Below are 288358 nucleotides of genomic sequence, written 5' to 3' on the forward strand. Positions count from 1 at the left end.
CTCGTTCGGCCTCAGCCCGGACTTTGAATACTACCCTAAAAGCATCCTGCGATATCTGGAGAATCTCCCAGATGTTAAAAACATTCTGTATCACAACAAGCAGCTTCAGCACGAGTTATCGGACGTATGTGGACAACACTGCGTGTATTATCTGTATAACAGAGCCACTGGGAAGTCGTACCAGGGACGTGGTGTCTTTATACTCCGAAAATACTATCGCGAATGATGATTTGGTTTCTGATTTTGTGAAAAGATATCGTTATTGCCTTAAGAAAAGCTGCAATACCTCCTGTAACCAGCTAGCAGGGCCTCTGCATGAGTTTAAATATTGTCACGGCTTGTGTTAACCGGCGTTCCTATTTTTTTATGTTTTTCCACGTGAAAATGTAACCCCCGTCTTAGAACGCTCTCCCGAGCATACCTTTAAAGTTTTATCGCGTTTGGAAAATTTAAACCCCCGTTTTTTAAACGTAGAAAGAAGCTTTGACCTTTGACCTTTAATTTTTGTATGTGTTTTTTTCGCCTGAAAACGGGGTGGATGTGTGAGAGCGGCCTTCCGATCATAACTTTAAAGTTTTGATCGCGTTTGCATGATGTAAACCCCCGTTTTTAAACGTAGAAAGAAGCTTTGACCTTTGACCTTTGATTTTTTTTATGTGTTTTTTTTCGCCTGAAAACGGGGTGGATGTGTGAGAGCGGCCTTCCGATCATACCTTTAAAGTTTTAACGCGTTTGCATAATGTAAACCTCAGTTTTTAAACGTAGAAAGAAGCTTTGACCTTTGATTTTTTTTATGTGTTTTTTTTCGCCTGAAAACGGGGTGGATGTGTGAGAGCGGCCTTCCGATCATAACTTTAAAGTTTTATCGCGTTTGCATGATGTAAACCCCCGTTTTTAAACGTAGAAAGAAGCTTTGACCTTTGACCTTTGATTTTTTTTTATGTGTTTTTTTCGCCTGAAAACGGGGTGGATGTGTGAGAGCGGCCTTCCGATCATACCTTTAAAGTTTTAACGCGTTTGCATAATGTAAACCTCCGTTTTTAAACGTAGAAAGAAGCTTTGACCTTTGACCTTTGATTTTTTTTATGTGTTTTTTTTCGCCTGAAAACGGGGTGGATGTGTGAGAGCGGCCTTCCGATCATAACTTTAAAGTTTTATCGCGTTTGCACGCTTTAAAACATTGTTATTAAGTACAGAAAGAAGTGTTAATCTTTGATCCTAAATTTTTTTAATGTGTTTTTTTTCGCCTGAAAATGGGGTGGATGTGTGAGAGCGGCCTTCCGATCATACCTTTAAAGTTTTATCGCGTTTGCATGATGTAAACCCCCGTTTTTAAACGTAGAAAGAAGCTTTGACCTTGACCTTTGATTTTTTTTATGTGTTTTTTGTGAAAAATGTTCCGAATGTGTAGAAAATGCACCCCCGATCATACCTTTAATGTTTTTGCATCGTTGTTATTAAGTAGAGAAGTGTTGAAAGTTGTTTTTTAAACCGTATACCGAATAAAAGTGATGGCCGGAGATGAGTTTCAGTCGGTGTTTTATTAGTAACAATATACAAAAACGTGACTGACTGCGATGTATTTTAAAGAATCTTGATCATAATATCCAGTCAGTTTTTAATTCGATACCCTCCTTTTATGGTGAGAAACCTTCCCAGCGTTGGAAGTCTTTTTTTTTCTTAAGTTTCTTCCTGGCCGGCGAATCGGTTAAAAGAAGGGATTCATCCGGCGAGCTGCTCCGGCCTTTTTTAAGCTTCTGAAGCTGCTCGCGGGCTTGCGGGTTTGATACGCACGCCACCGGGATGTTCCGCTCCTGTAAAATATTGAGGAACTTCACCCAGCCTGTAGGGGGGCTCGATTTCTTGAACGAGGATCCGAGATGTTTCATAAGATCTATGGCGTGAGACCCCCTCACGACTTTCCCCTTGTAAATAAATTCCCCCGACGGACTCCAGCGCGTATCACCCTTCGATAATTTCCTCATAATATATTCAGCGTTTCTACGCTCTCTGGAGGGGATATTCTTCAGGACCTCTGTGACAGTCTCATCCTCCTCCTCCTCCTCCTCCTCCTCCTCCTCCACCCCCTCCTCCTCAGGTTGCTTAGCGACGCGAGTCTCTTGCGGGGGTGAAACGCGTGATTCGAGTTCCCCCTGCTTGATCAGGGTTAAATAGCGCTGCAGCAGAGCCTCATACTTTTTAATTTTTTCATAAGGAGAGTGAGTACGTTCTTCCAGTATACCTCGCATTCGCGAGTCTAAATCATTTTCCGCCGTTTGTCTGATGTTATTTACGCTCGGCGGAACGGAATGTCCAAGTTGAAGCATCTGCTGTGGAGTGAGTAAAAACATCTTTTGCGCCGCTTTGAACGCCATTATCCTCTGGGTACTATTAGACTCGTTATAACGGGCAGGGCCGCGGCGAGCAGAGGCAGGAGAAAGCCGCCCGTCTGAATCAGCGCTCCCCGTTTCTTTTTATAACTGGTTTTTCTGTCGGCCAGAAGACGTAAAACTCTTTTTCGTTTTTTCAAGGCCCGGAATTGAGAGTCGCTCAAGGCGATATTCCCCTTTAATATATTCAAAGCGATCTCGGATAAAGTTTTCAGAAGCTCCGCCCTGCAGGTCTTCAGGCTGTGGTGACGCTCCCTCGCCCCGGCTCTGATTAGCGCTTTAAGAGCGGGGGCGTTCCTTTTTAAAAGAGAGCTCATATCCGTTTATCTTTCTGTAAATAAACTGTGGGCCACTCGTGCGGGAGTAATCCCGATCTCAGTCTGAACTGATCTGGACACTCCTGCGTGCAATCCAGTAATAAATACCCGTAAGGTACGCTCGTAGCATCATCAAGTGCCTCCAAAAAAATTGTTTTCTGCCGGGAAACATTTGCTGAGCCAGAATGTTCATCTGTAACTTGTCTCTGGGATTTTTAAACAGCACCATATAATTACAATTCAAACTGATGGTTCGACTGTATTTCCCTTTATGAAACACGTTCTGTGTGATCATGATGACGCTCATATTCCGGTGATGTCTGTACTGGGTGAAAATTCTTACAACTTCAGGATGATCCGTTGCTTGAAAGATGAGATTGTCCAAAATAACCAGATGGCTCTGACCTTCAGGGAAAAGGCTGTCGTCCAGAAATGAGTCAGGGAGTCCTCTTACAAATTTAATATTTTTATTCTTCAGTTCAGAATACAGAGGTTGTTCAGACGTATACAGCCATACAATGTTGTCAGGCACATATCTCATAGCGTGGCTACAATTTTCCAGCAATGTTTTCACAAACACAGTCTTTCCCGAACCACTCGGTCCAACGATGAGACAGGAGAATGGGAGCTGAAGTCTGGGGTCAATCTCCACCGTATTTCCAGAGTGAGACATGTTTCAAAATCCGAACGGTTCGGTTTCCCCGTCCTTTAAAAGACGCCGCTTGTCATACACCACCCTGAAGGATTTTTGAAATGACACGTTTGTCAAACTGAAACTGCTTTTATGACGTTTAGTTCCCTGCTGCGGCGCTATGATAGATGCCGCGAGGGCGGGATCTTTTATATAACCCTCGACCAGATCTTTGACGCTGTCAAAGTTTATTTTCTGACAGCTTTCGTGGGTTTGAGTGATCCCCTTCACACGCATGACCGTTTTACCTCGTGCGGTTTTATATGCGTAACTTTTAGGTCCCGCCGCTGCAAACTCTGTGATGACGTCGCCGTTCAACTCGTCGGTGAGCTGCCCCAGATAATTACCGGTAGGCAGCGGGGTTTCACCCCGCCTACAAATGTAAATCAGGCTATCGGTATCATAATACAGAATCCTGTCAGGATTTGCCACAGCCTCCATAAAACCGTACAAGGTCAAACGCGCGTATGCCGTTGTAAACGCCGCGATGAAAATATTGACGGTTTTACCCGGTCGGCTGACGTGCCGCGGGCCGTACCTCCATTGAACCATAGCCGCCTGACTGCTGAGGAATGTTAGATATGTGACCTCGTACTCTTCAGAAAACAGATACCTGAACAGATCGTCAGCATTTTTAACGAGCGCGGTCTGCATCAGATTTGCCCTCTGGGCGAATTTCCCCCAGAAGGAGTTGAGGCAGATCTTAGCCATCTGTCGTTTTGCCGGATTGTGACTGATTTTTTCTGGGTCTAAACGAATCTTCTGATTCAGCCAGTAGTCCGTGATGTATTTTTCTCTGCTCTCGGAGTCTTTATCAAATTCGGGAGGGAAACCAGAGGCTTCCTGCTTGTGTTTGAAGAAGGTGTTTATGTACCCCTCAAAGATTTTATCACTTTTTTCCTCAAAATGCCAGACTTAAAAAATCTTAGCTACAGCATAGCCTGTATCCAGAGCTTTGTGGAATTCCGGGGTCGTCCAAGTCCCAGACAGAGCTCTCTGCTGCTGACTGTGTGTGCACGCTGCAGCTTGATTATTTTCATCAGCGCAGGTGCGACACAGAGTAAACACCAGTTTACCGTGAGGAGTTCTGTGTGGGAGGACGGGGAATTTTAGCCCCTGGGGCGGGTACACGATGGCTTTGATGAGCCCGAAATAAGTCCTGGGGTCTCGGAAATTTCTCTCGATAATTTCCGGATGCCCCGTGGGATATGTGAAATTTACGTTAACGTAAGGATACAGCGAGGTCACGTCGACGTAATAGACCGTCTCATCTTGCTCAGCCGTGTACCTCAGACGGGCCCGCGCAAGTCCGACCGCCGTATAAAGCGTCGCGAGGTTCGAGGGGGGCCGGTAACCCCCTGCGGGCGAGGAAACACCGAACGCTCTCATCCCTCAGCCTCATTTCAAGCCATTGATGCTCCCAAATTACGCTGAGGGTGATGCCCGGCATAGCCCGCAGAAAGGCTATTTTTTTCTGACACGCTGCGTGGAGCTCTCCAAATGAGGTGTTTGTGAGAGGGTTTATTTCGTGCTGTGTAAAACACCTTGCACACCCGCGGTAAAAACATCCGAGAAACTCCCACACTTTTATCCGGCCGTCAATCTGAGCATACCCATCAACATAATAACCTCCTATTTTTTTCTCGCCCCTGTTTAGAGCATGATCGATGATAATGTTTTGCGTCTCAGCAACCCATTCTAACCATTGCACGGCCACGTCCGAATATTTTTTATGCCTCGTTCTATAATTGTCGGCGGAGGGGATCGCCAGCGTTTTTGGAGCAAGAAAGTTAGTTTGGAAGACTTTCATACACGCCGAGGCGATTGTAACGCAGGTAAAAGGATCCACGAGTGTTTCAGCGATGAATTCAGACATAAATTTGGAGCAGGCTGCAGCCAGGATTTTTGTATCGTTATCACAATACATAACGGCCTCGGCTTTAAAATCGAAAATTGCGTTTTTTTTTCCGCACGTACCACGCGTTAAATTCCTCTCTTTCTCCCTCTGACATATTTGCGACCCCGTAAGCCACTGAGTCCGGGTACGGACCGACATAGTTCAGATTTTTTTCTGAACTGAACAGGTGCGGAAAGTAACCTTTGCGGATGATTTCGTCTTTCAGCCGGATCCCCAGGGCTTTAGGCATCTGAGATAAGCGCATTGTAAGGAAAGATAACGAATCTATATATTTCTGTTTAAAGGCGGCGTCTGTCATGAGTAATAGTTTACTCCCGGTCATAATCACAGCGGGGGTTACGCCCTGCTGGACTAAATACTTTAGAAGCAAATAGCCGTCAAAACCTTTTGAGTTGTGAGCGATGAACACGTATTCTTTGAATTTTCTCGTTCTAAAATGTTTAAAGAAGCGGGCTACGCAGTCTGTCCCCCATGCGCTCCAAAAATCACCCGTCTTTGTTACAGCGCTGACGTAAAACGGTACGTGTTCCCCGTTATTATCGACATACGTTTCAAAATCATAAAAAACATATTTCTCTGAATGCGTCTCTTCAGCTTTGACCGGCGTCATATAGCAGAGGTGACCCTCGCTCGGCTCCTGGAGAGCCTCGCCGCATATATGACACCTCTTCTGCTTACACACGTGCAGAGCGCTGTTTTTAGAAAACGCTATGTAATACTCACGTTTACATCGAGAGCATTTTTTTCTGTTATCACACACATTAACGAACTTACCGGCGGAAGGACGATACTTCGGCTGTTTATGCAGGCTGTAACAGGTGGGAGAGCGACACTTCTTGTTACATTCGCTGCAGAATACAGGGTTATTTTTCTCATAACACTGCGTGGATTCACAAATTTACAATATGACGGACAATTATGGGAGGCGTGGTTATTGTACCCCTCAAAGCAAAACTTACATACATATTTCACTCCCAAAAATCTCTTTAAATCGATGATTCCGTAAAATGATTATTAAACAGAAAAACGAAAAGAGTTTTCTGCTGCGCCGGTATTCCTGTCTGGAATTTTGTCAGCTTTCTCTCCCCTTCGGCTCTGAAAAACACCACAATTTTACAACCCAGAGCGTTTTCAAATTTTCCCACCTGCTCTAAAGATACCGGCGTAGCTTCCGTTAATCCGACGCTATTTTGTAACGCCAGCCCGCGCTGCTCCGCCTCGTGCGTACTCAGATGAGGATTCAATAACTGAACGAGGTTTATCGCGAAACATAAACTGTTGTCAGGATTATACACGATATTAAGGCATTTGGATTTTTTCCTCAGAACCTCGTGATGGAGGAGGTCATCTATTCTGCGCTTCCCCGCGCCGTTCTGGTTGCGGATGACTTGAACCACTAATTCCAGAGACTCGTCGGCTAAAACGTTGGAATTCGATTGTATCAATCGTTCTAACAGATTTTGGAAGCCCGTCACATCGCCAGCGTCGTTATATGAGCTGATCAAAGCGGCCTCGTTGTAGACTGAGTCCCCACGAATCTCCATTTGGATAAAGTCCCCGGCCCTGGCGTGTGTTAAAGCCTTTTCGACCGAGTTATGAAGAGCCCCTACGACGTTACGGTAAAATTCCGCGTAGTCGGGAATTTCGTTGGCGCGCTGGAAATTGAGAGGCAGCCTGATTTCGATATTGTTAAAAGCAGGTCTCCTGATGACGTTAGCAGCCCCACCGCCCGTCATGGGAGAGTGTCGGCTGGGTCCCGGTCGTGCATCATCCCCGTCTTCCATCAAAACAGAGATCGCCGCGTTTATCGGGGTTAAACGAGCTCTGTTTAAAATCTCTTCTCCGTGCGCATTGCGCGGGGAGGGACTTCTTAAAGGTGAAAAAGCGCGAGCGTCGTTAGGCGTTTGATTTAATTCATCCACCGCGGATTGGACGTGAGGATTAACTTCACACGCGAGGAGGTTTACGGCATTATTTAATGGAGTCAGGCGTACCTGGTTCAACGCCGCGGGACCGGACTCGTCTGGAGGTGAGGTGTGCGGGGGGTCAGGGGGCTCTTCAGTATCAGACTGGACCGTCGAATTTATAGCGTTAATCGCAGAAATGATGTAGGGGTTAATTTCTTCCGATTCTCGTTCAGCCGCTAAATTGTTAAGAGCCTCATTTAACGGTGTTAAACGAACACGTCTGAAAAGTCTCTCTCCGGACTCGATGTTATTTCGAGGCGGCGAATTTAACGCCTTGGGTAATGGGCCATCTGTTCCAGGAGCGCTCCCCGCTGAGTCGATTATTGAAGCGTTTAAATCCAATACACGTCCGAAGTTATTTTCCCGATGTGAATTCTCTCCTTCCATCTTTTAAAATCTGTAGCAGGAAGAATCTACCTCAAGAAATTCAGTTAATATACCTCTTCAAATGAATTCTCCCGTTCCATCGGAATAAGAGAAAAAATAAAAAAATAAAAACAGACTACACATTTTCAAGAAAGTTGCGTGATGAGGTTAATCCCAGCTCAGAATATCTTCGAGCCTTGCGTCTCGGTGGAAAATAGACGGTCTCCCTCCACCGCGTGCTGAAAAAAAGAGGAAATCGTTAGTTATTAAATATTTAAAATAAATAAATACGTAAACTCCGACTCCTTACCGTGTACATCCGCGGATCGTTTTATGGGTCTCTCCCGCTGACCCGCTTCTCCATGGGCTGTGACAGAAAAAATCGGGTTATTCCAGAGTTTTAATCGTGATTTAATCTCGATCGCTGTACTTACATCTGCGTGGTGAAGTCGGGGGTTCCAGCCTTCGAACTTCTTCAGGGGGCTCTGACTTGATTTCTAGAATTAACATAAATAAATGAATACAAAGCATCACCCTCGCAAGCGGATATTCTGTACTATTTCAAATGTATTACCGAGGACGGGTCCGAACGCGCTCTGGACCGTCTGCGTGGTTTTGTCTAAAAAAAAAAAAAAAAAGACAGTTTCAGACGGCGTGCATCATTTAAAAACACTCATTTCTATCAAAACAGATTACTTAAATCACTTACCCTGAAAGCTGATGCGGTTTTCGCACTCTGCTCGAAGACAAGAAAACTTAATTAAACAACATGGTTTTCCAGGATTTTTTCCGCAAATTTATTCTATTTTATACCCATAGCTGGGGGTCCAGGCATCTTCACTCTTCACCGGTCGTAGTGGAAATGCTCGCTGACTCGTTCCCAGGGACGTAAGTGATAAGGAGCATTGTTTATTGTTCGGGCTCGGGGCGGCATCTCCGCTCAGCGGGTGTCCCGCGCACCATGATCGATCGGCTAATATCTTAAAAGAAAACATCATCTGGCGTGAGTGATAAGGAGCATTGTTTATTGTTCTTCGGGTTCATCACCTCGGGGCAGCATCTCCGCTCAGCGGGTGTCCCGCCACACACACACACACACGCACACACACACACACACACACACACACACACACACACACACACACACACACACACACACACACACACACACACACACACACACACACACACACACACACACACACACACAGCGTCTGCAACAGGTTTTACAGCCGTGGGGTCATGTTTCCGCGAGCGGCTCTATGCGTGGGTATTTGACCGTCTTGCTGCAAAGACTTACAGCCGAGAGAGACGGCTATTTGTACCCCTTCTTTAATTTACGAATTAAAAAACAGAAAAGGAAACGTAATAATTTAAGAATTAAAAATATTAAAGGGGCATTAAATAATAGACAGTGATTTATGTTTAATTATTTCAGAATTAGTTAATTCTTTAATACATTAAAAAGATCTAGGTATTTTTAATCATTCTTTAATTCATGAAATAAAGTGGTATGGCTTGGAGGCGGTGCTTGGCCGGGGTTAGGGGAGGAGGTTGGGGGTGGGGCTAGGGGAGGAGCCAGGGGCGGAACTAGGGGAGGAGCCATGGGCGGGGCTTAGGGGCGGGACATACTGACGTCATCGACTCTGATTGGATGTGACGTCATAAGGGGCGGGGGCTCGGAGGCGGGACTAGGGGCGCTGTTGTTGGAGTTGTGTGGTTATAGGAATCACCTTTTGAATGCTTGAAGAACGATGTCAGTCATACAAAGAAATCAAATAGTGAAAACATGTTCAGTGCAGTGTCATAACACAATCATTACGTTGATGCGGCTCTATGACGTCATATTAAAATGTTTTCAATCAATCCTCTGTGGGGGCTGCTCACATTTGACCTTTGCATCGTATTAAAAAAAAATCCATTTACCAAAAACAAATTCATGGTATTAATGTGGAACCTGTAGTTTCACTCTAAATCAACTCAAACATGTTTCTCCAAAGCTTAAAGTTTCATTGTGTAGTTATTAAAGGATTCTTACATTTTCTGATTATTTACAACAAACGGTGGTGATATTTAATTTTTTACTGGGGTTATTTCCAAATCAACAGAGTAAAGAAATAGACTGGAGATTAGTTCTTGGACTGGTGTCGTGTTGAGCGAATGTTCTCAGAGCTTCTTACCTCTTAGCAAATTAACAAATCACAAATATGACAGTTTGTTCAGTTCACACCAGCAGCCACAGCATGTTGGTCTTTCAGTCGACTCCAGTTGTTCAGGGTCATCACAGCGGATCAAGTTCAGAGCTGCATTGGGATTTGGCAGAAATTTTACTCCAGATGCCCAAACAGCAGCCGGAAAAAACAAAGTTCAATTTGACCTTTGAGGTGAAGCTTCCTTCATTTGAAGTTATGTTTTTTCTGGAGCGTAAGTTGCATTTTTTGTTTGGTTTTACTAGTTACTCACCCCCCAGAGGTCAAACTGAGAACGTCTACACATCTTAAATTAAAGCTTCTGTCAACAAGAACAAACCCTGAAAGTTTCATGTTTTCATTCTGTGCACAATTGTCCCGATTAACAGCCCCACTAACACACTTTTTGACTGAAGAGCGTCATGTAGTAGAATGAAGCTCTTTTGACCTTTATTGTGACACAAACAGAAACGAGACGAATGACACTTGATCCATGATACATTTCAAGTTTGTTACATTTTACGAATTCATTCATGAACATCAAGGAAATTATTTAAACTTGGATGATCTGTAAATTGTGTTGCCAGAGTCACATTTCAGTTTGTAGGAAAAGAGAAGTAGTAAAATTAAGAACCATTTTCTCTGAGACACAAACAGCAGTGGAACAACAGAGACAATTGGACTCAACATTAATGTTTGGGTTTTTAATTTGCCCTGTAGATCTAATTAATTTGTACTGATTCAGATACAAATTGTTTTATCACTTACCAAATATCAACAAAGTTTTAAGTTAAATTTTTGAAAAAGGTTGTCACATATTACCATGGCAACCCTTTACAGAGACAAATGTCCAGTTTTTGTTCTCCATATTACAGTTCTCAGGTCAAAGTGGTTTTTATTACACAGCTGATGCACTTTTAATAGAAGAAGATTCTGATAAATCTGAAGCTGTGTGTGAGGAAGAATTCAGTCCAGCAAACTGTCTGTCTCCGTATCTCAGGCGTCCCCGTTTGCCATTTGGTCCATAAATGTACCGGAACATAACTGCATTTATATCAAATATCCTGTTGTATGGCTGGGGGGGCCTGGCTGCTGGTTTGTTTGCCTTTTGTTTCCTCCCAGGTGGCATGCATTTGGGACTGAGTGGCTGTGTTGCTGAGGCTGTTAGGACTTCACCCTGATCACCTGCGACTCGTCAGGACTCACAGCTGAGGTGCATCTGGAGGGATTGGAGTATGTTGGCATTTAAGACTGAAGTGCACAGTGTGCATTTGCCAGAGACTCGACCTTGTGACCAGACGGGTGAGATCGTCGTCTTGGGAGCCATCTCATCAGCAGCGGACGCTGAGAAACGTCCAGGTTTGATGCACGGTCTGTGAAAGAGGAGAGGGTGAGGTCTCACGCTCGTCAGCACACTTCCTGAGGTACGTTGGATTTTGTGACTAACAGTTATACAGTCAGTAAATGTGGTGTCCCTCACACCTTATTGTATTGAGCTGTATGTTAGTCATGTATCAGCTTCCACTGCAGTGGTGATTTGTGAACGAGATGTTCCATACCTGCAGGTTGGAAGCTGATCAGTAATCAAGCCAGGAAGTGTTTGCTGTTTGTACACCTTTAAGTGTTCTGTGTGTAGAGTGTGGACTCACATAATGGTTCCTTCTTTCACAGACTCGGTTGTTGCGGCCACCTGGGGGGTGTCGGCGGGGTCCTTGGGTCCGAAACAGCTTCTGGCTCCGGACCATTAGCGCTGCTGGGAGCGCACCACGCCAGACCGCACCTTTTTGTTATATTATCGTTTGTTATGATCACTGTTATGTATTAAATTCAGTTAGCCTTTGTACCGTGCTCTGCTTATTTCATACCGGGTCCTTCAAACGCTGGTCGGTTCTCCGAGCTGCGTCCGACACATAACAGTAGTCTCTGGCCAAACACCACGGACCCAGCGGTAGCAGAGACGGTTACGCGCCGGGAAGGCGGCAGCAGACGTTCAGTGGTTATCCGGATCAGTTGCGGGGCTCTCCGCCCGGAAGGTGCGTGTTTGAGAACCCATTACTGGTTACTAATTTGTGCTCTCTTGCAGCCGTGTCCTGTGTTTGTGCCTTATCCGTGGGTCGTGGTGGAGTGTGACTGGCGACAGCTTCGCGTCACACTCCGACCGGATAAGAGGCTTAAACGGGAGCTGCAAGAGTGCGTTTGTAATGGGTTCACGCGCACGGCGGAGCTCTGTTAGCACGGGTCGCTGGGCTTCCTGTGCTACAGTCGTAGCCCCGTTTCCCCGGATAAAAGGTAACTACTGCGTCTGTTGTTTCAGCTCCGGCGTTCTTTAGTTGAGCACTTTTTGGTTGTTGCACACAGCTGCGCACGAAGATGCAGCTCGTTTGTTTTTTGTCACCAAAGGGGGTTTTTCATTTTTTAGCACTCTGGTTCCCCCTTGTGGTGACTGAATCACGGTACCGTCAAGCTCTTGAGTAGGAACAGGTGTGTTCCATTTGGTTGAGCTTGACGGTATACCTCACTGATTTGTTTTGTGTTGGTTCATTTTGTGTGGGTGTTTTTTGAGTGGGTTTTTGTGTGGGCTTTTGTTTTTTTTTGTTGTCCACTGTTTGTCTGGGGGTGCGATCCTGCAGCCTTTGCTACACAAAAAAAAAAAAAAAAAAAAAAAAAAAGGAAAGACGGGGACCCAAATAACTGTGTGTTGGTCTGTTTTTTCTTTTTTTTTTTCTTGTTTCTTTTTGTTTCACATCCCCAGGATTAGGTGGAACGGTCCCCTGGGGGGGTGATGGGGTGGTATTTGGGGTTGTTTTTTTCTCTTTGTTTTTTGTTATGCCCTCTCTTCTCCTCTGACTCCAGCCGGGGGTGCCGTAGTGTCGGCATTGCTGGAGGGGTGCAGTTGGGTTGTGCTGGGCGTTTCCCAGGTGGCCTCTGCACCCGGGAGGGGAGGGGGGGGGTTTTAGGGGTTTTTGTTTTGTTTTCCCTCCCCCAGTTTCCGCCCTCAGGGTTTGACTATGGTGTCCTCTGGGGGGGAACGGGCGTTGGGTCCATCTAGCCGTGGGCGGCCGGGGCTGGGTCCATTGGTCGTGTGGGGAGGCGTCTCCTGGGGTTGACGAGTGGTCCTCTGGGGGGCGCTGGTGGTCCCCGTGGGTGACGGTGGATCCCAGAGGGACCTCGGCCGTGGTTATTACTCCTGGAGTTGGCGAGTGGCCCTCTGGGGGGTGTTGGTCCCGGCGTGTCGTTTGGGGGGGGGGGGGGGGGGGGGGGGTGTTTTAGCGTTTTGTTTGTTGGGTTGTTTTTCCTTTCTCCCCTTCCCTGGGGTTTGATGGGACGGTCCCCTGGGGAGGGGGGGGGATGTTTTGGTTGTTTTGTTTTTGACTAATCACACATGTTTTGGTGAAAGGCTGACCGCACAGGTGTAGGAACTCCTGGCCACACCTGTGCTAAGACTGTTAGAACCAAGGGCAAATATGCAGCCAGTTCGGGCAGTCTGTTGGAGGACGAGCGCGGACGTGGTTTCCAGCCATGGTCCCTGGAGGGGGGTGTTTCTCCTGGGCCAGGTGTGTGTGGTCGCCGGGAGGCTTCCCGTGAGGGTGGGGTACTGTTGTATGGCTGGGGGGGCCTGGCTGCTGGTTTGTTTGCCTTTTGTTTCCTCCCAGGTGGCGTGCATTTGGGACTGAGTGGCTGTGTTGCTGAGGCTGTTAGGACTTCACCCTGATCACCTGCGACTCGTCAGGACTCACAGCTGAGGTGCATCTGGAGGGATTGGAGTATGTTGGCATTTAAGACTGAAGTGCACAGTGTGCATTTGCCAGAGACTCGACCTTGTGACCAGACGGGTGAGATCGTCGTCTTGGGAGCCATCTCATCAGCAGCGGACGCTGAGAAACGTCCAGGTTTGATGCACGGTCTGTGAAAGAGGAGAGGGTGAGGTCTCACGCTCGTCAGCACACTTCCTGAGGTACGTTGGATTTTGTGACTAACAGTTATACAGTCAGTAAATGTGGTGTCCCTCACACCTTATTGTATTGAGCTGTATGTTAGTCATGTATCAGCTTCCACTGCGGTGGTGATTTGTGAACGAGATGTTCCATACCTGCAGGTTGGAAGCTGATCAGTAATCAAGCCAGGAAGTGTTTGCTGTTTGTACACCTTTAAGTGTTCTGTGTGTAGAGTGTGGACTCACATAATGGTTCCTTCTTTCACAGACTCGGTTGTTGCGGCCACCTGGGGGGTGTCGGCGGGGTCCTTGGGTCCGAAACAGCTTCTGGCTCCGGACCATTAGCGCTGCTGGGAGCGCACCACGCCAGACCGCACCTTTTTGTTATATTATCGTTTGTTATGATCACTGTTATGTATTAAATTCAGTTAGCCTTTGTACCGTGCTCTGCTTATTTCATACCGGGTCCTTCAAACGCTGGTCGGTTCTCCGAGCTGCGTCCGACACATAACATATCCCCCAGATTAACAACAGCTTCTCAACAGGAACAGTTGTTACTATTAAGATTAAATAATTTCAGTTGTCAGTATGTTTGTTTCTTCAGGAAATATAACATCAAAGTTGAGTTTAACCAATCAGAACCTTCACTTTGTGGACCCGCCTTTTCACACCAAAATCTATTAATTTGACATAATCGAGGGGAGGCTGTGAACACATGAAAACAAAACCTTTAAAATGGGTTAAAATAATTTCAGGAAACTTTTAATTACATGGTGCCGTCTTTATTATTAAAATAAAAATCAGCACAAAGCAGAAAAAACTCAGAAAAATGTTTAATATAGCACTAAGGAAATGACCTAAAATCTGTGAAAATGACAAAGGAAACATTAAAAAAAAAAAAAAAAAAAAAAAACACGAAAATGACAAAAAACAGCAAAAAAACACTCAATATTTCAAAATCATTAAAATAATTTTAATTCAAAATTGATTAAAATCAGAAAAAGTAATAAAACACAAATATGTTTAAAAAGGTGATGGGATCAAAATCAGAAATTTGTTTAAAAACATTCAGTATCAATGCTCCAAATACAAAACTTCTCACTCATAAAAATGATGGCAAAATTATTAAATGCAATATTAGTTCATGAATCTTAATAAAATTATGTGTCTGACTGTCAAAACCCAAAACTAAATGCACCTGATTCAAAACACAATGGACAAGAACAGAACCGGGTATTTAATGTCCAACTTGTTACAATGATTCTAACTCCTGTTAAAATATGTAGATTTCAAGCTGGAAGTCAGAAATCCTGAGTTCCAGCTTTCCATTGAATGCAGCATGAACTTTGAACCTCGTGTACACGCGTCCACCTTCATGTTGTCCCCAAGATCTCACAGAACAAACCCACTATAATTTCCCTGCAATCCTGCTTTCAGCCTTAAGTCACTTTTTGTGTTAAACTGAAAGTGGCGAAACCTTTAAGTGTGAAGATGAGACGAGAACAATTTTAATGACAAACTACACACATTGGTGCTTCTCATCCAGTATTTACCAAAGTCTGACACTTTTTCACTTCACGATCTATGCAAATTTAATATCCAGGATGCATTTCTTTATATTGTGGATAAATGTTTTTTGTTTTGGTGAGTTTATTAGATCACAGAATCCAGCAGGAACTTGAATCCCCCTCCCATCCCGTTCCCCACAGGCACATTTTTATGCACCTTCTGTAGGACATCCTCATTGATGTTGTAGAGTTCTAAGCACCTCATGATCCAGGAGTGTGGAAGGCTGTCAAATGCCTTTTTGTAATCAATCCAAGCCATGCTGAGGTTTCTCCTCCTTTTTTTGCAGTCCTCCAGGATAGCTTTGTCTATCAGTAACTGGTCTTTAGCTCTTAATCTTTTTCTGGAGCAACCTTTCTGTTCATTTTCCAGGTAGCCACCAGTGTCCAGATGTTCATAAATGGCATCAGCTATGATTCCTGTCAGCCATCTGTATGTTGTTGTTAGGCAGCAGATGGGTCTGTACTTGTTGGGAAGCAGTGTTTCTTTGGTCTTTGGATGTAGGCTTGTGTTCCCAGTCATTAGCCAGTCTGGTGTGTCCTCTTCTCCATTCAATATTTTTGTGAAAGCCACAGTAGAATGGTGGTGCAACGCTGCCAGTCTTTTCAGCCTGTTTGTCCTTGTTTTTCTGTTTTATTATTTCAATCCACTCTGTCTCCTGGGTGTTGTTTTGAGTCTTCAAAGAGTGGTCTCCAGAATTTTTCAACTTCTGCTCTCTCTGGTGGCTGTTGTACTTCTATTGTGTACTCTGCCAACTTCCTGTACACTAGTCTGGGGTTTTTCGCAAATTGCTTGTTTATCGGTTTTGTTTGTATATTCTTGTCTTTGTTCCTAATCTGTGCTGCAAAAGCTTTCACCAAGGCTTGATGTTCGGTCAGCCTCCCACTCAGCTGTTTATCTTCAACACTGTATTTTCTTTTAATCCAACTGACTTTTTAAGGAGGTTCCTGTTGTGCTTTTGGCCTCCCAAAAATGTCATTTGGGAGATCTCTGCTCTTAGGCGTCTGATTTTTTTTTTTTTTTGTAATGCCTTTTTCCCCATTGTGTCACAATATTCTTTTCCTAAATTGTGGTTTGTTTTCTCTCCAAATAATGTGGGGATAATTTACTTTGTATGTACCATGCCGCTCCATAATTCACACAATTTAAATCCATAAATGTGGTTCCTACTTGGACCACTCTAGACAATCCCAGGTTAACTTTCTGTAGGAATGTTTTGAACTTTTTAATCCTCCTTCAATTTGATCAGTTTTGGATGCTCTCTCATGTCCATTCTCCTTGTTTCCTTAATCTTATTTGCCAATTTGTCTTCTAATTCTTATTCTAATTTTTTTTTTTTTTTTTTTGCCAGCTTGCACTCGACCCTCCTCTCCCTCCCTCCTTATCTTTCCTGCTTCTGTGGCGTGTTGTCTGTGAGGCTGCAGCTTTGCTCTTCTGGAAACGACAAAAATGGATCTGTTAAAGTGGTCTCTGAATGCAATTGACACTATTTTTTCTACAAGACATTCGGGAGCGGAGGACCCGACCTGTCCTGCTGGGACGCATGTGATGGGTTACGTGATGGACTCGTGGAGGAGATGGCAGGTCATGTGCCTTTACATGCTTTCTGTGGAGGACGTCGAAGATGTGTACATATTCGGCTTGGTGGTGACCGGCTTTCTGATGTGTGGTGCAGGCACTCTGCTGGTTTACCGGAAAATCAAGAAAGTGGAAGCAGCTTTGATTGGTCGTTCCAGGCTGCCCTATATGATTGATTCGATTGGGAAGGCAGTGGCTGCGCAGTCGGCGGGGGTTAACCGAGCGTTGGAAGACATCTCGAGCAAGATCGCAGCCCTGGAAACCCGCTATGACCATCTGTGAAGACCACATTCTACATTCAGATGCATTGAGAGCCACTCTGTTCTCAGAACTGTGGAATCTTTCAGGCGTCTGTTAATCTGGCTATTCATTTGGCTTCCCCAAACACAGCTGCACTTCAAGGTCGCTGTGATAAAAATCCTCCTCAGAAGATCAACACTTAAGCCTCGCTCCCTGGTCTTCCCCCCTCCCCTCAGCTTCTCCAGCTCTGACGTGAACTGTGTTAGAACTGTCCAGGACTTCTCAGACCGCGCAGGGCTGTTCCCTCCCCCCTCCAGACTGTCGGACAAGGCCGTTGACGGCGCCGAACTGGCTGCCTTCCGGAGTGTTCTGATAAACTGGTCCTTTCAAATCTCAGTTGTCGTCCTGTGTCCTTGTTTTGTCTCTGTGATTATTGTTTTTTGTGCTGATGGGATTTTTTTTTTTTTCCCTCATTGCCGCTGTGTAATGCAGCGGCTATGAGGTTTTTTTTTTTTTTCTTCTCCTTTTCCCTCGTGTTTTGCTTTCATATATATGTTTTATGTACCGGGCCAGCCTATGTGTTGTGTGTGTGTTTGTTATGGGTCGGTGTTGGTTTGCTCAGCCCTGCTGTTGACCAAGGCAGGGATGTACATCTGGAGCTGGTCCCCGGGCGCCTAATGGCGACTTCTGCTCCTACTGGCAAATAGGATGGGTTAAATGCAGTAGCCACATTTCATTGTGCAGGGAAGATGCTCTTCTGTTCTGTGCATATGACAATAAAATTTCTTTGAATCTTTGAATCTTTTGAAATCTTTAATTCCCACTGCTCCTGGTCTGGGTGCATCTGTATACTGTTTTGTGGTCTTGTTGGCGAGTGACTTCTAATTTTTTGGGGCGGTGGATGATACTCCTTTTTGGGGGGGCAGTGCCTAACTCCTAATTTGTTGGGGTGGTGTTTGACTCCTACTTCTCCTTTTGTGTGAGAGGCTGGCTTGCTTTGGTGTTCTTTGCTGGATGCATGAATTCTCATGTGTGTGTTCAGGCTGCTCTTGTGGCCAAATCTTTGACCACACTCAGAACACACAAATGGTTTTTGCCTTGTATGAATTCTCATGTGTTTGTTCAGGTTTCTCTTTTGTCCAAATCTTTTACCACACTCAGAACAGACAAATGGTTTTTGCCCTGTATGTATTCTCTTGTGTTCGTTCAGGTGGCTCTTGTGTCTAAATCTTTTACTACACTCAGAACAGACAAATGGTTTTTGCCTTGTATGAATTCTCATGTGTTCATTCAGGTGGTTCTTGTGTCTAAATCTTTTACTACACTCAGAACAGACAAATGGCTTTTGCCCTGTATGAATTATCATGTGTTCGTTCAGGTGGCTCTTGCGTCTAAATCTTTTACCACACTCAGAACAGACAAATGGTTTCTGTCCCGTATGAATCATCTTGTGAGTGTCCAAACTGCTCTTTTGCCCAAATCTTTGACCACATTCAGAACAGCAAAATGGTTTTTGTCCTGTATGAATTATCATGTGTCTGTTCAGGTGGCTCTTTAGTCCAAATCTTTTACCACACTCAGAACAGACAAATGGTTTTTCTCCTGTATGAATTATCATGTGTCTTTTCAGAGTGCCCTTTTCTCCAAATCTTCGACCACATTGAGAACAGCCAAATTTTTTGTGTCCTGTATGAATTATCATGTGCTTGTTCAGAGTGCTCTTCTGTTTCTGTGTTTTACTCCGGTCAGAGCAACTAAATGGTTTCCTGCTTGCTCGCCTCTCCTTTTGTTGCTCTGAGTTGTTCATGTGACCAGATGTTTTTCCATATTTAGAGCATTTACATTGTTTCTCATCAGTGTTGCCTGAATGAACAATATTGGTATTTTTTTGACAGTTAAAATGTGACTGAAGTTCTCTGGTCTGTTTCCAGTCATCACTGTCATCAGTCTCAGTTCCAGAACTGTCTGAACTCCTGCCACTGGTATTTGGTTGTAAATGACTGTTCAGATGTGAGTTGCTGGCTGGTTGTGGTCCTCCATCGTCCTCTCCATCAGCTTCTGCGGTCAGTGTTCTGTGTACAGATGAGCTGCTGGCGACAGGCTCAGCCTCTCTGTTCTCATCATTTCGGCTTTGATGAAGCTGTGATGACACTGGTTTTTCATCATCATTTTCACTCTTCACAGGGACGGCAGTGAAAACAACCTTGGTGAGATCTGCCTCCTCCAGCTGCTGAAGCTGCTCTCCCTGCTGACTTATCCACAGTTTCTCTTCTTCTTTAATGTCCTCCTGGTCAACACTCAGATTCCATTCCTGGTCTTCATAGAGAGTTTCTTCTTTAATCACTAACAACGGCTGCATGTCTGTAAATAAACAAATTAACAATAAATGTTAGAACAACACATTAAAATAAAGTATCAGAGTGGTGAGTTTGACCTGACAACAGTAAGTTATTGCACTGATGGAGTGAAAATGTACATCAGGAGGGTTTGTTTTACATTTAACACATACTTTAACTGGACTCCAACATAATGACAAAACTACATGAACACATCAACAGTGACATTACAACTCATTAAAAATATGAGGTAACTACTTTATTTAGTATTTTATGATGTTGGTGATGTCAAACACAATGTTAAAGGCCTTAATTTCTGCAGCACTTTTTACTATCTGATAAATACACTCAACAAAAATATAAACGCAACACTTTTGGTTTTGCTCCCATTTTGTATGAGATGAACTCAAAGATCTAAAACTTTTTCCACATACACAATATAACCATTTCCCTCAAATATTGTTCACAAACCAGTCTGAATCTGTGATAGTGAGCACTTCTCCTTTGCTGAGATAATCCATCCCACCTCACAGGTGTGCCATATCAAGATGCTGATTAGACACCATGATTAGTGCACAGGTGTGCCTTAGACTGTCCACAATAAAAGGCCACTCTGAAAGGTGCAGTTTTGTTTTATTGGGGGGGATACCAGTCAGTATCTGGTGTGACCACCATTTGCCTCATGCAGTGCAACACATCTCCTTCGCATAGAGTTGATCAGGTTGTCAATTGTGGCCTGTGGAATGTCGGTCCACTCCTCTTCAATGGCTGTGCAAAGTTGCTGGATATTGGCAGGAACTGGTACACGCTGTCGTATACGCCGGTCCAGAGCATCCCAAACATGCTCAATTGGTGACATGTCCGGTGAGTATGCCGGCCATGCAAGAACTGGGACATTTTCACCTTCCAAGAATTGTGTCCAGATCCTTGCAACATGGGGCCGTGCATTATCCTGCTGCAACATGAGGTGATGTTCTTGGATGTATGGCACAAAAATGAGCCTCAGGATCTCATCACGGTATCTCTGTGCATTCAAAATGCCATCAATAAAATGCACCTGTGTTCTTCGTCCATAGCACACGCCTGCCCATACCATAACCCCACCGCCACCATGGGCCACTCGATCCACAACATTGACATCAGAAAACCGCTCACCCACACGACGCCACACACGCTGTCTGCCATCTGCCCTGAACAGTGTGAACCGGGATTCATCCGTGAAGAGAACACCTCTCCAATGTGCCAAACGCCAGTGAATGTGAGCATTTGCCCACTCAAGTCGGTTACGACGACGAACTGGAGTCAGGTCGAGACCCCGATGAGGACGACGAGCATGCAGATGAGCTTCCCTGAGACGGTTTCTGACAGTTTGTGCAGAAATTCTTTGCTTATGCAAACTGATTGTTGGATGTGGAGGTCCTGGGCTGGTGTGGTTACACGTGGTCTGCGGTTGTGAGGCTGGTTGGATGTACTGCCAAATTCTCTGAAATGCCTTTGGAGACAGCTTATGGTAGAGAAATGAACATTCAATACACGAGCAACAGCTCTGGTTGACATTCCTGCTGTCAGCATGCCAATTGCACGCTCCCTCAAATCTTGCGACATCTGTGGCAGTGTGCTGTGTGATAAAACTGCACCTTTCAGAGTGGCCTTTATTGTGGGCAGTCTAAGGCACACCTGTGCACTAATCATGGTGTCTAATCAGCATCTTGATATGGCACACCTGTGAGGTGGGATGGATTATCTCAGCAAAGGAGAAGTGCTCACTATCACAGATTTAGACTGGTTTGTGAACAATATTTGAGGGAAAAGGTGATATTGTGTATGTGGAAAAAGTTTTAGATCTTTGAGTTCATCTCATACAAAATGGGAGCAAAACCAAAAGTGTTGCGTTTATATTTTTGTTGAGTGTATGTTCAAAGAGCTTTACAGTGATGTCTCACATGCACCTCTTCCAGTGGTGGGCACAATTCCGATAATCCCATAACCGATAATTATTGAAGATAATGTTTTCATTATCGGATTATCTTTTCAGATAACTTTGAAAACCATTATCGGACTAATTATCGTCCGATAATTTTTAGACCGTTAACGTAGTAAACAAAGCTAAACAGTTGACCACCTACCTGTTAAATGTTTTGTAGCAGATGTGTAGTTCTAACCTCTGCAAACAGAGAAGAGCTGTTTCTAGAAGAAACCGCTCTATCCTCTGCAGGCAAAGGAGAACTGGTCACAAAAAAAAAAAAAAACTAATTTCTTTTAACCCTATACTGATATGACGGCAATATCCCCCAAGTCATCCAGAGGCATACATTTTTAACTTATGGTTCAAATTTTAACCAAACTAATTTCAGACAAGTTATTTAAATTAACATCACGTCTGAAGTTTTATAAAGTGAAAATATCAGATATATGTTTTAGTTTTAAAGTAATGCGCTAATTTTTAAGGTTTTAGTGTGGACATGCTGTGTCCAGGTGCATTATGGGTATAGGATAATCTCATTACGTTCACGACATGAAAAATGCATTTGAGACACTCTGATCAGGCTCCACGGATAACAGCATTAAACTCTAGTGCCTAAAACTCTTGTAAATATATTCTCTGGGTTTACAGACATTATTGTGTTTGCGTTTATTAAATTCCGCGCATCTTAAAAGTAGCAGAGTAGCAGCAGACACAAGATAATCTGGAATTTTGTTTTGGCAAGTCTCTACTGCCATCTACTGGCCAGTAATGTTCATGGCAGTATTCAAACTGAAGTTGGGCTGATATCAATTTCATGTACTCGGTTCCAGCTCAAACTGTACCACAGAACCGCACGGTGTAAAAGTTCAGAGCGCACGATTTATGTATTGCACACATTGTACATTCAAAACCACACGTCGGACTCGTGTTTCCAGAAGCAAAACGTAAACAGAAGCTTTTTTTTCAAACTTAATTTACAAAAACTCTCGATGGGAGACATCAAAGTTTAAAAAACAAAACAAACAAAAAAAAATTACAAGACAGGTCTGTGGTGTTTGCACAGGCACAGTGCGAGAGGTGGTTGTGAGATGTTAAATGCAGCTCGTTACTCCATGTATACTAAATGAAGCAGGACGCGCGATTAACCTGAAACTCGGTGTGATCCCAAAAATTCAAGCAAAAATGAAAAATCAACTGAAAAAGGGCCAAAACTCGCACTGGCACCAGTAGATCATGGCAGTGTTCTATTTATTTTATCTACAGTCTACATATATTTATCTACAGTCGGATATGGGAAATTATCTGACCACTAATCAATCAGTCGATCCAGCCAACCATCCAATCAGAGCGTGCGTAGCGTCGCAGCCATATAATAGAGATTCATTACATCACAACGACATAAGGCGGCTCAGTCGGCGGTCTGCACTGTAACAAATTTTCTCTCTCACAGGGGAATGTCACATTTTTTGGCACTCAAGGGACAAATGAAATAAGAAATAAATTTGACACCCAGACACAACAAAGTGTCTGAATGTGCTGAACTTTAGCTTGTACGGTAAAGAAGCCGTGGTGAGCAGCTATATGCACACAGCAAGATGTTTGGAAAGAAGCTGCAACTTTTTCAAAGACACTTGTCACAGATGGAGTCCAGCACCACACGTTTTCCATCTTTGCATGAGGTCATGGACAGTTTTCCACAGACAGAATCAGAACACAAACCAAGAGGTTTGTAACAGCTGCGGCATCTCTAACAGCCGAGTTTAACAAACACTTTCACAATGTTGCAGCTGCAGAAAAGAACATATTTCTGCATACCTAATCTCTTTTCTCTTAACTCTGATGTTGCTCCACTTCCACTGCAGCTCATTGAACTGTAGCTTGACAAAGGGTGGAACAGCCAACACCAGCAGGTTTCTCTGGTCAGCTTTTACCGGCAGCTGGATAAATGCTGATTCCCAGAAATAAGAAAAGTTGCAAAGAAAATGCAGAATATTTATGGATCCACATATGATGGTGATTGAAAAGTTTTGATCCTGTCATAGAAAAAGTAGGGCGTGGTTCTCCATCTTTTGCATTCTGAGAAACCAACATTTCTCTTGAGAATATGTGAAATTTTGACTCACTGGTTGCAGCGTTTGCAGACACAATATTTCAGTGAAGTGAGTAGGGGTGTGTCAGAAAATGGACAAAGCTGGTGGACGTGCTGTGATTCAGTATCTCAAGAAAACCAGAATGTCTCAGAAGGAGATCCATGAGGACATGGTAATGATATTAGGGGAGGACATCCTGTCTTCTGCTGCCGTTAAACGCTGGTCAGCTGAATTCAAGAGGAGCAGAACAAATGTTGAAGATGGAGCAGGAAAAGGAAACCAAAACTGCCACCTTGACCAAGATGAGCCAGAGGATCCATTATATGGTCCTCACTGACAGAAGAGCGAGTGAGCGTCACATAGTCAGTTGTTGTTGCCGCTGCCTCCTGACTGCAGCGTCACATATTCAGTACTGTAGACATTCCCATGAGTGAGTTCATTCGCTTTTGACGGAAGAACTGGGAACAATGAAACTTTCAGCCATTGGGTCAAAAATCTTCTCACAACCGATCAGAAACCCACAAGGTTTCAGAAGGCCAGGGAGAATCTTCAGCTTTTTGAGGGAGATCCAGATAACTTCATGTGACGATTTGTGACCAGGGATGAGACCTGAGTCCACCACTTCAAACCGGACCCAAACAACAGTTGAAGCAATGGAAACATTTGGGTTTTTCCTCACCGAAGAAAGCCAAAGCTGTCTCATCTGCTGGAAAGCTCATGGCCTCAGTCTTCAAGGATGCTGACAGCATCATAATGGTGGACGATCTCCAGAAGGGACAGACCATCAATGGGTTCTATTATGCTGTACTTTTGTGACAACTGCAGGACAAAATAAAGCAGAAGTGGTGTGGAATGCTCTGATGAAGTGTCCTGTTTTACTAGAACAATGCTCTGGTCCACACGTCAGTCATCACAATGGCTGCCATTCATGAATGTGGCTTCAAACTTCTTCAGCAACCACATTATTCCCCTGATTTTGCTCCTTCAGTCTTCCATCTGTTTCCAAACGTGAAAAGGCATCTTGCTAGAATTCATTATAATCCTGATAATGATGTCATGTTAGCAGTGGATGACTTCCTTGAGCTCCAGGATAAGACCTATGGGAACGATATTACAACCCCAATTCCAATGAAGTTGGGACATTGTGCAAAATGTAAATAAAAACAGAATACAATGATTTGCAAATCCTCTTCAACCTATATTCAATTGAATACACCACAAAGACAAGATATTTAATGTTCAACTGATAAATTAACCCTAACCCCGAGATGTCTAACAATATCTTGAATACTCATCCTCGAGTCAGTGAGGGAAGCCAGAATGTCTGTGATCAAACCTCCCCGGTTTCATCAAAACTCGAGCAACAGTAATTCTGTACCATCTGTAGACATCCTACACTATTTTGTAGCAATTCAGAAAATAAAACACTGCAATAGTCAGTTGTGGAAGACAAGGACGTGAATTACAATTTGCGAAATGTAAAACGAATCCTGATGTACAACCCCACTTCCAATGACGTTGGGACGTTGTGTAAAATGTAAATAAAACAGAATACAATGATTTGCAAATCCTCTTAAACCTATATTCAACTGAATATGCCACAAAGACAAGATATTAATGTTCACACTGATAAACTTCACTGTTTTGTGCAAATATTTGCTCATTTGAAATGGATGTTGCAACACATTTCAAAAAAAGCTGGGACAGTGGTATGTTTACCACTGCGTACATCACCTTTCCTTCTAACAACACTTAATAGTGTTTGGGAACTGAGGGACACTAATTGTTGAAGCTTTGTAGGTGGAATTCTTTCCCATTCTTGCTTGATGTACGACTTCAGTTGTTCAACAGTCCGGGGTCTCCATTGAATTTGCGCTTCATAATGCGCCACACATTTTCAATGGGTGACAGGTCTGGACTGCAGGCAGGCCAGTCTAGTACCCGCACTCTTTCACTATGAAGCCACGCTGTTGTAACACGTGCAGAATGTGGCTTGGCATTGTCTTGCTGAAATAAGCAAGGACGTCCCTGAAAAAGACGTTGCTTGGATGGCAGCATGTGTTGCTCCAAAACTTAGATGTACTTTTCAGCATTGATGGTGTCATCACAGATGTGTAAGTTGCCCGTGCCATGGACACTAACACACCCCATACCATCACAGATGCTGGCTTTTGAACTTTGCGCTGGTAACAATCTGGATGTTTTTTTTCCTGTTTTGTCCGGAGGACAGAAAGTCCATGAATTCCAAAAACAATTTGAAATGTGGACTCATCAGACTACAGCACACTTTTCCACTTTGCATCTGTCCATTTCAAATGAGCTCAGGCCCAGAGAAGGCGGCGGCCTTCCGGATGTTGTTGATGTATGGCTTTCGCTTTGCATGGTAGAGTTTTAACTTGCACTTGTAGATGTAGTGACGAACCGTGTTAATTTACAATGGTTTGCTGAAGTGCTCCTGAGCCCACGTGGTAAGATCCTTTACACAACTATGTCGGGTTTTAATGCAGTGCCACCTGAGGGATCAAAGGTAACGGGCATTCAATGTCGGTTTTTGGCCTTGCCGCTTACATGTAGAAAGTTCTCCAGATTCTCTGAATCTTCTGATTATATTATGGACTGTAGATGATGGAATCCCTAAATTCCTTGCAATTGAACGCTGAGAAACATTGTTCATAAACTGTAGGACTATTTTTTCAGGACGTTGTTCACAAAGTGGTGATCCTCGCCCCATCTTTGCTTGTGAATGGCTGAGACTTTTGGGGATGCTCCTTTTATACCCAATCATGACACTCAATTTTAGTGTCCTCAGTTCCCAAACACTTAGTGTTGTTAGAAGGAAAGGTGATGTAACACAGTGGTAAGCATACTGCTGTCCCAGCTTTTTTGAAACGTGTTGCAGGCATCCATTTCAAAATGAGCAAATATTTGCACAAAAACAATAAAGTTTATTGGTTTGAACATTAAATATCTTGTCTTTGTGGTATACGAGTATTTAATTGAATATACTGTAGGCTGAAGAGGATTCACAAATCATTGTATTCTGTTTTTATTTACATTTTACACAACACCCCAACTTCATTGGAATTGGGGTTGTAAAACATTACATTAATTCAGTTGTGGTTTCTTCAGTTCAAGACTCAGTGACTCCCACCTGTGTGATATTTTACACGTCTCAAACCAGGCCTGGACACTGAAATCCAGACCTCAGGATCACCATACTTTTAAAATGGAAACTGGACTATATTTACAGGAGCATCTCAGAAAATTAGATCCTCATGGAAAAAAGTTGAATATTTTTTGTCAGGTATTTCAGAGAATGAAAATTTACATGTTCTAGTTTCAGTGCATAGAAACTAGAATGTTTCAGTCTTATTTATTTAATTTTGATAATTACAACCTTCAATTCCATAAAATAGAAAATGTAAACCCTGTTAAAAAAAAATGATGGCGGTGACAACCAATGTGTGGGCCACGAAGGTACTGCAGATAGTCCATGAGAAATCACAAAATAAAGTAAAAATGTCTCATTTTCAATCTTGTAAACTTTTAAAATTACCCAAAAATAGATTTTTTGGAAAAATATATCAGAAAATAAAACAAAGCCATAGGCTTTAATTAAGCATTATTCTTCATTCATGTCTCACATTTTAAGAAAAAATATGTGAAAATATTTCTTCTTAGTTTCGTGTTGTTCTATCCACCTTGGATTTGCTGTGGCAACCCCGAGTGCAAACAAGGGAGCAGCCGAAGGGACTTACTTACTAGTATTGTGTTGTTCTAAATTGTGATGAAGGTTTGGGTGGGCTCCAGAAGGTTTTCAGATCCACAGCCTCAGCTCTTTGCTGCCCCCTTGTGTCCTGCTTTAATTTGTAAGAATTCAACATATTTCTGTCAGCACTGAGCTCTGGGTCTCTGGACCTCTCTCCTGTGAGACAGTTACTGTACTCGTCATGTCATTGTTGTTCATGTGTTCTAGTCTTCGTCTCAGTCCCTCGAGCTATTCACAGACACTGTTCCAGGTTCTGAAGGTTCCTTTCAGGACCTGTACATTGTGAGCTGCCGTGAGAATTAATTGGAATGTTTTTTTCTTTTTTTAAAAATCACTTTGTCTGCACGACCAGTGAATTATCTGCAGTGTAGGTGGACATCGGTGCATCTCTCCTAGGTTTGTCAGTTATATGCACCAAATAGAGAGTTAAGGTACTTTAACACTTGCACAAATTTGACTGCCACCACAAAACTAAAGATAGTTCTGCTAACAAAGTCTGTTTCTGGGAACAGACTTCCATTACAACCTCTCTTTCCCTCTCTCTCTCTTTTGCAAACCCACATTTCTGCACACTTACACCTTTACACGATTCAGGTTGACAGGTCATGCCTGGTAGCAAAGCCGACTATTAATGCTACAAGTTACCAAGGAAATGGAAGAATACCCGATGAGGAAAGTAACTGACCATTACAACAACATGTTATAAAGTATAAGTAACACAAACAAAGCTGAGTGAACAAACCTGTTCTGTATAAGAGATTATCTTATCTTATCTTATTTGGAAAATTAAAAACAGCATCCAGCCCTTTACCTCTTTTGTTCTCTTCTTTTAAATGACTCATTTCTTCTTCCTGGTCTATGATCATTCCTTCATCAGCAGGTGTTAGCTGTAGTTTCAATATGTCCCTCAGCTGCTGGACTTCAGACATGTTTGTAGAAAGACTTTAAAACACAGAAAAGAAAGAGAGAGTCAACAACCAAGTGGAGGAAAGACTAAAAACAGGCCAATTTAATTATCTGCTGCTGCTCTGCTGCCCAGGCTGACAATCACAAGTGAGAGACAACACAGGAATGTCCCTGTGCTGGGAAAGACGTCCTAAAGCAGGAGACACCAACCCTGATCCCAGAGACATGACCATTTTCCTTACATATTGATTGAAGCAAGAGAGAAAGAGATGATATTAATGTCCATAACATGTTTGGGAAATCAAACTAAGTAAGTAAGTCCCTTTGGCTGTTCCCTTGTTTGCACTCGGGGTCGCCACAGCAAATCCAAGGTGGATCTGCATGTTGAATTGGCACAAGTTTTACGCCGGATGCCCTTCCTGACGCAACTCCACATTACGTGGAGAAATGTGGCAGGGGTGGGATTTGAACCTGGAACCTTCTAAAATGAAACAAGCGCATTAACCGCTTGGCCACCACCCCTTGGTAAATCAAACTAAGATGATGTTAAAATAAAATTAAGTGTTAACAAAGAGAAACTGCTGTCCTTCTGTCCATCCTTAAAGCAAAACTTCCCATGTCACCAACCCTGATCCCAGAGATCCCCCGACGTGCACATTTTCTTGGCATACCTGCTGGTTTGAGAGAGAGAGAGTTGACAAAAATGTCCATAAGATGTTTGTATAAATGAAACTAAGATGATGTTAAAATAAAATCAAGTGTTATGAACTTACACGGTCAGTGGTCAGGAAAGGAAAAAAAGAAAATGAGACTATGTCCACATTTTGTGGAAAAGTAATGGGACAATTTAATTGACAATGGGATATTTGCTCATTTTTGTGGCAACAAATTTATAAGATTAATTTCAACATAAACTTTGTGTTTAATTTTCATTTAGATATATTTTATATGTTTAGTTCCCTCAATACTCAATCTTGCAGCCTTGTTGAGTGAATTTAATTGTCCAGGTTTTTTGAAAAATAACCGAAAACCTCTGTTCGGGCTGGGACATATGAAAAAATTATATAATCACTATATTTTTTCCATATTGATCAATTTTGATCTTTGCTTTGACACATAATTTGACTGAAGCCTGTCAGATTAAAAAAATCAATGTCAGATTAAAATAATTTGTCATATTGCAGTAAATACACTTTTAAAGCATTTAGTAATTTAACAATGATTTGGTCCCAGTGTCAGAGATGAGGAAAAACACTCTGAAGATCTAATCTTGTGCCAAACATCAGAGGGGACTACCGCTGACATAGATCTAGGAGAGACAGATGTACACACAGTACAGTAACATTCAGGAGCAGAAAAACAGCTGAAGCTCACAGAAAAATCCTTCAGCAATAAAATGCAGCAAACAATCACATCTACTGCTCACACGAGCAACGACAAAGACAACTGATGATGTGTAGCCTAGTGGTGGGTGAAGAAGCCCCAAACCTATCCATTAGACTCTATAACTCCTCCCTCTAACACTCATTAACATAACAGCTGTCCCCTCTCTGTCTCACTGTGTCTCATCAGTCCTCCTTTTTATGATCCTCAAATGTCCAATAATAACATATCTGCAGCTGCTCACATGTCCAAGAACTCTTCCACTCTCAGAATGTGACAATCATTTGTATGTGGGTTATCAACACTACCAGTAACCATAATTCACCCTTAGTGTTAAAGTGGTTTTTAAAGTAAATTTATCCTGATAGATCTTCAATTTCTTCTAATATGGTTATTTTGGGCAGCGTGGGGGTGAGTGCGCTCAAAGTTCAACAGTTTGGAGTCATGTTGTTGATTCATGAGCTTCAGATGTTATGAATTGTGTGCATAGTTCCCTTTTTGTGTATATAAAATGAAGAAAAACTGTAACCAATAATCAACGAATCGGCTTCATCAGTCCATCAACCAAGGTGAACTGTCCTTCATTTATCATCATAAAGCACAGCTTGTCTTATTTATTTTTGCTGATATTTGGTGTTCAGTCTATAATAAGAACTCCAACAAACTAACAGCTATCATCTGGATGTGGTGGAGTTGGTCTGAATTAAAGTTTAGTGGACAAACCTGCTCTGGATCAGCGAACTTCAGGCTTGAAAGCAGCATCCAGCACGTTGACTAGTTTCTTCTCTTCTTTAAATCCACTTGTTGCTCTGATTCGTTTGTTTCTACCAACTCATGTATCTCAGCATTAGCAGCAGTTAGCCGCTGTTTCAACAACCTTCTCAGCTGTTCCAGTTTCGCGCTAACTTGTCTTTTCTTCTGGTTTACCGTCGACCTTTGTGCTTCTGGTGCTCTTCAAAAAAACATATTCTCGGATCACAGAGTGAAGTTTAATCTGTTCAGATAAGAGTTTACAGCACTGAACTCTACAGCGAGTTCAGCTAACTAGCTTTAGCCTCGGACGACAACAGGAAACAACTCTTCTTCGTTGAAGTCTAATGACGGTGACGAACTTATCGTTGCATTACCGCTACCTACTGGACTGGAGTATGGACAAGTGACTCGCAAAGACGAAAGAAATAATGAAAAAAGCTATACTTTCTCCATCAGTCCAGCTCTTCACACTGATATCATTGTCAGAGTGCAGCAGATAATCAATAAATGACTGACTTTACTCCTGTGAGCAAGATGAGAAAAACTATGACTTACGGGAAAGTTTCTCACACATAGCTTTATTTCAAAAATGAATGTTGATTAAAAAAATGTCTAAATTTCCATATAAGTAAAATCAACTCTTCAAAGACAAAAAGAAACAAAAACAAAAAACAAACAAACTAGAAAACCACCATCAAATTATACAATCACGACAGAGGTTAGGTCCAGATAATTCATGAGACGCCAAAATTTCTGTCTACAAAACAGGTAGCAAAGAACAAGAATAAAACTCTTCAGTGTCAGTACATGGATCCATATATCAAATATGTCCTCTGCATTTAACCATCTTAATTACAGTGAGACACAATCCAACCAGGAGGAGACGTGTGCTGCCACAGTCCAGAGCACAGGGACCAACTCCAGATGTGGAGATGTTGGAGTGCCCAGAGTAAACCCAGACACCAGGAGAACGGTGGGAATTCTGGAGTCTGTAGGGGCCCTTAACAAAAGTTCACAGGGGGGCCCTCCAGCAAGGGTTCATCACCATGATGTTGTAGGTGTAGCCCTGGACTACTTCTCACCATCACTGTGAGGCCTTTGCCAGAGTTCTGTACTACTTTACCACCTGAATCATTTTAATAATCTTCTATTTATTTTAAGGGACTGGAGACCAAAAACATTCCAAATGATCTTTTTATCTGAAGTCAGGAATATTCACAATACAGTGATCAAGGAAAGTAATTCAATTAGGGAATAACCTGCTTGTGTCTGATGATGTGTCGGACGTTCATGCTGGAATACACGGTCAAAAACATCAGTTTAAAAATGGGTATTTTCGACCGTATAACAGCATGAACGACATCAGACACAAGGGGGTCATTCTCATTCTAATCCAATTCTATTGTTTGCATAGTTTATTTTTCTGTAGGTAATTCGGTCAGCGAGGCTCGGCTTACCATAAAGCAGCAAAGTGTCTCTCTAACAGCGGTCAGAGCGTGAGTAATTCAAATGTGAAACAGTAACTCTGTTATCAGAATCCACATCAATACATTTGTACTGTAGTGTTAAGATTTGGACTACCAGTCAAAAGAGTAGAGCCCCGGAATGCAGGTCAGTAAGGATTCAAAGATAGTTTCAAAACTACAAGAGTTTATTTTTCCACAAATACAAAAACAGGTCCAACAAAAATACACTGTAACCCACTCAGGGTGAGGTAACCAGGAACTGAAGGAGTGGGAAGGCACAAACCAAAATACATTCTACAACCCAAACTCTGGGTGAGGAGAAAATCAAAAAAGCCAAGACAAAAAGCGCAATTAACAAAAACTGGAATACTCACAACAAACCATGAACTGAAGCAGTAACAAACAAAAATGGAACCCCAACATGAACCAAACAAAGTGACTTAAATTAAGGATATGACAATCGTACCGATGCACTGAAGCTTGTATCACTCCTTTCAAAGCAATATAGTCCGACACTGTTGGAGCTTGTGTCCACCACGTGACTAAGGACGTGAGGAGCATCGTACATCACTGGTACGCTGGGAGAGGTCCGAAACATGCCGCTGTCCCAGTGGATAAAAAGACACAAAAATGTCCCAGGTTGGGTTTCTCGCCACATTGTCTCATAGCTAAGCTTTTGCAATTAATATGGATAACGCTGCAATCAGGAAAAGATCATGAGTGTGGGAACATTTCGATGTAATTACCCCCAGTAAGGTAAAGTTTTTTTTAGGCTACTGCTGTCATGTTACCATGTAGTGGACGTTATATACTAAACATCCGATACGCAGCTTGTAGCCTAGGTTGGCTCACATATTTTAAAAGCATATATAGCCTAGGATTTCACTTTTAATAAGGTTTCATATAGGCTATAAATGATCACAATAGCCTATCCCATTATTTTAAGGTTCGGTGTTTGCAGTGCCCACAAGAATTATGTTATAGCGGCAACACTCCGTCAATGCTGAGGCATCTCCGTGCCAAACATGGGGATGGTGCTTCTGCTTCAACATCAACCTCCAGTGCTCCTGAACTACGTCGACTCAATGTCAATGCTGATCAAGGTTCATCTATGTTTTGTTTTCTTTTTAATTATTATAATCATAGTAGCCTACTATTGTCTACTAATTGTGTTCCACTCCACCAGGAACAAGCACCAAACTTTGGGCAAAAGGATTTCTCACTAGCAGCACTCACTCCAGCAATCACCTTGAAAAATATCACTTATCCTTTCAAATGTCACCTGTTCACAGAAACAGTGTCATTGTCACTTCACTTGTGGTCACATCATGGACACATTAAATTTTTACAATGACAGTTTATATATTTTCCCACAATGTTTCTTATGTTACAGTATCCAGGAAACAACAACTGGATGAAGCCTTGCTGGACATGATTGTCCTTGATGCCCAGCCACTTTCCATTGTAGAAAATTCAGGCTGTCGGGCTTTTGTTCAGCTTCTTGACCCAGAGTACACCATCCCTGGAAAGAAGACATTGAAGTCAATGCTTGATAGAAAGTATCAGGAGACCAAGGAGAAGGCGGTTTCTGAGTTGCAGACTGTGTCAGCTGTCAGTCTGACTTCGGATATGTGGACCTCACTGAACACTGATGCATACTTAGCAGTGATGTGCCATTTCATTTCAGAGGAAATGAAGCTCTCCACTCTTCTTCTAGGTGTAAGAAAATTTCGAGGCACACACTGCTGCAAACATTGCCTTGGCCAAAACAGCCTTAATGGCACAGTGGGGAATCACCGGAAAGCTCACCAGTCTGGTGACTGACAGTGCTGCGAACATGACTGCCTGTTCCAATGTTTTAGACCTTCGCCATGTCCCCTGTTTTGCGCACATCCTCAATCTGGTGGTAAAAAGATCTATGCATGAAACCCCAGAGCTTGAGGGAATCCATTCCCGGGCACGCAAAATGGTACTCCCCCATTTCAAGTGCAGCACCAGGGCCAAAGAAAAACTCTGAGGTTCAGGCACAAATGGGCAGGCCTCACATGGAATTGATTCAGGAGGTTGATATGCACTGGAACAGCACTTTTGATATGCTCCAAAGACTGTTTGAGCAGCAAGAGCCACTGAGTGCTGCTTTTGCATCTTTTAGATCTGAGATGAGATATAGTTTATTGATCTCACAGTGGAGAAATTACATTTACACCCCAGTTACCACAGACAGCAATTAGTCCACAATTATTACTTGTTTTCCGTAATAATGGCACAAATCAGAATTAAGGACAGCACATACACATTTGACATTGTTTATGTGCACTAAATTTGAAGAAGTCCATTATCTGAATTGAGGCAAGTGGGTGAAGGTCGCGCGGCAACCCTGAGTTGGGCCACCGTCAGCTTTGTTTTTTTTTGGGGGGGGGGGGACAGCTGCAGCTAAAACCATGCCACCCCCGCAGAAGGGAAAGGGTGTGACGTGAGCAGAAGCCGGAGTGGGGGGTGTGTGATGGGGGGGTAGGAGGGGGTGGGGAGAGGAGCATGCTTCAGTCCTATGAAAAACAGTTTGTCGTTGTGGGTTGAGATAAGGAGCCAAATAATCGCCAAAGCCTGAAGACATTCCTCTGGAGGAAAACAGTAGGGCAATTTGTCCTTCAGGCTTGATAAGCCTGCCGTGTAAAACACTTTTTACAGTTACACTTGAACAAACCAAATCCCAATTATGAATTAAGAATATTCCCTGGCCTCCGAAATCTTCAACTTAATTTGCAAGGCACGCATCTGCTTCAAGATGTCATCCAACTTGCGTCTAGGTTCAAGAGTCATCGCAGTCTGAGAATGCAATGCCTTGCCCACCTTGTTAATCATGACGGACAAACAAGGGGCTGTGGTTCTTGATGCCGCCGTCTTGCCAATTTTCCGACAGATCAGGGCAGCACATAAGCCAGAGAGTACCAGCCCTGCTACCATAAGACCAAATACGAATAAATTCTCGACGTCCTCAACGGAGAAAGGCGCCAAGCATGCAATATGCCAAGACCCCCAGGAATCGAGAACATAGCCCGCAGGATGCATTCCTTCTGGGCAGGTAGGATCCCCGGTCCTGACCTTCTTGTAGAAACGATGGTGTCAATAGCATTCAGAGACCAGCTGATCAATTCCATAGTAGTCCAATAGATCCAGTATCCAATATAATTTGAGGAATTCACAGTCTGGTGAAGTAGGGACTTGAAGGTTAAAGCAGCGAGCAGAGATAAGGGAGAGTGGAGGAGATGCGACCGCTCTCGTCAGAGTCCCAAAAGACCCCAAAAAAAGTCCCAATCTGAGACTGTTCCCTTCACAGCTGAGGAGTACATTACTATTGAACAGTGTCTTGTAATCTTGAAGCCATTTAAAAACAGCAACTGTTGAGCTGTCCGAGGAGAAAAGGGCATCAGGCTCAAAGGTGATCCCTCTGGTGAAGATGCTGAAACATCTTAACACAAGACACTGCACCACCACCAGACATACCACAGCACTGCAACTGGCTACCAACATCCAGAAAAATCTCTATAATTTGTCTCTTGTCGGGTGGAATTAACTCTGTTCAGTTGTTTGAAGAAGTCCAAGTTCAGCAAGCTGGGTTTTGGCAGTGTGGGCTCTGCTGACGTCCAGATGTTGGTCTGGACTGTGTGGTAACACTGCACAGGCTAGTTGTACATTTTAAAAGGCACAATGTCACTGAGACCAAAAACATGCCGGTGTCTGGATCATACGTCAGCCAGAAGGGGATGCCAAATATCATGTTAGTTTATAACCACTGAGACATCAAAGTCAAACCAGCTGGACATTTACTGTCCAAACACTTATGATCAAGTGTTTGTGTCCACAGGAGGAGACTCTCTGTCCTATAGTCCACACAGAGACACAGAGGAACCAAACCAGAACCCAGCACACAGAGGTTCAGGGAACATGCAGCAGAAGGTGTGGATGTGGATCACAGAGTCAGAGGAGACTTCATAGAAGGACAGAGTGCCAGCAGGACAGTCCACAAACACTGAGACTGAGTGGACAAAGGGTAGCGAGGAAGGTTTGTTAATCTGTTATTGTGACAAAGAGTAACGACGACCATCGGAGCAGATCAGAGTCCAGGACTGATCATTACGTCCAAACTCACAGTCCTCACCGTCTCCTTTCTTTCTGATTCTTCTGTAAGTCACTGATATATCAACGCCTCCTCTCCACTCGGCCTCCCAGTAACAGCGACCAGTCAGACCAGTTGAAGACAGGACCTGAGGGCAAAGGTAAAATCTGGATGATCAGGATATGATTGATCCTCGTCCACATGTTCCACCTTTGTGTTGTTATGGACAGTTTGAGTTTTCTTTTCGCTGAGTTTGGATCCAGAGAGAGTTCACAGAAATCTGTCACAACAGAACATGACACACTTATCAATCGATCAGTTCATCGATGAACACGACAGTTACCAATTGATTGGTTCACCAATCAACACGAAGACAGAGCCGGAGCTATCAATCGATCGAGTCATCGATCAACACGACACAGTTGTCAATTGATCAGTTCACAGAAATCTAACAGAACAGAACAAGACACAGTTATCAATCGATCAGTTCACCGAAGGACATGACAACACAGCCGGAGTTATCAATCGATGGGTTCATCGATCAACACAATGACAGTCGGAGTTATCAATCGATCAGTTCACTGATCGACATGACAACACAGCCGGAGTTATCAATGACATGGATGACCTCTAATTTCCTGCTTTTAAACTCAGATAAAACTGAAGTGACCCTGAACCATCCCTTAGTTATGCTGCTATAGACTTAGACTGCTGGGGGGTTCCCATGATGCACTGAGTGTTTCTTTCTCTTTTTGCTCTGTATGCACCACTTTGCATTTAATCATTAGTGATTGATCTCTGCTCTCCTCCACAGCATGTCTTTTTCCTGATTCTCTCCCCTCAGCCCCAACCAGTCCCAGCAGAAGACTGCCCCTCCCTGAGCCTGGTTCTGCTGGAGGTTTCTTCCTGTTAAAGGGAGTTTTTCCTTCCCACTGTCGCCAAGTGCTTGCTCACAGGGGGTCGTTTTGACCGTTAGGGTTTTTCCGTAATTATTGTATGGCTTTGCCTTACAATATAAAGCGCCTTGGGGCATCTGTTTGTTGTGATTTGGCGCTATATAAATAAAATTGATTTGATCAATCAATCGTCTGTAGCAGCCTTCATGTTGAACTCTGCTTCAGTGTCAGTAGGACTTGAATGAGTGATGTCACAGAGGGTGGTTTCTATGGAAATAGATGGATCAAAGTACAAAGACACTTACACTTCCTCAGACCTGGTCTCAGCCATCGGACTCCACCAGGATCCACCCTGAAAGGAGGAGGGGGCAGAGCAACACATGATCTTTAATCATGGAAACATCATGACATTGATCTCATCCACACACTTCTCTTCTATCACACTCATCACTTCAAATGGATCATTGATTACTGATCACCTCTAACTGTGCTGATCAGCAACAAATAACTTTTGGCTTTTTCAGGTTTGATGATTCTGGTGAAAATCTGTTGAAGTGGATTTAACCAATCAGGGCTCACCAACCCTGCTGCTGGAGGTCACCTGATTCTCCAGGCTCCGCCCACCGCTCATTAAGTGAGGTGTGTTCAGCCAATCAGCTGCAGGCGTTACATGTCCCCTAATATTGTTGCAGATCCTCCAGAACTAAAACTACATGTTTCAAAGAAACAAAATTTAAGTTTTATATTTGCAAAATTTATTTCCTGCAGTTTTTATTTTAAAAATCCTGTTTTAAATTTGGTGCTTTTGTTGTGTGGGCCGCCAGAAGAGGAGGTACTGCTGGCCCACCACCAGAGGGCGCCCTGCCTGAAGTGCGGGCTTCAGGCACGAGAGGGCGCTGCCGCCACGGACACAGCCGGGAGTGACAGCTCTTACTCATTACTTCCTGACAGCTGTCACTCATTCTTCATCACCTCACTCCATAAAACCCAGACGTCATCTCCACCTCATCGCCGAGATATCGTACTTCATTGAAGGTAATATCCTCAGCCGTTTGTGATTGCAACATTTGTATATTGTGAGTGTTTGCAGGAGTACCAGTACCTCTGTCGGTGAAAGCTGTGAGAGCGCTGAAGGCACTCTTTTCCCCTGAGGAATCTACAGTACTCTGCAATTTTTGAGTGAGAGGTGGAGGTGGCATTCCCACCGTTGTTGTTACTGGGTGTACACACACCCACACTTGACTGTCTTTGTTCTCGCCAGCAGTACCAGATCCGACAGTCGGAGACGGTGATCACCTGGGAATTCGGGACTTGGTGGCTCTAGTATTCACCAGGTTCGGTGGTGGCAGAAATCGTGTGGTTCTGACCCTTCTCAGGACAGACGTCTTCTATCCTTGAGCCTGCCCACACGTCACCTTTGTAATTTGACTGTACTCATATTCTGAGATTGTCTGTATATTTGTTGTGCACATTTCACAACATTAAATTGTTACTTTTTGGCTCATCTATTGACCGTTCATTTGCGCCCCCTGTTGTGGGTCCGTGTCACTACACTTTCACAACAGCTTTTCCGTTCCAGTTGGTGCAGAATGATGTCCACATTGATTTGGACCAATCAGCATGTAGTATTAGTGAGTGATCCCTTCGTAAGATGGCGTGTCCACGAGTCCACAGACAGACCAGATCAGATTTTCTGTCTCAGAAAAATTTTTCACTCTGCACAGTTTCTCCAATCACAGCCACAGAAGCCTGTAAGTCCTTCAGAGCTGTCTGGGTGTCTTGGTGGCTTCCCTCACTCTCAGTCGCTCAGTTTTTGAGAGCTGCCTGCTGCACACAGATTTACTCCACAGTAACAAACTATTTCTGAAGGATTGATGGAAATGAATTCCATGAAAATGTTCATCTCCACAGAAAACTGGCTGTGAAACTAATGATTTACTGCAGAACCACTGATGGTACTTTAAAATTTTCTATCATCCAGAACAAGTGAACCTTTAATAGTCCAGAAGCTGAAAAACTGCAGGAATTTGGAGACACAAACCTCAAACTCTGAATTCTTCACCCTAAAAAGTTTTGTTGGAGCTCAGAGATGTTCCATGAAGAATCTTTTCTGAACTCATCAGCTGTGGCTGCAGGAGCAGGTTGGTGACTCCTGCTTCAGAGAAATGAATGAAGCTTTTTGTCTCTGTTCCTCTTTGAAACATGTGACTCTGAACAGTCTGACAGTGAAAATGATCGACGACTGTTTTTGTTTGTCTTTGCACGAGAATGTATGAATGACTAACAAATGATTTCCTCAAACACGTGAGCAGAACACACACACACACACACACACACACACACAATGTTTGAGGTCAGCTGACCTTCAGCTGGAGAATGTCTGAATGACTAACAAATGATTTACTCAAACACGTAAGCAGAACATACACACACATTATGTTTGAGGTCAGCTGACCTTCAGCTGGATCTCTGTCACATGTTCATGTCAAACGGTAACAATAAGTCGGCACAGAAAGTTTGCTGAGTCGCTGTTTGTCAGTGTGAGGTGTTTGAGGTCAGCTCGGTCTTTCAGGTCCACAGGGATCACACGGAGCTCCTCCACCAGACCCAGTCCATACCTGAGAGAGTCCAGAGTCCGGTGTGGATCCAGCAGCTTGACTGAGTCTCCTGGATGGTTGTAGCTCAGGTCCAGCTCTCTCAGATGGGAGGTGTTGGAGGTCAGAGCTGAGGCCAGAGAAGCACAGCCTTCATGTGTGATCAGACAGCCTGACAGCCTGCAGACAACAAACCAGCAGACACAACGTGAGGACAGTGTCAGGACGTCCCCACTTTGCAGAAGCACGGACACACTGATGTCTGCTGCAGGATGAGCTCATGACTGTGGTTCCAAACATTGAGATCCATCAACACTCAAACATGACAGGGAGCAAAGCTGCAGTTTCACTCTGATTTATGGAGCTGCTGCACACATGGATGAGTCCTGACCTGAGAGTCTCCAGGTGACAGTGTGGACTCTCCAGTCCAGCAGACAGCAGCTTCACTCCTGAATCCTGCAGATCGTTGTTACTCACGTCCAGTTCACAGACGTGAGGACAGAGCCGAAAACTTCACAGCTTCTCTGACAGATCACACAAACTCAGCCTGAAGACAAAATCAACAAGAAACAGATTTGTGTCATCATACAAAAGTTCAGAGTGTTCTGCACCTCAGACAGGATCCAGAAACCAGCTTTAGACACAAAGTGTTTTATTCAGTCCAATATGATTCTTCAGTGGATTTAGATGTTTACAGTCATGTGCTGGAAAATCAAGTCTCAAAAGTCAATCTGTTTAATAAATGTTGGTTGTGGGGTTGGAATTCTGCTGCTGGCCACCGTAAAACTTTTCACCTTCCTGATGGAAACCTGTTTCTACTTTTACTCAGGTCCTTCTTAAAGCTGTAATATACTTTTGATTTCAGAACATTTGCCATCAGCCTTCACTTCACCCGGTCTGCTCCAAAACCTGGGAGGAGACGGCACACAGCTTGATGACCAAACAAGACTGTGATAAATGTGACACACCACTGGACAAGAAGCACCAAGCAGCAAGTTCTGACTGCATGTGGACAGTTTGGAGTTCAGAATCTAAAAACACACACAGACGAACTGTGTGACTGTGTGTCTGCACAGCTCAGTAAAATCTCTGCCTTTATCTTCACAGTGCGTCAGCACGTAAAAGACTCCACTGAAAGCAGACTCATCCTGTTGTTTCATAAAGTGCCAAGAATCATCCACATCAGTGATTCCTGTGGATCATGGCAGATCACTTAAAAATCTCACCACTATTCCCATTTGAACGCATGCTGTGCAGCAGTGTGTTGGAGCGCACAAGCTCTCAGTTTGTCCCACTGAATCCAAAGTGCAATGAAGAGGAAACATGAGAACAGAGGCCTGGTGTCACCATTTCTGCAGCAAATCAGCCATGCAACAAAGTCTGGTCATTTTATTCTGACAAGTCCAAAGTGCATGAGCACAGCACAGCCAGCATGCATGCATGTGCATCACAAAAGGTGCACATAAAGACAGGAAGAAGCTGCAGATGTGAGTGTGAGCTTTTGTTGCTGGAGTAGCAGCAATCCAACCACGAGTCAGTCTGAAGCCACACAGGCAATTTTCAAAGGGGGGATAAAACCGAGGACATCCTGGGTTTTAGGATTTAGAACTTCTGAATGATAAAACAGGGGTCAGTATTCCTGATCTGTTACTGGAGATCAATTCATTGTGGATCCAGGCAGGAGGCCCTCAGCAGCCGTTACCTTCGCTGTCCTGACCTCTGGTCACTGTGTGTGATAGGGAGAGGGGGATGTCTATTTCATTTTATCTCATTCGTGTACTTTCATTAATTCCTTGTTTACTTCGATGGGCATTTAAACAATACATTCATTGTTCTTATAATGTTCTATGGTCATTATTTTGCCTTCACACATTTTCTTCCATTTGTGAAGATTTGCACAACATTTAATTGCTTCCGTTGCTATGACAGCACAATGTGGTATCACACCTCTCACTGTGCTCAAACTGTGTTTGTCGCTGCAGGATCGTACTGCATCCATACACGGCTGTCCGACCGTCTGTCCCTCCGGACTGTGGCTAGAATTTTTCGTGTTTCACCCATTCGGCCTGTTTCGACCTGATTCGCCCAACTTGTGTGTTAAGGGGCCTTGATTGATGTGAATATTTTGTCAAATGTTTGCAGATGATACAACCCTGATTCTTTCTCGTTCAGATTCCAGGGTCCTGATGAAAAAGCTAATGTTAGCTTAGCATCCTGGACCACATGGTTAAAATGAAATAGATTATCGCTGAAAGTTTAAAAAACAAACAAAAAAACATTTATGATGTCTGGAGGTAAAACGTCAAATTCAAACTGAGTGGACTGAGCTGTCTGGAGTGACGTGGACTCAATTCCTGGGAATGTTTGCTCATGTAAAGTGAAGTTTGAGAGAAGCATCAGAACGGGTTAGTTGAACAGTCAATCAATCAATCAATGTGGATAATAATGAGGGTCAATCACCTGGTTTCCAAAAGAGGAAAAACTACTTGCTTACTTCTAGTTACTACTGCAGTAGTGGTTGAGTCGTATTCTACTAACTGACTCAGTATTCAGGCTCAGGGCAGGTTTACACACACTACCTTGCTCAAGGGCAGTGAGAGAAGCATGAAGATAACCAACCTGTTTTCATTGTCAAGAATAAACTCACAGACACGGAGACAACATGGAAACTCCACACAGACTGGACCTGGACTTTGGTGGGAATTGAACCATGTTATGATTCACAGGTAGGCAGGGCACAGCAGCTGGTAGGGTGCAAAATGCAGACACACAGGCAGGTGGTGGAATAAGAAAAAAGGCTTTATCGATAATTCAGGCAGGATCTGGTACACAGCATGGCAGTCAGCGTTGCAGAGGTACAGGCAGGTGATAAGCAGAGGCGTCATCAAAAATGGGCGGGGTTCGATAACGGCAAAACAACGTAACACGGGCAAAGACAAAATCCAGATCCAGAACACAAGCGAGGTTGAGCAAAATGTGGGAGCCAAGAAACTGACGTGAAGATCCAGAACGAAGATAACAATATCAACGAGCAAGCAGTGGAAAAGAAAACTTGCAGAGCTTAAATACACTGTGGGTTAATTAGGATGTGAAGTGAAGCAGGTGTGGAGAGCAGGCAGGAGGAGGGCGTGGTCTAACAGAGAGGAGAGGCAACTATGTGAGACAAGAGAGTGCTCTGACAGGTGGACGAGGAGGTGACAAACAAAACTGGGCGTGCCAACAGAGCTGAGAAGGTGATGGGCAAGAGAGTGGAGTGATCTGAGGATGTAACTGTGATCCAAATGAAACTGGATGTGAAAGCATGAAAACTGAGACAGAGGAGTGCAGTGACAACATGGACATGACTGACAATACTAAAATTTTTCCAGTCATTTTATGAAAAAAAAAGGGGGGCAACCCGGAACAAATTGCAACAGAAATGATTTTGGTGGCATTTGAACCCTGAAACTGTTTTATAAAACATACTAAAAGTCTAGAAAGATTAAAAAAAAAAAAAAAATCGGGAACACTCCCAAAATCCAAGATGGCCGTCCGAAAACGTGCAAAAAATTAGTTTTTCCAAAATAACTCAAAAAAAATATCAATATTTAAGCACGTAAATGTATTGATGTTAAATATAAACTTGGGTATTGTGGACATTTTGACACCCAAATTAGGTCTCTATCTGCAACAGTTCTTGAGATACAGCCTATATGTAGTTTACACTCAAGGATGGCAATTTGGTTTGTGTCCTATTACGTTAAAAATATTGCAGTTAAGGCCCATAAATATATTGAAGTTGAATATAAACTTGTGCATTGTGGACATTGTGGCACCAAAAAAATAGCTGTAACTATTACAGTTTTTGAGATATGGTATAAAAATACATCTACACTTGACAAAAATTGATGAAATTGAGCATTGTTATGTTGAAAACTAAGTACCATTTCTGAAATGTTCATCTAAAGAAGGTAATAATAATCTTTTTGAGTCAATATTTCACTGGAATATGAATAGAGAAGTTACTCATATATTATGTATAATAGAGTGGATGTCAATGCACAACCAGGGCACACTGGTGACACCACTGCTGTGTGGACAACCTGAAGAAAGCCTCAATTCTCTCAGATACAGGCGCTTTTGTGATAAGGTTGCAACAAAGACAACTCATGTGCAGCCACAGTGTTTGCCACCCACTTCGGCAGCTGCCAACTTTCATAGTCTGAGAGTTTACTTGCAAGTTCAGGAATGGAAAGGTGAAGATGAAGGTGACAACATGCCATTGCAAGAATAGGGATGGAAAGTTTCTGATAGTCAGGTTGTCCGAATCATGACTGACTTGCAAGCAGCACCAGATTCTCTTCTGCATGCTGTGAGATGTAACTGCAGTAATGACTGTAGTACACTGTGATGTACATGTCGCAAACTTAACTTAGATTGCTCAGCAGCGTGTAGCAACTGCAGAGGTACAGGGTGTACAAATGCAGGCCAACTCAATGATAACCAGGATGATGAGACTGAAATTTGAACAAGTAAAATTTCAAGTGTCATGATGTACACAATACTGATTTCACCTGAACTTTTATTATCATGCTTCATTGGTTTTACTGTAAAATGAGTGTGTGATTACATCTCTCATTAAAAAAAAGTTAGTGCAGCTGACAAGCACTAAGAATATTATTATTACATTCTTTAAATGAACATTTCAGAACAGTTACTTGGTTTCAACATAATTTCTCAATTTTTAGCCAAGTGTAGATGGCTTATGTGCTGTATCTCTAAAACTGTAAGCGCTACAGCCATTCTTTTGGTGCTAAAATGTCCACAATACACAAGTTTATATTCAACTTCAATACATTTCTGGGCCTTAACTGCAATATTTTTAACGTAATAGGACACAAACCAAATTGCCGTCCTTGAGTGTATATAAAACTACAAATAGACTGTATCTCAAGAACCGTTACAGATAGAGACTTAATTTTGGTGTCAAAATGTCCACAATACCCAAGTTTATATTTAACATCAATACATTTATGTGCTTAAATATTGATATTTTTTTAGTTGTTTTGGAAAAACCAAATTTTTGCATGTTTTCGGGTGGCCATCTTGGATTTTGGGAGTGTTCCCGATTTTTTAATCTTTCTAGACTTTTAGTATGTTTTATAAAACAGTTTCATAGTTCAAATGCCACCAAAATCATTTCTGTTGCAATTTGTTCTGGGTCAAACCATAAAATGACTGGACTAAATATCCAAAGACTACATAGAAACTAAACCTGAACAGAATTGGATTAGACAATCAAAAGCTGAAACTAGAAGGGAACTGACATGAATAATATAACTGAAGACTAATGGGGGAAACCTGACAAACTAGGTGACACAAGCAATCAAAAACAGTGGATCAAAACTAAACTAAAGAAGAACGGAACTCAAGATGTAGCTGAAGAATGATGAACAGAAAATAAGCTGTGACAAAAGCAATGATGAACAAAAATCAAAGACGGTAGATCAAAGACTAAACTAAACCAGAATGGAACTCAAGATGTGGCTGAAGTGTGATGAACAGAAAACAAGCAGCTGTGACAAAAGCAAAATAAACAGAAGATCAAAAAGGCAGACAAAAAGAAATCAATAAAGAGACTGACAGCAAAACATAACGGACGAGGACCGAGCAGGGGCAAAACCTGACAAACCTAAGTTCTTCTTGCTGTGAGACAAGTGATACCCACTGCCCCACCCTGCCGTGTTTCCAGCAGAGACTGAAATCCTTTAGTTCTGGTTCAGACGACAAATCTGACTATTGATGTGAAACTGAATCTGATGAAACAGTTTCGAATTCAGAAACGTTTTGAACCGTTTCAAGCAGAAACTAAATCCTGACCTGAGAGTCTCCAGGTGACAGTGTGGACTCTCCAGTCCAGCAGACAGCAACTTTACTCCTGAATCCTGCAGCCGGTTCTGACTCAGGTCCAGTTCTGTCAGACTGGAGAACTGAGAGCTGAAGACAGAACTTCACAGCTTCTCTCTGACAGATCACAGTCAGATAGCCTGCAGAGACGATTCAAAACAAGAAAGATTTTCACTTTAAAATCAGAGAACTTAAGTCTCCGTTCAAATTAGTGATGTTCCTGACTGTTGCCGAGTGGTGTCTCTCTGTGTCATCAGGCCTCGTAGGAGAGTCTGACTGGTCTGCAGGGAAAGACCCAGAAGGAAGCGCAGGAACAACTCCAGGTGTCCATTTGGACTCTGTAAGGCCTCGTCCAGAGCAGTCTGATGGAGACAGGTTAGTTCAGGTTCACCTTCAGACGTCTCAGACATTCTGGGTGATGTTTGTTCTTTGGACAGCAGGTTGACTCCAGACTGGATGAAGGTCAGATGGACATAAAGAGCAGCCAGAAACTCCTGAAGACTCAAATGGACAAAGCAGAAGACCTTGTCCTGGTAGAGTCCTCTCTCCTCTTTAAAGATCTGTGTGAAGACTCCCGAGTACACTGAGGCTGCTCTGATATTGATGCCACACTCTGTCAGGTTCTCTTCACAGAAGATCAGGTTCCCTTTCTGCAGCTGCTCAAAAGCCAGTTTTCCCAGAGACACAATCATCTCCCTGTTCTCTGGATTCCACAGTGGATCTGTCTCAGCTCCTCCATCATACTTGACCTTCTTCACTCTGGACTGAACCACCAGAAAGTAGATGTACATCTCAGTCAGGGTCTTTGGCAGCTCTGGGTTGTCTCTGGTGTCCAACATGTCCTCCAGCACTGTAGCAGTGATCCAGCAGAAGACTGGGATGTGACACATGATGTGGAGGCTTCGTGATTTCTTCACGTGGGAGATGATTCTTCTGGACTGCTCCTCATCTCTGAATCTCTTCCTGAAGTACTCCTCCTTCTGAGGGTCAGTGAAGGCTCTGACCTCTGTCACCATGTCCACACACTCAGGAGGGATCTGATTGGCTGCTGCAGGTCGTGTGGTGATCCAGAGGCGAGCAGAGGGAAACAGGTTCCTCCTGATGAGGTTTGTCAGCAGAACATCCACTGAGCTCGACTCTGTGGCATCAGTCAGGATGTCATTGCTGTGGAAGTCCAGAGGGAGGTGACACTCATCCAGACCATCCAAGATGATCAAGACCTGGAAGTGCTGGAAACTGCAGATTCCTGCTTCTTTGGTTTCAGGAAAGAAGCGATGAATAAGTTCCACCAGGCTGAACTTCTTTCTTTCAGCACATTCAGCTCTCTGAAAGTGAATGGAAATATGAAGTGGAAGTCCTGGTTGGTTTGTCCTTCAGCCCAGTCCAGATTCCACTTCTGTGTTAAGACTGTTTTCCCAATGCTGGCCACGCCCTTTGTCAGCACTGTTCTGATTGGTGGCTGTGTGTCAGCTGAGGCTTTAAAGATGTCTTCACATGTGATGGTTCTTTGTGGTGTGTCTGTTTTCCTGAATGCTGCTTCAATCCGTCTGACCTCATGTTCCTGGTTGACCTCTGTGATGTAGAGCTCTGTGTAGATCTCCTTCAGAAGAGTCATCTTTCCCGCTTTAGAGATCCCCTCAAACACACGCTCAAACTTCTGTTTCATATTAGATTTGAATTTACGACGACAAACTTCAGCATGAGTTCCTGAAAGAACAAACACCACAGATCAGTTACTGAATCATGATCTCACTTCCTGTTTCCCTGACAGAATTCACACATGAATATATTTCAAATGGACAAACATCACGTGTCATTTAGCTTCTGTGATAAATGTGGACAGAAGTCCTCTTACTGCTCTGCAGACAGTCAGCCAGCTCATCATAATTCATTCTCCTCATGAAGGCCACTGTGAGGTCCAGGAAAACCAGTCAGATGTTCCTCTGCTCCTCATCCTCACTCTGACTCTCCAAGTATTCTGCATCATTTGTCAGGAGAACCTTCTGGATCATCTTCAGCTCATTTTTCATAAACATCCCCATGTTCTCCTCGATGTTCTGCAGCAGAACATTAACATGGACGAAGACACTCATCACTTTGTTACAAGTGTGGATTTTGTCTCCACACTATATTTTTCACTGTGTGAGATTCTCTGGATTTTGTTCAGAAAATCTGAACTGAAAAGTTAAACCCTTGAGATCATCATTTTTTTCCGAATTTATATATATATATATATAATCTCACTTTAAAATACCAATAATAATAATGATAATAATAACAGTCTGCCAGTGTTGATGAATCCATGAATGATGCACTGATGAACATAAATATGAGAATAAACAACAAAGTGTTTGTTGCTGCAGCATGGAGACATTATGAACAAACTGTCAATTGAGGACATCAGATGGACGTCAACAGACCGTAAACATTTGGTTCAGGCCTCTTTGATGCTGCTGAGCAGATGGAACCCTGAGAACCTCTGAGCTCTGCTGCTTCACTCTGTGGACCAATCAGAAATAGTTTACTCACATGATGTCTGAACACAAACAGCTTCAAGTTCACATCAACCTGCATCGTTGGTCTGAACACTCAAACTGGTTTTCACGGTCTTCTTCTTGGTCCCCGACAGTCCCACAGTGGGCTTGACTGTCCGTCTACACAAGACCTCACACTGACCTTGTTGGTCGTGTTTCCCTTTCACAGTCCTGGCAGGACGGCCCGCCGTGCCAGAAACAGTGACGGCTCCTCCATCAGCACCACTAAAGGAAGAGCTTTGATCCTGACTGAAGATATTAAATGTTCCTGTCTGTGTTTCTGGTGTCTGCAGTGAGGATCAAACTGAATGATCAGGAACTCAGGATCCATTCATGCAGCTGCTGTTATTTGACAGATGTCCAAGTCCTGTTCTGTCTCCTCACAGCTCGCTGGTACCAATGAATCTCCTCCCTCCACGGGATTCTAAATCGCTCTCACTGATTCCGTTCTCCAACAGGTCGGGAAATCTCTGCATACCGTAAACGAAAACATGATTTCCTCAAAGTCATCTCTTTCTCTGTCCGCGCACACGGACAGAAACTCACATAAACTTAACTTTAATTCTGATGTGTGCCATTATTACGTTCAACTAATAATAATTGTGGATTAATTGCTGTATTTTGTCTGAGGTAATTGGAGTGTAAATGGAATTTTGGTGTTGTTTCATTCGTGTAATGACAATGAATCTCTCTCTTTCTGTCCAGATTGTCCTGAAAGCAGCAAACCAGCTGTGGACTTTGACAACCGGGTCCAAGGATCCAATGAAGTTCAACACCCTGAACTGAGGCTGGAAAGTTTCCTCACAGCTTCCAGATGTAAATTCTGTCCTTTCGGTAGAAACTGATATAAGCTTTTCGCAAAATGTCAGTAAGTCAAATAGTTTGTCTTCTGCCCATTTAAACAAGTTAAATTATAAAATATCCTGAGAAGACATGTGACCGTCACAAGGTTTAACAAGTTCTGTCCCTAATTCACCATCTAATGTCAAACAAAACCTGAGAATCTGCTCCTGTAGTTACGAGAAGACGACTGAGGGAGAAACACCACCAAATGTCCTCAGTCTGGTTCAAATCTGGCTGTCGTCTTCTGGACATCTAACTTTTATGGATCAGACCACAAAATAACAGATAACAGTCATGAATTACTGTGCAGGGCTGTGAAATGAAAATTGTAAAATCCAAGGAAAATTTGCAGGGGGTCTGGGGGGCACAGGCCCCCAGGAGCTAGGATCTCGGGCCCCATGGGATCCCAGAAACCAAATCAATTTTTTATCTAATGATACATTTTCAGTATCTCCTGGAACAAAAAAAATCTCTAAATATGTGCACATTTAAATGACCCTCTAATTCAACCTTTCATTTGAACCATCAATGATCATGCTGAAATAACAGAATATGACATGGAAGTCAGACCTGGAATGATTTTCCTTTTAATTGTAAACCAAATTATGGATTAACTCAGAACAATTCAACAACATGAAATTCATGAAGACTGTTAAAGCATTTCAAAAACCACAGCTAAAGCTTGTGGAATATTTTGAAAATCGTGGTAAATATCAGTAACATACCTTATAGTAAAAAAAGCAACATCTTCTTGTGTAAATTCCTGTAAATCCACTCAAAGCCACAAAAACTCATGCGCAGTGGGGGCAGGGCGGACCGTGCGGTCTGCGACACCAGGTCTGCCGTGATGTTACCAGAAAAGTTATGCCCAAACAATATCATAGAAGACCCGTACTGTATGAATAAATTATGAAAGAAGGGATTGATCAGTCAGTCATGACCAGATTGTTATGGAGCCAGCAGATGGCGATTCACCAAATCACAGATCCAGATTTTTTTTTTTTTAAAGGGTCACCCTGATACAGCCTGGAATTTTAATCAGACCATACACTAAGACATTCAGAGGATCCACACATATCAAAAACCTCCTCCTGTGGACTCTGGTGACTCCAGATCAACCCCCATAAACTCCCAGGGTCTGGTAACCAGCTGTGTCCATGTCTGCAAGTCCTCCAGCCAAACAATCTCATCTTCAAAGTGGATTCAATTTACTAATTAATTAATCAATGAAAACTCCTGTTTATGATGAAATTCAGGGGATAATTTATCATGACATCATAAAGACATGTTAGTGTTAGTCAGAGCTCACGTCTGTCCAGTAGAGGGTTGCTGTCCTTTAAAAAGAGGAGGATTATCCATGGACCAGTCACTGTTCAGGGACACATAGCTGGGTTCAGGTCCAGGACTCTGATGGATCCTGACAGAAAAACAGCACAAACACAATTAAAGATCAGAAAACATGATCATCAATGTTTGAAAGCAGTGGCAGCCGGTCACTAGAGGGCGCTATGGCACCGCCCCCTCAAAATACTGAGTTAAACAAAATGTACAACATATTTATTTTACAACACATTTATTCAGAGTCTGAGTCTGTCAGTGTGAATGTAAATGTGCTCCAACAACATTTCAGTTTTTTCATTTCAGTGAGAGTAAAGTCCACGTCCTGTTTGTGTCGCCGCTCATTAAAATGTTTCCGCTCTTCCAAAATCATTTGAATTGAGGCCGAGTTCAGATTTGACCTTCAGTCTTCATGGGGAATTTTCAAGATATTTATTAATGTCTTTGTTTCTGTCATATATATATATATATATATACACACACGTGTGATCTCATTTAATATTACTTTCTAAGTTAATCACTGAACTGCTAGAATAATCATTAAATTGCTCACACGGGAAGATGAACTTTTGCTCACATGGAAAGTGTGAGCAGTAGCCTTGTTTTTCACTAAGCACAGATGTACATTTTAATTAACAGTCCAGCCTTGAGCAGAGAGTGGGGTGACCTGCACACCAGCTCAGGGTTGACGCCGTTTTCTTCATGTTATGAGAAGACTTGTATCTGTCTGAGGACAGACCGTGAGATTGGAGGTGTAAAGCCATAACAATTTTCATATCGATGTGAGAACAGACTTTGAGTCGCCGCTGTGTTTTTGTATATTGTCTCTTCCATATGTCTGTTTGCAACTTTGTTTCAATAAATACAGGAGGTAAGTGGGAGGGACCCTTCAGAGCTGACGGGACGGTTAGTGACAAGGGTCATGTCCGTTTGCTCTCTCCTGATCGGGAAAGAAACTCTGTTTCCTGCGTGATCATTGTCTGTGTTAATTGAGTTGTTCTCTTTCTGCAGGCTCAACTCTGATAAGTCTGTCCCTCAGGGACGCAGCTCTGATGGAAAGATTTTCATCTTTGTTTTTAATCTAAATTTTATTGGACAAACCACTCACACATAGTGCACGAGTTTCACTCACCCGACGTCACTCTCACTCTTGACGGAAAAATTATTGGTACTCCGATGATTATCATGGCCTTTGTGTTCCAAGTCAAACTTCAAGCTACTTTTGTCTTACTTTGTCTTTGTGATCATCACACGACATCATTCGAAGCAAAGATCAGCACAAAGCAGTCTTTGGAATCCTCAAAGTGCACTTCAAAGCTTTGAACTGAAGCTTTTTGTAGGTAGAATTGACAACAAGAAACAGACTGCAGACTAACTAAGCCACTGATAATGCAAGATATCAAGTACCCTCACACTGACATCATAATGTAAAACAATGATTGTAGCGCGATGCCCTCTGGAATATTTGAAGCTTTAAATCAAAGCTTTGAATCAAAGTCTTACAGGCTGAATTTAAAACAAGCAGTTGGTCAGCAAGATGCACATGGACAACTTCAAACTTGCTTTATCAAAGTGACTTTTAAAAAGATTTCAATGTTTCAACTCTATCAGACATGATCCAATAGAGCAGGGGTAGGCAACCTGTTCCAGAAAGAGCCATGAGGGTGCAGGTTTTCTTTGCAGCCACTGACTCCACCAGGTGATTTCACTGATTAACTGATTCCATCTGCTCAAAGTGATATTAATCAGTAAAATCACCTGGTGGAGTCAGTGGCTGCAAAGAAAACCTGCACCCTCATGGCTCTTTCTGGAACAGGTTGCCTACCCCTGCAATAGAGACCAACAGAGTGATAATAACACACTCTGAAGGGCTGCCTGAACAGTGTACAGCAGTTACACACAGTCATCATTAAATACACCATTTGTCTGAAACAGATGACTGTATGTATATATTATTATATATATATTGAGAGAGAGATGGAGCAGAGCACTGAGTGAGATTAGTAAGTGAGCACTGAGGGCAGATAATGACGGCATAGCAATGAACAGTTTTCATAAAAATACCGTTCTCCCTTCTTCTTGTATAAACTGTGCAGTAATAACAACACCACAAATACTGCCATGAAAAAAAAAAAATATATTTTTAACTAGAAGCACTCAGAGTGCAAACCTCCGCCAAGGCCATGGGGTCACTGACGCCATAACATCTACACGCCGTGGAATCATTGAACCTAAAAAAGTCTAACAATGATGTTTGCTCAGTAGTAAAAAAAGTTTCATCTGCTGTGACTGGATAGCATGTATCCTTAGCGCTTGGCATCACAGTTTATTGCAACTTGCACCTTTCCCAGAAGCTACTGTCATCTGAGCTCTGATATTGATATTGCATGTGCTTATAGAGAAAAACAAATAAGACACAAAATTCAATTTATTATTCAACTAAACTGCAAATATATGAATTTTTTTAACACTTATGAAACACTTCCCTAAACAAGGCCATAGTGTTGTGTGGGCCGCTGAAGAGGAGGTACTGCTGGCCCACCACCACCAGAGGGCACCCTGCCTGGAGTGCGGGCTCCAGGCACCAGAGGGCGCTGCCGCCTCACAGGAGCAGCCGGGGTGACAGCTGACACTCATCACCCATGACAGCTGTCACCACTCATCGGATCAGCATCGGTATATCAGCAAGACGTCATCTCCACCTCTTTGCCGAGATATTGTTCTACCTGGAAGGTAACGTACCTCAGCTGACTGTTTGACAGTATTCTTTTGTGACTTTGTGCGTTGTATTGTGGACTACTTTTCCAACGAGAGGTGGAGGTAGCTTTCCTGCCGTACGGATTCCTGGGTGCAAACGCGCCCTCATTTAATTGCTTTTTGTTCTTCGCCAGCATTACCAGGTCCGACATGCGGAGGCAGTGGCCACCTGGGAGTTTGGGACTTGGCGGCTCCAGTATTCCTGGGGTCTGGTGGCGGAGGAAATCGTGTGGTTCCGGTTTTGCTTTGGACAGGCGCCTCCTATCTTCGAGCCTGCCCACACGACACCTTTGTGAATTCACAACAGTAAAGTGTTGTTATTTGACCTACTCCATTGTCCGTTCATTTGCGCCCCCTGTTGTGGGTCCGTGTACCTACACTTTCCCAACAGGATATCTCGGCCACCGTCATGGATCCCGAGGGGCGTCAACCGGCTGTTGAACGGCCAATGGAAGAACAGGGCACACAGGCTTCCGCAGGAGGAATGATCGGTGAGTTGCAGCGGATCCTCACCGCTTTCATGGCTTGGTTGGATTTAATGACCGAGCAGAACGTCCTCCTTAACCGCAGGGTGGAGCCTCTTGCCGCGCAGGTGGAAGCGCGCCCTCAGGGCGCTGCTGCGGCTCTCCCTCCTGTCGACCCTGTGCGTAACAGTGACGTTCCACAGGTCGTTCAACGACCCCTCCCACCTTCCCCGGAAGCATACATAAGCCCTCCAGAGCCGTACGGAGGTTGTGTGGAGATGTGCGCGGACTTCCTTATGCAGTGTTCGCTCATCTTCACACAACGTCCTGTCATGTACGCGACTGATGCCAGCAAGATAGCTTATGTAATAAACCTGCTTCGCGGTGAGGCACGCGCTTGGGCTACAGCGCTCTGGGAGCAGAATTCACGGCTCCTTCAGACATATGATGGGTTTGTGAGGGAGTTCAGAACAGTGTTCGATCACCCAAATAGAGGAGAGACCGCTTCAGCCATGCTGCTGTCAATGAGACAGGGGCGCCGGAGCGCAGCTGCCTATGCAGTCGACTTCCGCATCGCGGCTGCAAGGTCCGGCTGGAATAGCACTGCCCTCCGCGCCGCCTTTGTAAACGGACTGTCGTTGGTCCTAAAGGAGCACCTGGTGGCTAAGGATGAACCGCGGGATTTAGATGGGCTTATTGAGCTCGTTATACGATTAGACAATCGGTTAGAAGAACGCCGTCGGGAACGAGACGAAGGGCGTGGCCGGGCATGCGCCGTCCCTCTCCCTTCCGGTTCCGACCGCGTTCCGCCCTCCCCACGCTCCACGGCCCCTACGCTCCGTGTGGTTACAGCTCCCCCTGCTGACGAAGCTATGGACACGAGCAGGGCCACATTTAGGGCACCAGATAGACAGAGGAGGCTGGGCCGCGGAGCGTGTTTTGTTTGTGGCTCGATAGAGCATCAGGTAAGAGACTGCCCCGAGCGGTTAAACACCAACGCCCGCCCCTAGAAACTGGGCTAGGGGTGGGCCGAGACATTCACGTGGGACACACCCACATTGCCACACGACTCCCAGTTACAATCCTTTATGAGGATTTAACCCTGAAGGCCCCAGCACTGGTAGACACGGGCTCTGAAGGGAATCTGTTAGACAGCAGATGGGCCAGGGAGATAGGGCTCCCTCTGGTGGCGCTTACCTCGCCTGTGCAGGTGCGGGCACTAGATGGCTCCCTACTCCCTCCAATCACACATAAGACACCACCAGTAACTCTGGTGGTGTCAGGAAATCACCGGGAGGAGATCGAGTTTTTTGTGACTCCTGCTACCTCCCGTGTGATTTTAGGGTTCCCCTGGATGTTAAAACACAATCCCCGGATCGATTGGCCGTCCGGGGTAGTGGTTCAGTGGAGCGAGACCTGCCATCGGGTATGTTTAGGTTCCTCGGTTCCTCCCGGTTCCCAGGCTAAGGAGGAGGTCAGAGTCCCGCCCAATCTAGGGACGGTGCCGGTGGAGTACCATGACCTTGTGGATGTGTTCAGTAAGGATCTGGCGCTCACCCTTCCCCCCCACCGTCCGAACGATTGTGCCATTGATTTGGTTCCAGGCGTTGAGTTCCCGTCCAGCAGGTTGTACAACCTCTCACGACCTGAGCGCGAATCAATGGAGACCTACATCCGGGACTCTTTAGCTGCCGGGTTGATCCGGAATTCCACTTCCCCGATGGGTGCAGGTTTCTTTTTTGTGGGAAAAAAGGATGGCGGACTACGTCCATGCATTGATTACAGGGGGCTGAACGAAATCACGGTTCGTAACCGATACCCATTGCCCTTGTTGGATTCAGTGTTCACGCCCCTGCATGGAGCCCAAATGTTCACCAAGCTCGATCTTAGGAATGCGTATCACCTGGTTCGGATCCGGAAGGGAGACGAGTGGAAGACGGCATTTAGGTCACTTTGAGTACCTGGTCATGCCGTTCGGTCTTACAAACGCCCCTGCGACGTTCCAAGCATTGGTTAATGATGTCTTGCGGGATTTCCTGCACCGATTCGTCTTCGTATATCTGGATGACATACTCATCTTTTCTCCGGATCCTGAGACCCATGTCCGGCATGTACGTCAGGTCCTGCAGCGGTTATTAGAGAACCGGCTGTTTGTGAAGGGCGAGAAGTGCGAGTTTCACCGCACTTCTTTGTCCTTCCTGGGGTTTATCATCTCCCCTAACTCCGTCGCTCCTGATCCGGCCAAGGTCACGGCGGTGAGAGACTGGCCCCAACCCACCAGCCGTAGGAAGCTGCAACAGTTCCTCGGCTTTGCTAATTTTTACAGGAGGTTCATTAAGGGCTACAGTCAGGTAGTTAGCCCCCTGACAGCCCTGACCTCACCAAAAGTCCCCTTCACCTGGTCGGATCGTTGCGATGCCGCGTTCAAGGAGTTGAAACGGCGCTTCTCGTCTGCACCCGTTCTGGTGCAGCCCGATCCTAGTCGCCAGTTAGTGGTTGAAGTGGACGCCTCGGACTCAGGGATAGGAGCTGTGCTTTCCCAGAGCGGGAAGACCGATAAGGTCCTTCACCCGTGTGCCTATTTTTCCCGCAGGTTGACCCCTGCCGAACGGAACTATGACGTCGGCAATCGAGAACTCCTTGCGGTGAAAGAGGCTCTTGAAGAGTGGAGACATCTGTTGGAGGGAACGTCCGTGCCATTCACGGTTTTCACTGACCACCGGAACCTGGAGTATATCAGGACCGCCAAGGCTGAACCCCAGGCAAGCCCGCTGGTCACTGTTCTTCAGCCGTTTTGACTTCCGGATCACCTACCGTCCCGGGACCAAAAACCAGAGATCGGATGCCTTGTCCCGGGTACATGAAGATGAAGTCAAAACGGAGTTGTCGGATCCACCGGAACCCATCATCCTGGAGTCCACTATCGTGGCCACCCTTACCTGGGACGTAGAGAGAACCGTCCAGGAGGCCCTGGCACGAAGCCCGGACCCCGGAACTGGGCCGAAGAACAGACTCTACGTCCCACCAGAAGCTAGGGCTGCAGTCCTGGACTTCTGTCACGGCTCTAAGCTCTCCTGTCATCCAGGGGTGCGAAGAACCATGGCAGTTGTCCGGCAGCGCTTCTGGTGGGCGTCCCTAGAGGCCGACGTCCGGGATTATATCCAGGCCTGCACCACCTGCGCCAGGGGCAAGGCTGACCATCGCAGGGCTTCGGGACTGCTCCAGCCGCTGCCCATGCCCCATCGCCCCTGGTCCCACATCGGCCTGGATTTTGTCACGGGCCTCCCGCCGTCCCAGGGCAACACCACCATCCTCGCGATAGTGGACCGATTCTCCAAGGCGGCCCACTTCGTGGCCCTCCCGAAGCTCCCGATGGCCCAGGAGACAGCGGACCTCCTGGTCCACCACGTCGTCCGGCTGCATGGGATCCCAACAGACATCGTCTCCGATCACGGTCCCCAGTTCTCCTCGCAAGTCTGGAGGAGCTTCTGCCGGGAACTGGGGGCCACGGTGAGTCTCTCATCCGGGTATCATCCACAGACCAACGGGCAAGCAGAACGGGCCAATCAGGAGGTGGAGCAGGCCCTGCGTTGCGTGACAGCCGCGCACCCTGCAGCCTGGAGTACCCATCTGGCCTGGATCGAGTATGCCCATAACAGCCAGGTGTCGTCAGCCACCGGCCTCTCCCCTTTCGAGGTGTGTCTGGGGTACCAACCTCCTTTGTTTCCGGTGGTTGAGGGAGAGGTCGGTGTGCCCTCGGTCCAGGCCCACCTACGGAAGTGCCGTCGGGTGTGGCGTGCCGCCCGTTCTGCCTTGCTGAGGGCCCGGATGAGGACGAAGGCCCATACAGACCGTCGGCGGACCCCGGCCACTACGTACCGGCCAGGGCAGGCAGTGTGGTTGTCTACTAAGGACATTCCCCTTCAACTGGACTCCCCTAAACTGCAGGACCGTTTAAGATCATCAAGGTACTCAGTCCAGCCGCAGTGAGGCTTCAGCTTCTGGCCTCACTGCGGATCCATCCCGTTTTCCACGTGTCCCGGATCAAGCCCCATCACACCTCACCCCTCTGTACTCCGGGTCCGGCACCACCTCCTGCCCGGATCATCGATGGCGAGCCGGCTTGGACTGTGCGCCGGCTCTTAGATGTCCGTAGGATGGGCCGGGGCTTCCAGTATTTGGTGGACTGGGAGGGGTACGGACCTGAAGAACGCTCCTGGGTGAAGAGGAGCTTCATCCTGGACCCAGCCCTCCTGGCCGATTTCTACCGCCGCCACCCGGACAAGCCTGGTCGGGCACCAGGAGGTGCCCGTTGAGGGGGGGGGGTCCTGTTGTGTGGGCCGCTGAAGAGGAGGTACTGCTGGCCCACCACCACCAGAGGGCACCCTGCCTGGAGTGCGGGCTCCAGGCACCAGAGGGCGCTGCCGCCTCACAGGAGCAGCCGGGGTGACAGCTGACACTCATCACCCATGACAGCTGTCACCACTCATCGGATCAGCATCGGTATATCAGCAAGACGTCATCTCCACCTCTTTGCCGAGATATCGTTCTACCTGGAAGGTAACGTACCTCAGCTGACTGTTTGACAGTATTCTTTTGTGACTTTGTGCGTTGTATTGTGGACTACTTTTCCAACGAGAGGTGGAGGTAGCTTTCCTGCCGTACGGATTCCTGGGTGCAAATGCACCCTCATTTAATTGCTTTTTGTTCCTCGCCAGCAGTACCAGGTCCGACACGCGGAGGCAGTGGCCACCTGGGAGTTCGGGACTTGGCGGCTCCAGTATTCCTGGGGTCTGGTGGCGGAGGAAATCGTGTGGTTCCGGTTCTGCTTTGGACAGGCGCCTCCTATCTTCGAGCCTGCCCACACGACACCTTTGTGAATTGACTCTTGTCTATTGTTGTAATCTGTTGTATTTGTTGTGCACATTCACAACAGTAAAGTGTTGTTATTTGACCTACTCCATTGTCCGTTCATTTGCGCCCCCTGTTGTGGGTCCGTGTACCTACACTTTCCCAACACATAGGGTCACTGACCCTAAAGAGATTCCTTCCTTGGCACAGTGATCTATTGAACAATTCAGTGTTACAACCAAAACTATGATACATACACTTTTCTTTCCTTTATATTTGACATCCTTGACCATGAAAACATACCACTAGAACTTGGAATCACTTTTATGTCTTTATTAGTTCAAAAGTTATTGTATAAAAACGATTTTTCGGTAATGGCGGTTTTCTTCTGGATTGAGCTCCATAACATTTGAAGCTACATCAAATCTGATGACACCTTACTGAATCAGTACAGACTCAGCTACAATTTGGTGTTAGTTGTGCATCTCTAGCTTCATTTGTCACCTCACACTGACCTATTTTCTATTTTCCCTATATTTTTGCATATTCTGGATTACCAGATCCGGAATCTGGATCTGATCATCACCAAACTTTGTTGTTTGATAGAACATTTGACTATGTTACACCCTAATTTTTTTCAAGCCTTTCTGCCTTGTTTTTGTGGAGTTAGAAACTAGAACGTCAAAATTCCCCCTATCCCACAATGGTGAAGAATCCTTTAAAAACTTCCTGGATCCAGATCGTGATTCGGATCACCACTAAAATTTAATCAGTTGTTCCTCTTGTCATTTCCAACCACTCCACAAAATTTCATCAAAGTCCGTTCAAAACCTTTTGCGTTATCCTGCTGACAAACAAACAAACAAACGTGACCGAAAACATAACCTCCTTGGCAGAGGTAACAACTAAAACGTTTCATCAGAATCACTCTGTGCCTTAGTTTTACTAAAATTCTGCACTAAGTGGAACTGATGAGTTACATAAAAATATGTTTACTTAATTGAACTTTTCTGCAGAACTCAAGTGAGATTAATTCATTCATTTTCTGCCACTGATCCAGGTCCAGATCACGGTGACAGTTGACCAAGCAGCTCAAACCACACTTTCCTATCCTCAGCCAAATCCTCCAACTCTTTCTGTGGGAAACCAAGATGTTCCAGAGCCAGCTGCAAAATATCACCCCTCCAGGTGTCCTTGGTCTTCCCAAGGGGTCTTCTCCCAGTTGGACATGCCTGGAAGACCTCTTGATGGACATGACTGGGGTCTCCTCACCAGATGCCTGAACCACCTCTGTTGGCTCCGTTCGATGTGAAGAAACAATGGCTCTACTCAGAGCCCCTCCCAGATTATTCAGCTTTTCACACTTTCCCAGAATGTAGGCCCACATACCCAAGAGAGGAAAGTTCATGAGTGTAAGTGAGGATAGGAGTGTAAATTGAGAGTCTGGCCCTGGCTCACCTCTGTAGTCCGGTACAAAGTTGGTAAAACATCAGACACAGCCCAAAACAATCTACTGATTTCACACTCCAATGAACAGTACCTCCACTTGCAAACAAGATCTTGGGGCAGTACCTCTCCCTTGAGTCAGCGGGGACAATCCACCCTTTTCAAATAGAGGGCCATGGTCTCAGATTTAGAGATGCTAATTCTCATGACAGTTGCTTCACACTCTGCCTTAAACCTGCGCAGTTCAAATCTGAGGTCAGAGTCTGATGAAGCCAACAGAACCACATCAGCTGCAAAATATCAGAGATACAATTCTGAGGTCACAGAGATAGAAAACCTCCAGTCCCTGACTGTTGTGTGGGCCGCTGAAGAGGAGGTACTGCTGGCCCACCACCACCAGAGGGCGCCCTGCCTGGAGTGCGGGCTCCAGGCACCAGAGGGCACTGCCGCCTTATGGGAGCAGCCGGGGTGACAGCTGTCACCCATCACTGGACACAGCTGTTCCACTCAGCACAGAGGTATATCAGGAGGACGGCGTCTCCACCTCAGTGCCGAGATATTGCCTAAGACTGAGGTAACATTCTCTGCATTCATATTCTGAACAACCAGCTAAAACTTGTTAAACCTTTTCAGGACTGTTGACTACTGGTAGCTACATTGCTTGGATAGTACTCACCTTCCTGCTATACATTGACAAGAGGTGGAGGCGGCTTCTCCCCTCTCCGTTACTGGGTGCTGTCGCATCCACACCTGTGTGTTGTTGCTCTCTCCCGCCAGCAGTACCGGATCCGACGAGCGGAGGCAGTGGCCACCTGGGAATTCGGGACTTGGCGGTTCCAGTATTACCAGGGTTCGGTGGCAGAGGAGATCTGGGTGGTTCCGGTTCGACTGAGACGGACGTCTCCTACCTTCGAGCCTGCCCACACGACACCAGCGGATTCGACCCCAAATTGTGATTGCTGTATTCATTGTGCTCGTTTCACAATAGTAAATCTTGTTATTCACCTTCCTCCATTGTCCGTTCATTGCGCCCCCTGTTGTGGGTCCGTGTTCCTACACTTTCACAACAGGATATCTCGGCCAGCGTCATGGACCCCGAGGGGCGTCAACCGGCTGTTGAACGGCCAATGGAAGACCAAGGCGCGTCGGCGGCTTCGGGAGGCGTAATCGGTGAGTTGCAGCGGATCCTCACCGCTTTCACCTCTCGGATCGATTTAATGACCGAGCAGCACGTTCTCCTAAACCGCAGGGTGGAGGCTCTTGCCGCACAAGTGGAGGCGCGCCCTCCGGGCGCCGCTGCGGCTCTCCCTCCTGAGGACCCTGCGCGTGAAAGTGACGTTCCACTGGTCGTTCAACGGTCCCTTCCTCCGTCCCCAGAAGCATACATAAGCCCTCCAGAGCCGTACGGAGGCTGTGTGGAGACGTGCGCAGATTTTCTGATGCAGTGTTCGCTCGTCTTCGCACAGCGTCCCGTGATGTACGCAACTGATGCTAGCAAAGTAGCTTATGTGATAAATCTGCTTCGCGGGGAGGCACGCGCTTGGGCTACAGCGCTCTGGGAGCAGAACTCACGGCTCCTTCACACGTACGATGGGTTTGTACGGGAGCTCAGAACGGTGTTCGACCATCCCAACAGAGGAGAGTCCGCTTCAACCGCACTACTGTCAATAAGACAGGGGCGTCGGAGCGCAGCTGCCTATGCAGTCGCCTTCCGCATCGCGGCGGCGAGATCCGGCTGGAATAGCACTGCCCTCCGCGCTGCCTTTGTAAACGGACTGTCACTGGTCCTAAAAGAGCACCTGGTGGCTAAGGACGAACCGTGGGATTTGGATGGGCTCATCGATCTAGTCATTCGACTCGACAACCGGTTAGAAGAGCGCCGTCGGGAACGAGGCGAAGGGCGTGGCCAGGCACGCGTCGTCCCTCTCCCTTCCGGGTCCGATCGAGCTCCGCCCTCCCCACGCTCCTCTGTTCCTGCGCTCCGTGCGCCTATGGCTCCCCCTGCTGACGAAGCTATGGACATGAGCAGGGCAACATTTAGGGCACCTGGAGCACAAAGGAGGCGGGCCCACGGAGCTTGTTATGTTTGTGGCTCGAGTGAGCATCTCGCAAACGACTGCCCCGAGCGGTTAAACTCCAACGCCCCGCCCCTAGAGACTGGGCCAGGGGTGGGCCAAAACATTCACGTGGGACACACCCACATTGCTACACGACTCCCAGTCACGATCCTGTTTGAGGATTCAACCCTGAAGGCCCCAGCACTGGTGGACACGGGCTCTGAGGGGAATCTGCTTGACAGTAGATGGGCCAGGGAGATAGGGCTCCCTCTGGTGGCTCTTACCTCGCCTGTGCAGGTTCGGGCGCTAGATGGCTCCCTACTCCCACCAATCACGCATAAGACACCTCCAGTAACTCTGGTGGTGTCAGGTAACCACCGGGAGGTGATCGAGTTCTTTGTGACTCAGGCCACCTCCCGTGTGGTTTTGGGATTTCCCTGGATGCTAAAGCACAATCCCCGGATCGATTGGCCGTCCGGGGTAGTGGTTCAGTGGAGCGAAACCTGCCATCGGGAGTGTCTCGGTTCCTCGGTTCCTCCCGGCTCCCAAGCTAAGGAGGAGGTCCGAGTCCCGCCCAATCTGAAGGCGGTGCCGGCGGAGTACCATGACCTCGCTGACATGTTCAGCAAGGATCTGGCTCTCACGCTTCCTCCCCACCGCCCGTATGATTGTGCCATTGATTTGGTTCCAGGCAGTGAGTTCCCGTCCAGTAGGCTGTACAACCTCTCACGGCCGGAGCGTGAATCAATGGAGACCTACATCCGGGACTCATTAGCTGCTGGGTTGATCCGGAATTCCACCTCCCCGATGGGTGCTGGTTTCTTTTTTGTGGGTAAAAAAGATGGCGGGCTTCGTCCATGCATTGATTACAGGGGGTTGAACGAAATCACGGTTCGCAACCGATACCCGTTGCCCTTGTTGGATTCAGTGTTCACCCCCTTGCATGGAGCCAAAATCTTCACCAAGCTGGATCTTAGGAATGCGTATCATTTGGTTCGGATCCGGAAGGGAGACGAATGGAAGACGGCATTTAACACCCCCTTAGGTCATTTTGAGTACCTGGTCATGCCGTTCGGTCTCACTAATGCTCCCGCGACTTTCCAAGCGTTGGTAAACGATGTCTTGCGGGACTTCCTGCACCGGTTCGTCTTCGTGTATCTAGACGATATACTCATCTTTTCCCCGGATCCTGAGACACATGTCCGGCATGTCCGTCAGGTCCTGCAGCGGTTGTTGGAGAACCGCCTGTTTGTGAAGGGCGAGAAGTGTGACTTCCACCGCACTTCTTTGTCCTTCCTGGGGTTCATCATCTCCTCCAACTCCGTCGCCCCTGATCCGGCCAAGGTTGCGGCGGTGAGAGACTGGCCCCAACCAACAAGCCGTAGGAAGCTGCAACAGTTCCTCGGCTTTGCTAATTTCTACAGGAGGTTTATTAAGGGCTACAGTCAGGTAGTTAGCCCCCTGACAGCCCTGACTTCCCCAAAAGTCCCCTTCACCTGGTCGGATCGGTGCGAAGCCGCGTTCAAGGAGTTGAAACGGCGCTTCTCGTCTGCACCAGTTCTGGTGCAGCCCGATCCTAGCCGCCAGTTAGTGGTTGAAGTGGATGCCTCGGACTCAGGGATAGGAGCGGTGCTCTCCCAGAGCGGGAAGACCGATAAGGTCCTTCACCCGTGTGCCTATTTTTCCCGCAGGTTGACCCCCGCTGAACGGAACTATGACGTCGGCAATCGGGAACTCCTTGCTGTGAAAGAGGCCCTCGAAGAGTGGAGACATCTGTTGGAGGGAACAGCCGTGCCATTCACGGTTTTCACTGACCATCGGAACCTGGAGTACATCAGGACCGCCAAGCGGCTGAACCCCAGGCAAGCCCGCTGGTCACTGTTCTTTGGCCGTTTTGACTTCCGGATCACCTACCGTCCCGGGACCAAGAATCAAAGATCGGATGCATTGTCCCGGGTGCACGAAGACGAAGTCAAAACGGAACCGTCGGATCCCCCGGATCCCATCATCCCGGAGTCCGCTATCGTGGCCGCCCTCACCTGGGACGTAGAGAAGACCGTCCGGGAGGCCCTGACCCGTGACCCGGACCCCGGAAACGGACCAAAGGACAGACTATATGTCCCACCAGAGGCTAGGGCTGCAGTCCTGGACTTCTGTCACGGTTCTAAACTCTCCTGTCACCCTGGGGTGCGAAGGACCGTGACAGTCGTCCGGCAACGCTTCTGGTGGGCATCCCTGGAGGCTGACGTCCGGGACTACGTCCAGGCCTGTACCACCTGCGCCAGGGGCAAGGCCGACCATAGAAAGACCTCTGGGCAGCTACAGCCACTGCCCGTGCCTCATCGCCCCTGGTCCCACATCGGCCTGGACTTTGTCACGGGTCTCCCGCCGTCCCAGGGACACACCGTCGTCTTCACGATAGTGGACCGTTTCTCCAAGGCGGCCCACTTCGTGGCCCTCCCGAAGCTCCCAACGGCCCAGGAGACAGCGGACCTCCTGGTCCACCACGTCGTCCGTCTGCATGGTATACCATCAGACATCGTCTCCGATCGCGGTCCCCAGTTCACCTCGCACGTCTGGAGGAGCTTCTGCCGGGAACTGGGGGCCACGGTCAGCCTCTCGTCTGGGTACCACCCCCAGACCAACGGGCAGGCAGAGCGGGCGAATCAGGAACTGGAGCAGACGCTACGCTGTGTGACAGCCGCGCACCCGATGGCCTGGAGTACCCACCTGGCCTGGATCGAGTACGCCCACAACAGCCAAGTGTCATCTGCCACCGGCCTCTCCCCGTTTGAGGTGTGCTTGGGGTATCAGCCCCCCTTGTTTCCGGTGGTTGAGGGAGAGGTCGGTGTGCCCTCGGTCCAGGCCCACCTACGGAAGTGCCGTCGGGTGTGGCGTGCCGCCCGCTCTGCTTTGTTGAAGGCCCGGACGAGGGCGAAGAAACATGCAGACCGGCGGCGGGCCCCGGCCCCCAAGTATCATCCTGGGCAGGAGGTCTGGTTGTCCACCAAGGACATTCCTCTGCAGGCAGACTCGCCGAAACTCCAAGAACGGTACATCGGACCTTATAAAATCCTCAAGGTCATCAACCCCGCCGCAGTGAGGCTCCAGCTTCCGGCCTCACTGCGGATCCATCCAGTTTTTCATGTTTCCCGGATCAAGCCCCTTCACACCTCACCCCTCTGCACCCCGGGTCCGGCGCCACCTCCTGCCCGGATCATCGACGGGGAACCGGCTTGGACTGTACGCCGGCTCCTTGATGTCCGTCGGATGGGCCGGGGTTTTCAATATCTGGTGGACTGGGAGGGGTACGGTCCCGAGGAACGCTCCTGGGTGAAGAAGGGCTTCATCCTGGACCCGGCCCTCCTGGCCGACTTCTACCGTCGCCATCCGGACAAGCCCGGCCGTGCGCCAGGAGGCGCCCATTGAGGGGGGGGTCCTGTTGTGTGGGCCGCTGAAGAGGAGGTACTGCTGGCCCACCACCACCAGAGGGCGCCCTGCCTGGAGTGCGGGCTCCAGGCACCAGAGGGCGCTGCCGCCTTATGGGAGCAGCCGGGGTGACAGCTGTCACCCATCACTGGACACAGCTGTTCCACTCAGCACAGAGGTATATCAGGAGGACGGCGTCTCCACCTCAGTGCCGAGATATCGCCTAAGACTGAGGTAACATTCTCTGCATTCATATTCTGAACAACCAGCTAAAACTTGTTAAACCTTTTCAGGACTGTTGACTACTGGTAGCTACATTGCTTGGATAGTACTCACCTTCCTGCTATACATTGACAAGAGGTGGAGGCGGCTTCTCCCCTCTCCGTTACTGGGTGCTGTCGCATCCACACCTGTGTGTTGTTGCTCTCTCCCGCCAGCAGTACCGGATCCGACGAGCGGAGGCAGTGGCCACCTGGGAATTCGGGACTTGGCGGTTCCAGTATTTCCAGGGTTCGGTGGCAGAGGAGATCTGGGTGGTTCCGGTTCGACTGAGACGGACGTCTCCTACCTTCGAGCCTGCCCACACAACACCAGCGGATTCGACCCCAAATTGTGATTGCTGTATTCATTGTGCTCGTTTCACAATAGTAAATCTTGTTATTCACCTTCCTCCATTGTCCGTTCATTGCGCCCCCTGTTGTGGGTCCGTGTTCCTACACTTTCACAACACTGACTATGGCTTGAAATCCTGTCCATGAACATCACAAACAGGACTGGGGACAAGGGGCAGCCCTGGATGAGTTCAGCACCCACCGGAAACAGGTCTGATTTGATGCAGAGAATGTGGACACAGCTCCTACTTTGGTTGTACTGAGACCGGATCATGTGGGGCAGCGGTTCTGCTACCCTATGCTCCTGCAGCATCGTCGACAGCACACAGAGGGATCAGCTTTTCTTCTCCTTTTTTATTTCATTTTATTTTATTTTTTTCTTCTAAGCATCCCTTCACACATAGTGCATGGCTTAAAGCGATAAAGTTTCATCCAACTGAATTTTTTTCCTGGTAAAAATCAATACCAGCAGTTTCCTAAAATGTGGCGTAGTGGGGGGCACACGCTCTTTTTTTCCTCAATAAACACATTATACAGTATCCAAATCTATTGTAAATAGTGTCTAAGGAGAGAGAGACAAAGCATAAAAAGAATGCAAAACCTGAACATAAAGGTACATAAAAGGGTGGTGGTGGTGGGGGGGGGGGGGGGGGGTAGTCTTGATTCTGGGAGGGTCTGGGGTTGCTTCCCCACAACATTTTTAATAGAGAAAGTCAAATGTTGTGTATTGTGGTGAATTTTAATGGGTATGAAGCCCTCTGAAACAAGAAAAACTCACTTCAAACTGAAGTAAAAACAATATTGATTTTGGGGGTCTGGGGGATCTCCCCCAGAAATTTTTTAAAAGAGCAAGTCAAATTTTGTATACTCTGGTGAATTTTAATGGGTACGAAGCCCTCTAAAACAAAGAAAACTTACTTCAAACTGTCAAGTAAAAATTGCTGCTGCTTTGATTAGCGCAGAATAGGATGTTGCTTTGACAGTGAGAGTATCATATTTCGGCCCCAAAACACACATGACACCACGTGCGCGTGTATATGTGGTTAAATTTTCCAAATGAGGGAAATCCGTCATGGTGACAGAGAACTTTAACCCATGACATAGTGCGAAGTTTGGTCAATGTCTGGTCAATTACGGCAAAACAGTTAGAAATTAGCGCACCATGAAACATTGCGGTGACGGGCAGGCGTGCATGAACCCAGTACGAGAGTTTGTGCACATGCTGGTATCTTTCGATCAGGAACAGTCCAAGGTGCAGCACATGGCGCCGCTTATGTGGTATAAAACCAGCCCGTACCTGTGGAACCACAGGTTGCACATTACAACACACATTTAGCAGTATAACTGAAGTATTAAAAATAAATAAATAAACGTGAAGTCGCACCACAGACTGAGATTAACCAGATTACAGAGACATCATAAAGACAGAAACATGTTAGTGTCAGTCAGAGCTCACGTCTGTCCAGCAGAGGGATGCTGTCCTTTAAAAAAAGGTGGATTATCCATGGACCAGTCACTGTTCAGGGACACACAGCTGGGTTCAGGTACAGATGAGTCTGGACTCTGATCCACACTGAAAGACAAACAGCACCTACAATTTATTAAACATCAGAAAACATCATCATCAATAATGTTTGAAAGGACAAATAACTGTAAATATCTTTACAACAGGTTACAGTTTACTTGACTGTTCATCATATAAATACCTCCGTTTAAAATCAAGGATAATGTTTTTTGAGTTGTCACTCTTCAGGGACACACAGCTGGGTTTCAGTTTACACTGGAATCAAATTTGATGAAAAATCTTAACAAGATTAACAAGAGTCATTGAGATATTGTGCTAATAAGGGTGGCAATGATAACACTTACGAGGTCTATTAGAAAAGTATCCAACCTTATTATTTTTTTCAAAAACCATATGGATTTGAATCACGTGTGATTGCGTCAGACAAGCTTGAACCCTCGTGCGCATGCGTGTTTTTCCACGCTTGTCGGTTGCGTCATTCGCTTGTGAGCAGGCTTTGAGTGAGGAGTGGTCCAGCCCCCTCGTCGGATTTTCATTGTCAGGAAATGGCGGAATGATTTGGGCTTTTTTTCCATCAGAATTTTTTTAGAAACTGTTAGAGACTGGCAGCTGGAAACCATTAGAAAAATTTATCTGGCTTTCGGTGAAAATGTTACGGGCTTGGTAGAGAATAAGGAGTGTTTCTGTCACTTTAAGGATGGCCCCCAGCGGCTGTGGGGTGCGCCGCGCTCTGAAACTGCCATCGACAGGCTGAACGACCATTTCATTTCTAAACGGATGACTGTCTGGATCCGTGACCATCGTGTGCCATTTCTCTGGTTATCACAAGAGCTGGACATCAACCATTTCCGACAGATTTCACTTTTAACAAGAGATTTTGTCATGGAAAGCCGAGCGGAGGCTTCGTGCATCATGATGGATTCACTACTGGAGCGAGACAAAACCACCTCCGTTTTGGTCTCACAGGACGGCTTTGAGACGGCGTTCAGACAGCTGTCTGTGGTTTTTCCATCGAGTGATTATCCGAGAAATTGTGGATGTGCCTGGACATGCCAGAACATGTCCCGTGAGGCTTCATCACGGCGTTGCTGTGCGCCACGCGGCACCGCCGTGACGCGCGAAGCCTCCACTCCTCTTTCCATAACAAAAACTCCTGTAACAGTGGAATGTGCCGTTCATTTCCAAACTGGACGCTGTGTTTTATCCAGGATGTCGTCTGACTAGCACAGGAATTGTGAAAAGATGTGGACATCAGCACTTTTTCAGCACATTGAGACAGACGTGCGGAGAGACAGAACTATTTATGTCATTATAAAACATGTTAATAACCTTAATGAATTTTGAGCCAAAGTATTCTAAAACTTTCAAAATAAATGGATACTCAACTGAGTCAAATCAAATCAAATCAATTTTATTTATATAGTGCCAAATCACAACAACAGTTGCCCCAAGGCGCGAGTCAAAGGCTTTATAGAAGTCTAGAAAAAGAATGAAGCCTTTATCTTCAATCAGATGATTCCAATCTAATAGTAGGTCCAAAACCAATATAATGTTATTATGTATAGATCTTTCTTTAATAAATCCAGATTGAGTTTCACTAATTATCTGTCCTATACCCACTTTTAAATGATTTGCAATGATATGTGTAAGTAATTTATAATCAACATTTAATAAGGTTATTGGTCTAAGGTGTTCAATATACCTTTTATCCTTGCCAGGCTTGGGTAACAAAGTGATTATGCCTTGTTTCATTGTAGACATTATGTCGTTATGATTTGCAATACATTTGTTTATGGCATTAAATAACAATTCCTTAATCTTCTCCCAGAAGAATTTGTAAAAGTTTGAAGTCAGGCCATTTTGACCAGGAGCTTTATCTGCTGACATTTGTTTAATAGCTGTATCTAACTCCTTCATTGTTAAATCTGAGTCACATAGCTCTTTAAATCCAGAATCAATTTGAGGAACATGTTGTTTAATACTCTCTAGAAATGATAATGATGCCTCATGTGAAAAGGATGAAGAATACAGTTTAGGGTAAAACTGACTATCAGAACCATCAAGGCATTTATTTAATTTTTTTTCTTGCCTTCTTTTTTCCAAGCTAAAGAAATAAGAAGGATTCTTTTCTCCTTGTTCGATCCATTTTGCTGTGGATCTAATATAAGCTCCTTGTGCCCTTTGAATAAATACAGTAGTATTCAGAATAATAGTAGTGCTATGTGACTAAAAAGATTAATGCAGGTTTTGAGTATACGAGGGCTGTCAATAAAGTATAGGTCCTTTTTATTTTTTTCAAAAACTATATGGATTTCATTCATATGTTTTACGTCAGACATGCTTGAACCCTCGTGCGCATGCGTGAGTTTTTCCACGCCTGTCGGTGACGTCATTCGCCTGTGAGCACTCCTTGTGGGAGGAGTCGTCCAGCCCCTCGTCGGAATTCCTTTGTCTGAGAAGTTGCTGAGAGACTGGCGCTTTGTTTGATCAAAAGTTTTTCTAAACCTGTGAGACACATCGAAGTGGACACGGTTCGAAAAATTAAGCTGGTTTTCAGTGAAAATTTTAACGGCTGATGAGAGATTTTGAGGTGATACTGTCGCTTTAAGGACTTCCCACGGTGCGAGACGTCGTGCAGCGCTCCGAGGCACCGTCGTCAGCCTGTTTCAAGCTGAAAACCTACACATTTCAGGCTCTATTGATCCAGGACGTCGTGAGAGAACAGAGAAGTTTCAGAAGAAGTCGGTTTCAGCATTTTATCCGGATATTCCACTGTTAAAGGAGATTTTTTTAGTGAAAGACGTGCGGACGGGTCCGCGCGCGGCGACGCAGCCGCCGCGACGCAGCCACCGCGACGCAGCCGCCGCGACGCAGCCGCCGCGACGCAGCCGCCGCGACGCAGCCGCCGCGACGCAGCCGCCACAGGAAAAACACCTCCGTGTTGATAACCATTTTGATGGCTTTCAGTGGAGTGAGTATATGAGAAATTGTTTAACAGCTGGACATGTTCCAAGTTGTCCTTAAGGCTTCCAACAGAGGTGTTTTTCCTGTGGCGGAGCGTCGCGGCGGCTGCGAGCCGACGCTGCAATCCTTGCTGCAACATGAGGTGATGTTCTTGGATGTATGGCACAACAATGGGCCTCAGGATCTCGTCACGGTATCTCTGTGCATTCAAAATGCCATCAATAAAATGCACCTGTGTTCTTCGTCCATAACAGACGCCTGCCCATACCATAACCCCACCGCCACCATGGGCCACTCGATCCACAACATTGACATCAGAAAACCGCTCACCCACACGACGCCACACATGCTGTCTGCCATCTGCCCTGGACAGTGTGAACCGGGATTCATCTGTGAAGAGAACACCTCTCCAACGTGCCAAACGCCAGCGAATGTGAGCATTTGCTCACTCAAGTCGGTTACGACGACGAATTGGAGTCAGGTCGAGACCCTGATGAGGATGACGAGTATGCAGATGAGCTTCCCTGAGACGGTTTCTGACAGTTTGTGCAGAAATTCTTTGTTTATGCAATCCGATTGTTTCAGCAGCTGTCCGAGTGGCTGGTCTCAGACGATCTTGGAGGTGAACATGCTGGATGTGGAGGTCCTGGGCTGGTGTGGTTACACGTGGTCTGCGGTTGTGAGGCTGGTTGGATGTACTGCCAAATTCTGTGAAACGCCTTTGGAGACGGCTTATGGTAGAGAAATGAACATTCAATACATGAGCAACAGCTCTGGTTGACATTCCTGCTGTCAGCATGCCAATTGCACGCTCCCTCAAATCTTGCGACATCTGTGGCATTGTGCTGTGTGATAAAACTGCACCTTTCAAAGTGGCCTTTTATTGTGGGCAGTCTAAGGCACACCTGTGCATTAATCATGGTGTCTAATCAGCATCTTGATATGGCACACCTGTGAGGTGGGATGGATTATCTCAGCAAAGGAGAAGTGCTCACTATCACAGATTTAGACTGGTTTGTGAACAATATTTGAGGGAAATGGTGATATTGTGTATGTGGAAAACGTTTTAGATCTTTGAGTTCATCTCATACAAAATGGGAGCAAAACCAAAAGTGTTGCGTTTATATTTTGTTGAGTGTATTATTATTGTCTACAGTACTGATTAATTTCTTGGACCAGTTTAAATTCAATTTCCTTCAGTTGTTTGCATCTGGCTTTACTAAATTTAACAGCTAGATTCCTGACCTTATACTTGAAATATTCCCACTTTCTGCAATGAGCATCAATATCCTTATCATTCTTAATTAACGTTAGCAAGCTTTTAACTTCCTCAACAAAATCATCTGAGATTAACAAAGCCGCATTGAATTTCCAATCATTTTTCCGGAATTTAGGATAAGTTTGTGGGTCAATCTGTCTGTGGCCCTTAGACCCAAAAAGAACCATTTTACTCTCATCAGTCCACAAAATATTCCTCCATTTCTCTTTAGGCCAGTTGATGTGTTCTTTGGCAAATTGTAACCTCTTCTGCACATGTCTTTTATTTAACAGACTGACTTTGTGGGGGATTCTAGCAAATAAATTAGTTTCACACAGGCATCTTCTAACTGTCACAGCACTTACAGGTAACTCCAGACTGTCTTTGATCATCCTGGAGCTGATCAATGGGTGAGCCTTTGCCATTCTGGTTATTCTTCTATCCATTTTGATGGTTGTTTTCCATTTTCTTTCATGTGTCTCTGTTTTTTTGTCCATTTTAAAGCATTGGAGATCATTGAAGGTGAACAGCCTATAATTTTTTGCACCTGCGTATAAGTTTTCCCCTCTCCAATCAACTTCTTAATCAAACTACGCTGTTCTTCTGAACAATGTCTTGAACGTTCCATTTTCCTCAGGCTTTCAAAGAGAAAAGCATGTTCAACAGGTGCTGGCTTCATCCTTAAATAGGGGACACCTGATTCACACCTGTTTGTTCCACAAAATTGACGAACTCACTGACTGAATGCCACACTACTATTATTGTGAACACCCCCTTTTCTACTTTTTTTTTTTACTAATAGCCCAATTTCATAGCCTTAAGAGTGTGCATATCATGAATGTTTGGTCTTGTTGGATTTGTGAGAATCTACTGAATCTACTGGTACCTTGTGTTGTGTGGGCCGCTGAAGAGGAGGTACTGCTGGCCCACCACCACCAGAGGGCGCCCTGCCTGGAGTGCGGGCTCCAGGCACCAGAGGGCGCCGCCGCCTCACGTGAGCAGCTACGGTGACAGCTGTCACCCATCACCTGAGACAGCTGACGGCAATCATCTGTGGGGTATATCAGCAGGACGGCACCTCCACCTCATTGCCGAGATATCGTTTCTACCTATGAGGTAACGTATCAAAGCTGACGGAGTGTATCCTTTTGGATTAGTGCATAGCTTGTGGATTACTGTTCCAACGAGAGGTGGAGGTAACTTCCCTGCTGTTCGGAGTCTTGGGTGCAAACGCGCCCCCATCTAACTGTTCTTTGTTCCTCGCCAGCAGTACCAGGTCCGACACGCGGAGGCAGTGGCCACCTGGGAGTTCGGGACTTGGCGGCTCCAGTATTTCCGGGGTCCTGTGGCGGAGGAAGCCGTGTGGTTCGGTTCTTACCTTGGAGAGGCGTCTCCTATCTTCGAGCCTGCCCACACGACACTTTTGTGAATTGACTGTTGTCCATTTCGTGATTGGTTGTATTCGTTGTGCACGTTCACAACAGTAAAGCCTTGTTATTTGACTTACTCCATTGTCCGTTCATTTGCGCCCCCTGTTGTGGGTCCGTGTACTGACACTTTCCCAACAGGATATCTCGGCCAACGTCATGGATCCCGAGGGGCGTCAACCGGCTGTTGAACGGCCAATGGAAGAACAGGACGCGCAGGCGTCCGCGGGAGGGGTAATCGGTGAGTTGCAGCGGATCCTCACCGCTTTCACGACTCGGTTGGATTTCATGACCGAGCAGAACGTCCTCCTGAACCGCAGGGTGGAGGTTCTCGCCGCGCAGGTGGAAGCGTGCCCTCCGGGCGCCGCTGCGGCTCCCCCTCCCGTAGATCCTGTGCGTAACGTTGACGTTCCACTGGTTGTTCAACGACCTCTCTCTCCTTCCCCAGAAGCATACATAAGCCCTCCTGAGCCGTACGGAGGCTGTGTGGAGACGTGCGCGGATTTTCTGATGCAGTGTTCGCTCGTCTTCGCACAGCGTCCCGTTATGTATGCGACCGATGCTAGTAAAGTAGGTTATGTCATAAACCTGCTTCGCAGTGAGGCACGCGCTTGGGCTACAGCGCTCTGGGAGCAGAATTCACGGCTCCTTCTGACATACGATGGGTTTGTGAGGGGGCTCAGAACCGTGTTCGATCACCCTAATAGAGGAGAAACCGCTTCAACCGTGCTACTGTCAATGAGACAGGGGCGCCGGAGCGCAGCTGTTTATGCAGTCGACTTCCGCATCGCGGCTGCGAGATCTGGCTGGAATAACGCTGCCCTCCGCGCCGCCTTTGTAAACGGACTGTCTTTGGTTCTCAAGGAGCACCTGGTGGCTAAGGACGAACCGCGGGATTTAGACGGGCTTATCGATCTTGTCATACGGTTGGACAACCGGTTAGAAGAACGTCGGCGGGAACGAGACGAAGGGCGTGGCCGGGCACGCGCCGTCCCTCTCCCTTCCGGTTCCGACCGCGCTCCGCCTTCCCCACGCTCCACGGCCCCTGCGCTCCGTGGGGCCACAGCTCCCCCTACTGACGAAGCTATGGACACGAGTAGGGCAACATTTAGGGCACCAGCTGCACCGAGGAGACGGGCCCATGGAGCTTGTTTTGTTTGTGGTGCACTAGAGCACCATGTGAGAGACTGCCCCGAGCGGTTACAACACCAACGCCCGCCCCTAGAGACTGGGCTAGGGGTGGGTCGAGACATTCACGTGGGACACACCCACATTGCTACACGACTCCCAGTCACGATCCTGTATGAGGATTTAACCCTGAAGGCCCCAGCACTGGTGGACACGGGCTCTGAGGGGAATCTGTTGGACTGCAGATGGGCCAGGGAGATAGGGCTCCCTCTGGTGGCGCTTACCTCGCCTGTGCAGGTACGAGCGCTAGATGGCTCCCTGCTCCCTCCAATCACACATAAGACACCACCTGTAACGCTGGTGGTGTCAGGAAACCACCGGGAGGTGATCGAGTTTTTTGTGACTCAGGCCACTTCCCGTGTGGTTTTAGGCTTTCCCTGGATGTTGAAGCACAATCCCCGGATTGATTGGCCGTCCGGGGTAGTGGTTCAGTGGAGCGAGACCTGCCATCGGGTGTGTCTAGGTTCCTCGGTTCCTCCCGGCTCCCAAGCTAAGGAGGAGGTCAGAGTCCCGCCCAATCTGGGGACGGTGCCGGTGGAGTACCACGACCTTGTCGACGTGTTCAGCAAGGATCTGGCGCTCACACTTCCCCCCCACTGTCCGTACGATTGTGCCATCGATTTGGTTCCAGGCAGTGGGTTCCCGTCCAGTAGACTGTACAACCTCTCACGGCCTGAGCGCGAATCAATGGAGACCTACATCCGGGACTCGTTAGCTGCCGGGTTGATCCGAAATTCCACCTCCCCGATGGGCGCAGGTTTCTTTTTCGTGGGCAAAAAAGATGGCGGACTTCGTCCATGCATCGACTATAGGGGGCTGAACGAAATCACGGTTCGCAACCGATACCCGTTACCCCTGTTGGATTCGGTGTTCACGCCCCTGCATGGAGCCAAGATTTTTACCAAGCTTGATCTTAGAAACGCGTATCATCTGGTTCGGATCCGGAAGGGAGACGAGTGGAAGACGGCATTCAACACCCCCTTAGGTCACTTTGAGTACCTGGTCATGCCGTTCGGCCTCACAAACGCCCCCGCGACGTTCCAAGCCTTGGTTAACGACGTATTGCGGGACTTCCTGCACCGGTTCGTCTTCGTATATCTAGACGATATACTCATCTTTTCTCCGGATCCTGAGACTCATGTCCGGCATGTACGTCAGGTCCTGCAGCGGTTATTGGAGAACCGGCTGTTTGTTAAGGGCGAGAAGTGTGAGTTTCACCGCACCTCTTTGTCCTTCCTGGGGTTCATCATCTCCCCCAACTCCGTCGCACCTGATCCGGCCAAGGTTGCTGCGGTGAGAGACTGGCCCCAACCCACAAGCCGTAGGAAGCTGCAACAGTTCCTCCGCTTTGCGAATTTCTACAGGAGGTTCATTAAAGGCTACAGTCAGGTTGTTAGCCCCCTGACAGCCCTGACCTCACCAAAAGTCCCCTTCACCTGGTCGGATCGTTGCGAGGCCGCGTTCAAGGAGTTGAAACGGCGCTTCTCGTCTGCACCCGTTCTGGTGCAGCCCGATCCTAGTCGCCAGTTAGTGGTTGAAGTGGACGCCTCGGACTCAGGGATAGGAGCTGTGCTGTCCCAGAGTGGGAAGACCGATAAGGTCCTTCATCCGTGTGCCTATTTTTCCCGCAGGTTGACCCCGGCTGAACGGAACTATGACGTCGGCAACCGAGAACTCCTTGCGGTGAAAGAGGCTCTTGAAGAGTGGAGACACCTGTTGGAGGGGACGTCCGTGCCATTCACGGTTTTCACTGACCACCGGAACCTGGAGTATATCAGGACCGCCAAGCGGCTGAACCCCAGGCAAGCCCGCTGGTCACTGTTCTTCGGCCGTTTTGACTTCTGCATCACCTACCGGCCCGGGACCAAGAACCAGAAATCGGATGCCTTGTCCCGGGTACACGAAGACGAGGTCAAAGCGGAGTTGTCGGATCCACCGGAACCCATCATCCTGGAGTCCACTATCGTGGCCACCCTCACCTGGGACGTAGAGAGAACCGTCCGGGAGGCCCTGGCACGAAGCCCGGACCCCGGGACTGGACCAAAGAACAGACTTTACGACCCACCAGAGGCAAGGGCTGCAGTCCTGGACTTCTGTCACGGCTCTAAGCTCTCCTGTCATCCAGGGGTGCGAAGAACCGTGGCAGTTGTCCGGCAGCGCTTCTGGTGGGCGTCCCTGGAGGCCGACGTCCGGGACTATATCCAGGCCTGTACCACCTGCGCCAGGGGCAAGGCCGACCATCGCAAAGCTCCGGGACTGCTACAGCTGCTGCCCGTGCCCCATCGCCCCTGGTCCCACATCGGCCTGGATTTTGTCACGGGCCTCCCGCCGTCCCAGGGAAACACCGTGATCCTCACGATAGTGGACCGATTCTCCAAGGCGGCCCACTTCGTGGCCCTCCCGAAGCTCCCAACGGCCCAGGAGACAGCGGACCTCCTGGTCCACCATGTCGTCCGCCTGCATGGGATACCATCAGACATCGTCTCCGATCGCGGTCCCCAGTTCTCCTCGCATGTCTGGAGGAGCTTTTGCCGGGAACTGGGGGCCACGGCCAGTCTCTCGTCCGGGTATCACCCCCAGACCAACGGGCAAGCAGAGCGGGCCAATCAAGAAATGGAGCAAACACTGCGTTGTGTGACAGCCGCGCACCCGCGGCCTGGAGTACTCATCTGGCCTGGATCGAGTACGCCCACAACAGTCAAGTGTCATCAACCACCGGCCTCTCCCTCTTTGAGGTGTGTTTGGGGTATCAGCCCCCATTGTTCCCGGTGGTTGAGGGAGAGGTCGGTGTGCCCTCGGTCCAGGCCCACCTGCGGAAGTGCCGTCGGGTGTGGCGTGCCGCCCGTTCTGCTTTGTTGAAGGCCCGGATGAGGGCGAAGACTCATGCAGACCGGCGGCGGACCCCGGCCCCTACGTATCGCCCCGGGCAGGAAGTGTGGTTGTCCATGAAGGACATCCCGCTAAAGGTGGCCTCCCCAAAACTGCAGGACAGGTACATAGGACCGTTTAAAATTCTCAAGGTCATCAATCCCGCCGCAGTGAGGCTTCGACTTCCAGCCTCACTGCGGATCCATCCAGTATTTCATGTGTCAAAGCTCAAGCCCCACCACACCTCGCCGCTCTGTACACCCGGTCCGGCACCACCTCCTGCCCAGATCATCGATGGCGAGCCGGCTTGGACAGTGCGCCGGTTGTTGGACGTCCGACGGATGGGCCGGGGCTTTCAATATCTGGTGGACTGGGAGGGGTACGGTCCCGAAGAACGCTCCTGGGTGAAGAAGAGCTTCATCCTGGACCCGGCCCTCCTGGCCGACTTCTACCGTCGCCACCCGGACAAGCCCGGTCGGGCGCCAGGAGGCGCCCGTTGAGGGGGGGGTCCTGTTGTGTGGGCCGCTGAAGAGGAGGTACTGCTGGCCCACCACCACTATAGGGCGCCCTGCCTGGAGTGCGGGCTCCAGGCACCAGAGGGCGCCGCCGCCTCACGTGAGCAGCTACAGTGACAGCTGTCACCCATCACCTGAGACAGCTGACGGCAATCATCTGTGGGGTATATCAGCAGGACGGCACCTCCACCTCATTGCCGAGATATCGTTTCTACCTATGAGGTAACGTATCAAAGCTGACGGAGTGTATCCTTTTGGATTAGTGCATAGCTTGTGGATTACTGTTCCAACGAGAGGTGGAGGTAACTTCCCTGCTGTTCGGAGTCTTGGGTGCAAACGCGCCCCCATCTAACTGTTCTTTGTTCCTCGCCAGCAGTACCAGGTCCGACACGCGGAGGCAGTGGCCACCTGGGAGTTCGGGACTTGGCGGCTCCAGTATTTCCGGGGTCCTGTGGCGGAGGAAGCCGTGTGGTTCGGGTCTTACCTTGGAGAGGCGTCTCCTATCTTCGAGCCTGCCCACACGACACTTTTGTGAATTGACTGTTGTCCATTTCGTGATTGGTTGTATTCGTTGTGCACGTTCACAACAGTAAAGCCTTGTTATTTGACTTACTCCATTGTCCGTTCATTTGCGCCCCCTGTTGTGGGTCCGTGTACTGACACTTTCCCAACACCTTGTTTCCCATGTAATAATAAGAAATATACTCAAAACCTGGATTAATCTTTTTAGTCACAGAAGGAAGTTGAATTTAAACTGGTCCTAGAAACTAATTAGTACTGTAGACAAATTAAATTATCAGAGAAAGACAATTTAAATTAATCAAGTGTACAATCCAAATTAGATCAATTAAAGTAGTGTTCAGAATAATAGTAGTGCTATGATAGCACTACTATTATTATTATTGTCTACAGTACTGATTAATTTCTTGGACCAGTTTAAATTCAATTTCCTTCTGTTGTTTGCATCTGGCTTTACTAAATTTAACAGCTAGATTCCTGACCTTATACTTGAAATATTCCCACTTTCTGCAATGAGCATCAATATCCTTATCATTCTTAATTAACGTTAGCAAGCTTTTAACTTCCTCAACAAAATCATCTGAGATTAACAAAGCTGCATTGAATTTCCAATCATTTTTCCGGAATTTAGGATAACTATCTGATTTCACTGTAAATTCAATCACACAGTGGTCTGTTAGGGGCGCAGCAGACATTGAAACATTAGCAACATAATTTAATACATCTGGAGATATCAACCATAGATCTATTCTCGATCTTGATCTTCCATTAGGTTTCAACCAAGAAAATTGCCTCCTATTCGTGTTATTTTTCCCTCCAAATATCACAAAGAGAGTTAACATTCATGAATTCCTGTAACGTTGTATTGTAGTGGTTATCATTATAAATAGATGGACATCTATCGAGCCACTCATCTGGAACCATGTTAAAATCTCCACCTACTAGAGTGAATCTTATAGAATAACTTTACTTATAATCCTCAATAATATCTGTATGGGTACTTAATAATGTTTTGTTTTGACCAATGTTATGGCATCCATAGATGTTAATTAAAATTGCAAAAGACCCTTCAAAATTAATAACTACTGCAATCCAATGACCATCCTTATGAATTTTGGAGGTTACAACCTCCCCCGGAAATTTTGAAAAACATATGGCCACACCTGCAAACGATTGCTTCCATGAGAAAAAAATAATCTTGTTTCCCCACTGGTTTTTCCAAAAAAGAGTGTCCTCTTCACATGAGTGAGTCTCTTGCAAAAAAAAAAAAAAATGCAATGTGCATTAAGTCCTTTACAAAATAGGAAGGTAGCCTGATGCTTAATATTGTCCTTAAGACCTCTTGCATTTAATGATAAAAAAGAGCTCTGACTTCAAAAAGACACATAGAAATGAAAGTGTGTTGTGTAACTGTAAACGCTCTGATATGGACGCAGATAATAACCAACCTCTTTAACTGAGCTCTAAACTCTGAAAGTTCCTCTGAACAGCAACCAGTTTATGTCCCCACCATTACAGGTTCACATTCTTATCCCTCAGGGTTACATTAAGATGTACACACATCCTACTGGATTCGTTGCCCATTAATGAATCCGAAAAGCCCTCGAAATACACCTTCTTCCCCTCCTTTCTCACTTCTTGTATTCTGGGCCAAAGCCTTTCTCTCGCCTGTTTATCTGTCATGGTTAACAGGTGAGTCATCAAGTTCGGGTGCATTTGTTTTCAAATTGTAATATTTTCTTAAATTTATTTTTGTTTATATATTAATAATCTAATGATTATTATATACAATTTTAGAGAAACAAACAAAAAGAAATAGATCACTGTGCCAAGGAGGGAATCTCTTTAGGGTCAGTGACCCTATGGCCTTGTTTAGAGAAGTGTTTCATAAATGTTAAAAAATTCATATATTTGCAGTTTAGTTGAATAATAAATTGAATTTTGTCTCTTATTTGTTTTTGTCTATAAGCACATGCAATATCAATATCAGTGCTCAGATGACAGTAGCTTCTGGGAAAGGTGCAAGTTGCAAAAAACTGTGATGCCAAGCGCTAAGGATACATGCTGTCCAGTCACAGCAGATGAAACTTTTTTTTACTACTGAGCAAACATCGTTACACTTTTTTAGGTTCAATGATTCCACGGCGTGTAGATGTTATGGCGTCAGTGACCCCATGGCCTTGGCGGAGGTTTGCACTCTCTGAGTGCTTCTAGTTTATGTATACTTTGGGTTTTGACCAAATCAGTGTTATATACTTCTATGTTGGCAGTAAAACACAAAAATCCAAGAGAACCTGGATCCAGACAAAATGAGTAGAATTTTTTTTCCCCCTGTTGATTTGATTCTTGTGTTTTCATAAAATCTGTAAACAGTCCATTATGTGCACTCGGGCACAGACCTCAGAGTCTGGCAGCATCCTGAGGAGCCTCTAACAGAGCCTGAAGAAAAACCACACACACACACACACACACACACACACACACACACACACACACACACACACACACACACACACACACACACACACACACACACACACACACACACACACACACACACACACACACACACACACACACACAGTCAGTCTATTTCCACAAACGCACTCACACATGGAAACAGATTGTTCAGACTGATGTTGTGTAGGAAACTGCACACTTTGACAGTGAAGCTAAGAAGGAATTTGCACATTGTGTTCTGATCATGTCCTGGCATGTGAAGGCGTTTGAGATTAAGAACTTGTTGCACTGGTCTTGCAACATCTCTTGTCCCAGACAAACACAGAACGCGTCTTTTCAGTAGGACTGTGCTGCTCTACTGCTGTTCTCATGCGGGTGCCAGATGTGGGCCTTTTAGTGCAGGAGCTAGGTGACATTTATTCAGCATGAAAGGTGCGGAAGGTCTGTAGTATCAGAAATGCTTATGAGGCTAAATTGTGCCAGGAAATGCGATTTCTTAAGTTTCGCATGTGGTGGGTGTGGCTAGGGGCCACACCCAAAGTACCCCCCAAAATGGGTTTATTTAACATGGGAGGTGCAGACTTCGTTTTCTGACTACTGAGATTTGGCACTATGTAACATAGTTGGTTTCAACTGCGCACCTTTTATGTTAAATAAAACTGTAATTAACTATGTTCTTAATTAATGCTTCCACCAAAATCAATGTTCTTAAGTTGTTTTTTTCCATTCAGTGAACAGTCCCACATCAATTGGCACTGAAATAAAGTCTGCACTTCCAATGTTGAATAAATCCATTTTTGGGGGGTGTGGCCCTTCTTAAGTGGTCTTTCGACCATCATTTTTCTTCTTAAGTTTATTTTTCTAACTACTGAGATGTGACACTATGTAATGAAGTTTGTTTCAACTGTGCACCTTTTATGTTAAATGAAACTCTAATTAGCACTAATGAACTGTGTTCTTAATTAGTGCTTCCACCAAAAAAAAAAAAAAAAATCTTCTTAAGTTGGATTTTTTCATTCAGTAAATACACCTGCATCAACTGGCATTGGAACAAAGTCTGCACCTCCCATGTTAAAAAAACCCATTTTGGGGGTTACTTTGGCTGTGGCCCCTAGCCACACCCACCACTTACGAAACTTAAGAATCGCATTTCCTGGCACAGTTTAGCCTAATAAGCATTTTTGATACTACAGACCTTCTGCATGTTTCATGTTGAATAAAAGTCACCTAGTTCCTGAGCTATTTATCTCTGGTTTGACAGGTTTGTCCTCTTACTGGAAATCTCTCTGTCTTTCACTTTGGTTCCTGGGTTTGAGGTGGAGGTTTACCTGAGAGCCTATTTTGTTTTTAAATTCACTTTTGGAGTGTTGTCTTTTTTGTGTCTTCTCTTGACCACTGATAATCAGGTAAATATTTTCTTATACTTCTTCTATGATGTCATAAAGTGTTTGTAGTTTGTTTCCTACACCTGACTGTGGTGGTATTTTGGATTGTTCCTGTGGATACAAAATTTTTCAGGTCGTGTGGCTGACAAAGGTCCTCATAAAGGATCAAACAGACAGCAGAGATTTGAGTTTCTCATGTCCACCAGAGAAATGCTGGGAAATCCTGTGTGACAGCATGTTGTGTTTTTGTTAAGGTGTGAACTCTGATATGGCTCAGTGTGAGGACACAGAGGAGGGACCCCCGAAAACGGCAATGTGTGGGGACCATGAGATCCACCTCAAAGATCAGAGGTGAGACCAGGATCTGAAACTGTGACTGTTGACCAGGTCAGAGGTCATCTCACTACACCGTCATTATTCACGCCGAGAGCTCAAGCTTTTTCTTTCAGGAAAATGCTGATGTTTGAAATGCTTTATGTTTGCAGTGTATTAAATAATGTTATTTTAACATTACATATTTGGCCAACTTAAGCACATTAATGTGTCTGAAAAACAAAGGAAATAATTTCATATTTTGTAATGAAAACTCACATACCCAACTACGAGGTCTGTCCAAAAAGTAACGGACCTTTTTATTTTTTTCAAAAACCATATGGATTTGAATCACGTGTGATTACATCAGCCAAGCTTGAACCTTCGTGCGCATGTGTGAGTTTTTTCACGCCTGTCGGTTGCGTCATTCGCCTGTGGGCAGGCTTTGAGTGAGCACTGGTCCACCCCCCTCGTTGGATTTTCATTGTCAGGGAAATGTCTGAATGATTTGGAGCTTTGCTGCATCAAATTTTTCCAGAAACTGTGAGAGACAGCCAGGTGGACACCATTCACTAAATTCAGATGGCTTTCAGGGACGATTTTATGGGGATCACACAGATTGAGGAGTGTTACAGCCGGTTTAAAGACCGCCCACAGCGGCTGAGAGCGCGCCGCGTTCCGACCGGCGATCGACAGGCTCAAACGACCAGATCATTTCCAAACTGAACGCTGTGTTGATCCGGGACGTCATCTGACTACCACAGAAATGGCAGAAGACGTGGACATCAAGACTTTTTCAGCACATTCCACTGTTACAGGAGTTTTTGTCATGGAAAGAGGAGCGGAGGAATGCGCCACCGTGCCGCGAATGGCGCGGCACAAAACCACCTCTGTGTTGGTCTCACAGGACGGCTTTCAGATGGCTTTCGGTAGCTTTTCAGTCGTGTGACTATCCGAGAAATTGTGGATTAGCTGGACATGCCAGAACATGTCCTGTGAGGCTTCATCACAGCGTTGCTTTGCGCCATGCGGCTCCACCGCGATGCGCGAATTCCTGTGGTTTTGTCCCTGCCAGGCGAACGCAACCGACAGGCGTGAAAAAACTCACGCATGCGCACGAAGGTTCAAGCTTGGCTGATGCAATCACACGTGATTCAAATCCATATAGTTTTTGAAAAAAATAAAAAGGTCCGTTACTTTTTGGACAGACCTCGTATATTATTTGTTCCCCTGTACAAATGACAATCAAGAAGTCCTTCACTGCTTCCCAGCCACCAAGAAGCAATTTATCATTGACAAAATACAGTAATCACAGCTCTGCCTGCATCAGCTGCATGTCAGTGACTTTTTAACTGATAGTTTTTGTTTCACATCCAAATGAAGCTGGATCGACTCGGAACACAGAAAATCAGCTTCTGCTGAAACTGAAGAGAAGATTTAGAAAGTGAACAGTCCAAAACATGTCAGCATGTCCCAGACTTCAATTCCAGCTGTTTGGTGTACACTGCGACAAAAAAGACATCCTGTTTATACAGTTTCAAATATATTTTTAGCATTCTTAAAGACAGACAAAATTTCTGTTTTACATATTTCTTTGTTTAAAGCCCTGCTGCACAGGGTGGGGGCATTTGTGAGTTCTTTGTGCATTCTAAAACTTTGCCAAGAAGGGACAGTAATGGATGCAGAAGGGATGGGAAAACACAGTTGTAGGGTCATGTTATGCAGTCAACAGCTTCCCCTGGCGGCACACATGTTGATGCACTGTTCTGTGTAAACCCATGTCATGTCTGTTATGTGCACAGCCACTGAATACATGTTGCTGGGAAACACAGGCTGACTGGTTGTTATCTATGCACCTGCACTTGTAAAATTGTTGGATTGGAACCCAGAGGGAGTTCTAAGTTGCTTGTCGCTAGAAATGTGTGCCTTTTTTTTTTTTGCATGGAAATAGAGACCTGGAATGAACGTCACGTGACTAGCGGCATGCCGCACAGCGGCCTTTACTAATGGTGGAGAGAGCGCATTGAGCTAGTTAAACAGAAGCGAAATGAGAGGAAAAAAGGCAGCCAGTGCTTCACCATCAACTGCACCAACTACAAAAACAAATTCTCCAATACTAAAATGAACTGTACAATAGCCTTAATGTAATTATGTAAAACAAATTTCTATTTTAAAGTCGTTATGTCGCAATTTAATATCAATATACTGAGACTATAACTCAACGCCATAAGTTCTTATCATTAAGCTGCGTTCACATGCATACAGATATGGAAACAAAAATGTTTAAATATATTTATGTCTATATATATACTTGCAGTTGTTGTTTAATATGATATGTACATGGTGGTCACAGGCGGCATTTAAATTTTAACAGTGTGGTTGGAGGGGATGGAGGAGGTACTTTTTACACTGACAGGGTCAAAAGTCATAAATTCTGAATGGCTTTATATCTACTTATAATAAGATGTTAGTAAAAATCATATATATGTTGTTGTCTTTAAAAGAATAGCAATAATATTACAGTGGAAAAAGCAGCAAGGTAAATGACCATAATGGCAAGGCACACTTCAGATTTATATTTTAATACATAAGGATTTTTTATCCAGGCATGTATGGGTTCATTAGAGCTTTTAATCAGCTTGAATACAACTTACAAGGTCTCATGTATAAAAATCCATTGAGAATTATGATAAAAGGAAAAAAAAAAATCAGAGTAAATGAACAGAATTACATATTTTCCCCAAATTTCCACACTTTAAAGCATTTTTTTCCTACCCAGACATGTATGGGTTCATTAGAAAGAGCAATTAAAGGGCTTTAAAACAAGCCTACTTTTATTAAAATCTGTTAACAAATAGCGACAATAGAGAGAGAAAAGCAGCACAGTTTGTCATAATTTCCCCAAATTTTTTTTTCACCCACAACATGCATAGTTTCATTGGAAAGAGCTTTCAAATGGCTTTAAAACAAGCCTGAATTTATTAAAACCCGTTAAGAAATAGCGACGCTAGTGCAAAAAAAAAGCGGTCCGTTTATTATTGATGATCTGCACATCTCCACCCTTAGTAACGGCGCCTTTCTGTCCTGATCGACGCTAATAGATTGAGGTGCGCACATTCATTCCAGGTCTTTATTTCCAAGTTTATTTGTTTTGCTAGGCTTACTTAGGAGTTTCAGTTAGGCTACTAGTGGTAGCACCGTGTCAAGATCATGGCTTCCAACATTCCACCACCGGAGCCTCTGAAGATGGCTGGGGATCTTCACAGCAACTGGGCTAGCTTTCGAGTTTGAGGATTATTAGCTTTCAACCGGGATCAAACAGTACTCTTCATCAATCTGGCTCCAACTTTCTCTGATTGCTGTTGCCAGATCAGCTTTGCAGGTTGGAGCCTTGTCATGGACCATTTTCTTCAACTTCCACCAAAGATTTTCAATTGGATTAAGATCCGGACTATTTTTGACCCTATGTGTCTTTTTGCAAGGAATGTTTTCACAGTTTTGCTCTATGGCAAGATGCATTATCATCTTGAAAAATGAGGAAATTTACATGTTCTCTTCAGGCAGTCATCTTTATAAATCTCATTGGAAAGGCACCAAACAAAAGTTCCAGCATCATCACCTTGCCCAATGCAGATTCGAGATTCATCACTGAATATGACTTTCATCCAGTCATCCACAGTCCACGATTGCTTTTCCTTAGCCCATTGTAACCTTGTTTTTTCTGTTTAGGTGTTAATGATGGCTTTCGTTTAGCTTTTCTGTATGTAAATCCCATTTCCTTTAGGCGGTTTCTTACAGTTCGGTCACAGACGTTGACTCCAGTTTCCTCCCATTTGTTCCTCATTTGTTTTGTTGGGCATTATCGATTTTTGAGACATATTGCTTTAAGTTTTCTTCTTGATGCTTTGATGTCTTCCTTGGTCTACCAGTATGTTTGCCTTTAACAACCTTCCCATGTTGTTTGTATTTGGTCAAGAGTTTAGACACAGCTGACTGTGAACAACCAACATCTTTTGCAACATTGCGTGATGATTTACCCTCTTTTAAGAGTTTGATAATCCTCTCCCTTGTTTCAATTGACATCTCTCGTGTTGGAGCCATGATTCATGTCAGTCCACTTGGTGCAACAGCTCTCCGAGGTGTGATCACTGCTTTTTAGATGCAGACTAACAAGCAGATCTGATTTGATGCAGGTGTTAGTTTTGGGGATGAAAATTTACAGGGTGATTCCATAATTTTTTCCTCAGAATTGAGTGATTCCATATTTTTTTCTTCTGCTTGGTCTAAAAAAGTAACCGTTACTGACTGCCATTATTTTTTTTCCTGATTTCTTATAGTGTTTCTTAAAGCCAGAAAGTTGCCATTTGAAATTACTTTAGTTTTGTGTCATGTCTATGATCTGCTTTTTTTCTACAAATTAAACAACTGAATGAACATCCTCTGAGGCCGGTGATTCCATAATTATTGCCAGGGGTTGTACTTCACACCCACCAAAAATGTCATCTTTGAGAGGTGTGTTTTTGGCAGCCTTTCAAGCACATTTTTAGCACTTGAACCTTAACTTGTTAATGAGTATTGTTTCAGCAGTCTAACAGTACTTGTACTTAAGTACATATTTCCAGTGCTCTTTCCACCACTGCTCAGTTTTCTGTGTTCCAGATCACAGCAGGACACAGCGCCCTCTGCTGGATCTGACACATATTGTCATGACGATCAATATTGTAACAATTTGGAGCCAGGACTAGGCGGCGTAGAATATGCAAGGACAGTCAAACCCAAGATGTAAGCTCCAAAACAACCAAAATTTAAGAATTAGATAGTATAAAAACAATGAATGTTTGAGTTCAATGGTATGAATATTTCATGAGGTGAAAGCTGGAACATATCATTCAACGAGGCGAAGCGTCACACGTGTATGCGTGACCACGTGTGCGCATGCACGAGAATGCACGTGTGTGCGTTGAGAGTGCAATGGTACCAAACATATGGAACCAAATTTGCACTCTAAATGGAACCAAGCCGCACTCTAAATGCAATGCAACACAAATGGGATGAATTAATCCATGTCATGTGACATACAAAGCACCAATCAAATGACAAGGATCCACTCAGCCATTATATAATGTCTAATATACACAAAAAAACAGGTGAGGGGAAGGATATAACAAAAATACAATCTTAACCCCACAGGGGTGTGGAATTCAAAATGCAACAGAGGTGGGGAATGTTAAACCAAAAATACTGTTGTGAAAGTGTAGGAACACGGACCCACAACAGGGGGCGCAATGAACGGACAATGGAGAGAGTAAATAACAAGATTTACTACAGAAACCAGCACGAGTAATACAACAAACACAATTTGGGGTCGAATCCGCTGGTGTCGTGTGGGCAGGCTCGAAGGTAGGAGACGTCTGTCTCAGTCGAACCGGAACCACCCAGATCTCCTCTGCCACCGAACCCTGGAAATACTGGAACCGCCAAGTCCCGAATTCCCAGGTGGCCACTGCCTCCGCTCGTCGGATCCGGTACTGCTGGCAGGAGAGAGCAACAACACACAGGAGTGGATGAACGCACCCCGTAACAGAGAGGGGAGAAGCCACCTCCACCTCTTGGCAAGAATAGCAGGAAGGTGAGTACTTATCCCAAAATGAGGTGTTTAGTAGTCACCAGTCCTGAAAACAAGGTTTTAGCTGATAATGCAATGTGTACCTGCAGAGAATACTACCTTGGTCTTAGGCGATATCTCGGCACTGAGGTGGAGACGCCGTCCTCCTGATATACCTCGGTGCTGAGTAGAACAGCTGTGTCTGGTGATGGGTGACAGCTGTCACCCAGGCTACTCCCATGATGCGGCAGCGCCCTCTGGTGCCTGGAGCCCGCACTCCAGGCAGGGCGCCCTCTGGTGGTGGTGGGCCAGCAGTACCTCCTCTTCAGCGGCCCACACAACAGGACCCCCCCCTCAACGGGCGCCTCCTGGCGCACGACCGGGCTTGTCCGGGTGGCGTCGGTAGAAGTCGGCCAGGAGGGCCGGGTCCAGGATGAAGCCCTTCTTCACCCAGGAGCGCTCCTCGGGGCCGTACCCCTCCCAGTCCACCAGATACTGAAAACCCCGGCCCATCCGACGGACGTCAAGGAGCCGGCGGACAGTCCAAGCCGGTGCTCCGTCGATGATCCGGGCAGGAGGCGGCGCCGGACCCGGGGTGCAGAGGGGTGAGGTGTGAAGAGGCTTGATCCGGGAAACATGGAAGACTGGATGGATCCGCAGTGAGGCCGGAAGCTGGAGCCTCGCTGCGGCGGGGTTGATGACCTTGAGGATCTTATAAGGTCCGATGTACCGGTCTTGCAGTTTGGGCGAATCAACCTGTAGGGGAACGTCCTTCGTGGACAACCAGACCTCCTGCCCAGGACGATACTTGGGGGCCGGGGCTCGCCGCCGGTCTGCATGTCTCTTCGCCCTCGTCCGGGCCTGCAACAAGGCAGAGCGAGCGGCCCGCCACACCCGACGGCACTTCCGTAGGTGGGCCTGGACCGAGGGCACACCGACCTCTCCCTCTACCACCGGAAACAAGGGGGGCTGATACCCCAAGCACACCTCAAACGGGGAGAGGCCGGTGGCTGATGACACTTGGCTGTTGTGGGCGTACTCGATCCAGGCCAGGTGGGTACTCCAGGCCGTCGGGTGCGCGGCTGTCACACAGCGAAGTGTCTGTTCCAGTTCTTGATTCGCCCGCTCTGCCTGCCCGTTGGTCTGGGGGTGGTACCCAGACGAGAGGCTGACCGTGGCCCCCAGTTCCCGGCAGAAGCTCCTCCAGACATGTGAGGTGAACTGGGGACCGCGATCGGAGACGATGTCTGATGGTATGCCATGCAGACGGACGACGTGGTGGACCAGGAGGTCCGCTGTCTCCTGGGCCGTAGGGAGCTTCGGGAGGGCCACGAAGTGGGCCGCCTTGGAGAAACGGTCCACTATCGTGAAGACGACAGTGTTTCCCTGGGACGGCGGGAGACCCGTGACGAAGTCCAGGCCGATGTGGGACCAGGGGCGATGAGGCACGGGCAATGGCTGTAGCTGCCCTGAGGTCTTCCTATGATCGGCCTTGCCCCTGGCGCAGGTGGTACAGGCCTGGACGTAGTCCCGGACGTCGGTCTCCAGGGATGCCCACCAGAAGCGTTGCCGGACGACTGCCACGGTCCTTCGCACCCCTGGGTGACAGGAGAGCTTAGAACCGTGACAGAAGTCCAGGACTGCAGCTCTAGCCTCTGGTGGGACGTATAGTCTGTTTTTTGGTCCGTTTCCGGGGTCCGGGACACGGGTCAGGGCCTCCCGGACGGTCTTCTCCACGTCCCAGGTGAGGGCGGCCACGATAGCGGACTCCGGGATGATGGGATCCGGGGGATCCGACGGTTCCGTTTTGACCTCATCTTCGTGCACCCGGGACAATGCATCCGATCTCTGATTCTTGGTCCCGGGACGGTAGGTAATCCGGAAGTCAAAACGGCCAAAGAACAGTGACCAGCGGGCTTGCCTGGGGTTCAGACGCTTGGCGGTTCTGATGTACTCCAGGTTCCGATGGTCAGTGAAAACCGTGAATGGCACGGCTGTTCCCTCCAACAGATGTCTCCACTCTTCGAGGGCCTCTTTCACAGCAAGGAGTTCCCGATTGCCGACGTCATAATTCCGTTCAGCGGGGGTCAACCTGCGAGAAAAATAGGCACACGGGTGAAGGACCTTATCGGTCTTCCCGCTCTGGGAGAGCACCGCTCCTATCCCTGAGTCCGAGGCATCCACTTCAACCACTAACTGGCGGCTAGGATCGGGCTGCACCAGAACTGGTGCAGACGAGAAGCGCCGTTTCAACTCCTTGAACGCGGCCTCGCACCGGTCCGACCAGGTGAAGGGAACTTTTGGAGAGGTCAGGGCTGTCAGGGGGCTAACTACCTGACTGTAGCCCTTAATGAACCTCCTATAAAAATTAGCAAAACCGAGGAACTGTTGCAGCTTCCTACGGCTTGTAGGTTGGGGCCAATCTCTCACCGCCGCAACCTTGGCCGGGTCCGGGGCGATGGAGTTAGAGGAGATGATAAACCCCAGGAAGGACAAAGAAGTGCGGTGGAACTCACACTTCTCGCCCTTCACAAACAGGCGGTTCTCCAACAACCGCTGCAGGACCTGACGGACATGCCGGACATGAGTCTCAGGATCCGGGGAAAAGATGAGTATATCGTCCAGATACACGAAGACGAACCGGTGCAGGAAGTCCCGCAGGACATCGTTTACCAATGCTTGGAAGGTCGCGGGAGCGTTAGTGAGACCGAACGGCATGACCAGGTACTCAAAATGGCCCAACGGGGTGTTAAATGCCGTCTTCCATTCGTCTCCCTTCCGGATCCGAACCAAATGATAGGCATTCCTAAGATCAAGTTTGGTGAAGATATTGGCTCCATGCAAGGGGGTGAACACCGAATCCAACAGGGGCAACGGGTATCGATTGCGAACCGTGATTTCGTTCAACCCCCTATAATCAATGCATGGACGAAGCCCGCCATCCTTTTTACCCACAAAAAAGAAACCAGCACCCATCGGAGAGGTGGAATTCCGGATCAACCCGGCAGCTAATGAGTCCCGGATGTAGGTCTCCATTGATTCACGCTCCGGCCGTGAGAGGTTGTACAGCCTACTGGACGGAAACTCACTGCCTGGAACCAAATCAATGGCACAATCGTATGGGCGGTGAGGAGGAAGCGTGAGAGCCAGATCCTTGCTGAACACATCAGCGAGGTCATGGTACTCCGCTGGCACCGCCTTCAGATTGGGCGGGACTCGGACCTCCTCCTTAGCTTGGGAGCCGGGAGGAACCGAGGAACCTAGACACTCCCGATGGCAGGTTTCGCTCCACTGAACCACCACCCCGGACGGCCAATCAATCCGGGGATTGTGCTTTAGCATCCATGGAAACCCTAAAACCACACGGGAGGTGGCCTGAGTCACGAAGAACTCGATCACCTCCCGGTGGTTACCTGACACCACCAGAGTTACTGGAGGTGTCTTATGTGTGATTGGTGGGAGTAGGGAGCCATCTAGCGCCCGAACCTGCACAGGCGAGGTAAGAGCCACCAGAGGGAGCCCTATCTCCCTGGCCCATCTACTGTCAAGCAGATTCCCCTCAGAGCCCGTGTCCACCAGTGCTGGGGCCTTCAGGGTTGAATCCTCATAAAGGATCGTGACTGGGAGTCGTGTAGCAATGTGGGTGTGTCCCACGTGAATGTTTTGGCCCACCCCTGGCCCAGTCTCTAGGGGCGGGCGTTGGAGTTTAACCGCTCGGGGCAGTCGTTTGCCATGTGCTCACTCGAGCCACAAACATAACAAGCTCCGTGGGCCCGCCTCCTTTGTGCTCCAGGTGCCCTAAATGTTGCCCTGCTCGTGTCCATAGCTTCGTCAGCAGGGGGAGCCATAGGCGCACGGAGCGCAGGAACAGAGGAGCGTGGGGAGGGCGGAGCTCGATCGGACCCGGAAGGGAGAGGGACGACGCGTGCTTGGCCACGCCCTTCGCCTCGTTCCCGACGGCGTTCTTCTAACTGGTTGTCGAGTCGTATGACTAGATCGATGAGCCCATCTAAATCCCGCGGTTCGTCCTTAGCCACCAGGTGCTCTTTTAGGACCAGAGACAGTCCGTTTACAAAGGCAGCACGGAGGGCAGTGCTATTCCAGCCGGATCTCGCCGCCGCGATGCGGAAGGCGACTGCATAGGCAGCTGCGCTCCGACGTCCCTGTCGTATGGACAGTAGTGCGGTTGAAGCGGACTCTCCTCTGTTGGGATGATCGAACACCGTTCTGAGCTCCCGTACAAATCCATCGTATGAATGAAGGAGCCGTGAGTTCTGCTCCCAGAGCGCTGTAGCCCAAGCGCGTGCCTCCCCGCGAAGCAGATTTATCACATAAGCTACTTTGCTAGCATCAGTCGCGTACATCACGGGACGCTGAGCGAAGACGAGCGAACACTGCATAAGAAAGTCCGCGCACGTCTCCACACAGCCTCCGTACGGTTCTGGAGGGCTTATGTATGCTTCTGGGGACGGAGGGAGGGACCGTTGAACGACCAGTGGAACGTTACTTTCGCACGCAGGGTCCTCGGGAGGGAGAGCCGCAGCGGCGCCCGAAGGGCGCGCCTCCACTTGTGCGGCGAGAGCCTCCACCCTGCGGTTTAGGAGAACGTGCTGCTCGGTCATTAAGTCGATCCGAGAGGTGAAAGCGGTGAGGATCCGCTGCAACTCACCGATTACCCCTCCCGAAGCCTCCGCCGCGCCTTGGTCTTCCATTGGCCGTTCAACAGCCGGTTGACGCCCCTCGGGATCCATGACGCTGGCCGAGATATCCTGTTGTGAAAGTGTAGGAACACGGACCCACAACAGGGGGCGCAATGAACGGACAATGGAGAGAGTAAATAACAAGATTTACTACAGAAACCAGCACGAGTAATACAACAAACACAATTTGGGGTCGAATCCGCTGGTGTCGTGTGGGCAGGCTCGAAGGTAGGAGACGTCTGTCTCAGTCGAACCGGAACCACCCAGATCTCCTCTGCCACCGAACCCTGGAAATACTGGAACCGCCAAGTCCCGAATTCCCAGGTGGCCACTGCCTCCGCTCGTCGGATCCGGTACTGCTGGCAGGAGAGAGCAACAACACACAGGAGTGGATGAACGCACCCCGTAACAGAGAGGGGAGAAGCCGCCTCCACCTCTTGGCAAGAATAGCAGGAAGGTGAGTACTTATCCCAAAATGAGGTGTTTAGTAGTCACCAGTCCTGAAAACAAGGTTTTAGCTGATAATGCAATGTGTACCTGCAGAGAATACTACCTTGGTCTTAGGCGATATCTCGGCACTGAGGTGGAGACGCCGTCCTCCTGATATACCTCGGTGCTGAGTAGAACAGCTGTGTCTGGTGATGGGTGACAGCTGTCACCCAGGCTACTCCCATGATGCGGCAGCGCCCTCTGGTGCCTGGAGCCCGCACTCCAGGCAGGGCGCCCTCTGGTGGTGGTGGGCCAGCAGTACCTCCTCTTCAGCGGCCCACACAACAAATACATGTGATAACCTAAACCAAACACAAGGGGGCAGCAGAACCAAGGCATCTCTGAAAGACAAAACATAACTGAAGACCAAAACAGGACCCACTTAAATAATACCAAAAACATTCCTCACAGAAAAATCATAAAACACTGAGAAAGAAACATGATGCATATTACGAGTATAATAACAAAGAGTAAACCCAAGACTGGAAATTAACCTGAAATGCTGACAACAATAAATTCCACTGAGAAAATAAAAACCATAAATGAAAACACATAACTCAAAACCTGGACTGCAAAACTAACAAAGAACTATGAATAATCAAATGACCACATAAAATCAAGACACACCGAGGGCAGTGTGTCCCATATGGAAAACAAGGACATAAGCAGACTTTAGATTAACGCGACCCATCTGGGTAGCTGGTCCAGATAGCGTTCCAGTGGAGACATGGAAATGTCTAGGAGAGATGGCAGTAATGTTTCTATCCAGATTATTTAATAATGCCTGAGGAGTGGAGAACAAATCTGCTGGTCTGATTTTTAAGAACAAGGGTGACACACAGAGCTGCAATAACTACAGAGGTATAACCACTGCATTGTGTTTATCTCTCACTCCCCATTGCTCCACCTGGGACGCAAAGTCACAATCTCCATTATGGGAGGCGGGCACTCTGACCAGAAGGCTAAAACCTGCCTCCATGAGCAGAGTATCCTTAGGTGTTTGAGACTACCATATGCACAGTGACTCCTGTGGCCTTTGTCAAAGAGGCGTGAAGTTGATCAGCCACAGCATGAAGTCATAGGAAACAGTAGTAGAAACTAGGTTTAGAGAGAAGATGAAGATCTGTGAACAGCAGTAAGGTTTCATGCTGAGAAGGAGCACTGCAGTGACGTAGAGAGAAGGCCAGCTGCATTAATACAATAACATGCTTTTGGAGGGCGGTATGTATTTTCAGAGGCCCGACGACCACGCCCCGTCACCCAAAATGACCAATATTCGCTGCCCGCTACTACGGGCAGGTATAGACAGGTAGCGTAAATGTAAATCTATGCTACCAGCCCAGCAACGCCTCAGTAAGTGATAATTATGTGTTTTATTGGATTTAGAGAAAGCTTATGACAGGGTGCCAAGAGAAGAGTTGTGGAATTGTAGGAAGACATCTGCAGTTGTAGAGATGTGTGAAGTTTGTGTAGCACATGTACAAGGCTATTGTGACAGCAGTGAGATGTGCAGTAGGAATGACAGATGCATTCAAGGTGTAGGTGGGTTTACCCCAGGGATCAGTTCTGAGTATTTTTCTTTGCAATGGTGATGGGCAGGTTGATGGATAAGATCATGAGTCTTTATGGACTATGATATTTGCTGATGATATTGTGATCGGTAGTGAGATTAGATGGCAGGCTGAGACAGCATAAAGAGGTGGAGACATGCTCTGGAGAGAAGGGGAATGAAAGTCAGCTGGAGCAACGCTGAGTACATGTGTGTGAATGGGGGAGCCCAGTGGAATAGTGCAGTTACAAGAAGTAGAACTGGTGAAAGTAAATATTTGAGGTCAACTGTAAAACGTAGTTGAGATTGTGGTAGAGAGGTGAAGAAGAGAGTGCAGGCAGGGTGGAGTGGGTGGAGAAAGGTGACAGGTGTCACTTGTGACTGAAGAATATCAGCAAGAGTGAAGAGGAAAGTCGACAAGACAGTAGTGAGACCAGATATGGTGTATGGCTTGGAGACAGTGGCACTAACAAAAAGACAGGAGGCAGAGCTAAAGATGTTGCAATTCTCTATGGGACTGACAATGATGGACAGAATAAGAACTGAAGATATCAAAGGGATAGCTCAGGTCAGACAGTTTGGAGACAAAGTCAGCGAGGTGAGATTGAGATGGTTTGCACATGTGCAGAGGAGAGACCCAGGGTATATAGGGAGAAGGACAAGAGGGAGGCCAAAGAGGAGGTTCATGGATGTCATGAGGGAGGACATGGAGAGGACATGGAGAGATAGAAATGGATGATGTGCTGTGGCGCCCCCTAACCAGAGTAGCTGAAAGAAGGTGGCTTTGTTAAAGCATAGTTATATTTGTCCCCCCACCACACACACACACATTTTTTTAAACTTTTGATTTAGAAAATGGTCTGATCCATGACTTCAAACCATGATCTGAAAACCATGAGCATTGCAGTGGTTCAGAAAGTGAATAAGATATGTCAGGGTGTTTAAGACCTGTGCAAAGCTGTTTTATTTGTCAGGTTCTGTAACTAGGAAGGGCTGGGCACACACACAGAACTCAGACACCAAGTTTTGAGACATATTGCTTTAAGTTTTCTTCTTGATGCTTTGATGTCTTCCTTGGTCTACCAGTATGTTTGCCTTTAACAACCTTCCCATGTTGTTTGTATTTGGTCAAGAGTTTAGACACAGCTGACTGTGAACAACCAACATCTTTTGCAACATTGCGTGATGATTTACCCTCTTTTAAGAGTTTGATAATCCTCTCCCTTGTTTCAATTGACATCTCTCGTGTTGGAGCCATGATTCATGTCAGTCCACTTGGTGCAACAGCTCTCCGAGGTGTGATCACTGCTTTTTAGATGCAGACTAACAAGCAGATCTGATTTGATGCAGGTGTTAGTTTTGGGGATGAAAATTTACAGGGTGATTCCATAATTTTTTCCTCAGAATTGAGTGATTCCATATTTTTTTCTTCTGCTTGGTCTAAAAAAGTAACCGTTACTGACTGCCATTATTTTTTTTCCTGATTTCTTATAGTGTTTCTTAAAGCCAGAAAGTTGCCATTTGAAATTACTTTAGTTTTGTGTCATGTCTATGATCTGCTTTTTTTCTACAAATTAAACAACTGAATGAACATCCTCCGAGGCCGGTGATTCCATAATTATTGCCAGGGGTTGTACTTCACACCCACCAAAAATGTCATCTTTGAGAGGTGTGTTTTTGGCAGCCTTTCAAGCACATTTTTAGCACTTGAACCTTAACTTGTTAATGAGTATTGTTTCAGCAGTCTAACAGTACTTGTACTTAAGTACATATTTCCAGTGCTCTTTCCACCACTGCTCAGTTTTCTGTGTTCCAGATCACAGCAGGACACAGCGCCCTCTGCTGGATCTGACACATATTGTCATGACGATCAATATTGTAACAATTTGGAGCCAGGACTAGGCGGCGTAGAATATGCAAGGACAGTCAAACCCAAGATGTAAGCTCCAAAACAACCAAAATTTAAGAATTAGATAGTATAAAAACAATGAATGTTTGAGTTCAATGGTATGAATATTTCATGAGGTGAAAGCTGGAACATATCATTCAACGAGGCGAAGCGTCACACGTGTATGTGTGACCACGTGTGCGCATGCACGAGAATGCACGTGTGTGCGTTGAGAGTGCAATGGTACCAAACATATGGAACCAAATTTGCACTCTAAATGGAACCAAGCCGCACTCTAAATGCAATGCAACACAAATGGGATGAATTAATCCATGTCATGTGACATACAAAGCACCAATCAAATGACAAGGATCCACTCAGCCGTTATATAATGTCTAATATACACAAAAAAACAGGTGAGGGGAAGGATATAACAAAAATACAATCTTAACCCCACAGGGGTGTGGAATTCAAAATGCAACAGAGGTGGGGAATGTTAAACCAAAAATACAATACATGTGATAACCTAAACCAAACACAAGGGGGCAGCAGAACCAAGGCATCTCTGAAAGACAAAACATAACTGAAGACCAAAACAGGACCCACTTAAATAATACCAAAAACATTCCTCACAGAAAAATCATAAAACACTGAGAAAGAAACATGATGCATATTACGAGTATAATAACAAAGAGTAAACCCAAGACTGGAAATTAACCTGAAATGCTGACAACAATAAATTCCACTGAGAAAATAAAAACCATAAATGAAAACACATAACTCAAAACCTGGACTGCAAAACTAACAAAGAACTATGAATAATCAAATGACCACATAAAATCAAGACACACCGAGGGCAGTGTGTCCCATATGGAAAACAAGGACATAAGCAGACTTTAGATTAACGCGACCCATCTGGGTAGCTGGTCCAGATAGCGTTCCAGTGGAGACATGGAAATGTCTAGGAGAGATGGCAGTAATGTTTCTATCCAGATTATTTAATAATGCCTGAGGAGTGGAGAACAAATCTGCTGGTCTGATTTTTAAGAACAAGGGTGACACACAGAGCTGCAATAACTACAGAGGTATAACCACTGCATTGTGTTTATCTCTCACTCCCCATTGCTCCACCTGGGACGCAAAGTCACAATCTCCATTATGGGAGGCGGGCACTCTGACCAGAAGGCTAAAACCTGCCTCCATGAGCAGAGTATCCTTAGGTGTTTGAGACTACCATATGCACAGTGACTCCTGTGGCCTTTGTCAAAGAGGCGTGAAGTTGATCAGCCACAGCATGAAGTCATAGGAAACAGTAGTAGAAACTAGGTTTAGAGAGAAGATGAAGATCTGTGAACAGCAGTAAGGTTTCATGCTGAGAAGGAGCACTGCAGTGACGTAGAGAGAAGGCCAGCTGCATTAATACAATAACATGCTTTTGGAGGGCGGTATGTATTTTCAGAGGCCCGACGACCACGCCCCGTCACCCAAAATGACCAATATTCGCTGCCCGCTACTACGGGCAGGTATAGACAGGTAGCGTAAATGTAAATCTATGCTACCAGCCCAGCAACGCCTCAGTAAGTGATAATTATGTGTTTTATTGGATTTAGAGAAAGCTTATGACAGGGTGCCAAGAGAAGAGTTGTGGAATTGTAGGAAGACATCTGCAGTTGTAGAGATGTGTGAAGTTTGTGTAGCACATGTACAAGGCTATTGTGACAGCAGTGAGATGTGCAGTAGGAATGACAGATGCATTCAAGGTGTAGGTGGGTTTACCCCAGGGATCAGTTCTGAGTATTTTTCTTTGCAATGGTGATGGGCAGGTTGATGGATAAGATCATGAGTCTTTATGGACTATGATATTTGCTGATGATATTGTGATCGGTAGTGAGATTAGATGGCAGGCTGAGACAGCATAAAGAGGTGGAGACATGCTCTGGAGAGAAGGGGAATGAAAGTCAGCTGGAGCAACGCTGAGTACATGTGTGTGAATGGGGGAGCCCAGTGGAATAGTGCAGTTACAAGAAGTAGAACTGGTGAAAGTAAATATTTGAGGTCAACTGTAAAACGTAGTTGAGATTGTGGTAGAGAGGTGAAGAAGAGAGTGCAGGCAGGGTGGAGTGGGTGGAGAAAGGTGACAGGTGTCACTTGTGACTGAAGAATATCAGCAAGAGTGAAGAGGAAAGTCGACAAGACAGTAGTGAGACCAGATATGGTGTATGGCTTGGAGACAGTGGCACTAACAAAAAGACAGGAGGCAGAGCTAAAGATGTTGCAATTCTCTATGGGACTGACAATGATGGACAGAATAAGAACTGAAGATATCAAAGGGATAGCTCAGGTCAGACAGTTTGGAGACAAAGTCAGCGAGGTGAGATTGAGATGGTTTGCACATGTGCAGAGGAGAGACCCAGGGTATATAGGGAGAAGGACAAGAGGGAGGCCAAAGAGGAGGTTCATGGATGTCATGAGGGAGGACATGGAGAGGACATGGAGAGATAGAAATGGATGATGTGCTGTGGCGCCCCCTAACCAGAGTAGCTGAAAGAAGGTGGCTTTGTTAAAGCATAGTTATATTTGTCCCCCCACCACACACACACACACATTTTTTTAAACTTTTGATTTAGAAAATGGTCTGATCCATGACTTCAAACCATGATCTGAAAACCATGAGCATTGCAGTGGTTCAGAAAGTGAATAAGATATGTCAGGGTGTTTAAGACCTGTGCAAAGCTGTTTTATTTGTCAGGTTCTGTAACTAGGAAGGGCTGGGCACACACACAGAACTCAGACACCAAGTTTTGATGTTTAAAAGGCTTTAGTGGAATCACAAGCAAAGGTTGGTACACAAAAAGGCAGTCCAAAAATAGCAACAGTGTCAAGATCATTGGGCTAAAGGCGGGGTTGGTAAAAGAGCAGGGTGGTCAGAAAATACAGCAAGGCAATCAAAAACAGGGCCTATGAAACAGGCTGGAAGCAAAGGTGGTGAAGCTTAATGATCTCACAGAGAAGGGAGAAATGAGAGAGGCTTAAATACCAACACTGAGGAGCAGGTGTGATGTGCAGGTGATGGGAAACAGGTGTGAAGGAAGAAGCCAGAGCATGGGAATGTAAAGCAAAACCGAACTGCCCACCACCAAGAACCAAAGTGACATACAAGAAAAAGCAGTGACATAAACCCCAAATCAGAAAAAGTAACACATTCACATAACATAATCCAAACCCTGACAGTACCCCACCCCTAACGGCCGACCTCCGGCAGCCCAGGAGCTCAAGGGTGAGCAGAGTGGAAGTCCCGGATGAGGTCAGGATCCAGGATGAAACGCATCGGGACCCAAGACCGCTCCTCAGGCCCGTACCCCCTCCCAATCCACCAAATACTGAAACCCCCGACCCTGGCGCTGAGAGGACAGATGGAGAAGGAAGGACCACCAGTGACAAACCGTGTGGGCAGAGGGGGTTTGGCCAGAGGAAAAACGGACTGGATCTCACCGGCTTTACTCAGCTGACGGAAAACGAAGGATGGGCCCGTAGTGCCTGTGGGAGCTAGAGGTGAACAGCAGCAGGATTGACGATCTTATCAATGGGGAAAGGGCCAGTGAACCTGGGAGCAAGCTTTTGAGACATCCCACGGAGAGGCAGGTCCCGGGTTGACAACCTTCTATCCTGGGGCATAGGTAGGAGCAGACGATCTTCAGTGGTCTGCAGCAGTCTTGTAGGTGGCAGATGTATGGAGAAGAGTCTGATGGGCCCGCTCTCAGGTCCGCTTACACCGCAGGATCAAGACCAGTGCTGATGGGACGGGAGAGTCATTGTCAATGGAGGAAAACAAAGGTGGTTAAATGCCATATACAGTGTGAAATGGGGAGAAATCTGTGGATGCAGATGGCAAACAATTGTGTGCGAGTTCAATCCACCTTAACTTGGTAGACCCGGAGGCTGGACACCTCAATGCCAGGATCTGGAAACCCTTTTCCAGCTCTTGATTCAAGCGCTCAACCTGTCCATTTGCTTGTGGGTGATAGCCGGAGATGAGACTGGCAGAGACACCAATCAGCCTACAGAACTCCTTCCAGAATTTGGAAATGAATTGCGGACCCTGGTCCGAAACTATGTCCTGGGGAAACCATGCAGCTTAAAAACATTATTCAACATCACATCGGCCATTTTCTTGGCCAAGGAGAACTTAGGTAGAGGAACGAAGTGGCACATCTTCGATAACCGATCAATAACAGAAAGTACCACCGTATTCCCTTGAGACAACGGAAGACCTGCTATGAAATGAAGCAAGAGGTGGGACCAAGGCTGCTTAGGAATTGGGAGAGGTAGTAACTTCCCCTAAAGGTTCTTGTTGTGAAAGTGTAGGTACACGGACCCACAACAGGGGGCGTAATGAACGGACAATGGAGGAAGGTGAACAACAAGTTTTACTGTTGTGAAACGAGCACAACGAATACAACAATTAACAATTTGGGGTCGAATCCGCTGGTGTCGTGTGGGCAGGCTCGAAGGTAGGAGACGCCCGTCTCAGTCGAACCGGAACCACCCAGATCTCCTCTGCCACCGAACCCTGGAAATACTGGAACCGCCAAGTCCCGAATTCCCAGGTGGCCACTGCCTCCGCTCGTCGGATCCGGTACTGCTGGCGGGAGAGAGCAACAACACACAGATGTGGATGCGACAGCACCCAGTAACGGAGAGGGGAGAAGCCGCCTCCACCTCTTGACAATATATAGCAGGAAGGTGAGTACTTATCCAAGCAATTTAGCTATTAGTAGTCAGCAGTCCTGAAAAGGTTTACAAGTCTTAGCTGGTTATTCAGAATATGAATGCAGAGAACGTTACCTCAGTCTTAAGGCGATATCTCGGCACTGAGGTGGAGACGCCGTCCTGATGATATACCCCCGTGTTGAGTGGAGTCAGCTGTGTCCAGTAATGGGTGACAGCTGTCACCCTGACTGCTCTCGTAAGGCGGCGGCGCCCTCTGGTGCCTGGAGCCCGCACTCCAGGCAGGGCGCCCTCTGGTGGTGGTGGGCCAGCAGTACCTCCTCTTCAGCGGCCCACACAACAGTTCTGTGTGGAAGATTTATGGATTGCACATTCCTGACAGGCGCTGACATACTCTGAAATGTCAGCCTACATCTGCGGTCACCAAAAACACTGGCGAATTACAAAGGTTATCTTCTTGATGCCTTGGTGACTTTCACAGGAATCAAACAACTAAACAAAATAATTAATAATTAAACAATAAATGACAATAATAAATGTACATGACAACAATGCACAAAAACCCCAAATTAAAGAGCTGATGATCCAGAAAAAAATGGTTCAACTTATATTTGAGCATTACTCTTGAGAGGTATTTTTACAGGTGCAACTTATACTCTATACACAACGTAATAACGTATTTTCAGGACTAATAAGTTGCACCAGAGTATAAGTCGTAGGACCTCTCAAAGTCGTAAGAAAACCATGAATTATACTTCAGGAAAATATGTTTGAGACGAGTACTTTGTATTTAAGTAATTTTTAAACACGGAGCATTTTTGTTTTACAGTTGTTTTCAAAATAATAGCAGTGTGATTAATAAAGTGAGTAAAGCTCAAAATCTTTATACTAGCTTTTATTTGCATACACACAAATGAGAACATGGCACATTCTACTCCAAATCAAAACATGAAGAATTTTTTAAATCAAATTTCTTATTACATTACAAAAAGTGAAGAAAAAGGAACATTAGGCTGTTCAAAAGATACCAGTGTCTGCATTTTTCTTTACAGTCTCAAACATTGATATGGCCAAGTGTCCTCTGCGTACATGCGTGTGTGTGCATGTGTGCGTATGGCTTTGATCACTGACAAACTGGGAGAGCTGACATTTGCCATTTGGTACACTTACGTATTTTGGGTCAAGGATGAACGCTGCAAAAACGGAATGTTCATAGGACAAATATTTTTGGAGAAACTACAGATATTAGCTAACAACAGTGAACAATGGATGTTGATAATTACATTCTGGACTCACACACCATTCCAGATTATGTAGAAACTACGTAATTTATTACCACCCTTGAAAAATGGCAGCTACCTATTTTGTAAATACTACCCAATCTAGACCCCATGGATCCCCATGGGCAATGTGCTAGTTTACTTTATAAACATGTTTGAAGACTTATCCTTCCTGTGAATCACTGAACTAATATTTAGTTGTGCAAAAAATGTTTCTGAGAACTGCTTCACATCTGTGTTGCATGGATTATGAGTATTAATTATTTTAGACGTCTAACAGTACTTGTACTTCAGTACATATTTCCAGTACTCTTTCTACCACTGAGCTTTGTGTGTGTTCCAGACCACAGCAGAACACAGCACCCTCTGCTGGACTTGAACGTGAATCCAGCTTTGCATCCCTGAAGAGTGACTGGTCAAAAAGAAATCTCGTTGATTTCAAAGGACAACAAGCATCTGCTGGAAAGAAGTGAGCTTTTACTGACACTAAAATCTGACTGTGTTCATGCTTTCATCATTATTCATCCTCTGAATTTTAGCTTAAGTACAAGTTTTCTTTCACTAATTGTGTAACACACACACACACACACACACACACACACACACACACACACACACACACACACACACACACACACACACACACACACACACACACACACACACACACACACACACACACACACACACACACTGGACCATGAAGCTGACTGTGCAATAAACAAACACAGGAATGTGTGCAAACAGTTTACAAAAGTTAATCCACTATGAATTAATTTATTTCCAGCTGAGCCTCAGGGGCCTCCATACAAACATGATACCAAAAGAACTTTGCTCAGATCCAAAATAGAGATGCTGGTCACAGGAGGTTTAAAAGGTGGTTCAGAATGATCTGATCCTGACCAGCACATTCAAAGCTATAATTAGAGAGATGGCACTCTGTGCACATAAGCAAACACTCCCTTGTTGAGAAATACTCCCACAAATTGTCAGTTTGCGTTGTTTTATTTTATTGTTAATTGATTGTTTAACAGTAATTGCTTGCTTGCACCGGTGATGGGTGTGGTTTATAAAATAAAGAACCATGCCACCTGCAGCTGTCCCCTCTTGCCTGTGAGCTCAAACCCACGTCCTGGTAGTGATGGCAGCTGTAGTATGTTGTGAGTAAAACAGTGATCGAGTGTCAGTGTGAGCTTTTTCCTCACTTTCCTTTTGGTGCCAACAATATATATTTTTGTGGGTCTATTCTCTGGGTTCTACACGCAGTACCAATGCATAGATACAGACTCCGCTAATATCCCTGAAGATGTGTTCCCTTCTCACGGCAACACACTGTGGCATATACGAGGGGATATCAAAAAGTTTTGAGCCTCATACAGAAAGAGCAAGATATTAGGATTTATAATGTTTTATTTTTCAACATGGTCCCCTTCCAACTCCATACACGTGTTCCATCTAGTTTGCCAGTCATTGATACCCAATCGGTAGAACTCAACATCTTGGTCCCCGAACCAGCCCTCTGCTGCAGCAGTCAGCTCATCGTCATCCTCAAATCTCTGGCTCCAAAGGTATTTTTTCAGGTGGAAGTCGCTAGGGGCAAGATCTGGAGAATAGGGTGGGTGAGGAAGAGGTTCATAGCCACACTCACGCACAGCGTCCATGAGAACCCAGCTAGTGTGGACTGGTGCGTCCTGGTGAAGCAGAATGCCACGACTGACACTGGAGGGTATGTCTCTTCCACACAGTGTTATGACTCAACAATTGAAGTGAGTAATATGATCTGACATGAAAGAAGTAGCTAAGGCGTTGATGTAGATCAGATGTGATGCATTGTAATATTCGACTGGGAAAAATGTGAGAGGCTCAAAACTTTTTGACACCCCCTCATATTATGACAGGTCACAGTCCATCTTGTGAGATTGTCCCTGGTACGTGTCATCATCAATGTATCAATATATGTGGACGGTTGTCACCAACAAGATCTCACTTCTGACCTGAGCACAGAACAAACTCTGACCTTAACTCAGAGGTTGAATTGTTAATTATTGTAAACACACACATCCTAGTAAATCCCTTTGGCTGCTCCTTGTTTTTACTTGGTGTGATCCAGGGTGCATCTCTATGTTAATTTGGCACAAGTTTTACACTGGATACCCTTCCTGATCCAACTCTATATTACATTGAGACCAAGCAGAGGTGGTTTTGAACCAGGAACCTTCCGGACTGAAAACAAGCACATTTAGCCACCCCGATGAAAGCATCTTTTGGATCATTATTATAAAAGTGCAGATTATTAAAATTATATACACATGCCCAGATGACATTCCAGTGGAGATATGAAAATGCCTAAGAGAGATGGCAGTGGAGTTTCTATCCAGATTGTTTAATAATGCCTGAGGAGTGGAGAAGAAATGTGCTGGGCTTTTTTTTTTACAACAAGGGTGACACACAGAGCTGCATCAAGTACAGAGGTATAACCACTGCATTGTGTTTGTATCTCACTCTCCGTCGCTCCACCTGGTACGCAAACTCACAAACTCCCTTATGGGAGGCGGGCACTCTGACCAGAAGGCAAAAACCGGGGCTCTGGCCTCCCTGACCAGAGCTTCCTTTAGCTGTTTGAGAGCATGGTTTCCTGACTACCATATGCATAGTGACTCCTTGTGGCCTCTGTCAAAGAGGCATGAAGTTGATCAGCCACAGCATGAAGTCATGGAAAATAGTAGTAGAAGCTTGGCTTAGAGAGAAGGTGAAGATCTGTGAACAGCAGTAAGGTTTCATGCTGAGAAGGAGAACTACAGTGACGTATAGAGAAGGCCAGAAGGTGCTGCATTGTGTTTTGTTGGATTTAGAGAAAGCTTATGACAGGGTGCCAACAGAAGAGTTGTGGAATTGTATGAGGACATCTGCAGTGGTAGAGACATGTGTGAGGTTTGTGTAGGACATTTTACAAGGCCATTGTGATAGCAGTGAGATGTGTAGTTGGAATGACAAAGGCATTCAAGGTGTAGGTGGGTTTACCCCAGGGATCAGTTCTGAGTATTTTTGTTTGCAGTGGTGATGGGCAGGTTGACGGATAACATCACAGGTGTCTTTCTGAACTATGATGTTTGCTGATGATATTGTGATCTGTAGTGAGAGTAGCTTGCAGGTTGAAATGAGCCTAGAGAGGTGGAGATATGCTCTGGAGAGAAGGGGAATGAAAGTCAGCTGGAGCAAGTCTGAATACATATGTGTGATTGAGGGAGCCCAGTGGAATAGTGCAGTTGCAAGGAGTAGAAGTGGTGAAAGTACATGAGTTTAAATACATGGGGTCAACTGTCCAACGTAATGGAGAGTGTGGTAGAGAGGTGAAGAAGGGTGACAGGAGGGATTTGTGATAGTAGAATATCTGCAACAGTGAAGATGAAAGTCTACAAGACAGTAGTGAGACCAGCTATGTTGTATGGCTTGGAAACAGTGGCACTAACAAAAGACAGGAGGCAGAGTTGAAGATGTTGCAATTCTCTTTGGGACTGACTATGATGGACAAGATAAGAAATGAAGATGTCAGAGGCACAGCACAGGTTGGACAGTTTGGAGACAGTCAGAGAGGCGAGATTGACATGGTTTGGGCTTTTCAACTATGATTGAACTCGGAACTAGACTGCCTGATAGCTTAGCATCACTTTTGGAAAATGACCATTCATTAGACAAAACTTATGAGCATCCTTATGTTCGAACATGGTGTTCACTATGGACAGTCCTTGACTAGCACAGAAGTCCAATAACTAACGACCATTCAGGTTTAGATTGGGGAGGCCGTTCCTCCCAATCATGTCTCTCCAAGTGTCTCTGTCATTGCCCACGGGTGCGTTGAAGTCCCTCAGTAGAACAATGGAGTCCCCCACCTGAGTCCCATACAGGACTCCATTCAGGGACTCCAAGAAGGCCAATTACTCCAAACTGCTGTTCAGTGCATACGCACAAACAACAGTTAGAGTTTTCCCCCCACCACTCCCGGCGAAGGGAGGCGTCCCTCTCATCTACTGGGGTAAGCTCCAATGTAGCGGCACTCAGCCGGGGATTCCTGAGTATCCCCACACCCGCCCAAAGCACTGGGCAACTCCAGAGAAGAATAAATTCCAATCCCTATCAAGGAGAGTGGTTCCGGAGCCAAGGCTGTGCATGCAGGTGGGGCCCACCAGATCTAACTGTTATTGCTCCACCTCCTTCACAAGCTCTGGCTTCTTCCCCCACAGCGAGGTCATGTTCCACACCCCCAGAGCTAGCTCCTGCTGCCTGGGTCTGGTCCGCCGATGACCTCAACTTTCACTGCCACCCATGGGACAACGCACCCGACACCAGCGGTTCTCCCTGCGGGTGGTGAGCCCACAGGGTGGAGATGTAAGGTGGGTGATGGGTGGTCCACATTGCCTTTTCGGGCTATGCCCGACTGGGCTCCGTGGCAAACCCAGTGACCAGGTGCTCGCTGACGGGCCCTCCATCCAGGCCTGGCTCCAGACGGGGGCCCCGGGCTTCCTCCAGGCTGGGTCACATTTCCTCTGCCTTGTTCTGTCATGGTGCCTTGTGTAAATAAATAAATTAAAAATAACAATAAAATTGCTACACGCAATAAAACAAATAAAAGACAAAGTAAAATAAAGAGTAAAATGTAGTAGGAAATAATTTAGTTTAGTAAGTAAGTAAGTAAGTCCCTTCGGCTGCTCCCTTGTTTGCACTCGGGGTCGCCACAGCAAATCCAAGGTGGATCTGCATGTTGAATTGGCACAGGTTTTACACCAGATGCCCTTCCTGATGCAACTCTACATTAGATGGAGAAATGTAGCAGGGGTGGGATTTGAACCCGGAACCTTCTGCACCAAAACCAACAGCATTAACCACTTGGCCACCACCCCTGCAGGAAATAATTTAATTTGATTTAATTTAATTAATTTTGTTTACATAGCACCAAATCACAATAAAGCTGCCTCAGGCGCAATGCATAAGTAAGGTCTAACCTTACCAACCCTTAGAGCAAGCACACAGGAAACAGTGGTAAGAAAAAACTCCCTCTAATGATACTGAGGAAGAAACCTCAAGCAGAGAAGACTCAAAGGGGTGACCCTCTGCTTGGGCCATGCTTCCAAAAGACTACAAATAAGGCATAATTTGTCAGCATTAAGCAAAAGGAAAAACAGAAGAAATACTAAAGTGAAACAGAGATGTAATCACTAATTTAGGAAACGCCAGAGAAAAGAAATAGGTTTTTAAAGAGGCTTTAAAAGTCTCTAGGGACAGGGATTATCTCATGTTAAAGGGGAGACCATTCCAGAGCCTGAGGCAAGCCATTGCAAAAGCTCTGTCACCTCTCATCTTTAATCTGGTTTTAGGCACCTCCAGCAACAGTTGGTTAGAAGACCTTCAGGCACTGGTTGGGGTGTAAGGAAAAAGAAGCTCCAAAAGATACACTGGGGCCAGGCTACTGAGGGCTTTAAAAGCAACTAAAAGAAGTTTATAATCAACCCAGTAACAGGTCGGAAGCCAGTGAAGAGTAGCCAAGACTGGTATAATGTGGTTGGACTTTTTCTTTCCCGAAAGAAGACGAGCAGCAGCGTTCTGAATAAGCTGGAGGCAGTTTAGAGAGGCCTGATCCAAGCCAATGTACAGAGAGTTACAATAATCTAGTCTAATTGTGACAAAGGCGGGGATAACCTTCTCAAGGTCAATCCTAGAGAAATATGGCTTGGACTTGGCTTGGAGACAGAGTTGGAAAAAACTTGTTCTAACAACACCACTGATCTGCTTATCAAATTTAAAATGACTGCCAAAAAATCACCCCAAGGTTCCTCACACAGGAGTGACTGTTGGAACCCAGGGGACCAAGGACATCACCAGAGCAGGCTGTGGAAGTGCTCCCCCCAAACAGGATAACCTCCATCTTGGATTCATTAAGATTTAATAGGTTAGAACTTATCCAAGATTTGACCTCACTCAAACAATCCAGTAATGGTTGCACTGGGTCATTGCCTTACAATCTTAGTGACAGGTAAATTCAGACATCATCGGCAAAGCAATGGAAAGATATTTGGTATTTTTATGGCATTCACGGCAGCGTTTACCAGCCTGCACAAGGAACAGACTCTGAACTTCATGATCCGATGTTACGAGACATGATGAGACAGCAGTGTGTACCGCTGCACATCGGAAAACATGAGTGCTGTTTGCTTTTCAAGATTCAAGATTCATTTATTAATGACCACACAACAAGATGATGGAATTTGTTTCCAGTACATCATGAAATACTCACATCTCAACAAACAAACAATGAATAGACAAATACACATAGAAACATCATTTAATGACTTGGTTTAGTGTCAGTACAGCTGTTGGAAAAAAGCTGTTTTTGAATCTGACTGATTTCGTTGGCATGGACCTGTACCGTCTTCAAGAAGGCAACAGTGTGAACAGGTGATATGCAGGGTGTGAGGGGTCAGAGGTGATTTTTACTGCCCCATTGTGTGATGCGTCTATGGTACAGTGTGTCAATGGAAAGGAAGGTGAGGCCTGTGATTTTTAGATGATTTGTCTATTATACGTTGTAGTTTTTTGCTTGAATAGAAATTCAAATTTCCATACCAGACGATTATGGATGAGGTGAGAATGCTTTGAATGATGGCGCTGTAAAACTGAAGCAGGGTGTTGTGCCTGACTCTGAATTTATTGACTTGTCTGAGAAAAAAATAATCTTTTATTAGCTTTTTTGTAGATTTGGTCCAAATGCAGTTTCCATTTGAGTATGTTACTAATGTATGTACCTAGGAATTTGAATGACTCAGTGAAAGAGATGTGCTGAGTAGAAATGGAAATGGGGATTTTGTGAGAGGATGAGCGTGAGAAGTTGACTATGAGTTCCTGGGTTTTTGATGTGTTAAGCTGTAGTTTATTGTTTTGACACCAAGTGACTGCTTGGGTGACCTGTAGTGTCATCTGCATATTTAAGAATGGAAACTGAACTATGGGTGGATGTGAGGGAGTTTGTGTAGATGGGAAAAAGCCAAGAGGAAAGAACACAACCCTGAGGGGCACCTGTGCTGAGGGTCAGAGGTTGGGACAGGAGGCTACCCATCCTGACTCCCTGTGTCCTTTGTGACAGGATGTTATGGATCCAGTGGGAGAGAGTAGTGCCAATATCCATATCCATGAGTTTATTGAAGAGGCTGACCGGGTTGATTGTGTTAAAAGCAGAGCTGAAGTCAATGAACAGTAGCCGGGCGTAGGTGTGGGGAGACTCCAGGTATTGCATGATGCAATAAATGGCCAGGTTTATTGGATCTTCAACAGTATGATGCGTTCAAATGATTTCATTATAACCAAAGTGAGAGCTATTGGTCTGTAGTCGTTAAGGCAGGATATTTTATTAGATTTGGGTACTGGAATGATAATGGAGTCCTTAAAGCATTTGGGAACAATCCACTGACTGAGGGAGCTATTGAAAAAGAAAGTGAAGACTGGGGCTAGCTGGGCTGCACAGTGCTTCAGGACAGCTGAGCTGACACCATCAGGCCCCGCCACTTTCCTCTTTTTATTTTTGCTAAAAGAGGCTCTGACCTCCTCCTCCTCAATAAGGAACTGAGGTGATGGTGGGGGGGATGTGGGAAAATGGAGGGGATAGGCTGCTGTTCGAACCTACCATAAAAGTTATTTAATAAATCTGGTAAGCTACTGTCAGTGTCTGGTGAGGGGGGGGGGCTTGTTTTATAATTAGTCATGGTTTTCATTTTTTCCAGATTGATTTAGTGTCATTTGATTGTATTTGCTGTTCTAATGTTTGTGCATATATGGATTTTGCTTTTCTTATGGCAGATCTAAGTTTGTATTTGGCTATATTGTATTGTTCTTTATTTCCCTCTAAATAAGCAGTGTTATTTTTCTTATGGAGTAATTGAATTTCTTTTGTGAACCATGGCTTGTTATTGCTGTATACTTTAATTGTTTTGGTGGGGATGCACATCTCCACACAAAAGTTGATGTATGACATCACTGTCTCCGTCAACTCGTCCAGATTGGCCTCGGCTGCATTGAATATGTCCCAATCAGTACACTCGACGCAGCCTCTCAAGGTATCGATGCAGGCACTGGACCAGCATGGGACAGACTTGGACCTTTCACTGTAGGATTTAAGTTTCTGCCGGTATTTTGGAATGAGCAGGAACGTGGCATGATCTGACCTCCCCAACGGAGCCCATGAATTAGAGCACTTTCACAGAGGCAGAAAATAGCAGCTATGCTGCAGACATGGCAGTAATGCAACTGAAACCTCATGATACAGTCCACTGTTTTCCAAGCACAGCGACGTGTTCTGTACAGCTGGCAGGAGTGAACTGAAAAACAGTTGAAAGCAAACATACGCAGCTGAAAAAGGCTGAGTACACGCGCACTCTAAATGCAACACAACGCAGCTCTATGGTTGCACCGGTGTGAAAGGGCCTTAAGACAGAAGAAGAGTGAACACAGGAACAGACTAAGACAGACAGTGGAACTGAGAGCAGTGAAAACAGATATAAACAGAGGCTGACAAAAGGCAGACTAGACCATCTAAAACCTCATAACAGATGGGGCCTTGACATGCTCAATACTATGTTGATGCACCTTTGGCAGCAATTACAGCCTCAAGTCTTCTTGAATATGATGCCACAAGCTTGGTGCACCTATCTTTTGGCAGTTTGGCCCATTCCTCTTTGCAACACCTCTCAACATCCATCAGGTTGGATGTGGAGCGTCGGTGCACAGCCATTTTCAGATCAGAGATGTTCAATCAGACTCAGGTCTGGGCTCTGGCTGGGCCACTCAAGGACATTCACGGAGTTGTCCTGAAGCCACTCATCTTGGCATCTTGGCTGTGTGCTTCGGGTCATTGTCCTGCTGAAAGATGAACCATTGCCCCAGTCTGAGGTCAAGAGCGCTCTCTATATTGCATTCATCTTTCCCTCATCCTAACTAGTCTCCCAGTTCCTGTCACAGAAAAACATCCCCACAGCATGATGCTGCCACCACCATGCTTCACTGTAGGGATGGCACCTGGTTTCCTTCAGACATGATGCCTGGCATTCACACACACTTTTTGTTATTTTACAGCCTCATTCTAAAATGGACTAAATTCATTTTGCCCCTCAAAATTCTCCTTACAACACCCCATAATGACAAAGGGTAGCATCGGTGCATAGTCATTTACAGATCTCTCCAGAGATGTTCAGTCAGATTCAGGTCTGGCCTGGTTTCCTCCAAACATGATGTCTGGCATTCACACCAAAGAGTTTAATTTTTGTCTCATCAGACTAGAGAATTTTGTTTCTCATGGTCTGAGAGTCCTTCAGGTGCCTTTGGCAAACCCCAGGCAGGCTGCCATGGGCCTGTTGCTAAGGAGTGGCTTCCCTCCGGCCACTCTACCATACAGGCCTGATTGGTGAATTGCTGCAGAGATGGTTGCCCTTCTCAAAGGTTCTCCTCTTTCTACAGAGAAATGCTGGAGCTCTGACAGAGTGACCATTGGATTCTTGGTCACCATCTTGGCTAAGGGCCTTCTCCCCCGATCACGCAATTTAGATGTGTGGCCAGCTCTAGGAAGAGTCCTGGAGGACCTGGAGTTCTTCCATTTACGGATGATGGAGGCCAATAAATGGTAAATGGACTGCATTTCTATAGCGCTTTTACATCTGCATCAGATGCTCAAAGCGCTTTACAATTATGCCTCACATTCACCCCGATGTGAAGCTGCTGCCATACAAGGCGCTCACTACACACCTGGAGCAATAGGGGATTAAAGACCTTGCCCAAGGGCCCTTAGTGATTTTTCCATTCAGGCTGGGATTTGGACTGAGGATCTTCTAGTCTCAAGCCCAGCGCCTTAATCACTAGACCATCACCTCCCTCACTGTGCTCATTGGGCCCTTCAAATCAACAGAAATGACTCTGTACCCTTCCCCAGATTTGTGCCTCAAGATAATCCTGTCTCGAAGGTCAACAGACAATTCCTGTGACTTCATGCTTAGTTTGTGCTCTGACTGTCATCTGTGGGACCTTATATGTAGACAGGTGTGTGTCTTTCCATATCATGTCCAATCAACTGAATTTACCTCATGTGGACTCAGTTAAGCTGTAGAAACATCTCAAGGATGATCAGTGGAAACAGGATGTACCTGATCTCAATTTTGAGCTTCATGGCAAAGGTTGAGAATACTTATGTACATGTGATTTCTTAGTTTTTTTCTTTTCATTTTTAATAAATTTGCAAAAATCTCAAAAAAACATTTTTCACATAGTCATTATGGGGTATGGTGTGTAGACGTTTGAGGAAAAAAAATGAATTTCATCCATTTTGGAATAAGGTTGTAACATCATAAAATGTGAGAAAGGCGAAGTGCTGTGAATACTTTTTGGATACACTGTAAATCGTAGCTTTTTTCTGTATTATCAGCTCTTAAACTTAGTATTTTTATGCATTGTTGTAGTTTTTATTAGTAGTTGTTATTATTTACTTTTTCTATTTTAAGAGTTTATTTTGTTTAGTGCTTTGATTCCTGGTATATAAATGCACAAGCATTCATTAGTATTAACAAGAAATGTGTGATTTTTAGGTATGTAAGTTGCACTGGAGTATAAATTGCAGGACCTCCCAAACTAGTGAGAAAATCGTGCCCACTCACTCACTCATCTTCAACCACTTACTCCACTTAAGGGTCGCGGGGGGCTGGAGCCTATCCCAGGAGTCATAGGGCATGAAGCGTGGTTCACCCTGGACAGGACGCCAGTCTGTCAAAGGGCCACATACAGACAAACACACACTCACACCTACAGACAATTTAAAGTTTCCAGTCCACCTAACCTGTACGTCTTTGGATGTGGGAGGAAGCCGGAGCACCCAGAGAGAACCAACGCAAACACGGGGAGAACATGCAAAATCCACACAGAAAGGCCACAGGTGGGAATCAAACCCATGACCTTCTTGCTGTGAGGCAACAGTCCTAACCACGAGGCCACCACGCTGCCCAAATCGTGACCAAAAATCCAGAAAATACAGTAGTTGTTGAGAAGAGTGCTATGTACTTTTTACACACTTTTATTTGTATTAGTATTATTGTAGTAGTATTATTATGTATTATTATTATTATTATTGTATTAGTATTATTGTAGTAGTATTATTATGTATTATTATTATTATTATTATTGTATTAGTATTATTTCTGTTGTGTAGCAGTAATTGTGCTTAATTACATATTCTCAGTATTCGTCCCACCACTGCTCAGAGCTTTGTGTGTGTTCAAGATCACAGCAGGACACAGTGCCCTCCACTGGACCTGAACCTGAAGCCAGGTTTGCCTCCCTTAATAGTGAAAAGTCAAAGGGGCGTCTCATTAATTTCAAAAAGAGGTATTTACAACACATACACAAGAGTGAATTGTAACCTGTACATATTTATAATTACTGACATGAGCTCTAATCATGCTTTTTCTCTTTTTCTAACAGGATTCATAAGAATTTAGACTCACCTGAACCTGAAGCCAGTTCTGCGTCTCTTAATAGTGAAAAGTCAAGGGGGCGTCTCATTAATTTCAAAAAGAGGTATTTACAACACACACAAGGGTAAATTGTAACCTGTAGATAGTTGTAATTACTGACATGAGCTCTAATCATGTTTTTCTCTTTTTCTATCAGGATTCATAAGAATTCAGACTCACCTGAACCTGAAGCCAGTTCTGCATCTCTTCATAGTGAAAAGTCAAGGGGGCGTCTTATTAATTTCAAAAAGAGGTATTTACAACACACACGAGGGTAAATTCTAACTTGTAGTTTTTTTTGTCATGTAATGTACATAGGGCACCAAATGCTGGTGGGGGAACAGAAATGAGTCATCATCATAATTACAGTAATCTGGCCAGCACAATTAATTAATGTATGATTATATCCAGAATCCCGAAAGGCTGCAATTTAAATAACCAGTTTCCTAATGTAATCTCATAATGTAGCTGTGCAGGATTACTCCACTTTGTTGGGCTGCACTCATACGTGTGTGCATAGAGTCATTTACATAGCTCGTTAACAGGGATGCTTTGGTATTAGGGAAGGTTGGTTGTCACACTTTTTCTCTTGTGTGTATTGCTCATCATCAAAACATCTTTAAATAGTGATAGCATGCTTGGATATGGATATGGATACAGGTGTTCAAATACTTATTTGCAGCAGTAACATACAAATAAATTATTAAAAAAAAATCATACATTGTGATTTCTGGATTTTTTTTTTTTTTTTTTTTTAGATTATGTCTCTCACAGTGGACATGCACCTAAGATGAAAATTTCAGACCCCTCCATGATTTCTAAGTGGGAGAACTTGCAAAATCACAGGGTCTTCAAATATTTATTTTGCTCAATGTGTGTGTGTGTGTGTGTGTGTCATTTATCCTGGATGTCTGAATTCTATGTTTTGAATAATGGAGCCCTGGTCTTTTCTTTACATGTTAGATGAAGGTTCTCTCAAACTCAGAATTTTGTGCCGATGCCAAATGTTGATATCTGACTTGCGAAAGATTCTGCTTTTTTAGTGTGTTTTTTTTTCTTTTGCATTTAGATATGAAAAAAGACTATTCTCAAATCATTTCTGTTTTCCAATGCCACATGCATGCATGAACATAGGTATGTGAAAAGTTCTGATGGGTAAAACATGACAAAAAAAATTACTCCATCCAATGTATTACCCTGGTAACATAAGATAACGTTACTTAAATTTCAACAAAATATCTTATCAAAGTATCTTTAGCTGTTTGATTCTGTGTAAGCTCTCAGTTGCCCAGGTGGTTTCCGTAGTAGAGAAGCTTGAATCTTCGACTGGACGGGGTTGCTTGACGCGAGGACATTTCGCTTCAAATCGCAGAAGCTTCCTCAGCTAAAATTCTTGCTCTGGTAGTCTGACTTCTGTCTTGACTCTTGTAGAGAAGAATAATTTGTGGCTTCTGTTTATTCTTTTCATTCTTTTCACTCTGTATCTCATAAGGTATAAACCCTACACACATGTCCCTACATCAAGCACTTAATAAGACAGACTAATCTAAACTAATGTAAAAGCTGAAAAAAAATAATTTAGTGCATGTGCTGATGATGCCATGTTTGTAATCTGGAGTGTGGTCAATATTCAAGCAACACTTAGTGAAATTACAGCAGTTCACCTGGCACAGTTGTACTTTGCATGTCTTTGGATGTGGGAGGAAACCGGAGCACCCAGAGGAAACCCACGCAAACATGGGGAGAACATGAAAACTCCACACAGAAAGACCACAGATGGGAATGGAACTCACGACCTTCTAGCTGTGAGGCAACAGTGCTAACCACTAAGTCACCGTGCTGCCGTCACACATACAAAAGTCCTTCAATCAAACTCCCTGAATGTGACATGAAGGGGTCCAAGTGCAGGGATGTTAAATTTCTCATCAAAGGTCTCTGACCAGAAGCTCCCATCAAACTTCTAAGCTGCTCTCAAATCAAACTAGTTCAAGTCGGTATTGTTGAAGTTCCTTGCTGATGAGTGACAAAAGCTGCAATATGTTGAGCACATCAGTGGCTGTACTTTAGTTGTTGGTTTGAAAGGAAATGGCCTACATATGTAGCTCATCAGCACGGCACTCACCGCTAAGAAATCCCTTCTCTAGCATACACCCATCAAGAAGCTGACACATAACTTGGTGTGACATGTGAAAAACATTTGTGATGGAAACCAGAAAAATGGTAAATGGACTGCATTTATATAGCACTTTTCCATCTGCATCAGATGCTCAAAGCACTTTACAGTAATGCCTCACATTCACCCTGATGTCAGAGTGCTGCCATACAAGGGGCTCACTACACACCGGGAGCAATAGGGGATTAAAGACCTTGCCCAAGGGCCCTTAGTGATTTTCCAGTCAGGCTGGGATTTGAACTGAGGATTTTCTGGTCTCAAACCCAACGCCTTAACCACTAGACAGTCACCTCCCCAGAAAAACATCTATGATGGAAACCAGATGGAAACATTGTAAGATCATCTGACACAGATGTCCTTGACTTCCTCCTGACACATGCTCATGATCTATCAACCCACACTTGGGGAGATGGAGGACTCAGCTTTAACACCACCAGACAACACATTGATGGATCTAACCTGGCTGAGGATACGGGATGAGCTCAGATATGAGAGCAAGGGAATCACATAAAGGGTGCTTTGTTTTAGTTAAACATTCGGATTCCCCTGGCCCGCACCAGTTCTAAGTCAGCTGCTAGGCGCCAGCTGAGTCGTTTGGTCTGTCTGTTGGTTTGTTTATTAGTCTGTTGGTGTGTCTGTTTGTTTGTTTATATGTTATAAGGTGGGTGGACACAAATTAGACTCGGACTTAGGTGTTTGGTGTTCAAAAATGTTTAATCGGGTCAAAGGCAGGATTCGGTATACAAGCAGGCAGTCAGTAATCAGCAAAGGTAACAAATGCATCAGGCAGGGCATGGTCCAGAAAACGGGCAGGTGGTCAAAAAACACGGCAGGCAATCAGAACTAGAACAATGGCAAAAGCTTGGAAGGAAGGTTGTAAGGCACAACAGCATTGGAGAACAGACACAAGAGGACAAAAATAGAGGGAGTGATTAAAGCAAATCAAACTCAGGTGTGAGGGACAAGCAGGGGAAAACAGACACACCCCAAACCAAAGCCTACACCAAAAGGCAAGAGAGTGCAGTCAAAGAAACATACCAGAAAACAAATCCACACAAGCACAGAACATAAGACAAAATAAAACATACCAACAAGCAAACATGACAACTGTGTCAAACTTCACAAATTTTGGGAACATAAACGAAAAGCCACCTGGTGGCAAACACTAGAAGTACAGGCAGCGGTGCTCTGATCTAAAGCTGTTGTCGTTTGTTCGTCACACCCTGGGATCTGTGTGAATCTTAACACCATCCTATATTGCAGGCAACAAACAGCATTTTTTTTTTTTTTTACAGTTTTTGCCGATTGCTTACACACATTTTGCAAAATTGGCTTGCTGTGTCAAAAACTCTACACACAAGCAAGCTAAGACTCAACACTCACAGCTCTGTCAAAATGAAACCCTACAATCAAAACCTAACAATCCCTTCTAAAAATTTAATTATACCAACAAAATGATACACATGTGTACCAACCATTTTGCACCACTTTCAAATCAACAGGAACACACTGATGTGTTTTACACAAAACACTGAAGTCAGTATATTTTTATTTACTTTTCTCTAAAAGCTGAGTTACAGTATATTGCAACAAAAGTGTTATTTCCTTGTTTTTGCTTATGTTTTTTTCTTTTTTTTTTTTTACAAAAAAGAAGAAATTTTCTACAAATACCTAAAGATAGACTACTGTACAGTTCAAATTTAAAACACAAATCATAACAATGAAAACTGTTATGTGTCGGACGCAGCCCGGAGAACCGACCAGCGTTTGAAGGACCCAGTATGAAATAAGCAGAGCACGGTACAAAGGATAACAGGGTTTAATGAACATAACAGTGAAGTGATACGAAAACAACAAAAGAGTGCGCGGTCTGGTGTGGTGGATTGCGGTGCGCTCCCAGCAGCGCTAACGGTCCGGAGCCAGAAAACTGTTCGGACCCAAGGACCCCGCCGACACCCCCCAGGTGGCCGCGACAAACCGAGTCTGTGAAAGAAGAAATCATTATGTGAGTCCACACTCAACACACAGAGAGACCACTCAAAGGTGTACAAACAGCAAACACTTCCTGGCTTAATTGCAAATCAGCTTCCCACCCTGCAGGCATGGAACATCCTGTTCACAAAACTCCACTGCAGTGGAAGCTGATTTAAACGACTAACATACAGCTCAATATAATAAGGTGTGAGGGACACCACATTTACTGACTGTATAAATGTTAGTCACAAAACCAAACGTACCTCAGGAAGTGTGCTGACGAGCGTGAGACCTCACCCCCTCCTCTTTCACAGACCATGCATCAAACCTGGACGTTCTCTGCATCCACTGATGGGAGATGGCTCTAGAGACGACGACCTCACCCGTGTGGTCACAAGGTCGAGTCTCTGGCAAATACACACTGTGTACTCCAGACTTAAATGCTACCATGTTCCAATCCATGTAGATGCACCACAGCTGTGAGTCCTGACGAGCTGCACGTGATCAGCCTCAGGTGATCAGGGTGAGGTCCTGATAAACTCAACTACACAGCCACTCAGTCCCAAATGCGCACCACCTGGGAGGAAAACCAAAAGACAGAAACAAAAGACACACAAAAGCCAGCCAGGCACGCCAGCCACAACAGAAAACAAGTGTTTACTGTACTGTAGATTACACATACATGGTACAGTAACATCAGAATGATATTACACTTGACAGTACTACCCACTAGGGATGTGAATCGTACAACAACTCACGATTCAGTTCGATTCTGATTCTTGGGGTGACAATTCGATTCAGAATCGATTTTTGATTCAAAGAGCTCTGAGAAATAGTAATATTACTTAAGAAATGTTTATGTTTAAGAAAATGCAGCTTTACAAGGTTAATCAAGTGATTCTAGATGTAAATTTACTTATCTGCTTTGCTCGTTCTGAGTTGGCTGGCAGTTTAGTGAAGCGCTGGTCAGTAGTCGGCAGATACCGTTGCTCCCCTCTTTTAGCTCCGGGTGATAGCGTAGCATGTGGGCTTGCAGATTTGAAGTGTTTCCGAAGTACTTGACTTTCATTTTGCAGATTCTGCACACTACATAAGTCATGTCAAGCTCCTTCTTACGCAGCAAATAATAAAATCCAAAATGCGCCCAAACATTTGCCTTCAGCAAAGACGGTGCTGACTGAATTAGCTCTTCGTCTGCCATGCTAAGCTACAGCCACTGAACTCTGCAGCGCACGAGTGTTTGAAGCACGCTGGACCACCCCCCCCTCGCGGGGATGCTGTAGTATGGAAGCCGTTGCCTGACAAACAGTACACACAGCGAGTAAGCAAGATAATGTTTAAAAAATGCTTTTAAAAAATCGATTCTTGGACATTTTCGATCGATTCAGAATCATAATAAATAAGAATCGCGATTCGGACGTGAATCCATTTTTTTCCGACACCCCTACTACCCACTGTGTGGTGGCTGAGATTTGACTTGACCCTTTGTCCACACTCTAAAAATTAAACCGCTGTCTCAATGAGAAAAAATGATGTAACAATTTGCATTGATTTTCTTAGTTTTTTCTCAATTGCTAAGACACATTTCTCTAAAGCTGCTCTCCTTTTCTCTAAACTGTGAACATAAAACTCAGTCTTCAAGCTACATTCGCAAAACCCCAGAATCCTCTTGCAAAACCAAACTTTCACCTCAAAACAGTTCAATCTGTGCTCAAAACTGAACTATGTTGTCAAATCGTGCCCCGAGTCAATCAAAATTAAAAACCCTACTGAGCAGTCTCTAAACACTACATAGAAAAATAGAAAATACAAGGTCCAGGACATGAAGCTGTAGAAATTGTTTATTTGTCACTGTAGGCTAAATGCATGTTGCAAAAAAAAAACCCTGTGCATTTAGCACTTGTACATAGAAAAAAGTACAAATAACAGAAATCCTTTGCATTTACATGTAGCACTTGTACAGTACAAAAACAAACAGAAATCCTGTGCATTTAGCACTTGTATACAGTGAAACTACTTAAAAATAAAGTACAAACAAATACATGGAATACTAATACTGAAACATGTATTTACTTACAGTATTCTGTGGTACAGTATATAGTATAATCATACAATAATTCCTGTCAACATTTACATACTATAATGTCAGAAAAGGTAATTATCTGTTCTCTTCTCTAAATCTTGAGATTTTCGTGGACACAGTGAATCTGCTGATGTTTGGTTGGACCTTTTGTCCGGCCTCCCTCATGCTTACACCGTGGACAAGAACATGGTCAATCATAGTAGCTCTGATTTCATCAGATACTACTGTTCTTTGTCTTCGCTGACCACCTCTCACACCAACTCCTCCTCTCAGATTTCTATCCATTGTAGTGCCTCACAAACCAGTGCTCTCTGAACTGGCTTATACAACCCCTGGCAAAAATTATGGAATCACCGGCCTCAGAGGATGTTCATTCAGTTGTTTAATTTTGTAGAAAAAAAGCAGATCACAGACATGACACAAAACTAAAGTAATTTCAAATGGCAACTTTCTGGCTTTAAGAAACACTATAAGAAATCAAGAAAAAAATTGTGGCAGTCAGTAACGGTTACTTTTTTAGACCAAGCAGAGGGAAAAAAATATGGACTCACTCAATTCTGAGAAATAAATTATGGAATCACCCTGTAAATTTTCATCCCCAAAACTAACACCTGCATCAAATCAGATCTGCTCGTTAGTCTGCATCTAAAAAGGACTGATCACACCTTGGAGAGCTGTTGCACCAAGTGGACTGACATGAATCATGGCTCCAACACGAGAGATGTCAATTGAAACAAAGGAGAGGTTTATCAAACTCTTAAAAGAGGGTAAATCATCACGCAATGTTGCAAAAGATGTTGGTTGTTCACAGTCAGCTGTGTCTAAACTCTGGACCAAATACAAACAACATGGGAAGGTTGTTAAAGGCAAACATACTGGTAGACCAAGGAAGACATCAAAGCGTCAAGACAGAAAACTTAAGCAATATGTCTCAAAAATCGAAAATGCACAACAAAACAAATGAGGAACGAATGGGAGGAAACTGGAGTCAACGTCTGTGACCGAACTGTAAGAAACCGCCTAAAGGAAATGGGATTTACATACAGAAAAGCTAAACGAAAGCCATCATTAACACCTAAACAGAAAAAAACAAGGTTACAATGGGCTAATCATGGACTGTGGATGACTGGATGAAAGTCATATTCAGTGATGAATCTCAGATCTGCATTGGGCAAGGTGATGATGCTGGAACTTTTGTTTGGTGCCGTTCCAATGAGATTTATAAAGATGACTGCTTGAAGAGAACATGTAAATTTCCACAGTCATTGATGATATGGGGCTGCATGTCAGGTAAAGGCACTGGGGAGATGGCTGTCATTACATCATCAATAAATGCACAAGTTTACGTTGATATTTTGGACACTTTTCTTATCCCATCAATTGAAAGGATGTTTGGGGATGATGAAATTATTTTTCAAGATGATCATGCATCTTGGCATAGAGCAAAAACTGTGAAAACATTCCTTGCAAAAAGACACATAGGGTCAATGTCATGGCCTGGAAATAGTCCGGATCTTAATCCAATTGAAAATCTTTGGTGGAAGATGAAGAAAATGGTCCATGACAAGGCTCCAACCTGCAAAGCTGATCTGGCAACAGAGAAAGTTGGAGCCAGACTGATGAAGAGTACTGTTTGCCATTCATTAAGTCCATGCCTCAGAGACTGCAAGCTGTTATAAAAGCCAGAGGTGGTGCAACAAAATACTAGTGATGTGTTGGAGCGTTCTTATGTTTTTCATGATTCCATAAGTTTTCCTCAAAAATGAGTGATTACATATTTTTTTTCCCTCTGCTTGGTCTAAAAAAGTAACCGTTACTGACTGCCACAATTTTTTTTCCTGATTTCTTATAATGTTTCTTAAAGCCAGAAAGTTGCCATTTGAAATGACTTTAGTTTTGTGTCATGTCTGTGATCTGCTTTTTTTCTACAAAATTAAACAACTGAATGAACATCCTCCGAGGCCGGTGATTCCATAATTTTTGCCAGGGGTTGTATATGTTCCCTCATATCATTGGCCACAAGTGTGATCAATTCTGAGTTGTGTTCAACCAGTGACAACAGTGCTTTAACTGTGTTTGACTTTTGCCACATGTGCTCACCATTATGCATCACAATCAAAATGTGTTGGCAAGTTGTATCTAAACAGGTGAAAAGTGCTTACGGTTTTGACAAAAGAATGATTCAGTCAGTGGGTTTAAGCAACTGAGCATTTGGTTCAGACAACAGGGTTAGTTTTTTTTTTTTTTTTTTTTTTTCGCAACTGAGAAAAACCTGTAAGTTACTTTACTGTAACTTCACTATGTAAAGTTATTTCAACTTATGTAACTAGAGAAGTCTTGTGGCACTATGAAAAACTAAATTTGAACAACAAAAGAAAAAAATATATGCAAATTGTTACATCACTTTTTTTATTGAGACCGCACCTCTTTTTAGAGTGCAGCTTCACTCAGTGAGGCTGTGGTTGATCACATGACCCACCAAAGTTGCTTGAAGTTCATCTGAAACATTTCTCATTCTTGCTCTTCTTTGTCTTCCTTGTCTTCTTCCTCTTTCTCTGGGTGTTACTGGCTCCATGATTCCAGATTTGTCTAAATTTCTTACCTGAGCTCTATTTGTGGTGCCAAATGTCAGACTGATTGGTGGTGAGTTTTTCTGTGTGTGTTTTCAGGTGTGTGCATAAGTATTTCCAGTTGCCAGATATGTTTTGATTTTTATTAAAAAGTGTTTTCCTAATGAAAATAATAATAACAAGGTATTTTATCTTTGAGTTCAGTGTCTAAATTAGGAAACTGTGTGATATTCTGCAACAACTGTGCTGAAGAAATGCAAGCAAAGTGCAATGCAGAAAATGTGTTTAAGGTATTGCCACATTGTGTTTAAGTGATTGCTACAAGAAGCTTTGGATTTGAAGTTTTAGTGTAAGCATTCAGTTTTTGGGTGTAAGCAGCAGTGATGCCGGTAACATGTTACTGACCACTTTTTTCAGTAACGAGTAATCTAACGCGTTAATCTTTCCAAATCTCTAATCAGATTAATGTTACTTCTCTGAGTCACTGTGCGTTACTATTATTTTTGTGTTGTGGGTCAATCACAGCTTTAAAACAGGTGTCCCAATGAGATGCAGGTGGAGGTTTGTACTGCCCACTTTCAGCGAGCTGCTGCACAGAGCCACATCTGCTGCAGCCATCAGCTCAGCTCTGAGTTGAAGAACAGTTGTCTCTCTGCACTTGACGGTCAGAGCTATGGTTTTATAGAGACATTTTTACGTGTTTTTTTTTCTTTAAAACCCTGTGCCACTCTGTGCATGCCCTCGTTTAAAAACAGCTGATCCACAATGCGCAAACACTACCACTTTTTTCCCCACCCAAATGCGCCTAAACTCTCTGAAGATGACATGACGTAAAAACGCTTATAAAAACATTCTTACCTCCCAGTCTGGTCATGTTTTCTGCATAAATAAACATTATTCATTCTTCGGCTCAAACAGCAAACCACAACCTCTGTGTTGTGTGGGCCGCTGAAGAGGAGGTACTGCTGGCCCACCACCACCAGAGGGCGCCCTGCCTGGAGTGCGGGCTCCAGGCACCAGAGGGCGCTGCCGCATCATGGGAGTAATCTGGGTGACAGCTGTCACCCATCACCAAACACAGCTGTTTCCACTCAGCACCGAGGTATATCAGGAGGACGGCGTCTCCACCTCAGTGCCGAGATATCACCTAAGACCAAGGTAGTATTCTCTGCAGGTATACTTTGCATTATTAACTAAGACTGTCAAAACCGTTTTTCAGGACTGGTGACTACTAAGAACCTTATTCCTTGGATAAGTACTCACCTTCCTGCTGAACTTTGTCAAGAGGTGGAGGCGGCTTCTCCCCTCTCTGTAACTGGGTGCGTTCATCCACTCCTGTGTGTTGTTGCTCTCTCCTGCCAGCAGTACCGGATCCGACGAGCGGAGGCAGTGGCCACCTGGGAAGTCGGGACTTGGCGGTTCCAGTATTTCCAGGGTTCGGTGGCAGAGGAGATCTGGGTGGTTCCGGTTCGACTGAGACGGACGTCTCCTACCTTCGAGCCTGCCCACACGACACCAGCGGATTCGACCCTAAATTGTGTTTGTTGTATTACTCTTGCTTGTTCAGTAGTAAATCTTGTTATTTACTTTCTCCATTGTCCGTTCATTGCGCCCCCTGTTGTGGGTCCGTGTTCCAACACTTTCACAACAGGATATCTCGGCCAGCGTCATGGACCCCGAGGGGCGTCAACCGGCTGTTGAACGGCCAATGGAAGACCAAGACGCGGCGGAGGCTTCGGGAGGGGTAATCGGCGAGTTGCAGCGGATCCTCACCGCTTTCACCTCTCGGATCGATTCAATGACCGAGCAATACGTTCTCCTAAACCGCAGGGTGGAGGCTCTCGCCGCACAAGTGGAGGCGCGCCCTTCGGGCGCCGCTGCGGCTCTCCCTCCCGAGGACCCTGCGCGTGAAAGTGACGTTCCACTGGTCGTTCAACGGTCCCTTCCTCCGTCCCCAGAAGCATACATAAGCCCTCCAGAACCGTACGGAGGCTGTGTGGAGACGTGCGCGGATTTTCTGATGCAGTGTTCGCTCGTCTTCGCACAGCGTCCCGTAATGTACGCGACTGATGCTAGCAAAGTAGCTTATGTAATAAATCTGCTTCGCGGGGAGGCACGCGCTTGGGCTACAGCGCTCTGGGAGCAGAACTCACGGCTCCTTCATACGTACGTTGGGTTTGTACGGGAGCTCAGAACGGTGTTCGACCATCCCAACAGAGGAGAGTCCGCTTCAACCGCGCTACTGTCAATGAGACAGGGGCGTCGGAGCGCAGCTGCCTATGCAGTCGCCTTCCGCATCGCGGCGGCGAGATCCGGCTGGAATAGCACTGCCCTCCGCGCCGCCTTTGTAAACGGACTGTCACTGGTCCTAAAAGAGCATCTGGTGGCGAAGGACGAACCGCGGGACTTAGACGGGCTCATCGATCTAGTCATACGACTCGACAACCGGTTAGAAGAACGCCGTCGGGAACGAGGCGAAGGGCGTGGCCAGGCACGCGTCGTCCCTCTCCCTTCCGGTTCCGATCGAGCACCGCCTTCCCCACGCTCCACAGCCCCTGCGCTCCGTGGGGTCACAGCTCCCCCTACTGACGAAGCTAGGGACACGAGTAGGGCAACATTTAGGGCACCAGATGCACAGAGGAGATGGACCCACGGAGCGTGTCTTGTTTGTGGTTCAATAGAGCACCATGTGAGAGACTGTCCCGAGCGGTCAAACGCCAAATGCCCGCCCCTAGAGACTGGGCCAGGGGTGGGTCAAAACATTCACGTGGGACACACCCACATTGCTACACGACTCCCAGTCACGATCCTGTTTGAGGATTCAACCCTGAAGGCCCCAGCACTGGTGGACACGGGCTCTGAGGGGAATCTGCTTGACAGTAGATGGGCCAGGGAGATAGGGCTCCCTCTGGTGGCTCTTACCTCGCCTGTGCAGGTTCGGGCACTAGATGGCTCCCTACTCCCACCAATTACGCACAAGACACCTCCAGTAACTCTGGTGGTGTCAGGTAACCACCGGGAGGTGATCGAGTTCTTCGTGACTAAGGCCACCTCCCGTGTGGTTTTAGGGTTTCCATGGATGCTTAAACACAATCCCCGGATTGATTGGCCGTCCGGGGTAGTGGTTCAGTGGAGCGAAACCTGCCATCGGGAGTGTCTCGGTTCCTCGGTTCCTCCCGGCTCCCAAGCTAAAGAGGAGGTCCGAGTCCCGCCCAATCTGAAGGCGGTGCCAGCGGAGTACCATGACCTCGCTGACGTGTTCAGCAAGGATCTGGCTCTCACGCTTCCTCCCCACCGCCCGTATGATTGTGCCATCGATTTGGTTCCAGGCAGTGAGTTCCCGTCCAGTAGGCTGTACAACCTCTCACGGCCGGAACGCGAATCAATGGAGACCTACATCCGGGACTCATTAGCTGCCGGATTGATCCGGAATTCCACCTCACCGATGGGCGCAGGTTTCTTTTTTGTGGGTAAAAAAGATGGCGGGCTTCGTCCATGCATTGATTACAGGGGGTTGAACGAGATCACGGTTCGCAACCGATACCCGTTGCCCTTGTTGGATTCAGTGTTCACTCCCTTGCATGGAGCCAAAATGTTCACCAAGCTGGATCTTAGGAATGCGTATCATTTGGTTCGGATTCGGAAGGGAGACGAATGGAAGACGGCATTTAACACCCCCTTAGGTCATTTTGAGTACCTGGTCATGCCGTTCGGTCTCACTAACGCTCCCGCGACTTTCCAAGCGTTGGTAAACGATGTCTTGCGGGACTTCCTGCACCGGTTCGTCTTCGTATATCTGGACGATATACTCATCTTTTCCCCGGATCCTGAGACTCATGTCCGGCATGTCCGTCAGGTTCTGCAGCGGTTGTTGGAGAACCGGCTGTTTGTGAAGGGCGAGAAGTGTGAGTTCCACCGCACTTCTTTGTCCTTCCTGGGGTTTATCATCTCCTCTAACTCCGTCGCCCCGGACCCGGCCAAGGTTGCGGCGGTGAGAGATTGGCCCCAACCTACAAGCCGTAGGAAGCTGCAACAGTTCCTCGGCTTTGCAAATTTCTACAGGAGGTTCATTAAGGGCTACAGTCAGGTAGTTAGCCCCCTGACAGCCCTGACCTCTCCAAAAGTTCCCTTCACCTGGTCGGACCGGTGCGAGGCCGCGTTCAAGGAGTTGAAACGGCGCTTCTCGTCTGCACCAGTTCTGGTGCAGCCCGATCCTAGCCGCCAGTTGGTGGTTGAAGTGGATGCCTCGGACTCAGGGATAGGAGCGGTGCTCTCCCAGAGCGGGAAGACCGATAAGGTCCTTCACCCGTGTGCCTATTTTTCTCGCAGGTTGACCCCCGCTGAGCGGAATTATGACGTCGGCAATCGGGAACTCCTTGCTGTGAAAGAGGCCCTCGAAGAGTGGAGACATCTGTTGGAGGGAACAGCCGTGCCATTCACGGTTTTCACTGACCATCGGAACCTGGAGTACATCAGAACCGCCAAGCGTCTGAACCCCAGGCAAGCCCGCTGGTCACTGTTCTTTGGCCGTTTTGACTTCCGGATTACCTACCGCCCCGGGACCAAGAATCAGAGATTGGATGCATTGTCCCGGGTGCACGAAGATGAGGTCAAAACGGAACCGTCGGATCCCCCGGATCCCATCATCCCGGAGTCCGCTATCGTGGCCGCCCTCACCTGGGACGTGGAGAAGACCGTCCGGGAGGCCCTGACCCGTGTCCCGGACCCCGGAAACGGACCAAAAAACAGACTATACGTCCCACCAGAAGCTAGGGCTGCAGTCCTGGACTTCTGTCACGGTTCTAAGCTCTCCTGTCACCCAGGGGTGCGAAGGACCGTGGCAGTCGTCCGGCAACGCTTCTGGTGGGCATCCCTGGAGACCGACGTCCGGGACTACATCCAGGCCTGTACCACCTGTGCCAGGGGCAAGGCAGATCATAGAAAACCTCAGGGCAACTACAGCCATTGCCCGTGCCTCATCGCCCCTGGTCCCACATCGGCCTGGACTTCGTCACGGGTCTCCCGCCGTCCCAGGGAAACACTGTCATCTTCACGATAGTGGACCGTTTCTCCAAGGCGGCCCACTTCGTGGCCCTCCCGAAGCTCCCTACGGCCCAGGAGACAGCGGACCTCCTGGTCCACCACGTCGTCCGTCTGCATGGCATACCATCAGACATCGTCTCCGATCGCGGTCCCCAGTTCACCTCACATGTCTGGAGGAGTTTCTGCCGGGAACTGGGGGCCACGGTCAGCCTCTCGTCTGGGTACCACCCCCAGACCAACGGGCAGGCAGAGCGGGCGAATCAAGAACTGGAGCAGACACTTCGCTGTGTGACAGCCGCGCACCCGACGGCCTGGAGTACCCATCTGGCCTGGATCGAGTACGCCCACAACAGCCAAGTGTCATCAGCCACCGGCCTCTCCCCGTTTGAGGCGTGCTTGGGGTATCAGCCCCCCTTGTTTCCGGTGGTTGAGGGAGAGGTCGGTGTGCCCTCGGTCCAGGCCCACCTACGGAAGTGCCGTCGGGTGTGGCGGGCCGCCCGCTCTGCTTTGTTGCAGGCCCAGACGAGGGCGAAGAAACATGCAGACCGGCGACGGGCCCCGGCTCCCAAGTATCGTCCTGGGCAGGAGGTCTGGTTATCCACCAAGGACATTCCCCTACAGGTTACCTCTCCTAAACTGCAAGAACGATACATCGGACCATATAAAATCCTCAAAGTCATCAACCCCGCCGCAGTGAGGCTCCAGCTTCCGGCCTCACTGCGGATCCATCCAGTTTTCCATGTTTCCCGGATCAAGCCTCTTCGCACCTCACCCCTCTGCACCCCGGGTCCGGCACCGCCTCCTGCCCGGATCATCGACGGAGCACCGGCTTGGACTGTCCGCCGGCTCCTTGACGTCCGTCGAATGGGCCGGGGTTTTCAGTATCTGGTGGACTGGGAGGGGTACGGCCCCGAGGAGCGCTCCTGGGTGAAGAAGGGCTTCATCCTGGACCCGGCCCTCCTGGCCGACTTCTACCGTCGCCATCCGGATAAGCCCGGTTGTGCGCCAGGAGGCGCCCGTTGAGGGGGGGGTCCTGTTGTGTGGGCCGCTGAAGAGGAGGTACTGCTGGCCCACCACCACCAGAGGGCGCCCTGCCTGGAGTGCGGGCTCCAGGCACCAGAGGGCGCTGCCGCATCATGGGAGTAATCTGGGTGACAGCTGTCACCCATCACCAAACACAGCTGTTTCCACTCAGCACCGAGGTATATCAGGAGGACGGCGTCTCCACCTCAGTGCCGAGATATCACCTAAGACCAAGGTAGTATTCTCTGCAGGTATACTTTGCATTATTAACTAAGACTGTCAAAACCGTTTTTCAGGACTGGTGACTACTAAGAACCTTATTCCTTGGATAAGTACTCACCTTCCTGCTGAACTTTGTCAAGAGGTGGAGGCGGCTTCTCCCCTCTCTGTAACTGGGTGCGTTCATCCACTCCTGTGTGTTGTTGCTCTCTCCTGCCAGCAGTACCGGATCCGACGAGCGGAGGCAGTGGCCACCTGGGAAGTCGGGACTTGGCGGTTCCAGTATTTCCAGGGTTCGGTGGCAGAGGAGATCTGGGTGGTTCCGGTTCGACTGAGACGGACGTCTCCTACCTTCGAGCCTGCCCACACGACACCAGCGGATTCGACCCTAAATTGTGTTTGTTGTATTACTCTTGCTTGTTCAGTAGTAAATCTTGTTATTTACTTTCTCCATTGTCCGTTCATTGCGCCCCCTGTTGTGGGTCCGTGTTCCAACACTTTCACAACACTCTGTGCAGCAAGCCAAGTGCGAATCCATGCGGGAAGGGAACATGGGCGGAGGGGGGAGATGCAGCTCCCCACAACAGCCCTAGATTAAAGGACCAGTTTTGAAGACATTTTTAAAAACTATTAGTGCTACTAAAATTACAACCCCAATTCCAGTGAAGTTGGAACGTTATGTAAAATGCAAATAAAAACACAATGATTTGCAAATCCACATCAACCTACACTCAACAAAAATATAAACGCAACACTTTTGGTTTTGCTCCCATTTTGTATGAGATGAACTCAAAGATCTCAAACTTTTTCCACATACACAATATCGCCATTTCCCTCAAATATTGTTCACAAACCAATCTAAATCTGTGATAGTGAGCACTTCTCCTTTGCTGAGATAATCCATCCCACCTCACAGGTGTGCCATATCAAGATGCTGATTAGACACCATGATTAGTGCACAGGTGTGCCTTAGACTGCCCACAATAAAAGGCCACTCTGAAAGGTGCAGTTTTATCACACAGCACAATGCCACACGTCGCAAGATTTGAGGGCGCGTGCAATTGGCATGCTGACAGCAGGAATGTCAACCAGAGCTGTTGCTCCTGTATTGAATGTTCATTTCTCTACCATAAGCCGTCTCCAAAGGCGTTTCAGAGAATTTGGCAGTACAACCAACCAGCCTCATAACCGCAGACCACATGTAACCACACCAGCCCAGGACCTCCACATCCAGCATGTTCACCTCCAAGATCGTCTGAGACCAGCCACTCGGACAGCTGCTGAAACAATCGGTTTGCATAACCAAAGAATTTCTGCACAAACTGTCAGAAACCGTCTCAGGGAAGCTCATCTGCATGCTCGTCGTCCTCATCGGGGTCTCGACCTGACTCCAGTTCGTCATCGTAACCGACTTGAGTGGGCAAATGCTAACATTCGCTGGCGTTTGGCACGTTGGAGAGGTGTTCTCTTCACAGATGAATCCCGGTTCACACTGTCCAAGGCAGATGGCAGACAGTGTGTGTGGCGTCGTGTGGGTGAGCGGTTTTCTGATGTCAATGTTGTGGATCGAGTGGCCCATGGTGGCGGTGGGGTTATGGTATGGGCAGGCATCTGTTATGGATGAAGAACACAGGTGCATTTTATTGATGGCATTTTGAATGCACAGAGATACTGTGACGAGATCCTGAGGCCCATTGTTGTGCCATACATCCAAGAACATCACCTCATGTTGCAGAAGGATAATGCACGGTCCCATGTTGCAAGGGTCTGTACACAATTCTTGGAAGCTGAAAATGTCCCAGTTCTTCACATGGCCAGCATACTCACCGGACATGTCACCCATTGAGCATGTTTGGGATGCTCTGGACCGGTGTATACGACAGCGTGTACCAGTTCCTGCCAATATCCAGCAACTTCGCGCAGCCATTGAAGAGGAGTGGACCAACATTCCACAGGCCACAATTGACAACCTGATCAACTCTATGCGAAGGAGATGTGTTGCACTGCATGAGGCAAATGGTGGTCACACCAGATACTGACTGGTATTCCCGCTCAATAAAACAAAACTGCACCTTTCAGAGTGGCCTTTTATTGTGGGTAGTCTAAGGCACACCTGTGCACTAATCATGGTGTCTAATCAGCATCTTGATATGGCACACCTGTGAGGTGGGATGGATTATCTCAGCAAAGGAGAAGTGCTCACTATCACAGATTTAGACTGGTTTGTGAACAATATTTGAGGGAAATGGTGATATTGTGTATGTGGAAAAAGTTTTAGATCTTTGAGTTCATCTCATACAAAATGGGAGCAAAACCAAAAGTGTTGCGTTTATATTTTTGTTGAGTATATATTCAGTTGAATACACCACAAAGACAAGATATTTAATGTTCAAACTGATAAACTTTATTGTTTTTGTGCGTGATCCTCGCCCCATCTTTGTTTGTGAACAGCTGAGACTTTTGAGGATGCTCCTTTTATACCCAATCATGACACTCACCTCTTTGCAGTTAGGTGTTCTTTGAACATTTATCAACTTTCCCAGTATTTTGTTGCCCTGTCACAACTTTTTTGAAACGTGTTGCAGACATCCATTTCAAAATGAGCAAATATTTGCACAAAAACAATAAAGTTTATCAGTTTGAACATTAAAAACTCAGCCACATGGGGTGTGCAGCCAGTACATTCTGAGTGCCGGTCCCAAGCCCAGATAAATGAGGAGGGTTGCGTCAGGAAGGGGATCCGGCGTAAAACAAGCCAACCGAACTATGCAGACTCAGAATCGAATTCCCACACCGGATCGGTCGCGGCCCAGGTTAACAATGTCCGCCACCGGTGCTATTGCCCAACAGGGTGCCGGTGGAAATTGGGCTACTGCTGGGCGAAGACGACGAAGAAGAGGAGGAAAACGTTGCCACGAACAGCGGGAGAAGAAGAAAACTAGAAGGGTGGAAATGAGAGTGGGGACTTTGAATGTTGGTAGTATGACTGGTAAAGGGAGAGAGCTGGCTGATATGATGGAGAGGAGAAAGGTAGACATATTGTGTGTGCAAGAGACCAAGTGGAAGGGAAGTAAGAGCAGGAGCATCAGCGGTGGGTACAAGTTGTTGTACCATGGTGAGGACAGGAAGAGAAATGGTGTTGGGGTCATTTTAAAGGAAGCGTATGTTAAAAGTGTGTTGGAGGTTAAGCGAGTGTCTGGCAGGGTGATGAGTGTGAAGTTGGAAATTGAAGGGGTGATGATGAATATCATCAGTACATATGCCCCACAGGTTGGTTGTGAGATGAAGGAGAAAGAGGATTTCTGGAGTGTGTTAGATGAGGTGGTGGAGAGTGTGCCCAAGCATGAAAGAGTGGTGATAGGAGCAGACTTCATTGGGCATGTTGGTGAAGGGAACAGAGGTGATGAGGAAGTAATGGGTAGATATGGTATCAAGGATAGGAATGGGGAAGGACAGATGGTAGTTGATTTTGCAAAAAGGATGGAAATGGCTGTGGTGAATACCTACTTTAAGAAAAGGGAGGAGCACAGGATAACATATAAGAGTGGAGGAAGGTGCACACAGGTGGACTACATTCTTTATAGGAGATGCAAGCTAAAAGAAATCACAGACTGTAAGGTGGTAGCAGGAGAGAGTGTCACTAGACAGCATAGGATGGTTGTTTGTAGGATGACTTTAGAGGTAAAGAAGAAGAAGAGAGTGAGAGCTCAACAAAGGATCAGATGGTGGAAGCTGAAGGAGGAAGACTGTTGTGGGAAATTTAGCGAGCAGGTGAGAGAAGCACTGGTTGGAGGGGAAGCAATTTTGGACAACTGGAAAAGTACTGCAGATGTGGTGAGGGAGACAGCTAGGACACTACTGGGTGTGACATCTGGACAGTGGAAGGAAGACAAGGAGAATTTGTGGTGGAATGAAGAGGTCCAGGAAAGCATAAGGAGAAAGAGGTTAGCGAAAAAGTTTTGGGATAGTCGGAGAGATGAAGAAAGTAGACAGGAGTACAAGGAGATGCGGCGTAAGGCGAAAAGAGAAGTGGCAAAAGCAAAGGAAAAGGCATATTGCGAGCTGTACAAGAAGTTGAATAGTAAGGAAGGAGAAAAGGACTTGTACCGATTGGCCAGACAAAGGGACAGAGCTGGAAAGGATGTGCAGCAGGTTAGGGTGGTAAAAGATGCACATGGTAATGTGCTGACAAGTGAGGAGTGTGTGCTGAGAAGGTGGAGGGAATATTTTGAAGAGTTGATGAATAAAGAAAATGAGCGAGAGAAAAGGCTGGATGATGTGGTGAGAGTAAATCAGGAAGTACAAGAGACTAGGAAGGAAGAAGTGAGGGCTGCTATGAAGTGGATGAAGAGTGGAAAGGCAGTCAGTCCAGATGACATTCCAGTGGAGGCATGGAAATGTCTAGGAGAGATGGCAGTAGAGTTTCTAACCAGATTGTTTAATAAAATCTTGGAAAGTGAGAGCATGCCTGAGGAGTGGAGACGAAGTGTGCTGGTTCCTATTTTCAAGAACAAGGGTGATGTGCAGAGCTGCAGTAACTACAGAGGCATAAAGCTGATCAGCCACAGCATGAAGTTATGGGAAAGAGTAGTAGAAGCTAAGCTTAGAAAACAGATGAAGATCTGTGAGCAGCAATATGGTTTCATGCCGAGAAAGAGCACTACAGATGCAATGTTTGCTCTGAGAATACTGTTGGAAAAGTACAGAGAAGGACAGAAAGAGTTACATTGTGTGTTTGTGGACTTAGAAAAAGCTTATGATAGGGTGCCAAGAGAAGAGTTGTGGTATTGTATGAGGAAGTCTGGAGTGGCAGAGAAGTATGTTAGGGTAGTGCAGGACATGTACAAGAATAGTGTGACAGCGGTGAGATGCACAGTCGGAATGACAGACTCATTCAAGGTGGAGGTGGGATTACACCAAGGATCAGCTCTGAGTCCTTTCTTGTTTGCAGTGGTGATGGACAGGTTGACGGATGAGATCAGACAGGAGTCCCCATGGACTATGATGTTTGCAGATGACATTGTGATCTGTAGTGAGAGTAGAGAGCAAGTTGAGTCTAGTCTGGAGAAGTGGAGATATGCTTTGGAGAGAAAGGGAATGAAAGTCAGTAGAAGCAAGACTGAGTACATGTGTGTGAATGAGAGGGAGCCCAGTGGAATAGTGCAGTTACAAGGAGTAGAAGTGGTGAAAGTAGATGAGTTTAAATATTTGGGGTCAACTGTTCAAAGTAATGGAGAGTGTGGTAGAGAGGTGAAGAAGAGAGTGCAGGCAGGGTGGAGTGGGTGGAGAAAGGTGGCAGGAGTGATTTGTGACCGAAGAATATCAGCAAGGGTGAAGTGGAAAGTTTACAAACCAGTAGTGAGACCAGCTATGTTGTATGGTTTAGAGACAGTGGCACTAACAAAAAGACAGGAGGCAGAGCTGGAGGTGGCAGAGCTGAAGATGTTGAGATTCTCTTTGGGAGTGACAAGCATGGACAAGATTAGGAATGAACATATCAGAGGGACAGCTCAGGTGGGACGGTTTGGAGACAAAGTCAGAGAGGCGAGATTGAGATGGTTTGGACATGTGCAGAGGAGGGACCCAGGGTATATAGGGAGAAGGATGCTGAGGATGGAGCCACCAGGCAGGAGGAGAAGAGGGAGACCAAAGAGGAGGTTCATGGATGTGCTGAGAGAGGACATGCAGGTGGTTGGTGTGACAGAGGAAGATACAGAGGACAGGGTGAGATGGAAACGATTGATCTGCTGTGGCGACCCCTCACGCGAACAGCCGAAAGACAAAGAATATATATATATATATATATATATATAAACACAACACTTTTGGTTTTGCTCCCATTTTGTATGAGATGAACTCAAAGATCTAAAACTTTTTCCACATACACAATATGACCATTTCCCTCAAATATTGTTCACAAACCAATCTAAATCTGTGATAGTGAGCACTTCTCCTTTGCTGAGATAATCCATCCCACCTCACAGGTGTGCCATATCAAGATGCTGATTAGACACCATGATTAGTGCACAGGTGTGCCTTAGACTGCCCACAATAAAAGGCCACTTTGAAAGGTGCAGTTTTATCACACAGCACAATGCCACAGATGTTGCAAGATTTGAGGGAGCGTGCAATTGGCATGCTGACAGCAGGAATGTCAACCAGAGCTGTTGCTCGTGTATTGAATGTTCATTTCTCTACCATAAGCCGTCTCCAAAGGCGTTTCAGAGAATTTGGCAGTACATCCAACCAGCCTCACAACCGCAGACCACGTGTAACCACACCAACCCAGGACCTCCACATCCAGCATGTTCACCTCCAAGATCGTCTGAAACCAGCCACTCGGACAGCTGCTGAAACAATCGGCTTGCATAACCAAAGAATTTCTGCACAAACTGTCAGAAACCCTCTCAGGGAAGCTCATCTGCATGCTCGTCGTCCTCATCGGGGTCTCGACCTGACTCCAGTTCGTCGTTGTAACCGACTTGAGTGGGCAAATGCTCACGTTCACTGGCGTTTGGCACGTTGGAGAGGTGTTCTCTTCATGGATGAATCCTGGTTCACACTGTTCAGGGCAGATGGCAGACAGCGTGTGTGGCGTCGTGTGGGTGAGCGGTTTTCTGATGTTAGTGTTGTGGATCGAGTGGCCCATGGTGGTGGTGGGGTTATGGTATGGGCAGGCGTCTGTTATAGACGAAGAACACAGGTGCATTTTATTGATGGCATTTTGAATGCACAGAGATACTGTAGAAGAATTTTTAGGTCCATATTTGAACTGTGATGAACTATCAAGTGTCCTGATCCGAACTGTATGTCCTCTGGTTGAACTAGCAGGTGTTCAACCCAAAAAAAGGGCTCTATTAGTCATTTAGTCTGTCAGGGGCTTTCCAAGGCCTTTTAGGTGCTTTCCCGCAGGCCACGTGCGGGGGCCTCAGGCCAGCTGCACGTGTGGCTGAGGCCACGTGCGGAGGGGGCCTCAGGCCAGCTGCACCTGTGGCTGAAGGTCTTTTAAAAAAATCAGTTGTAAATCCTTCATGTTTTAATGGGAGCATTTGTCACATTGAAATAATGGCCTAACACCTGCTTAGGGTTCACTAGAGGACGCTTCCAATAGAAAACCATGTCTTGGGAATGAAATAAATAAAAAAGTCGAAGGAGGAGCGATGCCCGCGGGTCTCCAATAAATAGACGAGCGCGGTTGTCATATTCAGTCTCTCTAGAGGACTCAGTTTGTCTAAGCTTTGTGTCGAAGGCTTAAATAAACTTAAAAACTCTGTGCATTTTATCTTGCTTAAGGCTGAATTATTCTAAAGTGTTGTGTCATTTTCTAGCATATCACTTGCAATTAGTTTGTGTTATCTAAAAGACGACATCCTGAGAAGACTAAAGACGAGCCGCGACAGAACTTGGCGAGCCAGCTTCAGGAGGGTCCAGGGGCATTCTGGCAGCCTGGGGCAGTCCAGCTCATCCCTCCAGACCGTAAATAACAGTGATCACGACTAAAAGGTAAGCAGAAACCTTTTATAACTTCTGCACGATCTGGAGGAGTGAGTCGGGATTTCCGCCCAAGTTGACAGGTGATATTTTTAATTGCCTCTTACCCAAAAGAACCTGGACTAAGAAAATTGATAAGAGACTAAAAAAGATAAGATTGAAAATTATCAGGCCTTGTAGATAAAATGCTCAGAAGGTGTGTGTGTTCCCGGGAAAAAGAATGTCTATGTGAGTGAAAGGTCAGGAATGTTCATGAACTCTGGTGCGGAAAGAGTGCGTGGAGAACTAACCTGGATGCTTGGGGAATAATTGGTGTTGAAATTCGTTACTAACGTGCCGGCTGATAGCATGCGCTGTAGGGGTTAATTTAGGGGAGTATACTGACAAATAGATACAAGGTAATACAAGGTTATTTAAAGAGTTTAACAGAGACTGAAGTGAAATAAGTGAGAAAAAAGAGTTTAACAAGAGAATACGTGCAGAGAAAGCACAAGATAAGCGCCTGAGGGGGCGCAGTAGAAATACCGTACATGATAAAGAGATTTAAAGAGGAAAGTGCAAAGTGGCACCGCTGACAGTAAGTAAAAGAGCTCAATAAAGGACGTCATTTTTTAAGAAAAGAGAAAAACTATAAAAAAATAAATAAATAAATAAATGAAGAGTTAGTGTAGAATACATGAGAATTAATGAAGCAGAAAATAGTGCAGTAAGGCACCAGATACACGCTTGTGGGGCGTGGGAGAAGAATAAGTAATTAAGTACACAGTAATATGAGTTTTTTATAAGGCGCGGTAAGGCGTAGAAATAAATGAAATATTGTATGCTCAGAAAGGAGCTTGTGAAAATAATATAGTAAGCACAGGATACGCACGCGAGGCGCGGTAAGGCGTAGAAATAAATGAAATATTGTATGCTCAGAAAGGAGCTGGTGAAAAATAATATATTAAGCACAGGATACGCACGCGAGGCGCGGTAAGGCGTAGAAGTAAATGAAATATTGTACGCTCAAAGAGGGCTTGAAAAAAAGTAATATATGAAGTTGCTGACAGCGCCGGAGAAGCTGTCTAACGTGAAGAAGAGATACATGCTTAAACAGAACACATTGGTGTTAAGTGAATAAAAAGGTTGTTTAAAGCCGCGGAGTGAAAAGTGGCAGAAGTCTAGATAGAGATATATAGAAAGTTGTTTTTAATAATTTTTGTGTATAAAGCTTTTGAAGATTGGTGTGTGGGAGAGTGGAGAGTAATCTGTGTAAAGCTGTGAGAACTTGCAGGCTGGCTGACATACAAGATTAATGTGAAAGAGTACGAGGGGGAGGTATTTAGACCCAACAGGAGGACTTGGGAGGTGCATGACAGGCAGAGAGGAAAGTGTGAAACAGAGACAGTGAAGAAAAAGACAGGAGAAGAGTGCTATGTAAATACAGAGAAGGTAGATATTATTTCAAAGAGAGAAAACTAATAAACAAATATAGCAGAAAAAGACTAGAAGCAGAAAGTTAAAAAAAATTAGAAGGGAAATAGAAAGTCGGGAGCAAAGACATTAGGAAGTGTTAGGGTTGTAAGAGGATCAAATAAATAAAATTGGTTATAAATCAAAAGAGATAAAGCTTAGATTATAGTGAAAAAGCTGACAGACTGATCAATGCTTGGGACAGTCATTGATGGGAGACTTAAGTGATGATGAAATAATACTCCCAGAACATTACTTGACTGACGGAGACATCGAAACCCAGGGAATCAGGACACATTTTTGGCTGGAAAGGACCTATTTTGACAGGGTAGGAGCAGAACATTGGCAGGACGAACAAGAGATCAATCAGAAATTATGGCAGATTACTAAGGTAATCAATCTGAAGCAAAAGAAAGAACAATTCCCTCTAATTAATTGGGAGCTGCTGATAAGACGTCTGTGGCATCAGGGTTTAACCCCGTGGCTGGAGCTGCTTTGTGCTGACCCTAATAAAGAACTTAGCATACCATTAAATCATTTAGTAACACTACCAACCGATCCAGGTGAAGAACTGTTTCCTAGGTTGACTCTGACTGTGGTCCCAAGGAAGGTTCGGTGGGAAACAGGTAAATTTTCATATTTAGTTAAAGAAAAAGAAGACAGGCATAGCAGTTGGAAATTTAATCCTTTTAAGGGTTTAAAATACAAAACAGGTGTTACAGCCAGCAAGTTATTGGTCTGGATCAGGACAGCCCCTGAGGGACTACCAGAACACCATAGAAACACCTCACATAGCGTTTGTCAGGGTTACATGGGTAACTCTCAAGGTCAAGGTCGGGAAAGTACCCCGCTAGACTTAGTACTAAGAAAATATCCAGGAAAACGCACTAAGGCCAACCAATGTATGAGAAAGTGGCACAAAAGGTCACATGGGGGCAGGCAATGGCCTTTGGTGGGATCATTTGATCCGGTGATGTGTGAAGCAGTTGCGGTAGAAATACAGAAAAAAGAAATTAAAGATCAGCAGAAGAACGTAAAAAACAACAAAAAACGCACTGAAGAAAAAGAAGTTTTGGCCTTGTTCAAGCAGGAAGCACAGAGGCTACAGCAGAAAAGAGAAAAAATGACAGAGGAAAGATCCAAAGGGACTAAAGCCAGTGCACCGAGCTGGGAAGCAGAGCCACCCCCATATAAACGTCATGATATGGGGAAGACAGCTGGACAATTTGTATTAGGAACTCGTGAAGAGGACCAAGGCATGGATGTGGAGGGCAAATTCACACTGACACTAAAAGCTCGAGAGCCACAAGGAGACAGGTCCTCAGTCTGTCAAATGGATCATACAAGGTCTCCAAGTCCGAAAGTAAGTGGTCGCACACCACGACCAGCAGGGGGGGCCACAAATAACAGTGACACGGAGGCAGACGAGGATAAAGAGAGAGACCTGAAGGCTCCGCCTGCACATCGAGGTCCACTGAAAACCGTCCCCTCCCACCATAAGTCAGCCGACTGGACCTTTACAGGCTATAGAGGCTCCGAAGAGTGGCACAAGAGCTTCTGTGACACACTGGATCTGGCCAGAAGAGATAATGAAGAACTAGCTGAGCAACTTCGGCTAGCGAAGGAAAGAATACAAAGACATAGGGACGCCGAGGAAAGAAGAATATTACAACAATCGACGCCCAATCAAGGGAATCACATTATAGAGCCACCCACCCGAAAGATTTCTGGTGAGATCATCATTGAGAGTGCAAAAGAGGCCCGACTCAGGCAAAGACAACGATGTGTAGCCAAAGACATAGCGGCTTTAGAACAGAATATAACCGACTGGATGGACTGCCTGGAACCAGTCAGTCGCACTCGATCTGGAAGACAGTATGGAGCCCCCACAGAAGAAGAGGAGGACGAAGACCTCATATGCCCATTGGTGGTTAGAAATGGTCATCATGTGTATACCCCATGGAGCTGGACAGACATGGTGGGGCTGGCCAACAGGCTGCCAGACATCACCCAAGGAGCTGGGAGATGGATAACTGCCTTAGAAGAAGGCACTGCAGGGGTAACCTTGTCTTTAGGTGACATAAAAGCCTTGCTAATGCATGTCATGGGAAAACATGACACTGAAGAATTAGCAGGAAAGGTTGGACTAACACAGATGATGGGCACAAATCAACATGATGAAGTCCCCTTTAATCGCTATAGAAACTCCATGTGGGAAGGACTGAGAAGAAAGTACCCTGAGGTCTTGGATCCCTCTAAATTGGATGATGAGGAGTGGACACCTGAAGAGTGCCCAAAGAAGTTCCTGCACCGATTCCAGAAGAGATGGGCGGAGGAAACAGGAAATGCATGGAACCATTCTCCAGCAACTGAAATCCTGTTTAAAATAACTGTAAAAAAGGCTCTACCAGATGAGGTTCAGAAAGCCCTAGATGGAGTTGTGGGACTATCAAAAATGAATTGGGCTTCATACTCTGAGCATATTTGTCACCATCTTGAAATCTACAAGAAAGAAAAACAAAAAGAAGAAGATGCAGCAAAATCCCTGACGAAAAAATTGGTGCAGATGCAGTTGGGAGAGCTAACCAAAGTCAAGAAAGAAAAAACAAAGACCCAGGCACCAATGATGACCCCTGTTCCTTCTGAGTCGGCAAGCCTAGGCCCTACGGCAAACACTGCTGCCACCATACAGGCACATGTGGTAACAGCCACACAGAGCCCCCAAGGAGCAGCAGGGAGCACTGCTGCAGGAGAAGTCTCAGCACCAGTGGAGCATCACTATCACTACCATAGCACTGGCACACCCGGAAATGGACCCACCTACAGTCATGGGTGGAGAGGAGAGTCACGGAACTTTCAAGGTCAAAGAGGAGGGTGGCGAAGAGGATCTCGCCAACCTTCATTTGGAAGCAGATTCCAGAACTCAGCTCCCAGGAACAGTCAAGCGGGACCGCCTATGGGACCAACACCCCCAATAGGGGATCAACCCTCTAATGAGTGTTGGAGCTGTGGACAACCTGGACATCGAATGAGAAATTGTCCGGCCCGACCTTGGGTTGGACCCTCTGCCTATTGGCAATAGGGGGGCCTAGAGAAGACAGAGGGGGAAACGGTGGCATTGGCTATTTCGATGATACCTAAGGAAGAGCCAACCGTCACTGTTAATATACAAAACAGAGATTTCCCTTTCATGGTGGATACAGGGGCAACATACTCTTGCATAGGGAAAATGGGCGCTCATCTCCCCCTCTCTGGGTCTGTAATTAAGACCATCGGCTTCTCTGGGAAGACTCAAATAATACCGTTTACACGCCCACTTCCTGTAACGATTGTAGGAAAAACAATTGAAGCACCCCTGTTATACTCACAAAATACACCTGTGAATTTGCTGGGAAGAGACATTTTATGTAAGCTACAAACCCAGATAGTGTGTACCCATCAAGGACTGCAAATACACTTTCCTGACGAAGCACTCGCCAACATTATGGTGCTTATGGACATGGAAAACAAGGGCCGACCTGTGCAACCCATGGTATACTGGCTGAAGTTACAACCAGAAAATTCAAATCTCCAACTGGAATGGGAAAAATGGAAGCCCTGGGCAGAACAACACTATGAAGCAGTATGTACACCTAGTTTACCTTTACATGTCACCCTGATGTTCGACGCCAAACAAGAACAAACTGACTATGCATGCTGCTGGGATGCATTGATGAATCACCGGCTGTTTCACATAACCACCACAGAAATTTATTTAGGCCCCCAAGGGGCCGCAGCTTCTGTCAAGCTAACTTCAGCTGAACGACAATGGTATCAAGTGCCGAATGCCACACCTCATGTGACCCTTTTAGTCTCTGAAAAGTACGAATCCCATGACCTAGGTCCAATGGTAAAGACAGCCTCAGAAGTTGAAGAATGGCAAAACATGGAAAGTCCACAAGTACATCTGTCAAAAGACCAGCAGTTTGTACGAATTAATTTAAAAGTAAATGATGAGGCTATAGCTCAAAAAGTGGAGTTCAATCCTAGACCAGAGGGACAGATGGTGTTATCGGCCCAACAAGAGAAATTGTTAGAGCAAATACCACCAGTGGTGTGGTCCAAAAGCAAAACGGATGTAGGACTAGTAAAAACAACCTTACCAGTAAAAATAAAAGTAAAACCGGGAGCAAAACTGCCTCACCAAAGGCAGTATCCATTAAAACCTCAGGCTATTGAAGGCATAAAACCAGTAATTAAGGGACTAATGGCAGCTGGAGTTTTAATAAAAACTGCAAGCCCATGCAATACTCCTATCTATCCTATCCCTAAAAACAATACCAAAGAGTATCGGCTGGTACATGATTTGCGTCCTATCAATGCAATAATAGAAATGGATGCACCTATAGTACCTGATCCGCATACTATTGTTGTGTGGGCCGCTGAAGAGGAGGTACTGCTGGCCCACCACCACCAGAGGGCACCAGAGGGCGCTGCCGCATCATGGGAGTAGCCTGGGTGACAGCTGTCACCCATCACCAGACACAGCTGTTCCACTCAGCACAGAGGTATATCAGGAGGACGGCGTCTCCACCTCAGTGCCGAGATATCGCCTAAGACTAAGGTAGTATTCTCTGCATTTATATATATTAACCAGCTAAACCTATTAAACCTTTTCAGGACTGGTGACTACAGATAGCTTCACTGTTTGGATAAGTACTCACCTTCCTGCTGTTCTTTGACAAGAGGTGGAGGCGGCTTCTCCCCTCTCCGTTACTGGGTGCGGTCATCCACGCCTGTGTGTTGTCGCTCTCTCCTGCCAGCAGTACCGGATCCGACGAGCGGAGGCAGTGGCCACCTGAGAATTGGGGACTTGGCGGTTCCAGTATTTCCAGGGTTCGGTGGCAGAGGAGATCTGGGTGGTTCCGGTTCGACTGAGACGGACGTCTCCTACCTTCGAGCCTGCCCACACGACACCAGCGGATTCGACCCCAAATTGTGTTTGTTATATTAATTGTGCCTGTTTCACAGAAGTAAATCTTGTTATTTACCTTCTCCATTGTCCGTTCATTGCGCCCCCTGTTGTGGGTCCGTGTTCCTACACTTTCACAACAACTATACTATCAAGCATCCCTGCTGGAGCAAAATGGTACACAGTAATAGATCTGTGTTCAGCCTATTTCAGTGTGCCTGTGCACCCAGACTCACAACATTTGTTTGCATTCACATTTCTGGGACAACAGCTAACGTATACACGGCTACCTCAGGGACTGAACCTGTCCCCAGCCATCTTTAACAAAGTCCTGGCTGAAGATTTACAACACCTTGACATACCCAGTACATTGGTGCAATATATGGATGATCTCCTTATTGCATCAGAGACTCAAGAACAGTGTAAAAAAGACTCATTAATTGTATTGCATGCATTGGCAGATGGAGGTCATAAAGTAAGTAAGGACAAATTGCAGTTCTGCAAACAACAAGTAGAATACTTGGGAAGACAGTTGTGTGGGACCACGCGATGTATAGCCCCAAGCCAAGTGGAGGCTATAATCAAGGCTCCCAAACCCCAAACAGTGGGACAGATGCTTTCATTCCTTGGGATGGCAGGGTACAGTCGGCCGTGGATTTGTGATTATGCTATAAAAACTGCACCTTTGCATGCCATGAATAGAGCAGTGGGGCAAACAAGCAATGCAGCTCTCCTCGTCTGGACAGATCAGGCAACGGGAGCTTTTGAGGCCCTAAAAACAGACATGCAATCTGCTCCCGCGTTAGGTAACCCAGATTATGGGAAACCTTTCCATTTGTATGTTACTGAAAAAACTGGATATGCTTGTGCTGTACTAATGCAGGAAACAAATGAAGGAAAACAACCATTGGCCTATTATAGTACAAAGCTTGACAACATTGAAACAGGATTGCCACCATGCTATCAGGGTCTAGCAGCAGCTGCCTTTGCATTTCAAAAAGCATCATCCATAATCATGGGACATGCAGTAACGTTGTACACGTCGCATCAGTTACATGCCCTGCTAACCAGTCAACGTTTTGTCTTAACACAAGCTAGACGCACTGGATATGAAGTTGTGTTATCCGCTCCAGAAATAACAATACAACGTTGTCACACGGTGAATCCCGCCACCAAATTGACCACACCGTTAGATGGTACTCCACATAACTGTGTGGCAGAGACAGAGAAATTTTTGAGAGCCAGAGAACATTTGTATAATCACGCCATAGATGCAGATCTAACCCTGTTCGTGGATGGCTCATGCTTTCGGGATGCCGCGGGATTGCATGCGGGTATGGGGATTGTTAAACTAAACACGGATGGCGAGACCTTTGAATTACTGGAGTCCCAAGGAATTGATCAGCCTTGTTCAGCCCAACTGGCAGAAATCAAAGCCTTAACTATGGCTTGCCAGATAGCTAAAGATCAGCGTGTTAATATCTACACAGACTCCGCCTACGCTTATGGCGTATGTCATGTACATGCAAACATTTGGAAACAAAGGGGATTCCTGAGAGCAGATGGCACCCCTGTCACTCATGGAGAAGCGATTTCCCAACTGTTACAAGCTCTCCAATTACCGTCTGAGGTAGCCATCATTAAATGTGCAGGTCATCAAAAGAATAATAACATCATAGCTCAAGGTAACAACCTAGCAGATGACGCAGCGCGCAAAGGAGCACAAGGAGAAAATATGTTTCCCCTGCTAACCATCCAAGATTGTGCCCCACTGGTTTCACTTGACGCACTGATAGTGGCTCAAAGTAGGGCCAGTGGAGAAGAAAAACGAATGTGGGTTAAACGAGGCGCTATTGAGACACGCAGTCAGGGGCCAGCGGACAACCTGTGGCGCAGTAGTCATGGACATTTTGTGTTACCCACCAATTTATTACGACATGCAATCATTTGGGCCCACGGACCCGATCATTGTTCGCGAGTCCAAATTATGAACAAACTAAAAGCTGTCTGGTGGTCACCATATATGGCAGCAACAGTGGACCGTTTGTTGAATGAGTGTGAGGTATGTGCACAGTACAATGTCCGGAAATCATTCACAGCCCCTTTAGCCCACATTCCGGTCCCTGATGGGCCATTCAGACATCTTATGATGGATTTCATAGACATGGGAGCTGAAAATCGAGTTAAACGAATGAGATATGTTTTGGTAGTGATATGCAGATTCAGCCGATGGATTGAGGCAGTAGCCTCTGCAAATCAAGACCATAAAACGGTAGCCAAATTCTTGTGCCGAGATGTCTTTCCAAGATTTGGCATTCCAGATACTATCTCATCTGACAACGGTAGGGCTTTTGTAGCCAAGGTTACACAAGAAACATTCAAACAATTGGGTATCAAACAGAAGTTTGGGTGTGTTTATCACCCTCAATCAAATGGGGCAGTGGAACGGGCTAATGGCATTTTAAAGAACAAACTAGCAAAAATCATAGCAGACAGCAATGGCAAACTAACCTGGCTGTTCAAAAAGAAGTGGGACAGGCCCCGCGGAGAAGGTCCTTTTAAAGTTATTCTTGCCTCACGTACAGCAGTCAAAGTAGACGGTAAGGACACTTGGTTTCATTTAAACCACTGCTGTAGGGTTGGTGGCCCAGCGCCCCTGCGGCCTCGGCAAGCTCGTCTTGGCAGAGCCGCCGGGCCAAGGGGGGAAGCAGGAGAAGCCAGAGACCCTACAGCAGCACCGAGGGACGGCCACGCCTCCCTGCAGCCAGAAGAAGCACCGAGGGAAGGCCACGCCTCCCTGCAGCCAGGCGAACACTGGCCAAGGCGCTCACAGAGACTGATTGAACAAAGACGACGCACAGCTTCAGAGAGTAGTGGATCCCTGCCAGATAGAGCAGCGACAGACTCAGATGCAGACTCAGAAACAACTGGAGACGCAGGCCAACAGACAGACAGAAATACAGACCGACAGATAGACAGGCCACAGGAGACATCAGACTCGGACAGCAACTCAGTAGATTTACCGACAGAAGAACCGCAGGAAGTACAACCCAGACAAAGCACAGATACACCACACATCCCTAGTGACAGCTCATCTAGTGACGGCTCACTTAGTAGCACATCTAGTAGCACATCTCAACAGTCATCAGAGCAATGATTAAGGAATTATTCAAGGGATTGACAATACTACTGGTGGTCAGTATGGGAGAAAATAGACATCCAAAACATACAACGGACTGTGTCGTGGCCATGGCCGCAATAGCAGCTAAACAAGGCATTCTAAACACAGGAAAAACATATAATTTGGTATACATTAAATCAAAAGCCTACAAGAACATAGGAATACAGGGAAAGCTGGGGGATTACATATTAGGCGAAGCCATTAGCATCAAATGTGAAGAGGAGGGAACACTCAACATAGAGGTAATTTGTGATAAAAGAGGATGCAGGGAAACCAAGCAAGACGTAACTGTTACAGTACATGAAGCCACAAAATGGGTAAAAATCAAACCAAGGAAAAAGAGGACAATTAGAAGCCTAGAAACAAGCAGTCACTTAGGGAGATGGGATCCCAGTACAGACCTAGCCCGCACACAAGGGTTGAAGACCAATTTATTTTACCAATGGTTGAAATTTTCGGCTAGGCAGATCAGTGAAAAGCCTTGCATAGCCTGTCACCGGAAAGGTGTGATACCTCAGGCTAAACCCCTACCTGATATCAACAACTGTTATAGGAGTCCCCAACATAACTCAGACCAAGCAGAATGCTATACACAATGTGTTATGAAAATGGCAGTAGGTGATGAAAAATATGCTGCCGACAGTAAACTTTGTCCAGTGCCCCTAAGTACAGAAGGAACCGTTCCACCTATGATTAAAATAGAGAAAGGGATGATACACCCATTCTGTATAGCTAAAGGCTTAGTAGCACAATACATAAGCGATTGGCAGGTAGGGACGACCCAGCCAAAACACCACATACAGTGTATGCAAAAGCAGCAAGAATACAAACCGGCCAAAACAGCATGGAACATTACCGTCTGTCACACCCTGCTAGCAGCAGGCATACAGTGTGAACAAATAGTACCGGCCACAGGGGGGTCTGTAATTGGACTGAATCTCACCCATGCTTCATGGGTATCTACTCCAAATTTAGCTAAGGGAACAGTACCCTTAGCTGACATCTTTTGGATATGCGGACAAAAAAGGAAACTCCTGTCATCGCTGTCCCCGAATTGGAAAGGCCTTTGTGCTCCTGTGATGCTCACAGGAGCAATAACAGTAATTGAAATGCCGAACTCAATACAACCCATGCCACAGAAACTTCATAAGAAAAGAGGAATAATGACGTTTAAAACAGACTACAACATCACAGTAAGAAACGGGATACCAGAAGGGATACCCCGACAGTTAGAAGCCATAGACAGTAGCAGAGTTAAAGCAGATGAAGATGCGGATAAATGGGGATGGGCATTGGCTCTGTTCGGGGTTACTCCAAAAATCCGTTCTAGGTTCCAGGAGGTGCAGTGGATTAATTACTTGTGGTATAATCAGCAAAGATACCTGAACTGGACATTGGCAGCAGTAGGAGCCTTAACCGAACAACTGCACGCCACCTCGCTAATGACAATGCAAAATAGATTAGCTATCGAGATGATGATGGCTGATGAACAAGGAGTTTGTATTATGATCAAAGCCACCGAATGTTGCACAGCTATTCCCATGCGTACAGGGGAAGACGGAAATTTGACAGAGCTCTTAATCACACTTGAAGAGATGCAACAGGAACTGTTAAGTAACTCCATAGGAGGGAGAAATGAAACTGACGATTCTGGATACATTGTAGGGAATGGAATGAATATTGGCCCACTGTTTTCACTGTTTGGGACTCTAAGGAGAGGGTGGATATCATGGAAAGACTGGTTATACCAGATAGGTGTAATCTTGGCACTAACAGGGGTGGCGGTCTTGCTGGTAATATGTTGTGGTATTCCCTTGATAAAATTTCTGGTCAATAAATTGATTTCATCCACAGTAGGACAGCTCCCACTGTTAGCCATCCGAGCCCTAGAAGAAAGCACAAACGAAACAGACAGAGAACCAGAATATATGGAAATGGATGAAATACCAATTATCCTCCCCGACAGCCCCCAGCTCCCTAATATTGTGGCGTACACCCCAGATAGGGAGGACTGGGATGGACCGTGCTTGGTGATATTGTAGACGAGGAAGAAGACATGCACGCACATTTACATTTACACACATGCACCCACAAAAATGAGGGATAGGATAGACAATATCTGAAAGAATGACATGGAGCTGTAATAATGAACGTATATGTATATTACTAGGACACAGGAGTATGGCTGAGAGACCAGACTCCCCTGATCAGGGACCTATGCCTGATCTGCCTCTATCAAGTCTGATTGGACTCTCAGAACTGTTTGGAGAAGAGGATATACAGGAGGGATGGTCGAGACATGATTGGTCGCCACAGCCGCCTTCCATCCAGCAGCTAAACCAGTTGGCAACAGAAGGATCTTCATCGTTCCAGCACCTGGCGATGACGGCTTCACAGAATCTGCCTGCAGCAAGAGTCGGCCCGAGGACTCCACCATCACCTGAAGGACCCTTTGGACTCCGGAACACACCCCTTCCGCAGATGCCATGGAGACAGTCACATGTGCCAGTGGCAACGATACCCTCCAGGGGAGGCAGCCAAGGTCGGCCATATGCAGCAACTGCCCGAGTGCATCCTAGACCCAATTCACTGCTAGGACCTGTCCCCAGCTTTCCACCCCCAAGGCAGGAGAGATATTCTGATCAGCCCAGTACCTCTGGAGGAGGATCAGCAGGGGTGGACCTTAGTCGAACTCACCCACCAGGACAGAGGGGAGCTTTGTACAGGCTACTAAATGCCCAGAGTGTCCCACCCACTTGCCTGTGCGACATCAACAATACTCCCCCCACACACGAAATGCCTTCCCCCTTGTACTTCCTGTCCCCTGGACTGCACAACCTTAATCTGGTCATGGTCACCCCACAGGACATGGCAATCTTGGTTCGAGAGCTTCGTCTTCCACAAGAGTCTGTTCCAAAAACCTTGGAGCAGCTCCTGCCCCTCACAAATCACATTCCCCATGAGCTATTTGAGGAAATCATGCCACAACTAAGTCAGACAGCTGCATACCTGTTCAGGATACACCGTGACAATGCCAACATCTCTTGTGCTCAGGAGGGCCTCCATACTCAACTGTGTGGTCTTCAGTCTAGTATGGACATGCTAGCCTGCATGATGGAGCATATGGAAAGGGAACAGCTAGGGCTGGCCACCACCACCCTGAATGTGGGCAAGAATTCTCTGGGGGCCCTGTACAACCTGGCCAAGCAGCACAAGGAGCTGGAAAGATCCATCAGAGAACTGCACGACTGTCTGAAAGCCAGAATTCCTGATCCTTCCCCCACTACCCCTGAAAGGCCAACCTCCCCATGTTCCCCAACTTCTCCCAAAACTTCAGATGCTGAGTAAATGCTGATGAGCGCGGACTGACGTAATGGCACTGAACACGGACTATGATCTTGGTTCTTGAGTTTGAATTGCGGACTGGTTTCAGAAATCTGAGTGTAAATAAAACAAAGAAGGATATATGTTAGTAGCGAAGGTTGGGTAAATGTCTGTCCTTACCATCATCTGCGTAACACAGATAAAGCTAAATGCATACACATAGATATCACATTGCAAAGTTATAAAAAGGGGACCCTTACACGGCGTGTTTGTAGATTTAGTAGTAAAGATGCACCATAGGGACCCCTTTTTTCTTAAATTATAGCATGCCTCAAGAGACATGCATTGCCTAAATTTGGTGTCTGGCCAAAACGGGCATTAGAAAACAAGCTGAAAAAGAAGAAAAACAAAGTGGAGAATGTTGAGAAATGGCCTGTAATGAAAACCATTATATGATTGACTAAGGCAAATGACTTAAGGACGGACATGAAGGGAAACCATTTATTGTGTTTATCATTTAACTAGACATAGCTGCGCTAACCTTAGAATAGTTTCTTGATTGGTTGACTAAATAGTGGTAACGTAGGGGTTATTTGATGCATTTAAATAATAAATGTGTGACGCTTTAACAAAATAATATGTAGAACCAAGTATAATGGGTTGGAGCCTCTGGTTGAGTGAGTCAATAGATGCCAGAAGATGATTGGTTGCACTGATGTCAATGTAAAGCCTTTACTTTGCCATGATTAAGAAGTTGCTGTAACTTGTTTTATGTGGCCATTTTAAGTGCCTTGAATTACACCAAAACTCAATGTTTGAATGTCACCTTGTGTTGATATAATCCAGCTAATTGCTCACCTTGTGCCTTAGTATGTAGGTTCACCTGCACTGCAATATATTTACCGTGTGAAGTATCACTGATATTCATATCCGCACCAGAGTTATCAGTAAGTCGAGTGCTGTGTTTTTCTTTTTTATTGCAATGCACAAATGAGGATGTCTTGTCAGTAAACAACCCAAGAGTATAGTTGATGTAATGGGACTCTTTCGAGTCCCAGAGGAGGGACTGTAGAAGAATTTTTAGGTCCATATTTGAACTGTGATGAACTATCAAGTGTCCTGATCCGAACTGTATGTCCTCTGGTTGAACTAGCAGGTGTTCAACCCAAAAAAAGGGCTCTATTAGTCATTTAGTCTGTCAGGGGCTTTCCAAGGCCTTTTAGGTGCTTTCCCGCAGGCCACGTGCGGGGGCCTCAGGCCAGCTGCACGTGTGGCTGAGGCCACGTGCGGAGGGGGCCTCAGGCCAGCTGCACCTGTGGCTGAAGGTCTTTTAAAAAAATCAGTTGTAAATCCTTCATGTTTTAATGGGAGCATTTGTCACATTGAAATAATGGCCTAACACCTGCTTAGGGTTCACTAGAGGACGCTTCCAATAGAAAACCATGTCTTGGGAATGAAATAAATAAAAAAGTCGAAGGAGGAGCGATGCCCGCGGGTCTCCAATAAATAGACGAGCGCGGTTGTCATATTCAGTCTCTCTAGAGGACTCAGTTTGTCTAAGCTTTGTGTCGAAGGCTTAAATAAACTTAAAAACTCTGTGCATTTTATCTTGCTTAAGGCTGAATTATTCTAAAGTGTTGTGTCATTTTCTAGCATATCACTTGCAATTAGTTTGTGTTATCTAAAAGACGACATCCTGAGAAGACTAAAGACGAGCCGCGACAATACCGTGATGAGATCCTGAGGCCCATTGTTGTGCCATACATCCAAGAACATCACCTCATGTTGCAGCTGGATAATGCACGGCCCCATGTTGCAAGGATCTGTACACAATTCTTGGAAGCTGAAAATGTCCCAGTTCTTGCACGGCCGGCATACTCACCGGACATGTCACCCATTCACCATGTTTGGGATGCTCTGGACCGGCGTATATGACAGCGTGTACCAGTTCCTGCCAATATCCAGCAACTTCACACAGCCATTGAAGAGGAGTGGACCAACATTCCACAGGCCACAATTGACAACTTGATCAACTCTATGCGAATGAGATATGTTGCACTGCATGAGGCAAATGGTGGTCACACCAGATACTGACTGGTATCCCCCCCAATAAACAAAACTGCACCTTTCAGAGTGGCCTTTTATTGTGGCAGTCTAAGGCACACCTGTGCACTAATCATGATGTCTAATCAGCATCTTGATATGGCACACCTGTGAGGTGGGATGGATTATCTCAGCAAAGGAGAAGTGCTCACTATCACAGATTTAGACTGGTTTGTGAACAGTATTTGAGGGAAATGGTGATATTGTGTATGTGGAAAAAGTTTTAGATCTTTGAGTTCATCTCATACAAAATGGGAGCAAAACCAAAAGTGTTGCGTTTATATTTTTGTTGAGTGTATATTATAATTGGGCTATTAGTAAAAAAAAAGTAGAAGGGGGTGTTCACAATAATAGCAGCATCTGCTGTTGACGCTACAAACTCAAAACTATCATGTTCAAATTGCTTTTTAGCGATGCTGTGAATCACTAAACTAGTGAATCACTAAACTAGTATTTAGTTGTATAACCACAGTTTTTCTGTGAGGCATTAATTTGTTGGTTTGGAACCAAGATTTTGCTTGTTTACTAGTGTGCTTGGGGTCATTGTCTTGTTGAAACACCTATTTCAAGGGCATATCCTCTTCAGCATAAGGCAACATGACCTCTTCAAGTATTTTGACATATCCAAACTGATCCATGATACCTGGTATGCAATATATAGGCCCAACACCATAGTAGGAGAAACATGCCCATATCACGTTGCTTGCACCACCATCCTTCACTGTCTTCACTGTGAACTGTGGCTTGAATTCAGAGTTTGGGGGTCATCTCACAAACTGTCTGTGGCCCGTGGACCCAAAAAAGAACAATTTTGCTCTCATCAGTCCACAAAATATTTCTCCATTTCTCTTCAGGCCAGTTGATGTGTTCTTTGGTGGTGGGCCAGCAGTACCTCCTCTTCTGGCGGCCCACACAACAGGACCCCCCCCCTCAATGGGTGCCTCCTGGCGCCCGACCAGGTTTGTCCAGGTGACATCGGTAGAAGTCGGCCAGGAGGTCCGGGTCCATACCCCTCCCAGTCCACCAAATACTGAAACCCCCGGCCCTTACTACGGACGTCCAGGAGCCTGCGAACCATCCATGCAGGCTCCCCATCAATGATCCAGGCAGGAGGCGGCACCGGTCCAGGAGTGCAGAGGGTTGAGGTGTGGTATGGCTTGATGCGGGAGACATGAAAGACCGGGTGGATCCGCAGTGAAGCCGGCAGCTGTAGCTTCACTGCGGCTGGGCTGAGCACTTTAAGGATCCTAAACGGCCCGATGTATCATTCCTTCAACTTTGGGGAGTCCACTTGTAAGGGGATGTCCTTCGTTGAAAGCCATACCTCCTGCCCGGGCTGGTAAGCAGGGCCGGGGAACGCTGGTGGTCTGTATGGGCCTTAGCCCTCGTCCGGGCCTTCAACAAGAATTGTGCAGTTTGCTTCTCACTGCTGTGGCGTGCAGGATAAGTGATCCTCCACCTGTTGTGAGAAGCTGCTCATTTGCATAAAGTTAAAAAATACAGACCTGAATGTGTTGCTGATAGCGTGTGTCTTTTGAAAGATATTGTTGTAACTGCTGACTTACCTCACCTCTTCTTTGCTTCACAGAGAGTCAGTTTGTCGTGTCCACCTGGGGGGTGTTTGTCTGGTGGTAGTGGGTCCAGGAATGCCGGGCTTCTATCCTTTTGGGCGCTTAAGAGCGTGCCAACAGTCACTCCACCAGAAGGACGTTCTTTCAGTTTTGTACACATTATTATGCACAGGTGAAAAATAAATTGTTTCTGTTGTTGGAACCGCTTTCTGGTTATTTTTAGCGCTGGGTTCTGTCTGATGCAGGTCCGCTCCTCAACTTGCGTCGACACATAACACTTTTAGTCAGATTAAGGAGAAATATGGGCTGATTTCAACAGATTTTTACAGGTACTTGTAGCTGAGAAGTTATCTGATGTCTCATAAAGAATGGTCCCTTCTTAGGTTGCAACCTGATGACTTGGTTATTGTTTTTCATGAAGGTCACTAAAGAACATAAATGTGATAAGATAGTTTCAAACTTGTATAAATGTTTACAATCTACTATGTTGGGGGTGCTCTTGACATAAGGGAGAAGTGGGAATTAGAAATGAATGTTGTAATTGATGATAACAAATGGGAGTTGGTGTGTGAGAGTGGACACAAATTAACTAACAGTCCAATGTGGAAAGAATTCTTTTGGAAAGTGAACATGATGTACTTTCGAACTCCATTTATAATTTCTAAATTTGATAAGACTAAAACTAATTTGTGTTGGAGACAATGCGGCCAAATTGGGGATCACACACACATTTTCTGGGATTGTCCAGAGCTCAAATCATTTTGGGAGGGAATTAGGAAGGACATATCAAAAATTTAAAATATTTATATTGATTTGAACCTTCTTTCCTTTGTCCTTGGAGTGCTCTCAGGTGATTTACTAAGCAAAGAAAAACTGTACCTATTTAGGGTTCTTGTACTGGTGGCTAAAAAAAATGATCACTGTATCCTGGTATAAACCTTTACCACCTACAGTAAGCCAATGGAAAGAGAGAACAGTGAAGGTTTATGTTACGGAGAAAATAACCGCTAAACTAAACCTAATAGTTGACTTACGAGGTCTGTTAGAAAAGTATCAGAGCTTTTTATTTTTTCAAAAACCTGATGGATTTGAATCACGTGTGTTTGCATGAGCAAACCTTGAACCTTCGTGCTCATGTGTGAACTTTTTCACGCCTGTCGATTGCATCATTTCCTGGTAAGCAGCCTTTGTGTGGGACGTGTGCAGCGCGCTCGCCGAATTTTCATTTCAAGGAAAAAGACGAAACGACTGGAGCAGCGCCGCATCAAATTTTGCCAGAAACTGGGCGACAGCCAGGTGGAAACCATTCGGATGATTCAGACGGCTTTTGGTGACTTTTCAGTCGTGTGACTATCCGAGAAATTGTGGAAGAGGTGGGCATGTCACAACATGTCCTGTGAGACTTCAACACAAAGGCGCTTTTGCTGCACCATCGGCAGCTTTGTGCCGAAGCCATCGGCATGATTTTCACCGCCAAATTTTCTGTCACAGTGGAATGTACAGAAAAAGTGCTGATGTCCACCTCTTCTGCAATTTCTCGGATAGTCACACGACGGTCCCGCATCACCACAGCGTTCACTTTGGAAATGATCTAGTCATTTCAGCATGTTGATGGCTGACCGGAGCGTGGCTCGCTCTCCACCGTTGTGAGGACGTCTTTAAACCGGTTGTACTGCTCCTTAATCTGTGTGATGCCCATAGGATCGTCACCGAAAGCCGTCTGAATCATCCGAATGGTTTCCACCTGGCTGTCGCCCAGTTTCTGGCAAAATTTGATGCGGCGCTGCTCCAGTCGTTCCGTCTTTTTCCTTGGAATGAAAAAACGCCGAGCGCACGACACACACCTCACACAAAGGCTGCTTACCAGAAAATGATGCAATCGACAGGCATGAAAAAGTTCACGCATGCGCACAAAGGTTCATGGTTTGCTCATGCAGGCACACGTGATTCAAATCCATCAGGTTTTTGAAAACAATAAAAAGGTTCGATACTTTTCTAACAGACCTCGTATTTAAGAAACGGTGGAACCCACTGATCATACATTTAGACTTGACCCTATAGTGTTGTGTTAAACCAGTGTTTTTATTTTGTTTATTTAATGGTATGTCAAAATATTGTCCCTTCTTCAGTAATATCATGATTATTTATTTTCTAAATTGTAAAGAGAGAACACATGGTACCAGTATTCCGAGACTACACTACCACCCTATCAATGTTCTTGTTTTTCATTTTGTTTTATTTTATTTTAGTACTCGGTATCAAAACTGGATTAATGACTTGAAATGTGAAGGAGATACCAGGGAAATGGTAATGTGAAGCCTTAAATTTGAAAAAATCATTTTGTTAAAAAAAAAAAAAAAATTGCTCCTAATTTTGTTGCATTGATGGAGGTATTGGTCACTGTTTTTGTCAGGCTGTCCTGCCAAGCCGGTGAAAGGGAAACTCATTTTAGCTATCAATAAATCCAAAAAGTCAGTATTTTGGTCCTGTGTGGGTGGACAATCAACCCAACTGTTTGACTCTCAGTGGGATCAGCAGGACCAACAAGAAAACCAGTTTGAGTGTTCAGGCCGATGCAGGTTGATGTGAACTTGAAGCTGTTTGTGTTCAGACATAAAGTGAGTAAACTGTTTCTGATTGGTCCACAGAGTGAAGCAGCAGAGCTCAGAGGTTCTCAGGGTTCCATCTGCTCAGCAGCATCAAAGAGGCCTGAACCACATGTTTACGGTCTGTTGGCTTCAATCAGATATTATCATTGGACAATTTGTTCATAATGTCTCCATGCTGCAACAACAATCACTTTGATGATGATTGTTCTCTCAGTTATGTTCATGAGTGCATCATTCATGTGTTTAAAAACAACTAGCTGAGTTACCCATTCTACACATGGATAATAGGAGACCATAGTCTCGTTGGAACCCTCCGTGATATTGCAGGATTTGACCACTTACGGGTCCTCCATTTAATATATACACAGCATAACTTCACCCCGACAATTGGTGTACGGTTTTGTTTTCGGGTGCAATCACCTAAGCAGTCACAAAAAGTTTTTTTGGGTTCCTGGTGGAGAAGAAAAGGCGAGGAGGTGGGAGACGTTGAGTCGGTAAATGTTAGCCTACACAGCTAACCAGAGTAGCGCCGTTCTCTCGCCTGCAAAACTGCCTCGACACGTTTGTGCTCCGGATCATAAACAAACAGCAACACATGTCCACTTTCCCACCACATCGTCACTTTTTCTTTGCATTTTCACTTTGATTGTGTGTAATTTGCCCAAAGCCCCCATTGAAAATGCCGTGGTTTGTACCCTGGAAGTAGAGAAATTACGTCATATGCGTCATATTTTCCCCCTTTAGCACCCGCCCTCAAATGAGACCGCACTGCCCTATAGAGAAGATTTTTAGCCATGTCACTGTATATTTCATGTCACTTTAGTTAAGGTATAGTAAGTTGCATTGCACTGTGTGAATATTGTCATCATAAATTTTCATAAAGCAATTTGTGACATTCTTGACACTGAAATGAATGGTGAAAAAATAGGTGATAGCATGTCATGACTGCAGTGCTCTGGGATATATATATATATATATATATATATAAGTGTGATCCCCGGTGAAAAGTCCATCAGGGTGACCAACTTGAGAGCATCCTACATGTAGCTGACCGTGTGAGAGGCATGGTGTCTCCAGATTTAGCTCAACCACTTTCAGTGACTGTCCCTGCGACTTCTTGGAAGGCATAATTACAAAAACGCACACTTTAGCTCACACGCAGCGCATGCTGGCCCTTTCGTATTCTAATTAAAGTGCATCCCAGCCAGCTGCTACTTCATACTAATGCTGCATTTACACATTACGCAGTATGTGTTGTGAATGTCATTTTTCTGTCATTCGTGGCACAGTCCTGACATTCATAACATGACCCATATTCTGAATTCTTATGAATGAATTTGGTGCGTTCATCTCTAGCCTGTCAGCTAGTGCGGACAACATTTTGATTATTAGTGACTTTAACATTCATATAAATAAGCCCTCTGATCCCTTTTGCAAGTCATTTATGGAACTTGTGGATGCGTTGGGATTTCAGCAGTGCATTCAGGATTCAACGCACATTAGTGGAAATACCTTTGATTTGGTTCTCACACGTGGCCTTGCTGTCATGAACATTGACATTTTGCCTCTTGCCTTGGTGGTCTCTGACCACTCATTTATTAGGTGTGCATTTATGTTGCCGTGTTTAGTGGACCGAAAGCCTTGTCTATCTCTGCGATGACGCATTAATCCCTCAACTATGACTGAACTCGAAGCCAGACTGCCTGAAATTTTGGCTTCAGGTTTGAAGAATGTTCAATCAGTGGATAGTCTTGCGGATGGCTTGAATTCAGCGCTCAAGGCTACACTGGATAAGGTTGCGCCTCCTCTTTTAAGACCACGCCTTCCCAAGGCGCTGTCGCCTTGGTTCAATGGTTACTTGCGTGACCTTAGGCAGAAGGCAGAAATGGCATAGTTCTAAATTAGAGGTGTTCCACCTTGCATGGCGTGATGCTATCTTAGATTATAAACATGCACTACTGGCTACAAAGCGTGCCTATTATTCTGATTTGAATAAAAATTTTAATAAAAACAAGCATAACTCAAAGTTTTTGTTTGAAACTGTAGCATTTCTCATTCATGAACAGCCACCTGTTATTCACGCTCCCTTTTCAGCACAGGACTTCTTGGACTATTTCGAGAAGAAAATTGAGGATATTAGGTTGAGCATATCTCAGCAGGCTTTGGTCCAACCACTGCATACTGCTATGGAGGTGGATGTGCCCACTGAGGTCTTACCCAGATTTACAGATTTTGATGGTATCTTGCTAGGCCTGCTGACGAAGCTCATGACATCTACTAAAAGCACAAACTGTTTACTTGATCCTATACCAACAAACTTGTTAAGTACGTGTGGCCCATTCTTGGATCGACTGTTCTGGAAATTATAAATCTCTCATTAACTTCTGGATCTGTTCCTAAATGTTTCAAGTCTGCAGTGATTAAACCGTTACTTAAGAAATCCAATCTCGACCCTAGTGTATTGAAGAATTATAGACCGATATCAAATCTATCATTTTGTTCTAAAATCCTGGAAAAAGTGGTTTTGCGACAGCTCGTGGACTACCTCACTGAGAATAATCTTTTTGAGCCACTGCAGTCTGCTTTTAGAAAATATCACTCCACAGAGACAGCACTTACTAAAGTAGTGAATGACCTTTTGCGAGCAGTGGACTCAGATACCACTAAAGTCTTGGTGCTGCTGGATCTTAGTGCTGCGTTTGATACTGTGGATCATCATATTTTACTCAGTAGGCTGGAGAATCACTTTGGGATTACTGCTCTTGCATGGTTGTCGTCATACCTGTCCAGTCATTCTTACTGTGTATTGTGTAATGGCACCTCCTCTGATCGTAGGGACATGAAGTTTGGGGTTCTGCAGGACTATTGTAATACTCTATTTTCTGGCTTACCGCAGTCCAGGATTAGGGGTCTTCAACTGGTTCAAAACGCTGCTGCCAGACTTTTGACAGAAAGCAGAAAGTTTGACCACATTACACCCATTTTGGTGTGCCTGCACTGGCTTCCTGTTGCTGCAAGATCGGATTTAAAGTACTGTTAATAGTTTATAAAATTATTCATGGACTTGCACCTCCCTATCTGGCTGACCTGGTAAGCCCTATGTACCAGCTCGGGCCCTGCGTTCTCAGGGTGCAGGACTTCTGTGTGTTCCCAGGGGTGAATAAAAAGTCTGCCGGTCACAGAGCTTTCTCCTACCATGCCCCAGCTCTGTGGAACAATCTCCCGGCACACATTCGGCAGTCGAATACTGTGGAGACTTTTAAGTCACGTTTAAAGACTCATTTGTTTTCCCTGTTTTATCATTAGTGTTATGATGTGTTTTTATTCATGTATTCTTTTATGGTCATATTTTTATTGTGTTTTAAATTTTTTATTCAGTTTTTTCTATGTTGTGTGAAGCGCCTTGAGACGATTTCATCTTGAATTGGCGCTATATAAATTAATGAATTTGAAATTTGAAATTTAATGCATCTGTATAGGTTTCTTAACAGTGAGTGTAGGTGCGTGATATTCGTGGAGCATGTTTTTCCACGAATGTCATGCACCACTCTTATTTCACCTCATGTCGTGGAGGTCACAATTGAGTGTGTTGATACATCTTGATTAGTAGTGATCCTAATGCTGCGTTTACACATAGGCAGGACGCGTTACGAATGTCATATTTGCATCATTCTTGGCACATTCCTGACATTCTTAACGTGACTTAACACATCTGAATAGGTTTCTTAATAGTGCGTGTTGGTGCGTGACATTCATGATTTTCGCGGAGCATGTTTTTGGCTGTCAAAAAAAATCTTCCACGAATGTCACACACCACCCTCATTTCGCCTCATGTTATGGAGGTCGCAACTGAGCGTGTTGATCCGTCTTGATTAGTGGTGATCCTTAATAGAGCGTGACAGCGTTCTTCTCTGACGTGCACACAATTAAACCCTGCTGCACCGCATTCAGTTTCATTGCTGCAGAATGCTGAAGAAGGACAGAGACGCCAAGTAGGCTAAAAGTCTTGTTCCAGTGGTCCTCAGCGCGCTCCTGCAGGTGTTCCACCTGCTGCATGCGCCTGATGTTTGGGAAAACAAGCGAGACGAGAGCCGCATGGAGCCACACATCTGGCTCTCTCCGTCTCCTCCTCCTCTCTGCGCCACTCCATGGCACAGAGCCCAACTAAGCATGGAATCACAATGTTCTTCTGCTGTGGCTTTTGAGGAGCAAACTGGAGCGATCTGAATTGTTCAGCAACTGGCGGTTGAATGAATATGGGTGTGTGTGGAGACAATTCGCTTCATTCACAATGTGACAGAACTTAACGATTCACTGTTACGTGCAATAGCGCGCAACAGCACAGAACATTATTCTTGAATGTGCGTAATGGTTCCTAATAATTCCGTTCCTAATAATTCTCCAGCAACAGGTGCCATTATTTTTATTGCATGGTAACAGGTTGCAGCAGTTCCTGAGGACACCTGATGCCTCTGCCTCAAATCATCACATTCGTGATCAGCAGCCAAGAATGTATACTCAAAGGATTCAAAGGATTCAAAAGGATTCAAAAGAATTTTATTGTCATATGGACAAAGGAACATGTTCCCTGCACAATGAAATGTGTTTACTGCATTTAACCCATCCTAATTGCCAGTTAGGAGTAGAAGTCGCCTTTAGGTGCCCGGGGACCAGCTCCAGATGTATATCCTGCCTTAGGTCAACAGCAGGACTGAGCAAACCATGACCGGCCTCATGATGACAGACGAACACACAACACACATAAGCCGGCTCGGTACATGAACACATATAAAAAGCACACACAAGGTAAAACTTGGGAAAGAAAAACCTTCATTGCTGCTGCATTGAATCATGTAGCAGCAATGCAGGAAAAAACCCATCAGCACAATGAACAATGATCACACACAACAACAGGACGAGAGACAACGACCGAGATTTGTAAGGGGCATTCGTGACGTGCTGTTGTTATGTGTAAACGCAGCATCAATAGAGCCTGACAGCTTTCGTAGTGGTTGCTGTGATGGTTCTTGGAGCCCATACTGTCACGCGTTGTTATGAATTGAAATGGAAACTGTTAAGATTTTACACAAATTGTAACACAATATCACATTTCACTGTGCGTGCGAATCACTTCTCTCACATGTGCACAATTAAACCCTGCTGCACCGCAAGGAGGACATGTTGTGCCTTATGTTCAGGAGAACTAGTCTGAGCCACAGGAGAGCCACGTGCAGTAGACATCTGGGTCTCTCCATCTCTTCCTCCTCCTTTCTGCACCACTCCATGGCACAGAGCCCAGCATGTAATATTTCTCCCATCCAGTCAGTGAATGCTTCACTACTAGACCCATCACTTTGAGCAGGTGAAATCAGTTAATCAGAGAAGTCACCTGCTGGAGTGGGTGGTTGCACAGAAAGCCTGCACCCTGTCAGCCCTTTCTGGAACCGGTTTGAGACCTCTGGCTTAGGCGCTGTCTAGTGGGATCTTGAAAATTTATTTTTTTCTTTTTTACAAATGAGAAAATGACATATTTTACAAAGCACATTTATTTGTAAACAGCAACACATGTTACATTGATTCACTTGTGTTGGTTTTTACATAAAATTAGTTAATCAACCAATTAGTATGAGCGGAGGCTAAGTTTACCCATAATCCCTTTGGGCATCTGTGTATTAATGTTCAAATCTTCAGAATTAGTGCATTATTTTAAAATTAACAGATATGGGTTATATATCACTTTTTACATTTTGGAGAGTTGCATTAATGTAGTTATTCTATTAGGATTATTTGATTTATAAATCAAACCATAAGTCAAACCTGCTTTCCATTTCAAGACCTCCGCCTCATGGCTGGACCACTGTATCCCGTCAAGGTAAATGACACTTCCCTACAGCAGTGGACAAAGCACACAAAGATAGAAGCGTTTGTTTATTGGGTTGTGTTTGGGTTGGTTGTGGTTTGTGATTTGGGCTGTGTTTGTTAAAACCCAATATTGGCTTGTTAGTAGCTGAGAGCGTACCGGAGACAAACTTGAAAGTTATCGGTTAGCTGTAGCTTCTGATAAGTTTGTAAGCAGTTTATTGGTTTAGCATAATAAAAGATAAATTTTCAGTTAGCTGATTACCAGTTATCGAAGCTAACGTTTTGTTTAGCTGTGCCCACCACTGCCTCCAACACTCGCAGCCAAGTGTGAAGCAGCTGGGATGAGGATCATCACCTCTAAATCTGAGGCCATGGTTCTCAGCAAGAAACCAATGGATTGTAGGGAATGCGGCCTTGCCCCAAGTGAAGGAGTTCAAGTACCTCGGGGTCTTTTTCACAAGTGAGGGGACAATGGAGCATGAGATTGGCTGGAGAATCAGTGCAGCAGGGGCGGTATTGCATTCGCTCTACTGTACTGTAATGATGAAAAGGGAGCTGAGCCAAAAGGCGAAACTCTCGATCTACTGGTCAATCTTCATTCCTACTCTCACCTATAGTCATGAGGGTTGGGTCATGACTGAAAGAACTGGATCGTGGGTACAAAATGGGCTTCCTTAGGAGGGTGGCTGGTGTCTCCCTTAGGAGATAGGGTGAGAAGCTCGGTCATCCGTGAGGAGCTCAGAGTACAGCCACTGCTCCTTCACATTGAAAGGAGCCATCTGAGGTGCTTCGGGCATCTGGTAAGGATGCCCCCTGGGTGCCTCCCTAGGGAGGTGTTCCAGGCATATCCATCTAGGAGGAGACCCCGGGGAAGAACCAACACTAGGTAGAGAGATTATATCTCCACACTGGCCTGGGAATGCCTCAGGATCCCCCAGTCAGAGGTGGTCAGTGTGGCCTGGGAAAGGGAAGTCTGGGGTCCTCAGCTAGAGCTGTGACCCGTGACCCAATCCCAAGCGGTTGAAGATGACATGATGATGAGTTATACACTTTCAACCTAAGGGCCCCAGTGAAATCCCCCTTGGTGCCCCCTGTCACCATAGAAAGTTTGGTGTTGTTGCTTAATTACTGTGGATCTGTGGATGTGCATAGCAAACACACACACACACACACACACACACACACACACACACACACACACACACACACACACACACACACACACACACACACACACACACACACGGTCAGCCTTATATATTATATGACACACATGCAAACCTATTGTGGTTATTGTTGTTGTTGTTACTAGCACGTTGCCCATAGGGATCCACAGGCTCTAGATTGGGTAGTGTTTATGTAATAGGTAAGTGACATTTTTCAAGGGTGGAAATAAATTATGCAATGTTTCTATAATGAGTTGGAATGGCGTGTGAGTCCAGAATGCTTTTAGAACCTTAGACCCTAGAGCTCAATAGTTTTTAGAAGAACAAGTCAACCCTTTTATTTTGTGTTAATTATGTAATTTTTTATGTTAATTTACTGTCTTAATGTATTGATAACGTGTTTAGGTTCTTGTTATCATATACACACTATTATTATTTTTATCATTTTATTTTATTTAATTCTTACTTCTATTTTGTCATTTGATTTTTAAATGGACCACAATGGCAATAAAGATTTTCACTTTCTTGTGTCATCCATGTATTTTTTAGCATATTTACAATTATATTATGTACTTATATTGATCTTACTAAATAAAACCACACACACACACGCACACACACTTTAATATATACATGATTTACCACCCCCTGCTGGAATGGTGTGTGAGCCCAGAATGTATTGTAATTCTCAGTGTCCATTGTTCAGTGTTGTTAGATAACATCCATTGTTTCTCACAAAATATTAGTCCTATCAACATTCCATTTTTGCAGCATTCATCCTTGACCCAAAATACATAAACACACCAAACAGCAAATGTCAGCTCTCCACAGTTTGTCATCGAAGTTACACACATGGGCAGCTTTTTGTCTTTTCTGCATTCTGCCACAAGCAGGTGCTTTTACTTTTACACACCCACAAACAGAAATGCTTGAGGAAGAATCAAACACACGACACTTCTCACTCACGGAAAAAGCAACATGACATTTAACTCACTCATGGTAATGGCAACATGACACTTAACTAAACTAACTGAACTAAAAAAACACAATAAATCAATAACACTAACAACACTGTAAAAACTAACATGAACCACAATAACAACATTTAAAACCCCAAACTCCCATGGTGCATTGCAGCACACTGTCCATTGTTCACTGTTGTTAGCTAATATCGCAAATTTCTCCAAAAATATTCATCCTATCAACTTTCCGTTTTCGCAGCGTTAATCCTTGACCCAAAATACATAAGCATACCAAATGGCAAATGTCAGCTCTCCCTAATTTCTCTGTGATCAAAGCCATACAGTGGCTACTTGGCTATTATAATATATTATTATTATCATTATTATTGAAAGTGATAGCAGGGATGGTGGCCAAGTGCTTAGTGCATTTGGTTTCAGTGTGGAAGGTTCCCGGTTTGAATCCCACCCCTGCCACATTTCTCCATGCAGTGTGGAGTTGAGTCTGGCTGTCCCAATTCAACATGCAGATCCACCTTGGATTTGCTGTGGCAACCCCCAGTGCAAACAAGGGAGCAGCCGAAGGGACTCACTCATTATTGAAAGTGATCATTCATATTATTTGTGCTTCATACCAGAATCTTACTTTAGTTTGTTCAAAAAATATTTCAACCTTTCAGAAAAATGATGATTTAAACATTTATGACCAAAATCCAGAGAATCTCACACAGTGAAAAATATAATGTGGAGACAAAATCCACACTTGTAGCAATGTAATGACTTTCTAAATCTATGTTCATGTTCTGCTGCAGAACATCGAGGAGAACATGGTGACGTTTGTTAAAAATGAGCTGAAGATGATCCAGAAGTTTCTCCTGACAAATGATGCAGAATACTTGGAGAGTCAGAGTGAGGATGAGGAGCAGAGGAACATCCGACTGGTTTTCCAGGACCTCACAGTGGCCTTCATGAGGGGAATGAATTATGATGAGCTGGCTGACTGTCTGCAGAGCAGTAAGAGGACTTCTGTCCACTTTTCACACAGAAGCTAAATGACACGTGATGTTTGTCCATTTGAAATATATTCATGTGTGAATTCTATCAGGAAAACAGGAAGTGATGTCATTATTCAGTAACTGATCTGTGCTGTTTGTTCTTTCAGGAACTCGTCCTGAAGTTTGCTGTCTTAAATTCAAATCTAAGGTTAAGCAGAAGTTTGAGCGTGTGTTTGAGGGGATCTCAACGGCAGGAAAGATGACTCTTCTGAAGGAGATCTACACAGAGCTCTACATCACAGAGGGCGGGGCTTCAGAGGTCAACCAGGAACATGAGGTCAGACAGATTGAAGCAGCATCCAGGAAAACAGACACACCACAAAGAACCATCACATGTGAAGACATCTTTAAAGCCTCAGCTGACACACAGCCACCAATCAGAACAGTGCTGACAAAGGGCGTGGCCGGCATTGGGAAAACAGTCTTAACACAGAAGTGGACTCTAGACTGGGCTGAAGGACAAACCAACCAGGACTTCCACTTCATATTTCCATTCACTTTCAGAGAGCTGAATGTGCTGAAAGAGAAGAAGTTCAGCTTGGTGGAACTTGTTCATCATTTCTTTCCTGAAACCAAAGAAGCAGGAATCTCCAGCTTCCAGTACTTCCAGGTCTTGATCATCTTGGATGGTCTGGATGAGTGTCGCCTTCCTCTGGACTTCCACAGCAATGACATCCTGACTGATGTCACAGAGTCGAGCTCAGTGGATGTTCTGCTGACAAACCTCATCAGGAGGAACCTGTTTCCCTCTGCTCGCCTCTGGATCACCACACGACCTGCAGCAGCCAATCAGATCCCTCCTGAGTGTGTGGACATGGTGACAGAGGTCAGAGGCTTCACTGACCCTCAAAAGGAGGAGTACTTCAGGAAGAGATTCAGAGATGAGGAGCAGTCCAGAAGAATCATCTCCCACGTGAAGACATCACGAAGCCTCCACATCATGTGTCACATCCCAGTCTTCTGCTGGATCACTGCTACAGTTCTGGAGGACATGTTGGACACCAGAGACACACCAGAGCTGCCAGAGACCCTGACTGAGATGTACATCTACTTCCTGGTGGTTCAGTCCAAAGTGAAGAAGTTCAAATATGATGGAGGAGCTGAGACAGATCAACTGTGGAATCCAGAGAACACAGAAATGATTGTGTCTCTGGGAAAACTGGCTTTTGAGCAGCTGCAGAAAGGGAACCTGATCTTCTATGAAGAGGACCTGACAGAGTGTGGCATCAATATCAGAGCAGCCTCAGTGTACTCAGGAGTCTTCACACAGATCTTTAAAGAGGAGAGAGGACTCTACCAGGACAAGGTCTTCTGCTTCGTCCATCTGAGTCTTCAGGAGTTTCTGGCTGCTCTTTATGTCCATCTGACCTTCATCCAGTCTGGAGTCAATCTGCTGTACAAAGAACAAACATCACCCAGAATGTCTGAGACGTCTGAAGATAAACCTGAACTAACATGTCTCCATCAGAGTGCTGTGGGCGAGGCCTTACAGAGTCCAAACGGACACCTGGACTTGTTCCTGCGCTTCCTTCTGGGTCTTTCCCTGCAGACCAATCAGACTCTCCTACGAGGCCTGATGACACAGACAGACAGAATCTTAGAGAACAATCAGGAAACAGTCGAGTACATCAAGTGGAAGCTCAATGAGAATCTGTCTGCAGAGAGAAACATCAATCTGATCCACTGTCTGAATGAACTGAAGGATCGTTCTCTACTGGATCAGATCCAGCAGTCCTTGAACTCAGAATGTCTCTCTGTAGAACATCTGTCTCCTTCTCATTTATCAGCTCTGATCTTCATCTTACTGTCATCAGATCAACATCTGGATGTGTTTGACCTGAAGAAATACTCTGCTTCACATGAGGCTCTTCTGAGGCTGCTGCCAGCGATCAGAGAATCTAAAAAGGCTCTGTAAGGACAGAGACACTTTGACATTTCAACATTCAATTTATAACATTTTAAAGTGAAAATCTTTCTTGTTTTGAATTGTCTCTGCAGGTTATCTGTCTGTAATCTCTCAGAGAGAAGCTGTGAAGTTCTGTCTTCAATTCTCAGCTCTCAGCCCACCAGTCTGACAGAACTGGACCTGAGTCACAACCAGCTGGAGGATTTAGGAGTGAAGCTGCTGTCTGCTGGACTGGAGAGTCCACACTGTCACCTGGAGACTCTCAGGTCAGGATCTGATTTTTAATTCAGATGTTTCAAAATATTTCTCTGAATTGTAAACGGTTTCATCAGATTCAGTTTCACATCAACACCCAGATTTGTCGTCTGAACCAGAACTAAAGGATTTCAGTCTCTACTGGAAACACAGCAGGGTGATGCAGCGGGTATCACTCATCTCACAGCAACAAAGTCTTAGGTTCAATTCCCACCAACGTCCAGGTCTATTCTGTCATGAGTTCACATTTTCTCTCTGTGTCTGTGAGTTTTTTCGCTGATATTAAAGTCTTGTTCATTAGTTTCAGGCTCCTCCCAGTGCCCTTGAGCATGGTAGTGTCTGTAGACCTGCCCTGAGTCTTCTCTATCACTCATTTACTTCATCAGCTCTTCAGATCACTCCCTCCACCTTCTCATCACACTCTCCTTGCTGGTCACCACATTACCATCTACAACCTTTATCACTCATACCTACATCATTTCCAGCTCTGTGGGCAATCAGGACAAGTCCTTTTCTCTTACTTCATGCACAGTTCAGTGTGTTCTTGCTTTAGTTTTTGCCACTTCTCTGTACTCCTGTCTGCCATCTTTATCTCACCAACTATCCAATTTATTATTCTCCATCTCCTTTTTCCTTAAACTTTCCTGAACATCTTCATTCCATCACCTGGTCTTCTTCTTTTCTCCTTCACCTTCTCTTCTTTTCACTGTCCAGATGTCACATTCAGCACCTTCCTGTTGGTCTCCCTCACCACAGCCGCACTACCTTTCCCGCTGTCCAAAGTCATGTCACCTTCATCCAGTGCCAAGAGCAGGTGGGACAGGCACTTCCACTTTCTGATTCTTGGTTCAGCTCTCTCTTCCTATTCTTCACCTGCAAAGTTATCCTCCAAACTCCCACTCCATGTCCTGCCACGACCTTACAGTCTCTTCTAGTTTCCATCTCCTACATATGCTGTAGACTGTCATCCACCTGAGTGCACCTTCCTCCACTCATTCATCCTCCTGTTCTCCTCCTCATTTCTTCTTAAAATAAGTGTTCATGTCAGCCATTTCCATCCCATTTAGAAAATCTATCACCATCTGTCGTCCACTTTCCTCTCCTTGATATCATGTTGACCCACAACATCCTCATCACTCTGTATGTCTGCTGTTTTCTTTTAATTTTCCTTTGAAGTTCTTCAGGCTTTAACTGCAAAATGAGATCATATATTCTGTTTGCACACTATAGAGGTCGTAGGTCATCAGGGTTCACTTGAATGCTGATTAAATGCATGCAGATAGTGATGTCAGTCTTCCTGACATCATCAGCTTTTCCAGAGCCAAAACCATTACTTGCTCGTGCTCTGTTGTCTTCTTCTCCATTTATTGTTGAAGCATTGTAGAGGCACATACATGCTACAGTGTTTCAGTGGTTTCATATGGATGTGTCATGGTTACAGACTGAACAAGGCAGGACACAAACACAGGAAGGATTGTTCAAAAGGCTTTAGTCGTTGTTCAGGCTGATTTCGGTACACAGTATAACAGGCAGCACAAAGCAACAGTGTCCAAAACATAAGACTAGTAGTGAGGTCAGTAGACAGGCGAGAGGTCGGTACACAGCGTGACAAAAATAAGGGACAAGGACACTGGGACATGGCAATGGACAAGGCTAGAAACGCAGGCATGGAGCACAAACGATCAGGCAGAGGAATGCAGGAAACAAGGGGTTTAAGAAGAGAAGTAATCAGAGACAATGAGACGCATGTGGAGGAGAATGAGCAGGAAGAAGGCGTGGTCAAGGAAGAGGGAACCAGACACACCCACACCAAGGCACAGTAAGAGACAAGAGAGTGCCAACACAAAATATCAACCAAAACTGCACAGAAAATTCCACACACCACAATTACTACATAATAAAGCACACAGATTACCCACAACCCCACATCATGACAGGATGCAGATATTCCTTGAAACAGTGCCGTGTTTATGGAACACTTTTCAAAATGACAAAGAAAATGATTATATCAGTAAAAATCAGTTTCCATGCGAACAAGGTCTGAGAGAAAGATGGTTCACACTGGCCATGTTACGGTTGAACCAAAACACGGTTTAGAGTCTGAAATTCAGAGAGATGGAATGGAACAAATTATTGTATAAACAGAATAATTGAATACTGCACAAATGTGTAGGAGGAGACAACAGAGTAGAAAGATGCCGACTTGACCATCCCAAATTTGAAAATCTGCATGACTGTGAAGCACATTTGTGCCATTACTTCATGAGAGCTCTGGATTATTCATATTGTTTAAAAAAGCAAAAGCACTTTTTTATATAAAATGCTCTAAATTCCAAAAATATTCCATAGCTGCAGCCCTACAACACATCACTATTAGATTTTAAAATAGTTAATAATCTGGTTTAACTGAATAAAAATACTGTAATGTTTGACTCTGTTTTCCAAAGCTGGTTTATGAATACTGTCTGAGGTGAAGAACAAACTGGAACCTTTGCATGATGACACAGATCTTTTTCTTGTTGATTATTTTCTCTGCAGGTTATCTGGTTGTAATCTGTCAGAGAGAAGCTGTGAAGTTCTGTCATCAGTTCTTAGCTCTCAGTCCTCCAGTCTGACAGAACTGGACCTGAGGAACAATGATCTGCAGGATTCAGGAGTGAAGCTGCTGTCTGCTGGACTGGAGAGTCCACACTGTCACCTGGAGACTCTCAGGTCAGGATTTAGTATCTGCTTCAAATGGTTCAAAATGATTCTCTTAAAGAGAAACTGGGGTAACACTTTACTTGAAGGTATTGTCATGATAGTGACATGACACTGTCATATTCATGACTGTTACATGACACAGTCATGAATATGTCAGTGTCATAAGCGTTTTTGACTGCTGTCATGAAGTGTCATTCGGTTTTTGTCATGACAAGTTGACATTTTTTGGGTTGTCTTGATTATGGCAACTTGACATGAATCAAACTGACATGACCAGAATTCGTCTTTCTCATGACAACTTGACGTTACATTTGTTCAGGATGTCCTTATTATGACATCTTGACATTAGTGACATTACCTGAAAATGTCATGACAACTTTTATTTTCTGTCTGTTTTTGTGTTTATGACAAGTTGACATAATGATTATTAGGTAGCACTTTATAATGACTACACCTTATTTAGCCTTAATTAAGCATGAATAAATATGTAATGAATTTATCACAAATAGTTAAGAATGACTCATACTTAAAAAGTAATTAAGTAGTAAGTCCCTTCGGCTGCTCCATTGTTTGTGTTGTGAAAGTGTAGGAACACGGACCCACAACTGTGAGTCTCAGGATCCGGGGAAAAGATGAGTATATCGTCTAGATACACGAAGACGAACCGGTGCAGGAAGTCCCGCAAGACATCGTTTACCAACGCTTGGAAAGTCGCGGGAGCATTAGTGAGACCGAACGGCATGACCAGGTACTCAAAATGACCTAACGGGGTGTTAAATGCCGTCTTCCACTCGTCTCCCTTCCGGATCCGAACCAGATGGTACGCATTCCTAAGATCAAGCTTGGTGAAGATCCTGGCTCCATGCAAGGGGGTGAACACTGAATCCAATAAGGGCAACGGGTATCGGTTGCGAACCGTGATTTCGTTCAACCCCCTGTAATCAATGCATGGACGAAGCCCGCCATCTTTTTTACCCACAAAAAAGAAACCAGCACCCATCGGAGAGGTGGAATTCCGGATCAACCCGGCAGCTAATGAGTCCCGGATGTAGGTCTCCATTGATTTGCGCTCTGGCCGTGAGAGGTTGTACAGTCTACTGGACGGGAACTCACTGCCTGGCACCAAATCAATGGCACAATCATACGGGCGGTGAGGAGGAAGCGTGAGAGCCAGATCCTTGCTGAACACGTCCGCAAGACCGTGGTACTCCGCCGGCACCGTCCTCAGATTGGGCGGGACTCTGACCTCCTCCTTAGCTTGGGAGCCGGGAGGAACTGAGGAACCTAGACACTCCCGATGGCAGGTCTCGCTCCACTGCACCACTACCCCGGATGGCCAATCGATCCGGGGATTGTGCTTTAACATCCAGGGAAAACCCAGAACCACACGGGAGGTGGCCTGAGTCACAAAGAACTCGCTCACCTCCCGGTGGTTACCTGACACCACCAGAGTTACTGGTGGTGTCTTATGCGTGATCGGCGGGAGTAGGGAGCCATCTAGTGCCCGAACCTGTACAGGCGAGGTAAGAGCCACCAGAGGGAGCCCTATCTCCCTGGCCCATCTACTGTCTAGCAGATTCCCCTCAGAGCCTGTGTCCACCAGTGCTGGGGCCTTCAGGGTTGAATCCTCATACAGGATCGTGACTGGGAGTCGTGTGGCAATGTGGGTGTGTCCCACGTGAATGTTTCAGCCCACCCCAGGCCCAGTCTCTAGGGGCGGGCGTTGGAGTTTAACCGCTCGGGGCAGTCGTTTGCAAGATGCTCAATCGAGCCACAAACAAAACAAGCTCCGTGGGCCCGCCTCCTTTGTGCTCCAGGCGCCCTAAATGTTGCCCTGCTCGTGTCCATAGCGTCGTCAGCAGGGGGAGCCGTAGCCGCACGGAGCGCAGGAACAGGGGAGCGTGGGGAGGGCGGAGCTCGGTCGGAACCGGAAGGGAGAGGGACGACGCGTGCCTGACCACGCCCTTCGCCTCGTTCCCGACGGCGTTCTTCTAACCGGTTGTCAAGTCGTATGACTAGATCGATGAGCCCATCTAAATCCCGCGGTTCGTCCTTCGCCACCAGGTGCTCCTTTAGGACCAGTGACAGTCCGTTTACAAAGGCGGCGCGGAGGGCAGTGCTATTCCAGCCGGACCTCGCAGCCGCGATGCGGAAGGCGACTGCATAGGCAGCTGCGCTCCGACGCCCCTGTCTCATTGACAGTAGCACGGTTGAAGCGGTCTCTCCTCTATTGGGGTGATCGAACACCGTTCTGAGCTCCCGCACAAACCAGAGCGCTGTAGCCCAAGCGCGTGCCTCCCCGCGAAGCAGGTTTATTACATAAGCTACTTTGCTAGCGTCAGTCGCGTACATCACGGGACGCTGTGCGAAGACGAGCGAACACTGCATAAGGAAATCCGCGCACGTCTCCACACAGCCTCCGTACGGTTCTGGAGGGCTTATGTATGCTTCTGGGGACGGAGGGAGGGGCCGTTGAACGACCAGTGGAACGTCACTATTACGCGCAGGGTCCTCGGGAGGGAGAGCCGCAGCGGCGCCCGGAGGGCGCGCTTCCACTTGTGCGGCGAGAGCCTCCACCCTGCGGTTTAGGAGAACGTTCTGCTCGGTCATTAAATCCATCCGAGTGGTGAAAGCGGTGAGGATCCGCTGCAACTCACCGATTACCCCTCCCGAAGACGCCGACGCGCCCTGTTCTTCCATTGGCCGTTCAACAGCCGATTGACGCCCCTCGGGATCCATGACGCTGGCCGAGATATCCTGTTGTGAAAGTGTAGGAACACGGACCCACAACAGGGGGCGCAAATGAACGGACAATGGAGAAGGTAAATAACAAGTTTTACTGTTGTGAAACGAGCACAACCAATACAACAATCAACAATTTGGGGTTAAGCCGAATTCTGCTGGTGTCGAGTGGGCAGGCTCGAAGGTAGGAGACGTCCGTCCAAGTCGAACCGGAACCACCCAGATCTCCTCTGCCACCGAACCCTGGAAGTACTGGAACCGCCAAGTCCCGAATTCCCAGGTGGCCACTGCCTCCACTCGTCGGATCCGGTACTGCTGGCAAGAGAGAGCAACAAACACACAGGTGTGGATGCGGCTGCACCCAGTAACACGGAGAGGGAAGAAGCCGCTTCCACCTCTCGTCACATTAAAGCAGGAAGGAGAGTACTTATCCAAGCAATCGGCTTTCGGTAGTCAGCTGTCCTGAAAGGTTTAACAAGTATTATCAGATAACACAGAATATGCTGCAGAGAAGGTTACCTCTATCTCAAGGCGATATCTCGGCACTGAGGTGGAGACGCCGTCCTGCTGATATACCTCCGTGCTGAGTGGAACAGCTGTGTCCAGTGATGGGTGACAGCTGTCACCCTGGCTGCTCTCGTGAGGTGGCAGCGCCCTCTGGTGCCTGGAGCCCGCACTCCAGGCAGTGCGCCCTCTGGTGGTGGTGGGCCAGCAGTACCTCCTCTTCAGCGGCCCACACAACAGTTTGCACTCGACATCGTCACAGCAATCCGAGGCGCATCTACATGTTGAATTGGCACGTTTTATGCCCGATGCCCTTCTTGACGCAATTCCATACTACATGAAGAAATGTGGCAGGGGTGGGGTTTGAACTGGTAACCTTCCGTACTGAAACCAAGGGCATTAACCACTTAGCCACCACTCCAGGCTACTTAATAAGTAATTAATACATTTAATTAATGCTTTACTTCTAATGAATAGTCTCATGCATTATGTGTTTACTCATTGTATTTCATACTTAATAAACAATGAACAAACTATTTGTAAGTGCACTATGTATGCACTGTTATACCATGAGTTAGACTTTGTGTTCATGGCAAGTTGACATGATTATCATAATTACATGTGCAAGGTTACAGACCAATTCGAATATCTTCATTACACTGCCACCATAACTGTGTCATGACTCATGACAGCCAGTTGAAATTCATGATATGCTAACGACAAATCAAAATGCTACCACTTTACTTGAGGTCAAAGAATATCTTCATTACATTGTTATAATGGTGACATGACACTCAGTTTATGTTATGAAATGTTAATGACAAATCAAAATGCTACCACTTTACTTGAGGTCAATATGTTTATTACATTGTCATAATGGTGTCATGACAGTTAGTTTATATATCATAAGTTAATGACGAATCAAAATGCTACCACTTTACTTGAGGTAAAATAATATCTTCATTATATTGTCATAATGGTGTCCTGACAATCAGTTTATACTTCATGATATGTTAACCCTCTGGGGCCGACACCATCGTATACGATGGCTAAGACCTAATACCTAAGACCTAAACTAAATTATAAATAACTTTTGAATGATATGAGATAGAAACATACTTTTTTTTGCTGAAAGGTTAACTCCGCGGACCTTTGAGCCAGCCATCGGCGATCTTTGTACTCCTCATAGAAGCTGTGTGATGATGTGCGCAATGTGAGTGTCCAATCGGAATTGGATCACCATCACATGGTTTTCCAAAATCCAATCTTAGGGCAGATTTCCCTCACGTGAAAAGCCAAAGATTGTTTTCAGGAGTGATGTGTTACTAGTTGGCCCATTTGAATAGCCCCCTGGGTGCTCCAATGAGTACATACTATTAGTACATACTCAGTGCGCCCTGCGCCATTATGCACAGTGATCAGTGAAAGCAGGAACACATGGAAACAGATTGTGTATCAGGATTGTTCCACTAGTTTGCATGTGAATGTTACTGGATAACTCTGTTGCTTTCTCTGCGTAAAGCATAGACCATTTTGTATATATTGTTCAAAATCTGCATTTGTGTTTATTGTTTGAACCTTTTTGTTGTACAGACTTTCACACAAGACCTCAAATTACCTTTATAATGTGTCAAAACAGTTGTTTATTATAGTTTGTGGTGTGTTTTGAATAAATGTGTGTGGAAAATTATTTTTCACGTTTTTTTTTCCTTGCCTACTTTTGATTGTAAACCTTTATTACACTTATAAAACACAACAAAAACATGTATATTCTGAAAACACAGGTTGTCCTGAAAAAAGAGACATAACACTTGATTGTGGGATGCAGGGAGAGATGTTAACAGCAATAATAAAACATTTATTCCAGGCGAGTGAACTGTCCAAAAAATGCCCTCAGACCCCAGAGGGTTAATGACAAATCAAAATGCTACCACTTTACTAGAGGTCAAAGAATATCTTCATTGCACTGTCACAACTGTGTCATGGCAGTCACTTTAGATGTTGTGATATGTTAATAACAACTCAATTCTGCAATGCATTAGTAATTCAGGCAATTACAAGTACTTTTTTGTGAACACTACTAAAGTGAAGACTATTCATGCTTTATAAAGCATTTGTTAAGGGCCCGGTCCCACTGGCCTTTAGGAGGATTTGTGTATGGATTGTGTACAAAATTGACTCATATTTGCTTAACATCCGCAGTATGCGTGAAACATGTTTGTATTATCCGCAATTATCTGCAGAGGCACGTTTTTCCATTTCCAGGATTTTTGAGCAGCACAAAACTTTGGCTGCGGATGACATCCACCTTACATACTCCATACATACTCAATACATACACACTACATACTCAATCTATGCACTGTATATTCGCCGTCATCTGCTGATATCCGCAACTGACAGGGATTTGTGGCTTGGCAGTGGACTGGGACAGTCTGTAAAACAGATATTTTGCATGCCCATCATGTCCACATCACGGACTAAAATAAGTTGTAGTGACTGCATACAGATTGGCCACGAATAAAGCGTTTTTATTACGTCTGCTTTGCATCTGATTTGCAGCGGATGCAAATCAGATGTGCTGTGTTCACAGCTGGATGCCGTTCTTTGTTCTACCGGCTGCCATGCGCTCTGCGCTGGACACTGTGTATATAAAATAATTATTTCATGGCGGATTAATCATTTTATTGTGTAAATTGGCTGTTGAAAACGGCTCTAATCACCTCCTGAATCACAGAGGAAGCTGCAGCTGGGTTGCGTGAATGGCTAACAAGCTGCAGAAAGCATTTTGAGCCATCTAAAAAGGTCATTATTTGACTTGTTTACATTGTCAAGGCTTGATAAAACAGTTGGGGGAGGGGTACTGTCATGTCCCGGCCGTTTCCAGGCTTCAGCCCATATGTCCCTTCTTCATTTAGTTCTGTTCCTTTGGCATCAGCCTCGTTTTGTTAATTACCTTTTTCTTCATGTGGGGTTTTTTTTCCATGTTCTGATTTTTGCTTAGTCACTTTCTTCCTTTGTTACTTTTCACCTCAGTTATGTTTTAGTCTTGTTTTGTTATTGCCTCTTTCTTCACGTTTATTCAATGTTCTCATATTGCTTTGTCACTTTCTTTCTTTATTACTTTACAGCTATGTTTTAGTTCCATTCTAGTTTATCCACAGTCTGTTTTTATGTTTCAGCATTTAGTGTTTGTTTGCTTATGTTACTGTTCTCTCTTCTGTTAAGTATTTGGGTATTTCTGGTTTTGGTTTTCATTTTTGTTTTCTTGTAGTTCTTCTGTCTGTTCTTAGTAGGTTTATTGTATGAATTCCCATGATTCACTTATCACGTTCCTGTATGCTTTTCAGTTGTGCTCAAGTTAGGGTGGTTTTCTTTGTACTATCTCTTATTGTCATGTTTGTATCTAATCACCTTTCTCTTGCTCCTGCTTGTCAGTCTCTCATTGTTTCCACAGTCTTTTCCGGATCACTGCACTCTGTTCCGCACCTGCACTTTGTCCTCTCAGTCAGCCACGCCCCTTCATCTGTCATTCTCTTGCCCATTTGTCACGGCCCTTCTGCATCATTGGCCTCTTAGCTGTCACCTGACCACGCCCCCCTTTCCAGGCCTTTCCTCCTCCACGTGCACCTCATTTCCTGATTAACACCTGTCCCTATTTAACCTGCGTCTGTTCACTTCTTCCCCGCTCGTTCGTTGATTCACTCACTTACCAGCCTCTTGTGTCGTTCTTGTTTTGCCTAGCCTTGTTTTTGGACTCTGTTTTGTGTTCTGGATCCTGTTTTTTGCCTCTGCTCTGACATACCTGTTTGCTCGTGTTTAGACCTTGCTTGTTCTTTGGACCACGTCTTTTGCTTAATCCTTGTCAAGTACTTTTGCTCCGTGGACTGCCTTGCTGTTAACGATCCCTAGCCTGAATAAACCACCCTTTAAGTATATTTCCTTTTGTCGGGCCTGCATTTGTGTCCTGCCCTCGTCCAGTCCTGACAGTTGCATGTTTTTTCCTTCTTGTCTGCAGCTGTTACAATATTTATTCCTATGTTGATAACAAATTTAACTTCTTGTTATAATCGTTCAGACGAGCTGCGCTCTGATGTGATCCATTGACGTCACCACTCTCCCTGTTCACTGCTTGTTTACTCCAATCAACTTGTCCGAGTCCAGCAGTTGCTCCAGAGGCTGTATTGTTGGTGTGAATAGTGATGCCGAAAGGAGCGAGTGCTCTTCTTTTATGACCGCAATGCAGATGCCATGCACATGCAAACACGTGCGCGATGCATTCATAATACACCCGTAATACTGGCGTGATAATCGCAATGCATCTGATCCATTTCCTCACTACATGCGTTATACAACCATGATTGTTCATCATATATTCGCTATATACAGTGAGGAAAATAAGTATGTGAACACCCTGCGGTTTTGCAAGTTCTCCCACTTTCTGAAAGGTGCATGTCCACTGTGACAGACATAATCTAAAAAAAGAAAAATCCGGAAATCACAAATGTATGATTTTTAATAATTTATTTGTATGTTACTGCTGCAAATAAGTATTTGAACACCTACCAACCAGCAAGAATTCTGGCTCACACAGACCTGTTAATTTTTCTTTAAGAAGCCCTCTTATTCTGCACTCTTTACCTGTATTAACTGCACCTGCTTGAACTTGTTACCTGTATAAAAGACACCTGTTCACACACTCAATCAATCACACTCCAACCTGTCCACCATAGCCAAGACCAAAGAGCTGTCTAAGGACACCAGGGACAAAACTGTAGACCTGCACAAGGCTGGGATGGACTACAGGACAACAGGCAAGCAGCTTGGTAGAAGACAACAACTGTTATGATTATTTATTAGAAAGGGGAATAAACACAAGATGACTGTCAATCTCCCTCGGTCTGGGATTCCATGCAAGATCTCACTTTGTGGGTTAAGGATGAGTCTGAGAAAGCTCAGAACTACACAGGAGGACCTGGTCAATGACCTGAAGAGAACTGGAACCACAGTCACAAAGATTACATTAGTAACACATGATGCTGTCATGGTTTAAATTCCTGTAGGGCAGCAAGGTCCCCCTGCTCAAGCCAGCACATGTCCAGACCTGTTTGAAGTTCACCAGTGACCATCTGGATAATCCAGTGGAGGCATGGGAGAAGGTCATGTGATCAGATGAGACCAGAATAGAGCTTTTTCGAATCATCTCCACTTACCATGTTTAGAGGATGAGAACAACCCCAAGAAAACCATCCCAACCATGAAGCATGGGGGTGGAAACATCATACTCTGGGGGTGCTCTTCTGCAAAGGGGACAGGATGACTGCACCGTATTGAAGGGAGGATGGATGGGGTCATGTATTGCGAGATTTTGGCAAACAACCTCCTTCCCTCAGTAAGAGCATTGAAGACGGGTCATGGCTGGGTCTTCCAGCATGACAATAACCCCAAACACACAGCCAGGGCAACCAAGGAGTGGCTCCATAAGAAGTATTTCAAGGTCCTGGAGTGACCTGGCCAGTTTCCAGACCTGAACTCAATCGAAAATCTTTGGAGGGAACTGAAACTCTAAACCTGAAAGATCTAGAGAAGATCTGTATGGAAGAGTGGACCAAAATCTCTGCTGCAGTGTGTGCAAACCCGGTGAAAACTACAGGAAACATTTGACGTCTGTAACTGCAAACAGAGGCTACTGTACCAAATATTAACATTGATTTTCACAGGTGTTCAAATACTTATTTGCAGCAGTAACATAAAAATAAATTATTAAAAAATCATACATTGTGATTTCCGGATTTTTTTTGTTTTTTAGATTATGTCTCTCACAGTGGACGTGCACCTAAGATGAAAATTTCAGACCCCTCCATAATTTCTAAGTGGGAGAACTTGCAAAACCGCAGGGTGTTCAAATACTTATTTTCCTCACTGTATTATTAATATATCCATAATTGGGACATTTGTCATTTTTAGCCATTTTTGTTGCGGACGACAACGAATGCCCATAATTTGTGTACGCAATTAATCCTCTCCCCAGTGGGACCGGGCCCTAAGGTAGATAAAACCCTAAAATGTCACAAATCCTTTTTCACTGCAGAAATCAGACCAAAATCAGTATAAGTAAAGCCATGAGACGTCAGTACAGAAGTATTTGCAAAACAGTACAGAAATAACATCAATGTACATGTGTTCACACTTGCATATGTTATAAGAGAGTAAAGTGCCCAAAATGTACCATTAAAACTTAGCCGCACAGTTGCAAAACTTGTGTAGGCTACTTAAAAGCACAAAATATTAATAAACAAAAATATTATATCAGTGCAAATACAGTGCAAATAAACATAACTGAAATACTTTTCAAAGGCAACAATATCTTATTGCAAATGTTTGTATTGTAAATACAACTCTGAAATACTTTCTGAAACCAGTGAACAGTCAACAATATAATCCATCACTACTTTATCTTAAAAGGCAGTAGCTTTCCAATAGACTTCTAGAATTTATTCAGCTGTCCTACCTCTGGATCCTCTGTTATTGCAAATGCACACTGCGCTGCAAACAGCCAGCTTAACCTGACTGTTGTAGGTTTTTACTTCCCTATATTTGCTACATGCAGTGATTGACAGCTCTGCGAAGGGAGCTGTTATCACGATGGTGTTCCGGTCCACTCGATGGCACATAAGTGCTCCTGCCATTATCGCATCTCTCCTGAAGATTCTTGAGTAGACATCAGTACCGCGACACCTCCTGATTTGGACTTTGGGCTTGTATAGAAAGTATTAAATACCAATTATAAAGGTCAAAATAAAGATACACAACATAATAATTAGCACATGCAAATAAAATTTGAAAAATATTAATAACAGATTTCCCCTCTGACAATCTTCCTCCTCATTCTGTGACTTTTTCCCCTTTTCATCCTGTTTTTGGTCTTCCTCTTCTTCTTGTCATCATCTTATGACAGTGGTGATGAGCAACACTCAGATGACTCAGACGAACATTCTAACGCTGTGTCGGAGGAAAGTCTTATTGCATCTCCGGAAACCTTTTTAGAGCTTGTGTCCTTTTTAAGAACTGCAAAAACAAATGTAAAAGATAAAGATAATTGATTAAAACACTAGAATAGACTCACTTTGCCATAATGTTAGAGCAAATAGAGAAATACACACAGGGACAACGTACATTTTAATATAGTGAAAAGATTTACCTGATGCCAGCTGCTCCTTCAGAAAGTCTCATTCCTTAAGGGCCTTTCACACTGAATGCGTCAGACGTGTCAGAAGTGTCAAAAATCGGTCTAAAAAGCATTATTTTCAATGAGACGTGTTGCTTTTTAGACGCGTCAGAAGCGTCACGTCAAAAGCCGAGCTAAAATGACGCTTCTGACGGGAACGCGCATTGCCGCTTGTCGGCAGGCTGACGGAGTCAAAGTTTAATCCAATCCAACTTTCGACACTCTGAGCTGTGACGTACCTTTGCGTTGTCCAATACGAATGACATGTCGGGCCAAAACACGGAGGACGAGTGGCAGAAACCACTGATCTCTACAAAATGGATCGGTGTAGAAACTACTGATCTGTACAAAACATTAACGTGTGACAGGACTGCTCATTTATAGAGCAGTTTTCTGAAGAAAAATCATTGGAAATGTTTTTTGTTGTTGTTTGTTACGTCAAAATTTCTGATTACTGTTAAAAAAAGTTTAGAACACTTGTAATTAAAATAGCTAAATAAATCAATAAATGGTTCTTTAGAAACCTTTCATCTGTAAATTAAAACCACCTGTTATTTCAGATTAGATAATTTCTTGTTTAACATAAGGAACCTTGGACATTTATTTTTAGACAAATAAAATAACATGGAAACTTGTACATTTTTAAGTCTGGTAGATTATTTATATCTCATTTCAACCAGAAAAAGACACTAAATAAATACAAATGTGTATTATAAATGCAACAGGAAATAATTTAACAATGACTGCAGTGTGATTATAAAGTAGGATTTCTGTGACATAAACCTCATGATGAATTTATTTATAGTCATTTAAAGTTGTAATTTTGTCAAAATATGTAATTGCCTTTAATGTTGTTATCAGGACAGAGTCATTTCTAAAATATGAATTTGAGCACAACAAGTGGAGAGCTTCTATCTGTGCAAATGTCTTTTGACTTTGATTTGTGGACATTTTTAATGATCCGTTCATTTATTGATAAAATATAAAATTAAACAGCTTTTTAAAAAATAATCAAATAGTTTGTGTTGAAAGAGCCTTTTATTTAGAGGCAGGTGATGTTATGCTGGATTCTCGGGACCAGATGAAGGTCTCTTCTGCAGCTTTGAACTCTGGTGGTTTTGCTTTAGAGCAGAGATGTTTTCTTTCGACTGGACTTTGTGGTGTTCAGCTCATCAATGGAAGTTTGGTTGTCTGCACAGCAAATGTTCCTGATTGGGACAAATAAAAATATTTGTTTAAATATAAAGAAACACTAAACAGTTTATATATAAAAAGGAAAAAAAACGATGGAAAAAAAAAGCCTGAAAAAATAAGTTATTTAAAGTTGAGCTTTTGTGGTGTCTGAAAAAAGCTGTAGCTTTATTTGGTAAAAATAAGAAAGACTGAACCATCTACAAATTAAAACGTCACATCCTATCAAACTGTGCTAAAAAGCTAAGCTAATGTTAGCCGATCAATAAACATTCACGGCAGTGCAGAAACGTCACGTTTTTATTTTATTTTATCCTCACCTCGATAAAGCTGCAGAACTAACCTCCGTTGGGCAAACTGGGACTTTGCATATATCCAAAAAGTGGGAGATTTCGGACTGAGTGGGTCTGCTCCATCACCCCGGCTGCCTGCCTCGGTCTGCCCAGGAATGATGCCTGAAGGCCGGCTTCTCCGTGCGGGTCGGCCCACTATCGCGGTTCGATCGATATCCCACCAAGTCGTCAGTCCTCCCTCGGTCGGCGTCACTCCGAAAAGTAGCTGAAAAAAAAAACTTCTCTCAGCAGGGTGATGGGAGAATCGTTCTACTGCTGTTTTTTAAAGCTTTTTTTTGTGGTTCAGGCGATGCAAATTCAAGATGGTGATCGCCGAACATTTTTCAGAGTGTGAAACAGACAGAGTGTGACGTAGCCGCAATCTCCGCCCCTTGCCGCTTCCGAAGCGACGCGTCTGACGTCACGACGCGTTGGAAAGCATCGGCCTGACGCGCTAGGGGCGTTAAAGTGTCCCGTTAAAGCCTGCAGTGTGAAAGGCCCTTTAGTCAGCTCATCAATTTTGTCATTTTGCCAGTCTACCTTCATCTCCAGCATTTTTATTCCATATGATCTTTTTTCAACCTGCATCGCAGCTGAGGCCATCAAAACACCTGAGGCAGAGGGCACAGAGAAGTCCATTTATTGAATTAGAAGAAAACTAGAAAATTACACTGAATTATTGAAACACCGTTAGAAACAAAAAAATGTTGAGACAATGTTGAAAATATTGAGACATGGTAAAGCGCAATATAAATCCAAACCATTATTATTTTATTTTAAACAATGCAGAAATACTTAAAGTAAAAAGTATTCTTGAATCAAAAGGTAAAACAGGCAGGATAAAAAAAAAAAAATCACAGTAAATCATACACGTACATATATTTTTTCATAATTGTGTGAAAAATACAGTTTTGTATTAATGTGTTCTGTGCTGAGCCTCGTGAATGACACCAGGATTGCAGTCACTGATCTGTAAGTAAAAATATCTCATTGGCCCATAAACGGCGTACAAACCATTGAAGCAAACGAGTAGGCATGATACCACTTGCAATCTTATGTGGACCGCATATAGACGGCTTGTTAGAATGTCAACAATTTCAAGCAATAACCGAGCTGATTCTCTCATTTCCTTCCTTTTTTTTTCAGTTAATGCAACCTTCATCCCTCCTAATCTATGTATGCCATGATGAGCTACTTCTTTTAGTACTTTGACACTTTCTTCCCCTTCTATTCTCAATTACTCATATATCAGTGGGACAAATACTCAGTTCTCCTTAGCACTGCCAGTGTCATGTATCACATACACCCATGTTGAATTCAGAAATGTAATAATTTGTTTTGATTTCTTATGCTTCTAATGTCATTGTCACATAGGATGCAATGGTTACAGTTTTACAAATATTTTGTCAGATTCTTTTTTTCATTTGTGTTCACTTTTTCATTTAAACTGTAATGACTACATGTCCATGATGAATGCAATGAAATTTGAATTTTGTATTCCTACTTGCTTTGAAATTTCCTTAATTTTTTCTATGTTAAGTCTCCTTCACTCTGTTCACGTTACATACAATATTCATGTACATTCATTGCTATATTTTTCATTCACCTGCTCAGTTTTTTGTACAGCTTAATTTAACTTTTTTCTTCAAACATAAAATACAGCATGCATCTTATATTCAGGCTTAAGGGCCTTTCACACCAGAAGCGTCAGCTGCAGCAGTTAACTTGTACGGTTGCATCAGGCGCTTTGGGGTGTTCACATGTTCAACGTGGCGGGCGGGGGGGGGGTTGCTACGCCACACTCTGAGTTTTTCCTCAACTCAAAAAATTGGAGTGATTGGCATTACCCAGTTTGACCAACGGAGCTTAGTTCTGCAGCTTACTTGAGGTGAGAAAATTTTAAAATAAAACATGATGTTACTGCATGGCTAATGTTAGCTTCGCCTTTCAGCACAGTTGAGCTGAGTGAATGCTTTTATTTGTAAATGGTTCTGTCTATTTTAATTTTTACTAAATAAAGCTACAGCTTTTTGTTACTTGTGTGACTACAGAAAGCTCAAATTTAAACAACTTTTTCGGGTGGGGGGGGGGGGGTTGTTCAGTTTTATTATTTTTTAAACTGTTTAGTGTGCTGTTATATTTTAAGAAATATACATACATATACACTTTTATTTTTGAGGAGTACATTTGTGAAGAACTGCTTGCTATTTGAACCCTGTTCATACTGATCTTAAAGAATGCTTTTGTAATCCTGTCTTGGTGAAACAAATCTGTACCTCCATCTGGATCAAACTGTTTGTCATTAAAAGGAAAAAAGTTCTTTATACAGTATAAAACCTCCTCACTGAAAGTTTACAGTAGTTAAACAATTTTAAACAAAAATAATATTAATAATTCTGTAACAAAATTTGTACCTAAACATTGTTCAAAGTTGTTTTTTGAGAATTTGTGTCACAACTAATAGTATTAATATCTAGCAGATAATCTATTAGAATCACCAATTGTTATATATAATTTTTGACTGTAGTGGATCAGCTGACTAGTTGAGGGATTTCACTCTCTTTCCAAGTTCATTAAATGGACCTGAAGATTGTCATTGACATAGACTGTGTTGAGCCGGCAGAATGTCATCAAACTGGTGCAGGACTTCCTGAGACACTTGGAATCCTCACTCTGTTCCACCGTACCTTTAGGTCAGTCTGAAATAAGAACAAAATCAATCAGTCACTTCACCAGGAATCATCCTTTAAGACGACAACAAAGTTCTTTAATTTGTAATTTAAAAACATCTAGTTTTTTGTGAAGATAGTCTTTTTCAGCTATCTTAGCTATCTTAGCTAATTATAGGCCAATCTCCAACCTTCCTTTTCTCTCAAAAAGTCTTGAAAGGGTAGTTGTAAAACAGCTAACTGATCATCTGCAGAGGAATGGTCTATTTGAAGAGTTTCAGTCAGGTTTTAGAATTCATCATAGTACAGAAACAGCATTAGTGAAGGTTACAAATGATCTTCTTATGGCCTCAGACAGTGGACTCATCTCTGTGCTTGTTCTGTTAGACCTCAGTGCTGCTTTTGATACTGTTGACCATAAAATTTTATTACAGAGATTAGAGCATGCCATAGGTATTAAAGGCACTGCGCTGCGGTGGTTTGAATCATATTTATCTAATAGATTACAATTTGTTCATGTAAATGGGGAATCTTCTTCACAGACTAAGGTTAATTATGGAGTTCCACAAGGTTCTGTGCTAGGACCAATTTTATTCACTTTATACATGCTTCCCTTAGGCAGTATTATTAGACGGTATTGCTTAAATTTTCATTGTTACGCAGATGATACCCAGCTTTATCTATCCATGAAGCCAGAGGACACACACCAATTAGATAAACTGCAGGATTGTCTTACAGACATAAAGACATGGATGACCTCTAATTTCCTGCTTTTAAACTCAGATAAAACTGAAGTTATTGTACTTGGCCCCACAAATCTTAGAAACATGGTGTCTAACCAGATCCTTACTCTGGATGGCATTACCCTGACCTCTAGTAATACTGTGAGAAATCTTGGAGTCATTTTTGATCAGGATATGTCATTCAAAGCGCATATTAAACAAATATGTAGGACTGCTTTTTTGCATTTACGCAATATCTCTAAAATTAGAAAGGTCTTGTCTCAGAGTGAGGCTGAAAAACTAATTCATGCATTTATTTCCTCTAGGCTGGACTATTGTAATTCATTATTATCAGGTTGTCCTAAAAGTTCCCTGAAAAGCCTTCAGTTAATTCAAAATGCTGCAGCTAGAGTACTAACGGGGACTAGAAGGAGAGAGCATATCTCACCCATATTGGCCTCTCTTCATTGGCTTCCTGTTAATTCTAGAATAGAATTTAAAATTCTTCTTCTTACTTATAAGGTTTTGAATAATCAGGTCCCATCTTATCTTAGGGACCTCGTAGTACCATATCACCCCAATAGAGCGCTTCGCTCTCAGACTGCAGGCTTACTTGTAGTTCCTAGGGTTTGTAAGAGTAGAATGGGAGGCAGAGCCTTCAGCTTTCAGGCTCCTCTCCTGTGGAACCAGCTCCCAATTTGGATCAGGGAGACAGACACCCTCTCTACTTTTAAGATTAGGCTTAAAACTTTCCTTTTTGCTAAAGCTTATAGTTAGGGCTGGATCAGGTGACCCTGAACCATCCCTTAGTTATGCTGCTATAGACTTAGACTGCTGGGGGGTTCCCATGATGCACTGAGTGTTTCTTTCTCTTTTTGCTCTGTATGCACCACTCTGCATTTAATCATTAGTGATTGATCTCTGCTCCCCTCCACAGCATGTCTTTTTCCTGGTTTTCTCCCTCAGTCCCAACCAGTCCCAGCAGAAGACTGCCCCTCCCTGAGCCTGGTTCTGCTGGAGGTTTCTTCCTGTTAAAAGGGAGTTTTTCCTTCCCACTGTAGCCAAGTGCTTGCTCACAGGGGGTCGTTTTGACCGTTGGGGTTTTACGTAATTATTGTATGGCCTTGCCTTACAATATAAAGCGCCTTGGGGCAACTGTTTGTTGTGATTTGGCGCTATATAAATAAAATTGATTGAATTGATTGATTGATTCAGTTAAGGTGTGATTTTTTAAAGAAGTTTAAATATACTGAAAGTTAAAATATGATTGTCTAAGTTTTATATTGGACCACTATGTTAATAGAAGGTATGTGCATGATATCAAAAGAGCTAATGGCAATTAGAAAACAATAAGCAGCTTTATTTTCTATGCAGCAAAACAAAAACACTTTCAACAGTACATGGAGTACCTGCTGTGAGTAACTGAGAGCAAATTGTTCAACCTTAATACCATTCTGTTAAATGAAGTCTAGTGATGAGGTTGAGGGAAAGTCTGGTCCTCAATCTTTTTATAAATAACACAAGGCGGAATGACAGCCACATGGGCAAGTGTTCTATTTGTACACTATTGTGAGAGCAAACATTCAGGAGATACTATGACCTAAAATATAATCTATTCTCTTTATCTATTTATCTTTTATGGTTACTACTAATAATTTAATACTTTATTTTATTCTCTTTATCTATTACCTGTATCTTTATCTATTATCTAATTTTTATTTATTTATTTTTTTACAGTAAGAATGTCTTTGGTTCACTTCCCACCTAGGTTCAAGTCCATTCTGTGTGGAGTTTACATGTCCTCTGTGTGACTGACTGTGTCTGTCAGTTTAATGCTGACATAAATTATTTTCTTATCTTTAGGCTCCTCCCACTGCCCTTGAACAAGGTAATGTCTTTCAATCAGCCCCAATTCTGAATCCCCGAATGTACTTAACGGCAGTTAGTCCATACTACCCAACCGTTTCTGTAGTATGTAGTAGAAGGAAGAAGACAAGAGTAGTGACAAAATCACCACCATTTTCTCTGACCACTGACCCTGATCAGGCTTAGACATTGAACATTTTCACGGATTCTTCCTATAGAACAAGTAGAATGAGGGACCCACTTGTCCTCTTGTTATCCTGACTTGTCAAACCTGCCATGTCGGCAGGTTTGACGATGAGGCACAGTCGAGTCGAGTGAGTGGAAACTGCATGAAAAGGCCAATTTGAGTGGGATTTCTCCTCTATATGTATCTTTAATTAATGCAGTAATTGCTGTGTGTAGTGTATGAAGCTCCTGGGTTTTAGGCAAAATTATTCTAAAATATTAGAAATAGTGAGTCGAAGATGAGGATGATGATAATATTTAATCTATTTTTTTAAAGTATTAGAATGCAGCTGTTATTATCATCACTCACTCATCTTCAACCACTTACTCCAATTAAATGGTAAATGGACTGCATTTATATAACAATTTTCCATCTGCAGCAGGAGCTAAATGTGCTTTACAATTATGTGTCACATTCACCCATTCACACAGGCATGGGTCACAGGGGGCTGGAACCTATCACAGCAGTCATAGGGCATGAGGTGGGATACACACTGGACAGGACACCCGTCTATCACAGGGCCTTATTATTATTATTATTATTATTATTATTATTATTTACAAAAAACCAATATGTCTTTAAAATGGCCACAAAAATGGTACTTCTGTAACTTTCCCACCCCTGTAGGTCCGCCCCTAAACCCGAGGTCTGCAAGAGTGTGTGTTCAGCTGCAGAGAAAGAGGGTTTGCTGGGTGATTTCTTTTTTTTAACCTTCACGCTATCAAACATGGGTACAGATGCGTACTGTTGATGATCTCAAAGACTTATTGCATGTTTAAAATGAAACAGTGTGTTTGTGAAGAAAGGCCAACATTGGGGTAATATGGTTAAACTGTCTTCTCCAAGTCAGAACTCAATAGTAGCATTTTGAAGCAGTTGGACTGCAGTAAACCAGAGAACAAGACATTGCTGTGATCCAGTCTGGAAGAGAAAAAGGCACAGATCAATGACTCTGCATCAGCTGGAGGCAGGAGAAGTCAGATTTTCACTTCATTATGGAGGTGAAAATGCAGCAGCCAGAGCAAAAGGATATAGGTTCGATATCTACCTGCAATTTGTCAATAATGTTGTGTGGGCCGCCAGAAGAGGAGGTACTGCTGGCCCACCACCAGAAGGCGCCCTGCCTGAAGTGCGGGCTTCAGGCACGAGAGGGCGCTGCCACCTCAGGAACAAGCCGTGGTGACAGCTGTCACCCATCATCCGTGACAGCTGTCACTAATCAACACATCTGGTATAAAAGCAGGAAGACACCTCCACCAAACTGCCGAGATATCATCTTCATTTGGAGGTAGTACTCTCAGCCTTTTTTTGAGATTCATAAATCTGTAATTGTGAGTGTTTGCAGGAGAACCGGTCGTTTTTGTGGAGGCTGTACATGACGGCGCTCCTTTTCCTCTGAGACCACTGCAACGTGTTGAGTGAGGGTGGCAATTCCCACCATTGCTACTGGGTGTTCACACACCCACCCTTTGACTGTCTTTTGCTTTCCGCCAGCAGTACCAGATCCGACACGCCGGAGAGGTGGCCACCTGGGGACTCCGGGACTTGGCGGCTCCAGTATTCCTCGGGTTCAGGTGGCGGTGGAAATCGTGTGGTTCCGGTTTGTTTCCTGACGGGCGTCTCCTATCGTCGAGCCTGCCCACACGACACCTGTATTAATTGACTGTTGCACATTCTGATTCTGCTGTGTTTGGTTGTGACATTCACACCAGTAAAGTGTTATAATTTGTCTTCTTCCATTGTCCGTTCATTTACGCCCCCTGTTGTGGGTCCGTGTCACTACACTTTCCCAACAGGATATCTCGGCCCTCTGTGCACCCGGTCCAGCGCCGCCTCCTGCCCGTATTATCGACGGGGAGCCGGCTTGGACAGTTCGCCGGCTCTTGGACGTCCGCCGCATGGGCCGGGGTTTCCAGTATTTGGTGGACTGAGAGGGGTATGGACCCGAAGAACGCTCCTGGGTGAAGAGAAGCTTCATCCTGGACCCGGCCCTCCTGGCCGATTTCTATCGTCGCCACCCGGACAAGCCTGGTCGGGCGCCAGGAGGCGCCCGTTGTGGGGGGGGTCCTGTTGTGTGGGCCGCCAGAAGAGGAGGTACTGCTGGCCCACCACCAGAAGTCGCCCTGCCTGAAGTGCGGGCTTCAGGCACGAGAGGGCGCTGCCGCCTCAGGAACAAGCCGTGGTGACAGCTGTCACCCATCATCCGTGACAGCTGTCACTAATCAACACATCTGGTATAAAAGCAGGAAGACACCTCCACCAAACTGCCGAGATATCATCTTCATTTGGAGGTACTACTCTCAGCCTTTTTTTGAGATTCATAAATCTGTGATTGTGAGTGTTTGCAGGAGAACCAGTTGTTTTTGTGGAGGCTGTACATGACGGCGCTCCTTTTCCTCTGAGACCACTGCAACGTGTTGAGTGAGAGGTGGAGGTGGCATTCCCACCATTGCTACTGGGTGTTCACACACCCACCCTTTGACTGTCTTTTGCTTTCCGCCAGCAGTACCAGATCCGACACGCCGGAGAGGTGGCCACCTGGGGACTTCGGGACTTGGCGGCTCCAGTATTCCTCGGGTTCAGGTGGCGGTGGAAATCGTGTGGTTCCGGTTCGTTTCCTGACGGGCATCTCCTATCGTCGAGCCTGCCCACACGACACCTGTATTAATTGACTGTTGCACATTCTGATTCTGCTGTGTTTGGTTGTGACATTCACACCAGTAAAGTGTTATAATTTGACTTCTTCCATTGTCCGTTCATTTACGCCCCCTGTTGTGGGTCCGTGTCACTACACTTTCCCAACAAATAAACCCGGATCCAGGTTAGGTTTCTTAAGAATAGATTTGATCAGTGCAGATTTAGAACTTGTAAGAACTCAACCACAGATTCGTGACAGGTTAATAATTTTCACATGTTGAAACAGTTTATTTGGCATCAGATCAAAACAAAAAGTTTTGCTTTTAGCAGAATTTACAAGTTGCGACAGCATAGCCAGTCAAACAATATGGGAATTTAACAGCTCCTAATGTATATACGAAGTCTGTTAGAAAAGTATCCAACCTTATTATTTTTTTCAAAAACCATATGGATTTGAATCACGTGTGATTGCATCAGCCAAGCTTGAACCCTTGTGCGCATGCGTGAGTTTTTTCATGCCTGTCGGTTGCTTCATTCGCCTGTGAGCAGGCTTTGAGTGAGGTGTGGTCTACCCCTCTTGTCTATTTTTTATTGCGAATAAATGTCTGAACGATTTGGATCTTTGCTGCATCAATTTTTTTCCAGAAACTGTAAGCGACCTCCAGGTGGACACCGTTAGAAAAATTAATATGGCTTTCAGGGACGATTTTATGGGGATTAAACAGATTAAGGAGTGTTACTGCCCCTTTAAGGACGGCCCACAACTGCTGAGAGCGCAGTGCGCTCCCAGCGCCGATGGACAGGCTGACACCCCGCACAAACAACCAGATAATTTCCAACGTGAAAGCTTTGTTGATCCGGGACCTCATCTGACTTTCACAAAAAGTCAGAAGATGTGGACATCAGCACTTTTTCTGGCACATTCCACCGTTACAGGAGTTTTTTTTTCATGGAAAAAGAAGCCAAGGGATGCGCCACGGAGCCGTTCATTACGTGGGACAAAACCACCTCAGTGTTGGTCTCACAGGACGGTTTAAAGGTTGATTTCAGACGGATTCCGGTTGCTTTCCAGTCGTGTGAATATCCGATTGTGATTGTGCATGAGCTGGACATGCCAGAACATGTCCTGTGAGGCTTCATCATGGCGTTTCTTTTCGCCATGCAGCTCCGCCGCGACGCGCGGAATTCCTCCGCCTTTGTTCCTCTTTCCATGACAAAAACTCCTGTAACAGTGAAATGTGCCGTTCATTTCTAAACTGGACGCTGTCTTGATCCGGTATGTCCTCTGACTAGCACAGGAATTGTGAAAAGACGTGGACATCAGCACTTTTTCCGGCACATTAAGACAGACGTGCGGAGGAGTTCGGTGCGTCGTGGTGCAGCCGCTCGGCGCAAAGAAATGCCGTGATGAAGCCTCTCAGGACATGTTGGGGCTTGTCCAGCTCAAGCTCAATTTCTCGGATATTCACACGACAGAAAAGCAACCGGAATCCGTCTGAAAGCCACCTGAAAGCCGTCCTGAAAGACCAACACCGAGGTGGTTTTGTGCCGCGTCAAGAGTGGCACGGTGGCACGTCCCTCGGCTTCTTTTTCCATGAAAAAAACCTCCTGTAATGGTGGAATGTGCCGGAGTTGTGGGCCGTCCTTAAAGGGGCAGTAACGCTCCTTAATCTGTTTAATCCCCATAAAATCATCCCTGACAGCCATATTAATTTTTCGAACGGTGTCCACCTGGAGGTCTCTTACAGCTTCTGGAAAAAAATTGATGCAGCAAAGATCCAAATCATTCAGACATTTATTCGCAATAAAAAATGGACGAGAGGGGTAGACCACACCTCACTCAAAGCATGCTCACAGGCGAATGAAGCAACCGACAGGCATGAAAAAACTCACGCATGCACACGAGGGTTCAAGCTTGGCTGACACAATCACACGTGATTCAAATCCATATGGTTTTTGAAAAAAATAATAAGGTCGGATACTTTTCTAACAGACCTCGTATTTGTAAGTTCTGCAGCCCCTCAGATGCCATCACTGTTCTTATGTACTGTATGTCTGCTGTTTTCTTTAAAATTTTCTGGGACGTTCTTTAGGCTTTAACTGCAAAATGGGATCCTGTATTCTGTTTGCACACTTTAGACGTCATAGGTCATCGAGGTTTAGTTGGACTCTGATTAAATGCATGCAGTCAGTGATGTAAGTCTTCCAGGAATCTGCAGAAATCTGGTTATTTATGTCAATGGCACACATTTCCAGGCTATTTTTGTTTTCCTGGCCCACGTCAGATTTGCTCATATTTCATGTTCATATTCTTTATTTATTTCTGGGGATGGCAGCAGTGTGTGTTGTGAACTTTTTTCTTACCGGTTAAATTCAGGTGACTCATTTCCTTTCATGGATCAAAAAGATCAGGGATTTGACCTTATTTACCACAAATTATTGGTGAAATGACTCCTCTTGTAACTGAATTGATTAGAAAATATGTCTGAGGAAAATTCTTTGCCTTGAGTCTTCATTTAATTTCTGACACCAAAGTCCTTTTACTATATATACACCAGGCCTGCATGTGGTGCTGTACCACTCACACAAAAAATGAAGAAAACATGGAGCATGCATGTAACTGGTGTAAGGAGCTAATCAGTGTATCAGTAGAGGCGACACTACAAAATGCCACACGGAGTAAATGAAAGCCTTTTCAGGCCCTGTCCTCATGGAGACATGTTCAGGACAATCGGCAAATATACAGTGGGGTAAAAAAGTCTTTAGTCAGTCCCTGATTGTGCAAGTTATCCTACTTAGAAAGATGAGAGAGGTCTGTAATTTTCATCATAGGTACATTTCAACTGTGAGAGATGAAATGATAAAAAAAATTCCAGGAAATCACATTGTAGGATTTTTAAAGAATTTATTTGTAAATTATGGTGGAAAATAAGTATTTGGTCACCCACAAACAAGCAAGATTTCTGGCTCTCACAGACCTGTAACTTCTTTAAGAATCTCATCTGTCCTCCACCTGTTACCTGTATTAATGGCATCTGTTGGAACTCGTTATCTGTATAAAAGACACCTATCCACAGCCTCAAACAGTCAGACTCCAAACTCAACCATGGCCAAGACAAAAGAGCTGTCGAAGTTCACCAGGAAGAAAATTGTAGATGTGCACCAGGCTGGGAAGAGTGAATCTACAATAGTCAAACAGGTTGGTGTGACTAAATCAACTGTGGGAGCAATTGTAAGAAAATGGAAGACATACAAGACCATTGATAATCTCCCTCAATCTGGGGCTCCACATAAGATGTCATCCCGTGGGGTCAAAATGATTATGAGAACGGTGAGCAAAAATCCCAGAACTACACGAAGGGACCTGATGAATGACCTGCAGAGAGCTGGGACCAAAGTAACAAAGGCTACACACTACGCAGAGAGGGACTCAAATCCTCCAGTGCCAGGCATGTCCCCCTGCTTAAGCCAGTACATGTCCAGGCCCGTCTGAAGTTTGCCAGAGAGCATATGGATGATCCAGAAGAGGATTGGGAGAATATCATGTGGTCAGATGAAACCAAAATAGAACATTTTGGTAAAAACTCAACTCGTCGTGTTTGGAGGAAGAAGAATGCTGAGTTGCATTGCAAGAACACCATACCTACTGTGAAGCATGGGGGTGGAAACATCATGCTTTGGGGCTGTTTTTCTGCAAAGGGGACATGGCGACTGATCTGTGTTAAGAGAAGAATGAACATGGCCACGTATCGTGAGATTTTAAGCCAAAACCTCCTTCCATCAGTGAGAGCATTGAAGATGCAACATGGCTGGGTCTTCCAGGATGACAATGATCCCAAACACACCACTCAGGCAACCAAGGAGTGTCTCCATAAAAAGCATTTCAAGGACCTGGAGTGGCCAGGCCAGTCTCCAAACGTCAACCCCTTAGAAAATTTGTTGAGGGAGTTGAAAGTCCATGTTACCCAGCGTCAGCCCCAAAACATCACTGCTCTAGAGGAGATCTGCATGTAGGAATGGGGCAAAATACCAGCTACAGTGTGTGCAAACCTGGTGAAGACTTACAGGAAACGTTTGACCTCTGTCATTGCCAATAAAGATTATGTTACAAAGTACTGGGCTGAACTTTTGTTATTGACCAAATACTTACTTTCCACCATAATTTACAAATAAATTCTTAAAAAATCCTACAATGTGATTTCCTGGATTTTTTTTTTCTCATTTTGTCTCTCATAGTTGAAGTTTACAGACCTCTCTCATCTTTCTACAGTGAGGACAATAAGTATTTGAACACCTTGCGGTTTTGCAAGTTCTCCCACTTAGAAATCATGGAGGGGTCTAAAATTTTCATCTTAGGTGTATGTCCACTGTGAGAGACATGATCTAAAAAAAAAAAAAATCTGGAAATCACAATGTATTATTTTTTAATAATTTATTTGTATGTTACTGCTGCAAATAAGTATTTGAACACCTACCAACCAGCAAGAATTCTGGCTCACACAGACCTGTTAATTTTTCTTTATGAAGCCCTCTTATTCTGCACTCTTTACCTGCATTAATTGCACCCGTTTGAACTTGTTACCTGTATAAAAGACACCTGTTCACACACTCAATCACACTCCAACCTGTCCACCATAGCCAAGACCAAAGAGCTGTCTAAGGACACCAGGGACAAAACTGTGGACCTGCACAAGGCTGGGATGGACTACAGGACAACGGGCAAGCAGCTTGGTAGAAGACAACAACTGTTATGATTATTTATTAGAAAGTGGAAGAAAAACAAGTTGACTGTCAGTCTCCCTTGGTCTGGGATTCCATGCAAGATCTCACTTTGTGGGGTAAGGATGATTCTGAGAAAGCTCAGAACTACACAGGAGGACCTGGTTAATGACCTGAAGAGAGCTGGGACCACAGTCACAAAGATTACATTAGTAACACATGATGCTGTCCTGGTTTAAATTCCTGTAGGGCAGCAAGGTTCCCCTGCTCAAGCCAGCACATGTCCAGGCCCGTTTGAAGTTCACCAGTGACCATCTGGATGATCCACAGGGTGCATGGGAGAAGGTCATGTGGTCAGATGAGACCAAAATAGAGCTTTTTGGAATCAACTCCACTTGCCATGTTTAGAGGATGAGAACAACCCCAAGAAAACTATCCCAACCGTGAAGCATGGGGGTGGAAACATCATACTCTGGGGGTTCACTTCTGCAAAGGGGACAGGACGACTGCACCGTATTGAAGGGAGGATGGATGGGGTCATGTATTGCAAGATTTTGGCAAACAACCTCCTTCCCTCAGTAAGAGCATTGAAGATGGGTCATGGCTGGATCTTCCAGCATGCCAATGACCCCAAACACACAGCCAGGGCAACTAAGGAGGGGCTCCGTAAGAAGCATTTCAAGGTCCTGGAGTGGCCTGGGCAGTCTCCAGACCTGAACTCAATAGAAAATCTTTGGAGGGAGCAGAAACTCCAAACCTGAAAGATTTGGAGAAGATCTGTATGGAGGAGTGGACCAAAATCCCTGCTGCAGTGTTTGAAAACTTGATCAAGAACTACAGGAAATATTTGACCTCTGTAATTGCAAACAAAGTGTTATGTGTCGGACACAGCCCGGAGAACCGACCAGCGTTTGAAGGACCCAGTATGAAATAAGCAGAGCACGGTACAAAGGATAACTAAATTTAATTACATAACAGTGATGTGGAAAAATACAACAAATGAGTGCGCGGTCTGGTGTGGTGGATTTACGGTGTGCTCCCAGCTGAACAAACGGTCCAGAGCCAGAAACAGTTCGTACCCAAGGACCCCGCCGACACCCCCCAGGTGGCCGCGACAAACCGAGTCTGTGAAAGAAGAAACCATCATGTGAGTCCACACTCCACACACAGAGAGACCGCTCAAAGGTGTACATAAACAGCAAACACTTCCTGGCTTAATCACTAATCAGCTTCCCACCCTGCAGGCATGGAACACCCTGTTCACATACTCAAACTGCAGTGGAAGCTGATTAAACGACTAACATAACAGCTCAATACAATAAGGTGTGAGGGACACCACATATACTGACTGTACAAATGTTAGTCACAAAACCTAATGTACCTCAGGAAGTGTGCTGACGAGCGTGAGACCTCACCCCCTCCTCTTTCACAGACCATGGTGTCAAACCTGGTACAGTCTCTGCATCCACTGATGATGAGATGGCTCTAGAGACGACGATCTCACCCGTCTGGTCACAAGGTCGAGTCTCTGGCAAATACACACTGTGTACTCCAGACTTAAATGCCACCATGCTCCAATCCGTGTAGATGCACCACAGCTGTGAGTCCTGACGAGCTGCACATGATCAGCCTCAGGTGATCAGGGTGAGGTCCTGATAATTCAGCCACACAGCCACTCAGTCCTAAACGCGTGCCACCTGGAAGGAAAAACAAGCACAGCACAGAAGACAGAAACAAAAGGCAGCCAGGCCCCCCCAGCCATACAACACAAAGGCTACTGTACCAAATATTAACATTGATTTTCACAGGTGTTCAAAAACTTATTTGCAGCAGTAACATACAAATAAATTATTAAAAAATCATACATTGTGATTTCCGGATTTTTTTTTTTTTTTTTAGATTATGTCTCTCACAGTGGACATGCACCTAAGATGAAAATTTCAGACCCCTCCATGATTTCTAAGTGGGAGAACTTGCAAAACCGCAGAGTGTTCAAATACTTATTTTCCTCACTGTAAGTAGGAGAACTTGCACAATCAGGAGCTGACTAAAATCTTTTTTACCCCACTGTAGACACTTCGTCCACAAAAAAAACAGCTTTTCCAGAGCCCAAAACTGTTACTTTCTCATGCTCTGTTGTCGTATTCTTCGTTTCTTGTTGAAGCATTGTAGAGCCACATACAGCCTGGCATATATATTACAGTGTTTCAGTGGTTTCATATGGATGCAGACATTCCTTGAAACAATGCTGTGTTTAAGAGAAAGATGGTTCACACTGGTCACGTTACATTGAACCAAAACACGGTTAGAGCCCGAAATTCAGGGAGATAGAATGGAACGAATTATTGTATAAACCGAATAATTGAATACTGCACAAATGTGTAGGAGGAGACACCAAAGTAGAAAGACGCTGACTTGACCATAATGGTTTGTGGAGTGAATCCCAGAACCAGATGGCTTGTGGATACAGGACCAGGTAGCTGCGACGGAGCTGACAGGTCATAGGAATGCGCTGAGGCAAAACTGAGTTTCTTGCAATTGTGGAGAAGCAGAACAAGGGTTCATAAACAGATGGTGTTAATTGCAGACAGGTGAGACAATCAGCTCCGTGACATGGTGCCTGGAGACACAGGAAGGGAGGGGGAGTAGAGCACGCACCAAGGCAACACAACAGATCATCTGAAATAGATTTATTGTGTATTTAACGTGAAGCAGTGTGTTTGTGTATTTTTAAAAACACACTGTGCTGTGGCCACTCTCCACCTCACCGATGAAGAGAAAAGATGAACACTTGAAGTGAATCAAGTTTAACGATTCAAAAAACGCGTTCATTTGGATTCTATCAGTTTTCATTAGCAGGGTGAACAGCAGCTTTATCAGTGTAGCTTCTGGAGAATCCACAGCTCAGTTTTTCACAGGCTGTGTTCGCATTCACACACAGACTGCCTGCTGACTGAGGATTTCACAGACGGCCAGCGCTTATGGTCCGGGAAAGCTCCAAAACTCAGAATGCCATGGAAAAATAAATAATTACTCAGAAAAACACAGAAAGAACATCCTTAATTTTAAAATTTCTATGATTGTGAAACACATTTGTGCCATTACTTCAAGAAAGCCTTGGGCTATTGATATTGTTTAAAAAAGCAAAAGCAATTTTTCATAAAATGTTTTATTCCAAAAATATTCCATGGCAGCAGCCTTACAACACATCACTAGTAGTCTTTAAAATAGTTAACAATCTGGTTTGACTGAATAAAAACACTTTAATGTTTGACTCTGTGTTCCAAAGCTGGTTTCTGAATACTGTCTGAGCTGAAGAACAAACTGGAACCTTTGCATGACACAGATCTTTTTATTGTTGATTATTTTCTCTGCAGGTTATCTGGCTGTAATCTGTCAGAGGGAAGCTGTGAAGTTCTGTCTTCAGTTCTTAGCTCTCAGTCCTCCAGTCTGACAGAAATGGACCTGAGGAACAACAATCTGCAGGATTCAGGAGTGAAGCTGCTATCTGCTGGACTGGAGAGTCCACACTGTCACCTGGAGACTCTCAGGTCAGGATTTAGGTTTTCTTCAAATGTTTCTCTGAATTCTAACCTGTCTCATCACTTTCAGTTTCACGTATTCTACAACACTCAAATATGTCATCTGAACAGAACTCAAGGATTTCAGTCTGTGCTGTAAACACAGCAGGATGATGCAGCGTGTATCACTTTTTTTTTTACAGTAAGAAGGTCTATTGTTCGATTTCCACCAAATTCTAGGTCCATTCTGTGTGGGGTTTACATGTTCTCTCTGTATCTGTGAGTTTATTCCTGCCGTTAACATATTCAGTAACTTCAGGCTCCTTCCACTGCCCTGTATTAGTGTTTGGAGACCAGGACTGGGTTCTCTGGACAGACTGTATATAAACTAGACAAACCCTCTGTGACATCACCTGTAGATTTTCTGTAGAGCCATTTTGAAGCTCAGATAGTGCTACTCTGGGTGTTGCCATGTTGGCAGCGCTGACTCCACCTACATCCTGGCCAACCCATACAAGGTAAACGGGTACAGAGGTGGAACATGAGTAAGACCCTACGTGACGTGGGTGGGATGAATGAAGCATGAATATGCCCCAATCTCAAAGTTACCAAGCAAGATAGAGCTAACAGGCTAACTCTGGTTCAGGTGTTTTATTAAAGTATATTTCTGTGGATTGGGTGGTTGTTATCAGGATGAGTGGTTTGGGTGTGGGACTTAAAAATTAAGGCAGGCTTATTACAGCAGTAATCATGGTGTGACAGTGGAGTTAACATTATCAAGCTATTGATACCTGCTAACAGTGCTAAAAGGCAAAATTAAGTAATATGATTTCACTTGATGGAAATCCTGGAGCACAAACATCCTAGTTGGACTATCAGAACAATTAACCACACAGCAAGTTATATTATGATGGATATTTGGAATAAATTGGTCAGAAAGGACAGACACAGTGTCATGATTGGGTCTGTGGGGTTTATTGTATGTTGTTTAGTCTTCCTCTTTTTTGGGTATGCTGTTAGTTTTTGCACTGAGGTTTGGTGACGGGATCCCTCTCATCTTGTGTTGTGTGTTTAGTGTTGGGCGTGTCCCCCCGGTCTTCCCTTCCTGCTTACTATGCCACGTTCTGGATTTTTCCTCACACACACATGTGGTGCATTTTCTCTTGATCACATCGCCTTTATTAGTCGCACCTTCTCCCTTTCACACTTGCGAGATTGTTGAGCCTTGTGGCACTTTCAAGTGTTTGTCCTCAGAGTTTCCTAGCCCTGTTTTTTGCTTTTGTTGTGTACTGGCCCACGCTTGCATTAAATTCTGTAAAGTTGAATCCTGAATCCTGCATTGGTGTCCAACCTGCTGGTGTCAGAACAATCTTGACAACATTGGACACAGCAGATTCGGATCCCACACGTCTGATGCAGCGTGCTCAAACCCAACAACTGGTGCAGCATGAGGACAAACTTTCGACTCTCTGTACTGGCCTCAGTGAACTGTCCAGGCATCAAGACCAGCTTCTCACTGCGCTGAATACACAACTGAGCCAGCTTCTCAGCCATATAGATGCATCATTCCGACAGACATCCAGAGCTGAAGGTGCCACTAAACCACTTCCGGGTTCGTATACAGAGACGCTGTCACCCAGCTTTAACCCAGTGATGTGCAAATAGCTCTCACGACCCAAACGCTTCTCCAGGGAGTCAGGTGATATGCAGCCATTCATAACTCAGTGCGAGCTTCACTTTGAATTGATGTCATCTACATTCCCGGCTGATCGGACGAAGATACTGTAGCGATTATGATTTCCCACCTGACTGGAAGATCGGCATTTCAACCCACTTCACCTGGCCGTGAAGCAGCTCAATCACTTGTGTCTCAGACAAGGCAGACAGCGGGTGATGGACTAAGCTATCAACTTCCACATCTTAGCTGCTAAGAGTGAGTGGAACACCATGGCCTTAGTCATCGTCTTCGTCCAAGGACTCACTGAAGAAGTCAAAGATCAGCTGGTCACCATTGATCTCCCGGAGGATCTTGATGCTCCCATCGCTGTAGCCATAACAATTGACAGACAGCTGATTGCCAGGGGCCGTGATTGGTTGCGGCACAACGACCCATGCTCTTAAGCCCATGGCCGCCAAACCGATGCTTCACTCCTGGCTCTTTCAGGTGATCCAAGTTCCTTTGGATTGAGGAATGAAGAAGAGGTACCTATGTAGCTGGGTCGCACCCGGCTCTCAGCTGAGGAGCACCGCTGATGTCATCAGGAGGGTCGCTGCTTCTACTGCAGTTAGCAAGGACATCAGATTTCTTGTTGCCAGGTCAGGGGTGCCCCTCCGCAAAATAAAGCAGCTGTCTGGGTGAGTCAAAATCAAATTTTTTCTCTATCTAAAAACTCTGTCCAAGCTGAGCTCACTTCTGATGGACAGAAGTGAGCACTTCTGTCGTGCTGCCTGTTTTTATTGACTCCAGTTCCAATGCTAATTTATTCCATTCTTCTCTCGTCAGAACTCTGAGCCTTAGAACCCACTGTCTCTGGCGCCCTCTGGAAGTCAAAGCGGTGGATGGCAGTATTTTGGGGAAAATCACTCACAGAACTCAGTCAGTGCAGTTAACTTTTTCTAAGGAGCATTCTGAAACCATCAGTTTTCATGTTTTCAGTAATATGACTCACCAAGCTATCCTGAGGCACCCTGGCCTACACAGCATACTCCTACCTTTGACTGGGCCATATTGTTTCCTGGGGACCGAGCTGTAGGAATACATGTTTAGTCAACCAAATGATTCAGTCAGTGGGTACTGATCCTGATTTGACTGGAGTTCTGACCTGTTACCATGATTTAGCTAATGTATTCAGCAAAGCTAAGGCTAAGACACTACTCCCGCATCGCAGTTACAACTGCCCCATTGATTTGTTACCTGGTTCTAGTGCCCTGTGGGGTAAATTATTTTCTTTATCAGGCCCTGAACGCCCAGCCATGGAAGAGTATCTCCAGGAATCCCTTGCTGTGGATCTCCATCCTTCATCCTTGCCGGCTGGCGCCGTTTTTTTCTTCATCAAAAAGAAAGATAAATCGCGTCATCCATGTATTGATTACAGGGGACTAAACAACGTCACCGTTAAGAACAAATATCCCCTTCCATTGGATTTGAATTATTGGAAGGGGCCAAATTTTTTTTTACCAATCTTGACCTCTGCAACGCCTACCACTTAGTCTGGATCCGAGAAGGTGATGAATGGAAGACTGCCTTTAATACACCTAGCGGCTATTATGAGTATTTGGTAATGCCCGTTGGGCTCACTAATGTCCCTGCTGTATTCCCGGGGTTAGTTAACAATGTCCTAGGGGACTTTTTGAATAAATTTGTCTTTGTCTATTTAGATGACATTCTGATTTTCTCACCTGATGAAGACACATACGCAACATGTCCGGACTATATTAAGGCAGAAAAATGCAAGTTCCACAAACCCACAGTGTCCTTCCTGGGGTTTGTCATATCTGAAGGGGAGATCAAAATGGATCCATCTAAAGTAGAAGCAGTAGCGGAGTGACCCACTTCTCATAATCGCAAGGGGATCCAACGATTCCTAGGCTTTGCAATTTTTTTTTACAGAAAATTAATTAGTAATTTTAGCACTGTAGTGGCTCCTTTGCATAAACTTACCTCCACTCACCAGACATTTGTCTGGTCTCATGAGCGTGAGGAAGGGTTTCGGGAACTAAAGAAACAATTTGCATCCACCACTGTACTGCTCCTCCCTGACCCAGGCCGACAGTTCATGGTCGAAGTTGACGCCTCGGACATTGGGGTAGGGACGGTCCATTTCAAGTAAGTACCTCTGACAACAAGCAACATCCCTGTACGTATTTGTCAAGAAAGTTATCACCCACCAAGCAGAACTACGACATCGGTGACCGCGAGCTGTTGGCCGTTAAAGTGGCATTGGAGGAGTGGCGTCACTGGTTGGACGAGGCCCAGTTACCTTTTCTCATTCTAACTGACCATAAGAATCTTGAATATCTATGGTCGGCTAAGATATTAAATGCTAGGCAAGTGCGTTGGTCACTTTTTTTTAGCCGATTCACCTTCTTACCAACTGGCTCAGAGAATGGCAAGCCGGACTTTCTATCTCACAAGTTTGAACTTGCAGATCATTACACGAAACCTTAAACAATACTCCCCTCAGTCTGTTTTGTGTCAGCCCTTACCTGGGGTATTGAGGATAAAGTTAAGGCAGCATCTGTTAATGAACCCATGCCTCAAGGTTGTCCGGCCGATTTGCTCTTTGTTCCCTGTTGGGGAAAGTGTAGTGACACGGACCCACAACAGGGGGCGCAAATGAACGGTCAATAGATGAGCCAAAAGGTAACAATTTAATGTTGTGAATGTGCACAACGAGTATACAGACAATCTCAGAATCTGATAGCAGTCAATACACAAAGGTGACGTGTGGGCAGGCTCGAGGATAGAAGACGTCTGCCCTGAGAAGAGCCGGAACCACACGATTTCCGCCGCCACCGAACCTGGTGAATACTGGAGCCGCCAAGTCCCGAATTCCCAGGTGATCACCGTCCCAGACTGTCGGATCTGGTACTGCTGGCGAGGAGCACATACAGTGAGATGTGGGTGTGTGCACACCCAGTAACAAAAACAGTCAGAAGGTGGAAAGTCACCTCCACCTCTAATCACATACTCGTGCAGCTCCTGTTAATCCACTTATCTGGTTGGAGTGTGAAGCGAAGCCGTCGCTGATCACACCAAACGCCAATCCCACAGATAAGGCAACACTTACAGGAAAATGGCTGCAAAGAAGTTCAGAGTATTACTCAATGTTTTAGTTCAGCAGAGAATATTACCTTCACAGGTAGATGGGTGACAGCTGTCACCCCCGGCTGTGTCCGTGGTGGCAGCGCCCTCTCGTGCCTGAAGCCCGCACTTCAGGCAGGGCGCCCTCTGGTGGTGGGCCAGCAGTACCTCCTCTTCTGGCGGCCCACACAACATTCCCAGTTCAGTTAGAGGCGAGGTCATTCACTGGGCTCACAATAGCCAATTCGTTTCCCACCCCGGCATCAAAAAGACCAAGTGGATGGTTCTCCAGCACTTTTGGTGGCCCAATATTGGTTGCAACATAAGGGAATATGTCAATGCTTGTCTGGTTTGTGCTGCTCAAAAATCATCTAATCAGAAACCTACTGGGAAATTGCTACCCCTGTCGATTCCCATGCGGCCCTGGTCCCATATAGCCATAGACTTTGTCACTGGTCTTCCAGCCTCATGGGAGCACACAGTCACTTTATCCCTCTCCTTAAACTCCATACAGCAAAAGTGATGGCTGAGGCCCTTCTTCAGATCATGTTCAAGCTGCATGGATTCCCGCAGGATATTGTGTCTGACCAGGTCCCTCAATTTGTGTCCCATTTTTGGTCTGAATTCTGTAAATTGATTGGAGCCACTGCTACTCTCATGGCCGCGTATCTGCCTCAGGCCAACAGCCAAGTTGAACACGCTAATCAGGAGCTGGAAAAAGGTATGCGCATTTTGGCTTCCCACAATCCATCCACCTGGACTGCACAACTGCGCTGGGTGTTGCTGGCCCACAATTTGCGCCCACCCTTGGCTTCATGTAGTCCATGGTTTTCAACCCTCTTTTTTCCCCCCACAGACTTGACTTCTTCCGTACCGTCTGTTCTAGCTCTCATCCGGTGCTGCAAGGGGATCTGGACTCGGGCCTGGCGAATGCTAGTATGGACCACCTTATCCTTCTAGACTACAGCGGATGGACGTCGAGCAGCTGCACCGAGCTATGCTCCGGGCCAGCAGTTGTGGTTTTTCAACTAGGGACCTATCTCTTCACAGGACAATACGGACGTTCATGCCCAGGTTTCTGGGTTGCTTTCCAATCACCAAGGCAATCAATCCTGTCTCATTTCACCTTTGTCTACCCAGGGCTCTGCATGTCCATCCCACTTTTCACGCAAATCATGTAAATCAGGCGAGTTCTCAGTCTTTGGCAGATCCTCTGCATTGTGTTTCACTGAAACCTGGCTCAGTGAATATATCTCTGACAGCTCTCTACCTGCCTGGCTTCCAGCTCCTGCACACAGACCATGTAATGAAGCTCTCTGGGAGGATGAGAGGAGGCGGAACATGCTGTTATGTAAACGAAGCTTAGGATGCCATATTATTGAAGAGGATGTGCAGCCCTCAGCTGGAAACGTTTTTCATGAACTGACACCCGTTCTATTCTCCATTGTACTCACCCTCAGGCTCCAGGGCCTGATGGTGTCTCTCCCCCATGTCTGAGAACCTGCGCTGATCAGCTGGCCCCCATCTTGACCCAGATTTTCAACAGATTTCTGGAGTTGTGAGAGGTCTGCTCCTGCTTCAAATGCTCCACTATTATCCCAATCCAAAAGAAACCTTCCATAACAGGACTAAATGACTACAAAGGAATAGTTTGCACCATGTGTCATGCTTATGGCCCAGTCACCTGACATACGATGATTCCTGAACGAAGGGAAAAAGTAAAAAATTCACAATTCGTTGAGAAAAGGTGGACGAAAGCTTTATCACTGAATAGCCTGTGATCAAGAGCGCAAAAGGGACGAAAGAGGAACTAAACAAAACTGAAGCTAACCTTGATCTTGACGCTTTAAACAAAACACACCTGGAACCACAGCTGGAGCAGTGTGTGTCTGCATCTCTGAGTTCCAGGACTCGGTGCTGGGATGGACCTCATAGTGCCTGAGTCCTGGAGAACCTGCATACAGAAGCTGTGGAGATCTGTGTGCACGTCGGTGGACCCACCTGCTCTGGTTCCTCATCCAGAACAAAAGGGGGATTATCTCCTTCATCATCAGAATCCTTACTGTCTGACAACACGTTGCGCACTCCATCTTACGCCAATTTAAAAAAATAACAAAAAACTCTGGTGTGCCGTGGTCACTGCTGTATCACTGTATTACATTACGAAGCCATATATATTGATTTATAACAGAAAACTGTCAAAAGGGGAAAAAATATAAGTGTAAAGATGATTGAATATATCAGAGCAGTAAATTAATCAGTCCGTGTGAACACGCATTGACTCCCCATGTGTGGTAATTTCCACGAGCTGTAGCTGATCCACAACGTGAATTCTGCCTTCCAGAACAGCTCTTTATATAATCATTTGAATCATCTACCTGTTGCCACATGTACATAAGGGCTGGATTGTCATTCCTACACTCATATTGTTATATTTAATAAAAAATAATAAGTGCACGATGGAGCTGCTGCTGTCATTGCCGCTGCATTCAAGTACCATCAAAAATTAAACAACTTTTTTGTTCTTTCAAATTCAGCAGTTGCTTGTGGCAAAATAATTAATTGTATCCATACAAAATATTAATTCTGGCCTATATAAGGTGCCTGAGCCCAGTGAAGCTGAGCCCCCACCCAGATAAAAAAAAAAAATCCACGCAAACAGGCTGAGTTTGCCCTGTAATTTCCAACGGTACATGAACACAGTGGCAGCAGCAGCAGCACTCAGAAACGGTTTCTGCACTGTGTGAAAACATTCAGCTGGTTGAACGAAGTTAAACTAAACGCTAACATTACAAAAACTAAGTAAATGATAAAAAAAAAAGTCAAGAATGACAGCAAAACAAAATATGGACGAATTGAGGTTTTTGTTGCTCTTCTGACCCAGTCACACGGCACTTAACGAAGGGCAACGAAGCGCTAACAAAACAAGAAATCGCTACGTCAGGATTTTTAAATTGTTGAAAAATTTGTACAACCCCAGTGGTGGGCACAGCTAACCCAAAAGTTAGCTTTAATAACAGCTAATCAGCTAACTGAAAAGTGATCTTTTATAAAGCTAAACCGATAAAGCACCCAAAAATTTATCGGAAGCTACAGCTAACCAATTTACAAAAACTACTAACAAGCAGATTTTGAGTTTTAACACCACGATCACTTCTGGTAGAATCAAAGGCAACTGCAGACTCAATGAGTCAGCATTTCTATTTTTGTGTACAATGCCCACTAGTGGAAGCTCCTGTTTACTACATATTTTGCAGCAGTGAAGCAGTTGAGAGGAGCTAAGCTCAACTCTACAGACACAAAACAAGCCAATATTCCTTAACATATTATAGCAATGCCACCGTGAGGCAGAGGTCTTGGAAAATAAAGCATTTTTGAATTATGGTTTTGAATTAAAATTAAATGAATCCAGATAGATTAACTCCATTAATGTCAATTCTGTCATTTGTACAAAGTTAAAATATAACACATATCTTTTAATTTTAAATAATGCACTAATTCTGAAGTTTTGTAACAAACACAGACAGGTGCCAAAGGGACTATGGGTAAATGAGCCTCCACTAACACTGATTGGTTGACTCATTCATTCTATGTAAAAACCAAGCCAAAATCAAGTTGTGACAACCGTCTGCTGTAACTGGGGTCAAAAATGCATAGAACACTGCCATCTACTGGCGCCCAGGTGCTCAACCCTTCCCCATAATCCTTTGCGTACCAGTTTTTTCTGTTTTGGTTTTTGTGTGCTCCAGAGAGTTGTTACGGTTTAAACAACAGAATCCATGATGACAATTGTAAATGAACATTAGGATTATGGAATATCTCAATATTTAGGGCAAATACCCCAATGAACACTACTGGCCAGTAGATGGCAGTGATTCCAATTGAAAATAATGGAGAAGCAACCTGAGCTTCCTCTGGCATTTTTACATAAAACAAACACTGACAATATCTATAAACCCAGAGAATATATTCATGAGAATTTTCGGCACAATGTACAAAGAGTTTAATGCTGTTGTCTGTGTGGAGCCTGATCAGAGTGTCTCAAATGCATTTCTCCTGTCGTGACTGTAATGAGATTACCCATAATGAACTTAGACACAGCATGTCCACACTAAAATCTTCAAAATTAGTGCAATACTTTAAAACTAAAACATATAACTGATATTTTCACTTTATAAAACTTCAGAAGTGACGTTAATTTAAATAACATGTCCGAAATTAGTTTGGTTAAAATTTTAATCATAAGTTAATACTCTTTGCCCCTGGATGACTTGGGTGATCTTGCCAGTGAGTCAGCATGGTGTCAAGAGCAAATATGTTGTGATCAGTTTTCTTCTGACTGCAGAGGATAGAGTAGTTTCTCCTGAAACCAGCTCTGCTCTGTTTATAGAAAATAGAGCCGTTTATTTGCTACCAAACATTTAACAGGTAAGCATTGAAGTCTTTGATATTGGACTAAACAAAGGTTTTTAACCATTAAAGCTTTATACACCTCACCTGCAAAAACATGTAGGCGATCTAAAAATTATTGGACCAAAATTTATCAGAAGATAATTGGTCCAATAGTGGTTTTCAAAGCTATCTGAAAAACTAATCCGAAAATGAAAACATTAGCTTTGAAAATTAGCGATTATCTGAAATTTACTGTACTTAAGTATCAAAAGTAACTTTCTCATATAAAATGTACTTTTGGTAGAATTATTGCGTAAAAGTAAAATCTAAAACGAGTGTAGAGTGAAACTGCAACACGAAAAGAAAGCCAGTGTGGTGTTTGGAGAAACCAGGAGGGTGGCTCAGTCACTATAAAAGGCTGGATCCGCCTCTGGTGGAGCAGCTGGTGTTGGTGATGGGGTGAGTGAAGCAGGTGGATGTATGTAGCTGTAAATAAAGTTGCCGTTCTGTTTCTGAATAGTCTTTTTCCTGGAAGACGCACACACACTTTTCTGCTCTTGTGAAACAGAACAATCATTTATAGCGGGGGTGGCCAAGTTCGGTCCTCGAGAGCCACCTTCCTGACACTCTTAGTTGTCTCCCTGCTCCAACACACCTGAATCCAGTGAGAGGCTCAGTAAAACTCTGCTAACGAGTCTTTCATCTACGCTTTGGAATCCAAAATGTGGCACTGCTTTTACGCATCGCATCTCCGTGGAAATTTCAAACAAAATTAATGAAAAGAAACATCCATGCTGGCCAGTTTTATTGGTACTGAAGTGTATATTAAGTGTGTGTGTTAACTCCAGCTGATCCGCGTATGTGTGCGTGTGTTGGCGTGTTTGGAGTCCAAAGCGTAGATGGCCCCCTTTTCACCCTCCAGTCTCCTCTTCCTCAGTGGGAGCGGCAGTAACATCCATGTTAAAAGACAACTGCAAGTACAAACACAGCAGCCTGTTGCTCAGAGCACAACAGTTCTTTTCAAACATAAAACACCACATTTAAATATGGGTATAAATAAAGCTTTTAACTGAAAAAGATGCTGTTAATCCATGTTATTTTTGTATTTTGGAAGCATTTACTTAAATTCTGGACAACGCACAGAAATAAACTTGAATCCAGACGAACAGTAGTTATGTGGAAAAGACACACTACTGTTGTCAAAGGCCTTAATAAATTTGCCTGCAATAAAAAAAAGTGCTTAATTCATTCAGAAAATTAAAATTAAAATACAATTTGTGGCTTTTTATTCACAGAGAAGAGGGTTTAGTAATGTTTCATGAGGGTTTGTTTCAGTTGAAAACAGAAATTGATCAATACTAAATCATCTCACACGGGCGTACCATTACAGTTTTTTATGATTGTTAAAACACAGTTCTTGAAATAAAGCCCAGTTTGTCAAAACTCCACACACAAAAACCACACTCTTATGCACAAAACACCTTACATCTCTTGCAAAAACAGGAACTACCTTAAAAAAATTATTTGCACACACTTCTACAAATGATACACTTACTTCCAAATTTACACACATATATCAAATAAGTAGCTGTTTCCACCACCAACATGCACACTGCTGTGCAAAACCTAAAAAAAAAATGTTTAGCATTTTTTTTTCTTTACTACAAATGTTAAATGCTAAGAATTAAAAGTTATTCATGCGTGTCTTTTGCATTTTCCTTTGGAGCATGCTGAAAATATCTGCACCAGTGCAATGGGAGAAACAAAATTTATTCTCAAAACAAAACTCATTGCAGTTCACAGCACTGTCATGGTTGTCCGTCTTCTTGTTGTTGGGTATCTGGCCACAGTACATCATCAACATCAAAGGCAATGTTTTCTCTTCCCAAACAGCGTGGGAAGTACCTTCTTGAGTGGCGTATCCAGCCCTGGCATGCTGCAAGTGAGTGTGGCACAATCGTAGGGTTGACGGTCATAGACTTTCCAGCGCCATGCTGAAAATAACTCCTCAATGGGATTTAGGAAATAAGAATAAGGTGGAAGAACTTGAAACTCTGGATGATTGCCAAACGATTCTTGGACCAGAGCAGCCCAATGAAATCCCACATTGTCCCATATGACAACATATGTGGCATCTCCTGGTACATTCTCTTGGTCGTTGGGAATGATGTGATGTGTGGTATGTGTGGTATGTGATGCAGGGTGTCAAGAAATCTAAGAATGTGATCAGTGTTGTAGGGCCAAGAGTGGCATGATGGTGAAGGACCCCATCCTGAATGATTGCAGCACACAATGTGATGTTACCACCACGTAGCCCAGGAACATGGACAACAGCACGCTAATATTCCGATAATATTCCTTCCCGGCATCTGCGCTTGGTTGGATTGAAGCCAGCTTCATCAATAAATATGTACTTCTGCCGGATTGCAGCAGCATTAAGCTCCAGCATTCTCTAAAACATTCAAAAAAGAAAAAGTTCTTGTTTGATAATTTGATTTGTAAAGTTAAAGAAACAAAAAGGAAAAAGAAAAAATCTTGGCATGAGTGGAAGTGGTAAGAATTTGAGGACCTCACAAATTCATTCTTAAGCTGAAAAACTCTACAAGGAAGGAGTCTTTAAAAAGAAGGAAACTTGACTCACATTAAAAAGTTATCAAGGCTGGTGCATTAACAACCAAAGTTACAAAGTAATTAAACAAAGAACAAAGAGCCACGTGTTAGCACTTTAGCAAGTATAAAAACAGACTAGGCCACATGCCGCCTGTGGAGCCACCATAAAAGAAGACGCAAAGCTTTGAAGAGCCATTCGCCCTATTGACGTTTCAAATCCCACAAAACCTCAAAGAGGTTGCTGCGCTGTGAGATCTCAGTAACATTGAGAACTGCATTGAGACTCTCTGATCGGGCTTCACTTCAACCGCTGCACACGGGCAACACCATTAACATCACAACATAAAACTATTTTTATATTGTGCCTAAAACTTTCATGAATATATTCTCTGGGTTTATAGACGTTATTACCGTGTTTGTTTTATGTAAACATGCAAGAATCATAGGCTGTCTCTCCGTTATTTTCAATGGGAGCTGCTGTGATCTATGAAGGTAGGCTGAAAAGTTCTAAGGCTCACTATAATGCAGTTAATGCATTACTCCTTCATGGGGAGCCTTAGAACTTTTCAGCCTACCCTTGTATGCTCACTTCCTGATCATGTCGTTTTGGGGGAAAGTGAAGTTGGCTCTTTGATGTCTTGATTATTGTTCTTTACAACACTGTTTCTCTTCTTTGTTCCAGACTAATATATATAATATGTCTGAAATTCAGTTTGCGTTTATTAAATTCCACACAGATTAACCGTAGCAGACACAGATTATTTGTTATAATTGTTTTAGCAAATTTTCAGGGTATCCTGCATGCAGTCTCTTTTTAACGTGATGAAAAGCATAAAAAATTACATTTTTGTAGTATAATATTCATTTATTACTATTCATTATTCATGATTATTATTCATTTCACACCAGAGTCATCAGGGGGGCCCAGAATATAATCAAGGCCAGCACTCACCCCCAGCACAACCTCTTTACACTCCTACCTTCAGGCAGACGTTACAGGAGTGTGAAGTCCAGGACCACAAGACTAACAAACAGTTTTTATTCACAGGCCATCAGGCTTATAAATACATCATACACTACCTCCTCTCCCCTCCCACCCTGAACTGTTTATTAAATTTTTGCCTGTTTACACTAGATTGCATCTTAAATACACCGTACTGCTGCTATTACTGTTTACATAGGTTTATTTATATTTGTTCTGAATACTACTGTCCACATCCGTTACTCGTGATTTGCACTCTCTGAATCGCTGCTCCACATATTTGCACAATTTGCACAATAACTTAAGTGTTTTTTTGTTTGTTTTTTTTTATTTAAACATTTCACCTTTTTCTCTCTCTCTCTTTCTTTCTTTTTAAGATTATATTGGTGAATGGAGGAATAGCAAAGTAAGAATTTCATTGTATAGTGTAACTGCCTGTTTCTGCTGTACATATGACAATAAAACTCTTGAATCTTGAATCTTGAATTTACAATTATGTGGATTCTCTGTTGTTTGACTGCAGCAACTCTCTGGCGCGTAAGGGATTATGGGATACATCAATAGGGCGAATGGAAGAAAGAAGCAAGTCTTTGTTTTGGAACTTTTAAAGGGCTCCGTCATCAATATGCTCCACCCATTTGGGGCATTTAGTTAATAATCATATATGATTATTAAGTTTCCTAAATACATTCTAAAACAATCAATTGATTAAGAAAATAACAACATTTACCATGACAGTTCATTAATAAGTCAAGAAATAACATCTGGCAGACAACAGTTATAAAAGACTTCACCTGAAAGGAAAAATGTGAATAGGTTACTTTGGATATACAATTTGTGTTTTGAATAATTATACAAACAAGAAGAACATTATAACTTTTTCTATTTGGATAAACATGTTATTTGTACACTACAGAGTGATTCTGTTCTTTCCAGTTGGTGGCACTGTGCTTCTGTCAAGGAAGGTGACTTTTATGACCTTAATCCGTGGACATATGTAGGGAGTGTTGTGGCTGGCGTGCCTGGCTGGCTTTTGTTTGTCTTTTGTTTCTGTCTTTTGGTTTTCCTTCCAGGTGGTGCGCATTTGGGACTGAGTGGCTGTGTGGCTGAGATATCAGGACCTCACCCTGATCACCTGCGTCTCGTCAGGACTCACAGCTGTGGTGCATCTACATGGATTGGAACATGGTGGCATTTAAGACTGGAGTACACAGTGTGTATTTGCCAGAGACTCGACCTTGTGACCAGACGGGTGAGATCGTCGTCTCGAGAGCCATCTCATCATCAGTGGATGCAGAGAACGTCCAGGTTTGATGCATGGTCTGTGAAAGAGGAGGGGGTGAGGTCTCACGCTCGTCAGCACACTTCCTGAGGTACGTTAGATTTTGTGACTAACATTTATACAGTCAGTAAATGTGGTGTCCCTCACACCTTATTATATTGAGCTGTTATGTTGGTCGTTTTAATTAGCTTCCACTGCAGTGAGTTTGTGAACAGGATGTTCCATGCCTGCAGGGTGGGAAGCTGATTAGTAATTAAGCCAGGAAGTGTTTGCTGTTTGTACACCTTTGAGCGTTCTCTCTGTGTGTTGAGTGTGGACTCACAAGATGATTTCTTCTTTCACAGACTCGGTTTGTCGCGGCCACCTGGGGGGTGTCGGCGGGGTCCTTGGGTCCGAACTGGTTCTGGCTCCGGACCGTTAGTGCTGCTGGGAGCACACCGCAATCCACCACGCCAGACCGCGCACTTTTATATTTTTCACATCACTGTTATGTTTATTAAACTCTGTTATCCTTTGTACCGTGCTCTGCTTATTTCATACTGGGTCCTTCAAACGCTGGTCGGTTCTCCGGGCTGTGTCCGACACATAACTGGGAGTTTACTTTGAGTTTTTTGTTCGGTTATCTTGGAGGTAGAGACAGCTTTGGCTGATCTGGGGCATCTCTGGTTTTGAGGTGTGATTGTTAAAATGTCCCGTCATTCACTCTGACCTCAGTTTAAACCAATTTTAGAAAATATTTGAAGTAGGGCCATGTTGTGGATAGGGATTACCTTTGTAAGATGGTGAGTGCTGAAAGAAGACTCCACAGGAATTCCATAGAAAACCTCCCTTGTGTAACTGGGAGATCAAATCATGTAACAACAGTCCTTTAGTTTAAAACATTAGCCTTTGGAAAGTTTGGGAAGACAGTTTTTCACACAAGGTAAACATTAATATATTTTATTTGGTATGAATTAGTTTAAGGCCATATTCATTACACTGTGAAACACCTTTGTCAAGTCACTGAAGGCAAGGTAAAATATAAGCAGCTCACAGCCATCCTGAGCACTTTGTTCATGAATGTGTTATTTCCTTGACATTCCAACTGAAAATTGTCACTAATTCACGTTGGTCTGAAAATTGTCACCACATACTCTAGTCGCAGTTGTTCCGGGTGTGCAGTTAAGCCCCTTCCATCATAGATATTGGTGTGTGGGAATGGGTGAATGCAAGGCATCATTGTAAAGCACATTGAACTTTGGATTCAGAAGGAAAAAGGCTATATAAATGTAGCTGACTGTACATTAAGGGCACCTTCACACGTAGTACAAATCAGGGCGAATCACAGCGGAACAGCTCGTATGAGTGAACCACGAAAACAACGAGCTGATGGGCAAGTGTGAATGATCCTGCTGATGTGGAGAAAAACATGATAAAAATCAGCTGTATAATTAGTGAAGATCACTGGGTTGATATAAATAATAAATAAAAGGGGATGCAATATAGAACCCTGCGGTTATAAAAACCCTGGTTAAATAAAAAATAAATGTCACTCATGGGATTCGAACCTGCAGTGTACGAAAGCTCTGATTACCAAATAGAAACTTTACCACTGCACTACAATCATTGTCTTATAACAGGAGCATGAAATGACTAAGATCAACAACATATAAAAAAAAAGAGTTAAAAAAAGCAGAGTGATAACTGACCAAACAGCCTTTGTTACGACGTATTTCTACTGATACGTGACTGAAAGTGGCATATTTGTCATACTGTTGTTGTCATATAGTCCTGCGGTGCACCGCTCACAGGACATGCGTGTCGGGCCTGGCTTACACGCATGTCCTGTCAGACAGAGGTGACATTCAGATCTCCTGCTACATCCCCACATGAACTGACGGTCCGTTTCAGCTGGGACAGTCTGTCAATGTGCGTGCTCTCCAGCCCGTCACAAAAGGGATATGTTTTTTGTATTTTCACATGCAGGCACATGTGCATGTCCGTCAAAACACGGTGCGTGTTCTGCAACTGTGATGTCCAGGACCAGCGATGTCTCACCACCTGCTGAAGTTGGCAGCCAGCCACGCCCCCGGTCCGTCCAGTGCACAGACCAAGGTGTCACTCTGTGATCAGATGAGAGGCGCCTTGCCTACAGCGGGGGGGGGGGGGGGGGGTGCGAACCACACACAGGCCATGTGTTGGGGGGGAACAGGGGGAGGGCACGAAACACACACACACACCTTTGTTGTGGGGGGAGCACTCCACATGTGTACTGGGCAGCTTCACAGTCATAGGGGGTCTTAGACAAATTTCACCACCAGATTGAAAGTGATCGACTGCTGACTGTTTTCGTGCTAACAGCGGGAATGGCCACACATTTTCTAAGTGCCAAATGAATGGTGCAGATATTCATGTGTGTCACCTGGAATTTGGCCGACAACTGCCGCGAGAGTGATCAAATGGGCTCTCACAGCGCACAGTCTGTCTTTCAGCCACTGGTGTGCGCAAGTAGCTATATTGCATACTATTCCTGCTTCATGTGCAATTCATGTGCAATTCATGTGCAATTTGACCACATTTGTACTACATATGTGTGAAGGTGCCCTAAAGTATGGTTATTAATTAGGTTTGTTTGAAGAAAAGACTTTAAGGTTTGACTCTGTGTTCCAAAGCTGGTTTATGAATCCTGTCTGAGGTGAAGAACAAGCTGGAGACTTTGCATGATGACACAAATATTTTTGTTGTTGACTATTTTCTCTGCAGGTTATCTGGCTGTAATCTGTCAGAGAGAAGCTGTGAAGTTCTGTCATCAGTTCTTAGCTCTCAGTCCTCCAGTCTGACAGAACTGGACCTGAGGAACAACCAGCTGCAGGATTCAGGAGTGAAGCTGCTGTCTGCTGGACTGGAGAGTCCACTCTGTAACCTGAAGACTCTCAGGTCTGGATTTTTTGCTTCAAATGTTTCAAAATGTTTCTCTGAATTCTCAACTGTCTTATCAGATTCAGTTTCACACTTAGATGTGTCATCTGAACTAGAACTAAAGAACAAGTTGGATACTTTTGTCCTCCTTCTGTCAAAGTGATGGTAATAGAGGCGATCCCAAAATCACCTACAGGAGGAAACCAACTTAAATCTCCTCGGAAAAAACTCCCCACTTGTTGGCGCTTCGGTGATTGCAGCCGAAAACAAAACAGTGCACCATTATCCTTTGTGAAATTATGCTGTGTACATGGTCTGTTAGAAAAGTATCCGATTTTTTTATTTTTTTTCAAAAACCATATGGATTTGAATCACGTGTGATTGCATCAGACAAGCTTGAACCTTCGTGCACATGCGTGAGTTTTTTCACGCCTGTCGGTTGCGTCATTCACCTGTGAGCAGGCTTTGTGTGAGCACTGGTCCACCCTCTCGTCGTTTTTTTATTGCGAATAAATGTCTGAACTATTTGGATCTTTGCTGCATCAATTTTTTTCATGAAACTGTGAGAGACCTCCAGGTGGACACCGTTTGGAAAATTAATATGGCTTTCAGGGACGATTTTATGGGGATTATACAGATTAAGGGGTTTTACTGCCGCTTTAAGGACGGCCCACAACTGCTGAGAGCGCGGTGCGCTCCCAGCGCCGATCGACATGCTCAGACCCCGCTGAAACAACCAGATCATTTCCAACGTGAAGGCTTTGTTGATCCGGGACCTCGTCTGACTTTCACAAAAAGGCAGAAGTCGTGGACATCAGCACTTTTTCGGCACATTCCACTGTTACAGGAGTTTTTTTCATGGAAAGAAAAGCGGAGGGATGCGCCACAGAGCCGTTCATTACGTGGCACAAAACCACCTCCCTGTTGGTCTCACAGGACGGCTTTCAGGTGGATTTCAGATGGATTCCGGTCGGATACTTTTCTAACAGACCTCGTATATACGAGGTCTATTAGAAAACTATCCGACCTTTTTATTTTTTTAAAAAACTATATGGATTTTAATCACGTGTGATTGCATCAGACAAGCTTGAACCTTCGTGCGCATGCGTGAGTTTTTTCACGCCTGTCGGTTGCGTCATTCGCCTGTGGGCAGTCTTTGAGTGAGCACTGGTCCACCCCCCTCGTCGGATTTTCATTGTCAGGGAAATGGCTGAGTGATTGGAGCAGAGCTGAATCAAATTTTTCCAGGAACTCTGAGAGACAGCCAGGTGGAAACCATTCGGAAGATTCAGACTGCATTCGGTGAGGATACTCTGGGCGTCACAGAGATTAAGGAGCATTACAACCGGATTAAAGACGGCCCACAGCGGCGGAGGGCGCGCCGCGCTCCGAGCAGCCATCGACAGGCTGAAACGACCAGATCATTTCCAAAGTGAATGCTCTGGTGATGTGGGACCGTCATCTGACTACCAGAGAAATAAAGAAGAGGTGGACATCAGCACTTTTGCGGCACATTCCACTGTTACAGGAGATTTTGTAATGAAAGACGTGCGGAGGAATTCGCGCGTTGGGATGGAACCGCAATGGCGCACAACAAAAAGCACGTCCGTGTTGGAAACCATTCGGAAGATTCAGACGGCTTTCGGTGGCTTTTCAGTCGAGTGAGTATCCGAGAAATTGTGTAACAGCTGGGCATGTCACAACTTGTCCTGTGAGACTTCCAACACGGACGTGCTTTTTGTTGTGCGCCATTGCGGCTCCGTCCCGACGCGCAGATGGGATGGAGGATGTGGAGAACGAACCACGCAAGTCATATTATAACAGAAATTTGTAATAAAATGCTCAGACAGGACAGACAGTCTGGCCACAAAGTGAAACAGCCTCTGCTAGAATGACTCTTGGCTCACTTCACAGTTATTCATAATGTTATGGCTTAAAACATGGTAAAGTAATGAGCTATTTAAAAACTGAAGAAAAGAAAAATTCACAACTTTATACTTGTTATGGAGGGGTCACTATCTGCGGACACCAAAACTTCTATGGAAAGTAACTCCTTTTTGGAGTCACCCTCAAGTGGCCATTCATTGAACTGCAAAATTTTCCACTTCCGAGTTTGCCTCAATTCGTGTAGGTGGAGGTTGGTGCTTGGGTGCTACACTGCAGCTGCACACTTCTCCTCTAACTGTGTCTAATGTGACTAGAACAGGTTAAATGCAGAGGATTAATTTCCCTTCAGTGATCAATAAAGTTGATCTGACCTTATTCAATAAAACATTGCTGTCAACAGCTAAATATATCTGATATATAAGTGCCCATTTAAAATATGTCATATGTATGGACACAGACCTTTCTTTCTGTCTACATGTCCAAATATTCAGCAAACATTAGCTCTTAATGTTAATAAATATAAATCGAGGTTTAGCTTATTAGCTGTTGGGGGTCACAAATATAACTCGTTTGAGTATCTGATTCTCCGTGCTGTTCAGGATATTACGCATCGCCAAGGTCAGAAGAATAAAAGTCACCCGTATTACTTTGTTCTGGTTTGTTTGGTTCTGGTGTTGTTAAAACTCAGTGCTGCATTTGATACCGTGGATCATCATATTCTACTTGATAGGCTGGAAAATCATTTTGGGATTACTGGGAGTGCCCTTGCATGGCTGACGTCATACTTGACCAGTCGTTCTCACTGTGTTTTGTACAGTAACACTACCTCTAACCTTAGTGACATGAAATTTGGGGTTCCACAGAGGTCCGTCTTAGGCCCCCTGCTTTTCTTCCTTTATATAGCGCCCCTTGGGCACATATTATGGTGTTTTGGGGTTACCTTTCACTGCTATGCTGATGATACTCAGTTATACATGCCGATAACTGCTGGTAATCTCATTCACATAAAATCCTTAGAAGATTGTCTTGCCATCAGTGAGAAGTTGGATGTCTAGAAACGTCCTACTTTTAAACCCTGATAAGACTGAAATGATGGTTCTTGGTCCAGTGAGACATCGGCATCAATTTGACCACTTAACGCTCAGCCTTGGCTCGTGTGTCATACATCACACTGACAAAGTGAGGAACCTTGGGGTAACTTTTGAGCCTATGTTGTCCTTTGACCTCCACATTAGAAATATTACAAGGACTGCTTTCTTCCACCTGTGAAATATAGCGAAGATTTGTCCCATCCTGTCTATGGCTGATGCTGAGACCCTGATCCATGCATTTGTCTCTTCGAGATTGGACTACTGCAATGTTCTATTTTCTGGTTTACTGCAGTCCAGCATTAGGGGTCTCCAATTGGTTCAAAATGCTGCAGCCAGATTTTTGACACAAAGCAGAAAGTTCAACCACATTACACCCATTTTGGTGTCTCTTCACTGCTTCCTGTCCCAGTGAGATCAGATTTTAAGGTTCTGCTACTAGTCTATAAAATTGTTCATGGACTGGCACCTCCCATACCAGCCCGGGCTTTGCGTTCTCAGGGTGCAGGACTACTTTGTGTCTCTAGGGTGAATAAGAAGTCTGCAGGTCATAGAATTTTCTCCTATTGTGCCCCTGTTCTGTGGAATAATCTCGCTGCGTCAATAAAACAGTCAGATTCTGTGGAGACTTTCAAGTCCAGACTTAAGACGCACTTATTTTCCCTTTCGTATGGCTAGCATACTGGTATAGTTTTGTTTTACGCTTTTTACTTTTTTCATTCATGTTATTAGGAAACGGAGCATGCCGTGGCCTCAACTTTACCTAAATTCTGGGTCTTTTAGTGAAGCTTAGGGCTAGTGGCCGGCAATCACCTTAGTATTTCTTGTTTTTCTTGTTGATCAATACTGGCAAATTATACTGTATTTCTTGTTTTTCTGATGCCTGATTCTGTTTTTTTTTTCACTCTGTTTAAGGTGCATGTCTATCCAGAGATGGGAGTTGTATTTGTGCTGGCGACCCTCCTGTCCCATGCGCCAACAGCATTTCCTGTATCTTTGTTTTGTGAATTGTTATGTAATTTATGTATGTAGGCCTAAGCAGAGGGTCACCCCTTTGAGTCTGGTCTGCTTGAGGTTTCTTCCTCAGAGGGAGTTTTTCCTTACCACTGTTACTCTGGGGGTTAGTAAGGTTAGACCTTACTTGTGTGAAGCGCCTTGAGGTAACTATGTTGTGATTTGGCACAAAATAAATGAAAACAAATTGAAATTGAAAAATTGAAATGACATCAAAGTGCATTGAGACAGAATAAAGTTGTCTTTAATCTCACTTAGTCATTGTTGATTTTGTCTTCAGGCTGAGTTTGTGTGATCTGTCAGAGAGAAGCTGTGAAGTTCTCAGCTCAGTTCTCAGCTCTCAGTCCTACAGTCTGAGAGAACTGGACCTGAGTGACAATGATCTGCAGGATTCAGGAGTGAAGCTGCTGTCTGCTGGACTGGAGAGTCCACACTGTCACCTGGAGACTCTCAGGTCAGGACTCATCCATGTGTGCAGCAGCTCCATAAATCAGAGTGAAGCTGCAGCTTTGCTCCCTGTCATGTTGTGTGAGTGTTGATGGATCTCAGTGTTTGAACCACAGTCATGAGCTCATCCTGCAGCAGACATCAGTGTGTCCGTGCTGCGGCAAAATGGGGACGTCCTCACGTTGTGTCTGCTGGTTTGTGTGTCTGCAGGCTGTCAGGCTGTCTGATCACACATGAAGGCTGTGCTTCTCTGGCCTCAGCTCTGACCTCCAACACCTCCCATCTGAGAGAGCTGGACCTGAGCTACAACCATCCAGGAGACTCAGTCAAGCTGCTGGACACACACCGGACTCTGGACTCTCTCAGGTATGGACTGGGTCTGGTGGAGGAGCTCCGTGTGATCCCTGTGGACCTCACGCACCAAGCTGGCCTTGAACACCTCACACTGACAAACAGCGACTCAGCAAACTCTCTGTGCTGACTCATTGTTACTGTTGGACATGAACATGTGACAGAGATCCAGCTGATGGTCAGCTGACCTCCAATATACGTGTGTGTATGTTCTGCTCATGTGTTTGAGGAAATCATTTGTTAGTTGTCCACACATTCTGGTCCAAAGACAAAAACAATCGTCGATCATTTTCACTGTCAGTTTGTTCAGAGTCACATGTTTCAAAGAGGAACAGAGACAACAAGCTTAATTTCTCTGAAGCAGGAATCACCAACCTGCTCCTGGAGATCACCTGCTGCCTGCATGTTCTCCGTGTGGACCTGCTGCAGCCACAGCTGATGAGTCCAGTCTGTTGTTTCCTCACAGGCGTCACATGAAAGAACTTCAGAAAAGCTTCTTCATAGAACATATCTGAGTTCCAACAAAACGTTTGAGTTTTTAGGTTGAAGAGTTCAAAGTTTTAGGTTTGATTCTCCAAATTCCTGCAGTTTTTCAGGTTCTGGACCATTAAAGGTTCACTTGTACTGATTATAAAAAAAAATTAAAGTACCATCAGTGGTTCTGGAGGTAAAGTAACCCAACGTGAAAAGACTTTAAAGTCAAATATAAATGTTGGAAATTGCAGAAAATATATTTTGATCCTGCAAGTCAGTGGTGCAGCAGGGTCTTTGTAATCACCTGTGTATGTGGGTGTCTGTTTGTCTGTGCACAAAATAACTCTGACACAGGTGAGCAGATTTTCACCAAACCTGGGAAGAATTTCAATTTCAGTTTATTTCCATTTATATAGTGCCAAATCACAACAAAGTTTCCTCAAGGTGCTTCACACAAGTAAAGTCTAACTTACCAACCCCCTGAGCAAGCACACAGGTGACAGTGGTAAGGAAAAACCCCTTCTGATGATATGAGGAAGAACCCTCAGGCAGACCAGGCTCAAAGGGGTGATCCTTTACTTGGGCCATGCTACAGACACAATTTACAAAACTATTTAGAAAAACTAACATACAGGAAATTTTGTCGGTGCACAGGACGGGAGGGTTGCAGAAGTAGACACCACTCCCATCTCCGGATGGAGCTGCACCTCAGAGAGGAAAAATAGAATCAAGCATCGGAAAGACAACAAATACAATATAATTTGTCAACATTAAGCAACAACAAATACAGAAGAAATACTAAGTGGATCACCGGCTACCAGCTCAAAGCTTCACTAAAAGACCCAGACTTTAGATGAAGTTGAGGCCGCGGCCCACTCTGTTTACTAATAAAATGGATTTAAAAGGGTGAAAAACAGAATAACATACTATGTCAGTATGCTAGCCATATGAAAGGGAAAATAAGTTCGTCTTAAGTCTGGACTTGAAAGTTTCTGCAGAATCTGACTGTTTTATTGATGCAGGGAGATCATTCCACAGAACTGGGGCACTATAAGAGAAAGCTCTGTGACCCACAGACTTTTTATTCACCCTAGGGACAAAAAGTAGTCCTGCACCCTGAGAAGGCAAAGCCCAGGCCAGTACGTTGGGTTTAATTAGGTCAGCTAAGTAGGGAGGTGCCAGTCCGTGAACAATTTTATAGGTTAGTAACAGAACCTTAAAATCTGATCTCACAGGGACAGGAAGCCAGTGAAGGGATGCCAAAAAGGGTGTAATGTGGTCAAACCTTCTGCTTCCTGTCAAAAGTCTGGCAGCAGCATTTTGAACCAATTGGAGACCCCTAATGCTGGACTGTGGTAAACCAGAAAATAGAACATTGCAGTAGTCCAATCTAGAAGAGACAAACGCAATGAATCAGGGTCTCAGTATCAGTTATAGACAGAATGGGACAATTTGGATTAGTTATCAAGTTTTGACATTTTGCAAAATATTCTGATGATTGAAAATTGATTGATTGATATTAATTCATGAAGATATTTTATAATTCTGGTCAGCACCAGAATCAAACCAACACACAATAAATCAGACAATTAGAATATTTAGTTTAAAATCAGAAATTGACGCTTTCCTGTAAATGGTAAATGGACTACATTTATATAGCGCTCGTCCATGTGCATCAGACACTCAAAGCGCTTTACAATAATGCCTCACATTCACCCCGATGTAAGGGTGCTGCCATATAAGTGTTATGTGTCGGACGCAGCCCGGAGAACCGACCAGCGTTTGAAGGACCCAGTATGAAATAAGCAGAGCACGGTACAAAGGATAACAAAATTTAATGACATAACAGTGATGTGGAAAAGAACAAACAAATAAGTGCGCGGTCTGCGAGGTGATAATACGGTACGCTCCCAGCTGCACAAACGGTCCAGAGCCAGAAACAGTTCGGACCCAAGGACCCCGCCAACACCCCCCAGGTGGCCGCGACAAACCGAGTCTGTGAAAGAAGAAACCATCATGTGAGTCCACACTCCACACACAGAGAGACCACTCAAAGGTGTACATAAACAGCAAACACTTCCTGGCTTAATTACTAATCAGCTTCCCACCCTGCAGGCATGGAACACCCTGTTCACATACTCAAACTGCAGTGGAAGCTGATTAAATGACTAACATAACAGCTCAATATAATAAGGTGTGAGGGACACCACATTTACTGACTGTACTAATGTTAGTCACAAAACCTAACGTACCTCAGGAAGTGTGCTGACGAGCGTGAGACCTCACCCCCTCCTCTTTCACAGACCATGGCATCAAACCTGGACAGTCTCTGCATCCATAATGATGAGATGGCTCTCAAGACGACGATCTCACCCGTCTGGTCACAAGGTCGAGTCTCTGGCAAATACACACTGTGTACTCCAGACTTAAATGCCACCATGCTCCAATCCGTGTAGATGCACCACAGCTGTGAGTCCTGACGAGCTGCACATGATCAGCCTCAGGTGATCAGGGTGAGGTCCTGATAATTCAGCCACACAGCCACTCAGTCCTAAACGCGTGCCACCTGGAAGGAAAAACAAAAGACAGAAACAGAAGACAGAAACAAAAAGCAGCCAGGCACCCCCAACCATACAACAATAAGGTGCTAACTACACACTGGGAGCAACTAGGGGATTAAGGACCTTACCCAAGGGCCCTTTGTGATTTTCTGGTCAGGCTGGGATTTGAACCAAGGATCTTCTGGTCTCAAGCCCAACACTTAACCACTAGACCAACACCTCCTCCGTTTCTGTTTTATCTATCTTGAAAAATGATCAAACTCTAGTAGATGTTGTTGATCCAGTACAAATCTGGTATTTCTTCATCCCCAGCACAATAAATGGACATTTTTCGGGACTTGAATGTTTCAGTTTCATGTTGTTATTGTTGCTGTGAGTTCAGAATCCAAGATGGAATTCTAAACAAGTGCAGTTTGAAACTTTTTCCTGCAGAGCCACAAAACACCAAATGGAAGTTAAGCATGATGAAATTTTGAAATTAGGTTTAAATATTCCACAAAGATTCTGGGACTTTGGGGCCAAGAGAAAAATAAATGAGCGTTACACCAATGTGACTGCATATTTAATAAAATTAATGAGCGAAAGACAACAGAATAGCAACTCTGAAAAAGATACACAGAAGATCTTCTGTTCTTTCATATGTTTCTATGGAGACATGGACTTTGGACTGGATGACCCTGATATCATCTGATCCCAAAGAGTGCAAAAGGTGTTCTGTTTTAGTCCCAGAACAAAATCTGACCTGGTCCGTCTGTTAACTCATGGACACCACCATCTTATGAAGGGATCTCTTATCAATACTCAAGGTTTGGTAGGATTACTTTGAAAGAAAACATGTGGATTACATGTATGTATGTACATAGATTTGGATTACTTGTAATCTGATTACTTTTGGATTACATTTCAAAGTAATCCTACCCAACCCTGTCAATACTGCATGCTGACTGGTTGAAATTCACGTGCGTGTCATACATTCTGCACTGACAGGAACATAAAAGCACCAAATTTCAAATGTGATTTTTATAAAAAATAGTAGGAAATTCAATTTGTAAACTTAATAAAAATTTAATCGAGTGTTTGATCATCTTTGAATCATTTACTTTTAGTTCTGGTGGATCTGCAATGCTTCACAATATGAGGGGACATGTAACTCTTGCAGCTGATTGGCTGAACACACCTGACTTAATGAGCAGTGGGTGGAGCCTGGGGATTCAGGTGGCCTCCGGGAGCAGGGTTGATGAGCACTGATTGGTTAAATCCACTTAAACAGATTTTCACCAGAATCTTCAAACCTGGAAAACCAAATGTTGTTGTTTGCTGCTGATCACCACAGTTAGAGGTGGTGATCAGTAATAAATTATTCATTTGGAGCAATGAGTGTTTTAGAAGAGAAGAACTAAAGTGTTTGGATGAGATCAATGTCATGTTGACGTTTCCATGATTAAAGATCTTGTGTTGCTCCGCCCCCGCCTCCTTTCAGGGTGGATCCTGGTGGAGTCCGATGGCTGAGACCAGGTCTGAGGAAGTGTAAGTGTCTTTGTACTTTGATCCATCTGTTTCCATCAAAACCACCCTTTGTGACATCACTCTTTCAAGTCCAACTGACAGTGAAGCAGAGATCAACATGAAGGCATGTCTGATCCACGTGCATCACGTGCACAACTGCTGCAAATGGACACTTTGAAAATAAATTTGGTGTTTTCACACTGTGATTTACAACCCCAATTCCAATGAAGTTGGGATGTTGTGAAAAATGTAAATAAAAACAGAATACAATGATTTACAAATCCTCTTCAACCTATATTCAATTGAATACACCACAAAGACAAGATATTTAATGTTCAAACTGATAAACGTTATTGTTTTATTTGCTCATTTTGAAATGGATGTCTGCAGCGTTGTTGGTCATTCAGCTGCTCCCGCGTTTTTTGTTTTTGTTCGGGGTCGCCACAGTGGACACAGCCAGATCTGCATTGGTAATTGGCACAAGTTTTACACCGGATGCCCTTCCTGACGCAACTCAAGTTTTACCTGGAGAAACACACACAGCCGCTGGTGTTCCAAAAAGGTTTCCCATCCAAGTACAAACCAGATCATGCTCTGCTTAGCTTCTGAGATCTGATGGGATCAGGCTTACACAGAGCAGACCGGCTGCCTGTGACGTTTCAAAAAAGCTCGGACAGTGGTATGTTTATCACTGTGTTACATCACCTTTCCTTCTAACAACACTCAATAAGCATTTGGGAACTGAGGACACTAATTGTTGAAGCTTTGTAGGTGAAATTGTTTCCCATTTTTGATTGATGTATGACTTCAGTTGTTCAACAGTCCGGGGTCTCCATTGTCTTATTTTCCGCTTCATAATGTGCCACACATTTTCAATTGCTGACAAGTCTGGACTGCAGGCAGGCCAGTCTAGTACCTGCACTCTTTTACTATGAAGTCATGCTGTTGTAACACGTGCAGCATGTGGCTTGGCATTGTGTTGCTGAAATAAGCAGGGACGTCCCTGAAAAAGATGTTGCTTGGATGGCAGCATGTGTTGCTCCAAAACCTGGATGTACCTTTCAGCATTTATGGTGCCATCACAGATGTGTTAGTGCCCATGCCGTGGGCACTAACACACCCCATACCATCACAGATGCTGGCTTTTGAACTTTGCGCTGGTAACAGTGCGCTGGTGTTGATTGATGAACTGATCGATTGATAACTGTGTTGTGTTCTGTTCCATCAGATTTCTGTGAACTCTCTCTGGATCCAAACTCGGTGCACAGAAAACTCAAACTGTCCGAAAACAACACAAGGGTGGACCATGTGGACAAGGATCAATCATATCCTGATCATCCAGACAGATTTGACCTTTGCCCTCAGGTCCTGTCTTCAACTGGTCTGACTGGTCGCTGTTACTGGGAGGTCGAGTGGAGAGGACGTGTTTATATATCAGTGACTTACAGAGGAATCAGAAGGACAGGAGACAGTTTGGACTGTTGGTTTGGATGTAATGATCAGTCCTGGAGTCTGTATTGCTCTGCTTCTCGTTACTCTGTCTGTCACAATTACACACAAACACTCCTTCCTCGCTCCTCTTCATCCTCTCACAGAGTCTCAGTGTTTGTTGACTGTCCTGCTGGCACTCTGTCCTTCTATGAAGTCTCCTCTGACTCTCTGATCCACATCCACACCTTCTGCTGTATGTTCACGGAACCTCTGTATGCTGGGTTCAGGTTCGGGTTCTGGTCTGATCCTGGTTCCTCAGTGTCTCTATGTTCACTGTAGGACAGAGAGTCTCCTGTGGACACAAACACTCGATCACACACATGAGTGTTTGGACAGTAAATGTCCAGCTGGTTTGATTTTGATGTCTCAGTGGTTGGAAATTCCCTTTGTAAACTAACATGATTTTCACATGATTGACAGTTTGTTTGTTGAAAGAGTCCACTTATTGTTTTCTCTGGGACAGTCTGTTAATGATTGACAGCTGAAATCTGTCTCTCCTGATCATCTTTTTTCTGATCAAAGCAGTTTGATGTGTTGATTGTGTCCCTGTCTCTGTATCTGCTCATAAATCATTTGGTCTCCTTCCTCGCGCCTCCGCCCTTGTTGTTCTTTTTATTTTCTTCCCAATTCTGTCATTAAAAACTGTAAAAAGTTTAAAAAAGAAAAAAAACTCAAACCTGTAAAATGTGTTTTTGTACATTTGAGCCCCAAGGAGGAATAAAGTAATTTTTCACAGTCTGAGTTTGTGTTTAGTTGTAAATCTGTTGACTGTATCAAAGTGTGAACCAGGCGCTGACTATTATTACACCTCTAATGTTCACACGTCATCTGACATGAGATAAACATGACAACAGACAAAAAGACGTCACATTGTCATCCTGATGTTCTGTTTGTCTGATTATCACATAGGAATTATTGTCATCCATCCATTTTCTAAACCCGCTTACTCCAGTTATGGGTCACTGGGGGTGGAGCCTAACCCAGCAATCACAGGGCGTGAGGCGGGGTCCACCCTGGACAGGACAGCAACTCTGTCAAAGTGAAAGTGAATAATTGTCATATTTTCTTTATTTCAACAATAAAGCAAGTGTTTGAATATTTTCAAACTGAGCTTCAGCATCAATACAAATTTCACACAGACAGATAAGGAGTGCATCCCCTCTGTGGGGGTGACAACAAAGTCCAGCTGACAGGCCTGAGGTCAAAGGTCACAGGTGGTGGTGGTGCAACTGTCTGTTTTTGTTTGCTTATATTTAAATTTTAACTGAACTGTGCAGAAAAAGTTGGAACAAACAAATTTATATGATCATTTTTTATATTTTATTTTAAATATTTTTGTTCTTCAGGTCATTCTTCAGAAGAGAAGCAGGGAGGACAGTAAACTGGTGTTTCCTATTTTCTCTCTGTGTGGTTCTGTCCTTAAAATATGTGATGAGGTTAAATATTTAGGATGTTATACAACTGATAAGTCTGATAATGATGTTTAACTACAATGCTGTATGATGTTTGCACAACATAATATGTTGAACTGCAGATTTAGTCTGTGTTGATCATCTGTGAAGACGTCGAAGTAAAGTTGTTTTTTAAAGCTGTTACTTTTTAAAACCCAATTAACTCAACCAATAATTTGCATCATTTTTACCAAACCTAAAGCAACTTTAACTTTTGACCCCTGTACAAACTGAAACTGACCTTTGTCACCATTCTTGCTGCTTTTATGTCATAACTCCATAACATTCAGTCACAGATTGTCCAAACTATACCTTTTTGGAATCTTTGTGACCAGGCAAATAATGTGGTGTAGTTTTCAATATAATTGGAGCATCTTTTAATTTTTTGACCCCTGTGTAATTGTTCACTTGACCTCTACCTGGCTGCCTATTGAAAATTGGAGTGGCCAATCTTTTTTTTTTTTTTTTTTAAGAGTTCATGTCTATGGATTATTTGTGCCAAATTTGATGCTTGTATCACCATTTGCAGGATTCCATTCTAAATATTCTCTTATCTGCTGCACTATATATGAGATGTAAGATGCTGCTCAGTGTTTCTCAATTGCTCTCAAAAGTATAGGAAGACTTGGTATTTCACACATTTTAATTTGTTTATTCCATTTCAAATACACTTTTTTCTTCTAAAATTATCTTCCTTAAACTCAAACTGAAAGCAAATCTGTACAACTTGATATAAATTAATCAAAATTATAAAATCCAGCTTCCTGATGAAGTGGTGTAGAGGAGGATTTTCTTAAAAAGAAGGCCCGAAAGTTCAGCTACAATTTGCCAGAAAGTACATTTGAGATGAAAGCCTAGATTTGATGATTTGATCAGATAAACTTTTGCATTTCTTCATAATTGATGTAAATAAAGTCCAAGACATATTCAGTGACTTGGAAATGTTCATGTTTCCTTCCCCTGACTTGGGAAAGAAGTGTCAACAGGCAAGATGGTGCCAGCGGTGTACACGGCGAAACGTCTCTCTGCCCTACTTGGACTATTTATTGTTTTATTACATGTATGGATCCAGAACGCTACAGCTGTAATTGTATATGATCGCCAATCACTTCTAAATACTCGAACATCATATGAGGCACTTTTTAATCATGGCTTGAAACAGCATGATTCCACAAACTGTCCTCCCCTCGCATCTATTCCGGCGTGTCTACGAAGGCTCTCCTGGGCATGTCCCAGAAAAAGACGCTCCAGGAGAAGGGGAAAGAGAGATGGCGTCCTTGTTCGGGTAAGGGCCTACCTGAGAGCTCATGGTGGTGATTTTTCGTCCTTGTCGGGGTGAGCAGCAGAAGCCCGTATGCGGTGGATCACTCCATTGGCCCCGGATAGATGCGGCCCCATGGATCACCCGCATCCGCCCGTGTGTTGATTCGTCCCCCGGCAGTCGAGAGCAGGCAAGCGGGGTGTGGACTGGGGAAACATCCGCGTGGTCGCCCGTGCTCAAACTCCTTGCATCGAGCACACCGCACTCCGTTTGGCGCTGTTAAACTGCTGGTCGGTCACCAACAAAACCTTCCTTCTTAACGACTTTTTTGCCTCTAAAAAACTGGATTTTATGTTCCTGACGGAGACATGGCTGCAAGTGGGTGAGTGCTCGGCCTTTTCTGAACTTCTTCCGCCGGGCTGCACATATTTTAGTGCGCCTCGTAATTCTGGAAAAGGTGGAGGGCTTGCAACAGTTTTTAAATCCAGCCTTCACTGCTGTCGCTCTCCTTCTGAACTCTTCTCGAGTTTTGAAATACAACTGTTAAAACTCCAGACAAACCCACTTGTCCTTTGTGCACTCGTCTGTCGCCCCCCTAAGTTCAACAAGCACTTTATACAAGAGTTTTCAGATTTCCTGGCAGGAATTGTAACCACCACTGACTGTTTGTTGATTGTGGGTGATTTTAATATTCATATTTGTTGTGACAATAAGCCTCTGGTCAAGGACTTTTTTAATGTGATTGACTCTTTTAATCTCACGCAGTGGGTTAGTGGTCCCACGCATGAAAAGGGGCATACATTAGATCTTATTCTTTCTTTTGGCCTCAATGTTCAAGTCGAGGAGATATGTGACTGTCGGATCTCGGATCATCTGCCGATTTTATTCAACTTAGCTCTTCCAGGCTCAGTGGAAAAACGGGACCTTTCTGTGCGCACAAAGCGCGCGTTAAACTCACAGTCTGTGGAGCAATTTACGAGTGCGTTTCTGGCCACTGTGCCCTCCGCACTTCGTGACCCGAGTGCTTTGAACTGTGAGGAGCTTCTTATTTTATTTAATTCTGTCTGCACAGAAGCGCTAGACTCTGTTGCGCCACTTGTGACCAAGCGCTCCAGGTCTGCGTCGGAGCCGTGGCACAATGAGACTACTAGTGCGCACAGACGCGAATGCAGGCGCGCGGAGCGTAAATGGAAGAAGGACCATTTGCATGTTTCCCTGGGAATATTTCGAGACTGTCTTGTGGATTACCAAGAAGCTGTTAAGTCAGCAAAAGCCCAGTTTGTGTCAAATTTTATTGCAAATAACACTCATAGGCCTCAGGTCCTTTTTAATGTACTGAATCGTCTGATTAACCCAGAATCTAAATCTGGTCTTGTGCTGTCTGATTCACTGTGTGACAGCTTTTTGTCATTCTTTGTTGAAAAAGTTTCACAAATCAGGGCTTCGATGTCAGTGTCTTACTCTAATGATTTTAATTTAAACACTGAGTGCACTTCGGCCTTTGCTGAGTTTCAGCCTCTAACTTTAACTGAATTGCTCAAAGTGGTTCAGCAATTAAGACCTTCCAATTGTCTTTTTGATTCTGTTCCCGCACGATTTTTAAAAAGTGTTATTTCTGTCCTTGGGCCATACATTTTAAATGTTATGTTTCTCTTTTATCTGGTTGTGTTCCAGGAGTTTTAAAACATGCTGTAGTTCAGCCTCTCCTCAAAAAGCCCACCTTGGATCCTAATATTCTTGCCAATTATAGGCCCGTTTCAAAGTTGCCATACTTAGCTAAAATCCTTGAGAAAATTGTCTATGATCAGTTTCAGTCTCATTTGGATTCTAATGGCATTTTTGAAAAATTCCAGTCTGGCTTCAAATCACTTCGTAGTACTGAAACAGCACTGTTGAAGGTTTTTAATGATCTCCTTTTAATTGTTGACTCTGGTTGCTCTGGGATTTTAGTTTTGCTGGATTTGACTGCAGCCTTTGACATGGTTGATCACTGTATTTTACTGTCCCGTCTGGAGTATTATGCAGGTTTTAAAGGCACAGCACTGGAGTGGTTTAGATCTTATCTTAGAGACTGTAGTTTCTCTGTGCACCTTGGGCCACACCAGTCCAGCTTAGCACCCTTAAATTATGGTGTTCCACAAGGCTCTGTTTTGGGTCCTGCTCTTTTTTCACTGTATATGCTGCCACTTGGCACCATATTCAGAAAATACAACTTGGCCTTTCATTTTTATGCTGATGACCTGCAAATCTATCTGCCACTTAAGCTCCCATCAAATTCTCTGACTATTTTGGTAAATTGTCCGCAGGAAGTGAAAACTTGGTTGGCTCAAAACTTTCTAATTCTCAATGAGAATAAAACTGAAATAGTTAGTTTTGGCCCTGCATGGTCATCTGGCTCATATGATGTGCTTGGTCCTTTGTCTTCCTGTGTGCATGATTCTGTCAGAAATTTGGGGGTTATTTTTGACAGCTCCTTCAAAATGGACAAGCATATTAATTCTGTGGTAAAGGCCAGTTTCTACCAACTTAGAATTTTGAGAAAAGTGAAGGCTTACCTCCCAGCGTGTGATTTTGAGCCAGCGTGTGGTTATTCATTTGCTTATAACATCTCGTTTAGATTATTGTAACTCACTCTACTGTGGACTGGACCAGTTGTCTCTAAAGCGTCTGCAGCAGGTTCAGAACGCTGCTACATGACTGCTCACGGGGATGAGGAAACGAGAGCACATCACCCCTGTGTTAGCCTCGCTCCATTGGCTCCCAGTCTCATTTAGGGTTGATTTTAAGATCCTGCTGCTTGTGTTCAAGTGTTTAAATGGTTTGGCTCCCGAATACCTCTCTGAGCTTTTGACTCCTTATGTTCCGGTCAGATCAGTGAGGTCAGAAAGCCAGCTTTTATTAAATGTGCCCAGATCTCGATTAAAAACTCGAGGTGATCGGGCTTTTTCGGTGGCTGCGCCTAAACTCTGGAACAGTCTGCCTATGCACATCAGAGCTGCTCCATCTCTAGAGTCTTTTAAATCTGTTCTTAAGACTCATTTTTATGTTTTGGCTTTTAATACAATTTAAGCTGTGTGTGTCTGGTTTTATGTGTTTTTGTATATTTTGGAATTTTAATGCTCTGTTTTGGTGGTATGGTTTTTGATATTGTTTTTACTGTGAAGCACTTTGGGCAGCTGCTGTTGTAAATGTGCTATATAAATAAAATTGACATTAACATTGACATTGTCTGATGAAAACTGGCAATAAAACTGATTATTATTTACAGGTTTTAACAAGTTTTAGAGATTTGGTTTCAGTTTGAGGAAGATAATTTTAGAATTTTTTATTCTTAATTTTTTTTTTCTTTTTTGTATTTCTTGAATATGGAAGCCCGTTTGTGCCACTTGAAAAAAAGGTTTTTTGATTAATTGCAATAGTATCTCGCAATTCTGACTTATTAGCTCACAATTTTGAGTTACTATCTTGCAATTCTGAGATACTTTACGTTACGAAATGTATTGCCCCTACATGGTCATTCCATTCGATCATTGAAAGCTATTTTCGGTGTGGTTTCACAAACAGTGAGATTTGGACGCTATTACATGAGGAGGATAACATTGAAATAAGCCTCCGAACTTTACAAAGAACTTTGGCAAGGAATCATCTCTGGCGCAGGTGAAATAAAACGGATGTTGTCGAGGTGGTGGAGTTCATCCATCAGCAGCTACAGATGGATGCACCAGAAGTGCTGGATGGCTGGCATAACCATGGACAGAGAAACTGTCCGTCTGTTGTTAAGACTCATGGATGGTGGTGGCGGATTTACGAGCAAGGCATCACTTAATCCATGAGTCTTAACAACAGACATACAGTTTCTCTGTACGTGGTTATGCCAGCCATCCAGCACTTCTGGTGCATCCATCTGTAGCCGTGTTGTTGACCCGACATCTGTAGCTGCTGATGGATGAACTCCGCCACCTCGACAACATCCGTTTTATTTTGCCTGCGCCAGAGATGGTTCCTTGCCAAAGTTCTTTGTAAAGTTCGGAGGCTTATTTCAATGTCATCCTCCTCATGTAATAGCATCCGAATCTCACTGTTTGTGAAACCACACCGAAAATAGCTTTCAATGATCGAATGGAATGACCATGTAGGGGGCAATGCATTTCGTAATGTAAAGTATCTCAGAATTGCGAGATAGTAACTCAGAATTGTGAGATAATAAGTCAGAATTGTGAGATACTATCTCGCAATTAATCAAAAAAAACTTTTTTTCAAGTGGCACAAATGGGCTTCCATACATACTTGTATTTAAAACAGCATAAATAAATTAAAATGTGGGAAATACTGCTTTCCAATACTTTTGGAGGGCACTGTATCCAAACCTTATGTTGAGTGCAAAATGAGTGCGGTATTATTACCGTTTTGTTTAAGAATGTTTAATTTTCACTGTTGCTGCATTTTGTGTGAAATCATAGTCATATCGTACTGATATAACAATACTGAGATACAATAATTTGGCCATATTGTACAGCCCTAATGTCAACTCGCTGAAAACTTTGAATATGAATTTACAACTACATAAAAAATGCTTAAAGTGGCAGGGGTTAGGGGGGTCAGCTAAAAGGCAAAAAAAGGGGAATGCTTAAAAAGGCAGGGGGTCTGGGGAGCGTAGCTGAAAAGTTTTAGCCATGCTCATGCTCCCAAGAACCATTTTACTGAACAAAAAGTCTGAAGGACCTAAATGACATGGTTAACTCAACTCAACTTTTTTCTTATATAGCGCCAAATCACAACAAACAGTTGCCCCAAGGCGCTCCATATTGTAAGGCAAGGCCATACAATAATTATGAAAAACCCCAACGGTCAAAACGACCCCCTATGAGCAAGCACTTGGCCACAGTGGGAAGGAAAAACTCCCTTTTAACAGGAAGAAACCTCCAGCAGAACCAGGCTCAGGGAGGGGCAGTCTTCTGCTGAGACTGGTTGGGGCTGAGGGAAAAAACCAGGAAAAAGACATGCCGTGAAGGGGGGCAGAGATCGATCACTAATGATTAAATGCAGAGTGATGCATACGGAGCAAAAAGAGAAAGAAACAGTGCATCATGGGAACCCCCCACAATCTACGTCTAAAGCAGCATAACCAAGGGATGGTCCAGGGTCACCCGATCCAGCCCTAACTATAAGCCTTAGCGAAAAGGAAAGTTTTAAGCCTAATCTTAAAAGTAGAGAGGGTATCTGTCTCCCTGATCTGAATTGGGAGCTGGTTCCACAGGAGAGGAGCCTGAAAGCTGAAGGCTCTGTCTCCCATTCTACTCTTACAAACCCTAGGAACTACAAGTAAGCCCGCAGTCTGAGAGCGAAGCGCTCTAATGGGGTAATATGGTACTACGAGGTCCCTAAGATAAGATGGGACCTGATTATTCAAAACCTTATAAGTAAGAAGAAGAATTTTAAATTCTATTCTAGAATTAACAGGAAGCCAATGAAGAGAGGCCAACACGGGTGAGATATGCTCTCTCCTGCTAGTCCCCGTCAGTACTCTAGCTGCAGCATTCTGAACCAACTGAAGGCTTTTTAGGGAAGTTTTAGGACAACCTGATAATAATGAATTACAATAGTCCAGCCTAGAGGAAATAAATGCATGAATTAGTTTTTCAGCATCACTCTGAGACAAGACCTTTCTGATTTTAGAGATATTGCGTAAATGCAAAAAGGCAGTCCTACATATTTGTTTAATATGCGCTTTGAATGACATATCCTGATCAAAAATGACTCCAAGATTTCTCACAGTATTACTAGAGAGCAGGGAAATGCCATCCAGAGTAACGATCTGGTTAGACACCATGCTTCTAAGATTTGTGGGGCCAAGTACAATAACTTCAGTTTTATCTGAGTTTAAAAGCAGGAAATTAGAGGTCATCCATGTCTTTATGTCTGTAAGACAATCCTGCAGTTTAGCTAATTGGTGTGTATCCTCTGGCTTCATGGATAGATAAAGCTGGGTATCATCTGCGTAACAATGAAAATTTAAGCAATACCGTCTAATAATACTGCCTAAGGGAAGCATGTATAAAGTGAATAAAATTGGTCCTAGCACAGAACCTTGTGGAACTCCATAATTAACTTTAGTCTGTGAAGAAGATTCCCCATTTACATGAACAAACTGTAATCTATTAGACAAATATGATTCAAACCACTGCAGCGCAGTGCCTTTAATACCTATGACATGCTCTAATCTCTGTAATAAAATTTTATGGTCAACAGTATCAAAAGCAGCACTGAGGTCCAACAGAACAAGCACAGAGATAAGTCCACTGTCCGAAGCCATAAGAAGATCATTTGTAACCTTCACTAATGCTGTTTCTGTACTATGATGAATTCTAAAACCTGACTGAAACTCTTCAAATAGACCATTCCTCTGCAGGTGATCAGTTAGCTGTTTTACAACTACCCTCTCAAGAATCTTTGAGAGAAAAGGAAGGTTGGAGATTGGCCTATAATTAGCTAAGATAGCTGGGTCAAGTGATGGCTTTTTAAGCAATGGTTTAATTACTGCCACCTTAAAGGCCTGTGGTACATAACCAACTAACAAAGATAGATTGATCATATTTAAGCTTGAAGCATTAAATAATGGTAGGACTTCCTTGAGCAGCCTGGCAGGAATGGGGTCTAATAAACATGTTGATGGTTTGGATGAAGTAACTAATGAAAATAACTCAGACAGAACAATCGGAGAGAAAGAGTCTAACCAAATACCGGCATCACTGAAAGCAGCCAAAGATAACGATACATCTTTGGGATGGTTATGAGTAATTTTTTCTCTAATAGTCAAAATTTTGTTAGCAAAGAAAGTCATGAAGTCATTACTAGTTAAAGTTAATGGAATACTCAGCTCAATAGAGCTCTGACTCTTTGTCAGCCTGGCTACAGTGCTGAAAAGAAACCTGGGGTTATTCTTATTTTCTTCAATTAGTGATGAGTAGAAAGATGTCCTAGCTTTACGGAGGGCTTTTTTATAGAGCAACAAACTCTTTTTCCAGGCTAAGTGAAGATCTTCTAAATTAGTGAGACGCCATTTCCTCTCCAACTTACGGGTTATCTGCTTTAAGCTACGAGTTTGTGAGTTATACCACGGAGTCAGACACTTCTGATTTAAAGCTCTCTTTTTCAGAGGAGCTACAGCATCCAAAGTTGTCTTCAAAGAGGATGTAAAACTACTGACGAGATACTCTAACTCCCTTACAGAGTTTAGGTAGCTACTCTGCTCTGTGTTGGTATATGACATTAGAGAACATAAAGAAGGAATCATATCCTTAAACCTAGTTACAGCGCTTTCTGAAAGACTTCTAGTGTAATGAAACTTATTCCCCACTGCAGGGTAGTCCATCAGGGTAAATGTAAATGTTATTAAAAAATGATCAGACAGAAGGGAGTTTTCAGGGAATACTGTTAAGTCTTCTATTTCCATACCATAAGTCAGAACAAGATCTAAGATATGATTAAAGTGGTGGGTGGACTCATTTACTTTTTGAGCAAAGCCGATAGAGTCTAATAATAGATTAAATGCAGTGTTGAGGCTGTCATTCTCAGCATCTGTGTGGATGTTAAAATCGCCCACTATAATTATCTTATCTGAGCTAAGCACTAAGTCAGACAAAAGGTCTGAAAATTCACAGAGAAACTCACAGTAACGACCAGGTGGACGATAGATAATAACAAATAAAACTGGTTTTTGGGACTTCCAATTTGGATGGACAAGACTAAGAGACAAGCTTTCAAATGAATTAAAGGTCTGTCTAGGTTTTTGATTAATTAATAAGCTGGAATGGAAGATTGCTGCTAATCCTCCGCCACGGCCTGTGCTACGAGCATTCTGACAGTTAGTGTGACTCGGGGGTGTTGACTCATTTAAACTAACATATTCATCCTGCTGTAACCAGGTTTCTGTTAGGCAGAATAAATCAATACGTTGATCAATTATTATATCATTTACCAACAGGGACTTAGAAGAGAGAGACCTAATGTTTAATAGACCACATTTAACTGTTTTAGTCTGTGGTGCAATTGAAGGTGCTATATTATTTTTTCTTTTTGAATTTTTATGCTTAAATTGATTTTTGCTGGTTATTGGTGGTCTGGGAGCAGGCACCGTCTCTACGGGGATGGGGTAATGAGGGGATGGCAGGGGGAGAGAAGCTGCAGAGAGGTGTATAAGACCACAGCTCTGCCTCCTGGTCCCAACGCTGGACAGTCACAGTTTGGAGGATCCAAGAAAATTGGCCAGATTTCTACAAATGAGAGCTGCTCCCTCTAAAGTGGGATGGGTGCCGTCTCTCCTAACAAGACCAGGTTTTCCCCAGAAGCTTTGCCAATTATCAATGAAGCCCACCTCATTTTTTGGACACCACTCAGACAGCCAGCAATTCAAGGAGAACATGCGGCTAAACATGTCACTCCCGGTCTGATTGGGGAGGGGCCCAGAGAAAACAACAGAGTCCGACATTGTTTTTGCAAAGTTACACACCGATTTAATGTTAATTTTAGTGACCTCCGATTGGCGTAACCGAGTGTCATTACTGCCGACGTGAATTACAATCTTACCAAATTTACGCTTAGCCTTAGCCAGCAATTTCAAATGTCCTTCGATGTCGCCTGCTCTGGCCCCCAGAAGACAATTGACAATGGTTGCTGGTGTCGCTAACTTCACATTTCTCAAAACAGAGTCGCCAATAACCAGAGTTTGATCCTCGGCTAGTGTATCGTCGAGTGGGGAAAAACGGTTAGAGATGTGAACGGGTTGACGGTGTACACGGGGCTTCTGTTTAGGGCTACGCTTCCTCCTCACAGTCACCCAGTCAGCCTGCTTTCCCGACTGCCCAGGATCTGCCAGGGGGGAACTAACGGCGGCTAAGCTACCTTGGTCCGCACCGACTACAGGGGCCTGGCTAGCTGTAGAATTTTCCACGGTGCGGAGCCGAGTCTCCAATTCGCCCAGCCTGGCCTCCAAAGCTACGAATAAGCTGCACTTATTACAAGTACCGTTACTGCTAAAGGAGGCCGAGGAATAACTAAACATTTCACACCCAGAGCAGAAAAGTACGGGAGAGACAGGAGAAGCCACCATGCTAAATCGGCTAAGAGCTAGTAGCTACGCAACCTAGTGGATTCCTAAAAACACACAAAGTGAATAATGTGTAAATAATTTAGAGGTGATTCAGCAGAAGGAGTGCCCCAATCAAGGCACCAAACAGGCCATGAAGCAGCACAGGCAACGCACGACAACAGCGAACGCACGACAACGGTGCTAAAATAAAATAAAAATCGACTAAACACGCTGTGGAGCAGCACAGATAATGCACGACAACAGTGCTAAAAAAAAAAAAAAAAAAAAAACGAAAGCGTTAGCAAGCTAGTTAGCTTGCCAACGCTGATGAAAGTTAGCTGATAAAAGTGCTCCGTCGCGATGTTTCGACCGTTAGAGGTCTTCCTTAGGCGTTGGAGCACAGTAAAAAAGTAAAAAAAAAAAAAAAAAAAAAAAGTAAAAAGGTAAAAAAGTAAAAAAAGGTGGGGGGTCTGGGGGAGCAAAGCCCCTCAGAAGCTGAAAGTTTTTTATTATTATTATTTATTTTCATTTATATAGCACCAAATCACAACAGAGTTGCTTCAAGGCGCTTCACACAAGTAAGGTCTAACCTTACGAACCCCCAGAGCAGCAGTGGTAAGGAAAAACTCCCTCTGAGGAAGAAACCTCAAGCAGACGGGTGACCCTCTGCTTGGGCCATGCTACAGACATAAATTACAGAACAATTCACAAAACAAATATACAGGAAATGCTGTTGGTGCACAGGACAGGAGGGTCTCCAGCACAAATACAACTTCCTTCTCTGGATGGAGCGGCACCTTAAACAGAAAGAAAAAAACAGAATCAGGTATCAGAAAGACAACAAATACAGTATAATTTAACAGCATTAAACAACAAGAAAAACAGGAAATACTAAGGTGATCGCTGGCCACTAGGTCTAAACTTTACTAAAAGACCCAGAATTTAGGTAAAGTTGAGGCCACGGCATGCTCCGTTTCCTAGTAAAATGAATTAAAAGAGTGAAAAGCATAAAACAAAACTATACCAGTATGCTAGCCATACAAAAGGGAAAATAAGTGTGTCTTAAGTCTGGACTTGAAAGTCTCCACAGAATCTGACTGTTTTATTGATGCAGGGAGATCATTCCACAGAACAGGGGCACGATAAGAGAAAGCTCTATGACCTGCAGACTTCTTATTCACTCTAGGGACACAAAGTAGCCCTGCACCCTGAGAATGCAAAGCCCGGGCCGGTACGTAAGGTTTAATTAGGTCAGCTAGGTAGGGAGGTGCCAGTCCATGAACAATTCATAGACTAGTAGCAGAACCTTAAAATCTGATATCACTCAGTCAGGAAGCCAGTGAAGGGATGCCAAAATGGGTGTACTATAGTTGAACTTTCTGCTTTGTGTCAAAAGTCTGGCTGCAGCATTTTGAACCAATTGGAGACCCCTAATGCTGGACTGCGGTAAACCAGAAAATAGAACATTGCAGTAGTCCAATCTAGAAGAGATAAATGCATGGATCGGGGTTTCAGCATCAGCCATAGACAGGATAGACAGTTTTACCCATGCTAATGCTCCCCTGAAGCATTTACTCAAAAAAAGTCTGAAGGACCTAAATTGTTATGTGTCGACGCGGGTTGAGGAGCGGACCTGGGTCTGACGGAACCCAGCGCTAAAATAACCAGAAAGCGGTTCCAATAACAAAACAATTTATTTCTTCCACCCTTTGGTGCATAACAACGTGTACAAACTAAAATAGCATCAGTCTGGTGGAGTGAAGGCTGGCACGCTCTCCAGCGCCCAAAAGGATCGAGGCCCGGCGCTTCTGGACTCACTTTTACCGCCAAACACCCCCCAGGTGAACACGACAAACCGACTCTCTACGAAGGATAGAAGAGGTGAGGTAAGTCAGCAGTTACAAGCAATATCCTTCAAAAGGCACACACTATCAGCAACACATTCAGGTCTGTATTTAAGCTTTATGTAAATGAGCAGCTTCTCACAACAGGTGGAGGATCAGTTGTCCGCACGCCACGGCAGTGAGAAGCAAACTGCACAATTCTCATCACAATTCAAATATACTGCGTAACAAAATACCAAGTTACTATCAACAATTAGTCAAACAATTATTCACCTCTGATGTGTGCTGACAGCATGTGTCCCTCACCCTTCTTCCTTCACAGGCACAATGTCAAACCCAGGCGCGGTCCTCAGCGTCTCACAAACGAACACCACAAGGTCGAGTTCCCGGCAATTCTGCTTGAATCACACATGGCTTAAATGCAGAACGCCATCTCATTATCTGCTTCAGCTGAAAGTCTTTAAGGTTGCACGTGAGCACCATCCACAGGTGCTGCACATAACGTTGATGAGGGTGAAGGACTCTTCAGCCAGCACCTTCTCCACAGACAAATCAGTTTTCATACCACCTGGAGAGCAAAGAAAAGAAAACAACACCAAAATGTCCAGCCACACACCCCCAACACACAACATAAATGACATAGTGAGATGCTGAAGAGCTTCACTCATTCATGTCTGTGACATATACATATTATTATAGTAATTCAGTCATAACAAACACAAGATCTAATTTCACCATAAAATTGTACTTAAAACGGCCAGAGAAATTGTCACGCTTTTTAAAACGATTATTTTACACACTGCTGAATGGCATAAACTGGCCTTTGTCAGAGGGATGCACCACCACTACTATTACTGCTACTACTACTACTACTAATAACAATAATAATAATAATAGTAAATTATTTATGAGACACTGTGAGGTAAATTGGCTAGTTACAGGTAACTACAATAATTAAATTAATCCTCATCACTGTCTATGTTGTTACAGCAAAGTTCACCTCAACATAACATGATCATCTGCAGTGTTTTTCTGATGGCTTTTCTTTTCTTTTCTGCTGATGGACTTGTGACCGCTTATTAGCATCGGGTGCATGTTAGCAGAGGATAAGTTAGCTTTATTGTTGCTGTTTTCCAGTGTAATTTTCATTTGACTGGTTAAAATATGACTGATGTCAGACAAATATATAGTACAGAATAGAATAGAATAGAATAGAATAGAATAGAATAGAATAGAATAGAATAGAATAGAATAGAATAGAATAGAGCCTTTGTTGCTATTACACATACACTCAACAAAAATATAAACACAACACTTTTGGTTTTGCTCCCATTTTGTAATGAACTCAAAGATCTAAATGTTTTTCCACATACACAATATCACCATTTCCCTCAAATATTGTTCACAAACCAGTCTAAATCTGTGATAGTGAGCACTTCTCCTTTGCTGAGATAATCCATCCCACCTCACAGGTGTGCCATATCAAGATGCTGATTAGACACCATGATTAGTGCACAGGTGTGCCTTAGACTGCCCACAATAAAAGGCCACTCTGAAAGGTGCAGTTTTATCACACAGCACAATGCCACAGATGTCGCAAGATTTGAGGGAGCGTGCAATTGGCATGCTGACAGCAGGAATGTCAACCAGAGCTGTTGCTCGTGTATTGAATGTTCATTTCTCTACCATAAGCCGTCTCCAAAGGCGTTTCAGAGAATTTGGCAGTACATCCAACCAGCCTCACAACCGCAGACCACGTGTAACCACACCAGCCCAGGACCTCCACATCCAGCATGTTCACCTCCAAGATCGTCTGAGACCAGCCACTCGGACAGCTGCTGAAACAATCGGTTTGCATAACCAAAGAATTTCTGCACAAACTGTCAGAAACCGTCTCAGGGAAGCTCATCTGCATACTCGTCATCCTCATCGGGGTCTCGACCTGACTCCAGTTCATCGTAACCGACTTGAGTGGGCAAATGCTCACATTCGCTGGCATTTGGCACGTTGGAGAGGTGTTCTCTTCACGGATGAATCCCGGTTCACACTGTCCAGGGCAGATGGCAGACAGCGTGTGTGGCATCGTGTGGGTGAGCGGTATTCTGATGTCAATGTTGTGGATCGAGTGGCCCATGGTGGTGGTGGGGTTATGGTATGGGCAGGCGTCTGTTATGGATGAAGAACACAGATGCATTTTATTGATGGCATTTTGAATGCACAGAGATACCGTGACGAGATCCTGAGGCCCATTGTTGTGCCATACATCCAAGAACATCACCTCATGTTGCAGCAGGATAATGCACGGCCCCATGTTGCAAGGATCTGTACACAATTCTTGGAAGCTGAAAATGTCCCAGTTCTTGCATGGCCGGCATACTCACCGGACATGTCACCCATTGAGCCACCAACAGATCACTTTCTGGGGGTTCCTCCTCCAGAAGCTCTTCATCCGAAGAAAGAGGACCCGGGTCCACAGGGGTACCAACTCCAGCCACTACCTTTAACAGGGTTCTGTGGACTGTTGTAATTTTGGAGTAGTCCTCTACGGGGGCAATAGTATACACAGAGCTCCCGTCTTTTGGTGCTTTCAGGACTTGATACAGAACAGAACTCCACAAATCCTGAATTTTATTATGGCCCTTTGCACTACAGTCCCGCAACAACACCAAGTGCCCCTCGTGCAGAGGGACATCCTGGACCCGCCAATTATAGTTGTCTCGTCGATGCTCTATTACCAACCTCAACCTCTCTCTGGCACCCTCAAATGCCATCCGCAACCAGACTTGGTGCTCCTGAATCCATTCTGAAACACCACCACGAACTGGACTTTGAACACAGCCCAACAAAAAGTCAACTGGGAGCCTAGGCTCTTGTCCAAACATTAAAAAGAATGGAGATTCACCTGTTGACTGATGGGGGGTGGTGTTATATGAATAAAGGAGATGCGGTAGGCAGGCGTGCCACTCACGTTTCTGAGAGGCGGGCAAAGTACGCAGCAGGTTGTGGAGGGTTCGATTAAACCGCTCACACTGCCCATTGCCAGCTGGATGATATGGCGTTGTACGGGACTTTTCAATGCCATAAAGACTACAAAGCTGCTGGATCAGCAAACTCTCAAAGTTACGCCCCTGATCAGAGTGAATATGAGCGGAAACCCCAAACTTACAAAAGCACTCTGTAACCAACACTTGTGCCACAGTAGATGCACGTTGGTCATGGGTGGGAATGGCGAGAGTGTACTTACTAAAAACATCCGTCATAACAAGGACGTTCTCCAGGCCTGTAGCAGTAGGTTCCAGTACCGTAAAATCCATGGCCAAGATCTCATTTGGCCGAGATGCAAGCAGGTGCCCCATGAAGCTAAGAGCGACTGGTTGTGTGTTTTTGGCAACCTGGCACCTATCACAGGACCGGCACCACTGCGCCACATCAGCGGACATGCCTGGCCAGTAACAGCGCAAACGCAACAACTCCAAGGTCCTTTCAACACCCTGATGGCCATGTCTCTGGTGTATGTCTGTTAATACCTCTTCCTTTAATGCCGCAGGTAACACCAACTGCAACACCCCCTTGGTACCATCAGGGCGGAAGGCCCGCCGATACAACATACCCTCCCTCTCCACCAAGCGGTCCCACTGGCGGAGCAGAACCAAGGCAGAGTGGGAGAGTTGTTTACGCTCCACGTAAGTTGGACTCCGCTTCTGCACCCAAAAGGTCAAAAGTTCTTGAATGACCGGGTCGGCCTGTTGGAGTTGGGAAAGATCTCGGGGCGCATAATGAGGCAGAGCCACAACAGCACCCTGAATCGCTTCCGCGGCACTAGGCTGCAGTACCCGCTGTAAGGCTGCAGGAACCACCGTAGCAGGCAGCATAGCCTCCAGGTCTAATGGGCCAGGAGGATGGTGACGAGACAATGCATCAGCGTTCCTGTTAACCCGACCAGTCCGATAACAAATGTCGAAATCGAACTGCGCGAGTTGAGCTGCCCAGCGCTGTTCCGTGGCACCAAGCTTAGCTGAGAAAAGGTGGCTCAAGGGATTATTGTCAGTATAGACCACACACTTATGACCAAGCAGGTATTCTCGAAACTTTTCAGTCATGGCCCACTTGAGCGCCAAAAACTCCAGCTTCATAGAGCTGTAATTTTCCATATTGCGCTCGGTGGGCCGTAGACCTCTGCTGGCATAAGCAATTGGCCTAATCTGGCCATTCTGCTGCTGTGACAATACTGCCCCCAAACCACCATAGTTTGCGTCCACCTCCAGGATAAATGGAAGGGAAAAGTCGGCGTACACCAACACAGGCGCAGTGGTGAGTTTGGTCTTCAGTAACTCAAAACTCCGATGACACTCATCAGACCAGTGCTCAACCACAGTAGGTGATCTATTTCTAGACCTTTTCCCTCCCAGCTCAGCCACCAATCGGTGTAAGGGTGCTGCCAACTTGGCAAAGCCTTCCACAAACCGGCGGTAATAGCTGGCAAAACCCAGAAATGACCGCAGTTCAGAAATTGTGGTGGGAGGCTGCCAATTAGCCACCACTTCGACCTTACGAGGGTCTGTAGCAACACCCTTGTCAGAAATCACATGCCCCAAATAACATACTTCCCTCTGAAAGAAGGAGCATTTGGAAAGCTTTGCTTTAAGGCCCTCTCGTTGTAACCGCTTGAGCACCACCTCCAACCTTTGCAGATGTTGATCAACAGTCGAAGAGAAGACCACAATATCATCCAGGTAGAGCAGCAATGACTGGCATTGCTGATCACCAAAAAGCCTCTGCATCAATCTCTGAAAGGTGCTCGGAGCATTACAGAGCCCGAAGGGCATGCAATTCCACTCAAACAAGCCAAAAGGTGTACAAAACGCTGTTTTGGCTCGATCTCCCTCTGCAACCGGAACCTGATTATACCCGCTAGCAAGGTCCAAAGTCGAAAACCAGCGAGCCCCAGTCAGAGCATCCAAAGACTCCTCAATACAAGGCAGAGAGATAGCATCCTTCCTGGTTTTACTATTTAACTGTCTATAGTCCACACACATACGGAGGCTGCCATCCTTCTTTTTAACAAGGACAATGGGAGAGGCATATGGACTGCTACTCTCCCGAATCACCTGAGCCTCCAGCAGTTGATTTATGCGTGCTTTTACCACCTCGTATTCAGATGGAGGAATGCGCCTGTAACGGTGCCGAACAGGAGCATCATCCAACAAAGGGATGTCATGGGTGATCAAATTAGTACTGCCAAGGTCACCATCATGAGCGGCGAATACAGACACATACTTTGTGAGGAGAGCCCTGACCATACACTGGTCTTCAACAGACGAAGCCAAGGGAAGGGAGGCGATCTGCTCAGAAACAGAAGTGGAAGCCGACTGAGATAAGACTGTGGCCACATTAGATGGTACTTCTGTGACCCCAGCAGGGAGACTCACAATGTCTACCTCAGTTAGGCTGCCAACTACAGTACGAGGATAAAGCAGTGCCTCGGTGGTACCTATATTCACTATAGGAATGTAGGCTGTCCCCCCGACAACCCGAACCAAAGCTGGCGAGGCAAGTAGTCCAGCAGGGAGACCAGATTCCAAAGGCTCAAACAGATTTTTATATCCAAAAATCACCAGGCCAAGCAGAATTACATCCCATAGTGCCACCTTAATTGATAATATATTCAGCAATGATATTGAGAATAACACTGTGAGTGGATTATTAATCAATGACATTAGTGATCATCTACCAGTTTTCATCATTTATAATAGAAACCATCGGCGGAATCAGCCAGAGGAGAAAATAAAATACAGGCGAGTGCGGACAGAGGAAAACATGAACACACTAAATAAGGATTTACAGGAGCAAAACTGGGAAAAGGTATACAGTGAAAGTGATGTTGATAGTGCATATGAAACTTTTTTACAAATATTTACATCATTATATGATAAAAATTGTCCAATTAAACAAGACTACAGAAAACAAAAAATCCAAGCTCGACCATGGATAACGAAAGGGTTACGAAATGCATGTAATAAGAAAAATACACTGTATAGAGAATTCATAAAACTAAAGACTAAAGAGGCAGAAAATAGATATAAGAAATACAAAAATAGATTAACTAATATTATACGGGTATGTAGGAAGGAATATTATAGTAACATATTATATAATAACAAAAACAATATTAAAGGAATATGGGATATATTAAATAGCATTATCAAAAATGGTAATAAAAAACAGAGTTACCCTCAGTATTTCATTGATAATAATGTCAAGAAGGAAAATAAGGATGAGGTAGTCAACGGTTTTAATAATTTTTTTGTAAATATTGGACCAAGCTTGGCAGAAAAAATTCCCGATTCCCAACCTGAGGATTGGGATAATAATCTCATAGAAAGAAATCCCTGTTCAATGTTCCTCACAGCAGTGGATGGAAATGAAATTATAGACATTGTGAATAATTGTAAATATAAAACATCTACCGATTTAAATGAAATTGATATGGTGGTGGTAAAACAGGTCATTGAATGGATTGTAGAACCATTAACATACATCTGTAACTTATCATTTCAAACCGGTAAATTTCCCAATCAAATGAAAATAGCTAAGGTTGTGCCGCTGTATAAGACTGGGGATAGACACCACTTCACAAATTATAGACCTGTTTCTTTGCTTCCACAATTTTCCAAATTATTAGAAAAGTTATTCAATAATAGATTAGACAAATTCATAAATAAACATAAATTACTTACTGATAGTCAATATGGATTCAGAGCACATAGTTCAACATCACTTGCATTAATAGAATCAGTTGAGGAGATTACAAACGCCATAGACCACAAATTACATTCAGTTGGAATATTTATAGACCTTAAAAAGGCTTTTGATACAATTAATCATGACATATTAATCAATAAACTTGAACAGTATGGGATTAGGGGGTTGGTGTTGCACTGGGTGAGAAGCTACTTAAGTAACAGAAAACAGTTTGTGAAGTTGGGGGAATATACATCATCATGCTTGGACAATGCTTGTGGCGTCCCACAGGGGTCAGTATTGGGTCCAAAACTGTTTCTAATTTATATAAATGATATTGTCAATGTTTCCAAAATATTAAAATTAGTATTATTTGCAGATGACACAAGCATTTTTTGTTCAGGGGGGGATTTGCAGGAGTTACTGAGGAGGATCAGTATAGAAATGGGAAAATTGAAAATATGGTTTGACAGAAACAAATTATCATTAAACTTAAGTAAAACAAAATACATGTTATTTGGCTATTGTAATACAGACATACAGGTTCAGTTACAAGTCGAGGGGGTAGATATTGAAAGGGTACATGAAAATAAGTTTCTGGGGGTGATAATAGATGATAAGATAAACTGGAAGACTCATATAAAACATATACAAAGTAAACTGTCAAGAAGCATTTCAGTTCTAAACAAAGCGAAACATATTCTGGACCACAACTCACTCCGCATTCTTTACTGCTCACTGGTTTTACCATATTTACAGTACTGTGCAGAGGTATGGGGTAATACTTATAAAGGTACAACACTATCACTATCAGTAATGCAGAAAAGAACTATAAGAATTATTCATAATACTGGCTATAGAGATCATACAAATCCACTATTTTTACAATCCAAATTCTTAAAATTCACAGACTTGGTTCATTTTCAAACAGTACAAATTGTGTATAAAGCAATAAACAATTTACTTCCAGCAAATATTAAAAATATGTTTTTTAACAGATCAGGGGATTACAGTCTGAGGGGGAAATTTAATTTAAAGCATCAGTGGGCACGAACAACATTAAAAGGTTTCTGTATTTCTGTCTGTGGGGTGAGGATGTGGAACAGATTGGGAGTGGGGCTCAAGCAATGTCCAAGCATGAACCAGTTCAAACAGCGGTACAAAAATATGTTTTTTTCTGGGTATAGGGAGGAGGAAGGGTAATGAGGGTTAGGGTGTTTTTGTTTTTTGCTTCGGCTTGTAAATATATAGTATTTTGTATGTAAGTAGGTATGTGTAGGTGTATATTTATGTTTGTGTATGTATATGTGTATATATGTGTATGTATATGTGTATGTATGTTGATGTGTGTATGTATATATGTATGTGTATGTGTGTATATATATGTATATATATATTGATATCGGTTTAGGTGTGTAGGAATCTATGTGTATATGTGGCAAAGGGTATTACTGGTTGTGGGGAAGAAGGGGTAGGGATAAATAAGCTGATGCTTCACCCTACCCTTTTCGGACATGTTGGGTACACAGTAGGAACTTTTTTGTTGTTGTCTTTACTGGTCTATCTTGTAATTGTTGTTGTATCAAATGTTCGAAATAAACAGTTTTCATTCATTCATTCATTCATTCACAGTGCGGCAGTGCCTGAGTAATGTTCAGAACAGGTTGCTGCAACAATCCGCATCACCCCACCAGAAATTCGCCACATCCTCCCACCACACACCTTGACCTCACCAGAGGCAGAGCAACAGGTTGACACACTAGCCTGATGACACGAATGTAGTGCCCGCACAACCACTTCGGGGGCCTCAAACACAGATGGCAAATCGAACAATGCGGGACCATGTTGGCCAAACAGCTCCTGGTAGCACTTGCGTATGATGTTCATCCCCAAAACACCAGGAGCTGGCGCAATCCCGCCCCCAGGAGGATCCCGGACCACAAGGACCCCACATTGCGGCATCAGCTTGCCACAAAACTCAACCGGAAGCTCCAAATAGCCAATATAGGGGATAGCCAGGCCATTGGCTGCTCTAAGTTGAAGCCATTGGCAAGACCGAAGTCTCTCCTCGCCCCATGGCTTAAAATGTTGAAGGAAGAAACTCTCTGTAATTGTAGAGACCATAGAGCCAGTATCCACTAAACAAGGGACACTGACTCCACCCATGCTCACAGCTAAATGGGGACAAGATGACACCAATTTAGCAACTTCAGAATTGCCAACGGCAAACTTTGAGCCTGTGGCTACACCCTCCGAACTGTGGCTCTGCAATCCGGCGGTAACTAGTTTTCCGCCAGTTCAACAGAATGGGTCGGCCATCTGGTCATCCGTGCCGAAGGAGAAAACTGAGTGCCTGAGGCCACACGAACCCCATCACACTCCCTAGCAAAGTGACCGGGTTGCTGACATCGGTCACAAATAAGAGGGCCACGATGGGAGCGACTACGCTGGCGAGAGCTGCATAACTGGGAGATGCTCTGAGTGAGCTGATTAAGCTGCTCCTGCTGGAGTCTGAGCATCTCCCTCATCTCAGTCAGCTCAGACCCATAGGATGGATTAACTGTGGGGCCACCGTTGATACCGTACTGAAAGCCAAGCAGTGAAGGGACAAAAGAACTATGACCCCGAGAACCGCCAGACAGACCTTCCCGTTCCCACCGAATTGCCTCACCCCGGACCTCAAGCAATGTAGCAGTCGGCTGCCCGCGCACATATTGTTTCAACTCCCGACGAAGGGAGCCATCACTAACATGCTCTACAAATTGATCGCGTAGCAGGGCGTCAGCATTAGGCATGTCGCCCGGGGCACGTTGTTTAACAGCCGCCATTAAACGCATCAATGCTAACGAAAACTCCTGCAATGTTTCACCTTCTTGTTGTCGTCAGGAGAAGAACGCTTCCTGCAGAGCAACATAGGAATCACAACAACCATACAACTAATGCAACACTGCAATGATTTCATCTGGAGCTTCCTGCTCTTGCCTCGACCGAAATTTAATCTCTTCACGTGCCTCCCCCTCAAGATGATCAAACAAAAAGAACGCCCTATCAGATGTGGATAGGTGATGCGCTCTCATACAAGCCTCTACCTCCTCAATCCATTCGCTCAGTCCTATCCCTGATCTTCCCCTAAACATAGGGCATTTCCGGTCCCGAGGTACCAAAACTAACCTCTCAGGAAGGGGGGTCTCAGGAGGTCCAGCAGACACCGAAGTGCTAGGTCCCAACCCAACTTCGGCCCGCTCCTGTTGTAACCCCTCATTGTCTGCCTTTAACTGAGCGACTAACTCTCTTAATTCCTGTAACTGTTCCTCCATGGCTACAACTCACCCAAAAAAAAAAAAATGATGATACCTTACCAAATGCAAACCCACTGCTGCTTTGCCTCAAAACAAAAACAGACACAAATTAAGGAACACAGGTCTCTGCTCCCACCCTATGAGAATCCTGTTCGTGACGCCAGAATGTGGCAACCCCTACAGGTCACCAACAAAAAAAAAAAAAAAAAAAAAAGAGAGATTCTCAAACTAGGGTAAGAAAAACAAGCAGAGGTGTGGTCCCAAGTTACAATAACTCAGTTTTGTTTTCAATTATTTAGAATGGCCAACTTGTGTTGTGGTTAAAAATTAATTAACAAACAAAGTATGGAGGGATTGGTCAGCAGCAAGGGCTTACCGGTGAAAAGGAGACACCAGCAGTGATGGTCCCTAAACAAAGAAATAAGCACCCCAGTCACACCTGACACACGCACCACAATCACACTGTGAAGGTCCAATCCTGCGGGGTGGGTGAAGCACAACACACCAAAATCGAGGGACCCAACACCCTGGGCCCCTACACCACCACCGTTGCCCCACAACTGAAAAACAAATAAAAGAACAAAACAATCCCCCCAATGAGACATAGTTAAAAAAAGATTTAAAATTAACCACAAACTAGACACAAAAAAACACATCAGCCAATATTAAAAAGAAACACAATATACGTGCAGTTAAAAGAAAAAAGGATAAAATTAAAAAAAACAAAAATTACTAGACTCTAATCCAAACCCCCACAAGTGCTACTGTGCAAAGAGGCCTGGATATGTTGCGGGTGTCTAAGTTAGCCACCAGGGGGGTATGTTAACATTAACACGTGCAGACAACACGCTAAAACCAAGTAAGGCAAAGCAGCAGCGGTCTCATGCAGCCGGTCCAGAGCCACTGTCCACACCAGAGATCAAGAAAGGAGCCGCTTAATCACAGGAAGGGAGGGAGGAGCGCCACAGCTGCTGATGCCGCCGTAACGACCTACTGATCACGTTTCCCCCCACAACACGATAAGCACAGATTTCCTGCCTGCTGAGCTGCAGAAGATGAGGCGCACACCCAGATAACGCACAGAAGGAGGCTGGCAACTCGCTGCACAATGACGTGCTGCACCGGGAGTGAGGCAAAAGAAACCAAGTGGTGGAAGTGGAGTGGCTAAGCGTGCCCGCTCAATACCATGCCGAACCAGGAAGGGCCCACCCATAAGGCACCACTCCTTTTGAAGTGCGCCCCTAACGAGGATTGGATGAACCAAATGACAATCAGGGGAGAGACAGGGAATACTCCTCCTGCTACAAAACAGAGCTGTCTGCCGGAGCTGTGCATTTGTGTCCTACCATCCCCGTGCATCCCGCATGTCAGTACAAACTGGCCAACGATGGACGCAGCTAGCTCCGACCCATTTCAGTCAGCGGTACGCTGTCACAGTAAGCAGCTTACACAGCAGCAAGACCATCTCACTGCTCTGACATCCGGGTTTAGCGATCTCGCTAAATGTCAAGACTTGTTTATGGAGTCGGTAAGCACTCAGATGAATCAGTTGTTAACCAGACTTGATCATCAGGCTTCCCTCATGGCGACCACCGACAGTACCAGTTCATCACCACTGGGGCTGTCAGCACCTGCTTCTACACCTGCACCTGAGTACTGCAACCTGCTGTCTCCACCAGAACGCTTCTCAGGCGAATCAGGTGACGTCAGACCATTTATAACGCAGTGTGAGTTGAACTATGAGCTCATGGCCTGTAAGTTCCCGTCCGACAGGACGAAGATAGCTTACATCATCACTCACCTGACTGGTCGTGCGTTGGCGTGGGCAACAGCTGAGTGGGGTCATAAATCCGCCATCTGCTTCTCTCTTCCGGCTTTCACCACCGCTTTGCATTTGGTTTTCCAGCACACGTCTCCGGGCCGTGAAGCGGCTCGATCCCTCATGAGGCTGAGGCAGGGAAAACGTCGAGTGTCCGATTATGCAATAGACTTCCGCATCCTGGCTGCTAAAAGTGACTGGAATCTCGCAGCTCTTCAGGACATCTTTCTCCAGGGCTTGGCTGAAGAGATCCAGGATTGGCTGGTGTCTGTGAATCTCCCCGACAACCTGGATCAGCTCATCGCTCTCGCCATCCGGACCGACCGGCGCCTGCAAGACCTTCCTCTGCGCGCCATCCGGCACCCAGCCAGCCACTCCGTTTCTCCCCCTCTCTGCACCTCCTCCAGTAAGGTCGACGCTGATTCTCCGCGTCGCAGCACGAAGGAGCCCGTGCAGCTGGGCCGCATTCACCTCTCCTCCGCTGAGAAGCAGCGTCGTTGTGACAACAGACTTTGTTTTTACTGTGGCGATTCAGGACACATGATTAGTCATTGCCTAGCCAGGGGTGCCACCTTGCGGCCAAAGTCAGACATATGGGTGAGTCTAAATTCTATTTCTCCATCCACAGCACAAAATGTTATTCCTGCGAGGCTCTCCTCTGAGCATTCCTCTGTTTCCTTGTCTGCCTTCATTGATTCCGGTTCTGATGCAAATTTAATTCAGTCCTCTCTTGCCATGTCCCTGCATCTGAATTTAGTAGAGCTCTCGCGCCCTCTGGTGGTGCGTGCTGTGGATGGCTGTGAATTGGGACGTGTCACTCACCGCACTCAGTCTGTTTCTTTGATTGTGACAGAGAATCACTCCGAAATGATCAGTTTTCATGTGTTTCACAAGATGACACATCCGCTTATTCTGGGGTATCCCTGGTTATAGCAGCACTGTCCTCATTTTAATTGGGCTGAGGGGAAAATTGTATCATGGGGCCCAGCTTGTGATAACTCCTGTCTTTCAAGATCAGTTCTCTCTCAGCCTGTTGCTAACCCAGATCTCACTGGGGTTCCTGCTTGCTATCATGATTTAGCTACAGTTTTTAGCAAAAGCAGGGCCAAATCACTACCTCCTCATTGTGTGTATGATTGTGCCATCGAGCTCCTTCCTGGGGAAAGCCCACCCCGGGGAAAACTATTTTCTCTGTCGGCACCTGAACGCCACGCAATGAACGAGTACATACAGGAGTCCTTAGCAGCTGGGCTAATTCGTCACTCCTTGTCACCTACTGGGGCGGGGTTTTTCTTCGTGGAGAAGAAAGATAAATCACTCCGCCCATGCATTGATTACCGGGGGCTTAACGAAGTTACCATGAAGAACCGTTATCCTCTGCCGCTCATCTCATCAGCTTTTGAGTTACTGGAAGGAGCTACGGTGTTTACGAAATTAGATCTCCGTAATGCGTATCATCTTGTTTGGATCAGAGAAGGAGACGAGTGGAAAACGGCGTTCAATACACCCTCGGGGCACTATGAATATTTAGTGATGCCATTTGGTCTCACAAATGCCCCAGCTGTGTTTCAAAACCTGGTAAATGATGTGTTGCGGAACTATTTGAATAAGTTTGTATTTGTTTATCTGGATGATATTTTGATTTTCTCACCTGATCTAGATTCGCATATTGAACATATTCGCACCGTACGTCAGACCCTGTTAAGCCACAGCCTGTTTGTTAAAGCTGAAAAATGTGAATTTCACCAATCTTCTGTTTCTTTCTTGGGGTTTGTGATTTCAGAAGGTGAAATTAAAATGGATCCTGCCAAGGTGGCTGCGGTACGAGATTGGCCTGTTCCATCTTCCCGTAAGGAGGTCCAGAAGTTCCTGGGCTTTGCTAATTTCTACCGCAAGTTCATTTGTAATTTCAGTCCCATTGCAGCTCCTCTTCATGATGCCACATCATCCCTCCGGTCATTTTCCTGGACGCCGGAGTGTGAGAACGCTTTCAGGGTCTTAAAGAATCGCTTTAAAGAGGCCCCTGTGCTGCTCCTCCCTGACCCCGCCCGACAGTTCGTGGTAGAGGTAGACGCTTCCGATTTTGGAGTGGGTGCGGTACTGTCTCAGCGATGTGCTGAAGACAATAGGCTGCATCCGTGCGCCTATTTGTCCAAGAAGTTGACACCTGCTGAGCGAAATTACAGCATCGGGGACCGCGAGCTGTTGGCGGTAAAGGTGGCCTTGGAGGAGTGGCGCCACTGGCTGGAGGGGGCACAAACACCTTTTCTGGTTTATACTGATCATAAAAATCTGGAGTATTTGCGATCGGCCAAACGCCTTAACGCTCGTCAAGCTAGGTGGGCAATATTTTTTAGCAGATTCAATTTCGTGTTGTCATACCGGCCTAGGACAAAAAACAGGAAACCCGATGCCTTGTCTCGTCAGGGGGAACCTGTCAATGCCCCAGCAGATCCTGATCCCATCCTGCCTGCTTCCTGTTTTGTTTCCGCTCTCACATGGGAAATCGAGTCGAGAGTCCGGTCGGCAGCTGATGGGGTTCTGGTGCCACCCGCCTGTCCTGCTGATAGGCTTTCTGTTCCTGCCGCACTCAGGGGGGAAGTAATCAAGTGGGGACACGACAGCCGCTTTGCTTGCCATCCGGGGATAAAAAAGACTCAGTCTTCAGCAGAGATTTTGGTGGCCGGGAATGGTGAATGATGTAACCGAATATGTTAATGCTTGTCAAAACTGTGCTATGCATAAGACGCCCAACCGCCCTCCTGCAGGATTGTTAATGCCGTTGCCTGTTCCTGCTCATCCATGGTCACACATTACTATGGATTTTGTAACTGGTCTTCCGCCCTCTAGAGGAAACACTGTGATTTTGTCCATAGTTGATAGATTATCCAAAATGGCTCATTTTGTTCCCCTGCCCAAGTTACCTTCAGCCAAGGAAACTGCGGAGGTGATGCTTACGAGCATCTTTAGAATCCATGGTTTTCCCCAGGATATTGTGTCGGATCGGGGTCCTCAATTTGTATCACACTTCTGGAGGGAATTCTGCCGTCTCCTTGGGGTTTCAGCTAGTTTAACCTTGGGTTACCATCCACAAGCCAATGGTCAAACCGAGCGGGTCAACCAAGATTTGGAAAAGGGACTCCAAATTTTAGCCTCCCAGCAGCCTGCCACCTGGTCCGTCCAACTGCCCTGGGTTGAACTAGCCCATAATCATTTGCCTTCAGCATCTACTGGTTACTCACCCTTTCACGTCGTTTTTGGTCATCAACCCTCTCTGTTTCCTCCTCTAGATCTCGACTCTTCGGTTTCTTCTGCACTTCGTCTCATCCTCCGCTGCCGACGGACCTGGAAGCGGGCCAAGAGGGTCTTAGTTCGCACCTCACAGGCCTATAAGTCTGCCACTGACCGTAGAAGGTCACCTGCCCCTGCCTATGTTCTCAGCCAAAAAGTGTGGCTTTCTATCCGCCATCTGAAATTGAGAGGACTGTCTCGTAAATTGGCTCCCAGGTTCGTCGGTCCATTTCCTGTGTCCAGAATTATTAACCCCGTTTCTGTTCGTCTTCGTCTCCCCAGGTCACTCCGCATTCATCCGTCCTTTCATACCAGTCAGATTAAACCTGCTAGGTCCAGTCCTTTGTGCCCTCCTGCCATTCCCCCTCCGCCCGCCCGGTTCGTAGATGGTGGCCCGGCGTTCGCGGTGCGGCAGCTCCTGGCCTCTCGCTGCTGTGGCCGTGGGGTTCGGTATTTGGTGGATTGGGAGGGTTATGGCCCTGAGGAGCGGTCGTGGATTCCCTCCCGCTTTGTTCTGGACCCCGCTCTGATTCGTGAGTTTCACTCCTCTCATCCTGGTTCGCCTGGGCTGTCCCGGGTCGGCCGTGGAGGGGGGGGGGTACTGTCAGGGCTTGAGTTTTGTTCTTTTGTGTTATCGGGTTTTTGGTTTATTTATTCTTTTGTTGGGATTTTTCTGCTTGGGTCTGTCTGTCTGTTTCTCTTATTGGTTCTGGGTAATGGGTGTTTCTCTTTCACTCTCTGGCCACGCCCTGCTTCTGGTGCTTTCCATGTGCACCTGTTCCTGATTTGCTGATTGCCACCTGGGGTTTTATAAGCTCACTGGGTGGTATTGTTCTCCGCCAGTTTGTCGTGCCTTGTGCCTGCATTCCAGCTCTGTACCTGTGTTCTTGTTCCTGCCTGCCTCATAGTGTTTACCTGACCCCCTGCCTGTTGTTTTGACCACGCCATTTTGCCTGATGATTTCTGTACTGCTGCTTTTGTTGGACTGCCTGCTTGTGTACCGACCTCTGCATTTTCCTTTAGTAAAGACCACTAACAAACAGAGCTGTCTGCCGGAGCTGTGCGTTTGTGTCCTACCATCCCCGAGCATCCCGCCTGTCAAAGATAATTTTAGAAATTTTATTTCTTTATTTTTTTTGTATTTCTTGTATTTAAAATGGCATAAACAAATTAAAATGTGTGAAATTCCAAGTGTTCCAATACTTTTGGAGGGCACAGTATCCTAATCTTATGATGAATGCATATTGAATGCGGTATTTATTACTGTTTTGTTAAGAATGTTTAATTTTTACTGTTGCTGCACTTTGTGTCAAATCATAGTCATATCGTATATCAAATTGATATGTCAATTCATTAAGGTATATCTTCTATTATACATTCCAAATCTAAGGTGGAACTCTACTAGTGTTTCTAAGGTACACTGAAATATCTTAGAGAGAGAGAGAGAGAGAGAGAGAGAGAGAGAGGTGCCTGGTCTTGAGAACCAGGGATGGTAGGTTGAAAAGCTTTTTTATCCCATGGGAACTCTCCCTACCCACCTAAGCGGCTCAAGAATAAAAAAAAAAAAACGCGGGCCACTGAAGGACATTCACAGACTTGTCCTGAAGTCACCCCTTTGATATCTTTGATATCTCAGAGAGAGAGAGAGAGAGAGAGAGACAGAGAGAGAGAGAGAGTTCCATACACACACAGAAAGGGAGAGACAAACAGAGGGGAAACCATTTGGCTGTTATAGGAATGAACAAAGGTGGTTCCATGAATACATTAACATACACACACAGTATGTAGAGAAACCATTTCATTGTTTTGCTGTTAATGAATTTCCCTTCTACACATATGTTCCACTCCATTTTACTGTTGTCAGTGACTTCCATACCTTCTACCACATTTTGTAATTTCATGACATCATCCATATTACAGTGTCCTAATATTTTGTGCCACGTCATGAGATTACAGGCTAGTTTCACTTTATCATTCACGTTCCCCTCACTGCATCTCTCATTGTTATTTCTTGTTATTAAATAATACAGTCTCTCATGTACCTCAATCGGGAAGACAGTTCCATGCTTCAACAGCAGTTCATTCTGTCCTTATATGAATGTCACACTGGCTCCGTTGGCTGTAGCTGCTTTCACTAAAAATCTGCTCTGTGGGTCAGATGGAATGAGCAACGCATTTTTTAACAAACCTTCTCAGCAGCTCAGTCTGTGCATCACCACACTTCAGTGCCACATTGTTAATCTAGATTCCATCTCATCTTCCATCCAGTTCAATGCTGTGTCTACTTGAGTCAAATGTCTAGTCAGTCTTCATGAACAGCTGCTCCTCATCTGTTCTCGGGTTCTCTGTTGTCAGGTGGAGGATTCTGGCTGACCTTGAATATCATTATGTGATTCTCCTCATAGTTTTCATGCTTATCTGAAGTCTGCTTGATGTCATCTTTCTGTTTCATTTTTCTTATCTTCATTTTTTTTTTTAATGTTTCATCACTGTTGGTTGTACTTCTGTGGTAGCGGCACCATTTTGAAGGCAGTCTCTTGCCATGTGCCCGCACTGTCCACAGCTGTAGCAATTTATATTCATCATGTCTACTTTCATTACGTTATCTGTCTTTGGTTTACTTTCAAACATTTCTGTCTCCTCATAGCTTTGAAGTCTACTTTTAAACTGGATAAAAGTTAACTCTTCACTGCTCTGTGTCGTGTGAACAGCAAAAGGCTCGTATGACTCTGGAAGAACCTTCAGAGTCATGGCTATTATCAGTCAGTCACTAATTACTTCTTTTGCATTTCTCAGAGGTGTTCCTGCTTTTTCAGCACATCAAACGGTCTGTCCCTGTTTCTCCAGGCTCTATCTGCAGGGAGCTGAGCTCTGTGATGATCCTCGGCTCACCCTGGCTGGCGTCGTATCTGCAGAGCTTTCTTCCCAACATCAGCGGCATCTCTCATCACTAACGACAGGCTTTTATCATCAAGAAGTTGAATAAATTACGCATAGCACTCTGCATTTTTCTCTATGTCTGGCTTGGTGGTGGATAGGATGGTGTCTTTTAAGCTCAGCATTCTCAGTTAAAAGTGCACTAACACTTGCACGAATATGATTCCCGTACGCAGTGTGGTGTACTGGTGAGTAAACTCGCTGTGAACCGGTGTAGACTGCACATGAGATGTGCACCACCATGTGCAAGTGTGCAAAGAGAATTTCGAAATGATCAAAAATCTCTCACACATAAAAGTTGGCCAACAAACGTGAAGTGGCTGGGAACGTTGCATGATCTACTCACCAACACTATGTGTTGATGCATATTGATGCTTGATGGTGTGTGAAATAGCACTCACAGCTCAAGTTGAGTAAAGAAGCAGTGAACAGTGAGAGTGATTGTATCAGTGCACCGCATCACAGCACAGCTCATCTGAATGATTATAACGAGATGTTAAATCTTGTTGTGTGGGCCGCCAGAAGAGGAGGTACTGCTGGCCCACCACCAGAGGGCGCTCTGCCTGGAGTGCGGGCTCCAGGCACCAGAGGGCGCAGCCGCCTCACAGGAGCAGCCAGGGTGACAGCTGTCACGCATCACCTGCAACAGCTGTTACCAATCAGCAGGGATACATCAGCAGGACGACGTCTCCACCTCTTTGCCGAGATATCGTTCTACCTGGAAGGTAATATTCTCAGCTGACTGCTTGACAGTAACCTTTTGTGATTTTTGTGAGTGATAACGGACCTTTTTTCCAACGAGAGGTGGAGGTAGCTTTCCTGCCGTGCGGATTACTGGGTGCAAACGCGCCCACCTTTAATTGTGTTTTTGTTCCTCGCCAGCAGTACCAGGTCCGACACGCGGAGGCAGTGGCCACCTGGGAATTCGGGACTTGGCGGCTCCAGTATTCCCGGGGTCTGGTGGCGGAGGAAATCGTGTGGTTCCGGTTCTGCTTTGGACAGGTGTCTCCTATCTTCGAGCCTGCCAACACGACACCTTTGTGAATTGATTCTGATCTATTGTTGTAATCTGTTGTATTTGTTGTGCACATTCACAACAGTAAAGTGTTGTTATTTGACCTACTCCATTGTCCGTTCCTTTGCGCCCCCTGTTGTGGGTCCGTGTACCGACACTTTCCCAACAAAATCTATCATAAACATACTTTTACAGCTACTCATGAAGGAATGAACATGCAACTGTTTTAGCAAGCTCTTACAACATAAATATAACAAAATTAATTGCTGCTTTAAATAAAATGACACCTCTTTCCAAACGCTGAAATACAATGAACTACAACTGACTAAAACATTTTTTTTCTCCCAAAATGAGACGTCCTGCATTCTTTATGAATTACATCCTGACGTGCAGCACAGGCAGCCGCAAGACCTCAGCTCAGATGTATGGAAAGACATTCATGCCAATAATGTCTGAAAAGAAATGTTTTTGACAAAAACTACAGATTTTGTTTATTTCTATTTATGTCCAGAGATCAAAGATCCACCATGTAGCGTTTATTATGTCCAGAGTTTAAGGATCCAGTGACCAATTTCACATTTATTTACTTTAAGACTCAATAAAATGTTGTTGACATAGAAAACATGTAAAGCCTAGTTTTAGTACACAGAAAATTCACAAACGGTATCGATAAGGGAATCGATAAGGAATCGGATCAATAAGCAGAATCGATAGATAAAATCTTATCAATACTCATCCCTACGCAGAACCAGGTATAAGACTAAATAAGAGCACAGCTGATCCTATGCTGGTGGTTAGTCTGGTTCTCAGCTCATCATCTGGTTGTCAAGAGACCGGACATCAGCTAGGAACAGAATAGGCAGCGGAGGTCTGGCAGCTCTAGTCTTTAAGCTATGAGTGGACATCAAATCAAATCAATTTTATTTATATAGCGCCAAATCACAACAAACAGTTGCCCCAAGGCGCTTTATATTGTAAGGAAAAAGCCATACAATAATTACAGAAAAACCCCAACAGTCAAAACGACCCCCTGTGAGCAAGCACTTGGCGACAGTGGGAAGGAAAAACTCCCTTTTAACAGGAAGAAACCTCCAGCAGAACCAGGCTCAGGGAGGGTTGGGACTGGTTGGGAGGGGAGAGAATCAGGAAAAAGACATGCTGTGGAAGAGAGCAGAGATCAATCACTAATGATTAAATGCAGAGTGGTGCATACAGAGCAAAAAGAGAAAGAAACATTCAGTGCATCATAGGAACCCCCTAGCAGTCTAAGTCTATAGCAGCATAACTAAGGGATGGTTCAGGGTCACCTGATCCAGCCCTAACTATAATCTTTAGCAAAAAGGAAAGTTTTAAGCCTAATCTTAAAAGTAGAGAGGGTGTCTGTCTCCCTGATCTGAATTGGGAGCTGGTTCCACAGGAGAGGAGACTGAAAGCTGAAGGCTCGGCCTCCCATTCTACTCTTACAAACCCTAGGAACTACATGCAAGCCTGTAGTCTGAGAGCGAAGCGCTCTATTGGGGTGATATGGTACTATGAGGTCCCTAAGATAAGATGGGACCTGATTATTCAAAACCTTATAAGTAAGAAGAAGAATTTTAAATTCTATTCTAGAATTAACAGGAAGCCAATGAAGAGAGGCCAATATGGGTGAAATATGCTCTCTCCTTCTAGTCCCCGTCAGTACTCTAGCTGCAGCATTTTGAATTAACTGAAGGCTTTTCAGGGAACTTTTAGGACAACCTGATAATAATGAATTACAATAGTCCAGCCTAGAGGAAATAAATGCATGAATTAGTTTTTCAGCATCACTCTGAGACAAGACCTTTCTAATTTTAGAGATATTGCGCAAATGCAAAAAAGCAGTCCTACATATTTGCTTAATATGTGCATTGAAGGACATATCCTGATCAAAAATGACTCCGATTTCTCACAGTATTACTAGAGGTCAGGCTAATGCCATCCAGAGTAAGGATCTGGTTAGACACCATGTTTCTAAGATTTGTGGGGCCAAGTACAATAACGTCAGTTTTATCTGAATTTAAAAGCAGGAAATTAGAGGTCATCCATGTCTTTATGTCTGTAAGACATTCCTGCAGTTTAACTAACTGGTGTGTGTCCTCTGGCTTCATGGATAGATAAAGCTGGGTATCATCTGCGTAACATTGAAAATTTAAGCAGTGCTTTCTAATAATACTGCCTAAGGGAAGCATGTATAAAGTGAATAAAACTGGTCCTAGCACAGAACCTTGTGGAACTCCATAATTAACCTTAGTCTGTGAAGACGACTCCCCATTTACATTAACAAATTGTAATCTATTAGATAAATATGATTCAAACCACCGCAGCGCAGTGCCTTTAATACCTATGGCATGCTCTAATCTCTGTAATAAAATTTTATGGTCAACAGTATCAAAAGCAGCACTGTGGTCTAACAGGACAAGCACAGAGATGAGTCCACTGTCTGAGGCCATAAGAAGATCAAGTAACCTTCACTAATGCTGTTTCTGTACTATGATGAATTGTAAAACCTGACTGAAACTTTTCAAATAGACCATTCCTCTGCAGATGATCAGTTAGCTGTTTTAGAACTACCCTTTCAAGAATTTCTGATAGAAAAGGAAGGTTGGAGATTGGCCTATAATTAGCTAAGATAGCTGGGTCAAGTGATGGCTTTTTAAGTAATGGTTTAATTACTGCCACCTTAAAAGCCTGTGGTACATAGCCAACTAATAAAGATAGATTGATCATATTTAAGATCGAAGCATTAATTAATGGTAGGGCTTCCTTGAGCAGCCTGGTAGCAATGGGGTCTAATACGAGGTCTGTCCAAAAAGTATCGGACCTTTTTATTTTTTGCAAAAACCATATGGATTTGAATCACGTGTGATTGCATCAGCCAAGCTTGAACCTTCGTGCGCATGCGTGAGTTTCTTCACGCCTGTTGGTTGCGTCATTCGCCTGTGAGCAGGCTTTGTGTGAGCAGTGGTCCACCCCTCTCGTCAGATTTTTATTGTGAATAAATGTCTGAACGATTTGGAGCTTTGCTGCATCAAATGTTTCCAGAAACTGTGAGAGACCTCCAGCTGGACACCATTTGGTAAATTTAGATGGCTTTCAGGGACGATTTTATGGGGATTACACAGATTAAGGAGTGCTCCAGCCGGTTTAAAGACCGCCCACAGCGTCTGAGAGCGCGGCACGCTCCGAGCGCCGATTGACAGGCTCAAACCCCGCTGAAACAACCAGATCATTTCCAATGTGAAGGCTTTGTTGATCCGGGACGTCGTCTGACTTTCACAAAAAAGGCAGAAGGCGTGGACATCAGCACTTTTTACTTCATCACGGCGTTGCTTTGCGCCATGTGGAAACGTCCTGACGCGCGGAATTCCTCCGCACGTCTGTCTCAATATGCCGAAAAAGTGCTGATGTCCACGTCTTCCACAATTCCTGTGCTAGTCAGACGACATACCGGATCAAGACAGCGTCCAGTTTAGAAATGAACAGCACATTCCACTGTTACAGGAGTTTTTGTCATGGAAAGAGGAACGGAGGAATTCCGCGCGTCGTGGCGAAGCCGCATGGCGCAAAGCAACGCCGTGATGAAGACTCACAGGACATGTTGGGGCATGTCCAGCTCATGCACAATTTCTCGGATACTCACACGACTGAAAAGCAACCGGAAGCCGTCTGAAAGCCACCTGAAAGCCGTCCTGTGAGACCAAAACGGAGGTGATTTTGTCCTGCACCATGAGCGGCACGGTGGCGCAATCCTCCGCTTCTATTTCCATGAAAAAAAACTCCTGTAACAGTAGAATGTGCCGAAAAAGTGCTGATGTCCACGCCTTCTGCCTTTTTGTGAAAGTCAGACGACGTCCCGGATCAACAAAGCCTTCACGTTGGAAATTATCTGGTTGTTTCAGCGGGGTTTGAGCCTGTCGATCGGCGCTCGGAACGCGGCGCGCTCTCAGACGCTGTGGGCAGTCTTTAAACCGGCTGGAGCACTCCTAAATCTGTGTAATCCCCATAAAATCGTCGCTGAAAGCCATCTAAATTTTCCGAATGGTGTCCAGATGGAGGTCTCTCACAGTTTCTGGAAAAATTTGATGCAGCAAAGCTCCAAATCGTTCAGACATTTATTCGCAATAAAAATCCGACGAGAGGGGTGGACCACTGCTCACACAAAGCCTGCTCACAGGCGAATGACGCAACCGACAGGCCTGAAAAAACTCACACATGCACACGAAGGTTCAAGCTTGGCTGATGCAATCACACGTGATTCAAATCCATATGGTTTTTGCAAAAAATAAAAAGGTCTGATACTTTTTGGACAGACCTCGTAGACATGTTGATGCTTTGGAGGAAGTAACTAATGAAAATAACTCAGACAGAACAATCAGAGAGAAAGAGTCTAACCAAATACCAGCATTACTGAAAGCAGCCATAGATAACGATATGTCTTTGAGATGGTTATGAGTAATTTTTTCTCTAATAGTTAAAATTTTATTAGCAAAGAAAGTCATGAAGTCATTACTAGTTAAAGTTAAAGGAATACTCGGCTCAATAGAGCTCTGACTCTTTGTCAGCCTGGCTACAGTGCTGAAAAGAAACCTGGGGTTGTTCTTATTTTCTTCAATTAGTGATGAGTAGTAAGATGTCCTAGCTTTACAGAGGGCTTTTTTATAGAGCAACAGACTCTTTTTCCAGGCTAAGTGAAGATCTTCTAAATTAGTGAGATGCCATTTCCTCTCCATCAGCGAGAAACAGACTAGGCAGGGCAGGTCTGGGACTAAGCGGTTGAAGATGACTGTGTGTGTGTGGTGTCAGCATCAAAGAAAAACTCAAAAACTTAGTATTGATCGGTTATTGGTAACATTTTTATTTAAGGGGGTGGTGGCCAAGTGGTTAATGCACTTGGTTTCAGTGCGGAAGGATCCCAGTTCAAATCCCACCCCTGCCACCTTTCTCCATGTAATGTGGAGTTGCGTCAGGAAGTGCATATGGCGTATAACTTGTGCCAGTTCAACATACAGATTCTGTTGTGTGGCTGGGGGGGCCTGGCTGCCTTTTGTTTCTGTTTTCTGTCCTGTCTTTTGTTTTTCCTTCCAGGTGGTGCGCATTTGGGACTGAGTGGCTGTGTAGCTGAGTTTATCAGGACCTCACCCTGATCACCTGAGGCTGATCACCTGTGGCTCGTCAGGACTCACAGCTGTGGTGCATCTACATGGATTGGAACATGGTGGCATTTAAGACTGGAGTACACAGTGTGTATTTGCCAGAGACTCGACCTTGTGACCAGACGGGTGAGATCGTCGTCTCTAGAGCCATCTCCCATCAGTGGATGCAGAGAACGTCCAGGTTTGATGCATGGTCTGTGAAAGAGGAGGGGGTGAGGTCTCACGCTCGTCAGCACACTTCCTGAGGTACGTTTGGTTTTGTGACTAACATTTATACAGTCAGTAAATGTGGTGTCCCTCACACCTTATTATATTGAGCTGTATGTTAGTCGTTTAAATCAGCTTCCACTGCAGTGGAGTTTTGTGAACAGGGTGTTCTATGCCTGCAGGGTGGGAAGCTGATTTGCAATTAAGCCAGGAAGTGTTTGCTGTTTGTGCACCTTTGGGTGGTCTCTCTGTGTGTTGAGTGTGGACTCACATGGTGATTTCTTCTTTCACAGACTCGGTTTGTCGCGGCCACCTGGGGGGTGGCGGCGGGGTCCTTGGGTCCGAACAGTTTTCTGGCTCCGGACCGTTAGCGCTGCTGGGAGCGCACCGCAATCCACCACGCCAGACCGCGCACTCTTTTGTTGTTTTCGTATCACATCACTGTTATGTTTATTAAACTCTGTTATCCTTTGTACCATGCTCTGCTTATTTCATACTGGGTCCTTCAAACGCTGGTCGGTTCTCCGGGCTGCGTCCGACACATAACAGTAGTCTCTGGCCAAACATCACGGACCCAGCTGTAGCAGAGACGGTAACGCGCCGGGAAGGCGGCAGCAGACGTTCAGAAGTTATCTGGATCAGTTGCGGGTGCTCTCCGCCCGGATGGTGCGTGTTTGAGAACCCATTACTGAATACTGATTCGTGCTCTCTTGCAGCCATGTTTCCTGTGTTTGTGCCTTGTCCGTGGGTCGTGGTGGAGTGTGACTGGCGACGGCTTCGCGTCACGCTCCGACCGGATAAGAGGTTTAAACGGGAGCTGCAAGAGTGTCTGTAATGGGTGAACGCGCACGGCGGAGCTCTGTGGCACGGGTCGCTGAGCTTCCTGTGTTACAGTTGTAGCCCTGTTTCCCCGGGTAAAGATAACTACTGCGTCTGTTGTTTAGCTCCGGTGTTATTTAGTTGAATCACATTTTTGGTTGTGTGTTGCTCACAGCTGCGCACAGAAAAGCAGCTCGTTTGTTTTCTCTGTCACCAAAGAGGGTTTTTCATTTTTAGCACTCTGGCTCCCTCTTGTGGTGACTGAGTCACATTACCGTTAAGCTCTTAAGTTGGAACAGGTGTGTTCGATTTGTTTGAGCTTGACGGTATAAACCACTGATTAGTTTTGTGTTGGTTCGTTTTTTGTGGGTGTTTTTTGAGTTGGTTTTTGTGTGGGATTTTATTTTTTGTTTTCCACTATTAGTGTCTGGGGTTGTGACCCTGCAGCCTGTTTGGAGCAACAAAAAAGGACCCAAGCAACTTTATGTTAGTCTGTTAGTCTTTCTTTTTATTTCTTTTAGTTTCACCTCCCCAGGGTTTGATGGGACGGTCCCCTGGGGGGTGATGGGGGGTAATTGGGTTCTTTTTTCTTTTTTTTTGTTTTGTTTTTTGTTATGCCCTCTCTTCTCCTCTGACTCCAGCCAGGTGAGCCGTAGAGTCGGCGTTGCTGGAGTGGTGCAGTTTGGTTATGCTGGGCGTTTCCCAGGTAACCTCTGCACCCGGGAGGGGGGGGGGGTATTTTCTTTTTGTTCCCTCTCTTCTCCTCTGGCTCCAGCCGTGTGAGCCGTAGTGTCGGTGTTGATGGAGTGGTGCAGTTTGTTTATGCTGGGCGTTTCCCAGGTAACCTCTGCACCTGGGGGGGGGGTGTTTTTGTTTGTTGATTCCCTGTTCCACCTCCGGCTTCAGCGCGCCTTTGAGCCGTCTGCCATTGGCGTGGCTGAGGTTTGGGGCAGTGGGATATACCCGCAGCTGGTGGCTGGTTTGGAAGTCGGAGGAGTCGCGCCGTTTTGTGCCGTCTGCCATAACCGCTGTTCCACTCCTCCCGGTTGGCTTCTGGTGTATAGTCACGGTTGGTGACACTGGACGTGCTTCCAGTTTCCACTGCGCCAAGGGGGTGGGGTTGGGGTTGTTTTGTTTGTATGTTTTTTTTTCTCCTTTTGTTTTTCCCCCCAGTTTCCGCCCTCAGGGTTTGACTGTGGTGTCCTCTGGGGGGGAAAGGGCTGTGGGTCCATCTAGCCATAGACGGCCGGGGCTGGGTCCGTTGGTCGTGAGGGGAGGCGTCTCCTGGGGTTGATGGAATGGTCCTCTGGGAGGCGCTGGGAGTCCCCGTGGGTGACATTGGATCCCAGAGGGACCTCGGCTGTGGTTATTACTCCTGGAGCTGGCGGGATGTCCTCTGGGGGGTGTTGGTCCCTACATGTCGTTAGGGGGGGGGGGGGGTGTGTTAGTGTTTTTATTTGTTCGCTTAAGTTTGGGTTGTTTTTCTTTTCTCCCCTTCCCGGGGTTTGATGGAACGGTCCTCTGGGGAGGGGGGGGGGGGTGTTAGTGTTTTTATTTGCTAGCTTGAGTTTGGGTTTTTCTTTTCTCCCCTTCCCGGGGTTTGATGGAACGGTCCTCTGGGGAGGGGGGGGTGTTTTGGTTGTTTGTGTTTGTCTTTTTTGTTTTATGACTAATCAGACTGTGAACATGGTTGGACAAAGGCTGACCACACAGGTTTAAGAACTCCTGGCCACACCTGTGCTAAGTGACTGACAGAAACAAAGGCAAAGATGCAGCCAGAGGAGAAGACATCAACCATTCTGTTGGAAGACGAATGCAGATACGGTTTCCAGCCATGGCCCCTGGAGGGGGGTGTTTCTCCTGGGCTGGGTTTGTGTGGTCACCGGGAGGCTTCCCGTGAGGGTGGGGTGCTGTTGTGTGGCTGCGGGGGCCTGGCTGCCTTTTGTTTCTGTTTTCTGTCCTGTCTTTTGTTTTTCCTTCCAGGTGGTGCGCATTTGGGACTGAGTGGCTGTGTAGCTGAGTTTATCAGGACCTCACCCTGATCACCTGAGGCTGATCACCTGCGGCTCGTCAGGACTCACAGCTGTGGTGCATCTACATGGATTGGAACATGGTGGCATTTAAGACTGGAGTACACAGTGTGTATTTGCCAGAGACTCGACCTTGTGACCAGATGGGTGAGATCGTCGTCTCTAGAGCCATCTCCCATCAGTGGATGCAGAGAACGTCCAGGTTTGATGCATGGTCTGTGAAAGAGGAGGGGGTGAGGTCTCACGCTCGTCAGCACACTTCCTGAGGTACGTTTGGTTTTGTGACTAACATTTATACAGTCAGTAAATGTGGTGTCCCTCACACCTTATTATATTGAGCTGTATGTTAGTCGTTTAAATCAGCTTCCACTGCAGTGGAGTTTTGTGAACAGGGTGTTCTATGCCTGCAGGGTGGGAAGCTGATTTGCAATTAAGCCAGGAAGTGTTTGCTGTTTGTGCACCTTTGGGTGGTCTCTCTGTGTGTTGAGTGTGGACTCACATGGTGATTTCTTCTTTCACAGACTCGGTTTGTCGCGGCCACCTGGGGGGTGTCGGCGGGGTCCTTGGGTCCGAACAGTTTTCTGGCTCCGGACCGTTAGCGCTGCTGGGAGCGCACCGCAATCCACCACGCCAGACCACGCACTCTTTTGTTGTTTTCGTATCACATCACTGTTATGTTTATTAAACTCTGTTATCCTTTGTACCGTGCTCTGCTTATTTCATACTGGGTCCTTCAAACGCTGGTCGGTTCTCCGGGCTGCGTCCAACACATAACAGATTCACCTTGGATTTGCTGTGGTGACCCCGAGTGCAAAACAAGGGAGCAGCTGAAGGGACTTATTGTTGGTAACATTTTTATTTGTTATTAAGTTTAATGTAATGATCATTTGAAAAAATTTAAATCTGGAATGAGTTTCTGTGCAACATTTCCTGACAGTGTCCACTAGAAGGCAGAAATGTTAAAGTTCTGCCATGGGTTCCTGATTGTGAGCTCTGTTCTAATCCGGATTAGAGTTGCAGTGAGAATAGATTTGAACTGAAGCCACGGGATGTTTTTCACTGACGTGATGTTTCCACACGTTTTCAGACATGAACATTCAGTTTAACATGAATTTGGTCATCAAAAACCCAAACAGCACATGACTGGAGGAGCTGTTAGGAACTGATTTTACAAACAAACTAGAAACGGGTCAAAACTTCACCCAATTCATCTTCCTGTTTAATTAATTGATCAAGATCAATGAATTGAACTTGAGGGTTTTAAACTGTGTGATAGATACATGATCAATATGTCCACGCTCACAACAATAAGTGGACTCCGTTTATTTTTTGTTTCTTTGAACAAAGTCAATCATGTTCGTTTACAGGCTGCATTTACAACCACTGAGACATCAAAATTAGGGATGGGCCCGATCCAATCACAGATCGGTATTGGGTTCTGATACCAATGTAATTCCCATATTGGAAAATACTGATCCAACCCGCGACATTTTCCAATATTGGAGAAGAGCCACTGTGAATCTTCTCAAATGCTTTTTGCTCTCTGCCAAGGAGACATAGGTTTTTGAAGCCGGGCTGTTTGAGACAGCTCTCTTCTACAGTGTTCTAGCTGCAGTTAGCGGAAAATTTCTGCCCAGCTCTCAGATTCAAATTGTCTGTTCGTCGAGCACGGATTTTCCAAAAAATTAACTGAATTGTTGTTGAAAATGTGTGCTAAAAAGTTAACCACTTCACTGTCCCGAGGCTGTGAAATACCACCTCAGCATGCACCTGAGGAGCACAGCTAACAGAGATTCTGTCCGCTCAAAGGGAAAATGAGAGCGAGACGGAGGGACAGAAAAAGCGAGCGAGAGAGAGAAAGAGAGAGCAGCAAGAGACAGGGAGAGGGAGAGAGAGAGAGAGGGACAGAGAGATGGAGAGAGACAGAGGACTTGGGATTTCTAGCATGAAAACGTTTGTTTACTGCTAAGAGGTTGAAACATTCAGATTCACTGGACGTCCGGAAGGGTTCTGGGAATTACTGCCGTTTGCCATTAACCCTCTGGGGCCGACGTCATTGTATACGATGCCGTCGCTTGGTCCCGGCCGTTTGAGACCAAAACCTGAGAGACCACACACATGGAGATAAAAAAAAATCATATATCTGACAGGTTTGATCGTACAGTGTGTGGTGTTCAGCCACACGGTAAAAACAACACCACCACACATGAACAGATTTCACACACAAACATTCCCAGGTCAGACAGGAAATCTCGCAAAATCTCTCGAGATTAAACGTGACTTCAGAGTCAACAAACGGAAGTACTTTGTGGACTATTTACAACAGAGGAAAAAAATACAAAAAGAAAAAGAAAAGACATTCTTTAAAAGGAGTGGAGACAGCACGACCACCAGACTTTCTGGTAAGTCAGAACAGCTGTTATGATTTTATTTTCCCCTCCGTGCATCCATCACCTCACTTTCTGATTGGCTACACGTCACATTCAGCATGCTGCGTGCTAGTTTGTGGTCGGAGGACACCACACACAGTGTGATATCGGGCCAAAACAATCCAACATGTTGAATATCCACGATTTGCGATCGGAGAGCTCCTGACATCCCTCCGAGCAAATCAGAACGCTTTTAACACACCACACACGACAGGATTTGCACAAATCCCAGACCAAATCAAGCACCGGTGGAAGACGTGCGTCGCTGTTTAGATGGGGATATTCCAAATGATACCAATGACCATGTATACAGGAGTAACTCTGTCTGCTTAAGCATGTAAACGGGTTATTCCTAATGATTCAGAAACCGGAATATTGACCTTATCCCAAATATTAACGGCATGTAAACGTAGCCATTGATCTCATCCACACACTTTAGTTCTTCTCTTCTAACACACTCATCGCTCCAAATGGACCATTGATTATTGATCACCTCAAACTGTGCTGATCAGTAGCAAACAACAACTTTTGGCTTTTTCAGGTGTGAAGATTCTGGTGAAAATCTGTTGAAGTGGATTTAACCAATCAGGGGTCACTAACCCTGCTCCTGGAGGTCACTTGATTCTCCAGGCTCCACCCACTGCTCATTAAGTCAGGTGTGTTCAGCCAATCAGCTGCAGGCATTACATGTCCCCTCTTATTGTTGCAGATCCTCAGAACTGAAACCAGGGGCGTTGGACTGGTGGGGTAAAGGATACTATGTACCCAGGGCCCAGAGCATGGGGGGAGGGCACAAAAAACTGGCATTAAAAACATTTTTGTGTTGCATGTTATTAATGTCCATACAATTCATGTTGTAGTAAGTCCCTTCGGCTGCTCCCTTGTTCGCACTCGGGGTGTCCAGGCGCACAGGTGGCACTCTGCCCCCCCACACACACACACAATCCCAAAGCGGGATCTGACAGAAAGAAGAGGTGTTCAGTAGAGCTTAGACAACTGATTGGTTATTAAAATAGTTGTCAACTAATTTAGTCATGGATTAGTTGTGAAATAACTTTGTTTTACCGCAAATGTTTCGTTTCTTCCATAGAAATCAATGATTCTGCAGCGCGGCTTTGCTTTGAACCTTGAACCAATCAAAGCAGTGATTCACAGATCAAAGCAGTGCTTTGATCTGCTTCTTCATTGATTCATTGTTTTATTTTGCTTTATCTTAATTTTTCCCCACTAAAACCCTAAAGAGCATATGTCTGTGGGTAATATTTACCTTTTTTATGTTAAACTGACCTGTTATGGTCTTCTAAAACATTTATTATAACTTAAAAATAGGACAGATGCTAACACGTTAGCATGTCTATGGTGTTTTCAATGTTAAAGTTAGCATTAATCTGTTGCAGCTGTCAGCATTTGTTTTCTGTATAATAAGTCATGGCTCAGCGTTTGTTGTCGTAAAAGAGTCAAATGTATTACAAATTGTAATATTTTTTAATTTATTTTTTATTTATATATTAGTAATAATAGCAACAACAATAATAGTAATAATAACCAGTAATGCTACCATACAGTTTTAGAGAAAGAAACAAAAGAACCTGATTAAACACAACAGAAAAGATAAATCCAGCTAACAATGAACATAAATAAATAAATATAGAAATAAATAACTGTTTCCTGTGAACACCTAGTGACTCTTAAACCTCCACTTCACCCCTGTTTTATTTAAGTTTAATGACAATTTGTTTCGGTCAAACCACATCTGTTTTTACACAAGAAAAAATAAAATGCAGTTAACTACACATTTGTGTCTTTTTTCATGAAAATGTTTTTAAAGATCACATATTACACTTTAGTCAGGCCTTTAAAATAGTTTTGTGGACTCTTGCTGTAATATGTTGTCAGTGGTTGAGATAGTTGCTGTAGGCATCTAAAAATGCTCATAATCGGGTGAAACCTGATAGAAATCTCTTAGTGGTGTGTCGGTGATGGATATGTGCAAAATAAAACAAAACACCACTCCAGGTATGGTTTTGACGAGAATATAACATAACTTTGTTACAAGCTCAAACGTTGATGTTGCATGATAAAGGCCTTTTAATAATAACTCACTTAAAGAAATAATGGCAAAACTCACGTAAATTAAAAAAAAAAAAAAAACCTAAAACGAATCGACTGATGAATTGATTACTAAAATAATCGTTAGTTGCAGCCCTAGTGTTTAGGCTGAAATAAAATATGTCTTTCCTAAAAAATCTAAGTCTGGATTTCAAAAAAGAAAAGAAAAAAAGGACAGGGAATGAAAATTAAATAAGGGAAAGCAGCTGCTAACCAAATTCTTTGAAAAGAGAGGTGAGCTTGAAAGCTAGCTATATTGAGTTGGGGGGTCTGGGGGACCAAATTGCACCATTTTCTAGAAAATGGTACAATGTAGTGCATTCCTGTGCATTTTAACAGATGGGAATGCACCAAATTGCACCATTTTCTAGAAAATTGCACCATTTTCTAGAAAAATGGTGCAATTTGGTCCCCCAGACCCCCCAACTCAATATTGCTCCCCCAACTTTAAAACGGGTTCTGACTCCCAGGTGTGATCTAAGGTATAAATGATTTAGACCTGGTTTGACTACACATTACAAATTTGGTGTTTGTGTTAATAAAAAAGAACATAACAGTGTGTGTGTGGTGGGGGGGTCATCAATATGGCTAGTACCTAGGGCCCAGAATTTGGTACAGCCGTATCATTTCCATGACGTCAGGAACAAGACAACGCGCTCCCGCCTTCAGTCCGATCCCGCATTGAAATTGATTTTATCTGTTAGTAATGTTACTTATACACGTCCTGGTTTCAACATCCAAAAGTAAGCTGCAATGAATGTGAGATACAGATCTGTGTGCTCAGATCAGCAACGACATCGACAGCGGGCGCCATTCTTCCTCTCCCGCTCTCTGCCTCCATTGCACTTAACAAGTCTGCGGGCTCGTTAACGAGCTCATTAACCGCCGACGCGGGCCACTCACACCGCCCGTGTCTGCTTTGCAGCCGGTGTTGTGTCAGATTCAGCGCACAACACCGGCATCACCTCTCTGTCTACTGAATGGAGCTGCAGCACACTTGGCACAAGTCCTGAGATTACGCTCGCTGTTTTAATGCGAAGCGGCCGGTACACCTGTTGCTGCAAGGACAGACTTCTTGCAGCAAAATCCACAGCACCGCACGTCTCGGCAATCGGAGCCCCAGAGCTCCATGGACGCTGAGAGAGGTTTATATATTTTTAATGACTGGGATTCTTTGCGGGTCTCGCCTCCATATATAAGACAGTAGATTTTCATTGTGACACCACTCAATCAAACGGGCGTATGAAAAAGTCCCCCAAAATAATTTTCAAGCACAAATAAAAGAAATGTGTACTCACCAAACGTGCCGCAAGACAATATGAAGTTTCAAAAAAAAGTAGATCCTTCCGTATAAGACAAGAAAAAGGTGCAGATGCAAACTGACGTAAATCCACAAATTACAATTGGCGCAATGCATGCTGGGAGAGGGTCTTGTCCGTGACGTCTCAGCAGCGTCCATGATGAGAGGGACAATTTGCGGAGGGCTAATTGTTAGCTGTAAATTTGTCATTTTCAAATGAAGATTTCTCCGTTGAATGACAAATCTGGGCTTGCAGATTTACTTTACTACATTCAGAAGGATCTCGTGTAAATGTAAGTCATTTTTTGTTCAAAAAATCTGACTGCATTTTTTTCAATGCAGGTCTCATTTAAAGCTACATCAAATCAGCAAAGCCAATGCAACCTAGCTTAAGCAGCACCACTGAACATTAAGTAATCAAAACAATTTAAACCTTTAACACGTACTTACCAGCAAGGGATGCACGGGCATCATCTTTTTGTTTCTTTTTCCTCCGTTTTTCAGCTCCAGACTCCTGCTGTCGCTTCATTGTTTAATTGTGGCATAGTGGCAACTTGTCGTCTCGTGTCAGAATCAAATGTGGGCTAGCAGTGCTACTTCAGTTAGGCGCAGGGTTGCCAGATTGGGTGTTTTCCCATCCAATTGGTTTGTTTAGGGTAAAAATATGGCACTGGACGAGTTTTTTGTATAGAATTGCCACACACATTTTAAAAATCAGTTCAAATTACGCAGGATTTAGTGCCTCCATGCATTTTTGAGCATTTATTGGACTGGAAATCGTCACATCTGGCAACCCTGGTTAGGCGACACAGCGAACAGAGAAAGACGCAAACAGGGCTGTACCATTTCAGGGAATCAGAGTGGGGGTGGATGGGGGCTTTATATTAGGCAAAAAAAAATTGTTAATTTGCCCCAATTAAGTAATGGGGTAGGGGCCTACACAATGTTTAAAGACAAAAACGATGGGCCTATTCATAAATAATTCATATTGATTTTGAAATGTAATAATCAGTGTTGCCACAGTTACTTTGATAAAGTAATCCAATTACTGATTACTCCTTGAAAAAGTAACTTAGTTACTTTACTGATTACTCAATTGTAAAAGTAACTACGTTAGATTACTAGTTACTTTTTTACTTTCCCCAGCTGCCGACAACAACCCTCTGCCACCTCAACATGACAATGATACCTGTTTTGCCAAAACTCACTTTATAGTCACCCTTTCTTGACTTCAATGAAAATAAATACTTGTTTTATAAAAAGTAAAATAATCTTTCTTGACCTCATATTTAACTGTTGACAGCACTGTAACAGTAAAACTTGCAGTTTCTAACCTACATTGTTTATAAATGTAACTATTAAATTCTAACATTTTTCTAACATTTAAATTCTCTATAAACATTTTACTTGTCAAAATTATTATTATTTTAAGCAGTATTAGTAGTTGTAGTAAAAAAAAATGGCTTAAAAACTGGACCTTTAATCTAGGGGTGTTGTGGGGGGGCACACCTGCCCCACACCCCCATTCCATCTGGATTCGCCCCTGCTTTGGCGTTTGAGCACAAAGAATGGATAACATTTACAACCCCTGGAAAAAATTATGGAATCACCGGCCTCGGAGGATGTTCATTCAGTTGTTTAATTTTGTAGAAAAAAAGCAGATCACAGACATGACACAAAACTAAAGTCATTTCAAATGGCAACTTTCTGGCTTTAAGAAACACTATAAGAAATCAAGAAAAAAGATTGTGGCAGTCAGTAACGGTTACTTTTTTAGACCAAGCAGAGGAAAAAAATATGGAATCACTCAATTCTGAGGAAAAAATTATGGAATCATCCTGTAAATTTTCATCCCCAAAACTAACACCTGCATCATATCAGATCTGCTCGTTAGTCTGCATCTAAAAAGGAGTGAACACACCTTGGAGAGCTGTTGCACCAAGTGGACTGACATGAATCATGGCTCCAACACGAGAGATGTCAATTGAAACAAAGGCGAGGATTATCAAACTCTTAAAAGAGAGTAAATCATCACGCAATGTTGCAAAAGATGTTGGTTGTTCACAGTCAGCTGTGTCTAAACTCTGGACCAAATACAAACAACATGGGAAGGTTGTTAAAGGCAAACATACTGGTAGACCAAGGAAGACAAAGTGTCAAGACAGAAAACTTAAAGCAATATGTCTCAAAAATAGAAAAATGTACAACAAAACAAATGAGGAACGAATGGGAGGAAACTGGAGTCAACGTCTGTGACCGAACTGTAAGAAACCGCCTAAAGGAAATGGGATTTACATACAGAAAAGCTAAACGAAAGGCATCATTAACACCTAAACAGAAAAAACAAGGTTACAATGGGCTAAGGAAAAGCAATTGTGGACTGTGGATGACTGGATGAAAGTCATATTCAGTGATGAATCTCGAATCTGCATTGGGCAAGGTGATGATGCTGGAACTTTTGTTTGGTGCCTTTCCAATGAGATTTATAAAGATGACTGCCTGAAGAGAACATGTAAATTTCCACAGTCATTGATGATATGGGGCTGCATGTCAGGTAAAGGCACTGGGGAGATGGCTGTCATTACATCATCAATAAATGCACAAGTTTATGTTGATATTTTGGACAATTGAAAGGATGTTTGGGGATGATGAAATCATTTTTCAAGATGATAATGCATCTTGCCATAGAGCAAAAACTGCAAAAACATTCCTTGCAAAAAGACACATAGGGTCAATGTCATGGCATAGGGTCAATGTCAATGAGCAGATCTGATTTGATGCAGGTGTTAATTTGGGGGATGAAAATTTACAGGGTGATTCCATAATTTTTTCCTCAGAATTGAGTGATTCCATATTTTTTTTCCTCTGCTTGGTCTAAAAAAGTAACCGTTACTGACTGCCACAATCTTTTTTTCTTGATTTCTTATAGTGTTTCTTAAAGCCAGAAAGTTGCCATTTGAAATGACTTTAGTTTTGTGTCATGTCTGTGATCTGCTTTTTTTCTACAAAATTAAATAACTGAATGAACATCCTCTGAGGCCGGTGATTCCATAATTTTTGCCAGGGGTTGTATTTATGCAGAAAACATGACCAGATTTACAGGTAAGAAAGTTTTATTGTGTTTTCACATCATGTGGTCCTCAGAAAGAGAGTTTAGGTGCATTTGAGTGGAAAATAGTGTTAGTTGTTGACGCGTCGCGGAGGATCAGCTGTTTTTAACGAGCAGATACAGAGCGGCTCAGCTCAGAATTCTAAATAAAGGAGAAAAAAGCATAAAAATGACTTTGTCAAGCTCAGTGCAGGTGTGCTGTTTTGCTTTAAGAGGTGAGGACGAGTCGTAGCTGATGAAAAGCTCACAGCTCGTTTAAAGTGGGCAGTTCAGTCGAACCCCGACCCCCTGCCCACGGGGGATGGGTTTAATGCTGCTATCGACCCACAATGCAAAAATAATAGTAACGCACAGTGACTTGGAGAAGTAACTTTAATCTGATTACTCATTTGGAAAGATTAACGCGTTAGATTACTCGTTACAAAAAAAAGTGGTTAGAGTAACACCGGCATCACTGGTAATAATTTCAACACATTTTTCAGTCAATTGGAGGCCCTGCAAACTAGTGCAGCATGGTTGGTGCCCCACGCAGACTGCGTAGTCTGCTTATGCCGAACGACGGCGCTGCAGTAATCCCATTCAAAAGTGAAACTTGTATAATGTATATTCCTTCAAAACAGACTGATATATTTCATTAACTAACAATATGTTACAATTATTATTAGTATTGCAAATATTAAATAATTTATCAATTATTATTTATTAATTAATAAGTAATTAATTAAATTCATTATTAATACCACTAAATTCTCCGACATGATTGCGATGCATTGAAGAAATCTGCGACTCCTATTTCTTCACATTGATGCAGAAAGGGGAGAAAATAAAACGAGAAAACAGGCTACTGCAACAACTTGCGCTTCGGTTGCCATGTTGACAAACAGTGAAGACGGCACTTTAAAGGGCGCAACATGATGACGTCAAAGGCAGAGCGGTGTGTCAGTTCATGGGCTAGAGGCATACCCCTTCACCTTACCCCTTGTTTTAAAGGGGTAGGTGTAGGGGTTGGACCAAGGGGAAAGGGAACAAAAGTCTTGGACGTGCTTGATGAATTCCTGTGCAAAAAATTGTTCCCAGATAATTGCGATATATTCCTGTAAGATAATGAGTATATCTCATCTAAATTAATTCTAAAATTTACCAGTAATGAAATTATAAAGATCATCATGAACCGGTTCTAGTTCATAACCAGAGCTCACCCGGGTTTATTCTCCCAACTATTTCCCCGCACTATGCAGGTGAGGAAAATTATGACATACCCCAAATAAAATTCTTTACCAATGGCTGTAAACTTTCTAAGAGTCATTTTGGTGTTTACACTATTGTTTAAATAGACTTTTGAATGAAACCTGAAGTACCAGCTGAAATGTTGACAGCAGTGTGTCAACTGTATCAGGGGACAGAAAGTAGCTGGAAAAGTTTTTTTTTCTGGAAGTTGACATTGTCCTCGAAAACATTGTGTTGAATTTTCTTGAATGCCACCTTGTTTTGATGAATTATTTTACTCTCAGAAACTATGCAATTCAGGAACATGCCCACCTTTGGGTGAATTTCATGTTTTCATGAGGAACAGTTGGTAATGAGATATACTTTATTGATCTCACAGTGGCGAAATTATGTTTACACTCCAGTTACCTTAGACAGCAATTAGTCCACAATTATTACTCGTTTACCGTAATAATGGCACACATCAGAATTAAAGACAGCACATACATATTTGACATTGTTTATGTGTACAAAATTTGAAGAAGTCTGTTATCCGAATTGAGGCAAGTGGGTGAAGGTCTCGCAGCAACCCTGAGTTGCACCACCGCAACTCAGGTGCGGTGGCGCAACTCAAATTTCAAATTTCACAACCATTGAAATTAAATGTTATTAGAAACTGGAGGGGAAAAAACCTTTTGGATAAATTCTATTGTTTCCTAACAAACAGTATTTGTTTACAAAAAAAAAATAAAATAAAATAAAATTCAAACTAATCTGAATCAAAAGTCATCACACATGAAAGAAGAAACATTTTTGGTGAATTTCACCCAAAGAAGTACATATTTTAAAACTTATAATTTCATATTTCCACAAGGATTTGTTGTGAAGTGTTAAGATCGAGAAAAAACAAACAAACAAACAAACAAAAAAAAAACAAGCAAACCCTGATAATCAAAATCAATCTAGATGTGAAAAAGGGGGAAACAAAAAACAAGTTTCAGTTTTCGCCCTAACAAAGTCCATATTTCCCCAAAATTAAACATTTGAACATTAAGACATCACAACATTCAGAGAAGCAGGTTTCCCAAGATGCAGCAGGCCTCCCGACACAGACACCATCTCACACCTTGACTACTGCAACACCTTGCTGACAGGTTAAACACCATGAACAACCAAACACATCACACCTTCACATCACCTTTTAGTCCAAATCTTCTGACACACTGATGGACACTTTTTGTTTTTTAATTTCTCTTGGATTTTTTTTTAATAGAATGCAACAGGCCCCAGACCCGGGGTCTATAGCTGCACCCTAAACATTACTGGTATTGTATTCGAGGGCTCTCTTCAAGATGGTGACCGTTCCCTTAATTTCTGATATCTGCACCTTGTGGGCACTTGGGTGACCAGAGATTGACTCAAGCTATTTCTTCAGGTTCTTCTTCATAAGTCCTCTTGCCCCACGACCAGTCATATTATATCCATCATTTCTTTCAATGACCATGTTGTTCGTGGGTCATTTTTAAGCTCTTGGCCCCCCCACACACTCCCTCAGCTTTTTGAGACCATAATCATTGGGCACCATTGCGTCAATAAGTTTGGCTGTTTTTCCCCCTCACTTTTTCTGCAGACTGCTTGTTTTGCATTTATATCGTTCTCTTTGTTCCTGATTTATGCAGCTAAGACTTTCACGAAGGCTTGATGTTCTGACCAGCCCCCCATCCAGTTGTTTATCTCCAACATTGCATTTTCATTTAATCTTACCGGCTTTTTAAATGAGGTTCCTTTTATGATTTTGGCCCCATATATGTTGTCATGTGGGAGATCTCTGCTCTTAGAAGGTTGATTTTCTGCTGTAATGCCCCCCCCCCCCCCCCCCCCCCAAGTCATAGCACAGTATTCTGCTTCCTAAGTTTTGTTCCCTTTTTCCAAATGTTCTGTGGTTAATTTACTCCATAATTCACACAATTTATCAGTGTGGTTCCTTCTGGGACCAGTCTAGACAATCCTAGATTCCATTTTTGAAGTATACTTTTGAACTTTTTATCCTCCTTTAATTTAATATGTTTAGGATGCTCCTGCATGTCCATTATTCTTTCCTTCATCTTATTGGCCAATTCTTTTTCTAATTCCTATTGCTCTTGGTCTGAGAACATCTGTGTGCCATTTTGTGGTTGAGGTGGTTAATGACTCCTACTTCTCCTTTTGTGTGACAGGCTGCCTGGTTCTGGTGTTCTTTGCCAAATTTGAGGAGGGTTATTTTTGGTGATGCAATGGTCTGTGTGAGAGGACATATGTTGTCTTTGACCATTTGGTTAATTTCATCGTATCCTTTGCATTTCTTCATCCACAAAGTCTTTTTGTGGGACAAAGTTGTGTCTTTGGGTGGTGAGTCGCCCTCTTGGTGTGTCTTTCTTACTTGGGTAGTGTTGGTGGACAGTGTTGTGCAACTTCAGTTTTCATGGGCTACTTCAAACTTCAGTTCACACATGTTCAAAATGGACTGTTCACATTCATAGTTCACCATTCAAAGTTTATTTTTTGGGGGGCAGGGGGCAAGAAATGAAAATGAAAGACTGAACTTGTTTGTCAAACTATGACTTTAATCACTATGCCTACCTTCTAGCCTAAAACTGTTCACTGTAGATATTAAATTCTATCACACCAAATGGACATTTTTGCATATATAGTATGGACAAAGAATGAAAAAAATTATTTTTGTTTTTGGTTTATTTGTCTGTTGCCCCAATAATGTTGCTCTCTCTCTCTCTATATATATATAATATATATATATAAAGTATTCTTATTTTGCTATGTTCCATTGATGTTAAAACACAGAATTAGCATTTGGGTAGCAACAAATGTGTTCCAGTGTTGCTATGGTCGTTGTTACGGCTTGTGTGCGCAATGCAACATGGGTAATGTAGTGTGAAGCTGTGAAGTTTCAGGATGGCTCGCACTGCAAGATTTTAAAATTATCAGTAGGTTTCCAAAACCGGAGAGACCACACACGGAGATAAAAAAAAATTGTAGATATGAGTTTTGGTTGTACAGTGTGTAGTGTGCACCCACACTGTAAAGACAACACACATGAACAGATTTCACACACGAACATTCCCAGGTCAGACAGGAAATCTCGCAAAATCTCTTGAGATTAAACGTGACTTCAGGAGTAAACAAACAGAGATAGTTTGTGGACTATTACAGAGGGGGAAAAAAAGATACAAAAAGAAAAATAAAAGCCTTTCTTTAAAGGAGTGGAGACAGCGCAACTACCGGACTTTGTGGTAAGCCATAAAAGCCGTTTTAAATTTAGATTTCGCTCCGTGCGTCCGTTACCTCGCTTTCTGATTGGCTGTACATCACTGTTGTGTGGGCCGCTGAAGAGGAGGTACTGCTGGCCCACCATCACCAGAGGGCGCCCTGCCTGGAGTGCGGGCTCCAGGCACCAGAGGGCACCGCCGCCTCACGGGAGCAGCCTCGGTGACAGCTGTCACCCATCACCTGAGACAGCTGACGGCAATCATCAGTGGGGTATATCAGCAGGACGGCATCTCCACCTCATTGCCGAGATATCGTTTCTACCAGAGAGGTAACATATCAAAGCCTACTGAGTACACAGTTTTGACTGAGCTAGTTATTGGTTTACTGTTCCAACGAGAGGTGGAGGTACCTTTCCTGCCGTTCGGAGTTCTGGGTGCAAACGCGCCCCCATCTAACTGTTCTTTTTCCCTCGCCAGCAGTACCAGGTCCGACACGCGGAGGCAGTGGCCACCTGGGAGTTCGGGACTTGGCGGCTCCAGTATTCCCGGGGTCCTGTGGCGGAGGAAGCCGTGTGGTTCCGGTCTTACCTTGGAGAGGCGTCTCCTATCTTCGAGCCTGCCCACACGACACCTTTGTGTATTGACTTTTGTCCATTTCTGTAATTGGTTGTATTCGTTGTGCACATTCACAACAGTAAAGCGTTGTTATTTTGACTTACTCCATTGTCCGTTCATTTGCGCCCCCTGTTGTGGGTCCGTGTTCCTACACTTTCCCAACAGGATATCTCGGCCAGCGTCATGGATCCCGAGGGGCGTCAACCGGCTGTTGAACGGCCAATGGAAGAACAAGGCGCACAGGCGTCCACAGGAGGGGTAATCGGTGAGTTGCAGCGGATCCTCACCGCTTTCACGACTCGGTTAGACTTGATGGCCGAGCAGAACGCCCTCCTGAACCGCAGGGTGGAGGCTCTCGCCGCGCAGGTGGAAGCGCGCCCTCCGGGCGCCGCTGCGGCTCTCCCTCCCGTAGACCCTGTGCGTGACAGCGACGTTCCACTGGTTGTCCAACGACCCCCCCCCACCATCCCCTGAAGCATACATAAGCCCCCCGGAGCCGTACGGAGGCTGTGTGGAGACGTGCGCGGATTTCCTTATGCAGTGTTCGCTCGTCTTCGCACAGCGTCCCGTCATGTACGCGACCGACGCTAGCAAAGTAGCTTATGTGATAAATCTGCTTCGTGGTGAGGCACGCGCTTGGGCTACAGCGCTCTGGGAGCAAAGTTCACGGCTCCTTCTGACATATGATGGGTTTGTGAGGGAGCTCAGAACAGTGTTCGATCACCCTAATAGAGGAGAGACCGCTTCAGCCGTGCTGCTGTCAATGAGACAGGGGCGCCGGAGCGCAGCTGCCTATGCAGTCGACTTCCGCATCGCGGCTGCGAGGTCCGGCTGGAATAACACTGCCCTCCGCGCCGCCTTCGTAAACGGACTGTCATTGGTCCTCAAGGAGCACCTGGTGGCTAAGGACGAACCGCGGGATTTGGATGGGCTTGTCGATCTTGTCATACGATTAGACAATCGGTTAAATGAGCGCCGTCGGGAACGAGACGAAGGGCGTGGCCAGGCACACGTCGTCCCTCTCCCTTCCGGTTCCAACCGCGTTCCGCCCTCCCCACGCTCCACGGCCCCTGCGCTCCGTGCGATCACAGCTCCCCCTGCTGACGAAGCTATGGACACGAGTAGGGCAACATTTAGGGCACCGGCCACACAGAAGAGGCTGGCCCGCGGAGCGTGTTTTGTTTGTGGCTCGATTGAGCATCAGGTACGAGACTGCCCCGAGCGGTTAAACACCAACGCCCGCCCCTAGACACTGGGCTGGGGGGGGCCGAGACGTGCACGTGGGACACACCCACATCGCCACACGACTCCCAGTTACAATCCTTTATGAGGATTTAACCCTGAAGGCCCCAGCACTGGTGGACACGGGCTCAGAAGGGAATTTGCTTGATAGCAAATGGGCCAGGGAGATAGGGTTCCCTCTGGTGGCACTTACCTCGCCTGTGCAGGTACGGGCACTAGATGGCTCCCTACTCCCTCCAATCACTCACAAGACACCACCAGTAACTCTGGTGGTGTCGGGGAATCACCGGGAGGAGATCGAGTTTTTTGTGACTCCGGCCACCTCCCGTGTGATTTTAGGTTTTCCCTGGATGTTGAAACACAATCCCCGGATCGATTGGCCGTCCGGGGTAGTGGTCCAGTGGAGCGAGACCTGCCATCGGGTATGTTTAGGTTCCTCGGTTCCTCCCGGTTCCCAGGCCAGGGAGGAGGTCAGAGCCCCGCCCAATCTAGGGACGGTGCCGGTGCAGTACCATGACCTTGCGGAGGTGTTCAGCAAGGATCTGGCACTCACCCTTCCCCCGCACCGCCCGTATGATTGTGCCATTGATTTGGTTCCAGGCGTTGAGTTCCCGTCCAGCAGGCTGTACAACCTCTCACGACCTGAACGCGAATCAATGGAGACCTACATCCGGGACTCTTTGGCTGCCGGGTTGATCCGGAATTCCACCTCCCCGATGGGTGCGGGTTTCTTTTTTGTGGGGAAAAAGGATGGCGGATTACGTCCATGCATTGATTACAGGGGGCTGAACGAAGTCACGGTTCGTAACCGATACCCCTTACCCTTGTTGGATTCGGTGTTCACGCCCCTGCATGGAGCCAAGATATTCACCAAGCTTGATCTTAGGAATGCGTATCACCTGGTTCGGATCCGGAAGGGAGACGAGTGGAAGACGGCATTTAACACCCCGTTGGGTCATTTTGAGTACCTGGTCATGCCGTTCGGTCTTACAAATGCTCCCGCGACGTTCCAAGCATTGGTTAATGATGTCTTGCGGGACTTCCTGCACCGATTCGTCTTCGTATATCTAGACGACATACTCATCTTTTCTCCGGATCCTGAGACTCATGTCCGACATGTACGTCAGGTCCTGCAGCGGTTATTGGAGAACCGGCTGTTTGTTAAGGGCGAGAAGTGTGGGTTTCACCGCACCTCTTTGTCCTTCCTGGGGTTCATCATCTCCCCCAACTCCGTCGCTCCTGATCCGGCCAAGGTTGCAGCGGTGAGAGACTGGCCCCAACCCACAAGCCGTAGGAAGCTGCAACAGTTCCTCGGCTTTGCAAATTTCTACAGGAGGTTCATTAAGGGCTACAGCCAGGTTGTTAGCCCCCTGACAGCCCTGACCTCACCAAAAGTCCCCTTCACCTGGTCGGATCGTTGCGATGCCGCGTTCAAGGAGTTGAAACGGCGCTTCTCGTCTGCACCCGTTCTGGTGCAGCCCGATCCTAGTCGCCAGTTAGTGGTTGAGGTGGACGCCTCGGACTCAGGGATAGGAGCTGTGCTGTCCCAGAGTGGGAAGACCGATAAGGTCCTTCATCCGTGTGCCTATTTTTCCCGCAGGTTGACCCCGGCTGAACGGAACTATGACGTCGGCAACCGAGAACTCCTTGCGGTGAAAGAGGCTCTTGAAGAGTGGAGACACCTGTTGGAGGGAACGTCCGTGCCATTCACGGTTTTCACTGACCACCGGAACCTGGAATATATCAGGACCGCCAAGCGGCTGAATCCCAGGCAAGCCCGCTGGTCACTGTTCTTCGGCCGTTTTGACTTCCGCATCACCTACCGGCCCGGGACCAAGAACCAGAAGTCGGATGCCTTGTCCCGGGTACACGAAGACGAGGTCAAGGCGGAGTTGTCGGATCCACCGGAACCCATCATCCCGGAGTCCACTATCGTGGCCACCCTCACCTGGGACGTAGAGAGAACCGTCCGGGAGGCCCTGGCACGAAGCCCGGACCCCGGGGCTGGACCAAAGAACAGACTTTACGTCCCACCAGAGGCAAGGGCTGCAGTCCTGGACTTCTGTCACGGCTCTAAGCTCTCCTGTCATCCAGGGGTGCGAAGAACCGTGGCAGTTGTCCGGCAGCGCTTCTGGTGGGCGTCCCTGGAGGCCGACGTCCGGGATTATATCCAGGCCTGCACCACCTGTGCCAGGGGCAAGGCCGACCATCGCAAGGCTCCGGGACTGCTACAGCCGCTGCCCGTGCCTCATCGCCCCTGGTCCCACATCGGCCTGGATTTTGTCACGGGCCTCCCGCCGTCCCAGGGAAACACCGTGATCCTCACGATAGTGGACCAATTCTCCAAGGCGGCCCACTTCGTGGCCCTCCCGAAGCTCCCAACGGCCCAGGAGACAGCGGACCTCCTGGTCCACCACGTCGTCCGCCTGCATGGGATACCATCAGACATCGTCTCCGATCGCGGTCCCCAGTTCTCCTCGCATGTCTGGAGGAGCTTTTGCCGGGAACTGGGGGCCACGGTCAGTCTCTCGTCCGGGTATCACCCCCAGACCAACGGGCAAGCAGAGCGGGCCAATCAAGAAATGGAGCAAACACTGCGTTGTGTGACAGCCGCGCACCCGGCGGCCTGGAGTACTCATCTGGCCTGGATCGAGTACGCCCACAACAGTCAAGTGTCATCAGCCACCGGCCTCTCCCCCTTTGAGGTGTGTTTGGGGTATCAGCCCCCGTTGTTCCCGGTGGTTGAGGGAGAGGTCGGTGTGCCCTCGGTCCAGGCCCACCTGCGGAAGTGCCGTCGGGTGTGGCGTGCCGCCCGTTCTGCTTTGCTGAAGGCCCGGATGAGGGCGAAGACCCATGCAGACCGGCGGCGGACCCCGGCCCCTACGTATCGCCCCGGGCAGGAAGTGTGGTTGTCCACCAAGGACATTCCACTGCAAGTGGCCTCCCCAAAACTCCAAGACAGGTACATAGGTCCGTTTAAAATTCTCAAGGTCATCAATCCCGCCGCAGTGAGGCTTCGGCTTCCAGCCTCACTGCGGATCCATCCAGTATTTCATGTGTCAAAAATCAAGCCCCATCACACCTCGCCCCTCTGTACACCCGGTCCGGCACCACCTCCTGCCCGGATCATCGATGGCGAGCCGGCTTGGACAGTGCGCCGGTTGTTGGACGTCCGACGGATGGGCCGGGGCTTTCAATATCTGGTGGACTGGGAGGGGTACAGTCCCGAAGAACGCTCCTGGGTGAAGAAGAGCTTCATCCTGGACCCGGCCCTCCTGGCCGACTTCTACTGTCGCCACCCGGACAAGCCCGGTCGGGCGCCAGGAGGCGCCCGTTGAGGGGGGGGTCCTGTTGTGTGGGCCGCTGAAGAGGAGGTACTGCTGGCCCACCATCACCAGAGGGCGCCCTGCCTGGAGTGCGGGCTCCAGGCACCAGAGGGCGCCGCCGCCTCACGGGAGCAGCCTCGGTGACAGCTGTCACCCATCACCTGAGACAGCTGACGGCAATCATCAGTGGGGTATATCAGCAGGACGGCATCTCCACCTCATTGCCGAGATATCGTTTCTACCAGAGAGGTAACATATCAAAGCCTACTGAGTACACAGTTTTGACTGAGCTAGTTATTGGTTTACTGTTCCAACGAGAGGTGGAGGTACCTTTCCTGCCGTTCGGAGTTCTGGGTGCAAACGCGCCCCCATCTAACTGTTCTTTTTCCCTCGCCAGCAGTACCAGGTCCGACACGCGGAGGCAGTGGCCACCTGGGAGTTCGGGACTTGGCGGCTCCAGTATTCCCGGGGTCCTGTGGCGGAGGAAGCCGTGTGGTTCCGGTCTTACCTTGGAGAGGCGTCTCCTATCTTCGAGCCTGCCCACATGACACCTTTGTGTATTGACTTTTGTCCATTTCTGTAATTGGTTGTATTCGTTGTGCACATTCACAACAGTAAAGCGTTGTTATTTTGACTTACTCCATTGTCCGTTCATTTGCGCCCCCTGTTGTGGGTCCGTGTTCCTACACTTTCCCAACACATCACATTCAGATGCGTGCTTGTTTGTGGTCCGGGGACACCGCACACACTGGGCCTAGACAATCCAAGTGCGAGAGCAGGTCGTGCCACTCGAATTATCAGGAGAAAACAAATTCCATAATGTTTAATTGGACTTCAACATTGGCGTTCGTCGTTCATTTCACACAATCTGAACTAATTCATGGTCAAGTTCTTTATTTACAAATGTGCTGTGTTCAGTTCAAAGTTCACAGAAAAAAGAACGTGTTCTTTTAAACTCGTTCATGCACAACTCTGGCGGTGGAATCTCTTCTGCCATTCTCTATATATTTCTCTCTGGTTGGTGTATTTCACTTTGGCATATTCTATTGCCCACAGCAGTACCCATTTTTCCTCCTCCATCCACTGACTTCTTTCAAACTGTTTCCCATCTTCAAGGGACTGCTGATCATTCATTGCTTTTTCTTAGGCTTCTTCCTTTACTTTCTATTTTTCCTGCTGTTAACGATTTAGGGATTTGAGAGGCAATTGACTATAGGTTTCTTCTTGTGGGGGTGTCTTCTTTCTTCTCTGCTGGTAGATCTGCTTCTTTTATTCTTTCCTCAAATACTGCCTATTCCCCCTGTCCCACTTCACATATTTTGAGTAAGCAATGAACTGTAAGCAGAGGAGAGACATCTCCCTGCAGCACTGTTTGTTCAGGTTGCTCTTGGGTGATTCTTAGACTACGGGCACTTGTTATGTCCTTTGACCATATTGTATGAAAAACAGAAAAAAGGGGAAATTTCACACTTGTATAGTTATCTTTACAATGAAAGTGCGTTAAGAAATTTGTTCTAGTAGTCTATGGTGACTTTTTCACCTTTTTTCAGCATCATTATATGCAAATATTGCCGTTTTGTGCTTGTCCCACACCCAGACTTTTGATCTTCAATGATAAAAATGAATGGTAAAGAAACGTTTTTTCTAATGTTTTAAAATATCTCTGAATAAAATATCAGTAAAATAATCAAAACATAATTGGGGTATTCAATGTCATACAACTGTTGTGATTTTTTTTTAAACAAAATGTAGTTGTCCCACACTATTGCCGTAATTTCCACCACAACACTGTAATGTCCCTAAACAGTTTGTATGAAAGATTGTTTGGGTAGATTCTATGGAGATAAACAGTGACATCAGAGCACATGTATATAGCGCCAAATCACAAACAGTTGCCCCAAGGCGCTTTATACTGTAAGGCAATGGTGTGGTGGAAATTATATTTACAAGGCCAATAGTGCCCATAGTTAAAGAATCACCCTCTTATGTCCAAATATTCAACCAACAGCCAAATCATTTTTATCTTTTTTTTTTTTTTCTAAATTTCTCTTGAATTTCATTTTAATAGAATGCAATGGGCCCCAGACCTGGGGTCTATAGTTGCACCTTAAACATTACTGGCATTATATCCAAGGGCTCTCGTCAAGATGGTGATTGTTCCATTAATTGCAAACAACTGCACCTTGTGTGCGCTTGGGTGATCAGGGATTACCTCAAAGTATTTCTTCAGGTTCTGCTTCATAAGCCCTGTTGTCCCACCACAACTGGGATCATATCTATTCCTTTCAATGACCATGTTGTCCATAGGTCATTTTTGAGGTCTTGGTATTTTGTTATCTTTCCCCTTTCAGCTCAATTCAGGCCACAGTCATTGGGGACTGTTACATCAATGATTTTGGCTGTTTTCTCTTGCTTGTTCCAGATGACAATATCAGGTTTTATTGCACCTCCTTTGATATGTCTGCTTGCTGGGATCTCTTTGACGTAGAAGATACTTTTCCGTTGGATGAGACTAGTGCTGGCTCATGCTCCCAGATGTTTTCCTCTACTTCCACCTCCAGTTCGCTGCATACTTTCCAGTGGAGATATTGACAGATCTTGTTGTGTCGGGATGTATATCTGTCTGCCATGAGGATCTGACATGCTGATGTTAGATGGTTTACACTCTCAACAGCTCTATGACTGAATCAACATTTAGACTTTTCTGAAATTCCTGCCACGTTTTGAAACCAGTTGTTAGAAGTCCCTGATCTTGTACTCCATCTATAATTCTTTCTCCATGAAAACTAAGTTCTCCATTTTTAAAACACTGCACTGATCCATCTTTGTCAATGTATTCCTTTTCCAGTTCTTCTTGGAATCATTCAGCCCCTTTGTGCTGTCTCCATCTCTCCACTCAACATTTTTGTTCTCTTTTGCTGTATTGCACTTTGGTCTGTCTTGTGAGTTTTGTTGCAAGCGTCAGATTGTTGCTTTCTCTCTCTTGTAAGAGTTCTCCTCCAAAGTTTTTTTGCCAGTTTGATGACTGAGGTCTGTTCAGTAGTGATGGGATGAACAACACTGGTGCGTCAACACTGTGCCGAGCACACAAGAGTGAAACCCCGTATTGGTGCGTGTATCG

At 44.8% G+C, this 288358-nt stretch overlaps 2 protein-coding genes and 3 long non-coding RNA genes across 8 annotated transcripts in view; 3 read left to right on the forward strand and 2 right to left on the reverse strand.

The window, feature by feature from the left end:
• Nucleotides 1–17864: 17864 nt before the first annotated feature.
• LOC117531198 (gastrula zinc finger protein XlCGF8.2DB-like) lies at nucleotides 17865–34523 on the reverse strand. The gene is made up of 2 exons (XM_034194244.1): nucleotides 34520–34523; nucleotides 17865–19019 (listed from the first exon to the last, which is right to left on the reverse strand). Exon 2 carries the CDS (start codon nucleotides 18961–18963, stop codon nucleotides 17890–17892), a length of 1074 nt encoding a protein of 357 aa, XP_034050135.1. The 5' UTR covers nucleotides 18964–19019; nucleotides 34520–34523; the 3' UTR covers nucleotides 17865–17889.
• On the forward strand, nucleotides 24053–24555 carry LOC117531241. The gene is made up of 2 exons (XR_004566588.1): nucleotides 24053–24192; nucleotides 24284–24555. It is a non-coding gene; the product is annotated as an uncharacterized LOC117531241 (long non-coding RNA).
• Nucleotides 34524–36071: 1548 nt separating the features above from the next.
• LOC117531205 lies at nucleotides 36072–45440 on the reverse strand. 4 transcript variants are annotated; one of them, XR_004566553.1, is made up of 5 exons: nucleotides 45292–45429; nucleotides 39824–39979; nucleotides 39457–39612; nucleotides 37144–37190; nucleotides 36186–36222 (listed from the first exon to the last, which is right to left on the reverse strand). It is a non-coding gene; the product is annotated as an uncharacterized LOC117531205 (long non-coding RNA). The 4 variants fall into 4 exon arrangements; XR_004566552.1 differs by lacking the exons at nucleotides 36186–36222; nucleotides 39824–39979 and adding an exon at nucleotides 36072–36090 and having other exon boundaries at nucleotides 45292–45440; XR_004566550.1 differs by lacking the exon at nucleotides 39824–39979 and having other exon boundaries at nucleotides 45292–45440.
• A 36159-nt stretch (nucleotides 45441–81599) lies between these two features.
• Nucleotides 81600–226098, forward strand: LOC117531190 (NACHT, LRR and PYD domains-containing protein 3-like). The gene is made up of 17 exons (XM_034194231.1): nucleotides 81600–81778; nucleotides 82012–82108; nucleotides 102652–102777; nucleotides 113613–113717; nucleotides 113814–113909; nucleotides 114003–114098; nucleotides 155652–155730; nucleotides 164412–164613; nucleotides 164762–166565; nucleotides 166653–166826; nucleotides 169354–169527; nucleotides 197732–197905; nucleotides 214688–214861; nucleotides 219113–219286; nucleotides 219490–219645; nucleotides 224146–224192; nucleotides 225400–226098. The coding sequence occupies exons 2-17, from the start codon at nucleotides 82026–82028 to the stop codon at nucleotides 225939–225941; spliced, it is 4206 nt and encodes a 1401-aa protein (XP_034050122.1). The 5' UTR covers nucleotides 81600–81778; nucleotides 82012–82025; the 3' UTR covers nucleotides 225942–226098.
• Nucleotides 226099–280800: 54702 nt separating this feature from the next.
• LOC117531224 overlaps nucleotides 280801–288358 on the forward strand; it is an 8723-nt gene continuing 1165 nt past the window's right edge. Inside the window, exons 1-2 of the long non-coding RNA XR_004566572.1 lie at nucleotides 280801–280813; nucleotides 285425–285428. This is a non-coding gene — a long non-coding RNA (uncharacterized LOC117531224). The remainder of the gene's footprint in view (nucleotides 280814–285424; nucleotides 285429–288358) is intronic.

The sequence above is a fragment of the Thalassophryne amazonica genome, chromosome 18, assembly GCF_902500255.1.
Source record: "Thalassophryne amazonica chromosome 18, fThaAma1.1, whole genome shotgun sequence".
NCBI lineage: Eukaryota > Metazoa > Chordata > Actinopteri > Batrachoidiformes > Batrachoididae > Thalassophryne > Thalassophryne amazonica.

Excerpts from the sequence above, each read along its gene's own strand:
- LOC117531198 (XM_034194244.1), bottom strand. The coding sequence starts at position 18,963 with ATGAACAACTCAGAGCAACAAAAGGAGAGGCGAGCAAGCAGGAAACCA.
- LOC117531190 (XM_034194231.1), top strand. The coding sequence starts at position 82,026 with ATGGCTCAGTGTGAGGACACAGAGGAGGGACCCCCGAAAACGGCAATG. Across the intron at positions 102,778-113,612 it reads CAAGCATCTGCTGGAAAGAA|ATCACAGCAGGACACAGTGC; the intron begins GTGAGCTTTTAC and ends TGTGTGTTCAAG. Across the intron at positions 155,731-164,411 it reads GCCTGAACCACATGTTTACG|AACATCGAGGAGAACATGGT; the intron begins GTCTGTTGGCTT and ends GTTCTGCTGCAG.